The sequence below is a fragment of the Dermacentor albipictus genome, chromosome 7 (genome assembly GCF_038994185.2).
Source record: "Dermacentor albipictus isolate Rhodes 1998 colony chromosome 7, USDA_Dalb.pri_finalv2, whole genome shotgun sequence".
Taxonomy (NCBI): domain Eukaryota; kingdom Metazoa; phylum Arthropoda; class Arachnida; order Ixodida; family Ixodidae; genus Dermacentor; species Dermacentor albipictus.
This window is the reverse complement of record NC_091827.1, coordinates 60325413-60575672: the sequence shown is the minus strand read 5'-3', so window position 1 is coordinate 60575672 and position 250260 is coordinate 60325413. Positions and strand designations below refer to the sequence as shown.

At 46.0% G+C, this 250260-nt stretch overlaps 5 protein-coding genes and 1 long non-coding RNA gene across 11 annotated transcripts; 3 read left to right on the top strand and 3 right to left on the bottom strand.

Moving 5' to 3' along the window:
- Positions 1–11706: 11706 nt before the first annotated feature.
- LOC135904774 (uncharacterized) lies at positions 11707–75512 on the bottom strand. 2 transcript variants are annotated; one of them, XM_070521280.1, is made up of 13 exons: positions 75347–75512; positions 69814–69972; positions 68701–68721; positions 64150–64244; positions 60701–60771; positions 58644–58734; positions 57253–57499; positions 42949–43108; positions 41038–41162; positions 38026–38143; positions 31651–31818; positions 13809–13940; positions 11707–12076 (listed from the first exon to the last, which is right to left on the bottom strand). In XM_070521280.1, exons 4-13 carry the CDS (start codon positions 64220–64222, stop codon positions 11912–11914), a joined length of 1350 nt encoding a protein of 449 aa, XP_070377381.1. In that variant the 5' UTR covers positions 64223–64244; positions 68701–68721; positions 69814–69972; positions 75347–75512; the 3' UTR covers positions 11707–11911. The 2 variants fall into 2 exon arrangements, with proteins under 2 accessions (XP_070377381.1, XP_070377382.1); XM_070521281.1 differs by lacking the exon at positions 68701–68721.
- A 10000-nt stretch (positions 75513–85512) lies between these two features.
- Positions 85513–123804, top strand: LOC135912636 (uncharacterized). 3 transcript variants are annotated; one of them, XM_070522284.1, is made up of 12 exons: positions 85513–85634; positions 87424–87555; positions 88598–88636; positions 96584–96741; positions 98676–98730; positions 99851–100157; positions 107391–107550; positions 109210–109334; positions 113843–113960; positions 117217–117384; positions 122233–122364; positions 123417–123804. In XM_070522284.1, exons 1-12 carry the CDS (start codon positions 85619–85621, stop codon positions 123579–123581), a joined length of 1575 nt encoding a protein of 524 aa, XP_070378385.1. In that variant the 5' UTR covers positions 85513–85618; the 3' UTR covers positions 123582–123804. The 3 variants fall into 3 exon arrangements, with proteins under 3 accessions (XP_070378385.1, XP_070378386.1, XP_065301196.2); XM_070522285.1 differs by lacking the exon at positions 85513–85634 and having other exon boundaries at positions 87493–87555; positions 96588–96741; XM_065445124.2 differs by lacking the exons at positions 85513–85634; positions 87424–87555; positions 88598–88636 and adding an exon at positions 92229–92320.
- Positions 123805–139730: 15926 nt separating this feature from the next.
- Positions 139731–143787, top strand: LOC135912635 (uncharacterized). Its single transcript, XR_010567739.2, has 3 exons — positions 139731–139868; positions 142854–142943; positions 143663–143787. It is a non-coding gene; the product is annotated as an uncharacterized lncRNA (long non-coding RNA).
- Positions 143788–144937: 1150 nt separating this feature from the next.
- LOC139047838 (uncharacterized) lies at positions 144938–168759 on the top strand. Its single transcript, XM_070521977.1, has 6 exons — positions 144938–144950; positions 148509–148646; positions 150826–150923; positions 155018–155150; positions 159677–159917; positions 168582–168759. The coding sequence occupies exons 1-6, from the start codon at positions 144938–144940 to the stop codon at positions 168757–168759; spliced, it is 801 nt and encodes a 266-aa protein (XP_070378078.1).
- On the bottom strand, positions 164099–200186 carry LOC139048002 (protein-cysteine N-palmitoyltransferase Rasp-like). The gene is made up of 9 exons (XM_070522287.1): positions 199840–200186; positions 199628–199719; positions 190774–190841; positions 186948–187058; positions 183664–183858; positions 178227–178454; positions 169324–169530; positions 167693–167728; positions 164099–164201 (listed from the first exon to the last, which is right to left on the bottom strand). The coding sequence occupies exons 1-7, from the start codon at positions 199911–199913 to the stop codon at positions 169351–169353; spliced, it is 948 nt and encodes a 315-aa protein (XP_070378388.1). The 5' UTR covers positions 199914–200186; the 3' UTR covers positions 164099–164201; positions 167693–167728; positions 169324–169350.
- Positions 200187–202772: 2586 nt separating this feature from the next.
- LOC135904776 (protein-cysteine N-palmitoyltransferase Rasp-like) lies at positions 202773–242288 on the bottom strand. 3 transcript variants are annotated; one of them, XM_065435754.2, is made up of 12 exons: positions 242175–242288; positions 241937–242028; positions 232024–232091; positions 228502–228612; positions 225148–225342; positions 223071–223301; positions 220947–221062; positions 216333–216539; positions 211687–211722; positions 209668–209869; positions 207792–207936; positions 202773–203034 (listed from the first exon to the last, which is right to left on the bottom strand). In XM_065435754.2, the coding sequence occupies exons 1-12, from the start codon at positions 242243–242245 to the stop codon at positions 202928–202930; spliced, it is 1581 nt and encodes a 526-aa protein (XP_065291826.2). In that variant the 5' UTR covers positions 242246–242288; the 3' UTR covers positions 202773–202927. The 3 variants fall into 3 exon arrangements, with proteins under 3 accessions (XP_065291826.2, XP_070378384.1, XP_070378383.1); XM_070522283.1 differs by having other exon boundaries at positions 207792–207931; XM_070522282.1 differs by lacking the exon at positions 211687–211722.
- Positions 242289–250260: the final 7972 nt, after the last annotated feature.

Genomic DNA, 250260 nt, shown 5'->3' with positions numbered 1-250260 from the left:
TTCTTGGCCAGTCTCTCAGAACGGGAGAGAGAGAGCAAATGATAAAGGAAAGGTAGGGAGGTTAACCAGGACTGACTCCGGTTTGCTACCCTACACTGGGGAAAGGGAAAAGGGGACGGAAAGATTAAAAGAAGAAGAGAAAGTCCACTGGGGATATCGTTCGGTCACTCAGTCAGAATGACAAACGCTGACTCAATCCAGTAGCCTTCAAATATCGCAGCAGAGCTTCTCAGAAAGGGTGTGTTGCATTGGCAAGGCACCTGAATGGGCTAGCAGAGCAAGAGGCAAGAAGTGAAGAAGTCGGCAAAAGAAAATTGAAGTCAGCTGCAGCGAAGTACAGCCGGTAGCGGAGCAGTCGAGTGTGCAGAAAGAAGTGAACAAAATGAAAACGGAGTGAGCATTGACAGAGGACCGTTGAGCTACATAGAAGTGAAGAAGTAGTTAAGGGAACAAATTTAAGATGATATCAAAAGGTAGCTTCCTTTATCACGAAGTCAACCTGTGCGCCTGGGATCTGACCATTTTTTTTTAAAGATACCGTGATGAGTTTGACTTGCATCGGGAAAAGCAAGCACTAAGGAAAAGCAGGCAAGCGAAGCATCAGGGAAAGCAAGCAGTTCTGCATTCTGCTTCGCTGAAGCTCGATTCAATAACTTGTGGTCAAACCCAGGACCTTTTGTCGAGCATGATGGCACCATAGACGCGGTGGCACTGAACTGCAAGTGCACTACTTTAACAAGGCCAACGACAGCAGACTGTGCTTTTGGCAGATTAGCATGTTACGCAGTTTAAATTGTGACGCCAGCAGAATCAGAAGCTACAACATCAAGCAACATTTTGCGGTAAAAATCTACTACTCAGTCCGGCAGAAATGTGCCTGTCTCATTCACATCAGGGATATAGTATGTCTAATTTTCTTAGCTGCTGGTGCCGATGAATTAACTCAACGACAGGCAGCCATAACAAGTCCTATAGCTGCTTTTTAGCGTTCTTGTAAACACAATCGTTTCAGCATTTTTTTTTATTCTGTAGACCTTTTCTCGTGACTGCAGTTTCGGCACGCTGGAAACAACCTCATGAAAAGTTCCTACGGTCGGGCTTTGTAGGATGTATGGTTATCGTGTATATACAGACGTAGCGCTGGCGCTGAGATTACGTAATGAAATATATCATGTAACAGTGTCTCATTTAAACGTGAGCTCACAATGAACAAAGCACTTATGCACCGAGGATACGGCCTAGCGTACGATGCCAGTCACATTGCCTTGTATATAGACTTTTTGGCCCAAGCAAGTCACCTTGCTCTTCATGAGGCTGATCGTGTCGAAAGTTGCAAGCACCACCCGCTGAGTTTGCGGCTGGCTGGCAAGGCCGATGGCCGACTTCTCGAGGTCGAGCATCGTCTCTTGCACCTGGCATGCCTGGAACGTTGTGTAAGAATGGCAAAACATACATAATGCCAGCTGCATGTAAAACCTGTTATATCGTGGGTATAGAACGCCTACATCTCACGCCAACTTTTTTTTCTATTTTAGTTGCAGTAACCTTGTGGTCTAGAGCATCAGCACCACCTCTTCGAGCCCGTGCTGTCTCTCGCACACTGGTCGAGAGTTACATTACTGTGCCCTTAGTTGTGGATCTCACCGAACGAAGGATAGGTACGGTCTGTTCAGTGAGATAATTGGGTTATGCTGGGATATTGAGCCGAGCGAATATTGCCCGGTCTATGAATCCTGTGAACCCCACGCTTCACAGGAATCCCTCTGTCGCATCAGAGTGGCCTGCGCTCCGTGGAGGTAGAGTTAGGCCAGTAAACTAGTAAACCGCACTAGCCAGTAAACAAACGGGCCTGCCGTTTACTCGACTTGGTTTTGAGGAGTGTCTTCACTCGATGGCACCCCGCCTTCGTCTGGTCACCGCGATCTCCCGCGCATACAAACCTTTCTCAACGAGAGTTGCTAGGACGCCAGAATAATTCCCTAGGGTGTGTTTTGAGCCTGCTTGAGCGCACGTAAGTACTGAAGCACCACATGCGCTTCTATGTCTGTGCAAAGCAGTTCAAAGTGGGCAGCAATGAAACCCAAATTATGATCGCTGACTTCTTGCTTACCCGCCTGATTGTAGCCCATAGGGAAGGGTGCCTATTCCTGCGGGTAGTAGTTAGGATAGTAGTTCGTGTCGTAGTTCGGGTCGTAGTTCGGGTCGTCGTTCGGCTCATAGTTCGGGTCGTACGGGTACTGCAGCTGCTGGTTCGGGTTGTACGAGTACTGCTGCTGCTGGGTCTGGTCGTGCTAGTACTGCTGCTGCTGGGTCTGGTCGTACGGGTAATGCTGCTGCTGCTGGGTCTGGTCGTACGGGTACTGCTGCTGCTGGGTCTGCTTGTACGGGTACTGCTGATTCTGTTTTGGGTCGTAAGAACCTGAAGCTGCAAGAAGCACGTACGGAGTAAACGCGCTAGTCACCGGCAGCAGTGCTTTAGAGGCTACGGCATTGCGCGGCTGTAAATGACGGTCGCCAGTTCGACTGCATCAAGGCTGAGGCGAGTGCATCACAAAGGAAATGCGGCCTACCAAAAAACTCTAGTTCTTTTTTATATTTAGCGGCGAAAGTGCAATGATGGTAAGACAGTTGGACGTCATGTATTCCAGTATATTATAATAAACGTTTTCTTGCCTCTGGGTCGCGTTGGCTCAGTATATATGGGCGAAATGTGTCACTTTCACTTTTCGCCTTCTTTATAAAACAGTGTATTGAATTTTTACCTCTAAACATTCAGCTGGGCCTTCACAGACGCCGCAATAATCTGATTAATCACGAAGAGCTGGTGCGGGAAAAAATTCACACCCCTAAAGGAGAATAAGGGTGTAAATGGCTATGTGGCTCACATCTTTACACCTTCTTTTAGCGTAAGGGTGTTAGTGATAAGGCGCACATGTTTCACGGTGTACCAATCCTTTTCTCAAGATAAGAGTGGCGTTTTTTATTAAATGTATTGTAGCAGGGTGATTTACTAATACAGGCGAAATCCCTTTATACCTTTAATGTTTCTTTTTGCATCGTAGATGTTCTTACTTTTCTACTCTTACCTTCGTATCTTAGAACATCCCAGCATGCAACACTCCAGCTCTAATCAATGAAGCATATAGCAGTCACTGGACAAACGTTTCCCGGTGCTTCATTGACACTCCGCGTCCATCTTGGAGAAACGCAGCGTCTTCTTTTGTCGAGGGGTGGCGCCTTCATCGACTTCCTTGGTGCGAGTGGCGCCGAAAGGAACGCCGAAGAGAACAGGCGTTCCCACTGGAAGTACGTTACTAGCACACCAGGAGATGGTGCCAAAGCGATACCCTTTTTCCGCGCAAACGTACACTCTTCGTCTGTGAAATCGGCGATACTGTGTTTGTCTCTGAGAGGAGAGCCAACGCCAGAGGAGGAAGGCGCCTGGACGTGGAGAAGAGAATCGCGCACCTGGGTAACCGCCGTCGCACCGTAGAGACCAATGTACCGACCGTGACCTCGTTCCCGCCATTTACGTTTGTGCTTCGATGCTGCAGTGCTCGCTGCAACGCTGGCTCGCTGCACATGTTCGCGGCGTCCCTTCTGTTCATGTGTAGCAATATGCACTCCGCAAAGCAACGCCGCCTAGAGGAAAGTCTAGATGGCGTTGAGGGTGCATGCATACATGCGATGTAGGCTCCCTACGGGGAAGGAGAAAGGAGGCGAAATGTCGCGGAGATGGAGGGAAGGTGGAGGCGCGCTGGGTTGACCTCCTCTGGGAGTTACGGGTTCTGTGCGCACTATCGACGTACCGGTTTCGTTTCGTGGTCGACAGGCCAAGCGATAAGGAAGGAGCACCGGCGCAGGCCGAGCGCGAGTCAAGCGTCGCCGCTGTCGTCGCCAAGCGCCGACCACGAGCCAAACAAGTCAGGCAAGAGGCGCGGGCTCGGCTAGCCCAGGAAACTCCCGAGGAGCGTGCTAGGCGGCTTCCCACAATGCAAACATTCTCGCGCAATGCCCAAGAAACGGTAATAGCACCCATACGCTTGCGAGTAACCCGCGTTCGCGAATTGATAGGTCACCCAAATTTATTTTTCGCTTATTTCGTTGCTATAAGTGCTGGGTTAAACGAGAAATCTCTCTATATTCTATTTCGCGCTTTTCAATTTCTTGGCATCTTTGGTTTGATGTACGTAGGTAGCGAATAATTGTGCTTCTTTCTACAAGTAGGGCTCCTTTTGTAGTACGCCTTGTTAGTACAGGATAATAGTCGACACAAGAAGGAACCCAGGCGCGCGTTGTTCTGAAAACATTCCCACGTGTTGCAAACCGGGCAGTTTTGATGCGAAAGCGTTAAATGGCTCATTGAGCGAAAACACCGGCGTCCGACGTCGGCAGCAGCTTAAAATCCCATTGGCTGTGACCCCACGTCACGAGCGCGCCTCGATGAAGAAGAGCGGACTAACCGGAACACCAGCGTGCCAGGTGTTGCGTGATAGAAGAAGGCATCGCCAGTGACATCACCGCGACACTACGTCACGATCGCTCTCATTCTCGCAAGTCAGTGTAATCGGCGGGTTCATTATCCGCCCAAGGTGTCGCCTGCGTTCTAACTGCGCCTCGGTAAGGCCCAATAAAAACGTGCCAAGCCTGTCTACGAGCCCTCTTGCCCAAGAGGAGTTCACAACTCGAAGGACCGCTCAGCGGCGTTCAATACCCTCCCTCCTGACAACAGCCTTATCAAACCAGCACACCATCTTTGAAGCCGTATCAGCCACCATAAAGCAGTGCACCCTCCAAATCCTGTAAGCGTCCACATACTTTACATGTCCTCTTCGTATGCGTCTCAATTTCTTATAGGCTGGGCAGGGCTACGCGTCAGAAGGAGGCTGGTGCCTCCAGCCAGTCAGCACTTCAGCAGCAGACGAAATGGACATGTCGACTATGCGGACACTCATAGAGTCCTCCCTCCCCCCCCCCCCCCCGACCTCACGTAAGGAAGCTGGAACAACCATGCCTGGAAACAGTGCCGGACACGTCAATTATGGAAACCAAGAGGCTATTATTGACGTGCCAGCCGCGGAAGAAGACAACAAAGAGAAGGGAGAGGATAAGACAGGCCGGGAGTTGCATGGCGGCCCCAGGTGCAGCTCTCGGTGACGAGAAGAAAAATCGTCGAGTTGTTTTTGTAAGCAATTAAGCCATGCGAAAAGTCGAGCCAGTGATAATAGAGAGGGTAGGAGCCGGTGAGTGACGGCAGATTATCGCGCTTTGCGGAAAAATATAGCGGCTACACCGTGAGTACTATTGTATTTGCGTCTCGGCCACGTTAGGTAGGTTACCGTACATGACGTTAGGGTGGCGTGGCGTTTCCTCGCAGTGGTTCTGCCGTGAAAATTATTGTCTTTTCGTCTCGGCCCCGTTTGGTTAGGTTAACGTTAGATTAGGTTAGGTTAGCGTATAACAGGCGTTAGAGTTGCGCGACGTATTCTCATAGTGGCTGCAGGGGCGTCGAGCGTCACTGGAGGCCTTTCAGCCCCTTGCGTTCAACCACGGTTGCTAAGGCGCTCTGATTTCAAGATTTTAAAAATTAAATTATGGGGTTTTACGTGCCAAAACCACTTTCTGATTATGAGGCACGCCGTAGTGGGGGACTCCGGAAATTTCGACCACCTGGGGTTCTTTAACGTGCACCTAAATCTAAGTACACGGGTGTTTTCGCATTTCGCCCCCATCGAAATGCGGCCGCCGTGGCCGGGATTCGATCCCGCGACCTCGTGCTCAGCAGCCTAACACCATAGCCACTGAGCAACCACGGCGGGTATTCAAGATTTTCAATATATGCGGCCGGGCCTCTACTATGGGCCCTACTGCTCCCACGGGAACACCAGTGATGTAATTTTCAAGGCGCATCGCCATAAGGCACGACAAAGCTATGATCCGACTTAACACGAGCGCCGCAGATGCGAGACAGTGTGTCCGACACAGCGGTCGCCAAATAGGGCGTCAGTGCGCACTGCTTCACCTGTTTCACCGCGCCGGCAGCCACCGTCCAACCGTAAACAAACTCGACTCCACTCCGCAATGTCGTCACGCCTAAGGACAAAGGCATACAACATGCACTAACAATCCTCCTCCGTAGTGCTTAGGCCGTGTATTCAAGGAGCAAAAGCCCCCGCATTTTCTCTCTCGTACCCGCTCTTACTCGCACAGGCGCACAAACGTCTGGTGCCTCCGGAAGTGCCACGCCTGGCTGTACTTACTGGCAATCCGCCTTTCGCGACGCCGAACTGCGCATGCGCAGTGCCCTAGCGGCTGACGACTGAATAAATTTGGCAGGCGCACGGCCGGACTCGAGTCTCTCCTCCGAGTGAGGTGAGTAATACGGCCGTGGCATGCGCTGCACTTGTCAGTGTGTTGCCGTGCTACACGGTTTACCCCGATGTATATCGCGACGACGCCTGCCCGTCCGGCGGGCAGACCTCCACTCTAGCACGCGTGCTCCGGGAGAGTGGGTCAAGACACCCCAAGTTCAGCAAGGAGCAGTGGGACTCGCGTTTGCGTAGCCCCGCTCTAGACAAGCAAAGCCTGGCTTTCCGGCGTGGCCGGGACCGGGTCGGTGGGCTAGACCTGTTAGACCCGACGTGGGTCTACGCGGGGGCGCGACGAGTTCCCGTCCTCGCCGGAACTCCAACAAAGTTCTTTCACTCACTTGTGAGCTTTGCCATTCTCGCTGCCGCGCGCACGGAATACCTTTCCAACATTACTGCCATCGAAATTTGGCGCGATGCCAATGTCGTGTCTACTTTACAGCTGCACCTCCCGTGACCATCCCAATAGGGCTATGCGGATATTCCGATTTCCGTCGGTAAAGCGCGATCGACAGCGCCGGGAAGCTTGGATTAGGGCTGCACTTTGCGACAGGTATGTATTAGCATATGCAATTTACCGCTCTGTTTGTCGTTACTGACTCGTAGGAATAATCTCGACGAAGACGGAAATGTCTGTTTGAGCTAGCGAAACAAACAATCTCAGTTGAAGTCCGGCGTTTGTGTTGTCTTTCTCGCCTCGTCCTTGTTCAAATGTGCGCTGGAACTATGTTTCACAATGCCAATCTCTGAGCTCGCCCGACCTGGCTGCGAAGGGTTTTCTCTTTCTATCGTCTCTGTGCGTCGGTCGTTAGAATGCCGTCATTTCGCAACTTCACATCATGCACACTTGCAGCTTTAAAAACGCTCAGCGAATGCTCGTGAGGTCGGCTTAGTTATCTGTCGGAGCCAAGCTCACCTGCACTGCCGGGCTGGTGTTAGAAAAAGCGTGCAATCTAGGTAGCAGATAGTGCTAGTTAGCAACCGTTGCTAGTCGTCGTTTCTTCGTTCTTGTCGGCACCCAGTAAAGTAATATTTACCTGCAAGAAGTTTTTTATGTTCGTTTAGTGAATTGGTATGTAGTGCGGTATGTACTAAGGCTTTTTTTTCTTCGCGGCGTCTTCTGGGGTCGAGTGGCGCGTCTTACTGTGTAACTGATGCACCTGGACTTCATACTGACACGTGCACTTGTTGGTCGTTTTTGGGGGGTTACCGCTCTTCACCGTCGAACAAATGCTATCGCTCATGCGGGACGCGCCCGCATGTATCGGAATTTTCTCGAATGTTATCGATCGTTCTATCCGCTGTCATCCACGAACATTGTGTAATCTCCTTGCATGTATGCGCGACGCGAACGGTGTTCAACTTTCTGGAAGACGCGCGCGCACTGGCAAATATTCTCGAACGTTCGATGGCTCGTGTATAAAAGCTTACGCGCTTGACCCGCTGATCTTATTTCGACGGTCGCCGACTGTGTTCGCCGGTATCGTCATGCTTTAAGTGTAGCCTGTTTTCGTGGGCACAGGTTCGGCCAATAAAAGTTAGTTTCGTCACTCACAGTATTGCTACTGTGTTCTTTGCCGTTACTACTACGTGACAATACCGACGCTGTTTGTATACACGCACCAGTTTTAAAAGAAGGGCGTGGTCGACCACTATGTTCGCCACGCGGCGCGTTGTAAGAGGAAGACAGGGCCCTCACAAACGGGGTATCACCGATTTTGGTCATTCTGACCATTTTTCGGCATTTTTGTAGATGCACACACATTTGACGTGTGTAAATCACCAATGCAACTTACTATTCTGTTGGCCTCCCCACTGCTTGTGTATGTACGTACGACTAGCACATAGCACACCATAAAGCATGGCATGCAATGCTGAAATGTGATATTCGCCCTAAGAACTACACCTCATGACCTATTCGAGTCAAGTGTTCTTGTGCATATTCATACTGTTCTATTACTTATTCACTTTACGCCACAGCTGCAGCGGTTTCAGGCCAAGGAGGAGATTGTAAAGCTTGTCGAAACTTTCCTTCCAGCCATTCGTCACGCTGAAGAAACCTCCAGGTACAAAGCATTCACCAGCGGGCTCGACGGCTAGCTGACGATGACAACAAAATATGACGGCGCGTACACGTTCCTTCGGTCTTCTCTCACACGCTGCTAGCTTGACCGCGAGGGTTGCGTGGGGCGGCTGTCGCAGAGCGCAGTCGCGCCTGCCAAATTGTTTCTCGTGGCCACCGCGCGATGGCGCCACAATGCATCGCGAAAAGCGGATTGTAAAGTCACCTCCCGGTCGCGCCCGAGTAATAGTGTCGTTAGGTGGCGTTAACAGCACAACACTCGTAAAACCCCTCAATTTTCCAAAAGTAGCGCCATTCTTAGATCTTTCCGCCACCCCACTCACCCAGGCGCTTCCTCCTCCACCCCTCCTGTCGCCCCAGCCTCCTCCGCTCCCCCATTGGCCAATCTGTGTCACGTGAAAGCATGCCCCGCGCTTTTGTATATTTTTTTCTTTCCGGCGCAGAGCAGGCGCCGCGCTTTTGTATATCTTTTCTTTGCAGCGCGCTGCGACCCCCATTCTTGGGCCTACGCGACGAAAGTACGGCAGGCGGTTTGAAGGAGCGCGGTAGTTTTATACAATGTGTTAGGGCCGAGTGCTTAATTGCGATGCCGTGCTGCTGCGCCTACGGTTGCCACAACAGACCCAGTGACGGCAAAAAGCTTTTCGCTTTACCATCCGCCGGGCGCAACGCAAAACGAAGAAAAGTGTGGATTCACAAGATCGGGCGGGCTGACTTCGAGCAAGTGGCAAAGAACGCCCGGCTTTGTGAAGTAAGTGCCACGGCTCCTCCAACCTCTTCTTTTGACGCCCGTGTCAAAACGGGCCCGTGCCCAGTGCATTGGGCGGCGCGTTAAAGAACCCCAGCTGGAAAAAAATTAATCCGGAGCCCTCATTATGTCGTGCCTTATGAGATCGTGGTGTTGGGATGTAAAACCCAAGAATCAACTTTTTTTCTGTCTTGTGTGCCTTGACTGTTCCAGTTAACGGAACACTGCTTCCTTGTGAAAACTTACAACGCAAAAGAATACAGACGCACGTAGTATACAGAGATAAAATTTGCACTCAACAAGAGTGTTGCTGGTGCCAATGAGGGGAGGGGAATAATTATTTTCTGAACCTCTTTCCAGTTGTCCCATCAAGTTCCTTCTTTTTTTTTCTATCAAATTCTAACCATTTGCACTGTAATATATAAATAACGATTTCATATGCTGGTACGTTGTTCAAATTATCTATACCGCCTATGTGTGAAAACGTTGCACATGGCCACCACAACCTGTGCATGAGCTACGTACATCTGTAAAAGGCGCGGAACAGAAACGGCCCTGCTGCCAGGCATTGCTGACCGCAGACGGTCGGAATCTCTCACGCGCCGGCCGTACAAAAGCATCCTGCAGGTACGTAAATTAACCTACGAAACCACGTGCACATACTTTCACGCTGTCAAAACCTGAAACCCTGGTACTTACTCGCGTGTCTGAGCACACCGCGTGCTTGTGTCGTGTTTCAGCAACACGAACTTTCAACGTGCGCGCGCTTTACGCCTTAAATGCACCTTGAATAATGGTGCTTTTCTCTATTTCTTCACCAAATCCGACACGACCTTCCTAAGGCCAGTTACCGACTGACAAAGCAAGATCGAGATTGAAAAAACTGCTCCGCAGGACTCGAACGAACTTTTCCGCGGATTTCCTCCCGTAGCGTGTTAGCCGTCGTCTGCTACGGGAGGCCCACCACCGGCGGCGCCACCGTCGAGGCCGCGCCGAGCGGAGGAGGAGGGAAGTGAATGGCGCTACTTTGGGAGATTGAGGGGTTTTAAACACTCGTGTCACCTCCAGTAATATGCTGCAACACGGAGGAAGGAAACTAAGGAGAGGCCCTACCCCCTCAGTGCGCTAGGAGAAAAGTGTGGCGGAAATGACGTATGGGTTCTCTTTTTTTTTGCTGCTTTTTTATTTTTTTTTGCTGCATGGCCACGCCTTTTGGGCCACAATGGCGGCGTTGTTCTGATTTTTTGAGCGCTCACACGTGTTGCTCTGGTAGGTTTCGTGCCGTGGCAAAGGCGCTGTGTGGGCGGGTTTGCGTTAGTCACCGTGTCTTGTTGCGCTGTGTTACCTGCAACGTGCTCTGCCGGATGTTGCGCGAGCGCTCGCGCTCCGCGCGCGAAACCACGCGCAGCGCGGCGTGGTTTCGCGAAAGATGTAAACAAGAGGGGAGGGTGGCACAAAAGGCGGAGCATCGCCACGAGCAACGCCAACTTCCGGCTTCACTTTTGCTTCACAAAGAGTGACGTCAGGGCCTCTCCTTAGTTTCCTTCCTCCGTGTGCTGCAACAACGCCGATCGCAGCCGGCGCTTAGCTAGGGGGATAAACCGGATTACAGGAGACGCGATGTCCATGCGGAGAAAACATCAGAGGACACGTGAAGGTCGCGCGTCTCCACGCACTACATTTAATAAATCTTAGTGACGCGCGCTAAGCAGGCCTGCGTACTCCGAAGACTTTCAACAATTGCCTTAAGCTTTCATGTCTGAGTGTGCATGTGTATGGGCGTGTTTGCACATCAACTTGCCTTATTTTCTCTACTCTTATGTTCCTTGCGGGAGGGAGGATGCATCAATATGTAGCATGCTACGCGGTGTGCTCTGGACACTATGGTCGCACCCACACAGCATAAGATGGCGTGCAACGCAATAATGGTCGTTCTTCCCGTGCCAGCCGCAGTGCCAGCGTCGTGTAACTCGAAGTACGTGGCTGCTCTGTGTATTGAACACGCAAGTATGGAATTCCGCTGCTTTTACTATATCATAGAAATTTGCTTATGAACTTACTTTATAGCACAGAATAGAGCTCGCCCTGTTCTACGCCAGTTGTCTTCGGATTTTTGCACAACAGCAGCGCTATTGGAATAGGCTAAACGGACGCCCGACGCCAAAAAAAAAAGAAAGCGACATGAATGTACCCAAACTGCAATTTGTGCTCATTTAGCGTATAGTAAGAATGACCCGGGCGTATCTCGAGAAAATGCGGCATCGGAGGGCAATATAGCAACAGTTTGCTGCAATCGGCGTGTTTCATTACTTAGCAATTGGTCCAAATCGCCCACAGCGAACCTCCGCCGCGTACATTTCAATGCGCGCCGCCTAGCGCCCATCCACACAAGTGCGACGACGGTGCTGCCATCTATAAGCCAGGTGTTGCGGCCATTAGCGAAGGTGACCCACCACCCGAGACAATTCCCGCAAAGACACTTTACAAGAGTAATGATAAAAGTCAAAAACAGCTTGACCACAATGTGTTTATCGCATGCACTACCGCAAAGAGGAACAGACACTGAATAAAAATATAGGCTTTTTTCTTTTTCAACCTGGCCACGTAGGGCTAACGAAAAAGCCGCCCATAGACACGTTGCAGGACGGCTCGCAACACGGTGCGACACCTGCGCGTTTTTGCGCAATTAGCACACAGCAGCAGCGCGTGTGGCTACCCCTTCGGCTTCTGTGCTCGCCGGTAATAAAAATCTCTGAATCCCTTCACGCGCTCGAAGGGCGCTCCGAGACATTGGCCCGTTTTGTCCGTCAGGTCAGCGTTGAGCAACAACCACGTGAAGTTGGCCCGCACGTCTTGTCTCCGCATGATGTTCTTGGCCTGGGAAGCCGAAACGAAAAGACAGGTTCTTCGCTTCCTTAAAAAAGTGGGCACACCTAATCTAGAGAGGCTGAATTTCATGTAGCATAAGCGTTGCACGCTTACGAAGAAGGCTTTCACCAACTGTGACTGACAGAACACGGCTCAAGGGGGATGTATTTCAAAGTCTAGAAATTAAATGTTCGTCGTTTCTTCAATTTCGTCGCAATAGCCATCGTGAAAACTTCACTTCATAGCAGCGTGCCGTTAAAGAGGCTGGCGGAGACGCACTTTCAAGGCACGTTCACACCGAAGGCGGAGCGGGCAAGCAGACAAGCGGATCCGGCCAAGCGTCCGCGTATTTTCCGCTTTGCGGAAAATACGCGGCCGCTTGGCCGGATTGCGTCCGGACCGATTTCTTCCGTGCGGATAGGTTGGCCGCTTTGGCCGTAGCCAATCATAACCCGACACTGCGGAAGCGCTGGTGAACGAATGTAAACGGATGTCTTTCCCTGGGCTTTTCGCTTCTGTTATTCAAAAGCGTCAAAACGGCAAATTGGGCCAGTTGGTTGGGATTCATTTGTTACAGCGCAACACAAGTCGACAACAAAAGAAGGTATAAAACGATGACATGGCGCTGCGTCGTCACTTTATACCTTCTTTTGTGTTGCGCTGTAACAAATCTTGAAAATCGACTAGGCAAGTGGCAAGTAATATGCCAACGATCTCGTCTTCTTCGTCTGAGCTCATCATTTTCCAGAAGTAGATAGCGGACGGGAGCGCGCCGACCCACGACAAAAAAAAAAATATATATATATATCGAAAGTGCGCGTACAAACCCAAAGTGCCGCGAGATGGCGGCACATCCCTGAAATTGCTAAAGAAATTTCAGGGAGCAATTCAGATTGCTTGCCGCTTTGAAAATACGCTTGTCCGCTTACACGCTCCGCTTTCGGTGTGAATGTGCCTTCAGAGCGGTTGCACGTCCATTTGCCTAAACATTGGCCGGGAGACGCAAGTGCGCGTCTTCCGCCTGGCTCTGGTGTCGACCAACGTAAGCGCAAGCGTGATATTGAGCAGACACACTTGGAGATATGGCCGATTCACCCATATCTCCAAGTGGGTTCGACTCTTACCAAAGATCGGGGGTTTGCCTCTCGACCTTCGCGAGGTCGATTTTTATCCAACGAGGAGATACTTCCGATGGCCCATATCTCCAAGTGCGTTCGACTCCCACCAAAGCTCATGGGTTCGAATGCCTTAGGTAACTTTATCTTAATCAACTGTGCTTCAATTAACATCAAAGGTAGTGGGTTCGACACTCAACCTTCGTTATGTCAACTGGATTCCAACTTATATGTGGCCCACAGCCCATATTTCCAAGTGTGCTCGGCTCACTGTGAGTTTTGGTTACATCAACTTTGGTGCAATGACGCCGCACATGTATTTTTCGTCGGCTAAGCCGTCTAAGGTGTTCGTCTTGATGTCGCTATTTGGAAATTAAAGCAGGGAGTATGACTAGACGTTTTACCAAAAGACAACAAAATTACATGAAGTGGGCACTAAAAGAAATAATGAAGGATGAATTTGTCAATAAAAGTAATTATAATGGCGTCCATGGCAATTAAAATTAGTTTTCTTGAAAAATTGATTGCGATTGACACTGTGATTAGCTTTGCTAAGACTAGATTTAAAATCGCGGGAACTAAACGTTCTTTTTTGTATATGAAGAGTTCAGGCCCAAGCAAGTCACCTTGTCGATAAGGTAGTGGAGGGTGTCATACGCCAACAGCCTACTCTGATTGAGTTGCTGGGACAGCTGCTCGGATTCTTGGCCGATGGCTGTCTTCTCGATGTTGAGGTCCGTCTGTGGCACCTGGCACGCCTGGAGCATTCAAGCAACGATCATACAGATACTGTCAGCAGTGCTATTTCTTTTTTCTTTTCGTTTTCGCGCAGTCACTGCCGCCCTAGCTCTGCTAGCTGTCGTGCAAGTTGAGCACCCAGCACAACGTAGCGTCTTAATTTCTAACGTCGCTGTGATTAATAGAAAAGTGTGCCTGTCGTATCGCCAGAACCTGCCTACGACAACGAGCGCTCAGTGTGCTAGTTGGTGTTGCAGGTTACGTGTTAGAGTTCGGCACCGCGCTCGTAATTTCTTTATCTTCTTTCTTCTTTTTATTTCTTTCTCTTCAGTTATTCTCTAAGGCAACAGCAGCAGCCACGGCCAGTTGCGAGGGTAGGCAAACAAAGCTTCGCAATTGAAAGCGATCAAGCGGCAAGCTACGTGTATGAATGATGCCATTTACACAAATAATTATATATATATATATATATATATATATATATATATATATATATATATATATATATATATATATATATATATATATATAGACATATATACTTATATATAGTCATATCATAAGAAGCCAACAAACACTGACACCAAGGACAACATAGGGGAAATTGCTTGTGCTTAATAAATGAACTGAAGAAACGATGAATTATTGGAAATTAAAGTGGATGAAAAAACAACTTGCCGCAGGTGGGCACCGAACCCACAACGTTCGCATTTCGCCGCCGCGGTAGCTCAATTGGTAGAGCATCGCACGCGAAATGCGAAGGTTGTGGGTTCGGTGCCCATCTGCGGCAAGTTGTTTTGTCATCCACTTTAATTTCCATGAATTTATCGTTTCTTCATTTCATTGATTAAGCATTATAAATAAATATATACATATACACAAACACACACACACACACACACATGTATATATATATATATATATATATATATATATATATATATATATATATATATATATATATACATATATACATATATATATACATATATATATATATACACGTTATACATTCAAGTATTCAAGATATAGAAGTTTAGGAATGGTAAGCAGCTCTACTATTGTACGGTGTTACAATCGGCCTGCGGGGGTGCTAACCTGCAGGACCTTTTCCGGCCAGCTGCAGTAGTTTTGATCTTTCTGCGGTGGTGGCGATCTTCGGAGAACTGGCGACGCCAGCAACGTTCCAGTACCTTGCACTTGCTTCGGAGAACTAGAGACCACGGCAAAGTTAATTAACCATGAGCCTCCTCGTACAGCCCAGCGGCGTCGGCCAGGCTAGCCGTTCAGCGGAGCAAGTATTGTTGGTTGATTCGCCGTCGTCTTCACGGTCTATTTGCAGCAAGAAAGCTCCTCATGAAAGGGTCTTTTGCGGTGCATGTTTTCTCGGGCCGCTGGATTCGTCACAGTCTGCTGACATTCGTAGCGGCTACCGGAGAAGTCAACTCTGGAATTAAGGCGCTGGTTGAGGTCAAGCGTGGTAATCTGGCTACGGGGACCCGCTCAACTCGGTGGATTCGGGGATTCCAAAGTGAGTTTATGAGCGCTCCCACTCAAAGGCGGGTCGACTGCGCCCCAACGACTGTGAACGGTCCGATTGGACGAAGTCTGGACAGCAGTTTTCCTTCCCCTATGTATCTGGGGAGGACAGAGGCTTTTTAAGCGGCTGTTTGTCGGCTGCTAGCAGTGTGCTTGGTGCTTAGAGCTTTGTGCTCGAGTGCTGTGTGTTGTCTGCTTCGTCTTTCGGGCTCCATTCGGGAGTCATGCTAGACGGTTGATATGTACCTCCTGTCGTAATGTAAATACTGTAAATGAACTCTGCACTCCTAGTTCACGATGACATCAAGTCCCTCCCTACAACAACCTCCAAACATTACATCTGGATGGCAGCGGTGAGATCGGTCTACAACTCGTAGACGGCAAAGAGAGCTCTTTGGTATGTGGTGACCGACCGGTATCCCGATCAAGTTGGAGGCGACTTGGGATTGTCCACCTCTTGCAACTGACTGAATACGACGGAGAAGGACTGTTGATACGGTGCTGTTTGAGTAAGTAAGCGTTTGGTTTTGGCTTTAAGATTTACCAGGCTTCAATTGCTCTGTCTTTGTAGATTTGAATCGCTAGGGTTCTTTTACTTGCATTCTGATTTGCTTGGGTACCGCAGCAAGTATTGTGTGACAGCTGAGCCAACGCTTAAAGTAGCGACTATGGTCCTAATGTGTTTGACGGGAGCTGACCTGTTGTGGTCGTGTGATGAGGTCGAGGTAGACGTAGAGGAGGACTTCAGGGAAGCAAAAATTTGTAAGACCATTCGCCAAAGTGACAATGATTTGAAATTCATCGAACTAGGTAAACGAATTCTAAGCAAAAAGCGAGAATAGGAAGTAATTAGGCAAGAAGAGAAAGAAATGAGGCAAAAACAGGAAAAACCTAGGCAGGAACTGAAAAGAATTTTACAGGAAGAAGGCCTAACAGAAGTAACGAGGCAGTACGTTGATGCATTGAACAAAGAGATTCACGGTTCGGAGTAGGCAATTGAACGAAATGAACTGCGGCTTGACAAATGTATACTCTTAACGCAGCGAAAGTGGGAAGAAGTCGATAGCAGGCTTTGGTCGAAAGCCGAGAGTAGTAGTACCTGCGCGATTAACAGCAGGTCCCTAGGTGAACTCGAAATGCTAGCACTTAACGCTGCTTTAGTGGCAACAGAGGCCGGTAAAGGCCGTAGTGAGAGCGACAATGGGCTGTGCCGACAGAGCACTGTAGAGACAGCTAGGCCAGCTGTGAATAAATTGGCACAGTCACCGGACGTGTGCGTCACTTTTAATGTTAACGAGGTTGTTCACGAAGTGCAGAGTACTGCTGTTCGCCAGACGTGAGCACCCATGTCGATTCAGGTCTGCGTGCCGAAGTGAAGTACCAGCTGGACGATGCAATTGAGGGCAGTTCGAAGGATTGCGAGCTGCGTAGCTCAAGGGAACACTACATGGTTCAAGGATCGGTGCAACTGTCCGCCACTCTAGGTAGCCAAGAGGGGCATGATTTAATTGGGAATCATTCGGACTGCGCAGGTGAGACAGCGATCGAGAACGACGAGCTGTGTGCCGATGCACAGCGTGGGCTGGGCAATGCAGTAGAGGGCAGTTCGCAAGAATGCGAGTTGCATAGCTCGAGTAAGGACTACTGCATTGTTCCAGAGTTGGTTGAGCTGTCCGCCAGTCGAGGAAAAGAGAGAGTTGATTTAAGTGCTAATGACTTAGACTATGCAGGAAGGAGAGTGATCCGGTCCGATAATATGTGTACCGGCCAGCTTAAGGCGCGAGAAGGCGGCATGAAAGAGAAAGCGCTGTAGAAAGAAGCGCGGTAAAGATCGGAATGTGGTGAATAATGTAGTGCAGCCAAAGACGGCGACAGACGCAAGAAGCGAGGGCGTGAGGAAAAGGAAGGTGCGGTCGTCGTTGACGATGTTCGCACATCAAGCACGTTCGAGCCACCAGTTAAAGAGGGACTGAGAAGCATGTTATGCGTGGACAAAGGGCACAGGGCAGTTCCGTTCCTCGTCGTTCCGTCATTCTTCTCGGGGTGCAGCAGGTAGTGCGAAGGAGAGCAAGGTGGCAAGACGAGACGAGGTGGTAGGGTGTCGTGACGCGCTCAGTCGAGATGATGTTGAAAGCCTTAACACCAGGGCGCAAATTGGCAGGAGACTGTAACGTCGTAAAGGAGCTGATAGTGTGTCAGCCCTTTTGTTGTTTCTGGGTAGCCAGAATAGTTTTCGAACTGCGACCACCTCCAGTACGGCTCAGAAATATGAGTCCGTCGCAAACGTTTGGGAAGGGACACCCAGACAGCTTCCGTAGAAATGAAACGTGTTTTTTTTTTATTTTTGAGCACTTGAAAATTTTTGCGATTTGAGACTAGAGTTTCTTTCAGTATGTAAGGTATGAGCTTTCTTTATGTTTTCGCTTGAGAAGCTCCGGTATTTGGAAGATGTGCTTTATGTGAACTTTTAGTTTCGCGAGTTATTATTTAACAGTACATTGGCTTTTTTTTGTGAGTAACGTGAAGTGTCATGTCATCGGTGAGAGGCCTGTGGTAACGCGCGTGTGTATTAGTTAACCATGGGCCATATAACGTAAAACTATTACAATATGTTTTCATTCTAATCTCGTGATGTCATATTTGCGTAACCACCGACACAAGCACCGGGTGGTCACGCACAGGGTTGTCTGAACAGACCAATCAAACGCTCTCCTCATTTCTGGGAGGTCACTTATGTTTGCTTGAAAAGCGAATAACATTGCCAACACTGAGTGGCTTGTCTTATCTAATTGGCTGACAAGAGGCGAGGACCGCACTAAAGTAGAGATGGGCCCCAGGCAGTGCACTGAAAATCGATAACCGGTTGAAGAGGGTGGTGCCGGTGTCTGCGACTGGTCCGCTTTCCCTTACTTAGCTTGCGGTGGCTGGTTGAAAATCGCGTTGCCATGCGACGGAAGCTTAAGAATGACGATAAAACGGATCCTCAGCAAAGAAGAGTTGGCCGAATGAGGTCGTAAATGCACCAAATGTGCTCGAAAACGTTGCACGGCCACGCAAGAAGTTTTATTGTATGCAAATCAACCCTCGCTATCCGGCAGGTGCGAATAGAGCAGCGCCTGGGTGATCGGTGACAGCCATCTTTTATTCCTTTAGGAACGGGGCAGCCTGCGGCTATTCAGAAGAAAATTCAGTTTTGTTCGGCATATTAATGCAACTTTATTGCGTACACGTCACTTTGACGCGGGGAGTTCTCGCGGTTTCGTGACGTCGCGCGACAGGCAGGTGAAGTTGGGCCAGCCCGAAAACTTTGGACCAATAGCCGTGGGCTAATGGCGAAAAGGCGTTGAATGAGAAATACCTGTTTTCTTTTTTGGTCAAATCATGCATAATTTGTGTGTACACATCATATCAGATGGGGAGGTATTGTGGTTTTCGCGACGTGGCGTGACAGACGGGTGAAGGGGGCGTAGTCCAAAATGTTTTTGACCAATCGCGGAGTGCTGATAGCAGAAATGGAATAGAAAAGCTTGGAATAGTTTTATGTTATAGCGCCCCATCTTTCTTTATAAGCGTTTTCGAAGTTTCGAAGTTGAAGTACATAGATTTTCAGTAAGCGCATAATTTGCACGGAAAAACTTTCTTAGTTCCATTAGCGCGTGTCCTGTGCTCACGGATGGAAGCAGAAGGGTTATGACTGGGTTGGACATGTGTGTTGAAGACGGCCGCGTTCTGATTTCTCTAGTAAGCGTGCGTAGAACTAGTTATTATAAGACGCATTTTTTAAAATGTTCCCCTGCGTTGCGTAAGTTACGCAACTTTGGATGTTTGTTTAGGGACATGCCCTGTACGCACTGTACGCGTACACTGTACACTGTGCGACACTGTACACTGTACACTGTACGCACTGTACGCACTGTACGAACATGCCCTGGAGCAGGCTGTTCTTGAAGTTAGGCTGCTCAAGTTATGTTCGGGTACTGGTGGTTGAGAGCCTTCGGTTTATTTCTGCGTAAACCTTTACTCTTGTGCAGCGCGACGGTCAGGTTTGATTGAATTCAAGGAGAACGTGAACGCTCGCTTTGGCGGCACACTATTTTGGGGTCAAAATTTTGGGTTCGCAGTTGAGCGGCTTATATTGAAGTTTTCAAAAGGAAGCCTCATTGGTTAAAAGCTGATTACAGGCGTTTGCACGCAGAGTTGTATTGTGTTGCCGGCATCGACTCTTCTGTGACGGTTGTAGAGAGATTGTTTAAGGCATTCCAAGGGCGCAGTTGTTGCAGAGAGCAAAGCTGTATTCTTGCTCACCAACCATTCTCTTCCTGCCCAGCGGCTCTCAGCACTGGCCAGTCGAGATTTTCCAGGCCATAGAGGAGCTGTTAAGATCGGCCTGCTTGGGTGATAACCTGCAGAACCTATCCCGGGCAACTGCAGTAGTTTTGATCATTCTACGATGGTGGCGATCTTCGGGGAACTAGCCACGCCAGCAACGTTAACCGACCATGCACTTCTATCGTAGAACTAGAGACCAAGGCAAGGTTAATTAACCAAGCGCCTTCTCGTGTAGCCCAGCGGCCAGACTAACCGTTCCGTGGAACGTGTATTGTTGGTTGATTCGCCGTCGCCTTCATAGTCTATTTGCAGCAAGATAGCTTCTCGCAAAAGGGTGTTTTGTGGTGCGCTTTTTCTCGGGCCCCAGGGTTCGTCACAGTATGCTGAAATTCGTGGCAGCTACCGGAGAAGTCAGCTCTGGAATTAAGAGGCGCCTGATAGGGTCAAGCGTGACAATCTGGCTACGAGGACCCGCTCAACTCAGTGTGTTCTGGGAATCCGAAGTGCGTGTCTGAGTGTGTGAGCCCTCCTGCTCTAAGGGGCGTCGACTGCGCCCCAACGACTGTGGACAGCAGATTTCCCTCCCCTAGGGATCTAGGGAGGACAGAGGCTTTTTAAGCAGCACTTTGTCGGCTGCTAGCAGTGCGCTTCGTGCTTCGAGCTTTGTGCTCGAGTTCTGTGTGCTGTATGCATCGTCTTTTGGGCTCCATTTGGAAGTAATGCTAGACTGTTGAAATGTATCTCCTGTCGTAATGTAAATACTGTAAATAAATAATAAACTCCGAGTTCTCGATGAGAGCAAGGTCCTCCCTACGATCCGAAATCTAACAACAGGTACAAACCAAGCATGTCTATGCAAATCGATTATATAAGCATGTCAAGCTTGATGCTTTACACGCTCTCCCCGTACAAGCAAGCAAAATACAATCAAGAAAATCAAACAAACAGCAACTTTGTAAATACAACTTATACAGGCTCATATCAGCCATGTCTCGTCACAGAATACGTTAGTCTGGTAGCATTATACACAGCTCGGTAAGCTCTAGAAATTTCAGGGCTGTCAGCTACGTTGGAGTTGAGGCGTCTAGTGTATTCCGTTCGCTCACTACTGGGGGAAAAAGAAAAAAGAATTGTTGTCATTACAAAGAAATCCCCAAGATTGAGAGGGTCTTTGTGATGGGTGATCCAGGAGTGCCTTATATTGATGAAGTCTTCGGAGTTAATCCTAAATTATTGTGCAGAACTAAGCATAGGAACATCGAGTGGTGTATCTGCGGTAGGCTAGATAGAGGGTAAAGCTCTGCGCGAAGTGCAAGTTCAGCCAGTGAATACGTGTGACTGTATTTGTTATAAATCACGCAGCTTTTTGCTGCTCCCTATTGAGTATGGCTAGGTTGGTAGCTGTATGGAGAAACCATGCAATATTACTATATATCGGACGTATAATATATCGGACGTATAAGCGAAACGTAAGTCCGTAGCTTTATTCCGCGAGGCGAGCTATTCAAGGCACGCTTAAGGAAAAAGAGCTTGTTCATGGCTTTTTTTGCTACATGATGAACGTGTGTTGTCCAGTTTAAGCTTAATGTGATAATACCCAGATATTGCTATTCAATAAGAGTTCGCAGTGCGGTGTTATAAGAACCATTTGTGAACTTGAGCGGATATTTTTCTTTGTAACGGACGTAGGAACTGTCTCTTCTTTGTCAACGATCATGTTTCAGTCGTGACACAACTGAAAAACATCATTTAAGGCGCTGTTTTGTTTGTCTGGTCGGACCGGTGTTTTATAATGTCACCCATAGCGTGAGTGGAATAGAAGGAGCGTCGGAGAATAGACTGTACAACCCTCGCAATCGGCCAACGACTTTAGACTATACCATCTCCGGAATCGGCGCAAGAGCAAAGCTAGAATAAGGAAGCGGCGTATGGTCGGTGCCATGAAAGACGATGAAGTGCGTAGGCTGCACGCTCTTCTTCTGGCCCACCGTTAAAGAGAAACGTCTCTTTGTAACACTCATCTCCAACCTACGTTACATTTTTTCTGGTGAAGGTGCTGGGTACATGCTACCATTCTCAGATCGAACACCGTCTGCAAGCACAGCACGAAGTCGGGTCGAGCTGACTCCTGTGCACGTACGGACAAGCCGCCGACTTCAAGGACTGCTACCTGAGCAGGAGCTCAGGTGGCAGTCCTCAGAAGGATGAGTACGTTGGTTCCATCTTCTTCCTCGACCGCGCCGACCGAAGTCGTCCTCAACCACCCGCGAATCCTCACGTCATTCCATGGGGACACCTTCGGGGATGTAGAGGACTGGCTCGTTCACTTTGAGCGTGTCGCAGAATACAACGGCTGAACTCCAGAGCGCAAGCTACGCGATGCCTACTTTGCCCTCGAGGACTATTCGCGGACATAGTTTGAGAACCGTGAAGCGGCGCTATCGACATGGGACGAATTCCTACGGCAGCTAATCGGCACATACGCCAGCCTCGATCGCAAGGAACGAGCTAAATCTGCTATTCAGGCGCGAGTACAGCGGCCGAAAGAAAGCGTCGCAATGTTGGTTGAAGATATGTGCCGACTTTTCTGACGCGCGGATCTATCCATGCCGGAAGAAAAGAAGCTCAGGAACTTGATGCGCGGTGTCAAGCGAGAGTGATTCGGTGCCCTAATGTGCAACCCACCAAATAACCTTGCAAAGTTTCTCGCAGAAGCCATATGAATGGAAAAGGCACTGCAGCAGCGAACACGGCAGTACAACCGCAACGTGTCGACCCTATCGCGTGACCCTCTCGCTATGCCCTTGGACAATATCGACGCCTTGCGGGAGCTCGTTAGGCTTGTTTTTCGAGAAGAACTCCAAAAGCTTCAGGTGGCTCCAGCATCGGTACAGCGATTCGCTCTGGCTGAGGCCGTCCGGGAGGAAATCAGGCAGGCAGTCCAAGTCCCAGAGTGAAGCGAGACACCCCAGCACTGTGGTACGGCAGCCACAACCTCGGCACTCGTATGCGGCAGCAGCGCGAAGTTCGTTGTTCCCGACTTTTCGCGATGTGGGCGTCGTCCCGGACGTTCGTGGTGTGCGCGCCGTTGAACAAGCAACTAGCGACTTCAGGCCCCGCCGCACGCCATTCATGGCTGAAACACGACCACCCCGCAAGAGCGAAGTGTGGCGCACCGCAGACCGGACACCCTTGTGTGGTAAGCCGATCACGTCTACAGATGTGGTAAGCATTGCGGTAAGCCGATCACGTCTACAGGGCGTGTCCTTACCGCCAAGCTGGGCTCCGTGGATTTTCACTGGATGCGCCGTGCCCGCGCAATGGTGAACGTCCCATGGAGATTGAAGCATACCTCGCGGACGCCAAGACCTCGTTTGCCCCACGATTCCCTGAACCCCGGTCACCGTCACCCGCCCGAAACAGGTCTTCCAGCCCCCTCTTCATGCTGAGAGCAACGAGGCGTCGCTCACCCAGCCCTACCTTTCGGGAAAACTGAGTCCAGCGACCTGCGGAGGTGAGGTCGCTGACGTTTCGAACGCTGAAGATCCTCTACTACGACGACCGCAATATGACGTAATTGAGACGCAGAAAAAGCAGTGCGATTCCGTGTCAGTATCCTGCCACATACCATTTACTATAGATGACCACGAAGTCACGGTGTTAATCAACACGGGTGCGGGCACGTCTGTTGAGCCAGAATCTCGCGCGTACACTGAATAAAGTTTCGACGCAATGGACCGGAACTCAGATTCGTACTCCAGGAGGGCATCTCATAACTCCAATGGGCTGGTGAACGGTGCGAGTCAATATTCGGGGCTTCACGTACATCGGCGACTTCGTCATTCTTCCTGAATGTTCAAAGGACCTTCTACTCGGCATGGATTTCCTTCAGGCGAACGGTGCCATCATCGACCTGCAAAAGTCCAGATTGAGCTTCGCTACTGCGCAAGCCATTAACAGTAATGACGACGACCATGACATCGCGCTTCGCGTAGCTGACGATCATGTTATGTTGCCACCCAAGAGCAGCGTGCTTACCCTCGTCCGATGCGACATGGAGGACGACGCCGAAGGAATTGCTGAGGCGAACATACCCCTGCTTCTTGAGCGCCACATTTGTATAGCCAGAGGGCTTTTTCAGGTGCGAAACAGATGTTCAGTCGTTTCGCTAACAAACTTTAGCAACGAATATCGGCATGTACCGCGAGGAACGACAATCGCATTCCTTCGCAAAATCACTGATGCAACTGACATTGCCACATTTGAAACCGCATCGTCTCAGCAATCTGGGTTACCCAGCCTAAAAGAACGGATTCACGTTAACGCCGCTCTGCCAGACCACCAGAAAGATCGTCTACTGAGCCTCGTGAATGAATTTGCGGACTGTTTTTCAACGTCATCCAAAGTGCGGCGCATGTCAATCACAAACCACCGCATCATTACAGACGAGTCCGCACGTCCTGTCCGTCAGCATCCCTACAGAGTGTCTCCAGTGGAAAGGGAACTGATCAAGCATCAGGGGAAAGAGATGCTCCAAGACGAGGTGATGCAGCCGTCCACCAGCCCGTGGGCCTCCCCTGTAGTGTTAGTGAGAAAGAAAGACAACAAACTACGCGTCTGTGTAGATTACAGAAAGTTGAACCGTGTCACCAAGCGCGATGTTTATCCATTGCCACGCATCGACGACGCACTGGATCATCTACAACATGCCAAGTTTTTTTCTTTGTTGGATTTTAATCGGGGAATTGGCAAATCGAAGTTGATGAACCGGATCGTGAAAAAACAGCGTTTGTGACACCTGACGGGCTTTATGAGTTCAAAGAGTTCTCCTCTTCGGTCTCTGTTCCGCACCTGCCACCTTTCAGCGGATGATGGATACCGTGCTTGCTGAACTCAGAACTGAGGTGAAACAGCGCGAAAAAGACAAGGACACAAGGAAACAAATACCACAGACAAGCGCTGACTGCCAACTGGAAGTTTATTTGAAAATCACCGGACATTTATAGCTTTCATCAGCATAGGCATGCGCACATCATTCACAAAAACATCTGCAAATCATCATTTTAATCTTTCTTCCAAAAATGTTATTTCTTTTCCCGACAAGGCAAGAGAGGGAGTGCTCACACATTTATCGCCTTCCTTTCTTATATGAAAGGCCTCTATTATCTCCCTTTCCTTCTTGCTCTTTCCTTTCCCTATGAATTTAGTCTTTTCAAATAAGGGGGTGCATTGACACTTGTTACAGTGTCCAGCTAAATGACTCCCATAGCCATTCTTTAGGTTAGTGCTGTGTTGACGAGCTCTTTCATTGAAGCACTGTCCCGTTTGACCTATATAAGATTTCCCACAGCTTAACGGTATTTGATAGATGACATTGCTCCTGCACTCAGTGAAACGTGTTTTATGATTAGTGGTGCACAAGTGCCTTTCGCGCTTGTTCATGCGATTGCATATCGAGGACAACTTGCACGGGGCACTGAAAACCAAATTGATATTATGTCTATTAGAAACTTTCTTCAGATTGTGAGACAGCTTGTGTAGGTATGGCACCACTTGCACTAGTCTTTTGTCTTTGTTTTTTTCTTGGGAAGCATCGGAACTTCTTTTCTCTTTCTGCAAAATGGCTTCACATACTGAAGTGATCACAGAACTGGGAAAGCCTGCGTTCTGTAGTCGCGATATCTGATTTAAAAAACTATGATCGCACTCATGCTCACATGACTTACTAAGTGCTGCCTTAATGCACGTCGTCGCTAAGCCTCTCTTAATCAATTTAGAGTGTGCGCTGTCGTAACGCAACAAAGTTTTCTTAGATCTGGGATGATATCGCCAGCATACGTGCTCGTCTAAAGAAAAACAGAGGTTAATATCTAGAAACTGAATACGGTTGTTAATTGGCAATTCATACGTGAACCTAAGTCCTCCCGATGAGTTGATGAACAGGTTCAAAATTTCTTCGACCGCGTCATGAAAATGCATACAGGAATCTTTCTTCATAACAATTAAGTAGTCGTCAACATATCTAAACACTCGCGTAACAGGCATGTCAAACAACTTAGCAGAAATTACATTGTCAACCGAGGATAAAAAAATGTCACATAAAATGGGGGCGATGGCTGATCCTATACAGATGCCAGTACGTTGGATGTAAAATTGGCCATCATAATTAACAGCAGTCGAATGAAGATAAAAGTCCAAAAGCGCTAAAAAATTGTCGCTGTTGACACATACAGAATTCTGAAAATTAACTTCCCCGAAATCTTCTATCCTATCGCGCACAGCGCACATCAAACCATCTCGCGGCACAGAATAATACAAGTTCTCTACATCTACTGAAAATGCGGTTAGTGCAGTACCCTGGTCTTCATTTATGGCCGAGATAACTTCTTCCGAGCTTCTTACCAGGAAAGGGTCATTTATCTGCAACATCTTGAGATGGCCTTGCAGAACTTTTCCTACATGACATTGCCATGACGTCTTCTCGGACACAATAACCCTGAAAGGGTATTCAGGCTTGTGTGTCTTGCAAGTGAAGAAAACATCAAGGAAATCCGTCTCCGCTTTGTTCACAAGCTGCCGTAGCGAGTCTAGGTGCAAGTCTTTGAGTAACTTCAGGGCGGCCTTCTTTTGCTTTTTCGGGTCGAAGGGAACAGTTTTGAAATTCTTAATAATAGCTTGCATGGATTTCTGGTTCATAAGGTTTTTAGGCAGAACAACAAAACCGCCTTCTTTATCTGCCTGTAGTATTTCAAGCTCATCATTCCTTAGCTTCTTTACAATTTTCTCTATGGGAGGCGTACCTGATTTTCCACACGGTGCGTGTTTTAGGACGCAGTCCACGGCTTCACCGACAACTCGTTCACGGTCTTGATCCTCAACACGGTCTCCTATGCTTCTACCTATGGCTAGGAGCTGTGGAGCAGTAAGTTTTGGCTCAAAACTATATTTCGGGCCTTTTTCCAGGGTCCTCCTAACTTGCTCTGTATCAAATACCGTTAAGCTGTGGGCAATCTTATATAGGTCAAACGGGACAGTGCTTCAATGAAAGAGCTCGTCAACACAGCACTAACCTAAAGAATGGCTATGGGAGTCATTTAGCTGGACACTGTAACAAGTGTCAATGCACCCCCTTATTTGAAAAGACTAAATTCATAGGGAAAGGAAAGAGCAAGAAGGAAAGGGAGATAATAGAGGCCTTTCATATAAGAAAGGAAGGCGATAAATGTGTGAGCACTCCCTCTCTTGCCTTGTCGGGAAAAGAAATAACATTTTTGGAAGAAAGATTAAAATGATGATTTGCAGATGTTTTTGTGAATGATGTGCGCATGCCTATGCTGATGAAAGCTATAAATGTCCGGTGATTTTCAAATAAACTTCCAGTTGGCAGTCAGCGCTTGTCTGTGGTATTTGTTTCCTTGTGTCCTTGTCTTTTTCGCGCTGTTTCACCTCAGTTCTAAGTATGAACCAACTAGCCCTCATCAAGATCTTACTATTGCTGAACTCATATGGCAAACCTGCCTCGTACACTTGGACGACGTCGTCGTGTTCTCGAGCACGATTGACGAACATCTCACACGACTCGAGAGTGTCCTCGCTGCGATCCATACTGCCGGCCTCCCAATCAAGCCTGAAAATTGTTACTTTGGGTTCCAAGAGCTCAAGTTTCTTGGCCATGTCATTGGTCCTCAAGGCGTCCGACCAGACCCCCAGGAGTTAGCTGCCATCGCCGAGTTTCCATCACCCACAGACAAGAAGGCTGTCAAACGCTTCCTTGGTTTGTGCGCATATTGTAGGCGCTTCTTCGAGGGATTCTCTAGAATTGCTTAGCCTCTCACACGGATTACACGCGACGATGTACCTTTCATTTGGCGCACGAGCAGCAGCAGCCGTTCAATGAATTGCGCAAGCTTTTGCAAGAGGCCCCAATACTTGCTCATTTCGACGAAGACGCTGACACTGAAATTCATACCGACGCCAGCAATTCTGGTGTCGGCGCAGTTCTTATGCAGTGGCAAGCTTGTGCGGAACGCACCATTGCTTATGCAAGCCGCAGTGTCACCAAGGCTGAGAAAAACTACTCAACCACTGAAAGAGAAAGCTTAGCGTTTGTGTGGGCAATTAGTAAATTCCGACCCTACTTGTACGGTAGACTCTTTAAGGCACTCAGTGAGCACCACGCGCTGTGCTGGCTTGCCAACCTCAAAGATCCTTCAGGCAGACTAGCACGTTAGAGCCTGCGCCTACAAGAGTACGACATTACAGTTGTCTACCGATCTGGAAGGAAGCACAGTGACGCTGACTGTCACGCGCAACACTCCCTACGACGTCATCGGACCCTGACCATGGCTTGCCATTCGTCGGCGTTATCGACGCCATAAAAATGGCTGAGCACCAGCGCGCTGACCCTGAGCTGCTGCCGCTGATCGAGCACTTTCAAGGAGTTGAAGGTGTTTTAGCCCGCTCGCTCGTGCGCGCCTTATCATTATACTACTTGCACAACAACGTCCTTTACAGGAAAAACTGCGGAAGCGGTCCCAATACGTACCTCCTTGTCGTGCCGTCGGCGCTGCGCCAAGCTATTTTGCAAGCGTGTCATCATGAGCCACGCGCGGGACACCTGAGATTCGCTAAGACATTAGCAAGGATACGACAGATGTATTACTGGCCCCTGTTTTATTCTTCTGTACAATGGTACGTGAAGACCTGCCGTGACTGACAGCGCCGCAAGAAACCACCAGTCAAACCGACCGGCTTTCTCCATCCTGTAGACCCTCCTCAAGCAACGTTCCAACAAATATGAATGGTTCTACTTGGGCCACTCCCACTGGCCTCTTCGCGCAACTTAACCCGGTACGCCGAAACCGAAGCTATCCCTCAAGCAAACTCGAATCAAGTGGCCAAGTTTGTACGCCACATCGTCCTACGACATGGTGTGCCATCTTTTGTCATCACCGACAGCGGTGCAGCATTTACAGTGGAACTTATGCAGGACGTTCTCCAGCTGACGCATTACTCTCACCGCAAGAGCACTGCGTATCACCCTCAAACCAATGGATTAACTGAACGCCTGAACAGAACGCTGGCTGATATGTCGACGTAGACAACAAGACGTGGGGCGAGATTTTACCATATGTGATTTTTGCGTATAACACTGCTGTGCAGGAGACTACACAGTTTACGCCGTTCGAACTTGTATAAGGGCGCCACGTCACGTCAACACTTGACGCAATGATACCTGTGGCTCATAATGGCCCGACCAGCGAACACGCGGAAGAGTTTGTACAAAGAGCCGAAGAGGCACGCCAGCTTGCTCGGCATCGTATCCGAAGCCATCAGCACACCGACACCCTTCGATACAACCAGGGTACTCGCGACGTCCATTTCAATACCGGCGCCTGCGTGTGGGTCTGGACGCCAGTCCGTCACCGTGGACACTCGGAAAAGTTGATCCGCCGGTATTTTGGTCCCTACAAGGTTACGCGCCGCCTCAGTGACGTGACATACGAAGGCGTCCTCTGCTGTTCCGACCCGGTTCGCTCCGTCGTGGTGCTCACGCTGAAGTTGTTGATGTAGTGCGCATGAAACCATAATATGCGCGTATGTGATCGCCGAGATGCACCTCAGGAGCTCTATATCTTATGACACTGAAAGAACTTTGTGATGCGACCGAGACGGACGCTTTCTGCATGGGGGGGGGGGGAAGCAATTGACACAAAGATGTGGGGCTCCCGCACCGCTGAACGGCGCGCGCAAAGGTCGGCGCCATGAAAGACGATGAAGTGCGTTGGCTGCACGCTCTTCTTCTGGCCCGCCATCAAAGAGAAAGGTGTCTTTTCTAACACTCCGTCTCCAACCTACGTTACAATATTGTTACCCAAATTCGGTTCTCTTTCTGTTGACTTTCTTCTGCCTTCGGCAGGCTTCTTATTTCCCACACACTGCGTAATTGGAACCAAAAGGCGTGGAGCACAAAATGTCGCTAAAGCGAACGTCTCAAACACAGATGCCAGTCTTCAGCAAGGCCCTTCTTTATGTTGGTCACACTGACTTCCCGAATAGATGTTCTCATGTGCACCCGACATCCCTTTGGTGAATTCATACCGACGCTTCTGTAGAGAAATGGACAGCAGCCAGATAAGTTCATGGCAGCGTGTTCTAGTATTTCCCCTCGGTGTTTCTGAGGAGTTACCATTGACCAGTTCGCAAAAAGTTGGCAACTTATTGACCAACCGACAGCGGCTGTGGTAGTACCCGCGACCCCATAGAGGTCACACAGAACTGCGTGAGCCAACAGTTGCGCATACTTTAAGTAGATTCACAATAAACATCACCTCTTGTTTATATAGGTTACTGAACTCGCGGCGAGCCCGAGACCCTTGAGCACCTTCTCTGTGCTTGCGCAGCGCTGGCACAGGAATGCTCAAGGATCATCACTGTCTACAACAAGGAGCGCCTGCTGCAAACTCCCAGTTCGCGTCGCCTCTCCACCTCAGCGTTCTCCACAGCCTCTTGGAGTTTGTGGGGGAGAACGGGATGACCGCCTACCGATAGGCGCCCTCACCCTGCCGGCCACAGCCTCCTTCATCATCGGCCTCCTCCATGAACGGACGAGACTCCTGATGCTTCCCGTTCTCTACCCTTTCTCTCATCTTTATTTCCTACTTCCCTTGATGCCTCGCCGTGCTCCCTATTGGGCGGCATAAGTAAGCGTTATTTCCCACAGTAAACCGCTACTACCACTATTCAACTCGAATTTTCCGTGAAGAGTCTGCTGAGTAGCCTAAGTTCAATTACAGAGATAGAACGGGCTTAGGCGAAAGTAAAAAAAATACAGTGGGAGGGGTATCATAGTAAATCTTCATTGAAAAAGTTCTGTATATTGCTCTTCGCAGCCTACCATGACTGTCGTCACGCTAAACAGCGTTCGCTTTTATGTGTATGTGTGCATGTGTACGAGAGCTGCCCATGTAACGACCGGAGGAATAGCCCCGCCGCAGCTGAAATGGTAGAGAATAAAGTGGGGCCGCTGGATATGTGCTGCCTTGCCAGAAACATTGGGCGGCTTTTTGTGTGCCGGAATGGACACCATGGGGCTGGATTTGACCGAATAACCAACATGGGTCAATGAGTACGTGCCATTGGGTGGGTGCCCGAGACCAACAACTTTGGCACTGGCATGCAGCACCGAATGTGTGCCCGTTCTTGGTCAATCCACAAGAAAGATGTGCGACTAGGGAGGCAAGAGGTATGAAGCCCTAATTGTATTTAGGTGTACGTTGTACTGCTCTGAGCCCCCGTAAACCTCTCATCAAGGTTCTTCCCACGACAAGTGTCATACATATCTCTCAGTCTCGTGATGCAGACAGCTGAGATCTTCACGTGCAAAGGCTGTGTTCGCAGATGGAGAATTGTTACGATCGCAACAGCTCTTCCGAGAGGACAACAAAGTAACGGCAAGACTTGTCACTCTCTGAGCAGTTCGACACTAGTGCCGCTAAGGCACACTGGCACTGAAGGCGATTATTAATGAGAAGGCTCACATTAGTGACGCTGTAAACTAGTTTCAAGGTACAGGCAAAACATCACTGCCTGCTATGCAGAGGATTTGTCGCTGCAAAAAATGGATTCTTAGCGCACTTTGTTTTACTACTTCAGATGACAGACGCCAATATAAAGAAATTGCCACAAAGGTTCGTTTAGGTTATGGGCGTGCTATTGGTGCATAAACCTGTTCGTCATAGCCACTTTCAACTGCATTTGAAGTTGTAACCATGTATCCGTATGGATTCAGACACCGTATATTGCTATAGGAACAGGAAGAAAAAAGAGTAAATACACAGATTCTGGAAAACTGGAACTTGCCTGAGAGTAGTCCGTGATACCGAAGCCAGTGCATGGTGTGTACAGCGCACTGTTGGCGCTTTTGGGTCGTTTCTCGAAGCTGTAAACGGCGACGCCCATCTGCAGTGCGAAGGCCACGACGAGCTCCGGCTTCGAGAATACTGACGTCGCCATGCGGTAGGCCTTGTCCTGTTGATTTCACAGCGCAAGTTCACCGACATGCCCTCTCTACGCAACGGGAAAGCTTCCTTATAATTACTATCACTACTCGTATATTCCGTATCTTATAATCTCATTCACAGGGTATTTCACGTGCCTTGAACCAAGGATATTAAAAAAAGGGGTGAACTTCAGCTGAATGAAACCAATGACCTATGGTTTGTCGACACATGGCAGTCCTTAGAGTATCTTTTAAATATTCCACTTAATTAGTGAATTAAATAGGATAAATTATGCAAAATTTTCAATATTAATTTGAAGGCCAAGTTGGTTTAGTTACGCTTATAAAGTTTCCATATTTTTTATGGTGACGAACACGCTGTGTGGTCATTTATCTCGGCGTTTAAAGAAATCCAGGAAAATTAATGAAACCACGTGGCTGCGCTAATGCGTTGTCGTATTGCAGCGCTCCCAATCGTGCTTGGAGCGAAAGGAGCCTGCGCGCGGACCATGGCGAAGTGAGGGGCCGCAACAGTAGGCATCGACTTCACGTTGCGTCAGCATCTTTGACGGTGGCACCTGGAAAGGAGGCGCCGTCGTCCCTGTTAGGCGATAGGCTGACCGTGCGCAGGTTTCTTCTGCTTGAAGCATGGTACATTCTCCTCTCCGAAGAATTGGTATTGTGGCTGCAGTGTGGATCATTCTTCCTAACTACAATCGCCCCCACAGTAAAAGGGGCCATCCTGGCGACTCCTGGTAAACATTGTATGAGTGGGTCGTAATACGGCTTCAGCCACTGTACGTGGATGGTTTCACGACCACGACAGCGCTTGCCGGTAGGTGGCGTGACAGGCTTGACGACATTAGTGTCCCTGTATAAGCTTCTGCAGGGAGCAGAGTTGCGTGTAACTTTTTCGGCGCCGCTAGCACCGCTATTCGCCGAGCTCGATCACGTGGTGCAAAATGACGTCCAATGATCAACTGCGCGCCCCGGAGCCAACTTTACGGAAACGGCGCCAAATCGTTTCTCTCAGTACCATGGAAATTGTAATCAGCGGACCGTCGAGCGTGCGTAGCAACGATCGACTCCGGGTTGCAGGTACGGTATTCGAAGATATTAAGTTAATGACCGTGGAGAAGAGCTATGAAGGAGGTAATTTTGACACTTGTATTCCAGTATGACGGGTTGCAGCATACCAAACTACGCAAATTGCATGGAAGTTGGCTAAGCTTTTTACGCGGTGCCGTGTGGATAGACCAGACCGGCCGGCTCCAAAAGGGACCAGGATATGCGAGGTCCGTTCGACTTGTTTACAGAGTTGAGCTCGGCTTGTTTACACTAAAGCGGCATTTATCTGGAGTAACACTGCTGAACACGCTGAAATGCGTACGCCTGGCATGAGAGGTTGTTCCCTTGTGCAATGTTTGGTGTATATGTGCAGTGCGACTCCGACGCGGAACAAAGAAAGGACGACACGTCTGTGTCGCGCTGCACATATACGCCAAGAATGTTAACTTACCAACTCGCTCAATTCGCTTTGTTGCTTGTACGATTGTTCTGACTATGCGGCAGCAGAAAAGTGTGTTCAGAACAGAGTAAATACTAGTTGGTACAATTTGCACGCTGCACCCTGGCTTTCCTCTGCTCCATTTCTTCTTTAAAATTATTTGTCGGCGATCTGATTTTTCATGTAAAGTCGATTGATGTGCTGGTGGTCACCGTATTATAGTAAGCGAAAACACCGTGCGCTCCCGCCTATATCAGACAGCTGCGATAGCTTCAGCATTTACCGCCCACAATATGTTGCTTGTTCGATCAGCCTTAGTCGACGTGAGGAATGTGAAATTATTTTGTGCGTTTAATAAGCGTTGTGGTATAGTAAATTAAGCTGAGTAGTATGAAGAGATAAAGAAAAACGTGCTGGCAAATTACAGTCTGCAATGTGTGAAGAATTACTCTGCCATTTTGTCATCCTATGTGATTAGTCCAACAAAAATAACCTGTTGTTACTCTCAATAACTTGTTGGATTTCCAGTGGCTTTGAATTCTGCCCGCCAAGGCTCCAAGAACCAGCACTCATCCACGGCTAGCTACCACCATCCATTGCTCATCCACTCCGCTCTACGAAATAAATTTGATCTAGGAGCTCGTGCGTCTTGAATCTTTTTCCACTTGCAGACTTTCTGCTATGAAGCAGCTGTTTAGTTTGCGGTGTGAATCGTAAAAATAAGCTTTGCATCAGATGTGCGCATGCGAAGATTTGAAATGCGCTTAAATTTAGGTGTCGGCGCCGAATATAACGAAAACGCGCAGGCACGAAACGAAATTGCAGGCACGACAGTTCTGTCGGCGACATTCATTATTCATCTCGTTTCGGCAGCCAAAATATCCTCACATAATTGTCTACCCCTCGTGTGGGAAGCTTTATTTAAACACCCTTAAAAGCATTTCTTGCCTTCCGCCTCCGCGAGAAAACTTCATACGCATGCTGAAAAAACATTGCAACGCTTTTTGTTGCAAAGTAAAGCGCGTTTGCACGCGAACTTTTCTATTTATTTATTTACTTAAAATACCTGACGGGCCCATTTGAGGGCATTGGATAAGGGGGGACACAAAGTAAGTGTTTCAACAGGAGTCAACAATATGAATATCAATACAGGAAGTCATAAGATAAGTAAAGCAAAGTTAAAAAGAATGTTTGTCTTGGCTAAGTTTTAGACAGCGTAAACACGGTAATATACTCATACACACAAAAAATACAAGAATACAAGTGTGAAAAACAGGGAAGGAAAGCAGGTCAATAACATCCTTACGCAGTGTTTCTACAGGACGCTTTGCAATTCTTCGCGAAAAGGCGTCACGATTTGTTAGGCACGCAGTGTTATCGGGAACACTGTTCCATACTGGTTTTCGCACGTGGCAGGGCTGATGCGTTAAATGACAGTGTATTACCGAATATGCGCTTGAAACTATGGCTATTGTTAAGGCGACGTGACGAGCGCGCTGGTACTTAACACATGAGGTCGATCACCATGAACGTATCTATGGAAAAGGCAAAGAAGACTTATCGTGCGGCGAGTTTCAAGTGGCTGGAGCGAAATATCTGCTTTAATCTTAGTTACGCTGCAAGTTCTGTCGTAGTTGCTCGTGATGAAGCGTGATGCTCTGTTTCGAATTGATTCTAGCGTATCAACTAAATAATTTTGATGTGGTGACCATACTGATGACGCAAATTCTAACTGTGGGCGAACAAAAGTCTGATATGCTAATTTATGAACTGTAGTAGATGATTTACGCAAGTTCCGTCTAAGATAACCCAGAGTTCTTGAAGCTCTTGTGCAGATAGCTGTTATGTGTGTACTCCAGGAAAGCGACCAGATGTTCGAGCCACAGGCATAGTCAGGATATTATTTCGAGGGATCGAAGGGGGTCCTCTTCTTTATATGTACATTCGTGCGTGTGTTTCTATATGTGCGTGTATATATGTACACACAAACTAAAAATTTCGGGCGGTTCGCACCTCTCCGGCTACGCCAATCGTTCGAACTTAGCCTGCATTAAAAAGTATCATCTTGATCAGCACTTGCGTACAGTTGCCGCATGTAGCTCGCGACCAGCAGACAAAAAAGCAAATGGAACTCGGCGCAGCATTTGCCTCCTGCGCGCGCGAGGAGTGGCTCCACTGCAGAGCTGGATCGTAAACAGGATCTATGCGAAACTCTGCTCCCTGCCGGAGCATATAGAGGAATACTAGACGATATAATTCACAGGCGATGTCCATGCTACAACACGGTAGGGTCTGTGATATTTGGAGACAAGCTTGGGTGAGAGGCCAGCAGTAACAGCTGGGACCCAAATCCATACAAGGGATCAGGAAGTAAGTGAAAATGCGGGTGGCCATAGTAACGTCGAAATTGTTGTCATTGGTCGACGGTATACTATAAGAACGGGCGAGCTGACGGAATTTCTTGGCACGGCGGACAGCTTCACTGATGAGCGTCCACTCGCATGATTCGTGTAGGTACGGGAGAATGGTGGCGAGCGTTGTCGAAGGCTCGCGGCCATACAAGGGGAAGAATGGTGAAAAGCTGTGGTCGTCCGTGGTGCAATGGTGTAGGCGTACGTCATGAACGGCAAAATAAGGTCCCAATCAGTGTTATCGGGGGCGAGGTATTTGAGAGTATGGCATTGAAAGCACTAGTTTGAGGGTGGTAGGCGTTGGTGGTTCAACAAACGGTGCGACATTGAGCAAGGAGCGTGTTTACGACCTTGGAGAGGAAGACACGTTCTCTATCCCTCAGGAGTTGGCGAGATGCGCCGTGACAGAGGAGGAGGACGAGGTCAATAACTTTGTTGAGTCCTGAGAAACCTCTCCCTACCCACCCGTGACAGAGAAAAATGTTTCTCATGATGAAGGATGCTATGTCACGAGCTGTCGCTGCAGGCAGAGCGGCTGTTTGCGCGTATCGTGCGAATGTCGAAGGCTATCAATAGTCAATGGTCGATGACGACAACTGCCTAGCGGTTTCCGGAAGCCGTGCGCGGAAGGGTTCCATGCAGGTCAATGCCAATGTGATCGAAGGGCCTCGCAGGGCACGGGATTGACAAAACTGGACCACAGACATGCTGAGCAGGAAGCTTGAGGCGTTGTCAATGAGGGCACGATTGAAAGTACTTGCACACAAAGGTGCACATGCCTCGTGAATAAAACCTGGGACGATGCCGGGTGTACGTTTTGAAGACACCCGCATGTGCAGACTGTGCATATTGCAACACGAAGATGTCGAAGCATAACCAGCAACCATTTGCGGCCGTCAGAGAGGTAGTTCCGGTGATAGTGAAGGTCATCCCGCATATCGAAGTGAGAAGCTTGACTGTGCAAAGTTCGAGAAGGTGGAGGAATAGTCGATGAGTTTGAAATAAAGCGGATAAGAGTGCTAATCCAGGCATTCTTGCGTTGCTCCCAAGCCATGTGGCAGCCTGCTGCGAACGAAAGTACTTTATGAACGGCAGACAAGTAGACAGCGCTTCGATTGACACGGGCAAATGGGAAAGCGCGTCGCCATAGATTTGGCGCGGCGGCCAGACTTGTAGACAACGCGCACGTCCAAACGTTGCAACCGCTAAGCTCAGGGGGCTAACGGGCCTGAGGGATCTTTCAACGTGGATGGTCAACAAAGCGCACGGCGGTCTGCAATTGCGTCGAAGGGACGGCCATAGAGGTGGCGTCTAAATTTACCAAGTGCCCCGATTATTGCGAAACGTCTTTTTCGTAACTGAATAACTGGTCTGCTTTGGTGAGGCTACGGCTTGCTCATGCAATGACGTACTCGTTGAAACCAGATTTGCGCTGCGCGATCACAGTGCCGAGCCCAGCACCGCTGGCGTCGATGTGCACTTCAGTCGGAGCTGTAGGGTCGAAGTGACGCAGTATCGGCGGCGAGGTTAGCAGGCGACCCAACTCTTTGGAGGGATCGTTGAAGGTCGTGGTGCCTCGGCGTCCTTCAGTGTACCACGTCCTCCCTCGGCGTAACCGAGCGAACGAGCGCGGCGAAGGATGAAAGAGCGAGGAGCGCAGCGGGTAATGGAAGACGGTGATGGCGAAGAGAGTGAGAGGAGGAAAGCGGAAGTGGAGAGAATGGCGAAATGGCGAGGAGAAAAGCAGGGTGCCGCGGGAGACTACGAGATGGCGTCAGAGTATTCGTAATCTGATTGTACGGGCGCCGCGAATAGTGTGGTAATTTCTTGAAGCCACGCGCGCACCACCGATTACGCTGGAACCTTCGACGATTGATGTATAAAAGCCAACGCGCTTGACCCCTAAATAATAATTTCGACGATCGCCGACTGTGATCGCGGCTATCGTTGTGCTTGAGTGTGTCTTGTTTTGTAACGGTTTCGGTCCGTCTTCAAAGGGCCGCACGAGAGAGATTCTCCACGACAGCGAACATATCAGGAAATGGAAACATATGCAGAGCTGGGCTGAGATTTCGCATTAGGGGGTATTATCTTCGTCAACGTCATCGGTAAATTTTCGTTGTGTCTTTTGTTTTCCTATCTACACTCTAGGCGTATACAAGCCTTTCATAATTACTTAGCAGAAAGAGCAAATTTTGTTATTTACAAGTTTTATTTCTGGCTGATCTCCTCAAAGCGCAAGTACCTTGAAAATTAAAAAATACACCTTTTTGCTCACGCTTTTTTAATGCACTCTGTAAACATGGAGATGCACTTGCCAGAGTGGGTGGATGCAAGTCTCGGCTCTTGTAAACGTTGACGGGCAGCGTGAGGCATCGTTCGGGGCTCGGCATCGTCAGGACGGTGCTCAGTATCACTAGGACGTCCAGCTCAGGCCTGCGGGCAACAAAATTTGTTCAAGTGACACGAGGTACAGCGAGCGAGCAGAAAAATATCTCACCGAAACGAACCAACGGAAGATCTGCGCAGCATTCTTATCGCTCACTTTAAAACGTTGTTTTCGCTCACTCTTGTTGAAGTTACCCTCGTATTCTAGAATGTTCCTCGACACAACTCCACCTCGAATGGAGAAAGCGAATGCCAGTGCCACCGATCTACAAAAGGGGGTCCCTGCTCTCCATTGCTGCCGTTGTACGGCAACAATTGAGAAGAGTAGCGTCTTTTTCAGCCGAGGAGTGGCGCTGTGGTGAAGTTTGTGGTAACATCCTCCAGAATCTAGGCATCAACTTCGAGTCTACGCAAAGCACTAAAGTAGACATTCCTCACGATCAGAGGCGCCATCTCAAAACTAATCAATTCCCTAAAAACATGCAGCCCGAACTCCACAAGGAAAGGAGGGCCGAGTGGTCCAAAGCCCTTAATCAGAAATTCCATGCCTTCAAAGACGTAGTCTATGTCGACGCAACACAATACATTGAACGCAGCTGCTTGTCCCTTGCAGCGGTGGACTCCTCAGGTCAAGTACGCACTGGTGATTCAATCCGCACCAGAAGCTCTGAAACAGCGGAAGAGGCGGAAATCGCTCTGGCAATAGCCTCCAAACATTTTCATTACATTATTAGATATTCCAGATCAGCAGTACGCAATTGTGCGAAAGGTCGGGTCTCGGCTCCCGTAAAACGCACACTAGACACCCACCAACACCCAGGACAGATCACTTGGGCAACAGCACTCCCCTCCCTACCCGGCAACGATGCCGCCCACATCGCCGCTCGAGGACTCGCCAACCGAGCACCCGGACGGTTCACGCTAGGATCAGAGAGGGATCGCATGGTGAGCTACCAATGAATAACTCAGCACTACAAGTTAGCCAGGGCAGTGTACCTGCCAGCACACAAATCGCTTAACAAGCGACAAAAAGTCGCTTGGAGACGACTTCAGACAAACACCTATCTCAGCTCCGTAGCCTATCACTACTACCGCCCGGACCAATACCCCAATACATGTAACCATTGTAAGAAAAAAGCGGATCTGTTACATATTATGTCGTTGTGCCCAGCGGGAAATCAAACAAATCACGAAATAAGTAATACTGAGCAGTGGGAGGCCGTGTGGCTCAGCTCCGACCCTGACCTGCAGGCCAAGGTCATCAAGAGAGCTGAAGAAGCTACCCGGGCCCAGGGGCTCATGGCTGCCTGACAAGGTCATCCATCAATACCTTGTTTTCAAAGAAAGTCTTTACTCACTCAATCAACGAGAGCAGGGAGAAATTAAGCACACCCGCAGTTGAGATTAGTTAGCGGCAATTGGGGGAAAATTGGTGGAAACATCCATCCATCCATCCATCCATCCATCCATCCATCCATCCATCCATCCATCCATCCATCCATCCACCCACCCACCCACCCACCCACCCACCCACCCACCCACCTACCCATCCACCCACCCACCCATCCATCCATCCATCCATCCATCCATCCATCCATCCATCCATCCATCCATCCATCCATCCATCCGTCCATCCGTCCGTCCGTCCGTCCGTCCGTCCGTCCGTCCGTCCGTCCGTCCGTCCGTCCGTCCGTCCATCCATCCATCCATCCATCCATCCATCCATCCATCCATCCATCCATCCATCCATCCAATGTGTTGGTTCACATTCACACCGCTCCCAACCAGCAGCACTCCTCGTGTAATCTGCGTTACTACGTCAAATGACTCAGCTGTGTTCCTACTTGTCCCTTCCGTCACATTCATGCGAACCAGTTGCTCCACTGAAGACATACCTCCTTAAATCACCTTAGGTTGTTTAGACCTTGATAATGCTATCATGTAAAAACTCTTGCCGGGTGGCACATCGAGCACAGGTACCAGGATCAACACACCGCAGAACGTGTTCCCGGTGTTGCTGAATTTCGTAATGATTTCTTCGCACGTGCGTGACAGAAATCTGAAAAGTTTGGCTGGAGTCTACAGTGGGAATCCTTCTCTGATGGATGTTCACGAATGCTGATGCAGACATCTCTCAAATGCAGCGTGAGAAATCTTGCGCAATGTTTTTTTGACTATCGAAACGCAATTTGCCAATGTTCAGATAACATAATTCTGGTGAAACCGGCATTTCCAGTGTCTTCGCAATACACAGTATCCGTGATTCTTCCGGGTGCGAAGCAACTTGTGCGGGTTGAATGTTTGCGCTTTTCTAATGAAGATTTGTCAATATTTAAATTACGGGGTATTGCGTGTCACAACAACGACGCGATTGTAAAGCACGCCGTGGTAGGGATTCGCGATTCATTTACAACACCTGCATTTCTTTAACGTGCGCCCCATGCACGGTACACGGGAGATTTTTTTTTGTATTTCGCCCCCCCCCCACTTCCCCGAAATGCGAGTGAGGGACGTTGCGTTTAGAGTGACGCCGAAGAGGGAAAAAGTACCAACGAACAGAAATAAATCCCTACGGACGGGGACGCATCCATTAAAACGCCACCATGTGACATATTCGACGCTAACAGGTTTCCCAACCTAATACGCCCTACAGTGATCGTAGTTATATTCTCGCGTACATTCTTCTAATCTTCGTCACTTTCCAGTCAGGTTCGCTTTCCGCGTCTTATCGCTTCATAGCATCGGGGCAAGGAAAGTGCGGAAACAGAGTTGGGAAACAACATCAAAAAATTTTTCATGAAGAACTTGCATTCTGCAGTGCCTAGTGCAGAACGGGCGCATCGAAGCTTGTAAATTAATGTCTCCGCCTTTCCCGGGTATCTTTGGAGCGACAGGCGCCAAAGCCTCTGGCTGCATGTGTTCACCAGAAGTTGCGTACTCACAATGCGAGGTTTTCGGCAGTGTATTCCAGGTCCGTCCATGCATTGTTGTGATCGTAGAAGTAGTAGCCAACGCCTACGAAGACCTTGCTGCGTTCTCTGTCTGAACCCAGCAGCATCCGCATTGCCTGTCAATAATAGCAAGGTCGGGAGACCCGTTTCTTTATTTCAGGCAAGCCAAAAAAAAGTTGCAGGAGTTTCCTAGATAATCGCCAATTCTTGTAACTGGTCTGCTTTCTCTGCCTGAACAAACTACTTTGTTTTTTTTTTTAAGGTGAGTGTTTGGACATGTTGGTAGGACATGAATGCAGCTTTTTGCGCACAAGACGAGAACAAAGAAGAGGCTGAGACACACGAGCGCACTCATGTGACTCAGCCTTTTCTTTGTTCTCGTCGTGTGCTCAAAAAAGCTGCACACTTTCTTTACGTTTTTCTTAACGCAAGTCCAGATAATAGTAGACTATTAAAACTAGATTTAGCAACGCACTGATAGCAGACATGAGAAGTTTTTGTCTTTCTAGCGCGGTTTACTATCGTATTCGCAGGTAAAGCATCGGGGAGGAATGAGGGGGCAGACATAATTTTCGTATTTCAATATGTCACTTGCGTCCCCCTTTACACAATATAGGCTAAGTTCTAAATATGTGGCCTAGTTGTGGTATTTGCAATGTATTAGATCAGCGAGTTCTCCGGAGGTTTACGAGTATGCATTCGTTTTGCGAGCGGCGGGAAATTCAGCCCGCTTCCTTGTCATAAGTACACTTTGCACCAAGTTTAAGACCACTGCGGCAACTCAGTGTGTTAAGGTTAATGCGTATGAATGAATTTATAGCCTTTGCGTCAAAGTAGTTCTTATTCAAGCCTTCCAGAATATCATACTGCCGTTACACGGAGTGTTTCTGATAGTCCTAAAATAGCCCTAAATGACTACTTCATATACGAACAAAATGAGGGGAGGAAAGGGTGGGGCAGGGATGTTTTATAGCATCTGAGAAAATTTCGTAAAATGTTTGCAGCCTATTTTGGGGCTTTGAAAATAATTACTGAAGCCTCTTTTGTTTGTTTTGGGGTATTTTCATGGTTATACAGGTTCGCAGTACGTTTCTCCGGTGTCCTCGGTGAACTAAAGCACACATCTTACATTTGGTTATCATTAGGAGAAACTCATGGTCAATGCTTAGACGAAGTTGGAAGTGTGCGGATGTACTAACCCGTTAGCAGTAAATTGCGTACGCCAGTGCTCATAAGCGTCATAACTTTGTTTTACGAACGATACCCAACTTCGCTCACTGCCCTGGGAGTGCGATGACCAAGTTTAGCGAAAATGGTGATGACACTATACCGAGCAAGTACTAGAAGTCAGATGAGTATAGATCGAATAAAGGCTTCGTAATATGTTACTTAAGAAAGTGCTCAAAAAACATATTGTATGAGGGCAAGGCTTCAAAGAGGCGAGTCATATGCGGGCAACGTTTCAAAGTACGTCGTTTATTTGAAGCAACAGAAATTTCAGATGCACCTTCTCGAAAGGAACAGCTTCACTAAAGATTGGGTTGTCAATATTTCAAGATTGCGAACAAGTATCATCTGTCTTCTTTGTTGAGTGACAGCTCGTGCTCAACGGTCTCCCCCGCCGCGGCTATACGGCAAAAGACGCAGCCACGCACTCAAGCGAAACCTTCGGGACCAGGCTATTAAACACGGACACAGTGAAGAAACACAAGAAAACACCACACTCGCTGTCTTTTCTTGTGTGTCTTCATTGTGTCCGTGTCAGTGCGCTGTTTCACCAGCGAGGTATGATGATTAATCACCACTTAGCATAACTTTCCACATTACAGAACTTCCCTTTGGAATTTGCCGGCCACTTTTAGTCGAAGTGACTATCACTGAAAGGACGTGCCAGCCCCTTACCTTGAGTATAGTAGGCGCGATCACGGTTGCGAGGTTTTGGACAGCTGTGGGATCATCGATGATGTTCAGGATGCCGTAGTGGTACACCCGGTGCTTCTGCTTCAACGCGTTCAGGTCGTCCCTGACTTCCACGGTCTGAAACATGTCCCTTTCGAGGCCGCTACAAAGGAAACAAACGTGCGTCTCTATAAGTGTTGGGTAGGAAGTGTCCAGCTTTATGAAATTTAATTTAGTAATAAATATTTGAAAGAAAAAAACGCGGCATCCGAACGCCGAACCTTCTACTTCTATAAGTTGGCGCGTGGCGTTACCAAGTGCCATTCAGCATTACACCTTCCAAACGACAAAGTTGACATTCTTGACCTTGTATCCTTCAAAGCACGCTTATGCATAATATTTCCATTATTCGCCACATCTAAACCTTACTGCGCACCTAAGTAAATACTTTTAGCGAAGTTGTATAGTCTTTTTCGTTTGTTTTGTACTGCGCTAACATTGTAAGAGACTTGTTCTTTTATCTTCACCGGCTACCATTTGTATAATTTCCTGGTACTCCCCTTCTGCTACTTCACAAAGTCATTTTGTTTCATTATTCATGTTATTTATATTGTTGAATATTTGTTTCATGTTTACTTGCTAACAATGCATAATTTCTTTGTACGCCTTTTTTTTGCTAGTTAGCTGTATCCTCCCCTCCCGGAATACTCCTGCGGAAGCCTGTGAGGTAACTGAATGAATGAATAAATAAATAAATAAATAAATAAATAAATAAATAAATAAATAAATAAATAAATAAATTGTAATGGGTGTACTGAACAGTTCCGAGGGTAACGTCTCTTCGTAACCGAGGAGGCAGGTGACGCAGAGCAGGAACAGCTCGTTGCCCGAACGGCTCACACTCGTGCCAAGCAATGGCGATCCGCCTGGCCCACTGGTTGCACAGCAGGCATGGAAGAGAAGATCTGGCTTGCCTTGTTCTTGTGCTCTTCTTCTTCATTACAATTACCCCCGGTGTAAAAGCGGAGCCATCCTGGCGACTTACGACGTGGAGACGAGCGGGTCATAGAATTGGTTCAGGCAGCGCACGTGAACAACATCCCGACCACGGCGGCGCTTGTCGGATGTCGATGTAAGTGGCTCTATGACATAGTTGACCGGAGAGTTGCGTTCGACGATGCGGTATGGTCCATCATATTGCGAAAGAAGTTTTGTCGAAAGTCCAGGCGTGGTAGAAGGCACGGACAACAAGACAAGGGTGCCGGGGGCGAAGTTCCGATTCGTAGCGTCGCCATCACGATTGGCTTTTTGTCGTTGTTGGTCAGCGGAGGTGAACTTTCGGGCAAATTGACGGCATTCCTCGGCGTATCGGGCGACGGCTGAAACGGGAGCACATTCTGACGCGTCTGGTGTATAAGACAAAACCGTATCGATGGTATGGGAAGGATCGCAACCGTAGAGAAGAAAGTATGGAGAAAATCCTGTGGTACTTTGTGTAGCCGTATTATATGCGTACGTGACAAATGGGAGGATAATATTCAAGTTTGTATGCTCCGATGAAACTTACATGGCGAGCATACCACCAAGGGTGCGATTGAAACGCTCTGTAAGTCCGTTAATTTGAGGATGGTACGCCGTGGTGTTCCGTTGAACTATGCGGCATTGAGCAAGCAGAGCTTCAACCAGCTACGACAGAAACACACGGCCTCTATCACTCAGTAGCTTCCGAGGTGGGCCATGACGAAGAATGAACCGATGGAGTTGAAAGGATGCAACGTCACTGGCGGTCACTGCAGCTAGAGCAGCGGTTTCGGCATAGCGTGTAAGGTGATCAACTGCTACATTAATCAATCGTTTCGCAGCGGGTGTTAGTGGTAGCGGGCCGTACAGGTCAATTGCCACACGGTCGAAGGCACGAGCAGGACACGGAAGCGGCTGTAATAAACCGTGGGCTGGATGAGGCGGAGATTTGCGGCGCTGGCATTGCGGGCACGAGCGGACAAGTTTTTGGACAAAAGTAAACATTCCAGTAGTAACGTTGCCGCAGGCACTCATACGTCTTCAAAACGCCTGCGTGTGCACATTGTGGGTCAGTATGGAAAGACGCGCACATGTCGGAACGCAAAGTCCTAGGGATAACCAGGAGCCACTTGCGACCGTCGGGCTGGTAGTTGCGTCGATACAAGAGGTTATTGTGGACATCAAAATGGACAGCCTGGCGACGCAGGGAGCGGGAGATGGCGGATGCAGGCGAGCCAGAAAGGAGATCCAGAAGAGAGGCCACCCAAGGATCTTTGCGCTTGTTCTTATGCACAGGTGTCGATGTCGACCGAGGATACCGCCTCAATGGTGGAGAGGAAGGCCGTGTCGGATGGCAGCGGAGAGCGGGACAGAGCGTCGGCGTCAGTGTGCTTGCGACCTGAGCGGTAGATGACGTGTATATCGTATTCTTTAATGCGCAGAGCCCAGTGGGCAAGGCGTCCAGACGGGTCTTTTAAAGAGGATAACCAACAGGGGGCGTGATGGTCAGTAATGACATGGAAAGGCCTGCCGTATAAATAAGGGCGAAACTTCCCGAGTGCCCAAACGATCGCCAGGCATTCTTTTTCTGTGACGCTGTAATTGCGTTCCGCTTTGGTCAGCGCACGGCTGGCGCAAGCAACTACGTACTCGGAGTAGCCAGACTTGCGCTGCGCAAGGACAGCGCCAAGGCCAATACCACTGGCATCGGTATGCACTTCAGTTGGAGCGGTGGGGTCGTCGTGTCGCAGTATAGGCGGAGACGTCAGGAGACGGCGTAAGGTCACGAACGCGGTGTCGCATGCAGGAGACCAGGAGGATAGGTCGTTGGCTGGCACCACTTAAGATTTGTGTCAAAGGTGATATTATCGAGGCAAAATTACGAACAAAGCGTCTGAAGTAAGAACAGAGGCCGATGAAGGTGCGTAGTTCCTTGAGTGTCTTAGGTTTCGGAAATTCTGCCACGGCGCGAAGTTTGGATGGGTCGGGGCAATTGCCGTCTTGCGATACGACGTGACCCAGAATCATGAGCTTGCGCGCGGCGAACTGGCACTTTTTCAGGTTCATTTGCAGGCCTGCGTTTGTCAAGGGCGCCAACACTTGCCTAAGGCGAAGAGGATGCGTGCTGAAATCAGGGGCGAACACAACGATTTCGTCGAGATAGCACAAACACGTGCTCCCTTTTAGACCACGCAAGATATTGTCCATCATTCGTTCAAAGGTAGCAGGCGCATGGCATAGGCCAAATGGCATCACATTAAATTCGTATAAACCATCCGGCGTAATGAAGGCAGTTTTAGGGCGATCAACTGCTGACATCGGGACCTGCCATTAGCCCGAGCGTAAATCCAATGAAGAGAAGAATTGAGTGCCTTGCAAGCTGTCCAGAGCGTCGTCAATGCGTGGTAGAGGTTAGACGTCTTTTCGCGTTATCTTATTAAGATGGCGATAATCGACACAGAACCGCATAAAACCATCTTTTTTGTGACGAGAACCACCGGTGATGCCCACGGGCTATTGGAAGGTTGAATGACGCAGCGCTGAAGTATGTCGTCCACGTGCTCATTGATCACCTGGTGTTCCCTGGCGGATACGCGGTACGGGCGCTGCCGCATTGGCGCGTTGGAGCCAGTGTCGATGTGGTGGCTGATGGTTGACGTGCGACCCAGAGTAGGCTGAGCGACATCAAAAGAAGAACGGAACTGGGCAAGCAGGTGAAGAAGCTGAGAGCGCTGCTCGGAAGTAAGGTCATTGACAATGAAAGGTGTGAATAAGTCAGGTGGTGGCAGAGCAGAAGTGGAAAGTGCACAGAAGTCAGTGAGCTCTGTATACGAAGCATCCGGCACGTCGGTTATAAACATGTCATCAAGAGGCTGAACATGGCCAAGTGCTTCACCGCAAAGAGCCGTCAGGGCTGTAGGAAGCGGATTTCAGACAACGATGGCGCTGAGACTGGCTGAAATGTCAAGCGTGGCGAAAGGGAGGGGAACATCTTTGCGGGTTATGAAGAGTTCCGAAGGAGTGAAGAGGACAGTGCCTTCAGAGACAGCGCCACAGAAGACGGGAACAATGACAGACGAGTACGGCGGTATGGCGATGTCTTTCCGAAGGACTAGCTTAGCGGGAAGAGATGTGGCACCGACGAGGGGTACGTCACACAGAGGCGATAATTCGACTTCAGCACGTGCACAATTGATGACGACGTTATTTCGCGAAAGAAAGTCCCACCCAAGTATCAGGTCGTGAGAGCAGGACTGAAGAACCACAAACTCCACAATATAGAGAATGCCTTGAATAACAACTCTAGCTGTGCATGCTGCTGAAGGCTGCACTGGCTGGGCGCTTGCTGTGCGAAGAGAAAACCCAGAAAGTGGCATCGTAACTTTTCGTAAGGCGCGTTAGAGGCGTTCTTTTAGGATAGATACGGCTGCTCCAGTATCAATTAGCGCAACGGTGGGGAGGCCGTCCACAGTAAGGTCGACAACGTTCGAAGGCGGCAATGGAGGACATTAGAGGACAATGGAGGACTTGTACAGATCGATGGCCACGCAGTTCTTGCCTCCTGAACTGCGGCGCTTAGTTTTCCTCTTGCGTGGGTGAAGGGCGCCGACACATGGGGGATAACGAGTGGCAACGCGGGGAAGGCGAACGACGTGTAAGGACCGGGCGCTCGGTTGGTGGCCTGTTCGACTGGCGACTAAAATAAGTGTCTTGAAAAGTTTGCACGTTGGCGTAGCGAGGCGACTGCACCAACCCATCAGAGTGCAGCATGCGGCGGCGGCAGAGTCGTGCAACATGGCCGGGAATACCGCAGGCATAACATATGGGCCTGTTGTCGTGTATGCGCCAAGGATTAGCAAACGCAGAAGCAGGTCGATGAACGGGATGACGAACAGGTGGTAGCGGCCGTGGATGTAGCGCACGAGTGGTTGACGAGAAGGCTGCGCGGCGACGGATGCGTAAGTAGGTGGCGCGGCGCCAGGGTAGAGCTGATGCTGCATTGTTAGAGCCTCAGCAACTTGAGGCTGTGCGGCGACGGATGCGTAAGTAAGGTGCGCGGCGACAGGGTACTGCTGATGCTGCATAGGTAGAGCCTCAGCAACTTCCTCTTCAATAACCCGCCGGAGCGTAGGGGCGAGCTGTGTAGGAGGCTGTGGCGTGAGCGGCTGCTGTAGCTCAGCGAAGGGCATTACAGAGAGCTGACGTGCAATTTCCTTCCGCACGAAAGCTTGGATTTGTGTGAGCAGGGGGGAGTGATCAGGGAGGACGGTCATGGAAGAGAGGGCCTCGTCAGCCACTGAGGGGCGCCTGGTCAAATTGCACTGCCTGCTCAACTCGTCGTAGTTTTCGCACAAGTTTATGAGCTCTGCTACGGTGCGCGGACCCTTGGCGATCAATATTTGAAAAATGTCATCGGCGATGCCCTTCAAAATGTGCTTCAATTTCTCATTTTCGGGCATAGAAGCATCCACATGTTTGCACAGGCCGAGAACCTGTTCGATGTAACAGGTGAATGTTTCACAGGGTTGTTGCTCTCGCTCTCGTAACCGCTGCTCGGCGTGCAACTTGTGGACAGCGGGGTGACCGAAAACTTCAGCGAAACCGGCCTTGAACGCGTACCAGGACTGAAAGTCGGCTTCGTGATTTTTAAACCACGGGTGAGCCACTCGCGCAAGGTAGAATATGACGGCATTTAACTTGGCGGTATCATCCCATCGATTGTGCAAGCTCACCCGTTCGTACATAGCCAACCAGTCATTGGCGTCCTGTTCATCCGTACCGCTGAAAACCGCTGGATGGCGTTGCGGGACAGCGCCAGAGCAGGCAACTGGGGGTGGCGGTGACGTCGGCTGGTGTGAGTCAGCCATGACGGGAGGCAGAGTCCGAGACCAGAGTTCCAGGGTGTAGATGTTCTTGAGTACCCCGCACCTTTCACGAATTGTAATGGGTGCACTGAACAGTTCCGACGCTAATGTCTCTTCGTAACCCAGGAGGCAGGTGACGCAGAGCAGGAACAGCTGGTTGCCCGAACGGCTCACACTCGTGCCAAGCACTGGCGATCCGGCTGGCCCACGGGTTGCACAGCAGGCATGGCAGAGACGATCTGGCTGGCCTTGTTCATGTGCTCTTCTTCTTCATTACGAAATAAATAAATAAATAAATAAATAAATAAATAAATAAATAAATAAATAAATAAATAAATAAATAAATAAATAAATAAATAAATAAATAAAGTTGCTGGGATTGAGGCCGTGCAGTCGTCTCGTTGGCGCCGCAGATGTGTTTGCACGCTGTATTGCGCGATAAAGTGTGAAAACGTATGTGCCGCCCCTCCTCCCCGTGTCCACAGTAAAAGCAATACAAGCGCCGTGCGTGGCTTCGTGTTCTCGCTCTCTCTCTCGGTATACTCTCTACTATAATTGTCTGGAGACGTCAAACAATGTCAAAGGAATGTTTGCGTGTCCTTTGTGATGGGACCGAGTCAACGAAATAGACGCAAGTAAGCTGAACTCGCGTATAGGCATTTCGGAGTAAAAAAAAAATGAATAAGGTGGAGTAGTGACTTCTTTGCCGAAGCAAAAGTGCTGATCATGACCCAGTGCACTCTTTTTTCAGTAAGTTGTTTCTCAATTTTAATGGTTGTTCATCTTTTTTTTTCTTTTATGAGCTAGTGCACTAAGGAAAGGCCGTAACCGCTACAAAGTCATAATGAAATTCTGCAGAAAAAATAGATAACAATGAATTAAACCACTAGGCTGGAACTACTGTTAGCAGGCCTATAACACTAGTAATCGTTGTTGTAACAATAAATTAAGCTTCTCACTTCCCTTAACTTTTCTCGCTCACTGCATAGGTAGCCTTGAAGCCTTGAGCGATCATTGACCAGTTTGCTGCGCGTACGTTCACGTGATGCCTGCGTTTGGGGGGCGCTGTTCTTGCAGGCCTCTCCGATTCAACCACGTGACCACCACAATGATGCACTCCGATACCACGTCACTCATATCCTAACTGGTCACCCCGACTGTTCCGGCTTTCCGCTCAAGATCAAGTCTGGTCAGCCAAGTCAAAGTCAGTCAACATTACTTTATTTCAACATCCATATTGAAAAGTACAATGATGCTAGGACTTGTAAGCGATAAACCACAAGAAGCGTGACAGTGGCCTGCACCCTGTTTAAAACACACAGGCCGCAGGATGCAGCAAGTGGCAACATCCAGTTAGTGTGCTCACAAATGAAATCTGTGTAGAAAATTCGTTAAACGCAGTGTTTGCAGTATAAGAAAGTGAGAAAAAGTTCAAACTTTGCAAATTGTCGGATAAATACGTCATTATGTTTAACGCTTACATTGTAGCAGCTCCAACACATTTCCAACACATTATCTTATAAACGGCGTGCAGATATCTCATTTTCCATGGCCAAATGCGAATCAGTTTGGCTTGAATTTGACAATCACTTTCTACCAACCAACAAAAGAACTATCATTGGTTCAATTTACCGTTCCCCATCGTCATCTTACGATGATTTTTGTGGTGAACTTGATAGTTTATTAAACTCGTTCATTACCAAAAATTATAATGTAATCATTGTCGGCGACATTAACATTAACATTACAAATTTTAACGATAGTTCTTGTGTCCAGTACACCAAGTGCTTCATTGGACATGGTTTGGAATCTTTGCTAGATTCTCCAACACGATGTGCTTCTTCCGGTCAACATACGCTTATTGACCATGTACTCAGTAATATCATGACTAATCAAAAAGCTGATGTGGTCCATTTTAATCTGACAGACCATTATCAAATTTTTCTCTTATTAAATACTCAAACTACTTACAAAAATAAAATGGTGATTAAAAGTTCTTTTGATTCAGGAAAATTTGTGGATTTGGTGTCCGGCTCTGACTGGGGCCTATTATCCGAGGAATCTTGTGTTAACAAAGCATTCAGCACTTTAAATGAGAAACTAACAGATATTATAAATACTTGTACGTCTGTATCCTCCATATCACGTTGGTATTCCACCCCCAGGCATCCGTGGATCACTAGAGGACTACTGCGCTCTATAAATAAAAAAGATAACCTCTTCAAAAAATTAAAACTCCAAGCATTTAACCTCGCCCTTAAGGCTCGATTCAAATTATATTCACAAACTCTCACCGTCTTACTTAAACAGGCTAAGAGAACCTACTATGAAAATAAAGTGCTCGAAAATGGGAATGACTGGAGAAAAAATTGGAATGTAATTAAAGAATTTTTAAATCTTAATCAACAAGACACACCTGTGACAGGGTTTACTGACGGCACCAGCACTCCAACTGATCCTATAGATGTCGCAAATTCATTTAATGAATCATTTTTCAAGAGCTCAGCAGCCGGTGTCCCTAACTTGCCCAAGTTGCCCCGCGTGCCTGACTCCTTTTTCTTAAAACCCACATCGCCAAATGAAGTTCATCGCACTATAATAGGACTCAAGACAACAGGCTGTGGCCTAGATTCAATTCATCCATCAAAAATCAAACTTGTTGCTCGTGAGTTATCTTTTGTCCTCTCTGATATTATTAACACTGCATTTCGTACCGGCGTTTTTCCAACGAGTCTCAAACAAGGAAAAGTCACTCCAGTATTTAAAAAAGGTGATCGAAATATCTTTTCTAATTATCGCCCTATAACGATACTGCCATTTTTAGTAAAGTAATTGAGAAGCTCCTTCTTAATCACCTAACGAACTACCTAACAAAATTTAACCTTTTAACTTCTAAGCAGTTTGGTTTTCGTGCTAACTTATCAACTGAATTAGCACTGATAAAACTAACTGACAGCCTAAAGCAGTTTATCGACAATGGGCTATGGGCGGGAGTGGTATTTGTTGATTTAACTAAAGCTTTTGACACTATTAACCACTCCATTTTGTACGCTAAACTTGAATCATTTGGAATTTGTGGACCTGCTTTAGCTCTTTTGCAAAGCTACCTTACTAATAGAACCCAGGTTGTTAGATATGGAAGCGTTTTATCCACCCCAATAACAACGAACCAGGGCGTTCCACAAGGATCAATTTTGGGTCCTCTGCTATTCCTCATTTACATTAATGACTTACCATCATCGCTTAACAGTTCTGAGTGCATCCTCTATGCTGACGATACAACGATATTCAGTAGTGATAAAGACATTAACAGTCTACTCAGAAAGTTAAACACCGATGTCACGAATCTTGTGTCTTGGTGTAAAAATAACTTGCTAAACGTAAACCCTGTTAAAACAAAGTTTATGTTATTTCACTCGTCCCAAAAAACGCCTACAAGAACCCCTGAACTATACGTTGATAACTACGTCATTACCACATCTAATTGTGTAACTTTCCTTGGTGTTACATTAGACCCCCAACTTAAGTATAACATTCACGTAAACTCTGTCACTAAGAAGACTGCTTTCGGCATCCGCGTGCTCATTCGAACCAGACACTGTTTTCAGCAATATATACTAAAATCACTTTACTACGCTTTCATTAACAGTCACCTTACTTACTGCATTTCATCATGGGGCAACACATATCCTGCACATCTGACAACCCTCATTCACCTTCAGAACCGGGCGGTCCAAATAATTACCCACAGTTCATATATCACATCAGCAGCGCCCATTTTTCGCACTCTTGAGATTCTACCATTAACTTGCACATTTCAACTGAAACTATGTCTTATATTATATAGAAGTAGAAACAGTGACATTCCAGCTGAGTTACTTCCCTCGACGCAACTTTTCAATACAAATAACATGCGGTTTTCTGAAAATAATAATCTCTTGCTTCCTAAAGTCAACACTAACTACGGTAAAATGACAGCCTTCTTTTCCGCAATTTCATTTTGGAATTCACTGCCATCAAATATTAAATCATGCTCTTCATTACACTGTTTCCGGCGGCTTCTAAAACAGTTCTTATTAACAACATACCTTACCTGATTATTCGACAAGTGTACATACTTTTATATGTGTGTCTATATATAGGTGTGTATCTATGTGTGCGTGTGTGTATACATTTATTACTGTGTAGCCATGTTTCATTATTTTTCTCGATTTATGTTGATAGATTATCGGTCGTTTGTAAATTAATTTTGTTGCACTGTTGGATTGCCCACTTTTGTTCATAATCACTATACTTCTATTCAATTACTGTGATGATAGTACCTTCAAGTGTATTTCAATATGGAATTATTCTTGCTAATTTTTGTATAATCGTCAACTACCCGATGTTTCAGTAATTACTTCTAATATGTTCATTGTATTTTCACGCTGTTCTTACCCTCGTTGCTAATCCTATATTACATATTTTGTGCATGTTGTAACAGGAGGTCCCCCTGACAGTTTTTACTTTGGGACCTCCTTCTGTATTACATTTTCTTTGTAATTGTATTGTATTGTGTAATAATAAACTTCAAACTTCAAACTTCATGAGAATGGAATTATAAGTCAAAAGAGGGTAGCAACCTGAGGTAATCAAAGATTTGCTTAGTGTGGGAGCCATATGGGACATTTACGATTATTCAAAGTGCTTGCTTGTCACATCTGTGAATGTCTTAAGCTTGCAATGATGGCCGTACCCCATATCAGTGACATTATGATAATGTCGGAAAGAAGAAAGAGTTATGGACTAGAAGCTTTATGTGTGATGGGAGAACAAACCACCGCCTCGATTGCGCTCCAACTGTCCGTGATAATTTAGAGCAAGCCTACTCAACGTGTTCTTTCTGATACTTGATTTCATGCAGTACAACTCGAAGACTCCTAACGACAAGTACAACTTCAATGCCAGAGAGCTCAGTGTAAAGTTTATGTCAACATTCATACTTTTGTTTTGGCGCAAAATATTACAGATTTTATTTTCGCAATATTTATGGCCCTTGAACTACACTTATATATACGTGCACGTACGTCATCAGCTCGATTTATAAGTGCCGGCCGGTGAGAATCTGAGAAAGATAACTGTTGCCTGTTTATACGTTATATTTTGTATTTCTGCCGATATATACTAGATGGTTTACATACACGTTAGAGAGCAAAAGTCCGCGGATACTATCCTACGATATTTGATGTTTACTTATTTTATTAAACCAAAATTTAAAGCTTTTTAGACGCATTTGTTGTATGTGGTAACGTAGATAGCAACTTAAAACATTCCGAAAGTTTTCTGAAAGCAATAATCAGAAAGTTTGTTAATAATTGCGCTTCGATTGATGCAATAGAAAGCTTTGGAATAATCAATAAGTACACCAACCACGTAATGGCCACTTTCAAGGAAGTCAAGAATAAATGTTTAATGCAACAAACGTACATTCTCAGTAGAACGTCTTTTCTTGTGTGTAAGTAAGCAAATTTGAATAGTGCCAGAAGGTTGTGCTATGTCAAAAGAGAGGTCACTCGAATGTATAATAACTTTTCTATACCCTTCGAAATGACAGGGAGAATCGATATTGGCCTGTAGTCGGACGTGTTATATCTATCACCATCTTTGTAGACAAGAGACACTTTGGCAACTTATAGACATTGAAGAAAATTTCCGGATAAGAATAAAAGGTTGAAACATTATTTACCAAAGCGAACAATGATGACAATAACGTGTTTGAGTGGTTCTATTGTAAGTTGTCACTGTTTCCGGATTTGAGTGGTCTCCGGATTTCAGATCGCAGCTCTTAGGCGCCCGTTCCTGCGTTGAACGTCGGCGTGCCTCGGCTTTGTACCTCGGTGTAACCGAGCGAACGAGCACAGAGAATGATGAAAAAGTGAAGGCGGAGCGCAGCGCCGGGTGAAAGACGGCGAGAGCGAAGAGAACGCGAGGAAGAAAGCGGAGGAGGAAGGTGTAGCTGAAGCATGAGGAGGAAAGCGAAGTAAGCCATATTGAAGCACTTCCAGATGGCGCTCACGTCCGCGCATGCGCACCAACGGTGGCATCGGCCGTGCGGGGGAAACAAAACAAGCAATCACAAACCTCACCTTAATGCACGGCGTTCGCTGTGAGCGTCTCCCGGTAAATATTAAGGTTACATAAGCTGCAGTTGTCGGGAAGTGGCAACTGTGGGGGGGCCGGTCTTTTATAGTCCCGCGCGTCGCGGCTCTGCCAGTCGGTGCGCTGTTCGGTGCGATGCCCCAATATATCGCGAAATGAAAACACGTATAGAGCGGCGCGCAAATTTCGCATTAGACAGTATCGTAATGGTCGGTGAATGTTCTTTTTGTTTGTTTCAGCATACACATGCCTCAAATTGTTGCGAATATTTTCTCCGGTACATTTTTGTTTTTAAGCAACCAGCTCGAGCCTCAAATAGCAAGGCAAGGCCCTTCGTGGTATCGTGCATATTTTCCACTCCAATTCCTTTCTTCGTATTCTTCTAAATCTCCATGCTCTTTCTTGTCGCCATTCTTTGCAATCATTTCACTGTCTCTGTTTCTCTCACTTTCTTTTTGATGACTCCAGGTTGAGTACTTACATCTTCACTGAGCGTGTACTTGGTACTTGGTAGCGCTCATCCTGTCTGTCCCTTTCTGTGTCCGTGTTCACTTCGCGCTACTAGCCAAGATCATGTTACCGTACCTACTCGCCCAACTGTCTATCCTTTTGTACTTGGTTGCCAGCTTTCTTGACCTCTTCCTCCATTCTTTGTCCACGCTTTTTCTGTCAAACTGCTTATGCACTTTAGCCGTCCATTTATTTTGATCCATGTGGCTGAGTCTTTTTTGAAAACGTACTTTGCTGTGCGCTTCTATGACTTAAAAACAGGTCCAACCCATTTCGATCTGCACTGCATCATTTGTGGTTTTACCGCTTGCTCCGAAAGCCAACCTGCCTAAAAATGTTTGGTTAATTTTCAACCCCGACATGATACTTTTTAAACACGAAGTGGCATTAGCGAACGTTAGAGCTGGTACCATGATTCATTTCGAGATTCCACTCACCACCCTATATTTATTGGGGCTCCAATATGTTATATGCTTCATAAGCGCTGCGTTCCACTTACCCTCTATATTCAGATTATCCTGGTGGGCGGCTGAGTAAGAAGTGTTTCGTTCGTTTATGCATGCGCCGAGGTAGTTGTATTGCTTAACCATGGGTATGAGTCGCTGTTGAATTGACACCATGCAATTACTCGTCTTTTGAATAAAGATGACAATTCCCGATTTCTCTGTGCTAAACTTAGGACGTAGATTTCTCGCTGAGTTGCCATAGCTATTCGCAAGTGTCAGTAAATCTTATATAGTCCGCTATGTCATCCGTAAACATAAGTGCGGGCACGTTCTGTTGCACCGAGTGTCCATTACTTATGCAGGATAAATCAAACCCTAAGTCGCCGTTTTCCAATCGTATTTCTATGCCCTTGACATAAAGCGTGAATAGTAATGGAGGCAGAGGTCACCCTTGTTCCAGCCTTTGTTGAATGTGTATCACTTCATTACATTTTCGGCCAGTCCCTACATTTTTACTCGGTTGTGTCGACATACCTCCCTGAGCAGCATCCCCGAAATCGTCATCTATGTCTTCGTTTTTGAGAATATTCCATAAAAATTCCCTGTCTGCGCTGTAGTAGGGTGCCTTGATGTTGGCACGGGTATTTATTTATCCATTTTCCAGGTACTGCATTTTTCTCACTAACAACTTAATGTTATCGCCTGTCAACTACTGATAACAACTACGTAATCTTATCTGTCCTCTCCCGCCTGGCTGCTCGCCACCGCCCACCCACCCGCTCGCTCGATATGTTGCTCTCTATTGAGTGAGTGAGTGAGTGAGTGAGTGAGTGAGTGAGTGAGTGAGTGAGTGAGTGAGTGAGTGAGTGAGTGAGTGAGTGAGTGAGTGAGTGAGTGAGTGAGTGAGTGAGTGAGTGAGTGAGTCTGTCTGTCTGTCTGTCTGTCTGTCTTAAAAAGTTAGTAGAAGGAACTCTGGCGGTAATGTCAAAAATTAGTAGAAGGAACTCTTGCGGTAATGTTAATGGCAATGGTGGTTCAGCAAGAACGGAAATTCAAGTTAGCACAGGTATTTGCCTAAACTTTGTCCTTCTGGCGTCAACCGGCTTTGTGACTCTGCTCAACGATCACTTTCAACAAACGATTGTGTTATAAATGGTACAATAGCGGACGTGTAAAACTTAGCACCCATGACGTGTATACTTCACCCATCGCAGTTAGCGGTCCGTATACGATCATTATCAATAATAACAGTTTTCTCTGCTACAGTTCCAACTAGTTATTTCAGTGGGATACTAATGATCCAAGCTTCGCGTGTGTCAGGGACTCACCGGACGTCGAAGGACAAACCGCACGAGGTGTCAACGTAAGTGCTGCAGGCGTTCCTGAATGCATGGTAGCTGATGCCGTTGACGGACCCGATCACAGCTTTCTGGAACACCCGCACGTGCGTGTATATGATGATGTCGCATGACTTGTCCGGTGGGAAGAGCTTAGAAATTGCCGTCTGCGTCCCCACCGAGCACAGCAAAGGAGGGGGCGGCGTCGTTGTCGTTGTCGAAGTTGTTGGCGTTGGTTCTGCGGGATGCGAGATACTTGCGTTGGCGTGAGGAAAAAGAAGCATTTGGGAACCTCGAAATTATCGAATAGAATCGATTATAGACTTTTGATGCGTGCCCAATTATAATATTGAATGGAATACCGAATATTTTTTCAGATTCTGAACGTAAGAAATGAAGACAAAAGTGGCGACCCCCCCGCCCCCCAAAGAAACGTGGTTTCTGTATAAAACTGGAAAAGGCGCCACATTAAAGCATGCTGAATGAGACGAACAAACTCAGACTTGGCCAAACCAGAACTGAACTGGCTCCTCGCTGCTATAGACAGAATAGCGTATGCGTCGCGTGGTTGAAATTTAACGCCTCTTCGCCTATACGTTAATAGCAACAAGTGTGATTGCAACAACTCCCTGCGCTATACATTCGATTCTGGGCTTGACGTCACATCCGCTTTGATTGCGTCCCATCCGCCTTGAGCGCCACAAGGTATGCGTGTCTTCTGTTAAGTGTCAGCCTGAGTTTTGGCAATGAAGTAATGGATGCGTTCGCTTAGATTTACAATGCTTCCGCGTACTCTGTGACGCCAACTATAGGGTTTTCAGCTAGATATATTGTGGCAAGTATTAAAAAACGCAAATATCCGTCATGAGATGATAACCAACTTGGTATTATTCATCATCTTCTTGAGCAACCCAAAGTATTGCTTTTACATGTCATTATTTAAGCCAAATATCTTATGTAAAACAACCAAGCGAACATTTCTACCACTGTCCACTTTAACATTTTCTGCTTCAGCCAATATCTTACATGTTGCATAATTTCTAATTATAGAGCCAACTGCATAGTAAAGGTTGCTTGGATGTCTCAAGGGGCAGTGAACAATACTAATTAGATCCCATTCTTGTAGTGCCCACTTGCATTTTCTGAGGCTTGGCAGACGCTACTTGAAAGACTCTATATTGCGAATCAAACTGGCTGGTCAAACTACAATATACACAATGCGTGAAAAGTTGGCGGAATGAGAAAGATAATAGGAGCTCTACGGTTCTTTTCTTTTTTTTAGCTACGACGTAAAGGTTGAAACAGTTCTACGAAAGCTAACAATCTCCCTCATCACGAAGCACCGAATTCCCGGTCGTCAAAATATAGTCTGGATGGCTCACTTGGTCTCCGAGTCGCCTTTGCAATTGACGAGCCCGTATCTTGTCCCGGTACGGTGGGTGGCGTAGGTGGTGCCGGCCCCTGAGGAACAACCTATGGAGAGGTTAACGGCAACATTTATTTTCTTCGGTACGCATGCCCTAAAGGTACCTAATAAATAAGGATTCCAACACGCCTCACGAACTCGACCAAAGAACACCACAAATCAAGGAACTCTCTCCTTTGTTTTTCTCTTTCTTATTTTTTATGCGAAGCTTTACTTGCGAACCGTGCCTGAATGACCTGACCGTAACTGCCGGGTGCTGCTGCTGCTGCTGTCTTAAAGATTAGATCACGCCTTAAAAATAAGGATGAGTTACGTGCCCAACGGTGGGACCGAACGTCGGTCGCCCAGCACAGCAGCCCCAACTTCTAACCACGAGGCGACACCAGGTTTATGAGGTAATTACCAACTATGGCTCATTGAGATAATGGCCGCGTCTGTCACATTGCGCAGCGCGGATGTGTGATACTACTTGCGCGTGATAATGTAATAACACTTGTGCAGTCCCCTTTAGACCAATGACGCGGAAGTGAAGTGGTTAAATTTAGTGCGCTGCATTGGCCGCTTCCCGAAAGCTTTGCTTCACGTAGATACTGAAGTGTTCGTTGGATGGGGATGATTGTTTTCTAATATGCAGGTAGTTTTTTCTCGGTGTCTAGAAAGTGGTGGGAGGAGAAAATGGGGGAGGACGCGTGGCTGTGGTGCGCTTAAGCAGCGTGATTATTAGGCGTCCCGCCACATAAGAAGACCGATTAAATTGGGTGCAACAGATGAGTCATATGCGGTCGTTCAGTTCACGCAATTACTATAAGATTATAAGATTACTATTACCAGAATTTACTATACTATAAAGGCATGAGGCTGATATTTTAGCAGCTACCATGGGTGCTCTCCACACCCTGATTTCGCTCATCTCGTAGCCACAAGTGCCCAGCTACGAGGCGTGTAGGTACCAATATTAAGTCGCGAGCTCTTGTAAGGGTGTTGTCAGTAGTCTGCACAAAGAGCGAGTCTAGATGAAGTCGTGATGACACATTTCGGTCTGTCATTAACGCGCCGTCCTAATGGCGCAAGCATGTTGGACATGAAATGGGCGCACATTTTTTTTGCGTCCGGGTGTTTGACGTCCTCAGCTAAGCCGTTTGTCGACGCGTTTCCCTTCTTGACGTCATTCTCGTGCCGCTTCGAGCATTTGTTTGAATTCCCAGTCTCATCTACATACAGAAATTCGCAATCAGCACATGATATATTACACACTGCACCAGGTGTAGTGTATCACTCATCATTCGAACTACTGATAACACCCTTAACAGAATGGACTGCAATCTTCACACCATATAGGCGAAGTCAATTCTTCCAATGTTAGGGATTACGTAAACTGTTTTGAGTGATGACCATTTCGTTCTTGTGTTTTGTAAACGGGCTTCCCATACCTACAAGAAACGTCAATTTCATGGATTGTTGGTCGGTTGCAAGATTTATATTTGCTATACTGTAACTTCACCCGGCCAGACGGTTCTCAGTCAAGCCATTTAATTCATTAAACTTCGTACTTGAAGGCTAATACCCGGCATAATTATATTTGAGATTATCTAGGACGGGTGTTTTAACAAATTTTCAGAAGGTTGGTGTAGGTATAGCCTTCTCAAGAACTTAAGCTAGCCATTTGCCTGTCTTATCAGCATCTGGTTTTCTAAACACTTTGAAGTAGTTTTAAGATACGCTGGTCTAGAAGTAGACTTCAAAGGTTTATGAAGACCTGAAAACTCCCTTTCGCGGGTTCCAGTGAGTCGAAGCTAAATTATCCAGCCAACAAACTGCTTTTCTTGCCTCAGCTTTATTTTGATAGGCTTCCGTCTGTCTCAGCCAGCTGGACATCTGGCTTCTCCAAGATATGCCTGCCTATCACTTTCAACGCTCGGCCATTTGAGTAAAACTGCCAGCTCTTCTTAAAGGTTATGGGCACTTGATGTTTGAAGAGATTTTACTTTGAGGCAATATCAAAGCTAAACTCACCAACACGTTGGTTCCGCCACCTTCACCTTTTCCAGATCGTCCTTCCGCACCTTCATCCTCCATTTCACTGCCTGACAAATGCGAAATGAACAAGTGTGTATAACTCACGCTCCAGATTTCCAATGACTAACACAAGCAGCTTTTCATTGTAGCCTCTGAAATCCGTACCAGTCGCGAGAACAGACGGCGATTAGAACTGTTTATTTCCGCACCATCGAGAAGGAATTCGTGAGATAAACGTCTCAAAAGTGAGACTTTCGTGTTTCATTTTTCTCAGCTTGAAAAGAAAAAATGTAGAAGAAAAGAAAGGCGTAGGATTCGTGGTATAAACACTTTAACTGTTGAATGGTTGTTCACTTGGAACTCCATTCTGACACAGCATAGTCCGGGGCAGCGCCACCCTTCAAGTTATGTGTTTAATCGGCTTTGTGACTCTCGACGGCCCTTTCTGAGGGAACGCCTCGCAACTAGAAGCTCTCGGCGTCTACTCGAATGCACTGGATTGGAGGCGTGCTGTTCTATATACCTACTACTCTTCGTAAACTATTCGAAGCGTCGTGTCCTTTTGGCGCGAGGAGTGGCACTATGTGGTGGGAAGCGTACATTCAAGCGCTTGCATGAGAGCTCCGTACTCTGTGGCATCCAAGAAATTTGAGACGAGGCGCACCGGTAATACGCATGCAACAACAACGTTTTATCAAGGAATACGTACCACTTATTCCTATTGCGAACAACCCGTGTGCCCGATATGTCCTACCTACATCCGTATGTGGCTATGGACGTATGCGATTATATAATCATATAGCTATGAAAACTGATATGTGCTTGACTCTTCATTGTCGCTACAACGTGAACACATGAATATAAAACTATGGTTCGGACACATGGTATTTCTTTACTGGGTAGTCCTGCGTACGAAAAAACGCTTGGAAATGAAACATTAGTAATGCGCTTAATAATTCGCAGCTTAGACACAAATTTACTCGCAACTGACAAAAGCTAAAATGTTACGATTAGGAACATGGTCCCTCCTGTTCTTAATTCACTGGTGTGAAAGATTTACTCTGTGCTTTCTTTTACTCTTCAGATGTCCTCACTTAGGTGTACTTGACACAGCGTTGGGTCCGAAAATGTGAGCGCCTCAAGAACGCTTCCTGCAAGACCAGTGGAAGAGCCTTCTCGGCTCATAATAATGACGCCAAACCAAACCTTTACAGTGCTCCCTTACGGAGGCTGGTTTGGTTACGATGAAGCATGACGGATTTAGGCGAGAAACCTGAAAAGTCCCCAAAAAATGCCTCATCATTCGCGGCTTCAGGCTTCGCGAATGTTATCTTGAAAGCACTGCCAGCTCACATCTTCCTGTTCTTTCTTAAGAACTTCAAGACACACAAGATTACCAGGTCACGCAACCTAAGAGGCTATACTAAATTCGCGTGAGCTACTGTTTATCCTCACGAGCTGTGCCATGAAAACATAAACACGATCAGCAGCACAGAGAATTATGGGGAGGCAAGCACAATGCTTTTGGTCGTGGCGCCACAAGCAATCCCCGATATCTGCTTCAACAGGCAGCTCAGTGTGGCATTGTAGAGGTTGATCCCGAATCTAACAAGGTGAAGCATGTTACAGCGATGAACAGCGCACACGGCTGTCATCCTCAGACAACTCTCTCAAAGCTTCCCAAGCGCACTTGTCTTGTACCCCGGAGCTTGGTGCGCTACTGTTCGTAAGTACAGTTACCGGAATTGCCGCTCGTTTGAACCATACTGCGTGTCTTGTTTCAGAGCACCAGCTACGAAGTGTGTGTGCCACCGACGGTCTCGCGTCTTGTCTTTCATTGTTTGGCGTTTTTCAAGTTTTTCAGCTTGACTGTACACTAGATATCAGAAGACTCCCCTGCATCACCGGCTAGATAACCAATTGAAGGCGCCGCCTTATTCGTGTAGCCAACCAATGAATGCTAGGGCCGTGAGCCTTGCCGAGTTTGTTTGTTGGGAAGAGCATGCAGACAGACAAAACTATCCGGAATGATGGCGCCTAGAGTAAAGAAGCCAGAACAAGCCGTAACACAGCGCTAGTACTCTGAGCAAAATAGTGTTTGGGGTTGTGTGGCAAAAAAACAACAACATTGGGAATCAACGCAAACACTACGCTGCACTTCCAGCGAAACCACACGGAAGGCCATCTGGATTGCCGTACCAAGGACGCGACGACCCCCACAACTTTTCGCCGGCCTCCAGGTGCATCTTAATCCGCAGGAGAGTGCTACTTACTCGCTTAACTTGGTTGCCAGGTTGCTACCTTTCACGTGCGGTTTTTCAGCCTGCAACTAAATTTACCTGGGCGACCAGTTGTGCATATCGCCTGCATATAAACCTGGTCGTCGCGGCTAGGAAAGGAATGGGGCCGCTATCTCGCACTTGCAGCACGACGCCGTGCGGAAAGTGAAATCGCAGCAGTGGTATGCTCGATGAATATGGCATTGCTTCTATAACCACAAGGACTCGGGTTCGGTCATTGCCAGCAGCGGCTGCATTTCGCCGAATGGTACACCGGTGAACTTGGCGCGGAAAGACGGGCGTTAAAAAACACGGATGCAGCTTTGCGTCTCTGAAATTCACGAGCGCAAACACATACGCCAATATTTGAGCAAAAGCCCAAACGCCAGTGGCGTTTTTGTAGTAGCCCCTTCCTAATTCTGTTCGCGTTTTCCACGCTTCCATTTCCGTACCATAAATCCCTACAAACTTGCGCAGTCTTTCGTCGCTGTAACCGCATACACTTGTTTGTTGAGATTACAGCGCACATTAAATGGAGAACGTGGCTTTGAGAACCAACTGTCGTATTTCTTTACGCATGTTGATGAAAATTGGCACACGTGCCCAGAATTAATCCTTGATGCTTCGATACAAGTTTGAGAGTAACAGCTTGAGCGCATTTTATTCATATTGTTCCGCAATATCACGGGATTTCCGTGAAATATTTCACCCCCTTGGCTGATGCAACAAATCGTTAGAGTACCTCTGCATGATCTTTAGTGAAGTCATTTCGCATTCAGTTAGAAATACAGTAACGGTAACTTAATATGCGATTTTCAAGAATTCGTTTCTTTTTATCATTTCTCGCGATACGAAAGTCATGCCCAGCTTTGGTAAAGAATGCTAGTCAAAATCAAGTGGCAGAGTTCTGCCATTACGGTGTCCTTTATTGCCAACTGTGGCTTTTAAGGACGTGAACTCATTTTAGAGACACTGAAAAGAAAAGGGGTGGGGTTCTCAGTACACGTTGGAGGAACGACACCGACCATCCTGATTTCCCTCCCCCTTCCTTTTTTTTTCGTCATGTGTAAACATTCCAGAAAAGAAAACACTATACTGCAGCGATATAGACACCGTCCTAAGCGTGTTCCTCTACATACTAAGTACATGTGGCATGTGAGATCTTACCTCCTAAGGACAGAAGTACGACCATAATGAGGATCAGGAAGAACCCGATAAGCATCAAAAAACCGCACACCATGGGCCAGTTGTTGCTCTGCGGCCTGAAATCGGTGAAACACGAGTGTAGTACACACGATGAAAACGGCACCATTTTGCATTCATGACTTTTGTCTTTTTGTGCGTTCATTTTTGCCCGACGCCTCACTTGCCAAGATATAGCTGGGATCGGTCGCTTAGCGTAGCAGATAAACTACTAGAATCACCAGAAAGTAACTCTTTATTTGTGATTTGTGATAGCAAAAAGCAAAAAGCAAACGAGAATGACGTCCTGTGGAGCGCTGTCCACGCAAGGTAGCCACATCAGTCAGCAGAAAAATCAAATATGTCAGAAGTGCATCGCACGGCCCGTGTTTGCAGTCAAACTCTCGCTTTCAATCCTCATTGAAATGAAAGATTACAATCGGTGGGCCTCATTACCATCCTTCCGCGACCTCGCATGAGAAAACTGATGAGACGAGCGTTTCAATTGCCGTTTATCTCAACGGTCACTGAAAGCGAAAGTGTGACTGCTGTATTAGACAAGTCAGTGCGAGGCCTTTCTCTATGTGAAGGAGCCAATCAGCTATATGTTACGATGTATATTCTAAATATGTAATGACTTCTGCTACCCACTCTCTTCGGAAGCCAGTTTATGCTATGCAATACAACTTTCTGTCGCATCAGGTTGCTGTGCTCAGGGCACTGTTTCAACTACGTTATTGTACAAGTCATACTTTAACCGAGTTCACCACTGAGCCTATCCGGCGAGAAACCGAGCCAGCGAACCAAGCTGAAGCCCAGAGAGGATGGCTAAAAGAAGCAAGCTTGGTTTGAACAAAAAAAGAACGAAAACTGCGAGAGGCTTATTTCTTGACGGTGAAGGAGATGTACTGTGGTTAGCCTCAAATCCAAGTTGTTTTCTTGAATAAATAGATTTACAGCAGCCCTTCACAATGGGTGTCATTAAAATGGGTTGACACCATACTTACGTCTTACATAAACTGCATAATTTACTGACATTCCCTGTGAAAAGTGCTTCGGATTTATTGTGCATCACGCGAGTAATCTTGCTGTGCGCAAAAACAATTTTTTTCTCTTACTCGCGTGGCGTTGCAGTGCTTGCAATGACAGCCTAGTCCTTCGCAAAAAAAAAAAAACGGTCAGACTGCGGGTTCTCTTGTTCCAACGTCTGCACTGCTCCTCATATTGGGTGAAAACGAACGACACAGCCTCGAACTGTCGTGATGTAGAAACTCATTTGCCAGTGCACAAACCTTAACCCTTTGGTATGCTCACGACGCGTGTTTTCAAGTGGGAAATGTTGGAATCGTGCTAAGGTGTCTCCTCCTACACATACCTTTTCTTAATTTGTTTCCAGTAAACTCTGTCCCACGACTGTATCATCCCACACTGCGTCCCATTTAACGGTAGTGCTATAGGAACAATGCATTTGTGATATAAGCAATGCGCCCGGTATGTGCGTGCTTAAGGTCTCGCGACACCTTCGCGCAAGAACGTGCATGATGTTTTTTACCGTAGGCGAGAAAATATTGTGACCCATGTGAGCACTTAGCAAAATGCATCAGCGCACCAACTCATACGAACACCTTTAGAGCTCAGTTCTAAGGCGTCCGTTCCTGCGTTGAGCGTCGGCGTCCTTCGGCGTCGTTAGAGTAACCGAGCGAACGAGTACAGCGAAGGATGAAAGAGCGAACGCGGATCGCAGTGGGGATGAAAGACGGCGATAGAGGAGAGAGTGCGAGGAAGAAAGCGGAGGAGGAGGAGGGTGTGGCGAAAGCGTGAGAAGAAAAGCGTCGTGTGGCGCAAGACGGGCTCTGCAGCGACAACCGCTACTAGATGGCTCCAGAGTCGCGCGCCTTCGTATGTTCACCGATGACGCCATGGATAAGGCATGCGGCGGTGGCGTCCGCCGGTACCATATATGGAAATAAAGCGCTGCGTGAGGGGAGGTCCGACTGCGGCGGCTGCTGTGAATCACGCCTACGCGTCACCCACGCGCTGCCTCTCGCGATCTCCCGGTTAGCGAGGCAGTCGCGCCACACTTCACTCGGTTTGCGTTACGCCGCACGAACAGATTGTCCGCGCCGGCGACGCTACTCACAGCGTTCACTATCCAATGTAAGCCGTATGCCCATATAATCATAATACACAGTATTGACACGAATACTCTGTTCACACTACATCTGCGCTCTAATTTCCCATTAGAGAGTATCGTAATAGTCTGCGACATTATTTTTATCCGTTCAACTATGTAATAATACTGGCAACTGCAATATGTAGGAAAGTTACTGCACGCAAAACGTTTCAACTTCGGAAACGAAGATAGTCAGTGCCAAAGGCATGGGATCTCAGTGTGAATCACTAAGCTATATGTACTAGTTCTTAAAAATTTCCTCTCCAATACTTCAATCCAAACGCGATGGCGTTCCATGTATTGATTTCTCATATGGACTTCATTCGGTAATGAGGAACAACTGGCGGTATAATAATCTATTGTTCAATAAATGTTGAGGACAAATATCTCGAGATCTCGCTAGCTTCAATACTTCTGCGGAGTAAATGTGGCATGGAACACAAACGGCGCTCTTTGGCCAATTGGGATAAAATACCCGATGCAATACAAAGCGTTCGCTTACCGATCACCTCCTGTAAAGGAATATAAAGCGTAATGTGAATGACATCATGCATGATCATCAAGGTGGTCTAGCAACAACTGTTCAAATGGCGTATAAAAAACTTTCGCCCGTTCCAGATATCATTTTAACCGCGAACACTGGTTTCTGTAGCGCCGTGCTAGCGCGGGGGGGGGGGATGTTGGATGGATGGATGGATGGATGGATGGATGGATGGATGGATGGATGGATGGATGGATGGATGGATGGATGGATGGATGGATGGATGGATGGATGGATGGATGAATGGATGGATGGATGGATGAATGGATGCTATGAGCGTCCTCTTTGGAAAGGGGCAGTAGGTTGCGCTACAAGCTCCTAATATTATATTTCCAAATGTGCTACGTATGTTATGAACACGAACAATTCCCATAACCAAACTTTGATTTTGAATGCCTCTGTTGTTTTTCGTGTCCTTGCTTTTCTTCCATCAATCTTCCAATCGCCTCTTACTAGTCTCTATTGCGGACATGTTTGCTTTCCCCTTGCTTTCGTTGAGCCCAAGGGCTTCAAGGAGGCCAGAGGTGCTTAAATCGACCGTTGGGCCGATGTCTTCACATTCTGATAAAACGTGCTCCATCATTTCCCAAGCTTTACTGCAAAAAAGGAGCCCGCATGAGGTCAGCGCCACCAACATTCAGCCGCTCAATCAGCCACACAATCCCCGCGGCTCGCTGTGAGTTCACGTGTGCCGATGTGTTCCCGGCCGGTTTTGTCAGCGGGATAGTTGAGAAGGGAATTGGGGTTCGGCAATGGACAAAGCGAGCAGAGCCCGACTGACGGCTATGGGAAAATCGCAGATGCCCCGAAAAGAGCGAATGGAAGCACTGCGAGTGCGTGACGTCGCACCCCGTTCAACCAACGCCCCGAATTTGAAAAAAAGAAAAATTCATTCGCACTATGCAAAGCGTAACCTTGACTGCAGTCTCTTAACTGTGGTCGCTTTTTTCACTGAAGTCTGTCGTTTGAAAGCATATGCCGTGTAAATTGGCTGCCTGAAGTATCAGGCAACAAACCGTCTTCGAGATGTTCCACTTTTTGAGTTCGTTAGTTATTTTTACGCTAGTGACTGATTTGCAAAGTCATGACCGTCGAAAACATTTAGGGAAGCCAAAAAAAAAAAAGCAGATCTCCCCGACGGTGTGTTGTACGATATTTAAGCAGGCCAACACAAATTTCGATGACATTCGAATACTGCCCGACAATAAAAAGTGCGTATCGCTCACATTTGATTTTGGTAATGCAATGTTCAGAAACACTTGAAGCACGGGTTTGAGATTGGACTAAGTCTTCGTAGTATATTAGGTCGGCCATATTGTTGAGCAGATGTGCCTCCTTATGTTAGTCCTTTAACTTCTTACTGCGTAGAAAAATAAAAAAAAACTTTTCGAAAGAAGTCCCCACGTATCCAGTTGGCAACTATTGGCCGTTTCTGTTAAACTCTGTATTTGGTGCAGTTCCCGTGTGCCCAATACATCCAACCAAATAAAGCATTGTTTCTTTTTTCCGAAATCACTTGGTGATTGCGTAGGTGTCAGTAGAAAACAAAAATATAGTTTTTTCATGGCCTTCTCGTTATTGCACTGCTGCCTTCCCATCGCAAAGGCGCTGCCATATACAAAAATGAGGGCTCGCAAATAATGTGTGTATAATTATCCCGTACAAACATTCTGTAAAATCACGAAACATGTAAAAGGAAAGAGCAAGATACGTCAAGTGCGCAGACTCTCTAAGCGTGCTTCGTGGACTTGGGCGAACCACTACAGGACACGAAGCACGTTCACCAACATACAGGCTAACGCCGATTGGCACATCAACTTACGTGAAGTGGACACGCGGGAACCTGCGCGTAAGAAGCAAAAACAAAGACAACGCCAGCTCGGTTAACCGCGTAGCGTCTTCTTTTTTTTTTTCGTCGAAGATACACTCACGGCACCTCACCCTGACACGAACGGAAGATTTTTCCGCGCAATGAATTTGTCCGCCCATCAAAATGGAGTATAGCAGGGCTTCTATATAAGCTGAACGGCTGTTTTCCTGACACTGTGCACCATTTTCACGCTGTTTTGGTGCCGGTAAAGACGATTATTGCTCGCAAGTTGGCACTCCCCCTAAAACCGGCACTGCTAATGGACAGCTGTCAGTGAAGGGCTTCGCTAATAAGAATTCACGTGTCAGCTATCACCACCGCGCTTGCAAGTCGGCAAGGGGCCAAGCGTTACTACGCGCGTGTCCTTGGCATCGCTTGACCTTTCGCAGCTCAGCACGGAATCTAACACTACCATGCACTTGCTTGTCTGCTATTACTAGAGGGTTTGTAGGCGAGCATGCTACCTATATTCCTACCAAGCGCTGGCGTGTCGATCTGCTATCAATATACAGTGTTCGCAAGTCATCATGGTACCCAAGAACTACTAAGCGCTTGCGTGTCTGGTATCAAGACAATGTTGGTTTATAGCAAAGTCAATGCCGAGGACTTGCCTGACTGCTACCACAACACCGCATGCAAATCGGCGTAGTGCCAAGCACTATGCCATGCTATTTCGTACCCTATATCACACATCATTGCTATGTAGAAGTGCTCTCTCCAATGCTTTGTTTTTGGCTAAGTACGCTCTTCGCAGTGCATAGACCACTACAGTGTGGCACTTCGTCTTCCTCGCGCATAGAAGCAATAGAAAGCGAGCCAATTGTTGGTCAGACCTTTAGAAGAGGTTATTCGCTTACTGGCACTACAATTCGTCTAATGACCGCGATATCCTTTTAACAGACTGCATGCAGAACGAGAGTTCCTCAGATTCACGTTACGTGAGTATGCGTGAGTACAGAATTATCAGGTGCGCTTTACACTCGAGCACAACAGTTCAAGCAGCAAGTGTTCATTGTCCTTTTTTAAAAGGTTCAGCGAGCAACGACATCCACCTTTTACCCTTACCTAGAAGAATGGGTGCCCCTTCGTTCTGCGTGTAGTTATACTCGGCCTGCTCGTACCAGCCGTATGGGTATTGCTGCTGGGGATCTGCTTGCTGGTACTCTTGTTGTTGGGCCTCCGGCTGCTGGTAATATTGCTGCTGCTGCTGCTGGTCGTAATAACCTGAACCCGCAAAGAAGCAGTCACGAAGTAAAAGCGTCAGTAGCCTGCAGCGCTGGGTTAGAAGCTGCAAGAGCGAAGCTGCAGCTTTGGTCTGCTGAACAAGATATCGGGGTCTAAGGCGTAGACCCGAGCGGCTAAATTGTGACGGGATCTTGAGCGCTAAAATAGACGCTTTCGCACGGTGTTTCGGTCGGGCAGTATAGACAGCAGTTTGGCGCATGACGTCACAGACACGGCTGCTTACTGTACTTGTTCGCCAACATGCCGCCAATGACGAGGTCAGTGCAAGTCGTCTATACAGCCCCAAGATATAAAAATGAGTCCAAAGGCCCACCTCATCCCAGTTACCTATAGCCAAACCAGCTACGGCTCCTTTCAAAAGCAGCGTTTTGCTCTGGGACGTGAAACCTAATCAATTTTCGTCATTCTTTTTGTTCGAATCAATAAATGCAGCGCTAGCTATTTGTTAACGTCCCAGACACTTCGCTGTTCTCGCTCTTTCATCTATTTGTCCTTTACTTTCGACGAATGAACTTTCCGAAGGGCAGTAACGTGATTGACCTACAGGCTGGCACAGCACTTCCCATGCCGCTAAATCGGCTGCATTTTACGTCTGCAGGAAAAGTAATGTTTATTCGAACTGCATTTCATCATAATTAGGTTCTCCGTTTCGGCGGAGAACTATTCATATAAACAGAATCACAGTATCGCGAGTGGAAGTAAAGATGTCATTTCTCGCGATACGCGTGCCGGAGAAAGTCAAGTAATTAGCTTTGAGTTTTTCGCAGTCATGTTTTCACTTTAGGGCACGGGTTGCCACTGACGGACTGAAGCTGGTGGGTGCTCAAAGCATAACCACATAGTAGGTATAGTAGCTAGGTAGTAGGTTGTAGTAGTAGGTAGGTAGTAGGTAGCAGTAGTAGGTAGTAGAAGTAGGTAGTAGGTGTTACCACGTTTCCAGATATTGATTCTCGAAAGCTGCCACGAAATACTTAAGTGTTCAACACAGTCGAGTCTTGCACAGCGAAAGCAAGGATTTCTGAGAATCCGCTTTGTGCGTTGTCGGCGTACTTCGGCGCATGTCCGCTGAAGGTTATCTCGGAGCTGGTTACAGTCTCCTGTTATGCCTGCTAAGTAAAAGTACCTCGAACGTTGACTAGCTACAGTGGCTAGATTATAACATGTTCTCTAAAGTATTTGATTGTGGAGTAAATAGTATTTTGAGAGAAACTGGGCTAGCCTGTGGTCCGCGTTGATGAATGCGAACCACGAAGGATCCGTAATTTCAACCGCGGACTTTCTTCGGGCTCTTCAGACCACGGTGATAGTAGACCCTTCAGCTTAAGTCTCTTTTTCCCAGCTTTCTTTAATAACTGATCGGAGCAGAAGCTCTAAGTAAAGATTATAACTGTTAACATGACCGCTGAAGAGACCACTTTAACAGTGGCTTGCGCGGGCTGTGAAACCAAAAGGTTTCACAACTTGTCTTGTTTTAAATTCTACGTCGTGGGCGTCGACATATTCATTACACAGGGCCAGAAAGAGACGTTGGCTAATTGAGTCTCTTGAAGATAGATTATTGTCGTGAAGACAACCCTATTGCAAAAACCAGCGTCTTCCAGTGTGAAATCTGCGCGTTCTTTGGCACGGGGTCGCACTTGGTAAGCTGGCTCTCGCTGGGACTCACTGGGACACCAGTTAGAACGCTTGATAAGAGCTGGATCACACTGGAAGAGACACTGGTTCCACTGCCATGACGTTGGGGCGCACTGGTTTGTGCTGTACAGGCGCTGGTTCTCTCTGCAGCTTGCTGGTTCGCACTGGAAACGGCGCTGGTTGTGTTTACGCAAGGACCAGCGCTGCTGAATAATAAATGCTTTATACAGTTTCATCGCTTGATACTAGTCTCTTGTCCTAAGTAACGCTATATCTTGGGGTCATATAACCCTATTTCGTGTCGCAGCTTGGAATAAGGGTGCGTGAGCTTCCCTGATTATTCATGGACATTTGACACTGAAGATCACGTTAGTTTTTCTTTGTCATTTTCACCTTTTGACTGGGCGGATAGCTAAATTCTTGAACGAAACCACGCAAACGCAGAGGACGACGCGTTTTTTAGTAGTTCGCACGTAACATATGTCTGGGAGTTGTCGCCGTTGTCGCAGTGTTGTGGAGTGGACATGAAATGCAGAAGTGGTTCAGACGCGCGCGAACGGACCCCGAGTTCGAAGCCTATCGCTGACTGATATTATCGCACCGATAAAGAAGCTGAGGCGATTCGTGCGCTTCCACTTTCCCTATTGTACTAAAAAAAGTTTCTGAGACTCAAATACACACATTTTAGCTTTCGCCAGCTACCCACGCCGAGATCGATCCCCACCGAAGCTTACACATAGCGCATCCGCCGAGTCCGTCTTCACGCTATCGGCGCGTCTAGGCTCAGGAATAAAGACGTCTAACAAGAATAAATCACTATATTTTAGCTTTCGCATCGGTGTTCTTAAGTAAACAATTTTTTCATGTCTACAGTGCCAGCACAAGAAGCGATGACCGCCTATGTGACGCGTCATAAACACAGGTATATGTGCGATCGCCGAAGGCTCCCAGCACTAGCCTGCGCTTCTCTGACGAAGATATTTGACTAGACAGATGTGTTGACTGAAAGGCATCGCTCAACTAAGAAAACGTTCCACATCCACCACGTGAACAACAAAAAACGCCTATCGAAATTGGCAGTAACAGCCCATACAGCGTCCCGGTTCGGCGGCTCATTTAGAACCTTTTTCGAAGTTGAAATACCAATCGCAAGTGAAAATCTATGTTGTGGCACTTCCGAGCATGCTGCTGAATACGGATAGCAAATTTCTCTTTGTAGTACAGGTGTGAGTTTTATATGCCGGGCGATAGCGCATCTACCATGTCTGTGCGAGACGCAGCTTGGCGAAACAAAAACTGCTTCTCGATTGTGACGTGGCAAATTATCCGCAAATTATCGACTGCTGGTGTTGCATAGCGGTGAAGTGCCGGGTTTCGGATCTGCAGGTCGAACGATAGATTCCCGTTTTTTTTTCTTTTTTTTATTGCACTATAACGCTCTTTGTTGCTTTCTGTATTCAATAAAATATGTACGGTATCCAGGCACCGCATATTTAACGCGCTACAGCTGTACCATAACTGCACGACGAGCCTGGTCGTGAATAAGAGTTTGGGGGTTCCCATTAGCCTGCAGCGTTCCGTGCGTCAGGGCTGCCCTCTTAGCCTTCTCTTGTTTTGTGTCTACATTGAAACCGTGTGCATGAGTTTCATAGAAAACAATAGAATCACTGGATTTAAGCTACAAGCTGTAGAAGTGAAGCTGCTGGCTTATGCAGAGCATGTCGCTGTTTTCGCGGAAGATCAGGGGAGCATAATTGGGGCTGTCAAATGTGTCCGTAAATTTAGCCTTGTCACTGGTAGTGGAGTTAACTGGTCCAAGTGCCTAGGGCTCTGGCATGGATCGCGGTCAACGAAGCCAGATCATTTCGCCAACGTGCATTGGATGTCGACCCCGGGCAAGTACTTGGGCGTCCCGCTCGATGCTTATCGTGATAGCGAGCAGTACTGAAGAGGGCAGGCCAAAGACACACGGGAAAGAGCGGAGAAGTGGAAAGGCAGTAATCTTTCTATTTTTGCCAGAGCCAGCGTTTGCAACCTTTTCTTTATCAGCAAGCTTTGGTACGCAATACACGTACTGCATTGTTCACGGTCAAACGTTCAGAAGCTACACAGAATTTTAGCTGTCTTTGTCTGGGCGTCGGAATGGCACCGCTGTATGGTCGGACTAACTTGTACCGGCGGGTAAATGACGGGGGGCTGGGATTGGGCCACCTCTTTTTACGGCAGCTAGTAAACCGGTTTTTGTTCTTTAGGGACGCAACAGACCCTTTCTTGCGCACGGTTTGCAAAATGAGGCTGAGTAGACGGCTGCCCGAGTATGTTGTTTCAACAGAAGGGTTTTCCGGAGGGATTCGACGTTTTTACGAAGAAGTCGTATCGAGTGTCAGATTTCTTTCAGTGCGCTTCTCGAATGATTACCTGTCCGGAGTGAACAAAAAGAAACTGTATTGTGCTTTGTGCGACGTTCTTTTGCCAGTGCCATTGTACAGGTCCTTGTACGGTGGAGGCGCAAGCAGCGATGTTTTAAAAAGAGTGGAGAAAATGCAGGTCCCGCCAGCAAAAAAAAACCTTCTTTTTGAAATTACACACTGGAACATTACCAGTTAAGAAGTTTTTTGGGGGAAAGGGAGTATTTTTACCGTGGGGAACGCACTGTTTAATTTACAAGCGGCCAGAGACAATAGGTCATGTTTTTTTTTTAACTGTTGAGAAGGCCTGTTCCTCTGGTATGTATTGCACAGGACACTAAAGAAAGAATTTCCACTAGACCCGTATGGCATCCGTTACTTAAGCATAGATAATGAGGATGCGGTGCCATTTGATTTACTTATGCTCTTGGGCCTCCACTGTATTTGGCGTGCGAGAATGGCAGGATACCCTGTCGATAAAGATGCGCAGCCTGCACGTATGTATTTCAGAGAAAACATGCACTGGTTTGTCGCTATCCGTAAAGCGGCACAGGAACCACCCGAGTGGCTCGCAAGAGCAGAGCCGTTGGTAGCATTACGCGAATTTTGATTAGGCTGAGCCAGCACAATGCTGGTTGAATATGTGCACATTCAGCAAGTATATATTGTACTTTTGTATTCGTTATGGTGATTGTTGTCTCTTGTGAAACTATGTACCACAGCCAGGCAATAAAGAAAAAAAAAAGCTTGTGTTGCGTAGAGATAAATTGCCCGGCTTTGGATCTGCAGGTCGTACGATCGAATCCCGGTTTTATTTTTACCTTTCTTTCTTCTTTTTTTTATTGCACTAAAACGCTCTTTGTTGCTTTCTGTATTCAAAAAATATATACGGTGTCCAGGCACAGCATAGTTAACGTGCTAGAGCAGTTTTTCGCATGAGTAGCCAGTGCCTCCAAGTACGCCGCGCCTGCCCAGCGCCCCAGCATCCAGCGCGCGGCACTGGGCCCATAATCCGGCGCACTGGGTGCCAGTGGCACTGGGTTTTGCAATAGGGAAGAGACGCCCGAAATGCTGTACACCGTTTTTAAGAGTACTACGTTCCGAAAGGCGGTACTCCGTGATCCCGTGCGGTCCGCATAGCTAACGTGACTGAACGAGAACCGGCCCACACAATGCAACATGGCCGATGGCCTCTCGCACTAAGGTCAAGCTGCATCGTGAAACTCTTGCAGGAGATTTCTAAGGCTCAATGACTAAGGTGCTGAGCAATCTGACGAGCTGCCGCGTGAGAAGAAATGTTCCGCGCTCACCTTGTGCGTCAGCCATGTCTACTTCGAGGAGGAGTCAGGCAGAGGAGAAGCTCGAACCTGGTAGGGACTGGCGGTTGAGGGGCCGAGAGACGCGAGCGTTGAAGCCGTTGCACCTCGTGGCACGAATCTCGTGGCTCGTGAATTAAGGCTTCTTCATCGTCATCACCTCGTGGCACGAATCTCGTGACACGAGGTGATGATGACAATGAAGAAGCCTCAATTATTGGCACAAACATACTGTGGAGGGTAGGCCACGAATCGGGTGGTAATATGAATTAATAAATAAAAGGAATTGGTTAATAAATAAATAACACAAAAGAAGGAAAGTAAATACATAATACAATATGAACATTATACTGCGAATACATGAGATAAAGTAGTGATCATTACTATAGTAAGCCTTGCATTAATAGGAATACTAAAAAAGGACATACTTGAGTAAGTTAAATTTGGTATAAAAACATGAGTAAGATTTAAAATGTGAATTTGTGCTTTTACTTTTTTAATTTTATAAACTGAAGTAGAAGTAAATCAATAGTGGAAACTAAGAACTACTAACAAGGCATTCTTATTGTGCCATATAGAAAATCATAAATGGCTAGGCAAAGGTTCCTGTGGCTGTATCCCAATACAGTTGCTCCAACGGAGAGTATAACAGTACTCCTCAAAGGTAATCCTAAATTTTGAAGTGGAATTTCTAGACATAGTTTTCGATCAGCAGAAAACCGCCGACATGATAATAAAAAATGATCTATAGATTCCGGTTCATTGGAAAAGTAGCATAGAGGGGATAACGCCAAATCACATATGTGCAAGTAAAAATTAGGTGTTGGAATACGGCAACGGGGGCAGCCTAGTATATGAAACCTCGGATTTCCGGTTAGGACACCATTGCCGGTTCTAAGAATAATTTAGGCGCAAACAATCTTTAGATTTTGCTAACAACAGGGCTTTTTTGTCTTCGCTCAAAGAAAATTGCCTATATCTGGATGCGGTAAGGTGCGCTGTTGCCGGCAGCACAGATAGCACAGGACGTGTTAAGGAAGCTCGTGATAAAGAAATGCCTATTTCATTAATATGAATGTCTCGGTGGCCTGGGACCCATACCATATGAGCTAAACTTAAGTGAGACGGAGCTAATGAATAAAACGTGTTCAATGTTGTCGACTTAGTAGACGCCGTAAGTGCGCTGCATCACAACCTGTGAGGATAATAACTCTTGTAGTATGAAGGGGTAATTTTTGCAAAACAAGAACTATTGCCAGAAGTTTGGCATGAAAAACTGATGTGTAATCTGGAAGGCGAAGTGAAAAAGACCAATCGAGGGATGTTGAGTAGATACCCATGCCTGCCTTCTCTTCACACGAGACATCACCTGTCTCTATTACAGTTATTTTGAAACGCACAAATATTCTTGTAAGCGGTCATTCAAATAAGTTGTGGGCAGAAATTTCGCATTGTTTGGAAAAAATGTCTGTATATTCAATTTTGAGCAACCCTGGAGACCTATGAAGTGGAAATATTTGTCCAAGGCGAACATTTAAAGGTGCTAATTGTGCTTGCACAAATACAACTTGTGGGGTATGAAACCATGTCGACGTGTTCTCAAAAAATGGATTTGGTTCCCTAATAAATGGATATTGTCCACGTCGTAGCGAAGATTGACAAGCCCCTAAGTAGGTTTGAACCGTAAGCATGCGGAATCACGTGTGAAAAATAAGTAGGCGCGCTTCCTGGTATGTCTATCATTTTCGTTTTCTTGTGCACCCTTCGAAGGGTGGTTCTCCTTTCAGCGTAGTTTAATATTTATGTTTCTTTAGAAATAACAGCTAGTCGCGAGTAGCGCCCATGTTTGCCGTTTCTCTCTTTCTCGTCCACGTCTTTCTCGCGCACTTTTACGGTAAAAAAATGAATTTTTATCCACTTGTAATCGTAGAGGTCGCCCAGTTTCTTAGGGTGAAACAACTCTAAAACGTCATTTCTCCTCTCTACAGTCTACCTACACCAGAGCACTTCTAAAGATTTATTTCCGATTGGAATAAAGTACTCATTCCTTGGCTAAAAGGCAACGGCTGACGTGGTTAAGAAACTCTCCTCAGAAAAAAAAAATAACGAAGCAGTTTCTGGCTTCGCAGCGCAGTCGCGCGCAAACAACACGTCGGGCTAACCCACCGTCTTCTGCGCCAGGTTGTAGTAGAACTCCTTGAATTTCTTGACTCGCTGGAAGGGTCCGCTGCGCAAGCAGCTCCCCGTTACGTTAGAGGAACCAGCTGAAGTTGGCTCGCCTGCCTGGCATCTCCATGATGAGCATCGCCTGACAAACAGAACTAGACAATAAGCACCAAATTTGGTTTCCTTTCTTCCTTTAGATTACAAGCACCAAGATAGGAGTTTGCATGCATTTGTTCTCAAACATTGTAAACTTTTTTTGCCTTATTTCGCTTTTTTCTACCGATTCATCTTTCTTTCGCTTGTTGGGTTATTGAGGACAACTGCAAATAAACTGATGTTGTCCGTGATCGTTGCAGTTGTTCATGGTCGGTATATAGCTTCGTGAGCCGGTGTAAGTGGCATTTTGCCTAAGTGGAACTTCGCCATCGAATATCGCCGCGATGTGACAGTTGTAAGCGGCAAATGACAACAAAGGAGTTTGATTGCCCAACAGAAATCACTGTATAACACCTGGCTATAAAACCGGCGAGAACTCAGTAAACATCATGATAAATGCCATAATTATTATCTGATGGAGATATTTAGGTGCGCCGTTAGGGATCAATGACATGGGTGGCAAGTTAGAGGCGCTATCTGTTTATGCATTAGACCACCTAGTAGATGATTCTGCGTTCTATTGAATTAAATGACGTCACCAAGACTATCAGACCTGCAATATGTGACGTGAGAGGAACACCTGCTTTCCAGTCCATTACCAAAGAGTGACGTTTAGTGTTTCTGCATGCGCAGTACGTGTGTGTTCGACTACACGCACGCACGCTGAAACGAAAACGCAAGCCTACACAGAAATGAACATAAATGATATATATTTTGACCTTGAGGCGGAGGAAGCGGATATTTGAACGCCTTCCGCTTCCTTGCGTGGCATTCATCGCAAATATTGATGACCTCGGGTCACCACAGTGCAGTTCCGTCACTGTATCACTACGCCTTATTTGTGTCAAAGCATCCAATATTCCTAAAATTAATGTTCTTCCTGTACCATTTCCAAGCCACCATTTCGGAGTAACCCAAAATATATTGAACAGAAGTCACCTTTTCCTGCATCTGGGAGACTGTGTCGAACGTGTGGAAGATGCTTTTCTCGATAAAGGTCTCCTAAGATGGATTGTTGAAACCGATGTTCGACTTCTCGAGGTTGAGCTCCGATTTGACAGGTTCGCATGCCTTCGATATCGAATCGGGGGAAAATCACGAAATACATGGTAAGAACTCATCATCGTCGTCGTCGTCCTCATCATCATAACCATCATTATCCTCTCGTCTAAATTGACTGCAGCACGAAGCAGTTTCCACCACGACTTGCTCTGCGTCAACCAGATCCATTCCGTGACTGCAATTTTCTTGCTGTCATCCAGTGCATAGTAACCTCATAATTTATATAGCCCCTTATACACTCTTCCTGAGCGTGGTTTGAAGTTCTTTAAAAAGAAATTAAATAGAAAAAGCAATTAGGGCGTATTTGCACAGCAAGACTAAAAGTGCGCATAAGTGAGGTGCCTGTGTTCTAAGGAGTGCTTAAAAACCTTACCAATCGATGGCCAAATGTACTTTCTATTGGTCGGTTGAGGGGATGCTCCTTTTTTCTCTATGTGACAGAAAACTGCCTTTCCACTGGTCAATTCGGAATGGGTTCACATTTTCTACTAACTCTACAGTGAACTGCTCTTTATCCACCGTCAGAGTTTATTTACTTAGATGTCTTAAGAGTGGTTTGCATGACTTCTGCCAGCAGTGCGTGATAAGCTCTACCAAGATCCGGCCGCGCGGCTTTTTGTTTCTGGTAGATTTGGTTTTGCCAAATCCGTGCATAATTGCCAGAACTCTGTGGACGATTCCAGTAACTCTTTCCAAACAGCCTGCCCAGCTTGCCGTGACATGTGGCACCAATGAGTCTTCTTGACAAGCTCACAGCTGCTCAACTTGGGGCAATCGTCATGTTCAGTTTCATAAATTTGAACACCATCGAAGTGCATGAATTATAGAAGGCACAAATTTCACTCACTCAAGTTGCTTTGTTGTGAGCATTACAAAAGATGAATTGATCATAGCAAGAAATAAAGGTTCGCATAGTGACGCTACAACTGTTCAAGTGATGTAATGAGATTAACACTACTGGGATCCCACATCGCATATGCATATTCAGATTTTGATCGTATTAGAGTATTGTAAAGCTGTAGTTTTAAAGCAGATGGTGCTTTCGAAAAGTTGCTCCATAAGTACCCGAGCATGTGATTAGCATTGTTGATGACGTACTTTATATTAATGTTCCCATTTATGTTATGTGTAATGTATCTACCTAGATAATTATATGGCAGGATGAAATCTAAGAGAACGTTGTTAAGATGGTAAACGCTATGAATAAAATTAGATTCGGATACGCACATTATTTTGCATTTGTTAACTACAAAAGGCTCCTATACAAGTTGCATGCAATGAATAACTGCCAACTTGTTTTGGGATGTGCTTTGGAGGACCATCAAGAAAGATATTCCGTTAGGTCCAAAGGGTATCATACATTTACATAAATAGACAGCGAAGATCGACGGCCGTTTGATCTCATGCTAATTGGCCTTCACTTACCATGCCGATCCCGCATGGCTAGCGGGTTTTCATTGCAAGCGGAATGCTCGGTCCACACGAATGTATCTTCCAGAATGCATGTTGATACTTGTAGAACCTCAGAAATCACAAGAGCATCTACATGTGCTGCATCTGAGGCGGCGGCACTCGCCCCCTGACCTGCGTGCCGGGGGTGGGTAGATCACCTTATCCGTTGGACATTAAAGTTTATTCTATCTACGGGTGTGGCTGTAGAGGGTGGAATCCTTGACAGCGCTCAAAGAGTTCTAAATTAGCCAGCTCAGTAAGGCTGAAACTTGGCGTTGAAAACGTAGTGTTTTATCTTGTTTTCCCAACAGCAGATTGTTGTTTGATAATATATTACGAAAGTGGCAATGAATAAAAAGAGAGTCCGTGGCGTAATGGTTTCAACATCAGATTTGTATTTAGATGTCATGTGTTCGAATCCTGGCGTTCGAAAGTGTTACTAATGGCGAGTTTGCAAACTTACAAAGCCATTTCAAGCCGAAAGCGCAAATGTCAGGCAAATGTTTCAGTACCTATTCAACTTCGAGGGTTGAGATGTTTTATTGTTGTAGGTATGTTTTAATTGTGACCCTGCGCGTACCGTTATCGCTACCAAGTTGAAATAACTGTTTAATATTTTGTTTGCATCACTAAAGATTCGGTTGATAGTTCAGGAGGTGTTGCGTTACTTTCTGCACCTGCCGTTTTCTCTCTATGTCCGCAACACGAAATAGCCTCGAGTGCGCAACAACCAAGGCTAGGGGAATGTCACGAACAAGCAACCAATAGACTGCCTACCGACCGAAAACATCGTACACTGCAAAAGGACCTGTCGGTGGGCGAGTTCAGGCAATTTAGACAGCGTGACAGGACGTTGACAAAAAAAAAAGAAATTTGGGAACACGCAAGCACTTTTTATAAGTTGTGAATGCGAAAGCATTTAGGTCCCATTGAACGCCGCTCAGCGATCATTCGGAATAATGTTTCCGAGTTTTGCAGCGGGTTGGTACGGGTCATCTTGCGAAGTTTCTACATTATGATGTTGGCTGTAGACCGAAATCATTCAGAACATACTGCTCAGAAATCAAGGACGCCGCATGCCAACGACGACCTGCGCAATGAGAGGCCGACGAACCAGCAGCGGCCACCAACAACGGGAATCGACGCGAAGCCTCGCCGAGTCACGTCACGACATCTGCTCCGTCAAGGAGGGCTGGTGACGTGGCGTCGCGTCGATGCCCTCTCCACTCACGCAACACATGGGGCGCAGCAGCGGCAGCAGGTGTTCCGTTTCGCTCTCCTCTCCACCACCGAGGCACGAGCCAGCAAGCGCGAGCGAGCGTCACGAGCGCGCGAGGCGCATTCATGACGTAGTAAGTAAACGTGACGTAGTAGGTAAACGCCATGGCTCAAATACCCCAGTGTGGATATGAGCCCTAGCTTGCGGCCATAGTCATCATCCTCATACTGTCGCTCTTCACGATACTTGTGTGAATTGGAATAAAAAAGGCATCACTGAATATCTTTCAGTGGTCCATGGCCTATCCTAACCTGAATCAAAACGCTAGAGCATGATGTTAATTTGGCAGGTACTGGCAAGGAGTTCTAATGGGTATTTGCCGAAAATTTTTCAAAATTTCATGAGTTATCTAGATAAGAGCTAGACATGGGGCTTCGAAGTATCGGATGCATTAACTACCCCGAAAAAGGATGCAGTTAGGTGAACTCAGGTAATTAGATTCATTAAATAATTAGATCCCCCACATTGCGTTTGTGCCAATAATTGAGCCTTCAGCATCGTCACCGTCCACCGCGATTGACCCCCAGCCGCATCCAACTTGCTCAGCATAGAAAAGAAGCTAGTGCTTTAGTGACTCTTGGCATAGCAAAAGCTTGTGACAGCGTTGAGTACTCTCTACTGCTGGACAGATTACAGTCCTACAATTTTCCGAAAAATAAACCGGCATGGATTTTTGAATTTCTAAGAAACAGAAGATTTCTTTGTTTTCAAACCGGCTTTTCCTCAAGAAAGTTCGATGAGACAAGAAGGGTGCCGCAGGGTGCTCTTCTGTCTCCTGTACTATTTCATCTATTGATGAGTTCAGTACCAGTGCACCAGGATGTGAATCTGTATGTCTATGCGGATGACACTGCAACTTTCGCGGTAGCTAAAGACATCAATTCCCTTCACCTGTGTTTGCGAACGTACCTCTGTACTCTACAGACGTGGCTTCACGATCTGCACTTGTCACTAAACGTAAACACAAGTTCAGTCCATGTTTTTCAGCTTTCCGGGCGGTTACAGTTATTATTAGTGTATGAACGAGAACCATTCCTCAGCCAGAGTCGCTTAAATAATTGGGCATCATATATGTCGGAAAACTTAACTGGCGTTCTCACATAGAAAATATTGGAACGAAGGAGACACGAGCCTCAGGTTTACTACGTAGGATCAGTAACCGACGTTCTGGTATGCGAAGTGACACTAATTATGATTTATCGCATGTATGTATGACTGATTCTACAATTTGGCTGTGTTTTGTGCTACGGAAGTGTAAAGTTTAAATTAAGACCTCTTGTTTTCTTAGAAAGAGAAGCTCTTCGAGTATGTTTAGCACTTCCTAAATTCGCTGCTCATAATATATTATACCAGGAAGCGCGCCTACTAACTCTTCACACGCGATTCCGCATGCTTACGGTTCAAACCTACTTAAGAGCTTGTCAATCTTCGCTACGACGTGGACAATATGCGCTTATTAGAGAATAGATCAATTTTTTGAGAACACGTGGTCACGGTTGCATACCCCACAAGTTGTACTTGTGCAAGAACAATTATCACCTTTATATGTTCGCCTTAGAGAAATAATTCTGCTTCATAGGTCTCCAGGGTTGCTCAAAATTGCATTTGGAGACATTTTTCCAAACAATGCGAAATTTCTGCCCACAACATATTTGAATGGCCGTTTACAATAATATTTGGCCCTTTTCAAAATAAATGCAATAGCGAGTGATGATTCTTCGTGTAAAGAGAAGGCAGGCATGCGCATCTACTCACCATCCCTCGATTGGCCTTTTTCGCTTCGCCTACCAGCTTACACATCAGTTTTTAATGACGAACTTCTGGCAATAGTTCTTGTGTTGTGAAAATTACCCCTTTATACTACAAGAGTTATTATCATCACATATTCTCTATCTGTCGACAACATTGAGAATGTTTTATTCATTAGCTCAGCCTCACTTAAGTTTAACTGATGTGGTATGGGTTCCAGGCCACCGAGACATTCATATTAATGAAAGAGCCGATTCCAAAACACGAGCTTCTTTAACAGGTCCTGTGCTATCTGTGCTGCCGGCAACTGCGCACATGACCGCAGCCAGATATAGGCAATTTTCTTTGAGCGAAGACAAAAAAGCGCTGATATTATCGAAATCTACAGGTTTTTTGCACCTAAATTATTCTGGGAACCAGCAACGGTGTCCTAACCGGAAATTCGAGGTTTTATTTACTTGGCTGCCCCCCGTTGCCGTATTCCAACACTTAATTTTTACTTGCACAGTTGTGGTCTGGCGGTATCCCCTCTATGCTACCTCTCCAATGAACCAGAATCTATAGATAATTTTTTATTATCATGTCGGCGGTTTTCTGCTCCTCGAAAACTATGTCTAGAAATTCCACTTCAAAGGTTAGGATTACCTTTAAGAAGTACTGTTATACTCTCCCTTGGAGCAAGAGTATTGGGACACAGCCACAGCAACATTCAGCTTGCCATTTATGATTTTCTATATGGCATAAAAAGGATGCCTTGTTAATATTTCTTAGTTTCCACAATTGATTTACTTCTACTTCAGTTTAGAAAATTCAAAAAGTAAAAGCGGAAATTCACAGTTGAAATCTTACTAGTATTATTATTCAAAAATTACCTTAATTAAGTTTAAGTATATCCCTTATATTAGTATTCCTATCAATGCAAGTGGTCAAATGGTTAGGGCGTCCGGTCTGGCTGCGGGTGGTGGTGGGTTCAAACCCTAACGCTGGACACCCACCGGTGAAAGGGGTACAAGCGATTCCCCGCCAGGCGCCCGGTTGCAAAAGGGGAATCTATGATTGGGGAAAGCTGCCGTTGTCCGTTAACGTAAGCCTTCGTGGCTCTGTGATTGGTTGGCTGGATGGCCTTCGTGGTGGGATGGCTCGGGGACGTAGTTGTGCGGTTGGATCTGTAAACGCAAGGCTTACTAGTATTGATCACTACTTCATCTCATGTATTCACAGGATATAGTCCATCGTGGATTGTATATTTATTTTCCTTTTCTTGTGTTACGTATTTTTAAACAATTTCTTTTACTTATTCATTCATATTACCACCCGATTCGTGGCCTATCCCCCATAGTGGGTTCTCCAACTGACCATGTTCGCCATCATGTGTACACAGATTCCCAGGCTGCACATCGGGCATGTGCTAATATAATTTACACAGATCCCGTACTGCTGAAGATCCGGCACCAGGCATGCCTGCTCCGCGAATGCGGTCACGATGTTACCATTCACTGGGTCCCTGCGCACTGCGGTATCCCCGGAAACGAGAAGGCTCATAGACTGGCACGCGCTCATCTTTCTACCGCGCTAGCCAGAGCCTCCGATAATCCTTATCCTCTCCTAGCTACCACACCTGAGGTAGCAGACCCAATGGCAGACAAGCATGCGACCAAACAACGACTTGCCGCCTACCTCGCAGCAGTGGGCAATCCACTCTCTATACCATCACTTCCACCGAAGGTATTCACACGGCGAGAGTCAGTCTTGCTTCGGAGAATCCAGACAAGCACCCTCCTTACTCCTCACTTGTTGAACCGTTTCCACAAGGGTGGCACACCACCACCACTAAGTGGGTTCTGTTCCATGTGGGCACGTGCTGATCTAAACCACCTTTATTGGGAGTGCCCCCTCTACATCCCACCAAGGCTTCGTGCCCTGGCCACCATACAGCGGGGACCCTGGCCTACTTCTCTCCGGACTTGGGCTTGCCCAGATACCACGTCTCCAGACCATGCCATCGAGTTCTGGCGAGCCCTGCTGCTGTTCCTTCAGGACCCTGCAGCACCACCCATCGGCGATCGGCTCCGCGACAGCCACAAGCGTCATGCCGCCCCCACTTAGCTGCCTCCAGGACGCTCATTAATAAAATGGAGGCAGCCTTACCCTTCCCCTTTTCCAACAACACCCCTACTCTTTCCAACGCAGCGTCTTCGACGCATTTTAATGTGGAATAAACGTGGTTCCATTCATTCCCATAGTGGGTTTGTGCCATTGCTTGAGGCTTCTTCATCATCATCGTAACCTCGTGCCACGAGATTCACTACAACGGCTTCGACGCTCGCGTCTCTCGGCCCCTCAACTCCCAGTCCCGACGAGGCTCGAGCTTCTCCTCTGCCTGACTCCGCCTTGAAGTAGACATGGCTGACGCAAAAGGTGAGTGCGGAGCATTTGTTCTTCTCACGTGGCAGCTGGTCAGATGCCTCAGCACCTCATTCATTCAGTGTTGGAAATTTCGTGCCACAGTTTCACGCGGCACGATGCAGCTCGACCTTTGTGCGAGAGGGCATCGGCCATGTTGCGTTCGGTGCGCCGGTTCTCGTTCAGTCACGTTAGCTATGCGGACCCCACGGGATCACCGAGTACCGCCTCTCGGAACGTAGGACTCTTAAAAATGGTGTACAGCCTTTGGGGCGTCTCTTGTCTTCACGACAATAATAGATCTTCAAGAGATTCACTTACCCAACGTCTCTTTCTGGCCCTGTGTAATCAATATGTCGACGCCCACGACGTACAATTTAAAGCAAGACAAGCTGTGAACCTTATTTTTTTATAGCTCGCGCAAACCAGCCTTAAAGTGTACTCTTCAGCTATCAAGTTAGCAATTATAATCTTTATTTACAGCTTCTACTCCCAACCTTTCTAAAAAAAGCTGCAACAAAGACACCGAAGCTGAAGGGACCGCTATGACGGCGGTCCGAAGAGCCAGAAGAAACTGCATGGTTGACGTTACGCATCCGTCGTGGTTCGCATTCATCAACGCCAACCACAGGCTAGCCCAATTTATCTCTACGTAGTATTTGCTCCACAATCAAATACTCTAGGGAACATGTTACAATCGCCCATGGTGGCTAGCCAATGTTCGAGGTACTTTTACTTAGTAGGCGTAACTTGAGACTGTCACCACTTCTCAGATATCCCACAGCGGACATGCGCCGAAGAACGCCGACAATGCGCTAAGTACATTCTCAGAAATCCTTGCTTTCGCTGTGCAGGACTCGACTGTGTTAAACACTGATGTATTTCGTGGCAGCTTTCGAGGATTAACACCTGCAAACGTGGTAACAGCAGGGGTGTACCTACTATGTGGTTATGCTTTGAGTACCCAACACCTTCAGTCCCACTGTGGAAACCCGTGCCAAAAATTGAAAACATGACTGCCCAACACTCGAAGCTAATTACTTGGCTTCCTCCGGCACGTGTATCGCGAGAAATGTGGTCTTTTCTTCTACTCACAATACTGCGATTCCGTTTATATGAATAGGTCTCCGCCGAAACGCGGCAAGTTAATTATGGTAAAATGCAGCTCGAATAAACATTCGCTTTCCTGCAGACCTAAAATGCAGTTCACTTAGCGGCATGGGCAATGCTGCACCAGCCTGTCGATCAATCGTGGTACTACCCTTCGGAGAGTTCATTCGTCGAAAGTGAACAATGAACAGATGAAAGAGCGAGAATAGTGAAGTGCCTGGGACATTATCAAATAAGGCTGCATTTATTGATTGTAAGGAAAAAAGGAACGAGGAAAACCGATTAGGTTTCACGTCCCAGAGCAAAACGCTGCTATTTGAAAGGAGCCGTAGCTGGTTTGCTCATAGGTAAGTGGGATGAGGTGGGCCTTTGCACTCCTTTTGATACCTTGGGGTTGTATAAATGAATTGCCCTGACGTCGTCATTGGCGACATGTGGGCGAACAAGCACAATAAGCAGCTGTGTCTGTGACATCATGCGCCACACAGCTGTCTATATTGTCCGACCGAAGCACGGTGCAAAAGCGTTTATTTTTGCGTCCAAGATCGGGTCAATATTCGGGCACTCGGGTCTACGACCGAGCCCCGACATCTTTCTCAGCATAGGAAAGCTGCAGCTTTCCTCTTGCAGCTTTAAAACCAGCGCTGCAAGTTACTGACGCTTTTACTTTGTGGCTGCTTCTTTGCGTGTTCAGGTAATGACGACCTGAAGCAGCAGCAGCAACACCAGGAGGACCCAGATCCCGAGAATCGCTACGCATACGGCTGGTACCAGCCCTACAACCCCGAGAACGAAGTGGCACCCATTGTTGAAGCCCAGAAAGAAGGTAAGGGTCCAAGGGGGATGTCGTTGCTGGCTGAACCTTTTCAAAAAGGACAATGGACACTTCCTGCTTGAACTGTTGTGGTCGAGTGTAAAGCACACCTCATACTTCTGTACTCACGCGTACTCACGTAATGTGAATCTAAGTAAGTCGTTCTGCATGCAGCCTGTTAAAAGAATATCGTGGTGGTTAGACGAATTCGTAGTGCCAGTAAGCAAATAACCTCTTCTAAAAGCCTGGCAAACAATTGGCCCGCTTTCTATTGCCTCTGTGCATGAGGAAGACGTGAAGCTGTAGTGGTCTATGCAGTGCGAAGAGTGTTCTTCGGCAGAAACAAAACATTGCGGAGAGTACTTCTACATAGGAATGATGTGTAATATAGAGCACGAAATAGCATGGCATAGTGCTTGGCACCACGTCGATTTGCTAGGCTGTGACGCGGCTATAAACCAACATTGTTTTGATACGAGACACGCAAGCGCTTGGTAGTTCTTGGGTACAATGATGACCTGCGAACAGTTCATATTCATAGCAGACACGCCAGCGCTTGGTAGTAATATAGGTAGCATGCTGACTTACAAACCCTCTAGCAATATCAGACAAGCAAGAGCATGGTAGTTTTCGATACCATGCTGACTTGCGAACGGTCAAGGGATGCCAACCAAACGCACGCGTAGTAGCGCTTCACCCCTTGCAAACTTGCAAGTGCTGTGGTGATAGCTCACACCTGACTTATTATTGAAGCCCGTCACTGACAGTGGCCCATTACCAGTGCCGTTCTTAGGGGGAGTTGGAACTTCCGAGTGAGTAATCGTCTTTACCGTAATGAAAACAGCGTGAAATAGGTGCACACTGTCAGGAAAGCAACCGTTCATCTTATAGAGAGACACTGTTACTCCATTTTGATGCGCGGACAAATTCATTCCTCGGATGGATCTTCCGTTTGGGTCAGGGTGAGGCGGCGTGAGTGTAACTTCGACGAAAAAAAAAGGCATTACCCGGTTAACCAAGTTTCTTGTCTTTTTTTTTTGCTGCTTGCGCCCAGGTTCCCCCGGGGCTCAGAGCAGTCACGTGTCCACTTTACGTAAGTTGAAGCGCCAATCTGCTTTAGCCTATATGTGGGTGAGCGTGCTTCGTGTCCTGTAGTGGGTGGCCTAAGTCCCGCTCAGAAAGGATATTGCGAACCCTTAAACGAAGCTCGCTTAAAGAGTCGGCGCACTTGGCGTATCTTGCTCTTTCCTTTTACCTGTTTTGTGATTTTACAGAAAGTGTGTACGGGCTAATTATATGCAGATTGTTTGCAAGCCCTGATTTTTGTATATGGTGGCGCCTTCGCGATGGGAAAGCGCCAGTGTAATAACTATAAGGCCATGAAAGAACTATATTTTTATGTTTGCTACAGATGCCTACGCAATCACCAAATGATTTCGGAAAAGCAATTCTTTGTTTGGTTGGATGTATTGGGCCCTTGGGAACTGCTCCAAATACAGGGTTTAACAGAAGCGGCCTATAGATGCCAACTGGGTGCGTGGAGACTTCTTACGGAAAGTTTTTTTTTTCTGCGCAATGAGAAGTTAAAGGACTAATCTAGGACTAATCTAAGGAGATACATCTGCCGAACAATATGGCCGACCTAATATACTATGAAGGCTTAGCCCAATGCCAAACCCGTGCTTCAAGCGTTTCTGAACATTGCCTTCCCACAATCAAATGTGAGCAATATACACTTCTTATTGTCTGGTAGTATTCAAATGTCGTCGAATATTGTGTTGGCCTACTTACATATCGTACAACAGACCACCCAGGAGATCAGCTTTTGTTTGCCTCCCTAAACGTTTTCGACCACCGTGATTTTGCAAATCAGTCATGAGTGCCTAAATAACTGACGCACGCAAAAAAGTGGAACATCTCTAGTGCAGTTCATTGCCTGATACTTAAGGCAGTCAATTTATACGACATACGCTATTAGACGTCAGACGTCAGTGAATAAAGCGAACGCAATTAAGCAACTGCTGTCAAGGCTACGCTTTACATAGTGCGACTTGTTCTTTTTTGTAACTTGGGGCGTTGGTTTCCCTCTTGGAGCTCTCGTCGTCGACATTCTGGGAAAACCTTTTGACGGAGTGTGACGTACCGGGCTCGTAGTGCTTGCATTCGCTCCTTTCGGGGCATCTGCGATTTGCCCGTAGCCGTCAGTCGGGCTCTGCTCGCTTCGTCCAATGCCGAACCATTCTCTTCTCAATTATCCCGCTGACATAACCGGCTGGGAACACATCGGCGCACGTGAACTCACGACGAGCCGCGGGGATTGTGTGGCTGATTGAGTGGCGGAACGCTGTTGGCGCTGGCCTCACGCGGGCTCCTTTTTGCGGTAAAGTGAGGGAAACAATGAAGCATGTTTTATCAGAATGTCAAGACATACGCCCACTATCGATTTAGGCGCCTCTGGCCGCCTTGAAGCCCATGGGCTCAGCGAGAGCAGGGGAAAAGTAAACATATCTGTAACAGAGAATAGTAAGACGTGTTTGGAAGATTGGTCGAAGAAAAGTAGGGACACGGCAAACAACGGAGGCGTACAAAAACAAAGTTTCATTACGGGAATTATTCGTTTTCTTACTTTTCCTTTCTTTCTTTTATGACATAGGTAGCGCATCGGGAAATATAATAAGATTGGTGGCGCAACCTACTGCCCCGTTCTGAAGGAGATGCTCCTAGCATCCATCCATCCATCCATCCATCCATCCATCCATCCATCCATCCATCCATCCATCCATCCATCCATCCATCCATCCATCCGTCCATCCATCCATCCGTCCGTCCATCCATCCGTCCGTCCGTCCGTCCGTCCGTCCGTCCGTCCGTCCGTCCGTCCGTCCGTCCGTCCGTCCGTCCGTCCGTCCGTCCGTCCGTCCGTCCGTCCATCCATCCATCCATCCATCCATCCATCCATCCATCCATCCATCCATCCATCCATCCATCCATCCATCCATCCATCCATCCATCCATCCATCCATCCATCCATCCATCCATCCATCCATCCATCCACGCTAGTACGGCGCTACAGAAACTGGTGTTCGCGGTTAAAATGATTTCTGGCATGGTCAAAAGTTATCCGCAATTTGAACAGTTATTGCTAGACCACCTTGACGACCCTGCATGACATCTTTCACATTACGTTTCATATTCCTTTACAGGAGGTGACCGGTAAGTGAACACTTTATATTGCATCGGGTATTGTATCCCAATTGGCCAAAGCGCGCAGTTTGTGTTCCCTGCCACATTTAATCTGCAGAAGTATTGAAGCTAGCAGCATCAAGAGATATTTGTCCATAACATGTATTAAACAGTAGATTATTATCCCGCCAGTTGTCCCTCATTACCGAAGGCAGTTTCTATGAGAAGTTAATACATGGAACGACATCGCATTTCGATCGAAGTATTTGAGAGGACATTTTTAGGAACTAGTACATATAGCATATTGATTCCCGCTAAGATCACACGCCTTTGGCACTGACTATCTTCGTTTCCGAAATTGAAGCGTTCCGGCTGCAGTAACTTTCCTAAATATTTGTTGTGAGTATCGTACTATAGTTAAGCAGAAAATGATATCACAGGGAATAAGGATAGCCTCTAATGCGAAATTTGAGCGCACCTCTACGCGTCAAAAGAGTATGTGTGTCAATATTATTATATTATTATTATATGGGCATACGGCTTATATTAGAAGATGATAAGATAAGGTGGAAGCTTGGACGAGTTGGTGATTAAATATTGACATGTTAGCACAGCGCAAGGCACGATGACTGAAGAAGAACAAAATACAGGCGGCGACTTCAACTGATTATTACTTGCGAAATCGCCAGAGCTATATACATCAGCAAAGGTAATGAAAAAAAAACTTTTGCATTAAGTGCCCTACTGCATCTCAGCCAGAGACTTGATTTCGTTTTTTGTGAGGGCAATCGAGGGCATGCTGATGCAAAGGTCGCCCAGCCGCTGTATCTTGCCAGCCTCGATGATTTCACGTGTAAGCTGTTCTCGGTGTTTGGAAATGATGACGCAGTTTTCAAATTCAAGGTCACAATAGCATCCTCTACAATGAATGCCGTTGCAAGGTCATCTTGGCATTCACTGCAGACAATTCAAATCTTAACATATAGCTGATTGGCTCCATCACATACAAAAACGTATCGCATTGACTAGTCTAATACAGCAGTCACACTTTCGCTTTCGTAGACCATTGAGATCAACTGCCATTGAAAGGCTCGTCTCATCTGTTTTCTTGTGCGAAGCCGTGGCAGGATGGTAATGAGGCTCACTGATTGTGTTCTTTCATTTCAATGGGGATTGAAAGCGAGAGTTTGACTGCAAACACGGGCCATGTGATGAACTTCTGACATCTTTGATTTTTCCGCTGACTGATGTGGCTTTCTTGCGTGGACAGCGCTCCACAGGACGTGATTCTCGTTTGCTAGTTAGTATCACAAATCACAAATAAAGAGTTACTTTCTATTGATTCTAGTAATTTATCTGCTACGCTTAGCAGCCGATCCCAGCTATAACTGGGCAAGCGAGGCATCGGGCAAAAAAGAACGCACAAAAAGACAAAGTCATCAATGCAAAATGGTACCCTTTTCGTCGTGTGTACTACACTTGTGTTTCACCAATTTCAGGTCGCACAGCAGCAACTGGGCCGCGGTGTGCGGTTTTTTGACGCTTCTCGGGTTATTGATAATCATCATTATGGTCGTACTTCTGTCCTTAGGAGGTGAGATTTCACATGCCACATGTACTTAGTATGTAGAGGAAGACGCTTAGGAGGGTGTCTATATTCACTGCAGTATAGTGTTTTCTGGTATGTTTACACATGACGAAAAAAAAGGAAACGGGAGGGAAATCAGGATGGTTGCGGTCGTTCCTCCAACGTGTACTGAGACCCCCACCCCTTTTCTTTTCAGCGTCTCTAAAAGGAGTTCACGTCCTTAAAAGCCACAGTTAAGATAATGGACACCGTTATGGCAGAACTCTGCCACTTGATTTTGACTAGCATTCTTTATCAAAGCTGGGCGTGACTTGCGTATCGCGAGAAATGATAAAATGATACGAATGCTTGAAAATTGCATATTAAGTTTCCGTTAATGTATTTCTATCTGAATGCGAAATCACTTCACGAAAAAACACGCAGGTACTCTAAAGATTTGTTGCATCAGCCAAGGGGCTGAAATATTTCACGGAAATTCCGTGATATTGTGGAACAGTATCCGCGGAACTCGTATCACCTGCTTTAAATGTGCGCTTCAGATATCTATGAATGTGTAAAGAGTAAGGCGCAATAGAGAAGTACAGTAGAAAAAAACAAAGGACAGGACCGGAACCTGCTTTGTTTTCTTTTTCTGTCCTGGTCTATTGCGCCTTGCTCTTTACACTTTCAAGCATGAACCAACTAGCCCAAGGAAGAGTTTTACTTCAGCTATCTATACTTGCCACCGGAACAAGCGAACAAAAAGCAAATGATTGAAGGTCGTTCGAAATTCATCTGCAATGCCCCTCACGTGGTTCCAGCGCGCCTCGCCATTGGTCTAAGGCTCACTTCGCAGGGACGTCATCAGCTCTGTTATTTCCACATGGCGAACTCTCGACCGTCTCCGTAATCTTGACGAGTCTAAATAGGGGCGCTACGCCGAAGAGGCCGTCGCATAAGCGTGGCCGGTCCCTCCGTTTGTGGACGTCTCAGGCCAGCAGATAAGCAGTCCGATCCATCGGCGATGCAGATTTCGCCACCAAGCATTGCGCGCTGAATCCTCGGACACGCAGCTAAGCCTTTTGAGCATCGGTTCTTCGCAATTTGTGACCAAGCACACTGCCCACGCACTCCTCGGACCCGCGGCTAAGCATTTCGCACATCGGCGCCTGAGATCGTCACTTTGCAGGTCATGACATTTTCGCTTTATCAGCTTGACTTCTAAATTTATAATGTGGGTCTTCGGTGACCCTAAAACTCTACACGATGCAAAAGTAACGTAAAAAGAAGGCAATCCAGACATTGTGCTGCAAAAGCAAGAATGCCACAACCGTTAGTACAGGTTCAGCTATGCCATCAATATACAACGATACTTCCATTATATTATTTAGGCCTTTCAGGGCCTCCAGAACATACAAAGAAACGATAATTGGGGTGAATAAAATGTGCTAAAGCTATCAATCTCAAACTTGTATCGAAGCATCAAGGAGAAATGCTGGGCATGTGTGCCAATTTTCATCAACATGCGTAAAAAAATACGACAGTTGGTTCTCAGAACCACGTTCTCCATTTAATGTGCGCTGTAATCTCAACAAACCACAGTATTCGGTTACAACGACGAAAGACTGGGCAAGTTTGTAGGGATTTATGGTACGGAAATGCAAGCCTGAAAAACACGAACAGAATTATCAAGGAGAAACGACACAAACGCCACCAGCGTTTGGGTTTTCGCGCCAATAATTGCGTATGTGTTTGCGCTCGTAAATTTCAGGGACACGAATCGGCGTCCGTGTTTTTTAACGCCCATCATTCCGCACCAAGTTCACCGGTGTGCCATTCGGCGAAATGCAGCCGCTGCTGGCAATGACTGAACCCGTGTCCTTGTTGTTATAGAAGCAATGCCATATTTATCGAGCATACCGCCACTACAACGTCACTTTCCGCCCGGCCTCGTGCTGCGAGTTCGAAATAGCGTACCTATTCGGTTCCTAGCCGCGACGACCACGTTTATATGAAGGCGACACGCACAACTGCTCGCCCAATTAAATTTAGTTGCAGGCTGAAAAACCGCACGTGAAAGGTAGCAACCTGGCAACCAAGTTAAGCGAGTAGCACTCTCCTGCGGATTAAGATGCACCTGGAGGCCGGCGAAAAGTTGTGGGGGTCGTCGCGTGCTTGGTACGGCAATTCAGGTGGCCTTCCGTGTGGTTTCGCTGGAAGTGCAGCGTAGTGTTTGCGTTGATTTCCAATGTTGTTGTTCTTTTGCCACACAACCCCAAGCACTATTTTGCTCAGAGCACTAGCGCTGTGTTCCGGCTTGTTCCGGCTTCTTTACTCTAGGCGCCATCGCTCCGGATAGTTTTGTCCCACTGCATGCGCTTTCCACCAAACAAACTCGGCAAGGCTCACGGCCCTAAGGTGGCGCCTTCAGTTGGTTATCTAGCCGGTGATGCAAGGGAGTCCTTTGATATCTACTGTGCAGTCAAGCTGAAAAACTGGAGCAACGCCAAACAATGAAAGACAAGACGCGAGAGCATCGGTGGCGCACACACTTTGTAGTGCGTGGTCTAAAACAAGACACGCAGTGTGGTTCAAACGAACGGCAATTCCGGCAACTGTGCTTACGAACCTTACCGCACCAAGCTCCGGGGTATAAGGCACGTCTGCTTGGGAGGCTTTGTCTGAAAGAGGTGTCTGAGGATGACAGCCGTGTGCGCTGTTCATCGCTGTTACTAGCTTCACCTTTTTAGATTCGGGATAGACCTCTGCAATGCCACACTGAGCTTCCTGTTGAAGCAGATATCGGTGAATGCTTTTGGTGCCGCGACCAAAATCATTGTGCTTGCCTCCCCATAATTCTCTGTGCTGCTGATCATGTTTATGTTTTCATGGCACAGCTCGTGAGGATAAACAGTAGCTCACGCGAATTTAGTATTGTCTCTTAAGTTGCGTGACCTGGTAATCTTGTGTGTCTTGAAGTTCTTAAGAAAGAACAGGAAGATGTGAGCTGGCAGTGCTTTCAAGATAACATTCGCGAAGCCTGAAGCCGCGAATGATGAGGCATTTTTCGGGGACTTTTCAGGTTTCTCGCCTAAATCCATCATGCTTCATCGTAACCAAACCAGCCTCCGTAAGGGAGCACTGTGAAGGTTCGGTTTGGCGTCATTATTATGAGCCGAGAAGGCCCTACCGCTGGTCTTGCAGGAAGCGTTCTTGAGGCGCTCACATTTGCGGACCCAACGCTGTGTCAAGTACACCTAAGTTAGGACATCTAAAGAGTAAAAGAAAGCACAGAGTAAATCTTTCACACCAGCGAATTAAGAACAGGAGGGACCAAGTTCCTAATCGTAACATTTTAGCATTTGTCAGTTGCGAGTAAATTTGTGTCTAAGCTGCGAATGAATAAGCGCATTACTAATGTTTCATTTCCAAGCGTTTTTTTCGTACGCAGGACTACCCAGTAAAGAAATACCATGTGCGCCGATCCATAGTTTTATATTCATGTGTTCCCGTTGTAGCGACAATGAAGAGTCAAGCACATATCAGTTTTCATAGCTATATGATTATATGATCGCATACGTCCATAGCCACATACGGATGTAGGTAGGACATATCGGGCACACGGGTTGTTCGCAATAGAAATAGGTGGTACGTATTCCTTGATAAAACGTTGTTGTTGCATGCGTATTACCGGTGCGCCTCGACTCAAATTTCTTGGATGCCACAGAGTACGGAGCTCTCATGCAAGCGCTTGAATGTACGCTTCCCACCACATAGTGCCACTCCTCGCGCCAAAAGGACACGACGCTTCGAATTGTTTACGAAGAGTAGTAGGTATATAGAACAGCACGCCTTCAATCCAGTGCATTCGAGTAGACGCCGGGAGCTTCTAGTTGCGAGGCGTTCCCTCAGAAAGGGCCGTCGAGAGTCACAAAGCCGATTAAACACATTACTTGAAGGGTGGCGCTGCCCCGGACTATGCTGTGTCAGAATGGAGTGCCAAGTGAACAACCATTCAACAGTTAAAGTGGTTATACCACGAATCCTACACCTTTCTTTTCTTCTACAATTTTTCTTTTCAAGCTGAGAAAAATGAAACACGAAAGTCTCACTTTTGAGACGTTTATCTCACTCATTAATTTGCGACGGTGCGGAAATAAGCAGTTCTAATCGCCGTCTCTATCTAGCGATGGGTACGGATTTCACAGGCTGCATTGAAAAGATGCTTGTGTTAGTCATTAGAAATCTGGAGCGTAAGTTATACAAACGTGATCATTTCGCATTTTTTAGACAGTGAGATGGAGGAAGAAGAAGGTGCGCCAGGTCGATCTGGAGGTGGACCATCTGGAGGTGGACCATCTGGAGGTGGACCATCTGGAGGTGGGACCAACGGAGGTGGGACCAACGGAGGTGGGACCAGCGTAGGTGGAGCAACCAACGTGTCGTTGGTGAGTTTAGCTTTGATATAGCCTCAAAGTAAATTCCCTTCAAACGTCAACTGCCAGTAGCCTTTAAAAAGAGCTGGCGGTTTTGCTCAAATGGCGAAGCGTTTAAAGCGATAGCAAGGCATATCTTGGAGAAGTCAGTCGTTCAGCTGGCTAAGACAGACGGAAGCCTATCGAAATAAAGCTGAGCCAAAACACCAGTTTGTTGGCTGGAACTCTTAGCTTCGACTCACTGGAACGCGCGAAAGGTCTTTTCAGATCATCATAAACCTTTTAAGTCTACTGATAGACCACCTTCTTTTGCAAACTACTTTAAGGCATTTAGAAAATCAGATGTTGATAGGCCACGCAAAGGGCTTGTTTAGGTTCTTGCGAAGGCTATTTCTACACCAATCTTCTGAAAACGTTCTTAACACCCATTGTAGATTACTTAAAATGTATAATTAGGCCGGGCATTAGCTGACATGTACGTCGTTTTATGTAGTAAATGGTGTGACGGAGAACCCTTTGGCTAGCTGAGATTATAGTATAGCAAATAAAAATCCAGCAACCGAACAACAAACGACGATATCGGAATCTCTGTTCCCGTATGGGAACCCTCTTTACACAGCACAAGAACGAAATGGCCATCACTGAAACAGTTACCGTAATCTTTAATATGTGAAGAAGTGACTTCGCATAGATGGCGTGAGGAAAGCAGTCCATTATTTCAAGGTTGTGGCCAGTAGTTCGAACGATTAGTGATACCCTACGGCTGGTGTAGTGTGCAAAATACCATGCCCAGATTGCAAAGTTCTGTATGTAGATGAGACTGCAAATCTAAACAAATGTATGAAGCAGTTCTAGAATGACGTCAACAAGAGAAACACGTCGACAAATGCCTCAGCAGAGGATGTCGAAGCACCTGGAAACAAAATTATGTGCGCCCAACAACACGCCCAGGATGGCGTGTTGGTGACAGACCGCAATGTGTCATCACCGCCTCATATAAACTCCCTCTTCATGGAGACTACTGGCAACACCCTTAACAGAGGTCGCGACTTTATATTGGCACCTGCACGACTCATAGCTTTGCACTTCTGGCTACGAGATCAGCGAAAGCAGGGTTTCGAGAGCACCCATGGTAGCTTTTGAAATATCAATCTCATACCCTTGTAGTACAGGTACATTAGTAATTGTAATCTTAAAATAGTATAGTAATTGCGTAAACTGAACGACCGCTAATGACTTATCTGTTGCACCTAATGGAATAGTCTTCTTATGTGGCGGGACGCCTAATAATCACGCTGCTTAAGCACTCCACGGCCACGCGCCCTCCCCCGTTTCCTCCCCCGCCCCCTTTCGAGGAGCCAGGAAAAAATTATCTACGTATTAGAAAACAATTATGCACATCCAGTGCACACTGCGGCATCTGCGCGAAGCAAAGCTTCCGGGAAGCGGCCAGTTAAACGCTTCAAATTTACCCATTTCACTTCCGCGTCATTGGCGTAAAGGAGACTGGCTCGCGCGCAAGTGTTATCGTAAACTCGGGCTGCGCAATGCCACAGACGCGGCCATTATCTCAAAGAGCTATAGTTGGTAATTATCTCAAAAAGCTGGTGTTGTCTCGCGGTTCGAAGTTGGGGCTGCTGCGCTGGGCGACCGACGTTAGATGCCACCATCGGGCACGTCATTCATTCTTTCATTTAAAGCTGTGATCTATTGGTAAGACAGCAGCAGCAGCAGCAGCGCCCAGGAGTCACGGTCAGGACATTCAGGCAGAGTTCGCGAGTAAAGCTTCACTTAAAAAATAAGAAAGAGAAAAAAAAGGGACATAGTTCCTTGATTTTCGGTGTTCTTTGGTCGAATTCGTGAGGGTTGTTGGAATCCATATTTATAAGGCACTTTTAAGGCATCCGTCAGGAGGAGAATAAATGTTACCGTTAACCTCTCCATAGGTTGTTCCTGAGGCACCGACACCACCATCCGTTAAAAAGGCGACTCGGAGACCAAGTGAGCCATTCAGACTATCTTGTGACGATCGGGAATTCGGTGTTTGTTGAAGAGGTTGATTGCTAGCTTTCGTAGAACGGTTTCAACCGTTACGTGGTATTTAAAGAAAGAAAATCACCGTAGCGCTACTGTTGTCTTTCTCATTCCGCTAACTTTTCACGCACTGTGTATATTGCAATTTGACGAGCTAGTTTGGTAGAGGCTGGCAGTACAGGCCATTTCAGGTAGCGTCTTCCAAGCCTTAGAAAATGCCAGTGGGCACTACAAGGATGTGATCAATTCAGCATTGTCCACTGCCTCTTGAGACATCCAAGCAACTTTGACTATGGAGTTAGCTCTATATTTAGAAAGTATGCAATATAGAAGATATTGGATTAAGCAGAAGATTTTCAAGGGGACAGTGGTATAAATATTCGATTGGTTGTTTTACATGACAAAATATTTATATTAAATAATGACATGTAAAGCAATGCTTTGGGTTGCTCAAGAAATAATGGCAAGTTGTTTATCTCCTCGGGACGGATATCCACAAGTTATCTAGCGGAAAACCCTATAGTTGGCCCGACAGAGCACGCGGAAGCATTGTAAAGCTAAGCGAACACATCGATTACTTCCTCAACAGAATTCAGACTGACACTTAACAGAAGACACGCACCTCTTGTGGAGCTCAAGGCGGATGTGACGCGTTCAATGCGGATGTGACAAGCCCAGAATTGCATGTAGAGCGCAGTGAGTTGTTGCAATCACACTAGTTGCTATTAGGATATAGGCGAAGAGGCCTTAAATAATCAACCAAGCGAAGCATACACTATTCTGTCTCTAGCAGCGAGCAGCCAGTTCAGTTCTGGTTCGGCCAAGTTTTAGTTTGTTCGTCCCATTCAGCATTCTTTGATGTGGCGCGCTTCCGAGTTTTTATATAGAAAGCATGTTTTCTTCTTTTTTTGCGGTCGCCACATTTGTCTTAATTTCTTACGTTGAGAATCGGAAAAATAATCGGTATTCCATTCGATATTATAATCCGTAATGTGTCGAAAGCTTATTATTGATTCTATTCGATAATTTAGCGGTTCCAAAATGCTTCTTCCTTCTCACGCCAACGCAAATCACTCGCGCCTCGCAGAACCTCCGCCGACGACACCAACGCCAACAACTCCAACAACTCCAACAACTCCAACAACTCCAACAACCCCATCAACTCCAAGAACGACGACTACGCCACCCCCTCCTCTGCTGTGCTCGGTTGGGACGCAGACGGCGATTTCCAAGATCTTCCCGCCGGAAAATTCATGCGACATCATCATATACACGCACGTGCGCGTGTTCGACAGAGCTGTGATTGGGTCCGTCAACGACATCAGCTACCAGGCATTCAGGAACGCCTGCAGCAATTACGTTGACACCTCGTGCGGTTTGTCCTTCGACAGCCGGTGAGTCGCTGACACACGCAAAGCTTGGACCATTAGTATGCTACTGAAATGACTAGTTGGAAGTGTAGCAGAGGAAACCGTCTTTATCAATAACCATCGTAAACGAACCGCTAGCTGCAACGGGTACAGTGTACACGTCACGGTCGCCAAGATTTAGACGCCACCAATTATAGAATTTATAAAGCAATCGTTTGTTGAAAGTGATCAATTAGTATAGTCGCAAAGCCAGGTGACGGCAGACGGTCGAAGTTTAGGCAAATACAAGTACTAAGCACACTTTACATTTTTGCTTAACCACCATGATTGTGGTTCCCGTTGACATTACCTCCAGAGTTCCCTCTACAAATTTTTCTGGGCTGTACTCTGTCCGAAACTGGGGTGGACAGACAGACAGACAGACAGACAGACAGACAGACAGACAGACAGACAGACAGACAGACAGACAGACAGACAGACAGACAGACAGACAGACAGACAGACAGACAGACAGACAGACAGACAGACAGACAGACAGACAGACAGACAGACAGACAGACAGACAGACAGACAGACAGACAGACAGACAGACAGACAGACAGACAGACAGACAGACAGACAGACAGACAGACAGACAGACAGACAGACAGACAGACAGACAGACAGACAGACAGACAGACAGACAGACAGACAGACAGACAGACAGACAGACAGACAGACAGACAGACAGACAGACAGACAGACAGACAGACAGACAGACAGACAGACAGACAGACAGACAGACAGACAGACAGACAGACAGACAGACAGACAGACAGACAGACAGACAGACAGACAGACAGACAGACAGACAGACAGACAGACAGACAGACAGACAGACAGACAGACAGACAGACAGACAGACAGACAGACAGACAGACAGACAGACAGACAGACAGACAGACAGACAGACAGACAGACAGACAGACAGACAGACAGACAGACAGACAGACAGACAGACAGACAGACAGACAGACAGACAGACAGACAGACAGACAGACAGACAGACAGACAGACAGACAGACAGACAGACAGACAGACAGACAGACAGACAGACAGACAGACAGACAGACAGACAGACAGACAGACAGACAGACAGACAGACAGACAGACAGACAGACAGACAGACAGACAGACAGACAGACAGACAGACAGACAGACAGACAGACAGACAGACAGACAGACAGACAGACAGACAGACAGACAGACAGACAGACAGACAGACAGACAGACAGACAGACAGACAGACAGACAGACAGACAGACAGACAGACAGACAGACAGACAGACAGACAGACAGACAGACAGACAGACAGACAGACAGACAGACAGACAGACAGACAGACAGACAGACAGACAGACAGACAGACAGACAGACAGACAGACAGACAGACAGACAGACAGACAGACAGACAGACAGACAGACAGACAGACAGACAGACAGACAGACAGACAGACAGACAGACAGACAGACAGACAGACAGACAGACAGACAGACAGACAGACAGACAGACAGACAGACAGACAGACAGACAGACAGACAGACAGACAGACAGACAGACAGACAGACAGACAGACAGACAGACAGACAGACAGACAGACAGACAGACAGACAGACAGACAGACAGACAGACAGACAGACAGACAGACAGACAGACAGACAGACAGACAGACAGACAGACGGACGGACGGACGGACGGACGGACGGACGGACGGACGGACGGACGGACGGACGGACGGACGGACGGACGGACGGACGGACGGACGGACACACACACAGACAGACAGACAGACAGACGGACAGACAGACAGACAGACAGACGGACGGACGGACAGACAGACAGACGGACAGACGGACAGACGGACAGACAGACAGACAGACAGACAGACAGACAGACAGACAGACAGACAGACGGACAGACGGACAGACGGACAGACGGACAGACAGACAGACAGACGGACGGACGGACGGACGGACGGACGGACGGACGGACGGACGGACGGATGGATGGATGGACGGACCGACGGGCGGGCGGGCGGGCGGGCGGGCGGGCGGATGGACGGATGGACGGACGGACAACCTAATAGAGCGCAACCTATCGAGCGAGCGGTCGGGTGGGCGGTAGCGATCAGGCAGGCGGTAGAGGACAGATAACATTGAGTAGTTCTTGCTATCAGTAGTTGACAGGCGATAACATTAAGTTGTTAGTGGATGAAATGCAGTACTGGAAAACGGACAAATAAATGCCCGTGCCAACATTAAGGCAGCCTACTACAGCGCACACAGGGAATTGTTATGAGATATTCTCAGAAACAAAGACGTAGATGACGATTTCGTGGATGCTGCTCAGGGAGGTATATCGACAAAACCGAGTACAAATGTATGGACAGGCCGAAAATGTAATCAAGTGATGCGCATTCAACAAAGGCTGGAGCAAGGGTGACCTGTGCCTCTACTGGTATTCACGCTTTATGTACAGGGCATAGAAATACGATTGGAAAACGGCGACTTAGGGTTTGATTTATTCTGCATATGCTATGGACAATCGGCGCAACGGAACGTCCCCGGACTTATGTTTACGGATGACATAACGGACAATATAAAATTTACCGACACTTGCGAATAGCTGTGGCAACTCAGCGACAAATCTGCGTCTTAAATTTAGCACAGAGAAATCGGGAATCATGATCTTTACTCAAGAGACGAGTAATTGCGGGGTGTCAATTCAACCGCGAGTCATAACCCATAGTTAAGCGATACAGCTACCTCGCTGCATACATAAACGAACGAAACACTTCTTACTCAGTCACCCACCAGGATAATCTGAATATTGATGGGAAGCGGAACGCAGCACTTATGAAACATAGAGCAGTTTGAGGCCACAATATATATAAGGCGGTGAGTGGAATCTCGAAATGAATAATGGTACCAGCTCTAACGTTCGCAAATGGCACTTGGTGTTTAAAATAGTATCACGTCGGGGTTGAAAATTAACCAAAGATAGCTAGGTTGGTTGGCTTTCGGAGCAAGCGGTAAAACCACAGATGATGCAGTGCAGATTGAAAAGGGTTGGGCCTGTTATGAACTCGTAGAAGTGCCGCGCAAGATTAGCTTTCAAAAAAGACTCAGGCACATGGGTGAAAATAAATGGGCCGCTTATGTTCACAAGCAGTTTTACACGAAGAGCGTGGACAAAGAATGGAGGAAAAAGTTAAGAATGCTGGGAACCAAGTACAAAAGGATAGACAGTTGGGCGACTTGGTACGGTAACATGATCTTGGCTAGTAGCGCGAAGTGAACACGGACACAGAAAGGAACAGACAGGACGAGCGCTACCAAGTACCAAGTACACGCTCAGTGCAAATGTAAGCACACAACCTGAAGTCATCAAAAAGAAAGTGGTAGAAACAGAGACAGTGAAATGGCTGCGAAGAATGGCGACAAAAGCGAGCATGGACATTTAGAAGAATACGAAGAAATGAATTGGAATGGAAAATCTGCACCATACCACGTAGGGCTGTGCCTTGCTATTTGAGGCGCCAGCTGGTTGCTTAAGGACAAACACATACTAGAGCGAATATTAGCAACTAGTGGTGGCACGCGTATGCTGAAACAAACAAAAAGAACATTCACCGACCATTACTATGCTGCCTAATGCGAAATTTGCGCGCAGCTCTACACATGTTTTCAATTCCCGATATATTGGAGCATCGCACCGAACAGCGCACCGAGTGCAGAGCCGCGATGCGCGGGACTATAAAAGACCGGCCCCCCACAGTTGCCACTTCCCTACAACTGCAGCTTATGTAACCTTAATATTTACCGGGAGACGCTCGCAGCGAACGCAATGCGTTAAGGTGAGGTTTGTGATTGCTTGTTTTGTTTCCCCCACACGGCCGATGCCACCGCTGGTGCGCATGCGCGGGCGTGAGCACCATCTGGATGTGATTCAATGTGCCTTACTTCGCCTTCCTCCTCATGCTTCAGCTGCATCCTCCTCCTCCACTTTCCTCCTCGCGTTCTCTTCGCTCTCGCCGTGTTTCACCCGGCGCTGCGCTCCGCTTTCACTCTTTCATCATTCGCTGTGCTCGTTTGCTCAGTTACGCCGAGGTACGACGCCGAGGCACGCCTAAGTTCAACGTAGGAACGGGCGCCTAAGAGCTGCGATCTGAAATACGGAGACCACTCAAATCCTGAAACAGTGGCAACTTAGAAACAGAGCCACTCTAACACGTTAGTAACATCATTGCTCCACGTGGTAAATAATTTTGCCAACCTAATATAATTACCTGGAAATTTTCCTGAACGTCAAGAAGCTGTCATAGTGTCTCTTTTCTCCAAAGGTGGTGATAGCAATGACTTGTACGAACACAAGCCATTATCGATTCTCCCTGTCTTGTTGAAAGGTACAGAAAGATTATTACACATGCGAGTGACCTCTTCTTTGACAAAGCACAACCTTCTGGCATCATTCAAATTTCGTTCCACACACACACACACGCGCACACTCACACACGCAAAGACGTTCTACTGAGAGTGCACATTTTGTGCATAAAGCTTTATTCCAGACTCCCTTGAAAGTGGCCATTAGGTGCTTGGAGTGTTTATTGATTGTCCGAAAGCTTTCTATTCGACCAATCAAAGCACAATTAATAAACTTTCGGATTATGGCTTTCAGGAAATTTTCAGAATCTTTTAAGCAGCTATCTACGATACCGCACACAACAAATGCACCTGAAAAAACTTTTAATTTCAGTTTAATAAAATAAATAAATATCGAATGCTGTAGGATAGCATCCGCGGACCTTCGCTCTTTAACGTATGCCTAAACCAACTAGTAAATATTGACAGACATAAAAGATTTATCGTATATGCTGACAATACTGGTTACATTTTTCAGATTCTCAACCGCCGGCACTGACTGCGCTGAAATCGAGCTGACGATGTACTTGAACATGCATATAAGTGCAGTTCGCTGGGCATAAATATTGCGAAAATAGAAGCTGTAATATTTCGTGCCAAAAACGAAACTACGAATGTTGACATAAACTTACTCTGAGCTGTTCTAGCATTGATGTTGTAGTTGTCATTAAGAGGCTTGGAGTTTAATTGCATGAATTCAAGTATTAGAAAGAACACGTTGAAGAGGTTTTGTCTAAATTATCACGGACAGTTGAAGCTTTATCGAGGCTGTGGTTTCTTCTCCCGTCGCACATAAAGCTTCTAGTCGATAACTCGTTCTTCTTTTCTGCTTTATCATAATGTAACCTCATATGGTGTACAGCTATCATTGCAAGCTTAAGACATTCACAGATGTGCAAGCAAGCAGTTTGAATAATCGTAAATGTCCCATATGGCTCCCACAATAACCAATTTTTGATTACTTCAGGTTGCTACCCACTTTTGACTCTTAAATCCGTTCTCATGAGCCGCTACAATGTAGGCGTTAAACATATAGACTTATTTATCCGACAATTTGCAAGTTTAAATGAACTTTTTCTCACTTTCTTATCATGGAATTACTGCGTTTAAGGCATTGTCTACAGAGATTTCATTTGTGAGAAGACTAAGTGGATGCTGCCACTTGCTGCATCCTGCGGCCTGTGTGTTTTAAACAGAGTGCAGGCCACTGTCACGCCTTTTGTGGTTTATCGCTTACAAGTCCCAGCATCGCTGTACCTTTCAATATGGATGTTGAAATAAATTAATGTTGACTGACTTTGACTTGGCTGACCAGACTTGATCTTGAGTGGAAAGCCGGGACAGTCGGGGTGACCAGTTAGGATATGAGTGACGTGGTATCGGAGTGCATCATTGCGGTGGTCACGTGGTTGAATCGGAGAGGCCTGCAAAAACAGCGCCCCCCAAACGCAGGCATCACGTGAACGTACGCGCAGCAAACTGGTCAATGATCGCTCAAGGCTTCAAGGCTACCTAGGTCGAGATGCTCGCTATGCAGTGAGCGAGAAAAGTTAAGGGAAGTGAGAAGTTTACATTTATTGTTAGAACAACAATCCTGAGTGTTGTAGGCATGCTAACAGTGGTTTCAGCCTGGTGGTTTACTTCATTGCTTTCTTTTTTTTTGCAGAATTCCATTGCGATTTTGTAGCGGTTACGGCCTTTCCTTGCTGATTCCCGCTACAGCAAAGTATGCGCCTTGCACTAGCTCATAAAAGAAAAAGAAAAGATGAACAACCCTTAATAATTGAGAAACAACTTACTGAAAACAGAGTGCACTCGGCCATGATTAGCACTTTCACTTCGGCAAAGAAGTGACTATATTCCACCTAATCTTTTTTTTAAATTTTTGCTCCGAAATGCTTATACGCGAGGTAAACTTACTTGTATCGATTTGGTCGACTCGGTACCGTGACAAAGCACACGCAAAGATTTCTTTCACATTGTTTGACGCCTCCGCACAATCAGTATAGTGAGTATACAGAGAGAAAGAGAGAGAGAGAGAACACGAAGCCACGCACGGGGCTTGTATTGCTTTTACAGTGGACACGGGGAGGAGGGGTGGCACACACGTTTTCGCCCTTTATCGCGCAATGCAGCGTGCAAACACATCTGCGGCGCCAATGAGACGCCAGCACTGCCTCAAGCCCCATAACTTTATTTATTTATTTATTTATTTATTTATTTAGCTCACAGGCTCCCGAAGGAGTATTGCGTCAGTGGAGGACACAGGGAATTAGCAAAAAGAAAGGAGTACAAAGAAATTAGGCATTGTTAGCAAGCGAACATGCATGAAAGAACAAATATCCAACAATATAAATAACGCAATAAATGAAACAAAACGACTGTGCGAAGTAGCAAAAAGGGAGTACCAAGAAATTATACGAATGGCTGGTGAAGATAAAAGAACAACTAACAACTAAACTAACAAACAAAACCAACAAAACAAACAAAACTATACAACTTCGCTAAAAGTATTTAGTTAGGTGCGCAGTAAGGTTTAGCTGTGATGAATTATGGAAATGATATACATAAGCATACCTTGAAGCATACAGGGTCAAAAATGTCAACATATGTCATTTGGTAGGTTATTCCAATGCTGAATGGTACGTCGTTACACCACGTGACAACTTGTAGATGTAGAAGGTTCGGCGTTCGAATTCCGTGTTTTTCTTTGGAGTACTTACACTAAATTAAATTTCAATAGCTGGACACTCCCCAGGCAACACTTCTAGAGATGCGCGTTCCATTCCTTTGTAGGTACCTCGAAAAGGACATGTTTCAGAACGTGGAAGTTATGGACGACCTGGACGCGTTGAAGCAGCACCACCGGGTCAACCACTACGGCATCCTGAACATCATCGCAGATTCCGCACATCTCGAAAAGCTCGCATCCGTGACCGCGACTGATACACTCAAGGTAACGGGCTTGGACGTCATTTCGGTGATCGTCACTTCGAGTAAATAAAGCTAGCAGGCAAGTTCCAAAGGGAACTTGCCTGCCAGGTTTGGCTTTACTGCCTGGCTGTGTCTTTTGCCGGATAGGCTCAGTGGGAAAGACGGTTGAGCAGGAGCTGTCAGTCAACAAAGAAGACAGATGATGCTTGTTCGCAGTCTTGAAATATTGACAACCCAATCTTCATTAAAGCCGTTCCTATCGAGAAGGTGCATCTGAAGTTTCCGTTGCTTCAAATTCAACAACGTACTTTGAAACGTTGGCCGCATATGACTCGCCTCTTTGAAGCCTTGCCTTCATACAATATGGTTTTTGAGCACTTTCTTAGGGAACATATTATGAAGCCTTTATTCGATCCATACTCATCTGACTTCTAGTACTTGCTCGGTATAGTGTCATCACCATTTTCGCTAAACTTGGTCATCGCACTCCCAGGGCAGTGAGCGAAGTTGGGTATCGTTCGTAAAACACAGTTATGAAGCTTATGATCACTGGCGTACGCAGTTTACTGCTAAAGCGTTAGTACATCCGCACACTTCCAAATTCGCCTAGGCACTGATCATGAGTTTCTCCCAATGTTAAACAAATGTAAGATGTTTTCTTTACTTCACCGAGGACACCGGAAAAACGTACTGGGAACTTCTATAAAGCATGAAAATACCCAAAACAAACAAAAAAGGCTTCACTAATTGTTTTCAAAGTCCCTAAATAGGCTGCTATCATTTTACGAAATTTTCTCAGATGCTATAAAAGATCCCTGCCCCCCCCCCCTCTTCCCTTCCTTTACTTTGGCCGTATGTGAACTATTCAGTTAAAGCTATTTTTGGACGCCGAAAAACATTCCGGGTAACGACCGTATAATATCCTGGAAGGCTTGAATAAGAACCAATTTTACTCAAAGGCTATAAATTCATCCCTACGCATTTACCTTAAAACACTGAGTTGCCGTAGTGGTCTTGAACTTGGTGTAAAGTGTAGTTATGACAAGGAAGCGGGCTGAATTTCGTGCCGCTCGTAAAACGAACGCATAATCGTAAAGCGCCGGTGAACTCGCGCATCTAATACATTGCAAATGCGGCAACTAGGCCACATATTTGGAACTTAGCCTATATTGTGCAAACTGGGAAGCAAGTTACATATTGAAATGCGAAACATCACGTCTGCCCCCTCCTCTCCTCCCCGCTGCTTTATCTGTGAACACGATTGTAAACTGAGCTAAAGAGACGAAAACTTCTCATGTCTGTTACCAGTGCGTTGCTAAATGAAATTTTAAAGGTTGACTATTATCTCTACTTGTGCTAAGAAAAACGAAAAGCAAGTCTGCAGCTTTTTTGAGCACACGACGAGAACAAAGAAAAGGCCGAGGCAAACGAGCGAGCTCGTGTGCCTCAGCCTCTTCATTGTTCTCGTCTTATGCGCAAAAAGCTGCATTCATGCCCTACCAACATGCCCAGTCAGTCACCTTTAAAAAAAACCAAGTAGTTTGATCAGGCAGAGAAAGTAGACTATAGTTACATGTATTTGTTACTATCTTGAAAATTCTTGCTACTGTTCTTTCTTCTTCTTGGCAATATTGTGCCTGAAATAAAGAAACGGGTATTCCGACCTTGCTATTATTGACAGGTAATGCGGAGGCTGCTGGGCTCAAACAGAGAACTCAACAAAGTCTTCGTGGGCGTTGGCTCCTACTTCTACAATGACAAAAATGCATGGTCGACCCTGGAGAACACTGCGCAGAACGTCGCATTGTGAGTACGCAACTTGCGGTCAACACATGCAGCCAGAGCTTTTGTAGACTGCCGCTGCAGAGATACCCGGGAAAGCCGGATACCTTATTTTACAAGCTTCGATCCGCCCGTTCTGCACTAGGCACGGCAGAGCGCATGTTCTTCACGTAAATTTTTTGTGTAGTTGCCCAACTCTGCTTCGGCAAGTTCCTTCCCCCGATGCTATGAAGCGTTTAGACGGCAAGAGCGTACCTGACTGGATAGCGACGAAGATTAAGAGAATACATGCGAGAATATAAATACGATCACTGTGGCGCGAATTAGCTTCCGAAACTTGTTAGCGTCGAATGTGTCAGACGGTGGTGTTTTAATGAATGCGTCCCCTTCCGTCGGCGTTTATTTCTTTTCGTCGGAATTTCTTCCGCCTTCGGCGTCACTCTAAACGCAAGCAGAGCAGAAAATGAAATTTAGGCGTAATCGGCGAGTTTCTTTTTGTAATTTTTATAACAACTTTGTCAACAATAGTGAATGGCCAAGGGAGACCTCAGCCCGGAGGTGACGTTATTCGTCGGGAGCACTTGCCATCGGTGGGACCCTGGCAAAGACGCATTCCCTTATCTATCGTCAACGAAACTTGTTCACTTGAAAGCACCAGTTACGCAAACAAAGGTGGCTCGGATTAGAGTCGTCAGATGATGCAAATTTCTTCTAGGAAACGTTGCTTCAAGACTAAGGTTCACATTGTTCAACCACTGTTGCTATATTCAAAGCTGCATCTACCTATGGAACGTGATCTTGGGATTTACAAAAAGGCGATTCTGTTCAGTCTACCTCTCAATCCCGAATGCGATTGAACTAATAGGCGTTTGAGGCTACTTAGCTGATAAATTAGACCCGCCATTGTGGCGCAGTTTATTTCGCGTTGCACTTCTTAAGGCCAAGAAAGCGGGATATAATTTCGGCCGCGATGACCGCCAATCGGTGGGGGCAAAGTGAAAAAAAAAGAAAGAAAATACGCCCATGTATCATGCATCGGGTGCACGATAAAGACATGCATGTGGTCAAAATTAATCCCCGATCCCCTTCCATGGCGTCCTTCATGATCATGCCATTGTTGTGAGACATGAAACCCCAGAATATATATATTGTCAAATCTTCATCCGAAAAGCCGGAAGCATTCGACCCGGACAAATTGCTTCGCACCAGGAAGCATCACGAATACTGTGTATTACGAAGACATCGGAAATGCCAGTTTCATCAGAATGATGTTATCTGAATACTGGCACATTGCGTTTTTATAGTCGAAAATATTTCCGCAAGATTTCTCACGCAGCATTTGAGAAGTGTCTGCGTCAGCACACGTAAACGTCTCTGAGACATGAATTTCCACTGCAGACCATCCAAGATTTTCAGATTTCTGTCACGCACGTGCGAAGAAATCATTACGAAATTCAGTAACACAGGGAACGCGTTGTGTGGTACGTAGATCCTGTTACCTGTGCTCGATGTTTCGCCCGAAAAGAGTATTTTACGTGATAGCATTATCAAAGTCTAAACAGCCTAAGGTGATTTAAGGAGGTATGTCGTCAGCAGAGCAACTGGTTCGTAAGAAAGTGACGGAACGGACAAGTAGGAACACAGCTGAGTCATGTGACGTAGTAACGCTGATTACACGAGGAGTGCTGCTGGTTGGGGGTGGTGTGGGGCGGGCGCTTTGAATGGCTCAATGTGAACCAACTACCTTTGGAGTTAAGTCGAACTGAATTAGGGCACAGGAAATTATTATAAGTTAACTAAGAGCGTTGAACCCAAGATCCTTGGTGGGAGTTGAACCAACTTGGAGATTTGGGCGAACTAGCGATATCTACATGTTGCATTCCCATTGACATAGCGAAGGTCGAGAGTTGGTGCTACTTAAGGCGAATTTGACTGAGGTACTCGAATCAACGACCCAACATGGAGGTATGGGTGAACCAGTAATATCTCCAAGTTGGATTTCAATTGACATTGTGTGGGACGATAGTCAAACTGTCGGGGTTAACTAAGCCGAAGTGAATTAAGGCACAGTTAATTAACATAGGGTTATTTAGGGCACTGGTACGTAGATTTGGTCGGAGATGAACGCGCGGCCTTTGGTGTTAATTAGGAGGAAGTGAATTAAGGCACAGCTAAATAAAGTAGATGTAATTGAGGCACTAAAATCCATGACCATTGGTGGGAAAAAAACAAGTGATAAGAAGAAACAACACGGTATAATGAAAATGTCGAGTGACGTAATGGATATCTCGCGAGTGGGCACGCTTTCACCGTCATCCTCCTTAGCGTATGGTAAATTCCCCGTCAACTCCTCAATTCACGGCTAGACTGGGCAGCGAGACAAGGCCAATCCGTAGACAAAGAAGCAAAGAAGCCGGCAAACACAGCGCTGCTTTCAAGCACATGTTCATTTTCGCAAGTACACGATATATATATATATATATATATATATCGGCCGACCGGAACTAAAAACAAAACAAAAATGCCATGAGATCAGAACTACACATAATATTACATTACGCGTGTCCACAGTGAGATCAAAACATGCAAGCCACAGGTAATAGCGATTATTCAGGGAACCGCATTTCGTTTTCTGATAGCGACACTGACCGCAGGCTCACGCACCCTCATTTTCTTATGATTTCCGAGACCTACATATTTTATCCTGTTACTATGTTTTTTTTTTCTTTTACCGGGATTCAGCCGCGTTCTCGGAAATGCATGCATAAATGACGCAGGAGCAGGTTGTAATATGACCCGAGCAATAATTGAGGCGTGTGTGATTGCAAGGACGGAGACCACGTGAGAATGCTTATGGCATCACGGTAAAAAAAGCAACGAAAAAATAAACCCTTGGTTTCTTGAAATACGGCTATTTACCTTTACATTGTATGTTTCACATACCGCGCACACGGGCACAGTTCTCATATACGTAGCCCTAAATGCATGTTATTCTTGTTTGTATTTCTGTTCATCGGGTGTGTATATATATATGGGGTGCCTCTGAAGACAAGATATTTGTAGTTGAAAGTGTCACAGTACTTGCGTGGTCGCCTTGCTGTCTGTGTCGATAGTCGCACTCTGCATTCTATAATGATGTCCCTTTTATGACGCGTGCTATATTCAGAATAGCCTTTAGGAATAAACTGTCTCGGGTTTACATTTCCAACGACACTGAAAATAGGAAAGATACTAGCCTTCGCGTTCTCAAACCATACTCCACTAGAACGTCTTCGATGGATAGATGGATCGATGGATCCTTTATCGATGGATAGATGAATGGATGTGATGAGCTTCCCCTTTTGAATGGGGCGCTGGGTGTCCCTACCTATGTTATAAAACAAAGGAAAGAGAACCACCATAAATTCCTGTACCCAAAGTTTCTGACCCCCTGTTGTGAATTTTTTTTATGCGTCTGTTTGTTGTTTCGCTACTTTTCTTCCACCAATTTTCCACTTACTAATCTCTGCTGAGGAAATGTTTACTTTCCCCATGCTCTCGCTGAACCCAAGGGCTTCAAAGATGACAGTGAGGCATGTATCAACCGCTGGATAGATATCTTTACATTGTAATAAAAAATGCTCCACCGTTTCCCTAGATTTACCGCAGCAAGCACATGCTTCTTCTTCCTTCTTATATCTCGCTTTATAAGTGTGTTTTCTAAGGCCTCCTGATCTCGTTTCGAAAAGTAATGACCTTCCCTTTGAGTTATCATAAAATTGTTTCTTTCCTGATATCGTTTATTCCTCTGAAGTAAATACTCGTGGCAGGATTTTTTTCTATTGCCGTGACCTATGAGATTATCTCAGCTTGTCTGACTTTCCGTTTGACGTTCTTTGTTGTTGTGTTGCTCACCTAGAGGCCCTAGATATGCTGGTAAGCTTCCTAGCTCTTTTCCTCCACTGTGAATCCATGTTTTTCTTCCACATTCCTCAGTCGTTCTTGATAATTTTGCTTGGAGCGTCCCTCATTTCAAAACTTGTCCAGCTAAACCACTCTGTACAGCTTCATGTGTAGTCTTGCCGTGAGCGCCCAATGCGAGGTGGCCCACTAACCTTTGGTTGCTATCGAGTCCTGATTGTAACCCTGATTTCAAGCAAACAACCGCATTTACAAACGTAAGTCCTGGAACCATCACACCTTTCCACATAGCCCGGAGCACCTCGTACGTATTGCATCCACAACAGCGCCACTCTTCGGCTGAAAAATACGCTACTGTTCTCAAGTGTTGCCGTCCAACGGCAGGAATGGAGAGCAGTGACCCCCTTTTGTCGAAAGGAGGCGCTGCCATTCTCCTTCTCCATTCGGGGTGGAGCTGTGTCGAGGAACCTTCTAGAATACAAGGGTAAGTTCAGCAAGAGTGAGCGAAAGCAACGCTTTTAAAGTCTGGGATTACAAGGCTGCGCAGATCTTTCTTTGGGTCGTTTCGGAGAGATATTTTTCTGCTCACTCGGTGTACCTCGTGCCATTTGCATAAATTTTGTTGCCCGCAGGCTTGATGTGGACATCGTGGTGATACTGGCCACAATTGTGACGATGCCGAGCAACCTACGATGCTTCACGCTGCCTGTCAACGCTCTCAAGAGCCGGAACTCGCGTACACCCACTCTGGCAAGTGTATCTGCATCTTTACAGGGTGCATTAAGAAAGCGGGGGGAAAACGTATATTTTTAAAAATTTTCGAAATACTTGCGCCTTGAAGAGATCAGTCAGAAGTAAAACGGGTAAATAACAAACTATGCTCTTTCTGTTAAGTCATTATGAAGGGCTTGTATAAGCCAAGAATGTATGTAGGAAAAAAAAAGACAGAACAAAGATTCACCGATGATGAGACGATGATGATACTCCCTAATGCAAAATCCATGCCCAGCTCTGCATATGTTTTCATTTCGTGATATATTGGCTGGTGCGGAGAATCTCCCTCGTGCGGCCCCTGTCAGACGGAGCGAAGCGTTGCAGAACAAGACACACTCAAGCACAACGATAGCCGCGATCACAGTCGGCGATCGTCGAAAATGTGATCTATGGGTCAAGCGCGTTGGCTTCTATACATGAATCGTCGAAGGTTTCAGTGTAATCAGTGGTGCGTGCGTGGCTTAAAGAAAGTACCACACCATTCGCGTCGCTCGTACAATCAGTTTACGAATAAATACTCTGGCTTCATCGCGTAGTCTTCCGCGGCACTCTGCTTTTGTCCTCGGCATTTCGCCATGCTCTCCACTTCCGCTTTCCTTCTCGCGCTCTCTTGACTATCGCCGTCTTCCATCAACCCCTGTGCTGAGCGTTCGCTCTTTCATCCTTCACCGTGGTCGTACGCTGGGTTATGCCGAGGCAGGACGAGGTGCACTGAAGGACGCCGAGGCACCCCGACCTTCAACGATGCTTCCAAAGATTTGGGTCGCCTGCTAACCTCGCCGCCGTTACTGCGTCACTTCGACCCTACAGCACCGACTGAAATGCACATCGATGCCAGCGGTGCTGAACTCGGCACTGTGCTCGCGCTGCGCAAATTTGGTTTCAACGAGTACGTCGTTGAATATGCAAGCAGCACCCTCACTAAAGCAGAGACCAGTTAGCCCGTTAAGAAAAGTTTTGTGATAATCTGGACACTTGGTAAATTAAGACGCTGCCGTCCCTTCGACGTTGTTACAGACCACCGTGCGCTTTGTTGGCTGTTCACGTTGAAGGATTCCGCCGGCCAGTTAGTTCCCTAAGCTTTGCGGTTGCAATGCTTCAACGTGCCCGTTGTCTACAAGTCTGCGCGCCGCCACACCAATGTCGACGTGCATTCCCGTTTGCCCATGTCAATCGAAATGCTGCCTGCTTGCCTGCCGTTGATAAATTACATTCGTTCCCAGCAGGCTGCCACACGGCTTTGGAGTAACGCAGGAATGCCAGGATTAGCGGTCTTATGCGCTTTATTTCAAACCCGTCGACATCTCCTCCAGCTTCTCGAGCTTTTCATCGTCAAGCTTTTCACTTCGAAGTGTGGGATGACCTTCTCTATCACCGGAACTACCTCTCTGACGGCCCCAAATAGTTGCTGGTTCTATCTCGATATCTTCGTGGCGAAATATGAGATGCATTCCACGCTTATCCACAGTGTGCACATGCGGGTGTCTTCAAAACGTACAGCCGGCATCGTTCCAGGTTTTATTCAGGAGGCATGTACACCTGAAGGTTCCTGCTCAGCATGTCTCTGGTCCACTTCAGTCAATCCCGTGCCTTGCCAGACCCTCGATCGCATTGGCATCGGCCTGTACGGAACCCTTCCGAGCACGGCTTCCGAAAACCGCTGGATAGTCGCCATTGGCCATTGACTATGGATAGCCTTCGCCATTCACAGGATTGCAGCCACAGCTCATGACATAGCATCCTTCATCGTGAGAAATTTTATTCTCTGTGTGGAGGGATTCTCTGGGTGGGGAGGGGTTCCTCAGGACTAAAAAAAGGTATTTCCTTCTCCTCCTCCTCTTCTGTCGCTGCGAACCTTGCCAACGCCTGAGGGATAGAGAACGTGTGTTCCTCTTGAAGGTCGTAAACGGGCTCCTTCCTGAATGTGGCATCGTTTTTTGAACCAGCACGCGTACCATCCTCATACTAATGGTTTGGATGAAGTGCTCTCAAATACGTCGCCTCTGATAACATTGATTTCGACCTTGTTTGGCCGTTCATAAGGTGCGCCTACACCACTGCACCACAGACGACCACAGGTTTTTCACCATGGCCGGGAGCCTTCGACAACGCTGGCCACCAGTTTCCCGTACCTACGCGAATCATGAGAGTGGACGCTTACCCGTGAAGCTGTCCACCATGCCGGAAAAATTCCGTCAGCTCACCCATTCTTCTACTACACCGTCGACCAATGGAAACAACAATCTTGACGCGACTATGGCCACCGGCATTGTCAATTACTTCGGGATCGCTTCTATGGATTTCGTTCGCAGCTGTTCCTGCTGGCCTCTCACCCAAGGTTGTCTCATTATATCACAAACCCGACCATGTTGTAGCACCGACATTGCCTGTGAATTATATCGTCCAGCCAGTCATGCCACCTACGGGCCAGCGCTGTCGTGGTCGTAAAAGCGTCCACGTGCAGCACCTAAAGCCGTATTACGACCCACTCATACTATGTTCACCAGGAGTCGCCAGGATGGCTCCTTTTGCAATGGAGGCGATTGTAGTTAAGAAGAATGCTCCACGCTGCAGCCGCATCGCCAGTTCTTCGGCGAGGAGAATGTACCGTGCTTCGAGTGGAAGAACCCTGCGCGCGGTCAGCCTATCGCTTACCAGGGACGACGGTGCCTCCATTCCGTGTGCCACCGTCAAAGATGCTGACGCACTGTGAAGTCGATGCCTACTGCCGCGGCGCCTCACTTCGTCACGGTCCGTGCGGGTGGTCCTTTCGCTCCAAGCACGATTGAGAGCGCTGCAATACGACAACGCATGAGCACAGTCGCGGGGTTTTATTTACTTCGCGGGCTTCCCTTAAACGCCCCGATAAATTACCACAAAGCATGTTCGTCACCATCAAAAATATGGAAACTTTGTAAGCGTAACTAACTGCACTTGGACCTAAAATAATATTGAAATCTTTGCATAATTGATCCTATTTATTACACTAATTAAGCGGAATATTAAATAAATGCTCCAAGGAGAGCATGTGTTGGCAAAGCATAAGTGATTGGTTTCATTCAGCTTTAGTTCACCACGTTTTTTTTTTTAAATCTGTGGTTCAAGTTACGTGAAGCACTCTGTAAATGACATTATAAGATACGGACGATACGAGTCGCGATAGTAATTATTAGGCAGATTTCCCGTTGCGTAGAGAGGGCATGTCTTTGAACGTGCGTTATGAAATCAACAGGACAAGGCCTACCGTATGGCGAAGTCACGATTCTCGAGGTCGGATCTCGTCGTGGCCTTCGCACTGCAGATGGGCGTCGCCGTTTACAGCTTCAAGAAACGACCCAGCAGCGCCAACGATACGCTGTACCAACCATGCACTGGCTTCGGCATCTCGGACTACTCTCAGGCAAGTTCCAGTTTTCCAGCGTCTGAGTATTTACTCTTTTTTTCTTCCTGTTCCTGTAGCAATATACGGTGTCTGAATCCATATGGATACGTGGTTAAAACTTCAGATGCAGTTGAACATGGCTATGACGAACAGGTTTATGCACTGATAGCACGCCCATAACCTAAACGAACCTTTGTGACGATTTCTTTATATAGGCGTCTGTCATCTTAAGTGGTAAAACAAAGTGCGCTAATAATCCATTTGTTGCTGCGACGAATCCTCTGCATAGGAGGCAGTGATGTTTTGCCTGTGCCTTGAAACTAGTTTACAGTGTCACTAATGTGAGCCTTCGCATTATTAATCGCCTTCAGTGCCTGTGTTCCTGGTGTCGCTGGTGTCGACCTGCTCAGAGAGCGACAAGCCTTGCCGTTACCTTGTTGTCCTCTCAGAAGATCTGTTACGATCGCAACAATTCTCCCTCTGCTAACACAGCCTTTCCACTTGAAGCTCTCAGCTGTCTCATCACGAGGCCGAGGGATATGTATGACGCTTGTCTTGGGAAGAACGTTGATGAGAGGTGTACGGGGGCTCAGAGGAGTACCACGCACACCCACACACAATTTGGACTTCACACCTCTTGCCTCCCTAGTCGCACATTACTCTTGAGGGTTGAACAAGAACGGGCACACATTCGGTGCCGCATACCAGTGCCAAAGTTGTTGGTCTCGGGCACTGACCCAATGGCACGTACTCAGTGATCCATGTTGGCTGTTCGGGAAAAGCCAGCCCCTAGGTGTCCATTCGAGTGCACACAAAGCGGCCCGATGTTTCTGGGAAGACAGCCGACAGCACATATCAAGCGGTTCGACTTTATTTTCTACCATTTCAGCTACGGCGGCGCTATCCCTCCGGTCACTACATGGGCAGCTCTTGTACACATGCACAAATACGCATAAAAGCAAACGCTGTTTAGTGTGTCGACAGTCATGTTAGGCTGCGAAGACGAATATACAGGGTTCTTTTTCAGTGAAGATTTACGATAGTGCCCCTCCCATTGTATTTATTTACTTTTGCCAAAGCACTTCCTATCTCTGTAATTGAACTTGGACTACTCAGCAGACTCTTCACGGAAAATTAAAGATAATTAGCAGTAATAGTGGTTTACTGTGGGAAATCACGCTTATTTCTGCTGCCCAATAGGGAGCACGGGGAAACGTCCGGGGAATGGGAAGTAGGAAATAAAGATTAAAGAAAGGGTAGAGAAGGAGAAGCATCAGGAGTCTCCTCTGTTCATGGAGGAGGCCGAGGATGAAGGCAGTGGCCGCAGAGATACGGGCACCTATCCGTAGGAGGTCATGCAGTTCTCCTCCACAAACTCCAAGAGGCTGTGGAGAGCCCCCAGGTGGAGAGGCGACGGGAACAGGGGGTCCTTGGGTGTTGCAGCAGGTGCGCCCTGTTTCCTGTAGACAGTGACGATCCTTGAGCGTTCCTGTGCCAGCGCTTCGCAAGCGCAGAGGAGGAAGGTGCTTAAGGGTATCGGGATTGCCGCAAGTTTAGTAGCCTATATAAGCAAGATGTTTATTGTGAATCCGCATAAAGTATGCGCGTTTGTTGTCTCACGCAGATTTGTGTGACCTTTATGGGGTCGGGGGTAATACCACAGCCACTGTCGCTTGGTCAATCAGTTGCCAACTTCTTGCGAACTGGTCAGGGGTAACTCCTAAAAAACACCGAGTGGAAATACTACAACGCGCTGCCCTCAACTTATCTGTCTGCTATCAATTCCTATAGAGAGGCGTTGATATGAATGCACCAAAGGGATGTTGGGCCCCTTTGTGAGGATCTATTCGTGGACTCAGTGTGACCAACATAAAGAAGGGGCCTTGCTGAAGACTAGCTTCTGTGTTTGAAACGTTGGATTTAGCGACATTCTGTGTTCGACACCTTTTGATCACAATTACGCAGTGTACCGAAATTAGGAGCCTGCTGAAGGCAGACGAAATTCAACAGAAAGGGAACCGAATTTAGGTAACAATATCTTCCTTGGTGAGTTACCCCCATTTGTTCGAAAGGTGTATGTCAGTTTCTTATCCTGGCCTTGTTCTTGCGCTGATTCCGGAGATGGTACAGCCTAAAATCGTTGGCCGATTGCGAAGGTAGTGCAGTCTAATGTCCGACGCTCCTTCTATTCCACTCACGCCATGGGTGACACTATAAAAGACTGGTCCGACCAGATCAAACTGAACAGCGACATAAATCACGTTTTTCAGTGATGTCACGATTGAAACATGATCGTTGACAAAAAAAGACAGTTCCTATGTCCGTTACAAAGAAAAAATTCCGCTCAAGTTCACTTATGGTTCAGATAACTCCACACTGCGAACTCTTATTAAATACCAATATCTGGGTATTACCACATTCGACTTAAACTGGACAACACACTTTCAGCATGTAGCGAAAAAGCCATGAACAAGCTCTTTTTTCTTCAACGTGCCTTGCATAGCTCGCCTCCCGGAATAAAGCTACTCACGTTTCGCTTATACGTCCGATATTGGAATATGCTAATATTGTATGGTCTCTCCATACACCTACCAACGTAGCCACACTCGAAAGGGTGCAGCGAAAAGCTGCCTGAATTATCTATAGCATATACAATTACACGTATTTACAGACTGACTGAAGCTATGGGTGACACTATAAAAGATTATAAAGGGTCTATAAAGGGTGTTGCACTTCGTGCAGAGCTTTACCCTCTACTTAGCCGACCGCAGATACACCGCTGAATGTTCTTATGCTTAGTTCTGCACAATAATTTATGATTAACTCCGAAGACTTCATCAATGTAAGCCACTCCAGAATCACCCATCACAAACACACTCTCACTCTTTAGGAATTATTTCGCAAGAACAACAGTTTCTTTTCTTTTTCCCCCATGCAGTATGCGAACGGAATGCACTAGACGCCACAACTGCAACGTAGCAGACAGCCCTGAAGTGTCTAGAGCTTGCCGAGCTGAGTATAATGCTACCAGACCAGCGCTGTTTGTGATGAGAGTATAGTAGCTGTCTATACTACCTGTATAAGTTGTATTTACAAATTTGCTGTTTGTTTGATTTTCTTGATTGTATCATGCATGTTTGTACCTTTAACTTGACATGCTTGATGCTTAGATGCTGGACCTGCGTAGACATGCTTGGTTTCTACCCGTTGTTATACTTGTGATCGTAGGGAGAACTTTACTCTCATCGATAACTAGGAGTGCAGGATTTATTTACAGTATTTAGATTTCGACAGGAGGTACATTTCAACAGCCTAGCATGACTCCCAAATGGAGCCCGAAAGACGAAGCAGGCAGCACAGAGCACTTGAGCACAAAGCTCTAGGCACCAAGCATACTGCTAGCAGCCGACAAACTGCTGCTTAAAAAGCCTCTGTCCTCCCTAGATCCCTAGGGGAGGGAAAACTGCTGTCCACAGTCGTTGGGGCGCAGTCGACGCGCCTTTGAGCAGGAGGGCTCACACACTCAGACACGCACTTCGGATTCCCAGAACACACCGAGTTGAGCGGGTCCTCGTAACCAGATTGTCACGCTTGACCCCAGCAGGCGCCTCTTAATTCCAGAGCTGACCTCTCCGGTAGCTGCCACGAGTTTCAGCATACTGTGACGAATCCTGGGGCCCGAGAAAAAACGCATCGCGAAACACACTTTTCCGAGAAGCTATCTTGCGGCAAATAGACCATGAAGGCGACGGCGAATCAACCAACAATACTCGGTCCGCCGAACGGCTAGCCTGGCCGACGCCGCTGTGCTGTACGAGGAGGCACATGGTTAATTAACTTTGCCGTGGTCTCTAGTTCTGCGAAGGAAGTGCATGGTCGGTTAACGTTGCTGGCGTCGTCAGTTCTCCGAAGATCGCCACCACCGCAGAACGATCAAAAGTACTGCAGCTGGCCGGGAGAGGGTCTGCAGGTTAGCACCCCTGCAGGCCGATCGCAACATAAATAGTATTAATAAATAAATAGTAATAGTAAATAGTAACGTAAATAGTATAACTGCTTGCCATTCCAAAACTGCTATATCTTGAATTCTTGAAGATATAAACTATATATATATATATATAGCACCGGACTCCGTGAACCCGCCTTCACTACATGGAGGAGCGATACATCCAGCTCGCGCCGAGGAAATTTAACCAAATCGGGGGCACGGTGTGGAACGGGATGGCCACTCGATCGCTCACTTCTCGCCTTTGCTTTTGCCATGGCGCGTCCGAAGCAATTGCTGACCGAAGCCGACTTTGACGAGCGGAAAAAGAAACGTGGAGAGAGTGCCTGACGTCGAGGTGTGTGTGTGTGGGGGGGGGGGGGGTTCTATACGAATGCAATTAGAAAAGTTAGAAGGTGGTACAACACCTAGCTGATATCCGCCAAGCGTTGTCGTCCCAGCGCGGCTCTTTCAATAAATTGCACGGTTCATGCACGTACCTTGGTCCTCTATCGCTTTCAATTGCGAAGCTTTGTTTCCGAACCCTCGAAACCGGCCGTGGCTTCTGCTGTTGCCTTAGCGAATAACTGCCACTGTGAAAATTATGAATCAGAATAAATTACAAGCCTGGTGTCGAACTCTAACACCTAACCTGCAACGCCAACTAGCGCAGTGAGCTCTCGTTGTCGTAGGCAGGTTCTTGCGATACGACGGGCACATTTTTTATTAATCACAGCGACGTTCGAAATTAAGACACTAGGTTGTGTTGGATGCTCACCTTTCACGGTAGCTAGTAGAGCTCGGACAGCAGTGACAGCGCGAACGAGAAAAAAAAAAGCACAGCTGACAGTTTCTAAATGATCGTTGCTTGAATGCTCCAGGCGTGCCAGGTGCCACAGACGGACCTCGACATCGAGAAGACAGCCGTCGGCCAAGAATCCGAGGCGCAGTCCCAGCGACACAAGAAGCATAAGCTGTTGGCGTTTGACACGCTCAAGCACCTTCTTGACAAGGTGACTTGCTTGGGCCTTCACTCTTCATGCACAAAAAACAACGCTTAATTCCCGCGATAATAAATCTAATCTTAGCAAAGCTAATCACAGCGTCAATCGCAATCAATTCAAGAAAACTAATTTTAATGCCCGCGGAGGACATTATAACTAGTTTTCTTGACAAATTTCTTTTTTAATAACTTCTTGTAGTGTTCACTTCAGGTAATTTTGTTGTTTTTCGGTAAGACGCGTAGTGCTACTCTCTGCTTTAATTTCGAATTAGCGACATTAGGACGGAAGCCTTAGATGGCTCTTGCGACAAAAGATACATGTGCGGCGTCATTGCACCAAAGTTCATGTAACCAAAACTCACAGTGAGCCGAAAACACTTGGAGATATGGGCCGTCGGCCATATCTAAGTTGGATTCCAGTTGGCATCGCGAAGGTCGAGAGTCGAACCCACTACCTTTGGTGTTAATTGAAGCACGGTCGATTAAGATAAAGTTGCCTAAGGCACAAGAACCCACGACCTTTGGTGAGAGTCAAACCCACTTGGAGATATGGGCCATCGGCCAAATCTCCTCGTTGCATACAAACTGACATCGCGAAGGTAGAGAGGCAAACGCCTGACCCTTGATAAGAGTCGAACCCACTTGGAGATATGGGTGAACCGGCCATATCTCCAAATGGGTCTGCTCAATATAACGCTTGCGCTTACGTTGGTCGACACCAGAGCCAGGCCGAAGACGCCCACTTGCGTCTCCCGGCCAATCTTTCGGCAAACAGATGTGCAACCACTCCGAAAGTGCGTCTCCGCCAGCCTCTTTAACGTCACGCTGCTTTGCAGTGACGTTTTCACGATGGCTATCGCGACAAATTCGAACAAACGAGCCACATTTATTTTGTGGACTTTGAGATGTATTACCCTTTCGCCGTCCGCTGTTAGTCACACTTTGCAAAAGCGTTCTTCGTAAGCATGCAAAGCTTATGCTGCATTCAATTTGACGTCTAGATTAGGTGTCCACGCTTTTTTAAGGAAGCGATGAACCTGTCTTTTCGTTTTGGCTTCCCAGGCCGCGAACATCATGCAGAGATCCGACGTACGGACCAACTTCACGTGGTTGTTGCTCAACGCTGACCTGACAGACTTAAGGAAGCACTGTCTCGGAAAACCCTTCGAGCGCGTAAAGCGATTCAGAGACTTTTACTACCGGCAAGCACAGATGCCGAAGGGTTAGACACATACCCTGCTGCTGTGTGGTAATTGCCCAACGACGTACAGGTGTCGCACTGTTTTGCGAGCCGTCCTGTAATGTGTCTGTGGGCGGGATTTTTCGTTAGCCCTACGTGACCAGGTAGAAAAAAAAGCCTATATTTTTATTTAGCGTATGTTAGCGGTACTGCATGCGATAAACACATTGTGGTCAAACGGTTTTTGACTTTTCCCTTTGCTCTTGTAAAGTGTCTTTGCGTGAGTTGTCTCGGATGGTGGGTCACCTTCGCTAATGGCCGCGAGATCGGGCTTATTGATGGCAGCACCATCGTCGCATTAATGTGCATGGGTGGTCATTGGCGTGCATTGAAATGTACGCCCAGTCAAAAATTCCAACAAGACCATATCTGTTTGCTATGCGGAAATTTGGCATATCGGCTTGTCGGCCGGTTGGCTTATCGGCCTGTTGGAGCTCATGCCTAAGCCTATTAGGCCTGCACATTCACAGCCCTGCAATATTTTGCATAAAATAAGTTTTGTCTGAATACCTGAAATTATTTTTATTTACTAGAAGTACCACAGTCGGCAAGAAAGCTTGCATCACAAACAATCACTTCCTTCACACGTCGCCCGGCTTCTTTCAAGGCGCTTTCAAACATTCTTCATGCTTTTTTCTGGTTTTCGTCGCGCACATCACTGCCCGTGTGCCATTGCCCAAGAGAGCTGCAAGTAAAAAGCAAGAAGGAAATTCAAAAACATGTTTATGAATGCAGTTGGAATGTATATATATACAGTGAAGTGGTCCATAATTATGCATAAGGCTTGGGTGCTCTAACAGGTGTTTATACAATTTTAGTCCATGTGAGTGCATGCAAATTTATGTGGCATGTTGGCGAAGAATGCAATGCACCTGTGAATACAACCAGCGTTATAGGGGTTGAAAGAGGCAAGCTGGCTTTCTGCAGTACTTGTTTGCGGGCACCCAACCAGTCCTAACAGGAACAGATGTGACCGCCCACATGGATGCGCCGTCCCACAGACCTGTATGAGCCATACAGCGAGAAAGCAACAAGCAGCAGCCACCGTCGGCAAGAGAGGTGCAGGCAGGTTCACTAAAAAAGCTTGACTTGAAAGAATTATGTGGACCTCGTACACGTCTGTGGGAATCGATGTGACTGCTCATTTGTGCTAAATAGCAACACACTCTTCGTTATTTTCTTTTTATGCAGTTACAATCTGTCATCAAGCAGCTTTAAATGGTGCTGACTCTACCCTTAATGTCTACACTGGAGCACGAAAAATGGCAGACAATGACCCTTGCGTGCTAACCCATGGTCACTGAAGTGCTTGAAAGAATATCTCTGCTCATGTTGCCAGAGAATGTAGATTTTGTTCATGCATTTATCGGTAGCGATACCATGACATGGACAAAATACCGATTGGTCTGGTAACATGCAAGTGCATGTGCATGCAACAACGTATTGACAAGCCTTTTTCGCTACTTCTGGAATGTAACTTCCTGGCAAATTCAATATTTGAGATTCGTGATTATTGGGACGCTTAGGCACCGGCCACCATGAGCCCCCGACCCTACGCTCAACAGCAGAAACCATAGTAACTGCGCTATGCACTGTGGTTTTACTTGAATGATAAACAACACAGTTAAACTAAACACACAGAAAGTTCCTTTCATTGACAAAGCACAGCCAACATACCCAGCCTTACACATGTAAGGCTGGCTATGTTCATTACTTCAGCCTGCGGAATTTCTATGGTTTATGAACATTGTAAGGTTAAAAAATCTGAGTAAGTGAACTGCGCACTGGTTGGCCACCTCAGTTGAAACAGTAGTTTAATGAATTGAAAAAATTCACTGCATGTCACAGTATAAGATCTAAGTGCCCTACATTGCAAACCTTTTAGTGAGGCCACCATCTCGGGGGTTAAAGCGGGTCTCTGCTCCATCTAGCCCTTTGCCCAGCACTTATTTGGCAATGTTCCTGCAACGTTGCAGCGCCTCAGTTGATCGGGCATCCAATAGATGCCATGTCGCAAACAGGGAATCCACTGAGGCCCGAAACAAGATGCCCCAGCCTCCTTTTCGAGCCACCAGTTGGTCCCAGCATAGATCTGGAATATAAAGAATTGCATTAGGCATTATATTTCAACACGCACAATAAACAAATAGAATACCCTGAAACAGCACGAGCTGCATATGGCTGTGTTGGTGGACATTACATCTGCGAGTTCTGGCAATGCACCCTTCTGTCTTTTCTTAAATGAGGGCCCACCACGGAAATAGCACAAACAATGAATTGTTATACAACATTATCTGCATGACTAGGCCCAGTAAAATAAAAATTGACTGTACAGATAGCCTAGCCTAAAGCAGCATAGCCAGGCAAAATTTGGCATTCGAAATACAAGCGAAAAAAAAGCTAGCCAAAATGGCTGATCGCTCTTTCATAGGAATCAGTGGGACACAATAGGGAAACATGTCACAGAAGCGGTTGCATGTTTATTGTACATGAAGTATTAAGTTGTAAGTAGTCATCAACGGTACCCTACCACTGCACAGGGATCATCGACGATCGCCACAAGCGAATGTAGTGGAACGACTTGTGACCGGGAAACATCCCCTAAAGACACTGCATTGCACGCGCTGGAGCCCTGTGTACATCCGCCATAAACCACAGTCGTTCGAAAGATGTAAAGGGAAACCGAACCTGTTTTTATTAAATCGCTTTGTGAACTCGCGCTCTGCTGCAGCGTCCTGTTGGCAATTGGCGTCCTTCTGCCAAGTTGCTTCAGCGAAAGTACCAGCATATTGGTCTGGCTTCGCAGTGTCTTGGGCAGCCACTTGGGATGCGCTCAGCTTCAGGAATGAGAATGGCAGAGTTCGTAGCGTGCACCGCAAACGCACAAAGGCAGTTTGCTTCCCACTGGCGTGTGTCTCTCGCCAGATCAAAGCGAGATTCGCTCATTGATGTTGTTGCCTTTTTGCGCCGCTTGACGCCACAGTTTTCTTAGTTGGTGTCATCACAAGTGAAGCAGCAGGCAGCATGAAACCACTGCTGACGCATGCTAAAGCTGCACTCCGTAGGTGGTGAGACGTCACAGGCTAATCCGACACGAAAGATAAACAATGTGCGGAAACTGTTTTAGAAACGAAAGTGTTTCATGCCAGGGTACGCCATCAACTTTGTGTAACCGATGTGACGTCGGCGCGAACAAGTCAAATATGCTCTGTGATGACAGGGATGGCTCCTCCATGTAGGGCGGTGAAGCAAAGTAGTGCACCATGACACTAACGAGCACCAACAGTAAGCGTTTTAGTAATCACACTGCAGCGGAGGCTTCAACACCGTGTAGCTTGATGTAGGCAGTGTAGGCTTTCGGCTGAGTTTACCACACAGCTTCCGCACATGGTTTGCCTTTCTCGTCCGATTAGCCTGTGATACCTCGCCGCCTCTGGAGTGCAGCTTTAACATGCATCATCAGTTCTTACACACCACCTACTGCTTCACCCCACCACACCACCTACTGCTCATGATGGCACCGACAAGGAAAACTGCTGCACTAAGCGGCTCAGAAAGGCAATGACGTTGACAGGTGAACCTCGCTTTAGTCCGGTTAAAGACATGCCAGCATGAAAAAGAACGTTTTCAGGCGTTTTCGGCACAAGCTGCGAGCCCTGCCGCTTCCATTCGTGAAGCTGAGTCCATTGCAGCTGGCTGCCCAAGACATTATAGACTCGGGCCAAAATGATCATACCTTCACCAAAGCGGCTCAGCAGCAGGGCTCCGCTGACCAATAGGACGCCCTTGCCAAGCAAGGCTGCAACATTGTCGCCAACCTGCAAATCGTGTGCCTTTCGCTACAGTGGACGATGAGTTCACAAGGCAAACATGGAAAAGCTTCTGTGAAGACACACTTAACTTTCACGTTCTGCAATTTCTGCAAATAGTACATTTCCCCAAGTTTTAAATGACCTTAAAAGAACGCTAGCGGAAAGAAACTATCCCCTAGTTGCTCTCGATAGAGCTTGTGATGTCGCGTCAAAATTGAAGGGACAGTCGGAATCGGCGAAGAAACAGGCCACACCAGAATCTGACAGACCGCGGGCCTTTATAACAAAATATCCCAATGCACTCCCAAACATAACGTCCTACGAAAATACCACCCAATATTATTAAGTAACGAGCGTCTGAGGAAAGCGTTCCCGGATGTACCTAGGGTTACCTATCGGCGCAATAGGAAGATCGAAGACATGTTGGTTGGTCTACGCAAAAGTCAGCCAACAGCACTCCCCAGTAATAAAAGCACGCTGTCGCCCCAGGTGCAAAACCTGTAAGCACATTCAAACGGGCATTAAAATTAAAAGCACCGAAAGTAGTTATACTCACGATCTCAAATCTACCTTCATTGTACAAGTTCGGATGTGATTTATATGCTTGAACGTTCCTACGATAAGAAACAATGTATCGGTGAAAGAGGACAATCAGTGAAAGTCAAATTAAATGGGCATCGTGCGGACAAAGCTAAACTTCCCAAAGCCGTCGCCAAGCATTTCCACCAACCAGATCATCCCTTTGATTAACCTAAACACTACACCTTACAAATTTTCGTTCTGAACGAAAAAGCAAATGTAGATAATTATACGTTATCCATAAGGTCAACACATTGCAACCAAAAGGCATGAACGTTCAAAAGGGAACTTTAGAATCTAATCGCTATGCTAAATTTCGAGATATACACAACAACACTTTGCTTGGTTTGTTAGATTTTTTTTCTTTTTCTTAATTTTTTTCGTTTATTTTTTTTCCAGCCAGCGTGTCAGACGCCGTTGACACGTGCTTGGCATTTGGCCGTGTCACTGTTCACGTGCACAGCGCTCCTTTATTCTGAATTAGACACGCTGACACACCTTCACCCGTTGCCGCACCGACCCGCCTTACACCCTCTCTGCTTTAGAAGAACCCCTCCTATATATATACTGTGGTGAGGATAGCATACGGCGCCTTCAAGAAGACAAGTCCACTTGTGGGAACGTTGGCTCATGCTTTCACCTTGTTCTCGTTTTGCTCATCGTCTTGAATTTCCATCTGCCGCCTTCCCCGTGTTTTATCTGCAGCTTAGAAACACTGACAGACAACAGAAAATGTCAAATGAACAGGTGATATTGCAATAGCGAAAGCTACCCATAACACTTAGCCATAAAATATAAAATAGTGATGGTTTCCTGAAAAGGAAACGTTGGCTTGGAAGTAGTCAAGGCACATCTGGATAAGGCTGTGCTTATCTGAAAGTTTTCCACATGGATGGGTGTGAACATTATAAATGTGTGAACTAGTGCTTTGAAAAATGCTACAGGTATGTAGGTGAGTATCGGTGAAAGTGACTCGTTAAATATGAGCGAGTGCACACAAAATATTGGTTAGCTAGAGCAAGTGTCTCACAATCTGTTCCTGAGAACTAAGCAATGGTGTCAGAGAAATCGTACCAAGCTGATCTGGCAGGAATACTGTGGGGCTGTCAAAGAACGTAGCAGCAGTGCTGTGTCCTAAAGATAATGCAGAAGCAATGTTATTGCAAATCAGTTCTGTAGAAATTCACGAACTAGAGGAAGCTTCATGAAAATGAAAAAAAATGCACCCCGCAGTAGCATGAAGCTCCGAAGGGAATTTGTAGCTTTGTGCTGCTGTAAGGTGGAGGACAATTTTTTCCTTTCAACAACAATTAAGACTGAACAACAGTGACACACGAGGATGGCAAACAAGAAAAAACTTGCCCTGTCTATGAAGTATCTGACTCAAAGCCTGCAAAGCTTCTGACCCACTGACACCAGATAGCCTGTCACTAGATTCTGCAATGACAACACACCAAGTCCTTAAATATTACTTTCGTACATTACAAAGTAAACATATCAATGCAACAACTTGCAATGGCATGGCTTATTAACTTCTTTTGGAATTCGAACAAGTAATCCACTCGCGAGCAAACTTTCTCATTGCCTTGAACAGCATTCACAACATTCTTCTTCTGCCTTGTCCCATAATGGAGCCAAGAGCCCATGATATGTTAATGTTACAAGCTCCCCCACCTTTTTCTTCCCTTTCTTCTGCGCTTGGTCCCTTTCGCTTCGCCCCAGAATTAAGGTCCCATCAAAGCGCGGTGTACAATTGCTGCAAGCATTCAAATGGGACGTAAGATGTGCCCCTGTTTGAGCATTACTGTTTGCTTTTCTGGCATGTTTCCTGAGTCACTCATTGATGCATCACCAGGTCTGACCGACGTACGTCTTTCCACATGATAAAGGTAGGGCATAAACAACTCCGGTTGCATAGGGAACGTATGCTATGCCATGCCTAATTTGGCAGCCTCGCCTGTTATCACTGCATGCGTGGGCACAGTTTCGCGAGCTTATTCAGAGCAGAAAAATCCAGAGGGACACCGTGCCAACCTGCAACCTTTTTAAGGTTGTGGGAAACCTTATGTATATAAGGCACCAGCACAGGTCTGAACGCTTCACGTTCTGTCGTCTAACTCGTACTCGGCTTTCTGATTTTCAACCAGTGCAACAGACTTTCGGCTATATCTGTCAAAGGTGTCATAGGGAACCCTGTTGTCGAAAGGGTTCCCTATGACACCCTGTTGCCGGCGAACTTGATCATCAAAACTTGCTTCCATTTTATTGCACACAAGATTTATTGAGAGCTGATTCCATGCATTTGGATGCTATGCCTCCTGTGACAATGCTTGAATGCTCCGACTTGGAAGACAAAAGTTCCTTTTGTGCCCGAGGAATGTAAACCCAACAAACATGGCGTTCGCAGAACTCTAGGTTAAGATCTAGGAAGTGCAAATGATTATCGTGGGGTAGTTCGTGGGTAAATCTTAGGTAAAACTAACCACATTGATTAAAAACACCTAAACCCTCATTAAGAGTATCCAGCTAGGAAGAGTCACACGCTAAAAACACTAAAAACTCGTCGACGTATCTAAAAACCTTTAAAACATTTCCTTCTTTAATTGTGCACCACGCTTTCATGAGACCTTGATTCTGTGGCGAAGCAAAAGCGAGCAAGCGCAATTAGCACTAAAGCTTATCACATAAAGAAAAAAGCAGATCATTGTGTCAGTTACTCATCCTTATCTCTTTACGCTGTCGAGTGTCAGTTTTTAAGCTCACATGTCTGTTAACCGCCTGGCATAAGGGATGTGTTCATTTTGATTACGTTTGCGCATGTGTGGCCATGGAGCATAAGGGTGTCCCACATAACTTGAGCCAAGAATTTAAATATGAAAGGGGCGTCAAAGCGAACTGAAATGAACGCATAGTATTCACAATAGCCTATAGTAACTCAAAGAATTTTTTTGTTTCACCATTATTCACTAATTATTTAGATTATTTACAAATTTTTAATTATTGGCTGATTACCTTAAGTACTACACACCGATTTGTAGAGCACCTTCAGAAACCACCGATCGAGTTGTTTCCTTTGTAATACATCTCACGTAGTCCTTTTTTCCGGGTTGCAAAGAAAGCCCGCGAAATATGAAAAAAAAAGCCACGTGATGGAGCGCTTGCGCAGTGGTATCGTGCTGCTCTCAAGCGTGCGTTCGATGAACAACGTCGGCTCGTCGTCGGGTGACGGGGAAAATGCATGCTGCTGGCCGAGCGCTGCCGATGAGATAAAGAACTCCCTTCTGCTTCCTCATCGCCAGTCACAATGCAATCGACCTTGTTCACCGAACGCACGCTTGAGAGCAGCACAATACCTCCGTGAAAGCGCTCCGTGATGTGGCTTTTTCACATTTTGCGGGCTTTCTTTGCAAACCGGAAAAATGAACTACGTTAAACGTATCGGAAAGGAAACAACTCGATCCGTGGTTTTTTTTAAAAATCTGCGTATCGTACTTGGGGTCCTCAGCCAATAATTAGAAAGTTGGGTAATTAAACTCCAATAATTAGTCAGTAATGGGGAAAACAAGAAACTGTCAGTTACTTTTGGCTACTGCGAATAGCATGCATTTAGTTCAATTCGGTTCAGACATGCCTTCCATTTTTAAATTCTTGGCTCAAGTTATGTAGGACATCCTGTATATGTGTGTCGTGGCAGTGAATAAATGTAGTTGTCAGTAGCGCTTCTGTGACTGTCCCTCTCATTTTGTGGTCGGTCTGGTTTTCTCTGTTCTCTTTTAATGGACATGCACCAACTCGCACCTACAGAAGTTTTACCCAAGTTCTACCTTATTATGATGCAATAAATTTAAACTCTGGTAAATATTTCCATGCAAGCGGCTCCAGATGGAAACTTTTTAAATGCAAATAACAAGTAGCCTATAAATAGATCTATGCAAGCCAGTGGCATATAGAAAATGCCTTATGAATCTTCCGTGACGCACGTTCCTCCACAGCGTCATTTGAAGCCACAGCTGCAGTGGTTCCTGAAGATCATACAAACGATAGGTTATTCCAATGTGGAAGAAGTATACTAGCACTGATAGAGTTATAAAAGTTAAGTTAATTTGAATGTCCTTGAAAATTTTAAAACCACATATGCGCACAAAATATTTCCTCACCCACAAGCTGTGGGCTCCTCTCAGAGCTCGCGTGGGAATGTGGTCTGTTGCGAGAGTGTAGGCCTGAGTCTGCAATGATAATGTGCATACAACAGCGTTTCTACTACCTTCAACACGATATCAATCAAACAGACAATAAATGTAGTACCTTGCAAGCAACATGAAAAATAAATTGCTTTTTGGCTGTCATAGTGACAAAAATGCAAATTCCAATTCTGGACATGTTGTAGAGCGTACATCGGCGGACAGCTTTCTGTGGCAATGAAGGGAAAGTTACGGGCACGAGGCTGCTCCACATGTATTACGGTGCCAAATAGTCCACCAGCGTTCGACAGTGTTTCTGGTTGCTCGGAACAGGTGCCGAATTGACACAGCTTCACGTGCGACCGTTTCCCATTTGCCCAGACGCGGAAGGGAAAAGCCGCAACATAAGTAAGCGTTTACATCCAGTGGTGTGTTTTATCTTATTTAACTGTTGCTAATAATGTGTTTATGCTTTCTCTTCCCTAGCTTAAACTAATGTGGCTGAAAACATGGAACTCTTTTCAGAAGTGCTCTCACTTGTGCGTAATTTGCCTCCGTAGCTTTCCCTTCATTGTTCCAGAATGTTCTCCACGAGTATAGCACATAGAACTCTACAGCATAATTCTGGGGCCCTGAGTTATTGTTTATAAAATGTAGAAAGAACAGAAATGGCTTGTGATGGTAATAAAGGGGTGATATCGGCTCACTGACCTCCAGCGGAGCAGTCAATCTTCCCACCTTTCGTCCAGGCCCCTACCACAGAAAAACACGCGGTCGGTTGATACATGGCGGTGCCGCACATACCCTCACCAACGTTCAATAGCATACCTTAATTTCAATTCTACACCGTCGCGGCTAACACACCCTTGGTCATTGCCTCGCCCGCCCGCCTTAAGCCCTCTCCCCTTTATAAGAACCCTACTTATATATACCATGCCGAGAAAAGCATATGTCGCCTTGAAGAAGACAAATCCACTTGTCTAAATTCTGCCAACCGCTTTTACATTGTTCTCGTTTTGCTCATCTTGAATTTCCATCTCCCACCTTCCCCGTATTTTAAACGATTAAACACTCTGATCGGCAAGCTTTCTGTTGCACTAAAGAAAATAGGTACCATGAAAATTGGTTGTCATTCCCTTTAACAGGCCTTAAACGCTTTATTATTTTGTAATTGCAGCTCACATACTTTTATCAACACTGAAAGCAGGGAAAATGGCTTTTTGTTTTTCTTGACTAGCTTCTAATATCATATTGAGCTTTCAATTTCAAGATAGTAATAATAATTGAAAGCTAGCATTATACTGTTCCGAGAACATTGGAATGAAAAGTGCAAAATAAAAAGAAATTGACACAGTCCGGCAATACTTCACTCAAGCACTCTGTAAGCTATATGCAAACATAATTGATATGCTCAAACGAAGAGTTATTGCAGCTTTGCTTCTACAGTACACTCTCTCAACCATGTTTTTCTGTACAACAAATTGCACATTGCATTGCATGTGCAATGAAATTTGGCATGACATGATGGTCAATATGTTCAATGCACATACTCAATCAAGCGGACCAAGCAGTATGTGTCCCAGTGTGATCCGATACATAAGTGCCAGAAAAGAAGTGTTGGGTAATCATACTTTCCCTTTCCCTACATTGAGGTTCTTTGTTTTTCTAGGCCTTTTGGTTAGGAACAATTGCATTTCCCGCTATGTTTCTCCACAGCCCCAGAAAGCAGCGACGTTTGAGCACAGAAGTGAAATAGTATTGCATAATGCATACACAGCACTGACAGAATAGATTACAACTTTTCCTCTTTTTGGTATCTTGCAATACAAATGTAACATTACAACACAGCTTGCACTTAAGTCTTCCCTAATCTTGTTAGGCCTGATATCCAACTATTGACAAGTATTGGAATTATATACAAGTGAATAATAACAAAACTGGAATTGCGCATGTGTGATGCCAAGTGAAGCCAGTAATTGAAAGATGAGGGTAAAGTACCAAGGTATACTTTTAACTTCCCAAAACGCTAAATGCTTCTCTCCAAATCTTAAGGCTCACATAATAATTATACTTTTCAGATTACCAAATTTTCCTGTTTCACGGGATTGCTCATCCAGTGAGTTAAAATTCGGCACAATTGACATTTTAAACCCCAATGATGTCCAACTGTACGAACTTACACTTGCAGTGATCTCCGCTTGCAAGCAATTGGGTCGCATTGAAAGCTCCCATTGGACTCAATGTTTTGTTAAATTTAGCCTTTTCGGCAACCGAATACCACTATCCACCGACACAGTACCGTTCGTTTAACAGCTTACCTGGCATATGGTGTACCTTGGCTTTATAGTGTCCACCGGAGACACTGTAGTCGCCGGTCCACCATGCTTCGCATGATTCGGCGCCGTCAAAATCGGAAACGCTTGTCGGATTAAAGTCTCTTACCGGGTCGATAAACTTCAGTTTTCGAGTCGACCTGGTACTGCACGTACCAGCGTTCCGTCGGGGAAAGCACACTAGAAGATCATGACGAATGTGCTTTGTAGAAATTCGTGCAGAGAAACAAAACAAATGAACACGCAGCGTCGAGCTATGGATACGACTTCAGGGCAAGCGATCAAATCCGAACAATTACAATCGCGCTCCTAGTGGTCGTTGATCACTCGCCGTGGTTGCTCAGTGGCTATGGTGTTGGGCTGCTGAGCACGAGGTCACGGAATCGAATCCCGGCCCCCATTTCGATAGGGGCGAAAACACCCGTGTACTTAGATTTAGGCGCACGTTAAAGATCCCCAGGCGGTCGAAATTGCCGGAGTCCTCCACTACGGCGTGCCTCATAATCAGAAAGGGATTTTGGCACGTAAAACCCCATAATTCAATTCAATTAGTGGTCGTTGATCTATATAAACGAAACTTAAAACACCAAAAAGATCAGCATTTTAAAATCGTATAATCATACACCACTTTATTTTTTTACATTTACACGCTGGATTTAGTTCTCTGCATCGGAGAGACCACAAAGACAGAGTGTTGTACTAAGGCAGAATGCTGGTCTAGCTGGAATAAATGAAACACACTACAGAGCACTGTAAATTGTATAGTGTGTTGTTGTGCGTGCAAGACCCCCGCTCCCCATCCACCCAACAAGATAAGAGAAAATATTTTCACCACTGAAATAAATTAGAGCGAGTTGGTATGGACTCATGTCGCTGAAATTGCAGGTGTGCCAACACAGGCATGAGTAACGAAAACGGCAAGACTGACGCGGGCGTTAGGCTCATGATTTTCATCCTCCTGGCCATTTCGACCTTTAGTTTCGGGTTTGCATGTCTGTCCTGCGTTGTCATACAACTTTTTCCTTTCCTCCATGTAACTAGTCCTCCAGCACATCCTCATGAAACGAGCGATGCAGCTGGCATCAAATGGCGCCACTTCTTTCAGTCGTGGCTAGTATCCTGGCCGTAAATGCGTCAGCATACGGTATACCACCGTAAACGCGTCAGCATACCCAAAACTGTATCATCCAGAGCCTGGCGTTCAGCACCTTAGCGCAAAAGATTGCAGCTTGCAGCTTGCACGGTCATGCAGAAACATGACGTTTCTTGCAAGAATCTTTGCTTCTGAGTGATTCAAGTGTATGGATATGTATTGAAAGAAACTATGAAAAGCAAGCGTGTGCCTATGGCTTGTGTGAGAAAGTACCAGGAACTTTCATCCTGTCCCACCCTGACCCACCGGGCAGGTGGTATCTCCTGCCAGCGCCTCATCACTGCTCGTCCGCATGCCGGACGGTAACCACGTGGCACCGGCACGCCGACCATGTTAGGCCTCGCCTCGGTACCTGGCTTGCTCCCTCGGCTGCCACTTCAGACGCACAGCCCGCAAGGGGACCAACGGCAGTAGCAGTCGCTGCCAGTGAAGCACGGCCCACCTCGGAGGCGGCAAGCGTTGCGACTTGTGCGGCGCCCGTCGGGCCGGTGTCAAGTGCGGCGCCACTCCCCAGGCCAGCCACTGCAGACCCTGCGGATGGAGCGAGGCTGGCTCAGGCCGCACCCAGCGTTGCCAAACACGGCCCGTTGACACCGGTGCCCAGGCGGAGTAGTTGACCATGTAGGCCGCCGGACCGTTACTCGCCTCGAAAACAGGCGTCGTCAACCCGGCTGGCGCGGCGACAGAGCCTCAACCAGCCATGAAATCCTTTTATACATTGAGCCTGGACGTATATTGTTTGTAGTGAACAAACTGGGGGTAAGGGATGTGACAAGCATGTGACGGCCCCTGGGCATAATCTTCGTTCAACCGCCAAGCTCGGTGGTTCGCCTGGCTCGGTGGCCTGCCAGGCTCAGTGGCAAACATGGATGCCCGCACCAAATAAACACCGACGAGCGCTGCTGCTCGCGGTGAGTCATCGTTCACCACCAGCATGCTGTGGAGCGTCTCTGTGACGGGAGGTGCCTGGAGCCCCCCTCGTCTACGAACCCGGGCGGGTCGTGAGACCTGGGGTTACTTAACGTGCACCTGAACCTAAGTATACGAGTGTTTCTGAAATTTTTGCTCATCGAAATGAAGCCATACGCGCATACATACGCGCATACATACGCGCATATACATACGCGCACATCAGCACCCGCCACGGCGGGTGCTGATGTGCGCGTATGTATATATATATATATATATATATATATATATATATATATATCCCCACAACGCCCAACGTATATATATATATATATATATATATATATATATATATATATATATATATATATATATATGTATATATATATACATACAAAAGAGCACTTCGATGTTTGAGTTTACGAGGATTCGTACCCACTTTAGGCAGTGTTACAGGACATTAGAACATAGAAAAGAGAGAAAAGGAGAGAACAGACAGGAACAGTATGTCCCGCCATTCCCCTTACTAGAATGCGTTAGCATTCCTTGATTACTTCACAGACACTCCGCAGCTATCTATCCGTGTATTATTGTGTCTAACCACTTTCCCGACTACTTAGGTCACTGGGCAGTGAATGGTCGAATGGGTAGTGCATCGGGCTGCGGCAACTGGTTTCGAAACCAAGCAGTGGACCAACCTCTCTCCCTGAGCGTGTGCCAATGTTCACATAAGTGCAGCTCCTCAACTAACCTCTTTAACGACGACATGGACCATTGTAGATGCGGGACTAAGTAGGCACCGCTATTCGAAGAAACAGATTTTACGCCCGCTCGGAGTACAGCGCATGTGCCACTCAGTCTGTGCCGCCCTTCACTGAACGCCTTTGACGGTGTGGCTAACTAGGCCACTGGTAATGTGTCGCTCTAGAATGCAAAAAAAAAACAGTGCTCTTTAACTTCATAGCCAATGCTGGGCTGAATCGATCCTACGTCACACGGTTTCCTCAAGGACAGCAATTCGATGTTTTAGCAGACTGGATCAGAAATGGACTGGGTAAAGGCCGCTTTTCAATGAACGCCTTTCATGCCCCCGCTTTAGCGGGCTGCGCTACGAAGGCGTTAGGCATCTGCTGCTCTCCAATGAACCTCTCGCCTAGTTGCGTTAATGAGTACGTGCTAGACTGTGCGGCAAGCCAGGGAGCAATGCTACGCTTTCGCAGGCAACCGTGCACCAGGCTCCTTATCTCGGAGGCCATGCGTGGACTCGTCCAGAAAGAAGAGCAATGGAGGAGCTCGTTTGCTACATGACGCGTTTCTCAGGCGCCATGTATTTCAGAGACCACGTGCAGGCTTCGAGGTGGGGGTGATAGATGGCACCGTGTGTTCTTAGCGAAGTTCGAAAGAGGATCCCCGCTGCAGTACATGCCTCATACATGCCTCGTTGTGACTGCGGCAATGCGTCGTGTCCCTGCATTGATTCCATGCTAACGCATTACCATCGGCAGGGATCGTAAAATGGGTTCTGCCGCAATTTATTTTATACTCATCTCGTCGCCCCACTAAGATCGGCTATTAATAATCTATTGCATATCCGGCAAAAATGGTTTTCCAATATGCCCACCCTGCAAGGTAATTCTGACCACCCGCACTTGAAATATGGTGTAAATATTTGATACAACGTGAACGGGTTCGACTTACCATGTTGGTGGTAACCACGTGGAAAGAAAGGGGAACATTGAGAACGTAATTTAAGACTACACAAATGGAGATGTCTCCAAGAGCTATAGCACTAGGAGAGAGTACAGGATACTCTTTCTTCGCCCTGACTACCTTATTGTCCCATGACTCTCGGTCCATACTAGAGACTTCCGAGAACGATGGATGCGTGTAGCCTGCTTATATCCTTGCGCCGGTACATGGTGAATGCTACGCGCTCTAAAACCACACGCAAGAAATATGCTCCCTTAAATTTTCAGTCGTTAACTCCCAACAGCTCGGTGCAGGTGTCTCTTGTCCACTAGAACCAGACATCTTCCACCTTGAAAAGCAGTGCCAGCCTCGCAGATTTGAGAACCATGCCTGTCCTTACCACACTCTAATTGCCCGTCTTGGAAGTCGAGGCATACTCCATCTTTAGCACTACATTCTGTGAATGGCTGACAGACGACCAACGACAGCGCGATAGCGGACCATGGATGGATGAATTAACGGATTGGTGGTTGTATGGAAGGATCGTTCCCAGTGATCTAACACAAATTTTCCTGGCTGATGAGTGACTGCCCCAGGTGCTGTACCGTGCCTGTAGCGCCAGTGGCTGTTTAACGACACTGTCTGCGTGTTTTCCTGTAGTGACCTGTTCGTATGTTCTGTGCTAGTTGATATATTTTGCTTGCTTTTTTATTGATGTATTGCGTATTCTTGTCTGAGTAATGCATTTTGGACATTGGAGTAACCTTCTCTAAAGAAGTCATCCTTCCCACTGCTTGTTGTTATGGTTGATGCCATTAAGATCTGGCACATACTCAGGAGTGCGGTTCGGCCGAGGTTGACAAGGTCATCATAATGCAAGTCCTTGCGTCCTGTTAACTTGCCGGTGGATGCTACCAATATTTACCTAAGAATGGTTATAAATTCAAAAGAAAGTTAACATGAGAATCATCATGCTAGTTTTCGACAATTCGCTAAGTAGAAAAAAATCACGTGTTGTCGCCGTCGTCACCGTTGTCGTTGTCATCATAGAGATCATCACCATCATCATCCTTTCTATTGCAAGAGAATGAGATCTCACAGAAATCTGGAATTGCCCTTGCCTTCCACCAGCTGACCACATCTTCCGTCTGTAAATTTCCTAATTTCTTCACACCACCTAATCCTCTGACGCGCTCGATTGCGCTTTCGTTTCATTGGAACTCATTCCGTAACTGCCACTGACCGCCGGTTATCTCCTCTACACACTACTTGCTGCAACGATGTACTCAATAATAAAGGAAGTAACCGAGCTCCATTTGCTCCTCAGTATAGTTCCAAATGTTTTGCAAAATTTTCAGCAGACCTCCCCTTGCATTCTTCGATTTAATGATTTTATCTGCACTCTTCTATTTGACGGCCGACTTCATTTTCCATACTCGGTAGTGGGTAAGCGCTATGGTTTGGGGCTCAAGCACCTCTCGTGCTTCACGGGACGCGCGCAAATTCCAAAATAAAAAGGCCACTACCGGATTCGTTTCAGTGTCCACGACGGTTGGCCCCCATCGAGTTCGAGAGAGACCTTTGCCCATCTGATTCATCAAGAAACCTGAAAACATGGGTAAGCATGCAAATGCGTTCCTCGCTCTTGTGTAGCATCCTTCCTGCCCAATGTCGGGCAGATATGCGTACCCGATTGGAGCATGGACAATAACCGTTATTAGATCTCGTGTTCGCCGTTTTGGGTTACAGCGACTTCAATTGGTCTCGTGTCGTGTAATAACGACTTTAATTGGCGACTTAGGAATTTAAAGAAAAGAAAAATTGTTCCCGATGTTACATCACCCAGCACATATATTGGAGGAGCTACACGATTCCCTCGCCTACTGTTTTCTTTGCCTAAGCAAATTAACATCTTTACATAAGGAGTATAAAATGTTAGACACTGGCAATAAGGTTGATTGTGTATTTGCTGAAAATCAGTAGTCTCCTCTTTTGACAACATAAAGGCTGGAAGAGGGGGTCTCGAAGTGCTCAAGAACTAAAATAGGAAAACTGCGTTTATTACATTTATATTAGCGAGCCGTATTCAGAAGTTATCAATCTGCTTGCACAATTAGCAAGATTGCGCGCAGCCCCATTTATATTCCGCCATTTTAAACAAAAATGTGGGCCGATATAGCGTAAAACTATTCCAATTCGCTTTTATTCCAAATTAGCCATTAGACCTCCGTGATAGGTAAGAATGATTCGAGTCCAGCCCATATGCGTGGGTGCCACTTCCATATGGGGACAGCCCGTAAACTTTTGACCTAACACGGAGGGCTAATGGCCTATTTGGGATAAAAATGCATTGCAATAGTTTTACGTTAAACAGGCTATGGTGAAGTCAAGGACAAGCTCTACATAATGACATTAAATTGGGAGGCCCTGGTACGAGGTTTTATTCTGTATGTGCTGGACCAATTTGAAATTTCACAATTTTACTAGGATAAAGTGTGGTAAGAGAACTTAGAAATGCTCGTATCGATTGACTATCTAGGAACAAGAAGTGAATTTAGATAACTGCAGTAATTACGTGCATAATTAAGAAACGTGCTCGTTAGCTGGAGGCCATCAATGTGCGTACCACTTACCAAGCGTAAGGTCTGTCTGACATATGTGAAGAGGTGTCGCTGTCTGCCGGATTCTTGTGGAACTACCGTTCGGGTGGGCATTGCTCGTTGCCACGTCTGCCCGCTAGTAGTGTGTGGACGTACGTGTATGACCTACGTGTCTTCACGTTGTCTGTTTATTCCTTCGTTCCAGTGCGCCCATAATTAGCTTGTCTTGCTTGTTCGGCGTTGAGCAGAAGCAGCGAGTCTTTTAATAATTTCGCCGATTTTCTTTGCCCAGTGCAACCCGTGTTATATCTTGCCATCCTCTCTTGGTCACAGACAGTCCAGATTTATTGCGATTAGCATTCTTTGGGAAATCCGTTCGTTCTTCTTCATACGTACGTACCTGACCACTTTCACGCCAGGTTGGGTCACTGGGTCTGAATGGGTAGAGTGTCCAGCTGCTGTGCTGAGAAAAATGGAATTGGTCTGCAAACCAACCGGTCGACCAGATTTGGTCACTAGGTATGCTCCGCTCTTCAACGATCCTCAATAACGCCAACTTCGGTCACTGGATATCTGTCGCTGGGTAGGTAGTTGCTCTTGAATGAACTCTTTGACACCAGCCTGGGTTATGCGTTAGTGCCACTGGGTATGTGGTACTCTTCAATGAACCTCCTCGAGGATGAACTTAAGCATTCTTATGCATAGCTTATGTATAGTGCAGGGCACTCGGCCTTACCTATACATTGATCTCAAGATTATTGTTCATAATGGTTACGTGTCCAGCTTTAACTGTGTCTGGCCCATTCTTTAGATGCGTCGGACGCAATTTATAGAATTCGGTTTTGATGTCGCAATAGAGGATGTATTTTGTCTTGAGAAATTATTATAAGTGATTAGGCGCGGTTAAAAAACTCACACTAGCAATAAGAAAGTGTCGATACAGAAAATTCTTTCTTTTGCGCAGCGTAATTTTCCTGTTTTCAAACTGTTCTTCAGAACATTATGCTTTCTTAATTCGAACATATTACAGTGAGGTGCAGTATTTTACTATTTTACAACAGTCAGCGCGCTTCATTAGGGGAGTACCTGTCTAAATCACTAACAGCCAAACGTACGCCATCTTTAAATTGCCGTGCGTATATAAAACGGGCCACCTTTTGGAATAATTTCAGCGATAGTGCTGCAGCATATTCTAGATCGCTCTAGTGCCTAACAGTGCCGACACACACACACATATGATGCATCCACGGCGCTCACGTCAGCAGCATTGTTTTGAAGTATACTAAAAAAAAGGATACCAAACAATATCAAGCGACATTTGCTACTCTGTCAGTTGTGTTAAAGTCATTTTTACAGGCGTCCATAAGGGTTATCTGGGATTTACGGCACTTAGTTGCGTCGTAAATTTATCGGTAAGCTGCAGAAAGGCAGCTATGTATTTTAATGATCATCGCATTGGTCCACTCAACACGGACTAGCGGAAAGCAGTCTCTGGTCGCTTCAGATCTATCCAATAGAAAATATATGGTATCATCGACTGCTTTCTACCGTGTCCCATATCTGTTTCCAGCGACGTGAAGTCTTCTCGAGAGGGAAACCTGAGAGAGAGAGAAAGAGAGAGAGAGCCTGCGCCAGCCTAGCGTTCAGCTGCTCCCAGAGCAATCTGAGTAACCACGTGATCGAGACTCTATCGGACCTCGCTAGCGCTCCCAGATCGAGAGTGAGAGCGCCCACCGAGCGGCTTCCAGTTGGAGCACGGCGCTTTGGATGAACCGGACGAAATGTGTATCTCACGTGCTCGATTTTTACCTGCCGAATGTAAGCCGCACAGCAAAAGTGCTCTAGAGCTCTTGAAACGGACCACTGCTCCATCTTTGCTTTGTACGACCTCGCGCTAACAACGTCTTTGCCTTCACTAAACTGTTTCTTTTTTGAGGACTCATGATGCTGTTCACTGAAGCAGCTGGTACCATTTGTAGTCATGCCCTTCTTCGTACTCACAGCTTATTACCCAGAACAAGCATACCCGGAAGCGGCAGCGTACCCGGAGTACTCTGCATTCCAGGAGTTTTCGGAGGTCGACAACCAGTACGGTAAGCGAGAAGTTAGGCGTTCGAAGGATCAGGCGCCGTATTCACAAAGCTCTTCATTGGGGAGCGCTTTTTGCCGTTGGCCTACTGCCTTTACCACTAATATATCTAGCCATCAGGATTCGGTAGAGTTTTGTCTTACGAACAATACGAACGGAAGAACTTTTCCTTTGAGTACGGGCGTGCAGCCTGTATTCACAGAATTCCGCGAGTCAACCAACCCCTTGGCTTCCCGTTGAGAGAACTGTCATACACGCTTGCTCTGTGGAACCAGCTAGCTTTTATATGAAACTGACTCGAGCCAACTTTACTGGGTTCATGTAAACGTAACTAAGACGTTACAGACTCTTTTTCCGCTTCCATTTCGCCGTCGGCGATCCTTCGGATGGGAAAGATTTTCTTTAGTGAACATTTCTTCGCGCTGTTAGATAGTATTGACAACGAACTTCAAACTGCTCATTTGCATTACAGGCATAAGTTGCTACGCTATTTACGCATATGTGCGCATATTACTCCCTCTGTAAACGTTCACCACATTGGGTGTCGATTAGTGAAAGTAACACCTCTATAACCAATTGTCGTGACGTCACTCTAATGGATGTAGTATTATAATTTTGGTGCGAAAAAAAAAGAAAGCCTTCCTCTATTAGGCGCAAAGATGTATGCTTCCCCATTGTGTTTTTTACTCACCTGTGCTTCTTCTTTTTTTCTTTTTACATCAGGTGCTCCCCAACTTTCGGGGTATACCGCATGTAAGAATTTGTCTATAAATGATTGTGCAAAACATTTCGGAGTAGTCGTTCTACATTGGCGGAATGATACACTCACTCAATCACAGTAAGAAATAAAAAAGAGCAGAAATAAAGAAAAAGAAGGGAAAACAGCAGAATTCATCGAATAATTTTGTCGGCTCTGGACTCATTTACTGCGACAGCAGCAGTGTCCCACGAAAAAAAAAGCAACACCTTATTCGTTTGTTAGTTTTGATTGTCTGCTTCTTTATCATAAAATAACGTCCACCGAATGTAGAGCTAGAAGAGACCCCAGTGGTTAGTGTGGTTTCTTAGTGCATACTATGTAAACATATAGTTTAGGGCAACAATAAAAAGCTAATATTTATTGTAATATTTGAAAGGTAGCCAAAATTTGTGACAGTAGAGAAAGGGTGGTGCAGAATATATAATTTCTGACCTGTTCTTCTTTCTGACGTACCCATTCTCCTTTCTTTATAAGATAGTAATCCGGGTCGGTAAAAGCTAAATACATACTAGACCCACTTCGACATTCTGAGACCCCTTCGTCTAAGGAGACTATATTTATTTAAGTACAATACAAAGCCTCATAAGAACTTTTTTTGCACTTGTTTGGACAAATGCTTAAACCAACCTCGTTTATTTCTTTTTTTTTCTTTTTTTGCCAAGGATGATTGGAGATTTGACAATTGAAACATTAATATCTGCTGAATGTGAGCTGCCGTACTAAAAATGAGATCACGTACACAGAGTGCCCCTGCCAACATTAGCCAAGCGGTAAAAAAAAGCAAAAATTTAGAAAGGATGATGCGAAATACAGTTATTATTTTTATATAATTATTTTGGGACCACCCTCTGTACTACCTTTCCTTTGTGATTATAGTAACATCTAAGAATAATACATTTGATTGACTGATTGATTGAAAACTTAGTATGTTTGGTTTCCAGACGTTTGATGAGAACCACCAGTCTTAAGATTGTACCTTGCACCATGTTACCTCAATATTTTTTTGTTTTGTATAGCTTGGATAACAGTAGCTTAGACAACGTATATATTTGGTCGGAATATTATTAACACTGTTTCTTTATTTTTGTTTCTTTTATGCAAAACAGCCAAAATTTCTTGTTTGCGTTGTGAAGTAGGAAAACGTCCCACATGCTTGTCGTTACTTTGACATGATACTTCAGTCGACCTTCAAATTTGAAATATTGTATTTTTTCCATTCGTCTTTTTTCTTCATGACTATGAAGGCCGCAAGTGAGAAGGCAGTTAATTTCTTAAAGGCTTCGTGCTTCTTACGCACAATGAGTCATTTTGAATGTCCGAACTGAAACATTAAGATATAATCCGAGGCCGGGACTTCTACAGCTGACGTCAGGAGCGGAGTGAGGCAGTGCCACTTGCAAGAATTTAGTGAACTAATTTTCTCTGTACATTTGCAGTGCTATCACATATGCACTTGGCGCCTCCGAATACTGTGAGCGGCTTTGTAAATTAGGCGGCGTTGTCGTTGTGACGTCTTGGTTGGCATTAACGTTGTCGAAGCTTTCTACGTTGTTTTTCATACAGCTATTCTCGGCGCATTTTCTATTGTGGGAATGTGCCAAGTTCGAGACTTGTCATCGTCATTGTCACGTAGACCTTATTGTGCCGCAGAAAGCTGGTTTCACGAACATCTCAAGGAATAAGTGCTCGCGAACATGGCACCACCTCGTTAAGATGAATTGATGAGTGATGCGATGGGCAGTGTAACAAAAGCTACCCTGGCCATGATCGTCGCAAGTTTAGTGCGACAGTGTAGACACTAGCTAAACCGGCACTAGTAACTAGCAAGACACAACTAGGTCCTAACAGCGACCACTTCGAACAGGGAAAAGAAAAACTAACATTCAAGTGAGCCAGGAATCTTTCAAGTTTCATTTCAAGGGTTTTTCAGATGAAATATTTTTACAGCAACAATGACAACCAGTTAGAGGCCTCTGGGTATAATATAAGGACGATCTTGAAGAAGCAAGCTCCATTATGCCTCGGCGATTATCTATATGCCAGCGAAGACGCGTTCAAAATATTTATATCCTGACACTTCCTGTGCTCCGAAGGTTCCTTTTGTGCCAATAAGGCGTTCTCGCGGTCGCAAACGCAATAACAATGTGAGATAACCTGACACAGGTAAACGTAAACAAGTTACTGTTCATATTTACCGAATGGCGTTTGTTCATTTAGTGCTCTCTGGAGGCGTCATGCAGGAGCGTTATCCTCATAGATTATTCGTGTAAGCCCTGAAATTATTTCGTAAACCGTCCTGAATCCAAAGATCAGGGAAGTAAGCATCATAGCAATTGTTTTCATTCTGCGTGTGAACTCTCGTAAAGGCAATAAATCAATTTTACCTTTTTTCTTTCTTTCCAGCTAAACCTGAGTAAGTTCACTGCCACAATGGTCTACGTAATAGTAATTTTAGGCTCGTCATACCAAAAAGATTGCGAGTGGACATGTTCTGGAATCCGTCTTTATGACTGCTTGAGAGAATTTGTAAAAGCAGCTTAGGAAAAAGCGAAGGCATTCAATTTTTCCGCAACATGCTTTTAGAGGCTAGATAAATAGTAGAAAGATTTCCAAATATCGCCATTTTAACTAGAACCGGCTGAAGTTCACTTATTATTTAGTTTAAAAACTGTCGTTTCTCTTTAGTTTCGCCTTCTTTTTCCATTCTATGATCACCCGCGCACTCCGCCTGGTTTCGTGAAATCAGCAGCCACAACAACACTCTCACAACATCTCTGATGACGTCACTATCAAATCGCTCTCGGCTTCTAAACATCGCGTTTCGAGCACCTAATACAGAAGCAAAACAAAAATAAATGCGGCATATATTGATTCATAAATTTCACCTCCTCGTCGTCAAAAACCTAACTGTGAACGTTATGGCCTTTCCCCACAATCTTGAATTATCAGTCTTCAACTCATTGTAAATGCGAGCGCAGGACTTCGACACGGAATACGCAAGAAATAAAATGCAAATTCATTTTCACTTACAGTAATTGAAGAAGCAGCTAGTAAATGCTTCTAGATTTTGTAGCTGGAAGCAATCGCTGGCTCCCCACCCCCTGGTGACGTGTATACATTCGCGCTATATTTTTCACTCTATTGCGTTATAGCTTCCAGGACATGACGTGTAATGAGAAAGTGGTTACAGGTAGAAAAGTGTGACACTGAGTCTCCGTGACACTTATCTCGCTCTCTCGGTCGGTGTACAGGTGGTGCTACATGAATAAACGGGCCCGGCATTAAAGAAAAAAATCTGCAAAACTGGGGGTCCCCAGTAACAGTCTGACTGATACTTAAAAAAAAGAAAACAACTTATTTGGCTCTATTTTCGGGGAGGTTGAGCCTGGTGCTAATAAATGTGTAGGTTGCTGAGCACTTCAGTTATTTCAGTGAGGTTCCGTAGCGCGGAAGGAAAGCGCACCAACACAAGTCGTCTCGCGCACTTCATGTTCCGCATTAATGGGGCAGTTGACATTGAACTGCGAAGCAACAACAGAAAAAACAGAGCGAAGAAAAATACACGAACACAGCGGGCTTGTGGGACCTTGCAGAATCACCGCTCAAGTTTAAGCGATGCTCCTTCTTTTGAGCAGCTGCATTTACACCTCCAGCTGCCTGAGATGAAACCGCACACGTTCGGACGTCGCCCGCACATGGCTCACTCATTTGGATCCTCGGGCGCATATAAAATAAAATTTCGAGCACTTTCTTAAGGAATTTGTTTGCAGAGGCGATATTTTAACCACACTCATTTGCCATCGTAAACAGGTTTCCGATTGCGTTCCCACTTTAATGGTTAAATTTGACTTCGATGACATTTATATTTGTCTCATGATAGCGAATAAAATTGTGTGCTGCTTGTAAGATACGCATATAACACGCCAGGTCGCTTGCATTCGTAGTTGATTTTGAAAGGCGGGGATTAATCGGAAACTCTACCTATGCAGCACCAATAACCTGCCCCACATGTTTTCACCAAAAGTTAACAGGGTGCTCCGTTTAGTTCTATATATATATATATATATATATATATATATATATATATATATATATATATATATATATATATATATATATATATATATATATATATATATATATATATATATATATATATATGCAACTGCTACTTCCTTTCGTCCTCTCAGAACAGCGGGGAAACTATGCAAACGTTTCATATAACACACCCAAAGAAGCAGAAATCCGCGGTTTATAAATTTTTTCTCAGCTAATTATTGACCCAAATTCCTTGAAATTTCCCTTGCCATTGCCTTTATCATATTGCTATTATTGATGTTACGTATTGCTTATGTTGCGCATTGTTATTAGTTCGTGTATGGGAAACGGAAAGCATGTGGTTGATATGCGGCCTTGGCTCATTTGGTAAACAATTATTTCAAAAAGTGCTCGAAAGCTTTATACGTTACTCAAGTGGCAAACGAGTAAGTTGTATGCGGCTAACTTTAAAAGTGTTATTTTCAAGCAAGGACAATTGAACTTTCTTACACAGTAGCTCCGAAGAAACTGCTCCGATGGAAAGTGCGCTGCCTTAGGTCTAATAACTTTGCTATCTTTCTCTTTTTTTTGCCTTTTGAAGTTTCACAACCGCGCGTACCTTGAAATTCTTACAATGAAAGGTGCAAATTTTCATCCTCCCGACTGTAGCACGAAGTTGCATTCACTAAACGAATCTTTCTACTTCACGACAACCTTACGGTTTTCCGCAGAACACATTCGCCAATCGATACATTGTTTCGCATACCTCAGTGTGCAACAACACCTCCCTTTCCACTCCCAGGGAAGAAGGCACGGGCAAGAGATGCGTGCTCGCCGTGTGCGGCGTGTTCATATTATTCGCACTCGCCACGGTTACCGTGGTGTTCCTGTTGGCCTACCAGGGTGACAGTAAGTATCCATGGTTCTAACTGATTTTGTGACAGCACCAGTAAAAACAGACTGTTGGAAATACATCATTCTAATGTACACACGCGTAGAGAGCGTTACGCCGCATAGGCAGTGCTAGAAACGTACACCTTTACTGAAAAGCTCCATTAGCCCATTAGCCTTCCATGATGTTTATTTCATTTCCTCACCCTCGATCGTTCACTACCTCTCAGAATTCACGGATCTTTGAAAACACAATAAAGTGAATATCTCTCGATAGCCCTTTATTATGTAATTCTTTGATCCCAACTGCCACAATACTGTGAACTGTTTGCAAAGGTCAGTTTCCGTGCTTAATTGTACGTTAGAAATTCTAGTGAATGGGTCTTGTAACGCTCGCAAAACAGACGCATTTTTTATACCAAAGCAAGAGAGAATTTGCAACGCCGCTCGCTATTATCACTCGCCGGAAGTGACGCAATGGCCCGGAATGCGTGGCTACTCTGCATTAACTTTAGTTGGTCGCCGCCCATGGATGCTAGTGGCAACATTCTGGATGCCGCACAATAATAATAAAAACAAAACACGGAGGCATTGTGCCGGGGTCTGCGTCATATTTAGTGCATCACATTCGGTACTATAATGAGATGGGTATATCAGGAGAATAAACATATACGGGCTCTGTGGCTTTACCAAAATTGATTCAATAGTATACACTACTCGCTTATAGCAGTTTTCTGTAAACTACAATTTCCTTGCATTTGTTCTTTAAATGTGCTGTGACACCATATTTTTACCAAAGCAACTCTCCATCGTGCCGCGTTCCTCGTACAGAAAATGAAAACACTACGCTAGATGAGTGAAATTCATGCTTTCGACATGCCTAAAGTAATCGCTTTTTGCGTTGTTGATGTTGTCTTGAATTTATTCGTTAAAACATTGTAGTCTGGCAACCCGAATTTTCAAAGCTGCTGGCGTAACAATGCGAACGTTTCTTTAGCTGTAGCTGCATAGAAGGTGAGGCCACGCGCTCGCTTAGTCTGCTGTGTCGTAGACTGTGTGGTTTGAACGTAGTGTCTGCGAATTGATATCACGAAATATGATGTTATATTTTAAGGTTAACACAATTTTAAAAATTTGCGAGCGACACGAAGGAGACTTCCACTCCTGAAGAGAAATTACTGCATTAAACACAAAATTTTTTGCACGTCAATTCGAACTGGGCCTTCTTAATTATTAGCAGAGTTTAAATAAATAAACTTTAGCCTGGTACTTGCGCGGCATGTTTCGCAGTTTACAAGTTGTAGCCGATGAATCCGTAAGCCATATTCAACGGCAACAAATTCATAGGATGACGTAAGTTTCGAGATATGTTTTCCTCAAGTCTGGGACGAAATTCATTTGGCGTTCTGTTTATTTCGCTTTAATTCATAAAAAAGGTGTTATCAAAAAAGAAAGCAAATGGGACAGTGTATTTTTACGGAAGTCTGATTGCATGGCTATCAAAAAACTAATTTTATAACATCAAAATCCTTTCCGAGCGTATGGGGCCCGAGAACGCGTCGACTTGCTGTATGTGCTTGTGCCTGTAGCAATCTTTTGCCATAGAGCAATTAGTAAAATAGCTGGTTAGGGAAGTTTTGTTAATATGCCTAATAAATACATTTATTTCTCGTGCTACTTATTCCTGCCTCACTGAGTAATTTCGCTAATTGAGTGGACTTGTGCTATATTTATGAGGTGATTGCTTTTAGAAATTCGACAATCACTAAAATGAAACACCTGGCATATGTGCATTTCGATGCCTAAAATTGGTCGTAAACACACCCTGTGTCATGCGCCTATGTGTGTTTTGTGGCTGCCGTTTCATGCTGACTAACATGTTTGCTTCTAAAACACCAAGTTGAACGGCAACGTGTCTTGAACATTGCTCATTCAGAGAAAACATGCTATAGTTGTGAAATATACGATAATTCTCGCCGAACCTCGGGTTTGCACCCAATCGAGCAAATAGGCAGAAACAAAAAAGAAACTTTCCGGCATGTAATTTGTTCTTCGAGCGCAACCGTCAGTGTTCACCTACGCAGCGAACGTAAACAAAGCCGAACAGTCAATAATTATAACCAAGCACCTCGCAAAGATGCGGATAAGGTATCACATCATCGCGGCTGGTTTCTTTTTTTGTTTTTTTGTTCGCTAGGCTCCGAGGTGGACGACGCAGCGCGCAGCAACCGATCTGGCGGTGGTGACGCCCCACCTCCCCCGGAAGTCCCCGTCGTCGAAGAGATAACTACCACAGTGAGTCATGGCGTCTACCACGAATCATGCGGGACAGAACCCCGTGCTGCCGCAAGACAGCTCGCTTTAACTGCGAAGCGTTCTCTGCTAACCTTAGCGGACTTTGTCGATCTCGATGGTTGCCGCTGCTACCGCTCACTGGCCGAATGTCTCGCACGTGGGACAGCGTTCATATAACGAATTGGCTTAGCATCATGCGCGGTCACGTGGGTCACGTGAGTGGCGTAGTCCGGTTACCCGTGACATGCGACGCAGTCACATGTCATCACTGTGCTGCAAGACGCGATGCTGAAGGTGGAACAGTATTATGCATTGTATTTAAGCGAGGGCTTCACGAAAGCTTAACATGACATTGGCCCTGACACGTGTATTGTACGTGCGTTTTTTCATTGCATTGGCATACATTACGAGGTGTGACTTGCTCTGATTTGTCTGAAGTCGGCATCACCACAGTGTCTGCCGTAAGCGAGTCACCTAAAGCGGCTTCGCAAAGTTGCAACGGGCGTCTTAGCGACGACTGCATCTGAATGTGATAAAAATTTCTATTTTTTGGAGACAATATTTTTAGCGGTGGTGGACATCAAAATTTGATAAATAATTGCAAATAAGTCTTTACCAACGTCCCCGCCAGCTTATATATATTCGCCGAAACTTCTCTGGGTTACCGGCATTGCCTCCCGCACCAGTAGCAACGATTGCACACTACCATACATGCTTAAATGCCGTAGTTATCATTGCATAACAACAAAGTAATAGTTTTATATTAATCCTTTTAATTAGCCGGCTACGCTGTGTCGCTGCGTAGGTATACTTGTGTTTGCAACAACTACCAACTACCAACAACTACCACTCCCGCCTGACATGTCACTTCAATTTAAGAAATTTCAAGTAAATAAAGATGTTTATTGCGAAGTACAGAAATGTCATATTTTGAACAGGATAGTAAGTGTGTATTCACAAAATGCCCACTAAACGCTTTAAGTAGGTAATGAGAAGAGGTCTCACAAATGACTAACGTACTTGTTACAACTGGTTGTGACTATTACACACATGCGGCATTTATACCAATGCACTGTTCCAAGGTAACGGTAATGCTGTTGCACAAAATAAATAAATCAGTCAATTAGTCAGTCAATCAATCAATCAAGCAATCAGAGGTGTTTGTTAAAGTGCCCATGAACAACCTCGAGGGTCTTGTTGCAGGCTCACTCGGCAAAAGAATGCGCAAAAAAAATATTGCATACCCACAGACGCACACACGCACGCACACACACAACATAATAAAGGTAAGTTCGCGAACACAGATTTCAACAGATCATAACATGTGTACACGCACAGAATACAAAATAAAAGTAGAGAAACAGAAAAGAATTACAGAATGATGGAACACAGAACAGACCAGAGTTTTGTTCAGTTATCGAAATTCCTCTGCAGTTCCTCTCAGGAAAATATTAAAATTAGTCATGAAGATATCGAGGAACTCTGAATGGGCGTTATTTGTCACCTGCACTCTAGATAGATGGTCACAAAAATTGGAAGGTCACAAAAATTGTAAGGCTGAAAGGCGCGCTGTTTCCTAGTGCTTTTATGCGGTATGTAAAAGGGCACATTGAAAGCAAGTGCGAGCAGCAGATTTTTCTATGTGGTAATTTGAGGAGAAGATTAACATCCGATTTGTTGCGCCTACAGGTGAGGGCACATAACGTGAGCGTCAGTGTCAGCTCTACGGTGATAGAAGGCTTTCTACGGAATCGATGTTTAAATATAGATGTGAAGATTTTTGCACATTTGCGAGAAGCTCCCAATTTGACCTACAAGTGCCGGCACAAATGACGGAGGTTTACTCAAGAACTAGAAGGCATATGCTCCTACATAATGTTACCAATGGCCCAGGTTGTTGGAAGTCTCTCGTCAACCGACATAGTTTCCCGAGCGTTCGAGGTGCATGCTGCTCATCTGTTGAGTATAGGGTAAAAAACTCAGAGTCATCGAAGTACACTCCAAGCTCCTTTGTTCCCTGAGTTCTTGGCAGGAGAGCGTTTTTTAACGCTATAGGAAAATAAAGTCCTGTTAGTCTCCCGCGTGAAGCTTACAATTTTCGCTTTTGATGCGTTTATGACCAGCTTGTTTCCAGTGCACCATGACGCGAAATTCGCAATGTCTTTCGGAAGAGCGGCGCAATCTTTAAAAGTTTTTTACCGCTTTGAAAAGTTTCGCGTCATCACCATATAACAAAACTGCAGTTTTGAATGACTGCCAAAATGTCGTTAATAAACAGCGAGAAAAGAGGAGGGCCCAAGACAGACCCTTGGGGAACTCCATTTTTAACCGGATAAGTGACAACTGACCATTTATGCTAACGTTGGCGCATGGTTCGCATAGGTAGCTTCTTATCAGCGCTGTGACAGATTGGTGCAGATCAAGTTGTGTCAACTTTTGAAGGAGTATTTTGTGGCATACAACATCAAAACCCTTACTGAGGTAAAATAAATCACATCAAGCTGCACTTTTTTATACACTGCTTGACAGGCATGCATCATGAAGCTAACTAGGTAGGCAGTTGTGGAGGGTCCTGATGCGAAACCATGCTGCTGAGGAATGATAGTACCGATTGATAGCTGTAAAGTTAAGAGGCGTAAGTTATACACAGCTTCTACGCTTAGCGTTTGATTATACACGCTACATAATGACACCAAGTGCCGCAGTGAACTGTAATTGGGGTTGCTTTCGCACTAAACGAATTCCTTGGACAATTAAACACCACACATCATCAGCATCATCATTACTACACGAAAAATAAATAAAATCAAGGAAAAACAGTCTGACTGTAAGCTCTATATTTACGGCAGTAGCAAGTTCACTTTCGCTATTTAAAGGAATACGTACTTTTTGTTGATTGTAGTCGAAACAGTGTACTGTCTCACTGCTAGCTGTCTCGTGTCACACTCATTCAGTCAAAAAGAAAAAAATGGCGTGAATAAGTAATACAGCGGAAATGGCCAGGAAATTTGGCTCTTTGCCAGCATTTATTTCCTACAACATCTCGTTTCACGGTGTGTCAGAAAATTTGCACTCCCGCGCGAAAGGCGAAGCACCGATTGCGATGGCAAATTAGCAGATAGCTGTACGAAGTAAGGGTAGTAGTTTTATCGGCCGTATAGGCTTGAAAACATTCGCTTACTAACTAAACTAACAACGATAGAATATGTAAGCGTGACTCAACGAGGACGTAGAAAGAAACAGACATACAAAGACAGCGCTGGCTTTGTGTGTGTGCTTCGTTCTACGTCCTTGTTCAGTCGCGCTTAATCATTCTATCATAGCTTGAAAGCAACTAGCCCATCAACGTGTTATAACTAAACTATCCAGCACGGTGTTACGAGCGCACAGGTAAACATGAACCCATCTCGCTGGATGAGAGCGGAAACTGTCTCTGAAAATGCTGGATTAAGGAATCGCGGCAGCAGCTCGCGAGCCAACTGACACCCATGTATCTGCCACTTCAAAACGAGCGAAACGTCGAAAACACAGCCCATACGACAGTACCGGCACTACACGCACTCTCTAAGCATTGCAGATCCCTTGAAGATGAGGCCCGCGCGGGCGCGCACTTTGGTCACGTCGTAGATCGCGTTCAAGACACACGAGCGCCGGCAACGAGTCCCTACCGCGTCCGCCAAAGGCGCCTACTTATACGGCGTCCGCGATTCGCGTGGCCAACGCCGTAGTAGGCGCCGCGGTTGTCTCCACTCTGTACGGAGTGGCGGGCGAGGAGGCCATCGAGGTACCCTAGCAGCCGTCGGTGAAGAACGCCCCTCCTCCCGCGCCTGATCCCACTGCCTCGCGCGCCACAGGAGAGGGCACACATCCGGGCTGCGTTCCTCACTCGCTCACACGAGATTGAACCGCGTTCACCGGCTCACCCTCACACGCTTTCAGTCATGCGGTACTTCACGGCGACGGCGACGGCGGAAATGCGCCAGGAGTGTCCACATAATTGCTATCGCAATAAAATCTCACGTTGCAAACAATGCCGCAGTTAATATTGTCACGTCATAATATCTCACGCTACTGGGTCTCCGTCCCACCTCTAGCCCCTCCCCACAACGCTACACACTCAACCTATGAGACGAACGACACCTTCGACCTCCAGCACCGTGGCGACACCGATGGCGACGGTGACTGCGATGATGACGGCGAGCAGCACGGTGCCTACTACGCCCTCGGGTGAGTTTTCAGATATATGTCATACGCGCTGTAATCGGGTCGCAGAACGATACCTGGATGTCGCGATAGGTAGTGAGGTAGAAATTCTCCTTTGTTGACGTGCCATGAATATATAGCAGAAATCTAGCGTAGCCAAACTTCATACCTTCGGAACTGTGTTCTTTCACAACAAGTAAGTGGAAGCATGTGGAATAGGGTTAAAGGTGACAAAAAGAAGCTTGAATTTTTTGTGGGGCCAGTTGTTGAGATGATACCATGCTTGTCGCAGGAGTGGACGTACGCACTTATACAAACACAAATGAGGCGCCATGATTCGTTACCGATTTCTACACAATCGGTGAGCAAAAAAAAATCGCTCTAAACAGCCAACACACAACGCTCACTTTATTACATATCCGAACTCAGATGCGATGTATGCTATACAAAACAATAATAAAATGTTAATAAACGCGGCTAAGTGTCGCGTGACCGTCGTACGCGAATTTTTGTTTAGGCTCATAGATGCAGTGTGAAGAAAATCGCAAATAGAGCAAAGACTGAAAGAACGAGGCAGATAAATCAAGGTGCACCTTGATTTTTGTTCAGTAAGAAGTATTTGCTAATGCGAGAGACAAACAAAAGTGGTTCCAGATAACGAACGTCATTAGTGCGTCACCTCCAAAAATACCCCCAGGGTTAAAGTAATCAGACTACAAAGCAAACCTTCTGCTATCAGCGGCACCGTCTTTCCGTTACTGTAAAGAGTCGCAATGTCTCTTACAAGGCTCGTTGCTGGACTAATTTGTTCATGATATAACGTAAAATCAAAAGCTCACAATGAAGTCACCGACAATATTGAACACAACGAAGTGCTTTTAGTGTTGTCTTGTCCGAGTCCGTTTTTTTGTACTTTTTTGATTTTACTTTATACAATATGTCGCCACTCTGCTAAAATCTTTTAGGCGGTTCGATTTCAAGAACTTTTGAGTAACCGTTTCTCTCGTACTATGTCGAACGTTCACTTCAGGCTTGCTGTATCATGTGTTAAGCACACGGCATGCCTTTCCCTTCCTCTGCCGCCCTGTTTACTGCGTTTTTTCGTTGTCGTTTCGGTGGTTTTTGCGCTGCCTTCCCCATTACATGTACGAGCGTTTGCCCAACATTCAGCTCTCACGACTGCCTTCATCCGCGAAAGCTGGTTTCTCCGTGCACTCTATGGTGGCGTGATATTTTGAATGAAACAGGCAAGAACGCAATGTCGCTAGACGGAGGCAAAATGGATACGAGGCGTTTGTAACTGCCTGCGTACGATGCTGCGCTACGCGACAATTACTGTATAGACCCAAACTGCAGGAAATGTCTTGAATGTACGCTGGATTGGTAAATAGTATCCTTGTGGAATAATTCAAAGTGAGCGATGCCTTATTAAAACAAGAAGAAAAGAGGAGGGGACACGTGCCATTTAGGGTCCCGCAATATCACTACCACACATCATAGATATTGAAGGCCTCTACCGAGGACTCGAATTGGGTTTATCTATTAGCAAGGGTTACACTGTGTTCTCAAGCAAAACATTCTAGTTAGTCTTCTTAATTTTTCTGCAAGACAAACAGCCGATGCATGCAAATACACCTTGAAATCCGCGACGTCGAACAAATGTTCCAGCGATGCGGTTCGAGCATAAACTTAAAAGGGACCGACTGATTCCAAGAGCTGTCCTGAGTATTCGATCCAAACTCGAATGGAATAATAACAGCTCCTTGAAGCAATCAAATAACATATTTATTGAGGTCACGCACCCAGAGTTGACGCAGATTATGAGCTGAAACTCCGCAGAAGAGTAAAAGCTTGATCTGGAGTGCAATTAGGCAGATGCTTCCAAGTGATGTAGGTATTTCTGACATACTTGGCAAGAAAAGCAAATCAAGGCATTCTTGTAGTTCTATCAGAGAAAACCTTTGAAAATAACACACTGAAAATGAAGTCAAAGACCGCACAGCTCGGGATGGAACGAAGAAACATTAGGCCTAACGGTGAAGGATAACAGTGTACAGTAGCATACCCATGGAGGTGTACATTGTTCTCTTTTAAACAGAAAGGAAGAAGTAACATTTGGAATATGATCCAATGCAAACGCAGACGCAATGGTCTACTACAGTAACTAAATGGGTTCAATGGGAAGTAAGCGAGGTGGGAGGTAGTAGAGTGTTACACAGAGTTAGGTGATTAGGAAATTCGCAGGAACGAGGCGAGAACGGCAGATATAGATCAGGGGATATAGAAGATCCTTTGGAAAGGTTTTCTCCCTCGTAATGGGATCACCTCGCAGACACACGCTGAATTTTAATGATCGCTGAAATCAACCCCGTTGAAAAAGACAAGATAAATATTTGTCGATACTACAGAAATTTCCATGCCAACTACAGAAATTTCTGTCGTGACCACAGAAATTGCTTCCGTACGACAGAAGTTCCTGACGTTTGTGTAGCTGGGAGAGACATTTCTGGTGTTACGACAGGAATTCTGACGTCGCAGCAGTAACATTTATTCGCGATTGCGAAGAGTTCGGAAGTCCCAGGAAAAAGGTTCTGCTGCGAGCACAAGAGTTCTGAAGTAGCAGCAAAATTGTTCTATCGCGGCAGCGATTCTGACGTTATGACGGAAATTCTGTCGTTGCGACAGAAACATTGTGTCGCCATGACCAAGAGTTCAGAAATCGTAACAGAAGTGTTCTGTCTCGTCAATAAGAGTTCTGAATTCGCAACAACTTTCTGTAGCGACAGCGATTCTGACGTCGAAACAGGAACTCTCTGTCGCGACGGCAGACTCTTTCGTGGCGTTAGAAATGTGCCACTTTTTATAGCAACAACATAAGTTCTGACGCCGAGACAGAAGCGCTTTCCGTTGCGACGCTTTCAAATTTTATGCCAGTTTCACATCAGTGGTGTGCACACTACTTTTCTCTTGCATGGTATTCAATGATGCGTCCTCTGAATACGGCAATGCTGCTAGCATCGACACCGGCATGAAAATTGTCGTAATTGTGCCGTGACGATGAGGCACCCATCACCCCCTTTACCAGCTTCCTCATAATCGGCCGTTGATCGAAATAAAAGCGTCTGCGGGAACGACTGCGCATCTATTTTGTTTTGGTTTCTAACATGAGGTACACAAGCCTGTGGACTGACACGTGGTGTAACTCTGACAGATTAGTTAATTTCCCAGAAATATTGCATAAACTTTTGCTCAGCGGAAAATAAGTTTTGGGTTCCGCTAAATTGGGTGAAAATCTTCCTCGCTCGGCTGTCGGTGTTCTGGCAGAAGCGCTGTCCTGAGAAACGGGTAGGCTATTTAAATGAGCATTTATTCGTGAACGTTTATGTACCAATGTTGCGCTGAAGACAAGAATTATATGCGCGCTCAAAAGTGTAAAGAGCGAGTGACAGCTGTCGAAATTAGCAGCAATAACCCTAACAGTGTCCCCGGTCACCGTGGTCTATTTATGAATTTCTTAACCCGTATAGATACCGTAAAGCGAAGTTGATGTTCTAGCATTTCACGGAGTACAGGCCGATGGTAACACTTCTCTTTTAGAGAGGCGCCAGTTTATGGCGAAGGGAAAGCGAACCCATTGCTCTCTCAACATACAAATGTAAAGAGCAGCCAAGAGAACGATTGTTACTGTTGACATGGATGAAATGTACTAGTCTAACCACGTTCGGCGTAGGGCAGTGGTAAGATAATGGGATCAGAATCATCACGTCGCAAGTTCGGATCCCCGGCGAAAATTTTTGTTCACTTTCTACATTTTTGCACTAACACATTTACGTAGCCCTAAAGACATCTCTGTCAATTTTCAGTTAGGTGTAGCTGAAGAACTACAGAACGTCGGACTACAGAACATCCCAAAATATGGCAGTCTGAAATTTTGCGTTGTGTTTTTTCAACTGGGAAAGATCAGCAAACTACGCCAGCCCCATCGCCTTCATTCTGCGGCGCTAATGCAGAAAGAGCCAACCAGGTGCGCGGATTTCAAAACGCCTTTCGTTCCATTCGTTATTGAAAGTGAGCGCATGACCATGGTGTAAATAGCGTAAGAAATAGTAAGATGATAACGAAACCTATGGCGACGACGATGACATAATGATAATGAGAATGAGTATGTAGAGGTTCTCTTTCATTGGCACAAAGAGTGCTGGTGCCTTAGCTATTGATGATGATGATCATCTTCTTATAGAGTTTATATTGGCATATCTCTTAATTGCATGTGTACTAAACTGGTGTTCTGCTACTAATAAACATTTGTCTGACAGCGCTCGCCCATATGTCCTTCTCTTCGTATTTCCGTCTCCTTCAATGCGGACTTCAAGTGTAAGCTTATATAGGGTGTGCCCTATTGGTCCTACTTAAGAGCAAGTACTGGCACTCTATGGCCATACACTCGGCCCTTGCGCCACAAAACGCCGATTTATCATCGCGAAGAAGTTAATTGATGACGATCACGGCGACGCCCATTTAACTGCCCTCGCTTTCATTGGTTCTCGTAGCCCGATCGACGACGCCACCCCCGCCGCCACCCCCGCCGCTCATGTGCTCGGTGGGCGCGACCGCGGCTGCCATGAAACCGCTGTTTCCGCCCGACAATGCGTGCGACATCGTGGTCTTCACTCACGTGCGGGTCTTCAACAGGACGGTGCGTGCGGTCCTCAGCCAGATGAGCTTCGAGGCGTTCAGGAACGTCTGCGCCACCTATCGGCAGACAACGTGCGGCCTCTCTTTCACCTCGAAGTGAGTCCACGTGACACTCCTGACAAGACGCTCGTGACGTCACCCGCCAAAGGGTGGGGGGTGGGCAACAGGGGAGGGTCTCGGTGGCTGTGCTGGAGGTCGCTGGTTCGATTCCCTGCCCAAGCAGCTAATATTTCTTCTCGCAGCCCCACTGTTGCTGCAGGACGTTCAACCCCATCGATCATTCGCGAGGTGTTCCTAAAATTTGCTTTTTGAGGCTGTGGTTTCGCGGCGGCAGAGAAGCGTTCATCAGGCGAGAAAAACGATCCAAAGTGGCGCACGAGGTCTAGGAATCGACTCCCAATTGCGGCGCCTTGTTTCAATCAAGGCTGAAATTTCGGAAATAAAAAATAATGCTAATTTACTGTAGAGAACCTCGGATAGTCATCCAAAATCAGCCGGAGACCTCTCGCGTTAGTTTCAGCATGTGTCAGACACTAGAGTCGCTCAATAAAAATCCGCCATTTTCGGTTGTTATTATATAGACGCCTTTTTTGACATAACGTCTTCTATTCTTGTTTAATATAAGCCACAAACGTCACACGCGAATGCGGCTCATCTGGCAATAAGCAGTGAACGTTTCCTCTACCATTGAAGGAACCGCGTACCAACGAAATAGATAGAAGCGCAAGGGCAGCCTGTCTATAGTTCTGGTGCAAATACAGGAGGACTTTCCAGGAAACCATAATCTCGTTTTCACAAGCTTGCCACGAATCAGTTCTAATCAATCACTTTGTAGAGTTGGCCAAGCGAGAGAAAGCTAATAACGCTTTTCTTACGAAGCAGCCGTTTTGCTTCCATGACTCTCTTCTGCAATATATGCGCGCTGATTTCATAATACAAAGTAGGAGAAGGCAATCAGTAGAAACCGCGGAGTCATTTATTACTTCAGTTACGCATTCTATAGATCTGCAGGAAACATATCGGGTTTTTGTCTTGACTATCACAGGTTTTAAGAGTTGCCTCTACCAGATAGCGCGATCGTAACCATTGAATTTAATTGCTCCAGGAGGCGGAACGCCCTTTTACAATTCTACAAAATTTCGAGCACATATTGCAATACACAACTTCAGTCGGTTTACTTACAAGGCACGTCCCTTCGAACAAATTCTGAGGATAGCACCCGTTGCGTTAGAAGCGCTTTCAAACTTGTATTTAAGGTGTAGTGTTGTTCCACTCAATTCATAAGAAAAGAGAAACAAGAACACTTCGTTTCATGCTTTCAAACCTGAAAATATCTGCAACGCCGATCAATTTCTTCTTCGCACACAGCAGGAATGAACCTTTCCAAACTGGTGCCGTCCTGAGAATCCGTTCGAAATGGATACGGCTTGCCAACTCACCACCTATGATTCGCAAAGTGCGAATTGCGCCGTAAAGTGATGGTTAAATCATGAATGAGTAAAATTTTGTTTCCACATGCATTTTGATATCATGCGCAAGTAATGAAGTGAAATGTCACAATGACTAGAATCTTGCTATCTAGTACACGCGATTTTAACAATGCTGTATAGTATAAAAAAACACCCTGTATATTATAGCGCTATTGTGTGAAACACGTATACTGTCCTTTGAAAGCCTGTACACTTATGCCCTTTCAGCTCTTGTCTACTATGGCCATTAGCTTTCCTTATGTATGCCCTCTGGACGTCCCTGTGCCAAGGCAAACTAAAGGAAAGAAATGTCTTGGCGACGTTTTGCATATGATTACGCAAGTAGTGTGTATACATGGTTTCGTAAGAGAAAGTCCAATGCCAATAAAAAGAGAAACAAATTCAGTGGTGTTCAGCGATGCAGCTTTCAGTTTAACAAAATATTAAACTGAAAGCTCCTTTATAAGGTGCCTTCTGTGGGCTCGACAGGAGAGCAGTGAAAGCACCGATACTACTGTTGCGGAGCAGCCCTCTGGACCTTTGCCGCACTCTCAAGAGCACGTGCCTGGCGCTCGCCTACTGCCACCAGGCGGTTGAGTGGCTCCAGCAGCAGAATGTTTTGCTGCAAAAAAGTGTATTGGAATGAATCGGCCACGTACAAACCATTATTTTCAAAGAAAAATGCTCGTTGCACTATTAGTACTAAGTGCCCTTAAATGTGGAAGCCTCTAGTGTAGTATGCTTAGTAAAACAATGCGTTGGGACAACGTTGCTTTATTTTTCAAAACTGGGGTTTTCTTTTTCAGAGCCAATTGTCATGTTGATTAGTGTGCCAGCAGCTGAGGTGGCCCTGCACCTTCACGAGTCTCTACTGTCAGCACCACAAACCTATTTTTGTTCGCTCCAAAACAAATGCCTCACCCTACGATCCCGTCTTATACGAGCTGATTGCATCCTATGCCTACAAACATCATATTCTTGTCCCATTACGCGATTTTCTACCATCCTTGGCTGTAGTTCTCTCTCCTTGACATTCATTCTGTAATGCTTATGTAATCACCTGATATGAATTGGCAACAAGTGATCGAATACGTGCATGGCCTGCCTGCCGATTCCTTTCTTTTTTAATCTCAACTAGCATATCAGTTGCCACGGTTTACTACGCCACTGTCTTCCTGCCTTAATGCTATCTGCAACAATTTTTGTTACTTCGCTTTCTACACAGTCCTTGACATCTCAAGTTTCTTTGTTAACCTCCAGGTTTATGTCCCATATTGCATAACCGGTGGAATGCAATGATTCTAGACTGTTTTCAAGGATATCGGTAACGTGGCGATCACGATTCGGTAATGCCTTCCATGTGCTGTTCAACCCATGAAATTTTTGTATAAGTTTCCTGCTTTATATCAGTACTTGCTATTGATATTTTACTTGGATAAAGATACTCTTCCATAAATTTTCTAGCTTAATGTCACTCATGAATTTCTGTTGCCTCACCAAGTTAGTGAAGGTTACCTTCATCTATTCCATATTTTCGCGGGCCCACTTGCACGTAAAAGCACGAACACTCATTGGTTCTCACTGCCTTCTTTAAACTGCTGGACATTCAGTTCGTTACTACGAAAGTGACTTAATCCGTGCACTATTATTATGCTAAATATGAAACAGTAGAAATATACTTATCTGCAGTTTGTCGAAGTCTCCTTCACTGTGTTGGTAGCGAGATCCATCGTCGGTACCACCTCGTCGCATCGTAGCTATATAGGATGTCTACCTTTTGCCCACACTATGTAATGTTCGTGACGCTCGCAGTCACGCAGAGTGGAGGAACTCAGCGCACTCGCAGAAGCAGCACCGAACAAGTTGTTTCTTCAGCACTTCGCCGTGAACAGTAGGTGCGCGTTGCGATCTGTAAAATCGCCGAAGCTATTGGCAGTCTTACCGGGTGCACGGGAAGATTGCCCACGGAGGAACAGAACTATCCAAGAAATAGTGGCCTTCGTCGAGCCTGATCACTACGTCGCGCACTGCAAGCTCGTTGTACGGGTTTGTTTACACTGGGCCTCTCTGATGCTTAGCCGCCATGCTTGCCCGGTGAATGGATGTGACATGATGTGATGACGCCACTACAGCGCTCCCTCGTGGTATAATGCGAAGCGTACTAAATTACAAATTAGTCTAAGACGCATTCAGTGCACATCTCGTAAGCTTCAAAATGCTTCTAAACCACGTTAAAGTAACTAATAATATTGTACTAAATGCATTTGTTTTACAACTTGCTTCTGCATGTAATGCACTCGGTGGAACGACAAACAAGTGAAAGATGGCACGACCATGCACCGCCGGTATGATCACGTGAGCCCCAGTTTGTCGACCGCCCAGAAGGCAACGCCCAAGGAATGATAGCCAGCCAGAGTGAATCTAGATAAACCAATGAAACTGGAGGCTTGTCGAACGATAAACTGTGTCTCGGTACCATTCGTGCTTTCATCTTGGGGTGTCGCCAGAGCTCGTGAAGATCCCGAGTTTCGCCAAACTCGACGCATCCTGCATAGCACCCCAGGTTAAAAATAATAACATGCCCAGCAACTAACTTTAGTACGTGTAATAAGGCGTAAAGGGGATCACGGTCAATTCTGAGTGTTTATGCCTCGATTTTACACTGACCCTCAGCTTAATGTCTCGTCACTTCTAGCGCGGTTTCCATACCTCAAAGTCCCTGATGGGCCGCAGTTTCCGGGCTTCAGCAGCAAGCACTTCCGTTGCGATGCCGAGCACACTGAGAACGGACCACACAGTTGACAGCCTGTCCATGCCATGCCAAAGCCAGCTGAAGCTGAACCCAAACGCCGCGCCCAGTAATATCCAGGTTGCCCCTCTTCTATCACCAACCAGGGGATCGTAGATATATCTGCAAAAAAGGTGTCTTCATAGTAAGACAGTACAGATAGAGAGAGAGAGAGAACGTGATGATGAAAAGTCAATATTTTCTGCAATTCTTTGGGGAGGACGACACAGTGCTTTCGAGAAGGGGAGGGTAATACAGGGAAAAATAAGAGCCCTTGGCTTTCAGTGGCGACCAGGCGGCACATTAACAAGTTACTCAACAGTCCCGTGTGCTGCAGGAACGCGAGAATGCGCTTGAAGGTGGAGCCGTGGTGCCGGTCGGGGAACAGCAGTTGCAATGCCGAGACCACAGTGAGTTCCAGGTGATTAAATGACGCGTAGAGAGAAGCCCTCTCTTTGTAGAAAGTGCGGCGAAAAACAAAGATGCTGGATTGTTTCAGCTAAAATCCCTTTAGTTTCAATCTCCCCACGCGCTGAGCGGCCTCGTATGGAGCCTTTGCTGCACCTCTGGGAGCAGCTGGTCCGGAGGCGCCACACAACAGACTTCTCTCGCCTTGTGAGGAGGCGATCAGGAAGGGGACGGGGGAACGGGGGAACGGGGGAGGGTTTTCCACTGCCTACGCGCCGATCGAACTGGAGCGCCGTAAGGTGCCACTGCAACGTGTGCCTTGCATAGTCGAAGAAGGTTACAGCGGTGCTCACAGGTGCAGTGGCATGGTGTGCTGTCTTTACCAGGGATTAAGCCTTGCCGTTATCCTAGGTGCAGACGTGCGAGGAGAGCCACTGTAGCGACAGTCTGAAGCCCCTCTAAACAAGGTCGCGAAACAAGTTTCTGCCAGCAGGGCGACGGCAAGGCCAGCAGTTCGCTGTCGTTGAAAAGCTATGATCGGCGGTCGTGAGTCGGTAACGATGACGACCGGCGAATCAGGGGTGCTCCGCCAGCAGGTCCACTGCCAGATGCAGGCCAACCCCCTCAGCAGCGGCGGAGCTTGCCGGTAAAGGCGGCTGGCACACTCTGGAGTGCTCCAAGACAAGGGTAACACAAGCTGCGGTGGCAGATCTGGAGTCGGGATGGACGGCGCCATCCGTATAGATGTAGAGATATCCATCCAGCTGGCCCTGGAACGTCAACACCTGGTACAGGGAACAGGATGGGGCTGCCTTCTTCGTGAGGCCATACAGCGTAGTAGGCACCTCCGGTGCCTGATGGTGCGGAGGAGGTGGCGGGAAGGCTAGCGTGGGAGGATGGCCGGAGACCGCGTGGCACAACTGACACAGTATTTCCATGTGCAAGTAAAGTCGCCTCCGCAACCTTGAGAGCAGAGCCGCGCTATCCGCGGTGTGATGTTGCCTGTCAACGTGATGGAGGTCACGATGTAGGAGCAGCAAGGACAGCGGCGAAGTCACTGTCGCGACGAGGATGCCAGCGATGCACGAGGCCTCCGGCAAGCCCAAGAATAATCTGGATGGTTTTCCCGTGCTGTAGCGCCAGGAGGTACATGCGAGCCCATGGAAGGACCACGCGGTAATCTTGCACGGTTGTCGCAATGCGTACAGCCTTCTAATGCCGAAAGGGCAATTCACCATGTAGCTCCTCGGTGTTGTAAGATGTTTGAAATTGACTTAGGTCAGTGGCTGACTGCGAACGTGATGGGCAGACAGGGGTATGAGCAATGCTGCCGCCCACCTTCCTATCCTTTATTACCTTCAATACAATAGCAATCGTACGGACGCTCGAGGGGTACTCGTGGGGTAACCGTTGCCAACACTGCCGTCGTGCTGTCACGCTATCGTCGTGTATGCGTGAACTGCGCCTGGAGGATTAGAAAGTCTCCGTGTTTGGCTGCAAAAGTGACGAACTCAATGGTATGCACCGTCACTCTGCTTGGTCTACACTGCGAGGGAGCTAGAGCAGCGTTCTGCTTTATGCTGCTGGCGGGAGCTTTGCGCGCACACGCTGCATCGCTCCTGCTGACTAGCTGCATGCTTACCACACCGTGGTGCTTGCACTGGTATAAGAAAAAATCAAGCTAAATATTTCTTATCCATCGGGTGGCGACAAACGACGACAGCTGTTCTTCGGTCACACGTCGGGCCCCATCGAGGTGCAATGTCTGCAAGGCCACAATTTCTTGCCTTCATGCTCACCCCTGGGTAGCGTAGCATATTGGGCGCGCATTTGATTCATCTTCCTCTGCTTGATCTTTTCTCTGCGCTTGTCTCTCTGTTAGGGGCTGTGTTATCATACGGTCCAGAAAGCCAAGCTGTGCAACTAGGCGTCTTTATCGGCTACTTCAGTGTTGTGGAATGCACACGCGCCTTTACAAAGTTCACCCTGGCCTTGTATTTTTGATTTTACTGCAATGGGAAAGTGTATTGCATATTTGTTTGCTTAGAAGCTCGTAGAGATAGGCAACCCTTCGCTGCCATTTTATTTCAGGCTGCAGTGGTACTCAACATATCTCATATTTGTGACAAACCAACTACATACTCCTGCACTTTGACGACCAGCACGTATCCTTTTTCGACACTTGCGTTTCCCTATGCATTACGTGCCTCTTGCATAGAGATCGCGCGCACTTAAAATGAAGCTAAAGAAAAATATGAACTTGAGCTAAACTGAAATATTAGGCTTCTGTTATAACGAATCCCTCATTCATATTGAGAACAGAGCTTCTATTCAGCGAGAAATATGATGAAACCAAGAATATTGGAGCGGCGCTACCTGCAGTAGACTATAGTGGTCCTCATGTTACGCCAGCACTGGCTGATTCCCAGAAAGTGGCATAAAGGGAGGTTAAGTGGAGATTACGTTAACTGTTTTCTTACGGTGTGGGTGGTTCAAATTGAAAAGCAGCAACGGGAACTTTGGCACCAATTTTGTACGCAGCAAAGGGATTCATTGGCACACAGAAAACGATGAGCGAATAATGCGCCGATCAGACTCGGCTTAATGTTGTTATTTAGCGCTGCTTTAACACTGCACGCCTCGTAAACGTTCCTTTAACTCGATGATAAGTTTCAATAATGACGCTCTCTGGATTCCACTCCACCCCGCAGCTCCTACTTGTATCACTCGTTTACTTCAATCTGTAGCCCAAGCTAAAGCTTGAAATATTTTTTCTCCTAGTCGCCTACGTCGCCTGCTTGCTGGAGAGCAAATTAGATTGCGTCGTTATAGAATTCGATGCTCTCTCCTCGAAAGTGTTCTTTTTGCTATCTTTAAGCCAGGACTGGAGCATAATTTAAGTAGGCCGTCCGCCAAAGAGTGCAAAATGACGGTCTGTGGCGATATTGATACACCTTCGTTGTCTGCATTTAATGCTCATTCAATAACGAAGTGATCGGTATTTAGATTATTCAAGCAACTTTCAAAGGCCCACAGAAAGCTGTTGCAAGCACGTAAAACATCATTCAGCTTGCCGAATGTTACTTAGGATGATCTCAACTACAAGGGCGCCAAATACGTTTCGCAGGCTTTTCGCCCCGGTGGCATAAGTCTAGGGTTCAGTGACTTCGCTGTTTTACGATTCTTTGTTTGCTGTTTTGACTTACCTTTTGATCCAGAGGTGCATGCCACGGTCGAAGTATCTGAGCGTAAAAGAATGCAAGGAAAGATAAATATAATTTTATATATGCAATGAAGTGAGAATATATTTGGACAACTTGCTTTAAAGTTAACCAATATATATATGCAATTACGAATGCACCGGAGGCCCCAGCCTCTTTGTCGAACTCGCCTTCATTGACCTTATGGTTGCTTTATCCTGCAGGCTGAACAATTCTGCCAGCGATTCTGCTTCTTTCTTCTCAATTTAGCTGGCAGGAAACACCGTGTGGCTTCCACACAAAACTCGTAAACATCTGCCTATGCTATCAGGCTTGCATCATTCTTTAGTCCATCTAGCCTATCTGCTGATATTTGATGAAAATTGTGCCATAGGCAGACATCCATCAGCGTTCTTTCACAAAAGTGTATGATAAAGAATTTATCTTGCAGCTCACATCTACACTGAACCCGGTACTAATGGTCAATACACTTTATGCCTACAGAGTTACACTACTCTGCGGCGCCTTTATGACGGTTTGAAGAAACCAATTCTTGTCGCAATGACTTGGTGCAATCTGCTGCTCTTGGGGTGGCGAAAGCAGTGGTAATGCTTATTCTACAAGTATCCTCTAAACGATGTCAAAACAACTTCCCTCCACGATACTCGCTGACATGTGAAATTCTAGCCCATTGAAATAACAACACTGGACATGGAGCGCGCGCACAGTTTATTAGTTGTAGTAACCAATCGGGCAACTGTACACAGAAGCAGATGTCTGATGGGTTTCAAGAAGCCTGTAACAAACTCTGTAGCTAACATTCAGGTGGGTGAATGCAGCGTACATTTACTGTATTCTCTTTTTTTCTTTCTGTTGCTATTCCCCTCCACCAAAGCAGAGTAGCAAACCAACTGTCCCAGCGTCCTTGGCCAAGCGCAAGTACAGCGTCGGGACCATCGGCCGCCCTTCAGTGGGACTGTCCCTCTTGGCCTCGCCAATACACTGCAGACTTATTTCTTATGATGTTGGCCTCGCATTGCGCTCATAAAGTGGCTACTACCTGCATGAATTAGGCTAGGATAAGCTACCCCAAGAATACAACCAGTGGATTAAAAGTACAAATCATATATCTTTGTTACGAGTTAATCCGTCAGCGCTAGCTACATATTGTGTATGGTATATGAAAGGCAGCACCTGTTTCATAGAGCAAAACAAACTGTCGGCCTGAAAAAGAAAATGTATAAGAAAGTCAAACTTGGGGTACAACTCATGCTTGATGATGTACTCATCTGGCAATTAAAATTAGGGCGGGATTTTTCTACGCGAGAATAAATTTGACCTGAATGATGGAGGAGGAGCTTTGTTTAGTAGCGCGCATATCTCGCCTGATCGTCGACGCTGGTGCATATTTTCCTCCTCATCTTCCTTCTCCACCGTTTTCTCTTTTCCCTTCCCCTTCTTCGATGCCGAGTAACAAGCCAGATCTGAGCGCATCGGACAGTTAAGAATAAGAAAGGCTTTGATCGCTCGGCTTTAATCTGAGAAAGCTCATGGTCTCCGCTCCCTGCCTTTCCCTTTTTCTCTGTATTCTCTTCCAAAGAGTGGCTATTTCTGATAGAGCTGGTTGACACACTTACCTCCAAAACTGCGAGCACCGAGTTAGCCTAGCGATGCACTTGGAGTGCGGCGGGAGCACAATTCCCTCGGCGCGCGCCAGGGCACCAGCGAAGCCGTAGCAGAACACGTAGCGCAGGTAGAAGAAGAAGTTGAGAGCCAAGCCGTATCCCAGAAGGCTGGTTGTGTCCAGATCCGCGACGGTCCAGAGAAGTTTCGACATCGCCGAACTGCATGCACAATCCAATAAGGAGAATTGGACAGATCGCACCAAAACAAAGGGAAGTTGGCGTCTAGCGACAACATCGCTTACAGGAATAAGTTAAACGCACGGATAATGCGCTTGTGATAGAGGGAGCACAGGAAGCATACGGGAATATCTTAATAAATAACTACAAAGACCTCATTGCCACTTTAATTCTTCATAAGAAAAGTAGAAATATACCTATGAAGAAAGGGGTCAGGCAAAGAGACAACTTCTCCAATGTTATTCACTGAATACTTAGGAGTACTAAAGCAATCAGACTGGGAAGGCTTATACCTGAGGACCAGCGGCGAACATCTCAGCAGCCTTTGGTTTGCAGATGGCATTGCCTTGTTCGGTAATACTGGATATGAATTGGAACAAATGATTGAGGACCTTAACCGAGAAAGTCTAAAATTAGGGTTGAAGATTCATATGCTGAAAACAAATGTAATGTTTGATAGCCTGGCAAGAAAACAAGAATTTTTGCTCGCCAATTCGCCTTTCTAGAGCCTGTTCAGCATTGCGTTTATCGGTATCAATTACTTAGAACAGACGATGATTATGAGGACATTTTACAGAAGAATAAAAATAGGTTGGATTGCACAAGGCAGACATCACCAAATACTGACTGGGAGTTTACCCCTCTATCGAAGAGAAAAGTATACACTCATTGCACTCTACCTGTGCTAGTATATGGGGGAGACACTTTGAGGTTAATAAAGAAACACAAGAACAAGTTAAGGACTGCGGAAATAGCGACGGAAAGAACGATGTTAGGTCTAACGTTGGAAGATAGGAAGATAGCTGCGTTGTTCAGAGAGCAAACGGGGATAACCTATATTCTAGTTGACATTAGGATAAAAAAAAACATGGAGCTGGGAAGGCCATGTAATGCGTAGCGCAGATAACGGGTGGTCTGTTAGTGTTGCAAAATGGGTGTTCAGAACGATTATAGAACGAGCGCAGTCGAAGGCGGCAGGAAACAAAGCGGGGCGTTGAAATTATGAAATTCGCGGGCGCAAATTGGAATAAGCTATCGCAAGGAATCAGCGCTCAATGTGAGATTGCATTGAGAGGCCTTCGTCCTGCCGTGAGCATAAAAATAGGCTGCTGCTGCTAATGATGATGATAATGATGATGATAGGACTATAGTTAAACTTAAGGAATAGCAAAATGATTCTGATGGTTTTGCAAGTTCGTTGTTCAAATATTTTGTTTAACAAGGGGTGAAACAATCAGCAAAATACTGAAAATGACATGCATCACTTTTTCCTTTTAAGCTAACGAACCTAATCACCTTGGACTAGTTACAGATTCTCTCTTTAGGTTAGGTTTACAAAATCGCGAAGTTGGCCGTATGAATGCAACGAAACACTTGCGCATAGTGGCTCTTCGTCATAGCTAACTCATTCACTTGAGCCGTAAACAGCGATGAAAAACATTCGATGGAACTCGTCTCACGATGACGACGGTAATGCGGTTACCATTTAAGCAATTTTTGAACATTTCATTACAGCGGGACTTCTGTTGCTTCGGCTATATGCGACGTACACTGTCTCCGATACCGCCCAACTTTTCTAAGACACTCGCTTGCGAAGATCGCCCATGAACATGACGTACGACGGCGATTTTTTTGACATCGAGACAAAGGCGATGATGGAATCATGAACAAGAAATATCATCGATTCGTCGACGAAGTCGGTATGATGAAGATGGCATGACACAATAAAACGTTGCAGTTTCGCCCGAAAGACGCGCACCATGAAACGTGAGCACGTGTCACTCTATGTCACTCCGCAAACTCGCCGTCAAAACGCTGGAGTGAGGAAGCGCGGCAGCAGCAGCGAGCGAATCGACCTTCGTGTAGCGTCTTGCATCACCAGGATTCAAGCCATGAAAACACAGCGTGCGGCCAGCTGTGCCCGCGTCGCAGATGGCTTTAAAGACACAGCGGCCCCGGCGGCATGCGCGGCTGCTGCTGCTGACGCTGATGATGATGATGATGATGATGATGATGATAGACTTTCAATACCATTTCAGAAATAGCAAAAATATTGTGATGGCTTTACAAGTTCGTACTTCAAATATTTTTGTAACAAGGGATGAAACAACCAAGAAAACACTCAAAATGGCATGCATCACTCGTTCTTTTAAGCCAAGAAAATAGAATCGCCGACGGCGATAGCGACACCGACCGCATAAATGCGCATGGAGTGTCCATTTAGCTGCTATCGCAATCAAACAAGATTGTGAACTTAGAACGACGGTATGATGAAGACAGCAAGGAGACGACAGGATTAGGGCAACGGCATGACGATGAGTGTATGATGACGATGTCGTGAGGACGACGGTATCACGAACACTGTATGATGACTATGGCGTTAACACGAAGGTATGACGCCAACCGAATTGAAGCTGGAATGACGACAGTGGAACGATCGCGATGGCATGATGACGAAGACATGACAACGAATACATACGGTGACTTTCTGACAAGAATACAGTGGTGACATAATGACCATCGAATGACCATTGAATGACAGTACAATTACTGTAAATTGCGAAGCAGGAATGCCGTGGATGGAAGGATGAAGGAATGACGACCATGAGATGACGCTTCTAGAGGGATTACAATGACAAGAGCTACAGTTTGACGGCGATGGCATGACCGCACTGGTGAGATCGCGACTATGTGAAAACGATGGCTGGAGGACGAAGGCCTGACTAGAGTAGGAAGACGAAGTTAGAAAGACTACATTGGAATGACCACGATGGCCTCTGAACGACGGTAGGGCAATGAATGTCCGACCACTGCGTGACGAGGACACAATGATGACGATGGCGTGACAATGGTTTGAGGACATTGGAATGAAGATAAGATTATTACGACGATGCCGTGACAATGACAGTATAACGACAGCTTATGGTGATGATGGCATCACAACGAAGGAATGAGGAAAACTGGATGAGGTAGATGGAGTGACGACAATGGAATGACTCCGGCGACCTTTGGCATGACGGCACGATAACGATTACATTACGAATGTGTGACGACGATGGTGTGAAAACGATGCCATGATGAGCCTCGGGTGACAAAGCTGGAATGACGACAAAGCAACGATGAATATCGCACCACAAACAGTAGCGCATACCATGTGGCCCCTGCCATTAGACAACTTGAGCCACTGAATTAGTGAAAAATGCTTGACAACGGCATGGCGAGCACCGGTGATGAAGCTGGATTGACGAGGATGAAACCACCTTGACATAACGACCACGAGCACATACCTAATGGCCCGAGCTAGCGAACAGCTTGTACCACTAAGTAAACGTAAGAGGCTGGCTGGGCGGACGGACGGACGGAGGGACGACAGACAGACAGACAGACAGACAGACAGACAGACAGACAGACAGACAGACAGACAGACAGAACAGAACAGAACAGACAGACAGACAGACAGACAGACAGACAGACAGACAGACAGACAGACAGACAGACAGACAGACAGACAGACAGACAGACAGACAGACAGACAGACAGACAGACAGACAGACAGACAGACAGACAGACAGACAGACAGACAGACAGACAGACAGACAGACAGACAGACAGACAGACAGACAGACAGACAGACAGACAGACAGACAGACAGACAGACAGACAGACAGACAGACAGACAGACAGACAGACAGACAGACAGACAGACAGACAGACAGACAGACAGACAGACAGACAGACAGACAGACAGACAGACAGACAGACAGACAGACAGACAGACAGACAGACAGACAGACAGACAGACAGACAGACAGACAGACAGACAGACAGACAGACAGACAGACAGACAGACAGACAGACAGACAGACAGACAGACAGACAGACAGACAGACAGACAGACAGACAGACAGACAGACAGACAGACAGACAGACAGACAGACAGACAGACAGACAGACAGACAGACAGACAGACAGACAGACAGACAGACAGACAGACAGACAGACAGACAGACAGACAGACAGACAGACAGACAGACAGACAGACAGACAGACAGACAGACAGACAGACAGACAGACAGACAGACAGACAGACAGACAGACAGACAGACAGACCGACAGACAGACAGACAGACAGACAGACAGACAGACAGACAGACAGACAGACAGACAGACAGACAGACAGACAGACAGACAGACAGACAGACAGACAGACAGACAGACAGACAGACAGACAGACAGACAGACAGACAGACAGACAGATAGATAGATAGATAGATAGATAGATAGATAGATAGATAGATAGATAGATAGATAGATAGATAGATAGATAGATAGATAGATAGATAGATAGATAGATAGATAGATAGATAGATAGATAGATAGACAGACAGACAGGCAGATGGATGGATAGACGGACGGATAGAGGGGCGGACGGATAGATGGACGGATAGGTGGAGAGATAGATAGACAGATAGATAGAGAGACAGACAGACAGATAGATAGATAGATAGATAGATAGATAGATAGATAGATAGATAGATAGATAGATAGATAGATAGATAGATAGATAGATAGATAGATAGATAGATAGGTCTGCAGACAGGCTCAAAGTGGCCTTGTAGGCAAACAATGGCATTCGCATTAAAACGCACAGAAATGAACAAACCAGAAAAAAGTTGCCAGTTCATCCAGTTCCGCGCTGCGTAAGCTTGAAACTAAATTGAATCAATTGGGGAAAATTTCAACACTGTTAGAAATAAATTTTGCTTTGCAGCGTGACAAAGCCACCAAGCTATTACTTCCACATTCCCCGTGTAGATAGTCTAAGACCTCTTCATTTTGACAGCTCTGAAAGATCAGCTACACTCTCCCAATACCTGTAAGGCGTCTAATCATTACGCTTCCCGTGATGCTAGCTTCATTGATAGCCTTCAGAGCTTCGTTGCACCAGCGAGTCGTACAGGAGCTTAACTACGCAGCACAGTCCCAGGAAACGACAGACAGCAAATCGGCCTCGCATTTCATGACAAAGGCCGAGGGACTGTATTTTGTAGTACACGAAGAAAGCATTTAACGCTCTACTAGTGTATTGGAAAATGCAGTCTTGAACTTGTTCATGCTCTTAGAAAAGTGGACGCTTGCATTTACTATGCATAATTCTGCTTCATGCATCTAAGCAGCGTGAAACTGAGCGCGGCAGCTAGAATTCGCTAAAGCTACGGTCACGAGCCTTTGTTGTCGTCAGTGTTTATGCCAGAAATGTCTGGCTCAGTGCTAACAAACGCGGATGAGATACTACACTGCAACAACTAATTCTTTTGCCGAAACACTTTTTGCGATACATAGCATCTGTAGAGTAGACGGACATAACCTGTAGAAGTAGTGGGTGAAGGACTCCACAAGTACGAAATGGACTCCACTCCGAGCCAACGTTCCCAGGATTGCCATTACCTCCACCGGCGTGCACTTCGTTCTTGGTTTGTCCACCTGCGAAACTCTTGAATGTTTTTAATCCAACCTGGACATGCGCAGTATTACGAGTACAATTCTGCAATGATTGACATGCAAATGAATTCAAGGAGAGAAACCACTGTTATTCACACTAATTCAAGAATGAACGATGATTGCAGCCAGAATGGTAAAGTCGCATGCTGCTTGCCATTCACTTCTGCTTGAAATGGCATCGAAGGCTCATGCAGACGCTCTGAGTTTAAAATTCTATGCTCGTTTTAGTTAAATGAGCTACTAAGAGTGGTTGCTACGCGGAAACCAATGATGAAATGTAAAACTATACATTCTTAATTCTGCAGCAATCTCTTCCGTTAACCATTAACCTAAATACACATCCTACAACACTATCGTCACTCAGGAAGAACACTACCACCGCCTGACGCGCCAGGAAGGCGCAATATCGTGGAAACTCCAAACAAACACATATACACATATGAGTCCTTAGCACGCAATACACCCTGTGCAGCATTGCAATAAATGCCCATACTGCCATCAATGCGCAGTGCCGTACCACAAGGTGTGGACTTGCGCAAGCACAACACAGCTCACATCCACACACACCCCACCACACGGAAATGGGAGGCAGCACTCTCCAACTCCGACTCGACAAATGGTCAACCCGGTCAACCGATAGAGAAGGGCAGGTAATATCTCTGGGCTCCTGGACTGAGGGCACCACCCACTGCACAGCGGAAGAGTCCCCTGCGCTCGCGTGCTCTTTTCCATAGAGTTTACTCTCTCACTCTCTCTCCACGATTGGTCCAGAATTGTTCTGGCCAACCTTCACCTGTTTGTCACGTGACGTCACGAATACCCCGATACCTTCCCATCTGATGACGTGTGAACACTGATTATGCCTGAATAGACCGCGTAAAAGAAAAATAATGACTTTGATTCGGTGCCTTCTTGCCACTAACCCTCTGCTATTGGTTAAAGGCTTTCCGGCTGCGCCCACTTCGAATGTCCGTCATGCGACGTCACAAAAGCGCGAAAACTCACCTCGTCGAAGTGACCTGTACGCGTTAAAGAGGTATTATTATGCCGAGCAAAACTGTGTTATTTAGGAATAGCTGGATATTAGCCCATTCTGAAAGGAATAGCAGATGGCTGCCCACTGATCGCTCAGGCACTGCCTTTTGGCACCTACCAGAGAGCCTGGATTTATTTGCGCATAATAACAATTTTGCGTAGTGGTAAAACGTTATCGAGCCTCTTCGGCACGTATACGACATCGATCTTCCAACTTGTCTTTGCTGACGATCCATTTTTGCGGCATTCTTAACCTTACGTTGCAAGACGCCACGATTATAGACCGGCCACCACAAGCTAAGTAAGGGGAAGCCTCCATATCCGGTTATCTATATTCACTGCGCTGGCTCGGCGCCATCGAAACCCGCTCTCCTTGAAAGTGCTCCTCGCCTCTGGTCAGCAATCAGATAAGAAAAACCATTCAATGTAGGCAATTTTATTCGTTTTGAAAGCCAACAAAGGAGACCTTCTCTAAACGAGAAAAGCATTTGATAAGTCTGTTCGCACAACGCTGCGGGTCACTTTCCGATGCGTGCGTCGGCGATTGCGTAAATGTGACGTCCGGAGTTTGGAATAAGAGCATATTGGAATAGTTTTACGTTATGGGGCCCATGTGTATTCTGTTTCGCTGCTGGCGTAAATTTTCTGCAGTGGTGCAATCAGGAACACCTAGGCTTGTGAAATGTCTTTTTTTCGACTAGAACAAAACGAACACGTAAACGTGTCTACAAAGCATTGCGGTTATACGTCAAGCACGACTAAACGTCGCTATCCGCATCCGCTCACCGGGTATTACACTAACGGCATTGCGTATACACCGTGATAAGAGACGTGCTAAGACTATGTAGTAAGGCACACGTCTTTATTTCCTTTGAATGTTGGTAACTGTAGAACTCACCTTGCGTAAAGCGTTAGCATTGACTAAACAACAACAAAAAAAAAACATCAGTGAAAGCTGTTTGCATGAGAGTGGCGGGAGCACGAGTAGACTTAGTAGCAACCAGCCAATGTGGCAAAGCAACGATCTAGAGTAGGCGGAGGTAATCCATTTCTGAACCTACCACTGTTGAGCACTAAATAGGCGTGCCTGCACGACAGTGCCCAAACTAGCGAAAGGAACGACAACGTCTGAAATCGTAGCTGCGTGCCTGCGCGGTACGTTCTGCAGTGCAACAACCATCAGTTCCTATGAAACCCGTAATGCGGAGATTGTATCTTGAAGCGTTTAGCCACGTGAGCGTCATTCAATTGCTCTAGCAACTACACTTACCTGCAGCTCAGCAACTTTTTTTATATATTCAACTGGATATAACTCAAGGCATAGTTAATAAAAATGAACAAAAGGACATCAAACGAATGCACGCAGCCCTGGGTGATGCAGGTATTGCTGCACTGTGTACGCGCATTGCATTCGCATCACTTTCTATATCGGACAGCGCGAGATCGAAGGCATGTGTTTAGCAGGACTTGTACTTGTGCTAGAGCGGCTCATTCGTAAAGTAATAACCGTAGCGCTTGTGAGGAGCACACAGGAAAGGTGGCGAGATGAACGTGACTGCTAAACTGCTACAACGCTACGAGCACTAGTAGCGTTCGTCTTGTAAGCGGTACGGTTATTACTTTTAGTAGATTTACAATCATCCTGAATCACTGAAAGATGGAAGAGATTACTTCCAGTGCTCCAAGTTGTCTACTGATTCGCTCTTAAATTGCTACTGGCTAGCCTCATTGCAACGTCACTTCCTAAAGCTCCCGCCATTCCTAGACAGGCTTGTTAGGGAACTGTCCTGCCAACTGCGTTCAGTTCCCTGAGCATGAATAATTTTATTGTAACAGACTTTATGAGCTCTTAACCCGCTCGGATGCGAAGAGAGTCACGGGGAGTGCCTGCCGGGATGCATTCAATAAATAGAAATTCACGCCTGTACTTTTAGTGGTTTTTACCTGAGAAACGCTAGTTACATCTTATACGGCATATACTGTTGAACGGGATATGTTTACGTGAGGACTGCACATCAAAGGGAATGCATCCCCTTAGAGCCGTCAGGGAGTGTTTGCTTAAGCGTTCTGTGGTGCGTGCCCATCGACACGCACCACCAAGAGGCCCATCGCAAGAGGCCCATCGATGTTCTATTTCGTACCTGCGTTTCGAAGTCACAGTAGTTCTGCATTGGTCCTAGACAGAGCGGAGGAAGGTAGAACGAGTAGGCCAGCGTCCTCCAGTACGGCGGCCCGGCGTCGCTTTGCTTCGGGGCCAGCCTATGCGCTCGCACGTAGTCCAGGCTGAAGCTGAGGCCCCGCAGTAGGTTCCATTGGAAGCAAGCCATTGTGACCACGTAGCCCATGGCACCGTATCGGAAGTAAAGTTGCTGATGGTTAAAAGAAAAAAAATGAGCCCTAAGATAAAAATCTTTTGTAACTGGCGTAACGCGTAGCTACAATGTGTTTGTGCAACGAATTACTCAGATTTGGGAAAAAAAGGTCGAAAAACTTGGAGTATAAACTAGCACGTGTGTTCGTGCTCAAGAAGATAATATGAGTTCACGTATGTCGACGCAAGTGGACAATGAGGCCGTTTCTCGCTTTTGACCGTTCCTCTCTGCAACACATTTTCGAGAGAAGCTTAGACCTGCTAGGTATAGTAGTAAGAAAACATGGTCAGTCATTAACAGTATTGAAGGCACTAATACACGCGCTAATATAATGAATTATTGTTCTTCCAGTTTATGCAGTGGCAAACCGAATATTGCTGATTAGTGGAACAGCCACTTTTCTCGCGTAATTAGAAACATAAGCTTACTGGTAGGCTTGTGAAGTTTGCGTTACAGCATTAGTGAATCAGCATATCTGCTTTCAATTTCTGACGAAGAGCTAGGATCTATCATTTTCAGTTTAAAATAAAGTATATCTCCGGGATTTCACGGTGTTTCCATTAATAACTTGCGCATAACATACGAGTACATCCGACAGGTTCTGATAGCACTACTCAATCGCATAATTTCAAGTGGTGAAATTCCTGTAAAACTGAAGGCAGTAATAGTTATTCCTCTTCCCAAAAGCTGCGCGCGTAACAAGATTAAAAATTATCTTCCGGTTTCAGTTATGCCTTCTATTGCTCAAATGCTAGCAAAACACTTATCGTTAACGATGACATGTTTTTTGGAAACCCACAGCATTTTTTTTATCCTAGTCAGCATGGTTTCCGGCCGCGGAAAGGCACTCAAACCCTTCTGGAAGATTTCGCTTATCAGTGAAATGTAGTTTCCGATAATAATGAAGTCTGTAGCTACGCTATCGACATTGTTCATCATGGTCTGTTGTTAAATAAGCTTTTCTTGTTAGGATTTTGGGGTGCTTTCTGGTCGTTGCTGGCAAATTCTCTTCCAGACAGGCGCCAGCTCGCCAGAGTTGGGCAACCTTGTATCAAATTCTCGACTATTAATGCTCGAGCTCTGCAGGGATCTATGCTCAGTCCGTTATTATTTAATATTTTTGTAAATGACTTTCATAGCATGATGCCCGTTTCTCTTTATCAATGCGCAGATGACACGGTGATGTTAACTTTTGTCGAATGCTACTGTGATGCGATTACTTCTTTACAGCCTACTGCCACAAAAGCTGTGGTTTGGTCACGAAATATCCTAATTAATAAAAATATATCTAAGACACAAATAATCTGTTTCGGTAATCTTTTGACGAAGGTAGACCTTGAGCACCCTTTTGTTTTGTACGGTTCAGATTGTTCATCTTATTCTGGTAGACCATTACTGTACTCATCTGTCGTAAAGTATCGGGGTTTATATCTTGACAGCAACTTTTCTTGGAACACCCTCCTTGCTAACGTTCGCGAAAAACTTCACAATGTATCATGTCTGTACAATATAAGATATTACATGGCCTTATCGGCAAGGAAAATAACGCTTTAGTCTGCAGTCTCCTGCAATATGGAATGACAATTGACGCGCACTTTGCTGTTCACTGGTACAACAGAATAAATGTTATACCGCACTCCCTCTCGAAGAAAGTTTCTTATGATATAAGTATGAATGCTCACGCAGACCGTTTCAGAATACTTTCGGTTCCGAATTTTAAGGATCTTTGGATGCAAATGGCTGTTTTAAAACACTTCTGGTCTGGCGAACTGTTAGTTCTGTACGTTTCTTCCCCCTGTTTAAGGCCCAATGACCGCTTTTAGAGTCCACGTTGTTCCACAAGGTACGACGCTAGAGTGCGCGCTCATTAGGTTCCAACTTACTTGAATAAGTTACACTCCAGCACCTTCTGTACAAAAACGAAACAAAAGGTAAAGAGACTGCCAAGGCGTCTCTATTCGAAAAGGCATATTTATTTCGTTTCTCACCGTTATTGCTTGTGTTTCCGCATGTACAAGCCCTTCGTACCATGAGAGCTTGGTTAGCGTTTGCTTATATCGAATCGCATGGTTGTTTTGTTCACAGCCATAGCTGTGTTTGTGTGTTTCAGTATGCCCGATGAAAATGATTTCGTAAACGCTGTACAAATTTTAATAATTTTTTTTCTTGTACGCTATACACGAGCTCGCTGCCTAATATTATTCTGTCATTGTACCGTGTATGGTTTTACTGCCTGCCAGGCTCTGCCGCTGAAGCCTTCAATAGCTTTGGCACGCCTGAAAGAACGTGCTAATTCTATTAGTGGCAAGAATTATAAGTTCAATATGGAAACAAATGGCCCGGTAGAAATTGAATGCCATGGGAATAATCTCCATCAACGAGTTATTTCCTCTAGAATACTTGAGACATGAAACATAACACCGACAAACGTCAAAAAGAAGAAACATTCTGAAGTTGTTTGTACTAAAACCACTCTTCAATTATGAGGCAGGCCATAGTGGGGGACTCCGCATCAATTTCGACCACCGACAAGCGTTGTGGCCGCGGTTAGTCGGCGGGTCCCAGAAAATTTCTCTCTCCCTACCGAGCAGTCAATCCTCTGCCTATCAGCCCGCTCTACGTTCGAGACGCCTTCTCAGCTGGCAGAAACCAAGATCTCGATTCATGCAAACGCATTTCGAAAGCATTTTATAGTCGCAGCACTGTTTCGACTGCAAGGCTCACTTTGTGACCGCAGGAGGGTCTGACGTCGCGCGCGAACTACTCGGACGGTTTTTCCAAATATGCGCGCGGGTGTGCGACACGTTGACACAATACACGAAGCGAGGCGACTATGTTACAGGGGAGGAGGAACAACGGCCTGGCATCTATATAGATGTCGTCTCACAATACCGGCGCACACAGAGGAGCCCCGCCACTGGCGTTGGAGACATCGCGCCTCTTTCGTGCACAAAGTGAGACTGATGCTCAACAGTCGCCGTCATTCGGCGGCCACTGCAATGCTAAGAAAGGTTATCTTGGTGCTTACTGTTCGCTCCGTTCCGACCATTACATACACGCAGCAGATCAGCAGGAATGGCATAGCGTGCTTACAATGCGCATGCGCACAGCGTTTTCACCAGCAGTTCAATGCAGAATGCTGGCCTGGCTCCACCGATTGAGCAGACTGAACCTAGCGTTGGCGGTGCCGTCCACTTCGCTTCACGCTCTTTTTCTTTGCAGTCAAACGTATAGGGCGCCTGTGAAGGCGTTCAGACCTTCCAGGGGGGGGGGGGTAGGGGGCGCATGCGCCGTTGATAGTGGGACAGCACGGTGGCAGCGGTTATGGTGGCCGTGTATCGCAGCGAGTGATTATCACTAGCGTGCCTTCTGTCTGCGAGCCAAAAATGCCGAAATATCCATCAGTGACATTCGTTACGCCTGGATGTCTCGCTGTCTCGCACTAATCAGTTGATCAAAGCTTCGAGTAAAGCACTACTATAAAACTTCACGAACATTTAATATCCTTATGTGATTTGAATGGAAAAGAATAGTGACGTCACTAATTATATGGTAACGTTAAGGATACGTGAAGTCACACATTTCTAACGCGTCCTCCACAACTATACCTTAATCCACCTGGAAGGGATTTGTACCAACCTTAATCGACCTGATTCAATTTTAATTCACTTTCATTCACTTGACCTTAATTTACTTGACCCCACCTTAAGTCCCCTTGCAATAACTTGTTCTTACTTTAATTCTGTATTACTTCTGATGTCATACAAGACGCTGGTAACGTCACTGGCGATGATTATTTTGGCTATCACTCGTTGCTTTTCAACCTTATGGGAAATATAATTCTTTCGCAATAAAATGTGCACGAGGGTCCATTTAGCAAAGACGACGCGAATATGCACTAGCGTCGTTTCTTTACCTAGAAGGTTTACCTCGAAGATTTGCCTTCTTGAAACCGGTAAAGGTCATTCGTTGTTTCTTGACAAAGAGGGGGAAAATGAGCTAAAATAACGTGTTTTTGCTGCACTACATAAGTTTCCCTGTGTCAGATAGGAATTCTTTTTTCAAGATACACGTTGTTGATAAACTTCGGCGAAATATTACTTTGGGCTAACTAGATTTGAATGAGCGATCGGCTGCGTCGCGTTGAGGGTTCGTCGTTGTACTAAGATTTCCCCCTGTAAATTTGAAAGGATCATAATAATGGTACGAAGCCATGACGAATGTATTTCAAGAACAGGCTCTGAAAGTGTCAAATCAAGTGGAGTTGTCGTGAAATAAGATCTATTTCGGGTTTTTAATACACGCATACGCCATTTTCCCGAAATTTCTAAAGAAGATAACTTTTTATTTATACTAGTTCACTTTACTCGTTTCTTAAAACTGTCTGCACTAAAATGAATAAATTAGCTGCACAAGCGGCATTTGCATTTCCGTCGTGCTCTTTCCAATAAACCTATCAATATTATAACTTTGAGGTCCGTTTCTAGCTTCCTCGTTAAAAATTTTCCGGTGCCTAAATTATAATTCCTTGCCGATTTGGTATTTATGTCCTATTTCGGCGATATAAAATTCGGTATCGGCTTTGTAGAATTGCTTCTTGCCTAGATGTGTTTTTTAATGTGTGTAGTTCCAAATTGACGTCCAGAACATCTAAGTTCTTTTCTGCTTATTTGTCGAGGAAATACTCATGTATGCTAGTGACAATGTGCTTTATATTGCTGCTTATATTTATACCTTGTTTCCCGCGTCCGCTCTTTGAAAATTTGGGACACTAGCAAATTTTTTTAAAGTTCGACTGGCTCTTAGTATTAGTTTTGACTATGTGACAGTTTGTATTTGCGTGCATGTATACAAGGAACTGTATTTCTCTATCTCTCTCCCTCATCTTTATATTTTATCCTCTCCTGTCCCTGTCCAGTGTAGCCGACCTATGTTAATAGTACTAAGGACAATTTCTACTGGTAATACTACTACTATGCCTTACTTCTAATATCACTTCTACTATTACTGCTACGCTACAAGCATTACTACTACTAGTTTCCTGATAAAGGTCCCTTACTATCTCTCTCAATATTCTCTCCTCACCGACCAAAAGGAGTGAATTGCTTTCTGAAGTTGTCCTTTAGGTATCTTTCGTTCTGAACATCGACCATAATGTATAACGCCGTTCTTATTATGCAATTGTCGTTATTATTTCTTTGCTCACCTGCGAGAAATTTCGGGGGATGGCAAAATTCAGCAGTAAGAGCAGCAGTCCAGCTCCATAGCAGAGTGCTGGTGAACGTAGCCTCGCTACGGCAAAGAACAGCGCATGTTGGCCCAGGAAGACCATCGCCACCTCAGCCCCTAGCAGCGAGGCCACAAATAGCACCGAGTAGCCAGCGTAAAATACTGGCAGTAGCTGCAAATTTGTGGACGGGAAAGAGCACAGTGACACAGAGAAAACAAAAGTAGGATTGAATCAAATTTCAGATGAAGGAACGAAGAGTCATCGTCCTTGTGCCGGTGACGCGTGGACGTAGCCGCACCCGGTAGAGCATGGCATTGAGCTCCTGTCACACCTTCAGCCCTGCCACGTTAAAGAAGCTACGAAACAAATTTCGTATAGACTGTCTAAATAAACGCAACTATTTTATCATAGAAAACGTAGAGCAAATATAGAACGCACTACGGATGGCACGTATGTGCCGTGCTATTGGCCAATTAACTCCTCTGAAACAATGCGTCGGTTTTCGCGATGAATTGCCTAGATAGAATAATATAAATTTTGTAGACAACATTTGGGTATGCTGGCCGGATCATGGGCTTTCCTGCGAGGTTTTCGCATAGTTGAGAAAGTTTGCCAATGTGTGGACTCATGAGTCTCCTGAAACGTTACTGCCATACTATATTGATTGCTTGTGACCTGGCTATGCCAGAAGTGGAAGATAAAGTGGAGCTAGCGCAATCATTCCGCTTGAGATTGCTTATCCCACTGGTATGCCCAGGTAGGCGGAAACCAAACACTAGCCGGGTAAAAACTAACTGCATCGCATCCTTCGTTGTCGATTGTCATCAGTGTGCTATGGTTCGTTCCCAGACCTTATAGTTCTGAGGGCTATTGGCCTCGAGCTCCACCACTGGAAAAGCTGGCGCCACCGTCGGCGTGACGTGCTAGGAGGGATCACGTGGACATAGCGGCCGCGTCGGCTGCTTCGGGCGCGCCGAAGCGAGCTGAAAACGAGTTTAAATTCCCTCGTACGCTGCGGTTTTATTTAGTGGAGAAATTTTCCCGCTTCGAGTGTCTCCTTTACAACGCTTGAAAGCACTACAATATGTAGTGGCTGCCTTTGAAGGCGCGCGACATGGTAGGCTACTGCTCGGTGCCGCAGGGCCGGACGCACGTAGCGGAGGCCGGTGTCAGCCTTATTCACACGTAGCCGCAGGACAAGAAGCTGTGTGAAGCTTGGCTCGCGAAACATAAAACCGGCAAACAGTCATCGGCTACAACTCGGGTATGCAGCAAGCACAGATCGACGCGAGGAAGATTTCTGCTACGGCGCCCGGTCTGCGATGTTCTGAAAACGCGCACTGAGACGCACGCCCGAGTCCGCTGCCCGACTAATGTCATGACGGTTTGGTCTATGAACTTGCCGATACTATAGATACTGGCAAGTTCAGTGGAGTGGAAAGGCAGCGGTAAGAAGCACATTTAAAGAAAGCATGGCATATGGTCATGTTTGTGTTATGAATTAATGCACTGGATTACAAAAAAGGAGCAGCGGGAAATTGCACGCTGAACGCCGATAAACATACAGTGTGACGCAACTCGAGAAATAGTATCGAAAGGTCAAAGAATTTTGAAGAAAAAAAAGATTGAATCGTCGCGACGGCACATCACAGTCCCCGTAGGCATCGAAGTCTCTACAATGAAATTATTTTTGAACAGCTCTGATAGCGCCCACACAACAATGCTTGCTTGTACACTGTCAAATGCTCATATTCTGCGGCCTAAAGCTCATGGCACGGTGCGAAAACGCGCGCGCGGAGAAAGCGAAACAGTGCGCGGACAAGCATGCAGACGCGTAGTCGGTCACTGCGAATCTGCGTGTTCGCTGCATTGAGGCTTCATTCTATTACGCTCCATTTAGTTATACAAACACTATAAGAACATGTTTCACATAGTTTGCTCTCAGCGTTTACCTACTTTTCACGCAAGAAGCCGGTTCGGCTGACCGCGCGCAGTGGCGTTCACTGTACGTATTCGGTAAAGCATTAGCGACTGTAAACGATTGTGCGCTTTCAGTTTGCCCAAGATTATTATTTAGACAGTAAGAAACTTCACTCGTTTCGAAAGTACTTACAGAAATGTCCGGGAAAGCTCGCGCGTGGTGTTTTCAGTGAGCGCTGATAGCAAAACCTACGAGGAGCGCGCCACGTGATCCCTCATACTACGCCAGCGAGGCGCTTCCGATAGAGGGCGACTCCGTAACTCCTCGCCGCCAATAAAGCACGTTCAGCTTCCCATTTTGCTTCAAAATGGTAAATATTTATTTGAAGTGATTACGCATTAAAATTCCTCGGTTTTGTTTTCCACCGTTCGAGTTTCCTTCACCCTTCCCCGCGTGCCTGATTCTTTATTGGACCAATCAATGTTTGTCAAACAACGTGTCAATCAGTGCTGAGAATTTTCACTGAGAAAGCAAAAGTGAACCTGAAAATTGCATCAGTTCTACTCTGTGGGTTCTACAAAATCATTTCACGACCCCCGTGCAACACAACGAAATGTAGGAGTCATTGCAGGCTGCAGGTATTGAGGGATCAAGATACTGCTATGCAGGATAACGCTGGAGGATTCAACAACAAAGGCGACAGAATAGTTACCACAGGATATGAAGAAAATTCGAGCCACAAAAAATGGTTCTTTGTTCTCTTAAGGTAAGGTGAGGTGTCTTTTCACACATCGAAGCAGTGTCTGTCTGTCTGTCTGTCTGTCTGTCTGTCTGTCTGTCTGTCTGTCTGTCTGTCTGTCTGTCTGTCTGTCTGTCTGTCTGTCTGTCTGTCTGTCTGTCTGTCTGTCTGTCTGTCTGTCTGTCTGTCTGTCTGTCTGTCTGTCTGTCTGTCTGTCTGTCTGTCTGTCTGTCTGTCTGTCTGTCTGTCTGTCTGTCTGTCTGTCTGTCTGTCTGTCTGTCTGTCTGTCTGTCTGTCTGTCTGTCTGTCTGTCTGTCTGTCTGTCTGTCTGTCTGTCTGTCTGTCTGTCTGTCTGTCTGTCTGTCTGTCTGTCTGTCTGTCTGTCTGTCTGTCTGTCTGTCTGTCTGTCTGTCTGTCTGTCTCGTGTCGTGTCGTGTCGTGTCGTGTCGTGTCGTGTCGTGGAACTGGTTTTGGAACCCAGCCTACGCGACGACTATCTTTCCCATACTGTACGGGGATCGTCAGATGAAGAGCACTATTCAGATCACGTAATACGAATACCACATGGGACGTGATTGTCCCAGAAAGTGTGGAGCTTACCGATGGAGCAGCGTAAGCAGTCGCCCTGGCTAGGATAGGGTGCAGCAGAAGCCACTTCCATGACGCTACGACGAACGAGAGCTCGACTTGCCATCCGAAGTTTGTAACGTCCTGCGTGCACCCGTGACGGCAACGTTCAAGTTTATCATTGCGTGCTAACGAACATTGCGTGTACTCGCTGAAAAAAAACGTGGAGCCATTTGACATTCTGCCATTGTATGGCGTTGAACTACTGTTGATAATGGCTGCACATTTCTTAGAGATTTGCGATCCGGCAGCCGCAGTTGAATAAAGCGTTTTCATCATTGTATGCAACAAAATTGTATCACCTGAGACACGAAACAAAATTCTTCGAATTTTCGGAACGTAGGCAATAGCACTGACAAAAACTCACATGCACATATTAGTTATTTGTATAGGAAATGCCTGCTTAACCAACAGTGTAGTAAGGAAGATGCGCTAAACGTGCCTCTGCGCCGTATACAATCAACAATTCCAGTGATCAGCAATCCCCGTCATAAACAGCTAATTGATCCTGTAGGTAACTCTAGACCTTCATTCTAATACAGTTGAGCATGGCAGATACTGCTCGTTGTGGCTTACGGATGTTAGAGCGAGGGAAGGGCGTTAACACAAAGCAAACATTGCGCCTTCAAGCACAAACATTTATAACAACGAACACTTTATTCCGCGGTGGGCATCTAGACACGCACTTACCATGCGATAGATAAGTGTAGAAATGAAGTGTAACTTCAACTACACATTCGCACAGAGTCTGCTGTTCTGTTTCCAGTAGCTACCATTAGGAGAGGGGCAAAGAAGGCACAATACTGTCTTGAGGGCCTTTCTTGCTAGTCTTCTGTCTCGCTGGCTATCTCTAGCTGGTACCAATTGCAACTTCTGCTGCCCCACAATGTAACTTATGACGTATTCCATAGGGTGACCGGGAGCATTCAAAAGCCTCCTCAAAGTGATCTCACAAGAGTCGCGACGTTCCAACGGGCGAACAGGAGCAGGGAAGCTTTGATCCAATGGGATAGCAGGAGCAACCTCGGCAACATGACGCAGGCGCAACCTCTGACGATCCCACGAACATTCAGGAGCACTTCTAGCTACTCCCGCTCGAAAAGCGGAGTGTAAAGAAAGGAACGTGGTGCAAATGGTGCATGCCTATTTATTTTGGTTGTGATTCCGTCGTTTTGTTTCATTGTGCAGCAGCAATGGCGGCTGAGAAGCGAAGTTCTTTTGCTAATCACCCCGGATTCATCGTCAAGTTACACACTTTTGCCTTCACAGCTGCTGTCAAAGCACATGGAACGTTTCAATGGGGGAGCAAGCCGCCACACCCTCGCTGCGCTACTCATGCTCTGTTTCTCACTGATCTTTGCCTCCGCTCCTCTTATGTCAATAAAGTGTGCCATTAGCTCGCACGCTAAACGACTTCGTACTTAACTGTCACTTTTCTGGTTGACGTTGAAAGCGTCGCATGGTGCTCCGCTCAGGGAAACATACATTCTCAGTAGTACGACTACCTGTAATAGCCTTCACGTTTAAATCTGGGTGCTGCAGTGTCGCGAAATTCAACACTCACTTTGTGTTGTGCTGACAAACTCTTAAAACTTTTCGCCTAAGTGAGGCGCATGATGGGTGTACTTTTATTTCATTTGCAAATACGCGTATGTAGCTGTTCACGTTCTTCGGCCTTCCTAGAAATCGGTGCAATCTGGTTTCGCGGTAACACTCATGTAACCGTTCGTGCTTAGGCCCCCCGTTGTGCGGCAAAGCGAGTACGTGTCCGCTTGGCAAAATGCAGATATTTCCCACAGGCAAATCACGTCACCAACGCGACTGCGAATTACACCACCTTCGGGATCAGCTCAGCTTTGATTGCGTAGAGAGCAAAGCGGGTCACTAATACATGGGCGAGCCGATTCGTTATATGTGTGCTGCCTCCCGCTGAGCGATTCAGCGAGAAATCCAGCTCACACACTTTTCTCCTGCCAATCTTCTATACTGCCTTAACACGTATATGCCAAGAAGATCTACAGTTTTCTTAAGCTGACGATCCGTTTACGAGTGCTACACCTGTAGCCAAAACTGACACGCCTCCATCGTTGCTTAGCGTGACAGCGCGGTTGTTGCCTAAATTTTTCCTTGGCCCTTGTAACAGTCAAGCTGTAACAATCTCAAAAGCAAGCGAATATCTTTTTCACTTCCTGGTAGCCTCTATTCCCTTCTTTATTTTTTTGTGCATCAATATCTTCAGTATCCTTATTGTCCCCATGGTCCCTATGGAGCTCCGGTAAGAGTTGTCGTTAGGAGCTGTTTGAGCACATTTTTCTCGCATCTAAGAAGGGCTGTGTTGAATTGCTTTGTGAAGAGGTGGAGGTGAAAAGCAAAAGAAGACAATGGTGATGGAGGAGGCTTGTTAGATAGTTTCATTGTGTCCAGTACTCCCGTAAACGCAAGCGGACTGGGATATTTTTCAGGTGGGCGAAGGCGTACACTTCAGCTGTGTCAGCCACCTCGCAGCGTAAAACTGAACCATCCAAACACAGAGCTAATATTTCTGTAACCAATTCTAAAACATTTTAACATTTCAAAAGGAAACTCGTTCATGATTGAGCCACTGCCAAAAATTTGCGCCAACGGTGAAATAGAATATATCGCGTTGTCATGGATCCGTTGCTTTCTTACTAATCGCTTCCAGTACACAGCTGTCGGAAATTATAACTCAACCGATGTTGTTGTGTTCTCCGGAGTATTACATGGCTCCGTTCTCGGTCCCCTTCTCTTTCTCATCTTCATAAACGACCTTCCTAACGGCATTTCATCCTCTATCTGAAATTTGCAGACGACTGCATAATTTACCGTCGCATTACAGACCAAACCAACCATGCGATGCATCAGAAAGTCTTACACTTTATAGAAACCTGGTGTTCCAATTCTTTATTTAAACTTAACATCTACAAATGTAAAGTTGTGCAGGTATCTCGTAAGCCCTGTAACAAAAGTCACCTGCACTCTTTAAACTCAACAGCCCTATCCAGCACTGAGCCATATTGTTATCTCGGTATCACTATTAACAGTAAGTTGACCTCATCCAGCCATATCACAAAATTGGCTACCGACACCACTAAATCACTTGGTTATGTCAAACATACCCGTTCCCTGTGCGCCTTATTCACAAGAAAACTCGCTTATGAAACTTTCATTCGAAGTAAACTTGAATACATTGATTCATCGCTCAGAAAATTACAAAGGTGTGTCTTTTGCACCGACTATATTATATCTTCCCTCAACTACATGGAAAGCTTCTAATCCCTCCAACCCGTACATTTTGTTGCTTTTTAAAATCTTGCAGCATCCAGCGCTTGCATGGTTCAAAATTTTCTCCTAATAAATTGTTTCTGCCTAGAGCCATTGTAGAGTGCGACAATTTACCGGGTAGAGTTGTCAACGAACGTAACCCCATTATCTTCAAACAGCTGCTTATTGGTAACCTCAAACCCAAACTTTATAATGAGGTTACTGTGTTTTCGTTCTTTTGCTATTGCCGTTTTACATTGCTATTGTTCTGCTGATTCGCTTGTGAATTGTACTCAGTGTGCCTCTTAGCATTTCTTTTGTATTCTCATACATATCCACAGGCTGAGTTTTGCAGGAAACTGTAACCATATCCTTGTTTCCATTCTTATCTTTTGTAACCCCGCCCTTATGTAGTTTTTGTTGTGGCCGACAGGTGTCCTTAAGGGAAAATTAATGACGATGATAAAGATTATGATGATGAGCATTATGAATAAGAAGAAAGCCCGGTGAAACATACCTGCTTCCTCCGCAATCCATATGCACTAGGTCTGAAGGCGCCCCGCATCTGTTGAGGAAGGAGGAGGTCTAGTGGACAAAGAAAATAAATCAGTTGTTTTGAAGTGTGTGGCTTCAAATGTTTTAGCACCAATTTTTATTGCAACTGCGCTTTGTATGTCATGGAGATAATGCTAAAAAGAATTGTGTTAATCAAAAATTTAGTGTTCATTCGAGTTGGTAGCTTTACACCTTCGTGTAAGTGAACAGAGAAGTGAAAAGAAGGGCACTGATGGCACACAGCACAAGCTGCTTCGGCGCCTTTGCGCTCTTCGTTAAAGCGTAGATAACTACGGAGTTTTAGCATTACGCAAGCTTGCCCACCGATGATACTTGTTGTGGGCTATCAACATCTCGAAATGGTTGAGTGTGCGCGACGTTTTCTCCTGTGTGATGAGCCGGTTTAGGTAAAGAAAGATAACAAAATTCGAGGAGAATTTATTTACCGTGGCTATCCAAGTACGTGAATTGTCCAAGCGCACCATGTATGCTGCGCGTACTGCAGCCTGCACTCCTTTGTAGCACGTACCTCTGGTCACGCATAACTAACTAGTGGCACCAACTCAATGTCCACGCATACACAGTGGCCAGTGCTACAGTAACCCAAGTTGGTATCAAATAGATTCATGAAGGAGCCCCAAATACGCTGTGGCACACATACCCGCATAACGGTCTAAATTTACGGAATGATCTATCATAGGGATCGGCTTAAGTTTTTGGTTAACTAGTTGTATAGACAGCTGCAAAGCAAACTGTTCTCCCATTGCCATGAATGCTACTAGCATTGCAAAATAATTTATACCACAAGATACGGGAACTTACGCAAGCAATGCCGGACTTAGAAGGCGTGCAGTTATTCAGTAATTTTCAAACCCAGCTAAAGCCAATCTCACGGAGCGTCGACATCTCCTATTCCCTTGGCCGAAACATTTACTTCACAAATTCAAGTAAATTTCGACCTATTGCATTGCCACACACTTGCCTTAACCATTTATCGTCACTGGGATGCGGTGGCACCCTCCCCTTGAGCCCAATTGCAGGAGACCATGGGACAATCGATCAGTTTTTTTTACTCTGGCACGGTTTTGAACACCTGGGACGCATTATTCTGTTGCGAAAATGCTCCCTCTAGTAGCCTGCTTTCTTGGACACTGTCATGACTTGCTCAGCTGTGGAGGAATATTTAATCGTTGCAAGGTGATTTCCTTGATAAGTTCTTCGTTCATTACGTAATCTCTTGTTAATGTCTTCCCAAGAATGCCAGTTGCTTTTGGTAATAACGGAATGTCTTTTCTAATTCCAACCATATTTCTATCAATCCCCGAGATCGCATTATGTACCGTTGGTAAGGGAAAACTAAACTAAACCAAGCATGCCGGAAACTTTTGCTCTTGGTGCAGTTCGCCGTAATAAGTTAACAGATAATTGTAGTTATGGAGTAGTACAGGACACCGAAACTTTGTCATTTACGAGCGCTCAGGTACGACACAAGGGCGAAGAGGTGTTCTGGTGATGCCCCGAGATTGTGGTGCGCGGGTTGCATGACTTTGCTGAGAGAGTAGACGTGGCCATAACACTCCCATTCATGGGGGAATGCTGGCAATATAGTGCGAAATGGAGATGATAGAACGCCTCTTCAACGCCCCGAAACAGCTCTAGATGGCGAGCAAGACTAGAAAGCGTTTCGTTCCCCTAACAATAATTCTGAAGCATGAGCGTTTTACAGCGAAGCTGTTAGCCTCCAGTTGGTCGTGATTTTTCGTGGCACTCACCCCCCCAAAAAAAAAACAGCCGCTGGAAAAAGGGCTGAAGTGTCCATGCAACAGGATTGTGCTTTCTCGTATATTTGAATTGTACATTGATGCTAACATATATTTATTTATTTATATTTTTATTTATTTACCTATTTATTTGTTTATTTATTGCATACTGCAACGAATTTGTTCCAAGAAGGACGGGAAATACAATTTACAGTATATCTCTATTTCACAAACAGAGGACAATAACAAGGAAATAAACATGATAGCACCTGAGGAAAGAACACAAAAAGACACCATCATCTAGTAACGCAGTGCGTCTTAAGGTTCCAGCCGGGCACAACAGAACACGGAAGAAAAGGAAAACTTATAAATATTTGTTCTCGCAAAGTAAGGGGTTAGAAAGTGTGTTTGGTAATGGGGCGATGGTCTTGAAGACACAGGCGAAAGAAACGGTGTCTGATCAATAGCAATTTGCCGTTCAGAAGTAAGTTTTAAAAATGCAGACGACATTTTTTTCCTTCTCGATTCAAGTAGTTCAATATTGTTAGCTTTCATGAGCTCAGAAGGAGAATCAGTGTACCTAAATTTAGAATAGACAAACCTAACAGCTTTTCGCTGAATTTTTTCTAACTCTTCAATGTTATGTTTAGTGTAAGGATCCCAAACAATAGAGCAATAGTCAAGCTTAGACCATATGAATGTGAAATAACTAAGAAGTTGGACCTTAGGAGGAGAATTACGAAGTTTATGTTACAAAGTTAATGTAACAAAAATCACGGAAAGCTCACGAGCAAATGTTATGAATGTGCAGATTCCAAGAGAGGTCATGAGTGATCGTCGCTCCTAGGTACTTGCAATTGGTAAGCTGTTGCAAAGGAAGAGATGCAAGGTTGTAATGATATTTAAGAGTAGTTTTCGTAAGCGTTACACAAGCATAAATAGTTTTATTGGTATTAACAGTCATGCCAAAATCTGTGCACCACTTAGATACTTTAGTAGGATTCGAATTCAACTCAACCTGATCATGTACACCTGTGATTTCACGAAATAAAACATCATCTGCAAATAGGATGAATTGAGTTACAGGAGTATTTACAGAGACAATGTCATTTATATATAAAAGAAACAGCAAGGGTCCCAGAGCACTTCCCTTTATAAACAACCATAAACTGAAACACACTGCGTTCGTTTATGTAGGTAATTGGAAACCCGAGAGACGAGTCGGAAAGGTTAATATTTATGAGTTTATCGAGAATACTTTCACAAATAACTTTGTCAAACGCCTTTATGAAATTGAAGAACACTGTGTCAATTTATTCATTATTATCTATGCATGCTGCAAATGATGAACTATCCTGACGAAATGTGTTGCAGAAGAACAATTTCTTCTAAATTGACGTTGAGAGCTTCGTAGTATAGAGTTTTGCTCGAGAAATTAGATGATGCGTTTTGCTACAACGTGTTCCGAACAAGAAGACGTTGCGTTAAGAAGATGTTGAGGATACTGGGTGATAATTTTCTATTAAGAAACGGTCAACTTTTTTATACACCGGTTTAACTTTCGCTGCCTTCCATACATCAGGTAGCCTCGCACTCAATATTCAACATCGAAACAAAATCAGATGAAAGTTAGCAATAGTTTCGGCATAACAACGAAGAAAAGTATTGAGCAAGCTATGAAGACCACATGTCAATTTTGTTTTCAGATTAAACAGCATTGCGACTACACCGTGATATGAAATAAAATCAACCTGGGATGCTAAAAATGCCACATTACGCAAATTCACACGTGCAGTTGCTTTTGAAAACACTCCAGTAAACTAAGCATTCAAATACTCAGCGATAACTTGTAGATCTGTAACAGAGATACAATCAACCGAAACCTGCGTCAGGTGCCTGTCAGCATCGCTCAAGTAATCCTAAAATTTTGTTGGTTCATTTTTCATAAACTTAGGCAAAGTTGTGGAAGAGAAAACCTGAGACTCGTGCATTGCGCGTGTGAGAGCGTTTTTAATATCATTAATGATGATAAGATTGGGAGAAGACCTTTTAGCCTATTTTAGTTTCCGTGTTAAATGAATAATCTTTTGCGTTATCCAGGGTGTACGTTTGCGCACTTCCTTTGGCTTGTTTGGTATGAACGTATTCAAACAATAATTACACATATCAGGAAACGTTTTCTATAACAAAGATACATTATCATGCTTTTCAGCAAGATCACTCAGGCAAGTTTCCATATGCGCAATCACAGAAGCATCATCAGCTTTTTTCTGATCTCCAAATAGACCATGCTACTAGTTTTATGAGGAACAAATTTAACTATAACAGTGTGTTCTCTAAAATCCCCTCTTATTAACGCCAAATTTAATATCAAGCAAGCTTAACCTCGAAGGCGGGTGGGCTGTATGACAATTTGAACCAGGTCATGAGTGAGCATAATACCAAACAAGATATTAATATATTTGGTGAATTTGCTAGTTCCTTGTAGGTGCTCCCATTCGACGCTGGGTAACTTAAGATCACCAAGCAGCAAAACCTTCTTGTTTAGACAGAAGTACATGCACTCATAATTTAATTAGGAAATCAGGAGTAGAATCAGGTGGCCTGTAGCATGCTATCAGGATAAAGATATGACCCCAACAAGATATACTTAAGCATAAACACTCTAGATCGCGGAAGCAGTCTTGCACTACTGCCTCAATTGAAGATTTAACAAGGATCGCTACGCTCCCGCTCCTGGTTTCTCTGTCTCTGCGAAAAACTTTATAAGAAAGAAAGAGTGACTTAGTCGTCTTCTATGTCGCTGTGCAGCCAAGGTGCAGTAAGGTCTGAAATGTGAGGGTCATGTTCACTAAAAAATAATTCTGGACAATTTTTTTTAATAATCTTCCAGCCATTATTATTTAAAAGTCTAAGGTACTTTTTCTTTGGCTTAGGATGAGTACCATGACTAACGGTTTCATTGAAGAAACGTGATGAACTGCTTGTTTGGATTCTACTGCTCAAGTTTTTTGCAGCATATGCGCGCCACTTCGCGCCAGAGAGCAGTTTGGATTGTCATTCTCGTTGTTTTTTTTTACAAAAGCACTTTACCATATTTGTTCTCATCTCACACATAGACCACGTTATTGATATACAGTTTGTCAAAACATAAATAAACCTTATCATGCTTGTCACGGTTTGTTCTTGCGCTTGCCCATAACTTTCTTCGGACCTCACGGTCTCTAAGCGAGAAATCTTTGCCAAAAGAATATTCAGTATTTTTTTTGGTTGATAGCGTGTCTTTAGAATTTTTATTTTATTATCTTAGTCCGCTTAGTTAAGAATCACGGGCCTTAACTTTCTGATGTTTCGTCCACCCAACCTGTGAATGCGCTCGATACCAATGTCATAATTTCAGGAATTTCCGGAAAATACCCTCATTGACTGCCTTTTCGACTGATTCGGTATCTTCACAGATTCCGGCAGACCATAAATGATTAAGTGGAATTGCCTGCTATGGTTCTATAAATCGTCAATTCGTGCCTCAAGTGACTGGATTGTGTTTCTCATGTGTTCAATCTGGAAATGTAATGCAAAAGGATAGACAGTTGGGTGAGTTGGTACGGTAACTTGATTTTGGCTTCTAGCGCGAAGTGAAACACGGACACAGAAAGGAGCAGAAAGGAGCACAGAAAGGAGCAGAAAGGAGTGTTTCACTTCGCGCTAGAAGCCAAAATCATGTTCAGTCTGGTCCTGGCACGAAGAAATTGTCTCTCCTAGGATAGCCAGAGCGTTCAATTTAACATCAATAGCGGATAATTTTATGTCTTTGAGTTATTTGATGTCGGACGCCATTTATTTCAGTTGATTCGCATTTTGTGCAGGTCAGGACCAGGATTTGACTCAATATCGCTTTCAAATAACAACAGCAATCGGAGTGAATGAAGCACCACATGCGATACAAAACTCATTAATGGGCATGGAAGCATCAGCAAACATTGGCTTCTTCTAGATGGAAAACATTTATCATGATGCCTTGTCTCCTGCGTAAAGAGAACCTGATTGTGAAGCAGCCGCATGTTCTGGAAGCTGCCGTGCCCAGATTATGTCTGAAGGTTGAGTGTAAGTCATACTTTATAATTTTTCAGACACATTTTACTTTGAGAAATTCAATTAGTTCATTACCGTACTTGCGCTAAGCGGATGGTCCAAAAACAAACGGCCGCTGGAAGGCTTTGTGTTTGAGTTTCCGCGTAAGAGAATTGTGTTTTCTCGTACATCTAAATTACAACCTTGCGCTATCATGTCTGTAGGTCGTGCGTAAGCCGTATTTATGAATTTTATGTTGAATTTTACTTTTAGAACTTAAAGTACTTGCATAACGCACTTGTGCTTGGCGGAGGGTCCACAAGTGGCTCTGGAAAAAGATCACCCCAATCTCTAGCTTTTTTTTAGAAATCAGGTGAATTTGAAACAGTGTGTCTTCCTATCACCGCAATGGTTTCGTAGCCTTTATAGTTGCATTCATTTTCGCTATTACGTCGCTTGTATAGTCAGGAACTACCCCCCACCTCCCCACCCTATTCAGAAATGCAACTTAATTTGAAGCCCATGCTTGACTTGATTAGAATGACACCTGTCATTAACGTGCCAAGGTACGCTCACTACATTTCCTTCTGCGCCTTCACGATAGGCGTCATTTATATGAAGTCAAGCATGGGCTACGAGGCATCTCTGCATACGGTGGTTGGTCTCGGAGCAGCTGTCTGATCTTGGGCGCGGCTCCTAAAGACAAGTAGCGAGCCAACTCAAGCAAGCCAGCCAAAATGCTAGCGCGTGTTTTGAAAGCGCAGACTATTTGACACGTGTCACTGCAATGATCTGGGAATTCTTCATGTCGACGTGCCGTTTATAAGTGCTAAATGATTCTAACGAGCTGCGCTGGGAGCTTAATTATCTATTGAGTCTGCTATAGGCGGTAGAAGAAAACTAGAGAGCTTGTCATGTATCGCGCATCAGCAGAACATCAGTTCAGATACATTTGGCGTTGTCACAAGATTAGAAGAGCTGAATTTAGAAGAAGAGGCTAACGACTCAGGCAAATCAAAGGACGTATGCAAGAAATCGACAAATGCGTAAAGTTGCAACATTTTACAATTGGATTGCTTTCTTTTTTTTCTGGTTATAAATTCAGTTTTGCTGGTTTCAAGAGAAAGTTGCCTACACTGTATCTGAAAGAGTTAGCCCTGCCTAGATGAGCATTTGTTGATTTCATTCGGCAAACCGCTTTCTGAATTGGTTTTAAAGAATCATCAGTGTTCTGACGTCAGCATACACACAGCGTGCGGCGGCCCACCGAGTGCATAAAAACAACGCTCCAAGAAAATAAAGCGGGCTTTTTTTCCTTTTTGGCATTACTAGTGCTGACGTCTGGTTACTTCAACCAGCCTGGTTTTCAGTTTTAGTTTAGTTTAAGGTTTTTAGCACCATTATTAAACATAGTTTCACTTGTTTTAGTGCTCGTTCGGATGCTTTCGCGGATAATTGAGCGTCTACTACTGACGAGTAGCAAGGAAAATACAATCGCTGACTCTCGCGTCGATATTTTAGAGCCCACGTTCGGCTTCCTGGAACGCAACGCAAACGTAAGCACGGGATGGTCAATTGAAAGCACAAGTTCGTGATACTTTCGATTGCATTTGCAAGTCACACGTCACCAATTATCTTGCTATCTTTGATGCAGCGCCTTATGCAGAAAACTACTTCTCCTTGGTATACTTCCGGGGTGTTTCTTAATAAGCCGAACATTGATAATATTTTTCTCATCGCAACCTCTTCTTACTTTTCCATCCTAGGGTGCCGCAGTGTGGGCTTTCTTGTAAGCCACGCGCGCCAATGGAGACCCACCATGACTCCTCATTCAAGATTCGTAAGCAGGCTGTTTCAGCCTTTTATTATATGTTTCAGTTGCCGATTTAATGCCTCTTATCCATGGCATACGCTGTCATAGGTCGGTAAACTCAGTAACAACTTCAGTGGTTCATTTTCACACCACAATCGTTTAGCAGTCTTGAGAAAGAGTTAGTGACGAAGAGATGAGGGGACGTCAGCATATATATATACGTGAGTGACTGCGAGTGTGAGTGGACGGGAATACCTGTGGGAGCGGGTACTTGAAAGTGTGAGTATGAATGATAGTCAGTGTTCACGAATGTGATTGGGCGTCAGTAGTATGACGAGTGAGTGCGGACGACTGCAAGCTATTGCGTCGTCGGCCAAATCAATGATGGCACTGAACATGACGTTCGCCTAGAATTGACCGCAATCAAGTAATACAGGAATGACCTCTGGTTTCTATAGGTAATATGTTTTTGAACGCAGTAGAGCAAGTGTTACTGTGGGCTGCATTCGCGAAAATGTACTTAGGATAGAACTGTTTGTGAGAGAAGAAGCCAACCAATCATGAAGTTGAACAAATTAAAGTAGGAGGTCGGTCAATGGGGAACAACACTTACGAACGAAAATATTTATGTATTCGGCCCCGTTTGCATTATGTTACACTTATAGGCACATCCAAGTTGTGTCGTTAGTAAGCTCGTGTGACTAACTTTCCTTCCTGCCACCACGCGGCGGTAGGGCTCATGGTTGCGGACTTCACGCTAAAAGAAGTTTACACCCTTTCGGACTTGTTCCCAAACAATAATTGTTATCCGCAATGTTTGCGTTTCCTCTGTTAAAAACTTGGCGCTCGCTACTTTCCTGTCGAGAATGCTGTGTCAAGCTGATAACGCGCAAGCCGTTCGTGATTAGAAAGTACCGGGCTCGCAGCGTCAAAGAAAGGAAATGCGGACAAGACAGATGGCGATTACTGTTTAGGGACAAGTGTGTGTAAACTATTTTTAAAGTGTTGACTCCCGCGGCCACTATGGCCACCTGTCTGTACCTAGACAGGTGGCCAAAACGTCCGCGTACCTAGAGTTAGGTGGCCACGAAACGACGTCCCTCTTGGGTGAAACTCGCCACAATGGCGTCTCCGATGACCTTACTTCGGGATGTTTGCCATCTTCAACTTACTTTTGTCGTCGACGGCGAAACTCCAAACGGCGTAGGCACAGCTTGATACTGCAACGACCCAGTGAAGCAGGCTGACGATGTTCCATTTCAAGCTGGAGAGTAGAGACCACGTTTTTGAAATTTACTGAGAGTGCATAGAATCCCCTGAATGGCCGCGCAAAAGACGAACATAAAAAACGGACTAAGCTGCATATTTTTTGCTCACTTCCTACCTTTCAGGGTCACCGCATCGGCCGTCAGTATCGGTTTTTTGTTTCCGTCGTTCTGTCATGCCACGAGTCGGCATGCTTAGTTATCACCTGCGAAGCCGACGGAAATGCTCTGCATCTTTCGTTGCCCGTTTCTTGTCGAGAATCAGCTATATCGCTGTCTCTCTCTCTGCTGTCCACGTCGATTGCATAAGAGAAATGTACTGCTGTCTCAATGCGAGCGTCACAGTGATCTACACGTATTGGTCGGCCACTCCGCAACATTCACTCACTCAATCACTTCTGTGGGAAATTAAAACATCCAGTGGTTTGTATTCCAGGTAAAAACTATGCCGCCTTCATGGGACGCTGTCAAGAATATCGTTTAATCTGCCGAGGCGAAGTCGCTGCGCCAAATAGGAGCCATATGGGATAACCTTTTGAAAGGTGTAGTAAAGAAAAGAAAAACGCCAAGAAAGAGTGCTTAGGCGTTGAGTTAAAGGTCAGCATCGCGCCGACAGTACAACGATGTCTTACATTCTAATCGTCATTTTTCGTTCGTTGGTTGAGCGCTGCGAAAGCAGCTGTGCGCTCTGCGGAATTATTGGTACATTTCTAAACTTTAGCCCATCGTGTTCTTGGTAAAACTACGACACGTCGACACATCATCACGATGATATCCGACAGGATCCCGTTACAGAGCCACCGTAGAGGAGAAAAATTCGTAGCTTATTGAGACTTTAAATCGATAGTCTCAAACCTCACAATGCAGTCAGTAGACGCCGACCGTGAAGTGCCGTACCAAGAAAACGATGCTACCTAACATGAACACGGACTTCAAGACCGGCAAGGGATTCCTGAAGTTGACCATGTGCAGACTCATTTCGCTGATGAGGAAGGGTAGCAATCGCCTAGTATATTCCATACGATGTTTTCTTCATTCGCTTACGTGGCCGTATATTAATTAACAAGTTGATTTGAGATGGGATGATAGCAAAATAACTTTTGAATAATTATTTACCTATAAAAATTTAAACAATGTATAATAACAGTAAAAATGCAATTGACAAAAGTTTTTCATCGTCAGCTAATATAGCGGACTTTCGTTTCTGCCATCGGGGAAAGAAAGGAGGGGTGGGGAGCTACACGCAAGCGAAACGGTGTGTAAGAAAAGTAGAGAACCTAAAGATAATCATGTTTATTTCTCTCTTCCGCCGCAGAGGCAAGACACACGTCTCAAAACTATCGACTTTTGCCGGGTGTTCTCGAGGATCTCGGCTGGGCGAAGAGCGCAAGCTATAAGGTCACAGGGCGGCACGCGCGCGAAACATCTGCAGAAGTACGGGTCAAACACCGCATTGTGGAAGCGCGTCAGACTCTAGATCTCTCTGGCGACAAGCATGCAGAACACAGCTGCTTCTCTGCGCGGCCTTTAGTGAGCCGGCGTCGCGTCAAGCTTGACTTGCGGCATTACGGCCTTGTTTAAGATTTGCTTTCTTGAAAGTTTTTGCGGTCGTATGCGACTGCAGCGAACACCGAGCTTGCATTCGCGTCCAGTAATATAAACTAAGGCAAACTCTACTGATTATCTTCTTCGCCGTATCAACGAAGTGGCTATTTTAATGCCCGTGCAGCCTTCCTTAAGGTAACTAATGTGGCAAAAGTGGCACAAAGCGCTAGAATATTTTAACGTAAGCCAGAAATATATATTATAAAATTGACACAAAACCTGACAGGCACGAAAACTGCCTGTTTGTGGTGACGCTACTGGTGCAGTCAGGCCTCATGAACAGGACTACTATACAGTAGCGACGTATCAGAGTAATGTTTTCAACTACGAAAGATTATGACCGTTCGTTCTTCTCACGATTTTTCTTGGCGAAGTAACAAGCCATATTTCATTTGCAGCATGTTTCTTACGGAAGCGCCAGCCGATGAGTTTAACATATCTGATATTTGAAAAATACTTCCGTGCTTACGTTGCTTAAGGAAGGCTTACCGAGATGTCGACACCTGCGGCTCTTCCTCTGAACTGACGGCAGGAATGGGTAGAGCAAAATGGCTATCAGAAAGCATCCGTTGCAGACAACAGATTGGGAGGGTACCCGGTGGTCTCTAAAATAAAATAACCCGCCGTGGTTGCTCAGTGGCTATGGTGTTGGGCTGCTGAGCACGACGTTGCGGGATCGAATCCCGGCCACGGCGGCCGCATTTCGTTGGGGGCGAAATGCGAAAACACCCGTGTTCTTAGATTTAGGTGCAGGTTAAAGAACCCCAGGTGGTCGAAATTTTCGGAGTCCTCCACTACGGCGTGCCTCATAATCAGAAAGTCGTTTTGGCACGTAAAACCATAATTTCATTTTTTTCTCTAAAATATACTGCAGGAACAATGGGCAGCTACCAGTGAAGCCATTTTGTGCACATGGTCTAATTGCTCTGAGGCACGTGTAATACAAGTGTTGGTCACACATGTGCTGAATGTGTTGTGCCCATGTGCGTCGGTTTGATTTTTTGTCTACTTTGTCTGAACAGTATAGTGCAGTAAGCAGAACGATGTCGAAACAAATAGCCGCAGTCGAAGCCTTATTGAAGGAAAGGCGATGAAATCAGTCAGGGAAGCGTTCGGCTCGTTACCTACGCGAGGCGTAAGGATACAGAAAGAGAAAAATAGAAAGTGAGTAACTAATACACGCCCTGCAGAAGGACGTCGAGAAGGAGTGTAAAGTGCGCTGCAGTAACTGCATTAGTGCTTGCAAAGCCTTTTGCGCCAGCGATGGTTTTGGTCACAGCTCCCACATCGGAAAGTATTCTGGTGTCGAGCCGGTTAAACGCGATCTGCAATGAGAGTAGGGCTGCCAACAAAAAATAAAAAAATAAAAAAATAATGATGCTGCTGAGCGTGAACGAGGCAACAAAGAAACTGGTTTGTTTGCTGTATACCAAGTTTCAAATAAACGTATTCTTTATTGGCAAACAAACAAGCAACTAGCTACGGAGCGAAATTTCACAATATATCGGATGAGCAAGGAAAGGTCAGGAAGCGACTGGCTTTCCACCCCAGCGACGAGGGCGGGCGCATGATTTCGTGGGAGAACATGGTGTCTCGTAGTGGCTAAGCTTGTTTTCCCTTCGCCGTTGCTTCCCACTCTGCAGCGTCGAAGGAGATGTGGCAGGCGCTGTACAGGACCACCAGCACAGGTACGAGTGGGAAGGGAAAACCTGCAGAAGGGGAAAGAATAGACTTGACAAAATTTTCATAGGCTTGGTAACAGAGAGAGAAAATAAATTATGAAGCTCCAACCCTGGCGGCTACTCAACCGTGCATTGATCATTCTTTTAGAGCTGGTGATTTGTCAGATACACCATCCACCGTAGTGGATGGTGTATCTTTCCACTGTGCCTTCGTTGGGTGCAGGAGCCTATCAGTATTTCAAGCGCCATATTCTGGAGTACCTTTTCGGGAACCACTGCCGCGTCGTGCGATAGCCTCTTGTCGCTGCGACCAGGGTAGGAGCGTGACACCACCTGAGTCACCGACCAGTGGCGAATCATGCCAACGACAGCGTCTCAAAACACTAGCTGTCACAAAGGTAAAAAAAATACAATGGTGGTACCATACCACCGTTAGGTTTTTACCGCTGTGTTAAACATCACTACCCCCGAGATCGGCGCCCGAAAGCGGATTAAACAGTCCAAAGAAACCGTGGCTAGGTCCCAAAGAATGCTAAGTGCAATAGAAACGCACCGAGGTAACACAATGTTTGAATCTAAAGGACGCAGTGCATGTTTCAGTTAGCGAGGTAGAAGCAGTATCAGATGACACGAGCACTGCAGTCTCGTGGCCTGTAGCTCACAGCTGTCGGTGTAGCGAAGGCAGTGCATAATCCTTGTGGAGGGAAGAATATGGAACAGAGGTGTGCGGGCACTGTTAATTACGACACATACTCATATATATTTAGCGCTTCATACACCTTGTGTTACATTGCCACATTCATTCCCGGGTATTGGCGAAAAATAGGCACATGCCCAATTTGTGCATATCCATGTTCCCTTGACGTCGGTTGATCTTTCTAGCTTTAGGAAGGTTCGGTCACTTATCTTTCCAGGAGTCAGCATTCCAACCAGAACTATATTTGGACCAAAGGATTGGACAAATGCTGCCTGTTTGCCAGGTACTAGTACTATCGTTCAGGCAACAGCTTTGTTGGTAGTTAACTGACTAGACATGGGAAATTTAGTAGGCAGATATCCCTCCATGGAGTAGTGGAAGGGCACTGGGTTTTTACAGTTTTTTTATTTTACTGTTCCTCTGCAACGTTAATTGTCCGTCCGTCCGTCCGTCCGTCCGTCCGTCCGTCCGTCCGTCCGTCCGTCCGTCCGTCCGTCCGTCCGTCCGTCCGTCCGTCTGTCCGTCCGTCCGTCCATCCATCCATCCATCCATCCATCCATCCATCCATCCATCCATCCATCTATCCATCCATGGCCCGTCCGTCCGTCCGTCCGTCCGTCCATCCGTCCATGCAAATATACAGCCAACACAACGCTGCACAACCAATGTTGCTGTGGAACAGTAAAATAAAAAAAGCAATAAAAACTCAGTGCCCTTCCACTCAGTGAAGAAGGATGGCCAAAGAAGCTGTGTATGTGGGCCCAATAATGCCGAACTGCACCTCCATCGCGGGTCGGGCCAGTATTGTAATATCTTCGGAATGGACCCAGGTTTGAGGAGTGCTTAACGCCTGCTTAACATTCGCCACTCGTCGGCCCGACATTGCACTATCTTCTGGATCGGCCCACGTATGAAAATATGTTGGTGTTCGTGCGAACGCGATCCGCCAGATTCTAGCCATAGTGAGCTTCGCTGTAAAAGAACGCAATGCAGAATAGAATAGCCTTGAACATTTTTGCATTTTATGCATTTGTCATTGTTGAGTAACTTTCTGTCAGACAGACCGCAGTTTTCTGCTATAGCCCAACATTACAGTAAACAATTGGATATAAAGATAGGCGTACCTCAAGGTTCCAAGCTAGGTCCTTTATTAAATAATGATTTTGTCAACAACCTGTGTATGGCTGTTTCTGTCCTGTTGTTCGAGTGTGCCGATCTCATTGTTTTTTATCTCAATCGAAACGCTACTCAAATACTATGTGTACACTACGGTAAGCATCCCACAAAGACATGGATTGGCTTCCTGTTAATCTAAGCAATAATGAAGTGATTAAAACAAAGATTATCTTTTTTCATAACCTACTGAAAAAGGTCATTCTGAATCCCTGATACTTTCATAGATCTAGTTGTGGGCCTTGCACGTACAAACCTCTTCAACAGACGGAGTCTGTAAATGCTGGGGTTTAAATTTTTGCAACTCACATTTAGGTTATGTCAGTCAAACACTTCGTTCTGTTTCTTGTATTTGATACACAATTACATATTTCCTTTCCCTCTTCAACACACTGAGTTTGTAAATACTTGGGCTTAAATTTTTATTGTGATCATGGGTGAAACACTTTGTTCTGTTTGTTGTATTTGATACACTGTTACGTATTATATGTCATTTTCTGTTGGTATTATCACATACGGATTAGGCTACAGCACGGACCGTTACGGATTGACAGTCTACTTTCGATGGAAAAACAAATAACTGCATGTTGGGTGCACTGTTGAAAAACATTGCTTATAGTTTGGATTTCCTGTAACTTTAAATCAATTTGAGCAAACGCGGTCTTGTAAGAACATTGTTAATCTAATCGATACAAAGTTCTATATGCCTCATCGCGATCTATCAGACCGATACAAAATCAATGAATACCACGTTATTCTACAAGGTATAGTGGTGGAACTCGCCGATACTATGTCAAAACATACTTTAATAAACTGACACCAAGTCTCTTGCTTTTACCTACACAAAACTTAAGATCGAATAGCGGATGCGGGTTATTCATCCAATTCAGTTATAACGCTTCTATTTCATCAAAAAATTGCATGCATCACGTTTGCAGAAACAATGCTTCTATTGTAACATATGTTAATGTTCTTTTTCTCCACAAATTATTACATGAAAATGCCTGCTGCTCGCACTCGCTTTATAATGTGCGCTTTTACAATCCACAGAAAGGCAGAAAGAAACAGCGCACCTTGAAGCCTTCATTTTTTTGTGACCCTCTATCTAGACTACAGGCGACAAATAATACCCGTTCAGAGTTTCTGAATATCTTTATGCCTAATTTTAATATATTCCTGAAAGGAGTTGCAGAGATATTTCAATAACTGAACGACAACTCTCATATCTGTTGTGTGTCCGGTCATTCTGTAATAAGTTTTTTTTCTGTTTCTCCACTTCTGCTTCGTATTCTCTTCATGTACACATACTATGGTCTGTTAAAAGCTTTATTCGCGAAATTAATATTCTTTTTCTACGTGTCTGTGCGTGTGTATGTGTGTGTGAGCTTGCACTGTTCTTCATGTGCATTGTTTTGCTGAGTGCGCTAGCACCAAGACCCTTGAGGCTGTTCCTGCGCACTTGAATACACACTTCTTTTTCTTTTTAACATTACTATTGAAGCAAGTTTACATGACGCGTTCGTGGAACAGGTACAAGAACAGCACACGTTTTCCAGGAAGCATTTGAATCCGAGGCATCCACATACAATTTGGGCCGTTATTGTGATGTTGTGTGGTCTTCAGAGTTAACTCTTTAGTGCTAGTTTTGTTAATATATTTTAAGTCCGATACCGGATAACCTACATATCGCTGTCGCAGGCTCCATAGTTGATCATTGAGTCCAGGCACATTGATTATCAGTGAGTGCATTCGACGGTACGTGTGCACCTGTTGTCGGTGTTCTGCACTGTTATTTGTCCACAGTAATAATCCCTTTGAGCACACCATATGTATGTGCGTAGTATATACACAGCAGTATAAGTCATACAATATTTGAAAACGCTATGTCGAAATAAGCTATGCACTTCTCCCACACATCGTGTTGCTTCATTCTCTTCTGAGTTTGAGTAACTGTCCAATCATATGCCAGCCATGCATGTTGGACACGCTCATCGGAGTGTCTGCGGTTGTTCCACTTATTCCTTTGTCAAGAATTGGGCATATTTGTTGTGCTCATTTTGTTCAAGCGCTCCGTGTGCAGCAGTTGTCCTTACAACGGTACACCGCAGCTGGTGTAGGCCAATTGTTTGCGTTGCGTCGTTAGTGAATTGTTGTAAGTTTGAGCGTTTAAACGGTGACATTCTTGCTACAACTGTTTCCTTGTTGTTCCCAGAGGTACAGAGCACATGCATTAGGAAAACAACTCTGACGGAGGAAACGAAAACTGCGCCACCTTTCTCATTCAGAAAAATGTATTGCTTGATGTGCTGAGAGTTTGGTTATTACTTGAGTCTTTTATTGTTGCGACACGCTGCGTGCAACGCTACAGTCCGACCTGCAAATCTGCCATATCTGACGAGTTTATCGTCACATGCTCAATTTGTTAAGCTTGTCTACGGTTGTCGATGTGTGACCAGTGCTTTCCTCCCATTCATTTGCGGTGAATTTGGGAGAAATCTGATTCCTGAAAAACACGCATACAGTCGCCAAACTTTCTTTTTCGGAAACGGATATTTTACGCTCACCGCGTTATTCAAAGCTAAAAGGAGCACGTCCACCCACTCCACACAGACTCCGTATAAAGGCGGACGAAATCTCGGCAGCTGTTACGAGAAGTTTTCGTGAATAGTTGCTCATCATTGTAGCTGGCAGAACAGAACAGAGTTCCTATTCAAAGTGTCCCTGTATGTCAGATGCGATATTCTTAATTAACGGGTAGCATATTGAGAAATAATATATAGTTGATTATTTTCCACAACATATCTGTCGGCATCTTTCTTTTGCGTCGAAGGTAGTATTTTAACTTTAGACAGGTATGTGATTACCTGCCATGGTAAGCCACCACCCAAGGCAATATTAAGCTTTGCTGCCTCACCAAGAAGTACTCCTCTGCAGAGGGTCAGCACGACGTCCAGTTCAGCCAGGTGGAACATACAAGCGCAGATGGTGAGCAGGTAGTGCGGGGAGCCCAGCAATGCTCTGGCCTCTCTCATTCGTCCAGGCGTCGCCAGGTACCTACCCTGCCACGCAATGCAAAATGGTTCGGTTTGGTTTTGTTTGGTGCCAATACCTGTGGCTTGACCAATTACAGGGGATCGACCATGAATCGGGTGGCACTTGGTAAAAAAAAGGAAGAAAACTCAAGTGGGATTTCGTAAATTCAGCATTAGATTATAAGTGATGTTCATCGCCAGTATAAATTGTAAGGCTAGATCGACAATTTATACTTCAACGTTGAAGCTACGTTGAAGTAGATTATACAATCGTTGAAGCTTGCGTTTTTATTTTGATAGTGAGAAAAGCAAACACTGATAAAATTAACAAAACGAAGTTTCGCAGAGACGGCGGCGCGTATGTAATCTCTATCTTCACTGAGTCACTGCGCTACGCAGAACGTGTCTGTCAACGAACCACGAGGTGACAAGTAGAACTCGGTTAGTCATAGGTGCTTTGACAGTGAGGCCCACTGTCCGCTATCTGAGCACGCTTGCGACTAGGGTTTTAGGAAAGCTTTCTTTGCTAACCTACTCCGGACTTCCCTGACCTGGCAGGCTTCGCAAAGAAAGCTTCGCTTTATTAATAAGTCTCTCAACTCGATTGGTTGCCACAGGCTTGTACGGACAATTTTGGCGTAAGGACGTGTTCGTGGATGCCGGCGCAAGCGCTTTCCGCACGCGCTTTATTCAGCTTAGGTTCGGTGTTCCCCACTCGTTCGTCACAACCCTTGCATCACCACAGCCACACGATTGCGTGAACACTTTCTGTGGACAATGAATAGTAACAATTGTCTTCAAGGCTAATAAGTTTAGTTGCAAATGAATCGCTGGTAATTGATCAGGGAGGTAGCGGATGTGAGTCTGCTGCCGGCGGTTATCAGGCATCACTTATTGTGGCGGTGTGCTTACGAATTACGGGTTTTCGTCGTGTGACAAAAAAGGAAAGTACGCAAGAAATCGCGAGAAAGCGAAAGAAAAAAGAAAAATTTTCCTGTTGTTTTCTCTGGTGCTGCATTTGGGCGCTGTTTCTTCTTTCATGAAGAAAAAGTTTCCGATGAGACAGATTTATGTAGTCTACAATATGTTTAGGCTTCAACAGAATATGCCGAAGTATTAATTTTGCCGTTGCAAGTGCAATATTGAAATATCACAAGTTTGTAAGAACTATGTTCTTGTGAAACTTTTTTTTTGTTCTGACATACTTAGTGTTGAAGTTCGGTTATGATTGTGACCCCTCAACTCCATCGCACGAGATCATGAGCCATATTGGCTGTACAAAAAAGTCGGTAGGAAGTGTGGTGCGCTGTCCTAGAAACGAAATAAAAGCAAGAATTTTATTCCAAAGAAAACAAGTGTTTTTTTACTATGTACTGCTTCCCATGACAATGTTAACATAATACTAAATCAAGCAAAACTTATTTACACTGGAGAAATCTGAAAATCATAGATAAATTTAGAGCCACGATTGGTGTCGCGTAGGGATAGCGCCTATTTACGGTCCCACAGCTTTCAGTGCACCGGCAAGTAAAGTTGTCTCCGAGTATAGGTCCTCCCAAAAGTTTTCCTTAAGAAAGAGATCTTCGCACTCAAAAACAAAATTTCTGCCAGCGAATCCGGTGATCCTTCGTTTTTCTCCTCTGTTTCAACTGTCTAGACTTTCACCAAACATTAATTCATTTAGTGTAACAACCATGCTAATATCTACAAGGAGACAATGCTCGTCACCACGAATAGTGTAGATGGTCTAGAACATACCTCGAGCGCTTTGACGAACGCCGATTTCCTCGCCTCAGCTACAAGTACCTCCAGGACGATGCCGAGCAGGCTGAGCGCACAAAACATCCCGTCTGCTTTCTCCATGTCGTGCCAGAACCAGGTGAAGGCGAAGGATGCCGCAGCTCCCAGGAGCAACCACCCAGCGCCTCTGCGGCTGCCTACCATGGGCTCGTGGAAATACCTGTCGGGGCACGAATGAGTGGCAATTCTAATTATTTTTATTTATTCTACGCTGTTACGACATCGTCTCTTGGTGGTTATTGTCTCAGGAGCTGCATGGTAGGGAAATGGGGTTGGTTTATAAGAAAAGAGTGTATCGTGTACCCTCTCCTTCCTTAGCACTTCTTCAGTGCTGCAGTATCTACAAACATAGAAAACTCAGAAGAAATACATGAAGTACACGAGCATCTGTGCTTCTGGAAGATGCTACATGCATGAGCCTAAGATGCGTTTTCCGTATTCCAGTTCCCAGAGAAGGGAAGCGCAGTCGAGGACGCCAGAAGACTACGTGGGGCGATGAAATTAGGAAATTCGCGGGCGCTAGTTGGAGCCGGTTGGCGCCGAAAGACAGTTCTAATGGAGATCGCAGGGAGAGCACTTCGCCTTGTCAGTGGACATAAAATATACGGATGAAGATGAAGATAGTGATGATGGTTACGATTATGCTGATGAGGATTTCTCCGCTTTGCTTTATCCACTGCTGCAAAATTGCCGGCCACAGCGATGCGAGAAGCTTCTGGTTGGTTTTCCGTCCATGGCCAATCTCACACAAGGTGGGAAGTTTCGGCTAGACATGAAACTATGGTACGCCTATGAAGACCGCACTGAAGCAAACATTGTGCTCCGTAACGCCCAAGGATAGTCAGTAGGCAGTGTCGCCCGTGAAACTGCCTAAAGTGGTTCAGCCACTGTGACTGCAGTGGAAGCTCAGGATCCTTTGTCGCTTTGTACTGGAGAAAGCCTGCTCGAGATGCAGCGCGTTGAGGCACGAGCCGGATTATGTACAGATCAGCCTGCACACTGGCTGTCGTTATTTCGATTTCATGCTTTGTAACCAATTTGCTCGTCGCCCTACAAACTGTGCGACATAATCTACCCAACTTTCTTCCTCTGTTTCCAGACTTTCCCTATTGAGCACGATCCACAAAATACTACTGAGCAAGGAATTGCAAAGATGTTGGTGTTCTTCGATTCGAGTCAACAATAAAAACATCAGTAAGCAATGAGACAGAGTCCTCTACCACAGCCTCTCATGAGAGACCTCTACATTAGGAATGAGACACATGAGAGACCTATACACCAGCCTCTCACATTGCCAATGCTTTTCTTTATACTCAATAATTTCTTGAAAAAATCGATAAATTTTTATTCTTCTGTACATTTTTTTCACCTTAAAAACCAATCTGAAAAATTATGCATATTTCTTTTCCTCCTTCAATGCCATGCTGATCTTGCATACATTTAGAAATAAATATTATACGATGCTAAAGTGAATTCAAGGAGCCGTGTATATAAGGGTGCTTCTAATGTCCCGTGAACCATTCTGGAAACAAATTGTCATATTCTAGTATTTTACGTGATCTTTGAAAACTCGAGGTGGTCCAAACTGTTGAGAAGGGAACAACCTCCTTGTGTGTATTTGTGTTCACAACTGAATCTGAACGAAAGGTAAATTATCTCTGGGATTGGTACCGGGGTTCTGACGTTCTGAAAACGTACGCATATTACAGAGTGAATTTCGCCATGAAACAAAGGTGTCTCTGCCATAATAGTGCGGCAATCTATGCGCAAATGTGTAGAACGTTTATTTCACTCCCTACAGCGAAGTGAAGAACTCTTCATGCCAACTTCAGAATATTCTTGAAAAGGAGATTTGAGAGATACAAAAATTCGCATGTCACGGAAGGTCTACCGAAAATATAGAGCTTCACGCTATCTTGGTATTTCGTTTTGAAACAGCAAATAGCCGACTATAATATTCAAGTAGGTTTTACGTACCTTCGAATGAATAGATGCATTCCTCTGTCAAAGTACCTAAAATGAAGGTAGGCCACGGGAATATTAGCAAAAAAATTTCTGACATTAGATACACGCACAAAAAAACTCACATGGTGCTGTAGATATTCAGCAAGCACAGCGGCTCGCAGGTGGTGGTCTTCTCTATTCAACAGTCTATCGGTAAAGAGAAGCTAAAGGCAGACATTAAATTTCTTTACCCAAATAAAATGTTTTTTCTCCACGTATTTAGCTAACTTTGTGGTAGTAGGTCAATTATTAGAAAAAAAATTAGTCAATGAAATATTTTTTTTTTTCAAATTTCGTTCAGAAACATCCATCCGACGTCGCGAATTCCAACCTATCTTTTTAGTACCTAGAACCTTGTGGCACAGTCAACATTCTTTCAACTTGTCAAGTGCAGTCTGTGGCTATATTATGACCTATCTTACTAGTTTAAAAATAACTTGACCCAAGCAGACGCTGTGAAAATCAGTGACTCGTTGGCAGGCTGGTGTGCCATGATCAAGGTTGCCGCGCCTCCAGTCATTTACTTTCGCAGATGTTGTGGTTTTCAACAAAGCTCTAACCGCAGATAAGAGTTTATATTGTAGGCAGGCAATCTACTAATACAGAAGAATTTCTGAGCATTAACTGATTTTAACTCCCATTGCCGCGACCTTCAAATGCCGTTGAGCCAATAGCCAGAGACGTTATCCAGGCACTCAAACGAGAACATCTGGACAAGTAGTGAGAGCAAAAGGATATCATCTGGGCAACCTCACAAGAGCGCACTACTTACTCTAGTTACATCCCGAACAAGTTACAAAAGAAAGGCCAACCCTTCCCCCAGCAGGAAATGGGTTTAAGCGAATGTTTTCCTGCGTGACCATGACCTTTGTCACGGTTGCGTAACCCACCGGTAACGGTGCCGGATTACTTCGGCCTGCCACTTCCTCAGCTCGGGATCTACTTCTAGTTGCTGTCGGATTGCCTGGTCTCGGGTGGCTCTGACGGCTGGATCGGTGCGCCGACGGCGAGCCCTTTCACGGGCGACTTCTCGCCACTGCTCGTCGAAGGCTGCCCGTTCCTAGGGGAACGCACAACGCGTGGCCGTCCCATCAGTTTTCCGAGACTGAACTGAATGGAAACGAAGCCCGCGTGGCGCGCGTGAAACCTTTTCCTGCCCTTTCGCTCCCCGGCGTAAGCGAACCGGCTCTGATTGGTTGCGCGCGTGGCGTCAGCGCGCGCCTATGCAGCTGGAATCCTTGCTAATGACGCAGGCCTCGGCACCGGCGCAGCTGACAACTCATCGAACCACCCTTTCCCGCAGCTTCTGTACTCTGGGAGCAACTGGGCTTTCTTGCGTGACCACGACAACGCCAGCGGTCCGCGAGTTCCGCGGCGCTCCGATAGCATCTGGCGCGAGGTGAACAGCTGTATAATATATATATATATATATATATATATATATATATATATATATATATATATATATATATATATATAGACCGTTTTTTCGTAGGCGCCGCCATATTGTGAACGCAGTGGCGCCGCCTATGAGCAGCGCCATACTGGCTTGGGTGAAAGCGGTCTTTTGCATGGCAGGTATACGCTCGGCGGTAGGCTCTGGCGTTTGTTTTCGCGGTCGTGCGGTCTATTTAGTATGACGTGCGTTTTCTAAGTGGTAAACGGTTCTGTTAGAAGTGCTGAAGTGGTTAAGGCGTCATGGGCCGGAATTTCTGGTGGCGTTGAGGTGGACGGAACACGCAGCGCGATGTGTGCGCGCATATATTTGAGCCTACAATCAGCCTCGGAGATCAATTGTGTATTTCTGAATGTTCCAATCACTAATGTAACCTCATTGCAGTATTATCCTCTATTTCTGAGCTGCGGTTTAGGAGCCATGGAACATACGCGACGATCGTAACAGCGTGAGCGTGGGTATACCGTTCTGCTACGCTAGGAGCTGTGATGTTATACTTTGACAAGCGTTCAAACTGTTCGCTGCAGGTTACATTGCGTGACTACTTTGTTCGATGGATGAGGTTTCCGCCGCTGAATACAATAGTTTTGGCAAGTGATAGCAGCATACCTTACAGTCTGAATTACGCTTGTCTAGCAAAGGGGCTGTTTGCGAACTGCGCGAGCGTCCTAAGCAGTAGTAGGTGCGGGATTACAGATATCTTTGTTCTATATAGCGCATGGTCCAAGCATACGGCATCAGCGGTTATATATTTATAAACGTTGTGCGGCGTTAGCCCGTTTTCTCTTGCTTTTTTAGAGAAAGAGGGTGATAACCGAATTTCTTTTTTCGGTTGTGTTCGTTCAGTTCTCTACGACGGACTCACACGTATCGTATTACGGAAATTTTGCGCTCAAGAATAGCCATCGCATTCTTTTTATGCGAACCCTCTCATATATTATGGCTGTATACAGGCCAAAAAGGCAATGCTGAAGCACACAGCTTATATATGTATCGTGCTGGCTCACCAACTGCAGTGATCGCTGTGTTGAGCAGCGCCATGGGCCTCATGCAGAAAGTCTAGCGTAGACATATGGTAATTTCAAGCATACTAGACTTGAAATACGTGAGAACGATGCCAGTGTATCACAAATATTTGAAAGCGCCTGCTGCTTAGATGTTTCGTGGTTGCCTTAGGTTGGGCGTGCACGAGTATGTGCTGTTATGTTTTATGTTTTACTCCCTATGCCAAATGCCAATCGATCAGACAGTGAGCTGATTTACCATTTATTGCTGGTAATACAGATACTACGATTACAAAAACGGCGCCGAATAAAACAAACACACGAAGAAGGGAAACACGAGACAGCACGTAGGCGCCTACGTGCTGTCTCGTGTTTCCCTTCTTCGTGTGTTTGTTTTATTCGGCGCCGTTTTTGTAATCATGCTTAACCAACTAGCCCACCAACACATGCTCAATACAGAGACGCCGGTTTATTTGTTGAATTAAAATCGATATAAGCAAAATAGTAAACAACACATACAGGCACCGCGACTGATAATGCGCGCCCACCGCGGCTGATGTTGCGCGTCACATTTTTGCGCCCCCAAGACATATGTCTGCCTACAGTAGTTACCGATGCACCGCACGGCTTCCCTAACGACCTTATCTGAACGAACATGGCGTAAATTTCACAAAGTAAGATCTAAAACATCTCGAAATCGTTCCGCAGCACGCGACAGCATTACTTTCAAGCAGCGCCGCGCCGGATCGCCCAAGCCAGAGAGGAGGAAAGGCTCTCCGGGCGCCCTATCCTCCTCGCCCGATGAAACGGTCTATATATATATATATATATATATATATATATATATATATATATATATATATATATATATATATATATATATATATATTGTTTTATAGTCTCTAAACTGCACAGTGAATTATGAGCGATGCTGTTGTGCAGGATTGGGGATAGGTTTGACAACCGGGAGTTTTGCACTTTGCATTGGAATCATCGAAGTAACGAGAAATCTGAGCGTTGTGTCACAGCTGGTTTGCTCAGTCCGCTTGCCTTTCAGAGATCACAGCAGCGCTTTTTGTCGCTTTCTGAAGCTATCACACGCGTCCCATAACAACGCCTCATAGATTGCAGGCCTGCGCGCTCTGCTTATGAGGCCATGCTACTTGGATCCGAATTTCGACTGTCGAGCCCAGCGTGACGAAAACGGCGACGTCAAAATCACCACGGCTGCGATTTTCGCATCTGCGAAGCGCCTTGTAGAAAGCCAGGTTATTTTTGGCGTATGCTTATTCAGTGCGCGTTTGTAATATTAAAAAAAAACAAAAAAAGAAAAAATTATAAACTGCTCTAATGAAGCTTTTTTCTGTTTACATTCCTCACTATATCAAAAAAGAAAGCAAGCATGCGACGGTGGCGCAGCTGGCGATGCGCATTCCTTTTAATTCCCGACCAGTTAACGCCCTGAGTGTTAATTTGGCGAGACGTTCCACGCCTGCGAAGTTCATAGGCACGTAGGGGCCGCCATTCGCCGTGCCTGCGAATTCACTAGTGTGAAACCGCAAGCAATGCGCATCATGTGAAACAGGTTAAAACGTTATTTGTGGTTACGCGCACTGATGCAACACTGCTTCTCTCATGCAAATGCGATCACATGCACACTTTGGTAGAGACATCAGGGAAATATCAAGCTGTATTGGCGACATACAAGTCTGCAATTCCAGAACAATCACTGCTGAATCCTAGCAGGCGTCTCGGTAGGCGAGAAAACAGGCAAAAGCAATAGACGGGTTTGGAGTTGCAATGCCAGCTCGTGGTGTTGTTACGAGATTTAAACCATGACCACTCCGGACTAGCTAATAGTTTGTCGTTAAGCGTGAATACACTGCCTTCTGAAGAAACCAAAAATTAAAAGTGCATATTTGTTTTTTGGACCTGAACTGCACAAATATTCGAGACACCATTGAAATCTCTGGCGTTATACAAACGTAGTAGCGCTGCGTTACAAGCGATCATTGCCGTTCGCTCTCTTTGTTAATCACTAAGTCCAGCTCCCGTGATACGTGAGAATAGGCTTTCGGAGAAGTGCTTAAAGTACAAGAAATGAACTTTTTTTTTTACTCTCTTGTGCTTTTTTTTATATTGGCCTAGTAAAGACTCACCTCCAGAACTGAGAGCATTGGCTCAGCCTCGCTATGCACTTTGCGTGTGGCGGGATCTCGATTCCTTCGGCGCGGGCCAAGGCACCGGCGAAGCCGTAGGCGAACGTGTAGTGAACGTAGAAGAAGAACAGTAGGGCAAGGCCGAAGCCGACGAGGCTGGTGGGATCCAGCTTCCCGACCATCCAGGGCCACTCGGACATGGCCGAACTGCGTGTTAGAGTGACCAAGTCAGGGTGTTACTATTGTATGTGGACCTGTAGTGGGGTGTATTGCTTGAAGGCTTTCACGCTCCTTACGCAACCTTCGTTTTACTGTCCAAGTCCACCCGATCACCTAACACAAACAAAGGGAAGGCAACTTGAAGTGTGTTTCGAAACGACAGAGTCAAAGAAAGGTAACCTCTTTTTCTAACGTGTGAATCAATAAATAAAATCTCTATTAATATGAAGAATGACACTCCGACTTTAATAAGGTATGGACTTTGTTTGTTTGTGTTATAAAATGATGTTGAGCTTATCGTTTCTTCAGCGCATTCAAATTAGTCGAATGAGGACGGGTTCTGTGGTGAATTCCCCTGCAGTGCTTCTGCGTTTCCATATGTAGATTATACGGTGTGGAGATCTGTTACTCGTAAGTATTTGCACCATATGCTGCAGAAAATGTTTTTCTTGCATCTTGTGCTGCGGGTTGGGTCTAAAGGAAGTGTTTGACCTCACATTTGGAAGACCTCTCCACTCAACAACATTGCTAGCGTAGTTATTATTTCTTTAGCTGGATACGTCTGTAAGATCAAACGCCAGCATATGGTGAGAAGATACACATAGAAAGCGGGCAATGAGTGAGAAATACCTCTTAGACAAGAATCCTTTGTAACTTAGTTAAGTACAGTGTCCACTCAAACCAGCATAGTTTATGAGTACGATAAAAACCATCCATAAGTTATCAAAGCTAGTTCTTAGCGTTCAAGACCTGCGGGCTAAGTTGTAATGAGCAGTAACATTCTTGTTCAGTATTTTGTGCCCAGAATTTGGATGCCCCCTAATATATGAATAATTTCATGTGGAAAGACTATGTCTTGCTAAAACGCGCCTTGTCTTTAACCAATATATTATTCAGGTTACTTGTTTTGTGTGGTAGGGGCTAACTTCTAAAAAGCCGGCAGCTTACTAGCCCTTTTTCGACATGGTTATCCTCTTGTTTAAGTCCCTCATATACAAAATGCATAAAAATTAGGTTTGTCTGCAAGCCCATACCTTAACTCTCGATGCTATGAATCACCGAGCAACTGCGTTAAGCGACCAGAGACCTATTGTCAGAGGCGCGAAGGTCTCATGTTGAAAACAATGCCGTAATCTACTCAAACAATTATTTCCAATCTCAATTACCAACATACAAAAATGACGCTGTAATAATTCATCAGCCAGCAGTGCTTACACAAAAATAACGATGTTATGTAACAGCCGAGTACGAAGCTGCAATCTTACGCAGTGACAGATGTGGCTCAACGACCGATTTTGCTTATCGCCTAGTCACGTATGGCTCTGCCCCGTTTGGAGCTTTTAGGCGTCTTGGTTGACGCAAGACTGCTGACCTGCGGCACCAGTGCACTTAGTAGCATTGATACTGAGTACCCCATGTAGACCGACAATATGTTTGGATTGTCGTGGATTAGAGGAGACTGCAGAAAGAAAATGGAAGCACTTTATGCAAATCAGATTACGCAGTCTTCGTACAGAACAGAACCATGCCAGTGGGGATATTGCCTCGGATCCCAGAATACATCTCATTTTATGACGTGTAATGTACGACTCGACCAAGTGGCTTGAAGAACCAAATGGTGGCATGGTCCTAACTTGCTACACGAACCAGTCAACGAGTGTCATTTAGAGCAGTTCACTTATTGGACGTTCACAACGCTGCGAGAAACGAGGTAGTAGAATTTCATGCAGCAATGGCCACAAGAATTTCTAGTTCACTCACAGACATTGAGCGTTTCAGCATGTTGCAACGCTTGATGAGGATCACAGCTTTTTTTTTGCTAATATGCGAGGGTAAATGCAGCTTGGTTGTCAAGATCTACGGACTGTTGCAGGCACAAGACCGGAAAAGCGGGCGATCTGACGGTGACAGAAATCCTGCGTGCTTAATACTGGATTGAGTACGTACGAAAGCTTGACCTTTCTGCAGAATTCAGTAGCTTATACGGAATTTAGTAGCATGACAGGAGCGCGGCCAGCGAAACCCACGTCACGTGTATCGCTGATCTTCAGACACTCATAAATATTGACGGCATCCCCAGAGTCGGTAGGCAGTTGCCGCTTATGAATTCACCGCAAGGTGTGAGTCATCGAAGAATATTCCCAGCAAATCATCCTTAGTCAACTGTATTGGTTCTGAGAGCTCACGACCAAGTCTTGCATGGTGGCATGCGTGGCGCGCTTAGCAGCTCAGAGATTCCTACTGGATTTGTCGATCACGTATTCTAGTCAAAAAGGTAATGCATGGCCTATATGGTGTGGTATGGTAAAACTATTCAGCTACTTCGGGCGCGCGTCACACGTGCGGGTCGCTCCCACGTCACTATGTGTGCAAACATTTGACGGCCAGCGCAGCAAATGGTCCAACCGCAAGTGTGTCAAGTCGCCGGATAGCGCTGACAAACACTTTTCGAAGTTGTCCGTCTGGACTTGGACGGCCCGCTTTTAGTGCAATATGATACGTTGCCCTTTTAAGGCGAAAGCCTCAAGTCCCTCGTTGAATGGCTCATAGCCGCAAAAAAAGTGGCGTCTAGTCCAGTGAGACAAAAAATATAAGAATGGCTCATGCTCCCGTAATCAAGCAAAGATGCAATGGCTAAATGCGAATGAAGAAACGAAGGAACGAAGGAAAGACAAAGAACGAAAGAGAAAAGCTAGAATAAAGAAAGAAAGAAAGAACGAAAGAAGGAAAGAAAGAAAGGATGAAAGAGAATGAAAGAAGCTTTGCGTTGTGCATTAGGTGCTCGCATGTGTAGTTGAGGAGGTGGACCTGCAGCGCCATATGGTTGCTTTGCACTGTGGCTCGTTATGCCTTGGAAGAAGTCTGACCCCTCCAATCGTATGACTTAATGGACTACCACTTGCCAAGCAGGCATTACTCATCACGTGCAACAGGAGTATAACATGCTGCCGAACTTTATTACGGCTTTGGCTCAACTTTATTTTTCACCTGCTTGCTGTGCGATTTCAGCTCGATGTCGCAAAGTTTCACCTCGGGTGACGACCCTTTCCGAATGTTCATCGCTGTTGTCCGATGTTTCCGAATCTATGCAACATTGTTTTCGTCGCAACATTTTCTCAGGAGTCAGCAGTTTTGGCACCATCTTGACGCAAACCTTCTTGCTTTCTAAATTTCCAGTCGAAATCTGGTGAACCAACAACTTTTTACGCCTGCTGCATCGCCAGCACTTCACCTGGAGCTCGTTTCCAGCATGACGTCTACGGCGCTATATATTCGTACAATGCACAGACCGTTTAAAAAGCGTCGGCAAATCTAAAGATGATCTTTCACATGTCAGGAGAAAAGACGTTGCGCAGGACACCTCTCGACAGCGGGTTATAAGGGAACCTTGTAGTGCTGAATACTTCATTGTGGGATGTGTGGTGGGATTGGCTGTTTGGATAAGTGAAGGCTTCGCTGCGTAATGTGCTTACAGAGCCTCAGTCAACATTGAAAAAATTACGACATGCTAACAAAAGTCGAAGTGGTGATCAACTTAAGGCCTCCTCTAACTTCGTTGAGACTGACGAATCAGGACCGCGCCCTTTGACGCCTACCGATATAGTTGTTGGACGACGGTTCACTATCATACCATACGATTCAGCTGAAGTCATTTTCAACTCGATGCGAGCAAGTGCCATTCATCGTCATGCCTATTTGAAGCTACTCGTGCACAGACAACTTCTGGAAGCGGTGGCGCAAGGACCATCTGTTGCAACTTCGATATTCTGATTTCGTAGGCACCAGACTAGCTTCGAGATAAAGGAAAGTAATATCGTGATCGCTCATTCTAAGCCCTCACCCTTACAAATGAAGAAGCTCCGAAGCCTCATAGAAGTTTTCAGATGTTCAGACGGTCATGTCCGCTCCTGGAAGCTGAAGCGACAAGGATGTTTTGATATAACAATGCCTATACAAAAACTATGCGAACTTCAGCTCTCTGATTAAGGACACCGCGTGCAAATAAGAAACGTCGCGAACATGCAGAGCGAGCACCGTGGCGCCGAAGCACAAATGGATAGGGTGCGAAGCTCGGTCATTACAGTCGACGGTGCGACGCCTGGTGTGCCACAGGTAAATCCCATATTGCTTCACGTGCAAATAAGAGACGCATCGCACACGCATAGCGAGCATTGCAGGGTGGAAACCCAAACAGAAAAGACGCGAACGCGGATATTCTATTCACCTTCAGGCGCCTTTGCGCTCCAGCGCTGGCTTCCCGCACAGCGACAAACATAATCGCCGATTTCACAGATGGGGCATGTACACATGGACGTAAATGGGTTGCTTACCATCCCTCGTGCAGGTATCGTTAAATACCCCTGACAGAAGAAAAATGCACAAAACGTAACGCACCTGTAGAGGTAGTGGGTCATGACTTCCATCAGAAGAAAGTGAACCGCGCTCCGCAAAACACCCAAGATGGCGGCGCCTACTTCGCGTGGAGTGCATGGTGGCCTCGGCTTGTCTACCTGTTGGAGGTTTGAAATCTCTGTAAATATATAAAGGTCCATCGAACTGTTAGGCGTCCATCGCATCTACGGCATAAGCACCGAAAGGCTAAGACGACTGATTTTATATGGCATTTCACACCTTCGAGTCTACCTACACGGACTGCGGGATGGTTACCAGTTGAGACCACATGCACTGACTGTGCGCCTCGTTACGGGGACCCAGTCAAGTCATCGAGGAGTAGTGGAGATCTGTCATCAAGAGATTCGAGTTCCTTGCACAACTCCGGGCTGTCCAGAGAGCCCGTGATGCGGCGGTGAGGCTAGGCCTCCCCGTCCTCACGTGGGAGTGGCCCACGGTGCTGCTCTAAGTGCGGCACTTCTCAGGACCTCATCAAAGTTCTTTGTCTGTCTGTCTGTCTGTCTGTCTGTCTGTCTGTCTGTCTGTCTGTCTGTCTGTCTGTCTGTCTGTCTGTCTGTCTGTCTGTCTGTCTGTCTGTCTGTCTGTCTGTCTGTCTGTCTGTCTGTCTGTCTGTCTGTCTGTCTGTCTGTCTGTCTGTCTGTCTGTCTGTCTGTCTGTCTGTCTGTCTGTCTGTCTGTCTGTCTGTCTGTCTGTCTGTCTGTCTGTCTGTCTGTCTGTCTGTCTGTCTGTCTGTCTGTCTGTCTGTCTGTCTGTCTGTCTGTCTGTCTGTCTGTCTGTCTGTCTGTCTGTCTGTCTGTCTGTCTGTCTGTCTGTCTGTCTGTCTGTCTGTCTGTCTGTCTGTCTGTCTGTCTGTCTGTCTGTCTGTCTGTCTGTCTGTCTGTCTGTCTGTCTGTCTGTCTGTCTGTCTGTCTGTCTGTCTGTCTGTCTGTCTGTCTGTCTGTCTGTCTGTCTGTCTGTCTGTCTGTCTGTCTGTCTGTCTGTCTGTCTGTCTGTCTGTCTGTCTGTCTGTCTGTCTGTCTGTCTGTCTGTCTGTCTGTCTGTCTGTCTGTCTGTCTGTCTGTCTGTCTGTCTGTCTGTCTGTCTGTCTGTCTGTCTGTCTGTCTGTCTGTCTGTCTGTCTGTCTGTCTGTCTGTCTGTCTGTCTGTCTGTCTGTCTGTCTGTCTGTCTGTCTGTCTGTCTGTCTGTCTGTCTGTCTGTCTGTCTGTCTGTCTGTCTGTCTGTCTGTCTGTCTGTCTGTCTGTCTGTCTGTCTGTCTGTCTGTCTGTCTGTCTGTCTGTCTGTCTGTCTGTCTGTCTGTCTGTCTGTCTGTCTGTCTGTCTGTCTGTCTGTCTGTCTGTCTGTCTGTCTGTCTGTCTGTCTGTCTGTCTGTCTGTCTGTCTGTCTGTCTGTCTGTCTGTCTGTCTGTCTGTCTGTCTGTCTGTCTGTCTGTCTGTCTGTCTGTCTGTCTGTCTGTCTGTCTGTCTGTCTGTCTGTCTGTCTGTCTGTCTGTCTGTCTGTCTGTCTGTCTGTCTGTCTGTCTGTCTGTCTGTCTGTCTGTCTGTCTGTCTGTCTGTCTGTCTGTCTGTCTGTCTGTCTGTCTGTCTGTCTGTCTGTCTGTCTGTCTGTCTGTCTGTCTGTCTGTCTGTCTGTCTGTCTGTCTGTCTGTCTGTCTGTCTGTCTGTCTGTCTGTCTGTCTGTCTGTCTGTCTGTCTGTCTGTCTGTCTGTCTGTCTGTCTGTCTGTCTGTCTGTCTGTCTGTCTGTCTGTCTGTCTGTCTGTCTGTCTGTCTGTCTGTCTGTCTGTCTGTCTGTCTGTCTGTCTGTCTGTCTGTCTGTCTGTCTGTCTGTCTGTCTGTCTGTCTGTCTGTCTGTCTGTCTGTCTGTCTGTCTGTCTGTCTGTCTGTCTGTCTGTCTGTCTGTCTGTCTGTCTGTCTGTCTGTCTGTCTGTCTGTCTGTCTGTCTGTCTGTCTGTCTGTCTGTCTGTCTGTCTGTCTGTCTGTCTGTCTGTCTGTCTGTCTGTCTGTCTGTCTGTCTGTCTTTAAATTTTGCGCTCGACTGTACGCTTGAATTTTTTTTCTCATTGACACGACATCGCTATGTTTTTGCCGCTTATTACGAACCCACAGCACCTGTGCCGAGTAGTCATCGTAGTTTTGAAGTGGTCCCAGGTACACCGTTGGCATGTAGATCACGTAGGCCAACGTCTTCCAGTACGGGGGCCACTTGGTGCGACTCTCCTCGGGCTTGCTTCGCTCAGCGCGGATTAGGTCCAGGCTGAAACTAAGGCAGCGCAATATGTTCCAGTGGAAGGCGATGTAGGTCACCATGTGAGCCTCGTACCCGTATTTGTCCAAGATGTGCTGCGAAGGAAAGGGATAGCGGCCTCTTAGTTTGCACAAAAGACAGGTGACATTAAATTTCAAATAACAAATAAAGGGACCCATTGATTGTTATCTAAACTGAAGTGAGAGGTCTGCTGCGGCAAAAGTAAACTGCTATTTTATTTTTATATCTATTTATTTATTTATTTACTAGTAATGTATTCGAGATGTTGGCAACAAGTATAGCGTATAAGTATGGCGTCACAAGTGTGGCGTATAATAGCCAACGTCCGACCGTGCCTATCGCCTTTTCCTTGCGTGCGCGTCATTTTGTGTGTTCGCTGGTACCCCCTTCTCCAAGTTCAAGTAGATCTTGTCACCGGCTTTTGTACAATGATTGAAGAATGATTATACAACTTAAAGGCAACCTTTCAGCCATCTAGCAGTTCGTCGCCAAATGCGAGGCAGGCGCAATTGAAACAAGGGCACGAGTAAATGAATATATAATTTGCCACATAGTTTTAGCTGTAGACGTATAAAACAGCCTTGAAGTGTTCATAGGCATTTCAGGAATTACGTTCCCCTGATGGCTTCTGACACTTTGAGGGTTTACTAAATAACGATGATGACAACTTCACGAATAGTCACTTTAAACGAGCAAAGAATAAACTTGCAGAGGTTTGCAGAGTGCTGCAATTCAAAAGGAAAACTATAATTACAGTCAAATACACGCAAAAACACAAAATCGCATTGAAATAACCATCGAAAGTGATGAAAACTAAAATAGAAAAAGTAGTGATAGAGAGACAATATTATGGTAAACATACTTTTTCATTTTTTCTTATGAAGGCTCCTAAAACATTCACAGCCCGTTATTGCGCTGATCAAGCGTCGCCACCAGTGAAAGCAACATGCTCTGTCTTTTATGTCTTCGTAGCCACGCATGCACTTCGGCGTGCTATCGCGGACCTATCAACCACTGCTAGATGTAGTCGGCCAAAAAAGATGCCAGCCAGCCAGCCAGCCAGCCAGCCAGCCAGCCAGCCAGCCAGCCAGCCAGCCAGCCAGCCAGCCAGCCAGCCAGCCAGCCAGCCAGCCAGCCAGCCAGCCAGCCAGATAGATAGATAGATAGATAGATAGATAGATAGATAGATAGATAGATAGATAGATAGATAGATAGATAGATAGATAGATAGATAGATAGATAGATAGATAGATAGATAGATAGACAGATAGATAGATAGATAGATAGATAGATAGATAGATAGAAATAGAAGTCAGGATGGGAGAGAGGATAGATAGTATGAAAAGAAGTTACTGCCTCCTACGTTCACGCCCGACGTGGCGCCTGAGGTGGAAATATTGTTCTAGAGTCGCGCCCACTCCTACCAATGACAATGAAATTTTCTATTCGTCTATTTTTCTTTCCCCTTTCCTTAATTATGCTCTTTTTAACTAAAGGACCAGTTACTTAATCTCCTGCTTTATATTAGCTTCACTGTCTCCCGCACTGATGACATTTAGCGCAACATTTACAATAACTTCATACGAACCTAGAAGTTCGCCTTTACAACAACAGAAACACTATAAAATAAGGGCAGCACCGCTGCGCATGACTTCAGTTTGGTTTTATCTGCACTTGGTTCCCTCTTCAGATGTCTCTATGCATTCTTTCTGTGTCATGCCCTCCTTCGCTCCCCACCCTCGTTCACCCTTCGCATTATAGATCTAGAAGACCTCGTGCCTCATACAGTGGCAGTGGTACATACAGTGACAGTAGTACAGTGGCTCAACAACACCACGAACAGCCATGAGAAAATCATAATGACCTGAAGCACAGAAAGAAATAAGCCAGACGGGATATAGTTTCAGCATAATCGCTTACGTGGAAGAAGGTTGTCTCAAAGAAATTCTTCTGCACGATCATGAGAAATGCGAGGACGTAACAGTACGTGGGCACATGCAGGGCAGACAAGGCGAAGAATGCAGCGTGCTGTCCCAAAAAAGCGAGTGCCACTTCCCAGCCTAGCCGGACAGCCACAAAGAGCGATGTGTAGACAGCGTAGAACACCGGCACTAGCTGAAAAGACAAATGGAAATCAGTTTTTAGGGGTGAATACGAAAATACTTGGGGCAGAAGTCACCAATCTTTTCCTTCGTAACTGCTCTTTTGCCGATGGCCAAACACCTTCCCTGCCTATAAGACTGACTTCATGTTGGCTGCAACTTGCTCTTACGAACAACTCTATAACGCAGGAGAATTGTGTGAATGCGGTACATTAGGCCGAATTCACTAAGCTCTTGTTTCGTAGGGGTCCATTGCCACTGCCCGATAGCCTTCACTAATCGCATGTCCAGCATCATGTTCGTCTAGAACTCGTTTTTTCCTAAGAATTCTGGCCTAAGAGCTTTTCAGCTTGCATTTACGGAAACCTATGCTAGTCTTGCTCTTAAGTCGAAATTCCAGCCAATCGCGATTATGTGCATATTATTAGTGAGGGCATCCAGCCAATGGCCAAGAGCAGAATGTGATCCCTTGCGAATGCGGCCCTTGTCCCGTATTCACCCAAAAGCACTAACGCTAAAACTGTTCGTAAGGTAGTATGCCTGCCAATTTTGATGCTGCGCATATCATTGGCGAGGGTTGATGGCCAAACCGACAACCCTTACGACCAAACCACTTTTCGAATTGGAGCCCTGCACACTCTAAAGACACTTAGCACAAGCATCATCATACTAGTTTAGGCATGTACATAATATGCTTTCATAGAGCTTCTAAGCGTAGCTTTCGTGTTGTTACGGCTGCTTATCTTTTTATTCACTGTTATTGCTAGAACACATGAAAAGTACCGAGAACCGAACGATCGCACACAGTCGCCGCAGCGCTCCGCAGATCTGCGCGTGTCTTGCTATTTGTGTACTTGCGCTAAGTTTTATGTGCTCCAACTGGCATATCATTTTATGGAAACTTTCTCTATCTCCTGTCTCTGCATAGCAGTAAAGCTTCGAAAAGACAACATTAAAGTCTACACTCATTTTCGATTCCACGCCGGAACCACGATCACCCTACATCGATGTTGTGTCGAGAATTTCAGTGTATTTTTGGGCATCTGAATTTCAATTCCACTATATTATGTAGCAGTATGTAGATGCCTACAATACAAGAAATGCAAATGTGCCATAGGCGTTATGTTAAAAAAAATACAGAACACTCGCTAACGGAGTGTGTGATTACTAATAGATGCTCTTGCGCAAATGTTGACAATTTCCATTGTCAACCATAGTTCACGCTTCGCACACCAAAAGAAGAGGAAACATCTGGGCCGCGAAACACTATACTCCTGTGTACATGATGTGGGGCTATGCGTATGAATCTTTTTTTTACGCAATGTTATCACTATATTAGAAAACCGGTAAACACCGTGTTGGAGACCTTCTTTCCATCCCGCAGCCAATAGAATGACTCGTCTTTGGCATCTAAGATAGTGCCAAAATAAAAAAAAAACAGTCGCAGCTTCCCTCAAATGCAAATCACCGATTGCTGTAGCGAATTAGTAGAAAGTAAGGATAATAACATTATCGGCCATGTAAGCTTGCAAACATTCGCTTACTAAGTAAATTAAAAAACCTGGTGTCACGCGCGCAGAAGTGAACATGATCATATCTTACTCGATGACCGCGGAACCTCGCTGTCAGAACGCTGGAGGGAGGAAGCGCGGCAGCAGCAGCGGGGGAATTGACTTTCGTGCTGCCTCTCGCTTCAACGCGAAGTAATAGGCGAAAACGGTAGTGCACACGAAGCTATCAACACTCGGGGCTCTCTGTCCCCATCGCAGATCGCTCTCAAGATAGGCTCCGCGTGGCCGCGTCATACGCAGCAGCAAGCGATTTAGAACGCCGCGGTCCCCTTTTTTTCTCCCGGTGCGTTGCGCGCAACGAAAGGCCCGCTTTCCTCCCTTGTGTGAGCGAGAGTGAGCCGCTACGTCGGCTCACGCTTGCGCGCTTTCATCATAATAATAATAATAATAATAATAATAATAATAATAATAATAATAATAATAATAATAATTTATTGACCCTTAAGGACCCTTTTCAGTGTATTACATAAGGGGGGGGGGGCAAAAGCATCAAGAAACACTATGGTCGTCATTATACAATGGTTAACTCATTATTACAACGGCAAACAAAACTTAGTATGCATGTTAGTAGATGACGGGCAAGAAAAAAAAAAGTAAGGTACGAACCGGAAGTATAAATGGCAACACAACCGGCTATGTAACAGAAAAGTGGAAAAAAAAGAACTTAGACGTTAGACGTTAGACGTTCGCTCACGCATGCAGCATACGGCGCGTGGCGACGTTGGTATCGCCCTTGAATTTTATACAAAACATCACGGCGACGGCGACGACAAAAGTGCGCCTGAAGCATCCATATAATTGAAAACTAATAACAAATTCAGAGCGAGACGGCCACGCTATTTTATAACCTGTCAAGACAAATTGACAGCTCTCTCCACATCGATACAGATAATGTTTATCTATCTATCTATCTATCTATCTATCTATCTATCTATCTATCTATCTATCTATCTATCTATCTATCTATCTATCTATCTATCTATCTATCTATCTATCTATCTATCTATCTATCTATCTATCTATCTATCTATCTATCTGTCTGTCTGTCTGTCTGTCTGTCTGTCTGTCTGTCTGTCTGTCTGTCTGTCTGTCTGTCTGTCTGTCTGTCTGTCTGTCTGTCTGTCTGTCTGTCTGTCTGTCTGTCTGTCTGTCTGTCTGTCTGTCTGTCTGTCTGTCTGTCTGTCTGTCTGTCTGTCTGTCTGTCTGTCTGTCTGTCTGTCTGTCTGTCTGTCTGTCTGTCTGTCTGTCTGTCTGTCTGTCTGTCTGTCTGTCTGTCTGTCCGTCCGTCCGTCCGTCCGTCCGTCTGTCTGTCTGTCTGTAGGTACACGTGTGCTTGTGTAAGCGTACAGGCTTTGTCAAAACTATACAGGCTACTCTGCGCCTTGCCCATACATTTCGTTCGGCTGTGTGCTTCGGTTCTCGTGGCGCTCTCAAAGGTCAATAAGAGAGTTATCTTTTTCTCAAGGACATTGGCACTGCTTACGCAATACAAAAATTCCTTTAAACAGACGTAAACAGCTTTTCGGTCTTGGGCAACGTAGCCCGTGCGCATTTTACAAAGCATCTACGTACGCAAAGTAGAAACATGGTATTTCGCTTACCGACGGCGCGATGCCGGCGGTTGCCCTGCCCAGCAAAGGGTGCAGAATGAACCACTTCCAATTCGACGTAACAAAGGACCGCACAGTCGTCCAATCCCAGTTCGTGTCATCCTGCTCAATAAAAGCCACGACAAAGATTGTCAGTAGGTGGTATCCACGCATTGTCGAATTAACAAGAACGCCGCAATATGTGGATTCCAACACCGTAATTGAAAAGGACTTAGTGCATAGCAATAATTTGCAAGAATGAACGCTGACCACTGTGCTGATTTATCAAATATAATTGAAATTACGACTCCCCCCCCCCCCCAAAATTGCAAGGAGTAGCATAGACATCGCTCGAGTCTCTCAACTTATTCTGGCCCCCTTGACTTCATAGTGTGCTTCGGAATCTGCAAACACAAATAGCATCTTTGATATCTTTCTCGTATGACTGCAGCTGCCGTGGCTTGAAATATGAGCCATCACCGCGTATTCAGAAAAGTAAATTTTATCGCCATGGCATCGCAGTGTAATGTAAGTAGCGTCGACTAGCCGATGGTAAAACGCTTCTTGCGACCTAAAGTATTTCTTCATTTCACAGCTAAGCCACGCAGTTACCTGTGCCCGTAATTCCAACACATCACTGTGTAAGCGCTTCTACTCGCTGGTTTGCGTTTGAGTGCAAGGCAGTCGTGATATCAACACCGTGATAACGAGATGAGCACACGTGTGATGGCCAACTGCGGACAATATTTGCGAATGGGAGTTTTGTGATTATGAACCCTGATATTAAATACTTACGCATTAAGCGCTTGTGAAACGAGTTGAGTGCTGCTCGAAGGCACCTTTTGTGACTAAAGCAATTCCTTTTTTTCACTCCAATGTATTGTTTAAGATAAAATGCCAATTTGTTTAAAATTGATATTTGGGCCCGCATTTTCCGAGAAAGCGTTTTGTTTCTTGCTAGAGTTTACGCGGAAACGACAGGGAACAAGTTATCTTGAAAACGAATGCTCCCATATTATGCGCTGCTCAGTATCACAATGTTTGGGCTATCAAGACTATCAAGGGATGTGAAATCGGAGTTTTTTTTTTTTCGTGTCGGACAGTTTATATAGTTGGAAGGAAGGCAAAATGGGACAATACCTGACTGGACCTTCTCTCACATAAAGCTATGCGTTGCAGCAGCCTCTTTGCAATGAACATTTATGCGTCATACTGGACTATGAGCCAGACCACAAGGTGTACAGAGGCAGTGAATTTAGCCGGTCATTTAAGCCGCCCGTGAACAACAATCCAAGCCGAGTTTCAGACCTGTGGATTTCCAATCCTGTCAACTATATGTATACATTAGGCACACTGGGAAGCTTTCGCTAGGGCCAAACCAAGATTTCCCCATCGAAATACGTGTGAAACGCAGAAATGAGTCGGTGAATAAACCGCGAGACCAATTTGAGTGAAATGCGTTTCATTTCTGAGACAAAGCTGTAGTGACTGACGAAAGTATTGTTTTCATTTAGATTTTATTTTTTTACAAGAACTTCCGAATATTGGTATGTTTAAAAAGCTCAAGCACGATCTTTAGAATTCTGTACCTCCGCAACTAAAAGAGACAGGGTGGTTCTGTAAATTGGATGCGTCAGGGCACCTAAAGCGGACATATTTTACATATGAATTGACAGCTTGTACGATATTGTTACAGGGTTTACAAAGAGAGAGATGCATTTATTATGAGAGAAAAGGTGAGAGGTCGGCCTGAATCAATGTTCTGACGTGCTATTCAATGTTGGGAAGGGGAATGGCTGTAGAAAGAGAGAATATAGAATACGTTCATTGTGAGGATGAAGACGGTTGTGAAAATCTAGTATGCTCCAAGACTCTTCAAAGTCGCTTGTCCAGTCCGCTGTCACACAAAAATTTGTTGACAGCCTTCAGATGACGAGGATACAGGGTATTGCTAAATACATGTTCGCCAATTAGTGGTATTTTTTAGAGTGGTATATAATACATCAATTTCCTCCATTCTACATGTTAATATGTACAGTTTACATAAATATAATGGCGTTATTTTTTACACAGATAACTTGGTACTTGAGACTACTTTGTATAAAGTTTACGACTTTCTACAATTTTTATAAAATATTGACGACCTAGATAAAAACTATTTGCTACAGTCAGCGGATTTTAACTTTGCTTTTAACTACAACTAACTTCACAAAAATCTGTGTAGTAGTCGCTGAGAAAAACGATTTCTCCATTAAAAAAATTTATTCGTGAGCTCTTAAGCTATAGCTTCCTCTAAGCTAAGGAGCTCGTGTGAACAAGCTATTGCCCATTCAAAAGTCATTGCCTAACCTTAAGAAACTGGGACAGAAAGTGAACGTTGATGTTTCAATGCCCGCACCGGAGAAACTGTCAAAAACGGTGCGCGATAACTTGTTCGGTAAGAGCACAACGGAAAGTTTGCTCGAGAAAATATAGAAACCTGTTTGTCAAATGCACAGGAGTGTTGTGCAATATTTCATTTTCTGCGGAAACAGATATGATGGTGAAACATAGCGGTGCCTCAATGGCTGACTACGTGAGCATGATCACAATGTGCAAAAACATATCTTTTTTTGTTATTGACATGATATAAGGAGATGTTGGGGAACAAATACGGTGCCGGCTAATCCTTGGCTCTCGAACATGTAGTGGGTGCAAAATAGAGCTGCAGCATTTAATATACAAGAATATACAACATAGGTACAACAAAGTTGCGTCGTCATATATATGCAAGTAAAAATAACATGACGAGATTGCAAAGACCAACTTAAAGTGATAATGCGAACAACGGCGTCATATAACAAACACCCCAACAGCGACGCTGACCACAATATTATTGCATATGCACCTCGAGAATAAAAATAAAGATTTCGCTTATAACAATTAATTTTTCATGCTTTGCATGCCTACAGAGCTCGACTGGAATTTGGCCGAGCAATGTGGTAAATGTAGCTGCAATAGAAGAATGCAAAACTTCGCAATCCTTTATAGCTACTTTGTTCAGGGCACTCGAGAGATTTGCCGACCTCTCTGCCTTTCTGAAGATAAATTTACCTCTGTCTATCTCTCAAGAGATCTGTGAAGACAGCGTAAAAATTACATGTACAAAAGAATAATGTGCCAGACATCGACAGTATCACCGTCAAACAAGGAATTGCAATATCTGAGTATTGAGCGAAATAATAATACCTGAACGCGTATGCTCGTGAAATCATGGTTCTCTGTGGCATCTTGTTTCCCAATTAACTGCCAGGGAAAACATCGTTTTTTTCTTACAATCTTCGTATTCTTCTGTTCATGTGTAGTTTTTTTCTGTGTACGCTTTCCTTTCTTCATGTGTATATGTGCACATGTAATAAATAAAGTCAATTCGAAGTTAGCGCTCATCATGGTTTCTCGTCCCCTGCTATTTGTTCATTTTCTGCTCTACACTGAGCACCCACTAGACCAAACCTACGTTTTAAGTGCTTCATTGTATTGTGCATGTATACTTACCTGTTTTCGCTGAAGGCCATACGGGCTCTGTCTGAACCCACCTCGTTTTTCTTGCTGGAGGAAAGCATCTAATAAAAAATATCGAAGAAAGACTGTTGTGAAAGAACTGCTGTGACCTTTCATTTGCATAGTCCTTTGTGGCACTGCGTACATAAGTGTACTCGCCAGGATGACACCTCGTAATTGCAGGAAATAAACTCGCACACTATTATCACTGGAAATGAAGCGAAAAGTGTGTAGACCAAGCGCGCGCTTGATCACAGCTCTTAAAATGGTCCCCCAGTCTCGCAGGCGTTTGTTTCATCTTGGGAACAGGAAACCGGCACTTCTTATTTACCACAGAAGTGATATCGGTCAGAAGTAACCTACCCATCAGTGCGCAACTTGAATGTAATTCTGTATTTTGATCTTTTGGGTCTCTGTTTATTCGAAATTGTCGCAGATTGCGAGCTACGCTGATTCAGTAGCTGCAATCCGTGAAACTAAAGCGGAAGTGCTGCCAAATTCTGTCGGGCTACTACACTGGACTGGAAAACGTTATTGTGACCCTTGGGGACGCGCTTAGTGCGTAACGCGCGTCTCCCACGTTTAGGAACCGACAGGGAGTACCTGGCGGCTGCCTTGCGTGCCTGCTGGACGGCCCATTGCTGGTCGGCGAGTAGTAAACATATGAGGGACTTCTCCCACTTGTCCAAGGTACAGTCGCGGATAGCGTTTCTACACTCCCAAAGTGTTTCTCCGCCCAAGCGGCACGTGTCTCTGGGGCACGCTTCGGGATAGGAAACGTGTAATTTGGCAGGGTTTGGGCACATGTGCGTCTGTAGTAAGCGTAGTGTCAGCGCCTGCGGCCTGTTAAATTTGGGGAGTGATGGTGAAAGTAAAGGAGGAAGTAAACTTTATTACTCTAGAAAGAGTAATTCAGCGGTCGTGCCGGATGTCTTGATCTTCTATTGGTTGATGAAGATCTCCGGCCTGCATGGTTGGCGCCCCTATTCCAGAGCACCACTGAGCGTGGCTGCTCGTCGGGCATGATCCACCAGCTTCCGTTGGAGGCTAGGGTCGCCGCTGGAGAGCACGCTCTCCCACTGCTCCGCACTCGGATTTTCTATTTTGTGGAATTCCTTATTTGTATTGCACTCCCATGTGATGTGATAAAGTGTGGGTATTGCACCACACCACGGGCATGTGTCCCTGTATTGACTTGGGAACATTTTGCATAGTATATGTAAATTTGGGAAAGTTCCTGTCTGCAGCTTTCGCCAGTAAACTGCCTGTTGTTGAGTGAGTGTATTGTGGGGCGGGGGATATCTGATTCTCGTCCCTCTATGGTAATTTAGTATGTCAGAGTACGTTGGGATCACTGTCATGAAATCCTCAGGATCTCTGTTTAGGTCCGCTCGGTTTGCATGCTCGCGAGCGATCCTATCAACCCTTTGGTTGCCCTCAATCTCAGTGTGCCCAGGTACCCAAAAGATGGTGTGTCTGATGCGTTTATTCTGTTGGCCAGCGCGGAGGAAGATTTGGAGCGCTTTTTGACCGATTCTGCCATTAATGTAGTTTCGGCATGCTTCCTTGGAGTCGGTTAGAATTATAAGGGATCTATTTGTGCGGTAGCCCTCCACAGCTGCTAGAGCAACAGCCATTTCCTCTCCCTCGGTTACCGTACAATCCCATGCCGACGCGCAAGCGATTTCCCTATAGTCCGAGTCTATTATTGCCGCGACAACTCTTTGTTGTGTTTCCCGTCGTTCTCGAGGATACACCGCGGCGTCCGTGTATACCATGTTCGCTTTTGTTGCTAGGTATTTTTCCACATATTCTGCCCTAGCGTTCCGCCTGGCTGTGTGTAAATTTGGGTCCATGTTTCTTGGTAGGGACCCTACCTTGATGGTGCTGCGATACACATCGGGTAGGTTTGCCGTTCTTTGTTCTTGCCTTTCAATTTCTTTGTGCCCCAGTTTTTTTAGGAGCTTTCTGCCCGTGGTAGTCTGCTGGAGTCTGAGTAGCTGCGACCCTAATTGTGCTTCTCTGAGCTCCTCGAACGTGTTGTGGAGTCCGAGGGCCAGGAGCTTCTCTGTCGAGGTGTTGGCCGGCAGGTGAAGCGCTGTTTTGAACGCTTTCCTTATGATGGCGTCGGCCTGGTCCCGTTCGCCTTTGTTTGTGTTGTAATATGGGAGGGCGTACGTAATCCGGCTGATTATGAGGCTCTTAACCAGCTTGACTGTATCTTCCTCCTTCATGCCGCTTCTTTTTTGCGAGACGCGGGTGATCATACGTGCCACCTGTGCCGTCGCTTGCTTGAGTAGGTTTATGGTGTGTGTGCAGCGTTGATTCCTCTGCACCCACATTCCCAGAATCCTGACGGCTTCTTTTTCTGGTATCTGTTGTCCTTGTAGGGTGACGCTGATTTGTTCTTCCGAGCGTTTTCCTCTTCTGACTCTCAGGAGCTCTGATTTCTCCGTGGAGCAGGCGAGGCCTCTTTCCCTAACACATTCTTCCACGCATGTTGCTGCGGCTTGTAGTCGTTCTTCTTTTTGGCTGAGCGAGCCTTGGTTAGTCCAGACGGTGATATCGTCGGCATAAATGGCGTGATGTATGCCGTCGATTTCTTCCAGCTTCCGGGCTATCCCTATCATGGCAATGTTGAAAAGGATTGGTGAGATCACGGATCCCTGCGGGGTTCCTTTGTTAGGCGTGTGGAACTTGTCTGTCCGCAGGTCTCCTAACCCCACCGTGGCTGTTCTGTTTGATAGGAATGCTGTCACGTAGCCGTGGATTCTTCTTCCGCTGTTGAGATCATCCAGTCCCTTGAGGATGGACGCGTGGCTGACGTTGTCGAACGCCCCTTTGACATCGAGTGCCATTATTATGTTTTCTCTGTTGTAGGGGATGTTGCTTAGAACCCCCTTTGTAGTAGGACGTCTTGGGTAGATAATTTGGTGCGAAAGCCGAACATACTGTGGGGATACAGATCTTCATCTTCCATGTATTGTTGTAGCCTCCTTGTCACGATTCGCTCGTACAACTTGCCAAGGCACGAAGTGAGTGATATCGGCCGTAGGTTTTCTACTAGTAGCTTTTTCCCTGGCTTGGGGATCATAACTACTTCTGCATGTTTCCATTCCTCTGGCAGTGTCCCCGCTTCCCAATGTGTATTGAGGAAGGTCGTCAGCTGTGTGACCGCCTCATCACTTAGGTTTCGGATTAGGGCGTTTCTAATCTTGTCCGCGCCTGCTGCTGTGTTCCGGGTCGATGCCTTAACTGCTGCGAAAACTTCCTCCTTGGTGATGGGTCTGTCTAGGTCGGGGTTTTCTTCGCCTCGGTATCTCTCCGTGTACGCTTCGGGTTTATCTTGCCCGTAGCACTTTACACGGACTTTTTCTAGTAGCTCTTCTTCTGTCCCTTCAAATTGGTGTACTAGTCTTTGGATGGCCTTGTTACTTTCTGACTTGGTCTTGGTTGGGTCCATTAGAGCCTTGAGGATACGCCAGGTCTTTGCGGTGCTGAGGGTTCTATTCAGCGAGTCGCTAAACTTTTGCCAACTTTGTCGTGTGAGTTGGGCTGCGTATTCCTCTGCCTCCTTGGTAACCTCTGCTATCTTCTTCTTTAGCTTCTTATTTAGCCGTTGTTTTTTCCACCGTTTGGTTAGTCCACGCCTTGCCTCCCATAACCTGAGGAGTCGCGAGTCCACCTCCGGTGTTTGCTCTGACCTTTCGACCTCCTGGGTGTAATGTTGTTGTATTTCCTTAAGTTGTTTGCACCATTCCTCTATGGAAGTTATCCCACCCTCCATGTGCTTGCGTTCTTTGCGAAAAGCGTTCCAGTCCGTTATTTTGGCTGTTCCTATCTTGCGCTTGACGTTCTCTGCTGACACTTGCGTTCTTATAATGAAATGGTCGCTACCCAGGTTCTCCAGCAGGTTCTCCCACGTGGCTTGCCTAGCTCCCCTGACGTATGTCAGGTCTGGGCATGTGTCGGGACTAACGCTGTTGCCTAGGCGCGTTGGTTGGTTTGCGTCCGTTAAGAGGGTGCAGGTTGTGATTTCTGCTGCGTCGCTAACTTGCGTACCCTTCTTAGTGTCTTTTTTATATCCCCAGCTCTGTCCCCTGGCATTAAAGTCGCCCATTATAAGCAGAGTGTTGGATTTCGCTAGCTTGCTGGCCCCTATGAAAAGTTTCTGAAAATCCCCATCATTTTGTCGTGGTGGACTGTATAAGTTTATGATAAAAGTGCTTTTTTGTTTTCCCTTTTTCTTTGGAATTATCTCTGTCACGATGTGTTCTATCCGCGTGTCCGGAATTTCATCGTGTGCTATGGCGACTAGAGTTTTACTAATTAAGGTGGCTGTGCGATCTTTTTCTTGGCACGTGTATCCCTTGAGTGTCGGCACGGTGTTTGTCTCCTGCAGCGCGATTATCTCAGGAGTATTTAACTGTGAATTTATGAATTGATGCAGCGGGCCTTGCTTTTTGCGGTAGCCTCTGCAGTTCCACTGCCATATATCTATTGTGTTGTGTCTAGCCATGTTGGTTTATCGTTGGTTGTTGTTATACTTTGGTTTTCGGTGCCGAATCTTTTTTCGTGATAGAGTCTATCTCTAGCCTCATTTGTTATCTTTTGCGTATTTTGATTTTTTATGTAGTTGCGAAAACTTTGATCTTGCATTGCGATTTTTTGTTGTATCAAATTCATTTGCTCCTGCATTTTTTGCATAAAGGATTGCATTTGCATTTCTACGGTTCCCTTTTCCGGCTGCTGTGGCTGTTGCTCCATAGCTAAAGGTGGAGTCTGCTGTCGCGGCAGGCTACCCACCCTTTGCTCTCGCAGTTCCCTGATTAGTTCTTTCATTCTCTCCTCTAGTTGTTCTGTTTTCTTCGTACTCTGCTCTAGTTCTCGCCTTAGAGCCTTATTTTCTTCCCTTAGTTGTTTAAGTTCGTTGTCGTTATTGTTATTATCCGAGTGCGGAAACAGTGATTTGGGAGGGCCTGCCCCCCAGCTTACCTTAACTCCGCCCTTCTTTTGTTGTTGTTGTTGTTCTTGTGGTGGTTTTGGCTGCTGTTTCCACTGCCCTTGGGCTGCAGGTGGTGGCCTCAGCGGTGGGAAGGAGCTGTCCCTGGACTGGCTCCGGTCCCGGCTCCGCGTTTGGCTGCGGCCCCGGCTCCGCGAGCGGCTCTGCTCTCCTTCCGAGCTCAGCCACCTGGGACGGCGCCTACGGCTCCGGCTCCGCCCTCGGCTTTTCTGCGGGGCTCGTCCTCGCAGTTCGTCCATGTAGGCGCATCCGACAGTCCCTGGTAGCGGCGGCGTGTTCGCCTCCACATACCAGGCACTTTGGTTGGCACTGGTGTCCTTCAATTGGGTTGTTTGCTCCGCACTGCCTGCAGGTTCTCGCTCCCGGCGTTGGGCAGACGTCCGAGCGGTGTCCTTGCGTGCCGCATACGTAGTAAAACTGTCTGGTTGGTCTATAGGGGTATGTCTTGTATTCTACTGCGCTGAAGATGACCCACTTGGGAATGATGGGGCCGTCGAAGGTGATTAGCGCCGTCTCTGACTTGCCCAGCATCCTTGCCGCTAGGATCTCCACCCCTTGAGTGCGTAGTCGCAGCTTGGATTCCAGTATTTCAGATGGTAGTCCTATCGGTAGCCCATGGATTACCGCCCGCTTTACGTCCCCAGGCATGGCCACGTAAGCGTTTACTTCGGAATTGATGCCGCTGTATGGGAGGTACTTGATCTTCCTGATGACGTCCGCAACTTCTTCCTTCGAAGCGCTTGCGATGACGATGTTGGACCCTGGTCGGAGCCTGACCAGAAAGTCTTCTTCCTTGAATTTCATTCCGCAGGCCTCTATGATGGCTTGCGTTGCTTGGTATGGTTTCATGTCCTTGATTTTCAGCCCCCCCCCCCCCCCCCTGGGCCGGATGATGATCTTCGCGTCGTCCGTCGGTAGCGGTGGCAGCCTCTGCCTCGGCTGCCGCGGCGCTCCCACCTTTTGTTGTTGTTGTTGCGGCGGCGCTCCCGTCGCGCCGTCTTGCGTGATGCCGCTGCCAGCTGTGGCTGCCGGCGTCATCTTGCTATTCTCCGTGGCTTGGGGTCCTCTAGACTTCAAAATGACGCCGCTCCGTGTAGCGCGCTTGAGGTTCTTTTTCTGGCGCCTGGAATGGTAGATTTGCCAGTTTTTTTCCTCGTCTTGCTGCCGGCTCGCCTCGCCCGTGGCGTCCTGCTGCATGAGGTGCTCTTCTGCGGCTCCGGTGCCTGCTTCCTCCATGCGCGAGTGCGTGGTGGCGGGCGCCTCCTCCATATCTTGGAATTCTGCCGGGTTTTGGGCTGGCCCGGCCATAAGAGTGCTTGTCGCAGGGTTGGTAGCGCCCCGGGGATCCATTTCGGTCGATTCCTTGTCGCTCCGACCTACTCGGTGCCCGCCCGGGTGTCGGGTGTGGCTAAGCCTAGCGCGAGACTTAGCTCCCCGGCCACGTCGGAGATCTTCGAAGTCCGATAAAAAGTCCAAAAATGGGCCTACCGGCTCGAAGGTGGTATCCTCGTGGTCCTGACGATCAGCTGCGTTGATGTTGCCAAAACATTTGGTGGCCCAATGAAATTGTCCTGCCGAAAACTTCGTAAATTTGCTGAGCCCACGCGACGTGCGTCCGCTCGCTTCGACACTTGCTGCGACATGCTGCGAAACATGCTGCGAAATGTTGTTCATCAGTATTGGTTCATGCATGCCAAGTGTATTAAAGAAGCAACAACGAGGGAATAAAACGTGTGCGTGGATTTAGGTGGTTTCAGCATGTCTATAAGTAGCGGGCTCTCTTTTCTTTGTTCTTTTTAACAATAATCATACATAGATATATTTAAACGCACGGTGTTTCAGCGAACACTTTCAAAAATCTTTCAAGTTGCTTGTGGCAGATATCACAATTCTAGTTCATGAGCTGGTCTACTCGAAGCGGTGGACAATACTTGCACAAAAAAATTGAGAGGCAAAATCGACTATTTATTAAACATTAGCTGATTAGGTTTTTAATTAATTACATTATAGCCCATATTGCAATTTACAAAGTATATCCGTGGAGTTCGCAAGGTGGATCCACTTGGAACCAATTTTTAATATGACATCGGTTTCGAGTTATAGGGCGCTATAACGTAAAACTATCCGAAACTTTTCTATTTCAATTCTGCAATCAGCCCACCGCGATTGGTGAAAAACTTTTTTGGACCACCCCCGCGTCACCATTTCATGGGTCTGTCACGCGACGTGACGGAAACCGCGATAGCTCCCCACTGGATATGACGTGTCCACACTGATTATGCATAATTTGACTGAACAAAAAGAAATAGTTATTTCTGATTCGGCGCCTCTTTGCCATTGTCCCTCGGCTAGTGGTCAAAAGTTTTCGGGCTGCGCCAGCTTCACCTGTCTCTCACGAGACGCCACAACGCCGCAAAAACTTACCGCGTCAATGTGACGCGTACGCGTTAAAGATGCATTACTATGCCGAACAAAACTGAATTTTCTTCTGAATAGCCGCAGTCTGCCCCGTTCCGAAATGAATAAAAGATGGCTGCCGCCGATCGCCCAGGCACTGGCTACTCGCCCCTGCCGGAGAGCATGGGTTTATTTGCGTGTAATAATACTTTTCGCATGGTCGTGTAACGGCTTCGAGAACTTTCGCCATGTTTACGACTGTTTTGCATTTGGCTCCTTGATGAATGAGCATTAAACGCGGACCCTCCACGCCATCTGGTGGAGAGCGCGGTCACCAAGTTGGATGGCTCTTGGTGGTGGGACGGCAGGGGGCGACAGCGACACAGAGGCTAACATTTTTATGGGGTTTTACGTGCAAAAAACCACGATCTGATTATGAAGCATGCTGTAGTGGGGGACTTCAGAGATTTGGACCACCTGGGGTTCTTTAACGCGCGCCTAATTCTAAGTACACGAGCGTTGTCGCATTTCGCCCTCATCGAAATGCCGCCGCTACGCCAAGAATTCGAACCTGCGACCTCTCGCTTAGCAGCCCAACACTTTCGCCACAGAGTCTCACATTCCACCCCGCTTTGACTACCTGCTCTCTTTATTTACTATATCCTTAGTTGCTGACTACTGCTATGTATTCTCGGCATCCAGGGGTGTCATTTATTATCATTGTAAATGTTCACATAACACCTACAAATCACCAAACTGACCGTTTATTTCTAGAAGTGGTTACAAGATAGCGAGATCCCAGATACGTCTAATCCTTTTGAAGTCGTCTACGAAGGCTGCGCCTTCAGAAAGACTCCCGGCTGGAATTGGAAGGTTGATGCGTTTACAGGCATTTTGGTGGAACTTTGAAAATAAGGCGTTTTATATTTTTTAGCAGACCGATAACGTCACTGTACCTCAGCGTTTGTTTGAGAATGTCCCACTATCCGGCCGCACCTCCACCAAGTGCGAGTACCTCAGTCAAAGCTCCACATCCCATCTTGGCCCGGCTTGGATGGTTCAAACGGTTTCTCGTGGCACACATTCAGCGAGCGCTGGAGCGTGGCCAGAAAAACGCCCTGGTATAGGGGCGCTGTGTCCCTTGCTATAAACAGTTTTTATCTTAATAACTGAAGGAAGGCAAACATCTGTGTGTACAAAGTCGTACATATTTTAGCTCTTGAAAGTTTTTATGATTATCACTAGTATTATGAGAATTAAGTGTGCACATAGCCTATTAGGAGGCTGGCAGCGAGTCTTTGCGGATGTACTTCCGTCGCAATATATGTTTCTGATGGTATTCAGCACAATTTTTTGTTAGCTTTTTAGATTTATTTTAGCTTTATGAGCTTTACAGGACTTCGGCAGGCTTGTGGTACAACTGAAGTGTTGAGGGGAGCAGTCTAACCTAAGCAAAGTTTCCTAAATAGTCTGCAGACATTTTTTTCTGTGGAATAATACAGATCGAGTCTGTGAAGAACGTGTAGACTGGTGCACTCATGCTTATCAACTGACGTCTGTAAAGTGTCTGCAAAAAAATAATGTAACCTGGAAATTTAGGAATATTTTGGTTAATTGTTTCTACAAACACTACAGCACCTGTCAATACCTAATAAGAAATGTTTGTAGGGAGGCGAATATGTGCTAAAACAAACTTAGGACAAATGTATATACTACCCATACTGCACCCCTTCGAGGGTGCAGTAGGTAGTACTGCATCGTCAAACTGCACCCGTTTCAGATACCCTGTCATTGCTGCGGTGAGCAAACTGATCTGGCGTGGCAGTTGCCGAGTCGCTGCTACTTGACGCTGTTTGAAGGTTTCCGCAGTTTCACGATTCACTGTACACTATGCACCACACTTGCCTTTAGTTATCACCATGCAGGCGCCATCGTTTCTTGGAGCAATGAACTGTTTGACTACGTGGTTCGATGCAGGCACGTGAAGAAGCCTACTGCGGCATGCGGTTGGTGAACTCTCTTAAAACACCTCGAGGTGATTCACGGGCGCCAAGCGTCGCTCGACGAGTGCCAGATCCACCCGTACTCATGAACTATTTAGGCATGCACTTTCCCTTCACATGATTGGATCGCCTGCCAGCAGTGACGTCATTCAAAAAGCTGACACGAAGGAGCTTCATGCCTGCGTGAAATATATGTCTGGCATTAAAGAAGCATAAGTGCATTTCATGGGCAACTGTATATGTAGATGAGCAGATGTTCGAGTCTGTGAGAAGGGGTAGGGTTCGAGCAGACACAGTGGGCGTTGCCTGCAGGTCCACCTACGCCGGTGCCGAGAAATTTGGTTGCCAAATTCAGCTAACTACGTTGGCTGCCGGTAGGCGCAAACGGAAGTCTGGCCACACATCTTTCGTGCAGCGTTTCTTTAGGCCTTTCCATCAATAGTTTCCAACATACAAGTGATATATACTCGCTGTATTGACTTACTCTCTTCGTTCGTCGAAAACCTCCACATGGCGTAGATCACGGCCGACGCAACGAACACCCAGTGGAACACCTTCATCCGGTTCCATTTCCACCTAGGATGGGAGTAGTTCACGATTCACTTACACCGAGTATGAGCGAACGAGCTAAGATGATGAGAAGATAAATAATTTAAAATGTTGCTCCATTGACCAATTCGCACAACACTAACAAGAATGAAATGTGCATCTTGCCTCGTTACCTTTCAACGTCAGTTTGTCCTTCTGGTTTTAAGTCTGGTCTTTCTGCAACAGCCCCGCCATTTTGTGACATGTTTCTTTTGTTCCCAACTCAGCATGCGCGTCGCCTGGCTCTAACTGCGACGGTGTAGAGGATCTCGTTGCTCTCGAACTCGGCGGATCGAGATTTCACTATAGTAAACGTCACGGCTTTAATCTATTGCCCCTTGTTTTCATCGGGAAGAGAAAGTGCATAGTGAAAAAAGAAAGAAAGAAAGAAAGAAAGAAAGAAAGAAAGAAAGAAAGAAAGAAAGAAAGAAAGAAAGAAAGAAAGAAAGAAAGAAAGAAAGAAAGAAAGAAAGAAAGGAAGAAATATTTTTGCGTTAGCTCGCCATCTGTCAAGCCATATCAATCCATGTTTGAAGACATCACGCGATTTCGACACCGGTGCTTCTCGTAGTGCTGTGCAAAAAAATGTAAGCAAAAAAATTAAATAATTGGAAGTAACGAACAAGAATTGTCAGATGGTCGGGGATGGCGTGCTGATGCACTCGTTGTGAAGATTGATGGTAGTAGCAGTAGACAATGGTTATCACGCATCGCGAGAAGCACATTGAAGACTCCAAGAGTATGCACATCGTCAGTGGAAGTGTCTTTTCCGGTCTCAATAAGCTATTTTGTTAAAATCTAAACTCATGCTGTAGTGAGCGCTCGTTTACACTTGAACAGCTTCTCGCTCTGTTCCGCTATAAGCTGAAAGCGCTTTCGAGCTGACGTTCGAGAGCGGAGCCAGAAATGTCAGAGATGAAACGAACTTCAGTGATCTTACTTTGTCACTGCGTGTACAGCAGGTCGAAAACGTGAGCTGTTTTCAGGATGTGCTCGACATTCTCCCATAAAGCTTACATCGCACACTACGTGCCAACACTGAATGTAAAGCACGTCACACCCAGGTCACACCCAGGTCACACCGGAGGAAACACGAACGCGGTGCGTCACCGACGGTAAAACGCTGACGCGGCAGTCACGTAACAACGTCAAAATTTCGCCTCCTATCTTTTAGTTTTATGCTAGGGTGAGAGAGAGAGAGAGAAAAAAAACCTTTATTGTAGGAGAGGTAGGTAGGTAGATACCAGATGTCGCGCGCCGTTTCTTTCGTCTGTTGACGGATCGGCGCTGTGTTTATGTTCTTCGAATTTCTTCCTTAACGCGCGTCATTCCAGACGATGTTGACAACTGCGATCACAATCATGTCGGCGCGCTTCCTTCTGCTGCGGCGTCACCGTGGTTTACGAGACAAGGATAGTGACTTGCTAGGTGTCGCCTCCGCGTCCTCGTATTCGGGGTCCGTCTTGTCGTACAGACTCGGATATGGTGCATTGTGTCCAAAAAGAACCCTTTCCATCCTAGCCTATCGGTGTCGATTCGTCACTGCAAAAAACAATCGCAAATCATCACAACCGAAAGGAAGCGCGTAAAATATGAGACCGAACCAAACCAACTAAAACGAAGCGCGAACAAGAGCTGACGCGAGCAGACGACAGTGCGAAACTAGTCGTTCGGGCTGACACCAAAGGTGAATGCGAATCGAGCAGTCACGTGACAGCAGGCTGCCGCGTGCACGTCACCGAAGGGCTCGCTCTGATTGGTTTCCTTTGTCCGCAGCGCGTAGCAGGCCTCGTAGAATGAGTACAAGACCGATCCCTCACGGGGCACCAAATCGCTGCGGTGCGGGGGTTTTCGCGGCGCGCGTTCTTTCTCTAGTGGGGCCGGGGCTTTACGCGAATGTCTCTCGCGTAATATTTTGGGAAACGGATATGTTGAAACCGGTACTATGGTGTTAGCATTCTTGCTCAATGGACACGCCTTCAGAAAAGCCGGGAGGGAGGGGTTTGAATTCTGGATTGTAACACGTACCATAAATAATTACTGCGTTGCCTGTTTTAAAAATATATTTGCAATTTAAAGTACTTAGCAGTTTAATGCCTGAATGCTTGTCACCGCTTGTCATGCGATGCAATGTCCGCATCTTCGAGCAATACGCACGTAGAAGCGCAACATCTTTACCTGCCAAATGCGCATCCAATCCTTTCAACGCACAATTACCCAAGTGAAAACACTGCACTACTTAAGCTTTTAAGATTTAGCTAGTGACTTGCAGCAGATCGTATGTTAATCAAGATTCCACCCATGTTCTTTAGTGCTCACAATGCGTAAAGGTGCATTCTCGTTGTAGAAGTCCATGCTACAGAAGGTGTTCCGTTAATAACAAATTTCCTAGCCCCATTTCAGCTTCTAACGGAACTGCCACCATTCGAGTTTATCCGTTCAATAATAGGCCAGCGGCTATCCACTTTACGCAGTATATTACGTTCCGCCAATCCATTCTCAATCAGTCATGAAAGAAAAAAGAAAGGAAGGACTCGTGAGGTTTTTAGTGGTTTTACGCGCGTTCAACCCCGTACTGCGTCAGCGCTGCTAAGAAAAATTTTCACTCTTCCACGACTCTTTAAAGCGCCACTCTATCAACGTACCACTTTCACGGCTAGTTTTATAAGTGTAATTACCAATGTTGTGTCCGAGGCAAACTCTGAAGTTATTTCACTAAATTGTGCTGCCTTTATTCTTTTATTGAATCTTTACTCGCACAGGCCTCGGCCTGTGACAGTAAAATTCAGCAAACCCAAATGTTCGAATAATGTTCACAAAACAATCTTACGCTGCAGTTGTTCGTAATTAGTGGATTCTAGCCAATCGTGATGCTAGAAATATCGTCAGCAAAGACGACTGGCAAATGACGAACAGCATTTAGGAGCGAAAAGCTTCATGAACTAAAGCCCTGGGGCGCCATAACGCATTACCTCGGACATGCGGGCACTCTAAAGTGCTTTAGGTAAGGGGACATCTACTGGAAAGGCCTTCAAGCTCAATGACACATGATCAAGGAGTGCCTCCCTTACGCCAAGGTTGATTTGCCGGAAGGGAGATCGTGCATCTACTTTTCGAACGGAAAGGGTGGTACTCTGGCACACAGCGTGCACAGCTCGTCGACAGAAGAAAGAAACTTGTCCCACAAAACTACGGTGACCCATAGGTATGTTTCTTACCTTGCGAAAATGTTTCAATTTTTAGCGGCAATGCGATTTGTCCAACGATGAAAATGTACTCTAGCCATATTCTCAGACGCTGGCATCCCGCCGTTCGTATCCCAACAAAAAAGTGCAAAAGGGCGCCAGAAACGTGGGCAGTATACCATAATAAACAGCATGCACAGTAAAACCCCGACCGTCCATAGTTCCTGGGCCAACTTAAATTGCTGCTAAGAACGCAAAGTCATGAAAGTAAGGGAATATGTACATTAAAAGCCATCAACGATAGAAAAAAATGATTTTAGGTTCTAGGATCGCTAAAGTGACATACATACCCAGCTTTTCTTTAAATGTTTTTTCTCCTGCTGCCCTAGCAAGCAGCGTTAACTCTTCTTTCTTTTTTTGCCTCAGCGTTCATCTGCGGATCCACCATAGAGGTTAGTGCGGGTCCGTGTGTCATCGACGCAACTCCTTTCAGCAAAAGATCTCCCAGAATAGCAAAAGGGGTTTAGAGCCAAGTACGTTACTTTTATGCGTGTGTCAGAGGTCTAAAGCTATTCTAAATTGTTTCTATTACATTTCTGCAATCAGTCCGCCATGGTTGGCTTAAACTTTTCGTGCACCCTTCGCCCTCACTTCGCATTTCTGTCATGCGAAGTCACGAAAACCGCAACAACTCCCCATCTGATATGTCACAAACACACTGATTATGCATCATTAAACCAATCAAAACAAAAATGATTATTTTCGATTCTACATCGTGTTTGCCATAAGCTATCCGCTTATTAAAAATGGATTGATATTCCGAACACTGGTGAATATTATTTTCGTAATAGCCGGAGACTACCTCTTTCTTAAATGAATACATGTCTGGCCATCGATCACGCAGACACTGGCTGCATGGAGCTGCCGAGGAGCATGAATTTATTTGCGTATAATAACCATTCGTGCGCGGCAGTATAACGTTGTCGGGCCCTTTCGGCAAATTTACGACATCGCTCTGCAAACACGTCTTCGCCGAGAATCTGTTGTAGCACTATTTTGAACTTTCCGTTGCACGCCGCCGCGATTTTCGATCAGCCACCGCGAGCTAAGCAAGGTGAAGCAGGCAAATATCAGATGCCTGCATCATGCACCCAATGCGCTTATCTATACTTTCGCTGCGCTAGCTCGTGCCCACCGAAACCCTCTCCACTCTTGCGTATTCCTCCCCTATTGTCAGCCAATGAGATAAAAAACCCTGCAAGATGGGCAATGCTATTCGCTTTGAAAGCAAACAAAAGTGGTATCCTATAAACGGGGATAGCGCTCGACTGGAAACAACGCTGCGGGGGAAAGCCGAATGCTTCCATCGGCGGTTGCGTAAGTTTGACGTCAGGATATTGTAATAGAAACAGGCTGGAATAGTTTTACGTCAGAGGGTCGCTGGTCTGGTGCCTTCCTGTCTATGCTATTTTGAAATAAACCGGAATTCATTAATTCTGTTTGATCTGCTGCCGCTTCACGATCCAAGAGTGTGACATAAATAAGTATTCCTTGAAGATTTCTTGTAATCTTCGTTTGCTTCCTGGCCTACACGTTGCATTTCAGTCACAGGAACGTTTAAAATAAATACTTATGACTACCACCATCGGAAAAAATATTACCATTCTGATTCCCTGAATTAGAGGTGAATAATATTTAAAATTTCTTGCTGTATTCGGTGTCGTTCTTTTAGCTGAAAATCTGCTTTGCTTGCGTAAACTACGGGTTTCTTCATTACGATCAATGGCATTTCGCTTTATCACTATTTGTACTATTGGCACTTCTTCCGTCTCATTCTTTAATACCTTATATCTTTCTTTCTCTCTCGCTTTTTACTTTTCTCTCATCTCGGGCATTTTTCGAGCTTGTTCCCCCTGTGCGACAAACGTTTTCAGAAGGAGCGTCGCAACCGTTTTTTACCACTTGCGCAACGCTCACTGAAAGCTCCTAAACGGTCTTGACCGGCGAAACTTTCTGACGTCCTCTGTACAACTAATTACAGTTTTATGTGTGTGTTGTTTCGTAAGATATGAACCAATAATGACCTTAAAATACCATCTGTGGGGTCTCCGCTTTTTTGGCACACAGGTACTTTATAAGCTGAGCCCCATGTATGGTCTGGGCCATCAAAGAACGCCCAGGCCTGCTTTCGGTCACCAGTTCTTGGCAAATGAGCACTAGTAACGGACTTCATTCGTCACTCCTACCCTAATTCATTCGGGACTTTATTAGGAAAGCAATTACACGGGCCCTCCTGTCGAATTCCCACCATCGGCGTCGCCATCGCCTTCAAGTCGCCTATAAAGTGTGTTTGAGGTGCGAGGGAACTCGTGCGAGGACGAGTCGAGAAGGAAGGTGGCTCGATGCGCGGCGTCTTCTCTCGCGCGCGAGGTTGGGAGGGGAGAGGAGGGCGCGCCAAGTGGAGGAGGGGAAGGGGGCAGGTTAGCGCACGTCTCTCCTCCTACTCAGGCCGCGGCTGCGCATGATGCGGCTCAGCGCTGCCGCAAGCGCTCTCGCTTGTAGGTAGGCTGCTGCGGTTGCAAAGTGTAGGCGACCTGGGATGGCTGATGCCGTAGTGTGTGCTGTATTTTGGTTCGCCTATTCCACCTCGCTGCTGTCGCTCTTCACCACGCCAGCGGATGTTCGCGGTCACTGAATGAGATCTGCTCATGTCTGCCCGTACACGCGTGATATTATTCTTTTTTTTTCTAAGTAAATGAATATTTACTGGAATATATTGCGGCAGATAAAATTAGAATCCTTAAGTACAAAAGCGATGGTGGTGAGCAGACGAGGACGAAGCGAGACGCAAACTACATATGCGGGCTCCACCTTCCATGTTCTGAGGCAACAACTACTTCCAACTGTTTCTTCACCGGAAACCATGTCATTTTATGCATAATACCTAAGTGCAAAGTAATCAGAGGAAAGATAACATAACCAGTATAATAGGATCTGGCAACTTCTCGTAAGCCAGTGATTATCAGAGTGTAAAGGCATAATAGTGTAATTGCAGTGACTGAACTGAACTATCGAACACGAGTGCATTACAGGCGCAATCCGAGGAGCAAACCAAATAGCGCAACTGCACGCTGTAATCTTGGCGGCGATTACGGCTTATCTTTTACGAATGACATTTCTTTGTCACTTTATGTACTGTCGCCATGCTAAAGCACTCAGTGCCTGCTCTTTTTATTAAGAAGGCCTCGAGTATCTGCCTTTTTCACTGCGGTTTCGTGCTTTCCTCAGAAAGGTCGTTTGGTCCAGGAGTGGCACACAACCAAATCGCATGCAGTGGTCTGCCAGGTGTACGTCCATGTCGCTGTTGACAGCCAACGGCTGCTCACTCACACGATAGTTGAAGCACGTCGCGTTTGTCCAATATAAATCCTTTTGCAGCCCAGGATTTGCCGTTGCGTGTCTGTCCGTCGATGGATTCGCAGAGCTCATCCCACTGCTGCTGGCACAGCGTTTTGCAGTGGTCATCTATGACCTTGTTGAGCCCCGAGATCTTTTTTCGGAGCCTACGATTGAGCCTTTGACCCTTCGATCGGCGGAGCAAGGCGTTTTTGGCCTCGAGCAGGTGGGAAAGTCTGCTGTCCATCCGCTCGACGTGGAGATCGGTTTCCACTTTATTGGTAGTCACGGAAGCGTCGTTCCGGACGCCTTCGCACCATTCTTCGAGAGTGGCGGGTGCCCTGGCTCTGCCGGGTTGTTCGCGACTCTTGCGAAAGTGGTCCCAATCGATGAACGTGAATTCGTTGATCCTACTCCGAGACACGTTGAAGTTAGTCTCGAGAATGTAGTGGTCGCTGCGGAACTCCATGGCGGTGTTCTCCCAGCCCACGTTCTCAACGTTCCTGACAAACGCGAAGTCGGGTGTCGAGTCCCGGTTGGTGGAGTTGCCGATGCGCGTAGGAAAATCCCTATGTTGAGGAGAGCATATGTCGCCATGAAAAAGACAAGTCCACTTGTCGAAACAATGACTCCTGCTCTCACCTTCTTCTCCTTTTGCTCACCCTACCAACTTTGAGTGATTAGTCAAGGAATTGGTTGCATATTCGCAAATACTCCTCTTAGTCAAACGACACATTTCTAACGTGTCTTCTTTCCTCCCCAAGGCGCAAGAAGCAAGAAATTTCTTTTCCGCATCAAAAATTAGAGCTGGGCGAGTTGGTGGGGTTCCATGTTACCGGAAAAAGTGTGCAAAAGAAGACGGAGACGAAAAACAGAGAAACGGCATTCGGTCGTTTCGGACATTCAGCCAGTAAGCAGTTTAAAGCTGCTTAAGAATGTGTATACCCGTTTTTGATAAAACTGAGATTTCGTACAGGCAGAGAGCGCAAAAAAACAGGGGAAGTAATGAATCCTTTTACATGTTTTTCGTGGGTGACACATGCATTAGTCAACAGTCGATAGCTATGTCTGAGGCAGAAGTCTTTACCTTCGGGAGTTTGTGCCAATCGATTCTTGATTAGCAAGCTTTGCTATTGCCACATGTATATTATCTTGGTTTTCTCGTGCACACTTGAAAGGGTGGTTCTCCTTTCAGCCGAGTTTTTTGCTTACCATGTTTCATTGAAAGTAACTGTTAGTTGCGTGTAGCGCCCACGTTTGCCTTTCCCTCTTTCTCGTCTACGTCTTTCTCGCGCACTTTGTCGATATAAAATGAATTTTCATCCGCTTGTAATCGCAGTCATCGCCCAGTTTTTCAAGGGTGAAACAACTCTAACGCGTCATTTCTCCTCTCTACAGTCTACCTAGACCAGCGGCATGTTCGCTTTCAACAGCCCATAACCCCCCCCCCCTCCGCCCCCCACTCCCACTTCTACGTTTTAGCAAGAGAAAACAAACTGCCAAGCTCGTTACCAGGCGATTGCGATTGCGACAACCTGTTGACAGTTTAGGAAATGATTGATGTTTGGGACTTATCACCGAATGAATGTTATACAGAGTACACACAAATATTTCGTCAAGCGGACAATCGAATTCTGTA

Coding starts and splice junctions, on each gene's coding strand:
- LOC135904774 (XM_070521280.1), bottom strand. CDS start 64,222: ATGGTGTGCGGTTTTTTGATGCTTATCGGGTTCTTCCTGATCCTCATT. Junction 57,500..58,643: donor AAAGGCGACTCGGAGACCAA/GTGAGCCATCCA, acceptor CGCATCCCGCAG/AACCAACGCCAACAACTTCG. Junction 13,941..31,650: donor GTATCACGGACTACTCTCAG/GCAAGTTCCAGT, acceptor TGAATGCTCCAG/GCGTGCCAGGTGCCACAGAC.
- LOC135912636 (XM_070522284.1), top strand. Junction 113,961..117,216: donor ACTCGCGTACACCCACTCTG/GCAAGTGTATCT, acceptor TGAAATCAACAG/GACAAGGCCTACCGTATGGC. Junction 122,365..123,416: donor TCAAGCACCTTCTTGACAAG/GTGACTTGCTTG, acceptor TTGGCTTCCCAG/GCCGCGAACATCATGCAGAG.
- LOC139047838 (XM_070521977.1), top strand. Junction 150,924..155,017: donor TCGAAGAGATAACTACCACA/GTGAGTCATGGC, acceptor TCCCACCTCTAG/CCCCTCCCCACAACGCTACA. Junction 159,918..168,581: donor GGCCTCTCTTTCACCTCGAA/GTGAGTCCACGT, acceptor CCTCCACCAAAG/CAGAGTAGCAAACCAACTGT.
- LOC139048002 (XM_070522287.1), bottom strand. CDS start 199,913: ATGCCGACTCGTGGCATGACAGAACGACGGAAACAAAAAACCGATACT. Junction 190,842..199,627: donor TTTCGCCGTCGACGACAAAA/GTAAGTTGAAGA, acceptor TTTGTCCACTAG/ACCTCCTCCTTCCTCAACAG. Junction 178,455..183,663: donor TCCCCCGAAATTTCTCGCAG/GTGAGCAAAGAA, acceptor TTTAACCATCAG/CAACTTTACTTCCGATACGG.
- LOC135904776 (XM_065435754.2), bottom strand. CDS start 242,245: ATGTCACAAAATGGCGGGGCTGTTGCAGAAAGACCAGACTTAAAACCA. Junction 221,063..223,070: donor ACGATGACTACTCGGCACAG/GTGCTGTGGGTT, acceptor AACCTCCAACAG/GTAGACAAGCCGAGGCCACC. Junction 216,540..220,946: donor ATGACCCACTACCTCTACAG/GTGCGTTACGTT, acceptor TCTAACACGCAG/TTCGGCCATGTCCGAGTGGC.